General features: G+C 38.0%; 22 protein-coding genes, 3 long non-coding RNA genes, 6 other non-coding genes and 1 pseudogene across 45 annotated transcripts in view; 16 read left to right on the top strand and 16 right to left on the bottom strand.

Annotated features, from left to right (window-relative positions):
* The first annotated feature begins 23,593 nt into the window (after positions 1-23,593).
* On the top strand, positions 23,594-27,027 carry LOC126619844 (probable serine/threonine-protein kinase WNK9). Of its 3 annotated transcripts, none has more exons than XM_050288260.1 (7): positions 23,594-23,926; positions 24,042-24,079; positions 24,230-24,457; positions 24,578-24,798; positions 24,983-25,140; positions 25,240-25,669; positions 25,762-27,027. In XM_050288260.1, exons 1-7 carry the CDS (start codon positions 23,852-23,854, stop codon positions 26,847-26,849), a joined length of 2,238 nt encoding a protein of 745 aa, XP_050144217.1. In that variant the 5' UTR covers positions 23,594-23,851; the 3' UTR covers positions 26,850-27,027. The 3 variants fall into 3 exon arrangements, with proteins under 3 accessions (XP_050144217.1, XP_050144216.1, XP_050144218.1); XM_050288259.1 differs by having other exon boundaries at positions 24,980-25,140; XM_050288261.1 differs by lacking the exons at positions 23,594-23,926; positions 24,042-24,079; positions 24,230-24,457 and having other exon boundaries at positions 24,650-24,798; positions 24,957-25,140.
* Positions 27,028-30,966: 3,939 nt separating this feature from the next.
* LOC126620043 (uncharacterized) lies at positions 30,967-34,732 on the bottom strand. Its single transcript, XM_050288503.1, has 6 exons — positions 33,875-34,732; positions 33,094-33,196; positions 32,699-32,754; positions 31,981-32,145; positions 31,449-31,562; positions 30,967-31,361 (listed from the first exon to the last, which is right to left on the bottom strand). Exons 1-6 carry the CDS (start codon positions 34,562-34,564, stop codon positions 31,269-31,271), a joined length of 1,221 nt encoding a protein of 406 aa, XP_050144460.1. The 5' UTR covers positions 34,565-34,732; the 3' UTR covers positions 30,967-31,268.
* Positions 34,733-36,600: 1,868 nt separating this feature from the next.
* Positions 36,601-38,778, top strand: LOC126619882 (40S ribosomal protein S24-1). The gene is made up of 5 exons (XM_050288301.1): positions 36,601-36,798; positions 37,260-37,301; positions 37,557-37,727; positions 38,340-38,426; positions 38,520-38,778. The coding sequence occupies exons 1-5, from the start codon at positions 36,727-36,729 to the stop codon at positions 38,556-38,558; spliced, it is 411 nt and encodes a 136-aa protein (XP_050144258.1). The 5' UTR covers positions 36,601-36,726; the 3' UTR covers positions 38,559-38,778.
* A 43-nt stretch (positions 38,779-38,821) lies between these two features.
* Positions 38,822-41,079, bottom strand: LOC126618308 (protein HEAT INTOLERANT 4-like). Its single transcript, XM_050286349.1, has 3 exons — positions 40,999-41,079; positions 40,781-40,919; positions 38,822-39,957 (listed from the first exon to the last, which is right to left on the bottom strand). Exons 1-3 carry the CDS (start codon positions 41,077-41,079, stop codon positions 39,104-39,106), a joined length of 1,074 nt encoding a protein of 357 aa, XP_050142306.1. The 3' UTR covers positions 38,822-39,103.
* A 366-nt stretch (positions 41,080-41,445) lies between these two features.
* LOC126617677 (uncharacterized) lies at positions 41,446-42,192 on the top strand. The gene has a single exon (XM_050285726.1). The coding sequence runs from the start codon at positions 41,446-41,448 to the stop codon at positions 42,004-42,006; it is 561 nt and encodes a 186-aa protein (XP_050141683.1). The 3' UTR covers positions 42,007-42,192.
* A 772-nt stretch (positions 42,193-42,964) lies between these two features.
* On the top strand, positions 42,965-43,902 carry LOC126618307 (protein HEAT INTOLERANT 4-like). The gene is made up of 2 exons (XM_050286348.1): positions 42,965-43,051; positions 43,180-43,902. The coding sequence occupies exons 1-2, from the start codon at positions 42,965-42,967 to the stop codon at positions 43,900-43,902; spliced, it is 810 nt and encodes a 269-aa protein (XP_050142305.1).
* An 877-nt stretch (positions 43,903-44,779) lies between these two features.
* Positions 44,780-45,535, top strand: LOC126618306 (uncharacterized). The gene has a single exon (XM_050286347.1). It carries the CDS (start codon positions 44,780-44,782, stop codon positions 45,533-45,535), a length of 756 nt encoding a protein of 251 aa, XP_050142304.1.
* A 2,773-nt stretch (positions 45,536-48,308) lies between these two features.
* LOC126620020 (guanosine deaminase) lies at positions 48,309-51,769 on the top strand. The gene is made up of 5 exons (XM_050288480.1): positions 48,309-48,512; positions 50,180-50,239; positions 50,618-50,808; positions 51,235-51,339; positions 51,432-51,769. The coding sequence occupies exons 1-5, from the start codon at positions 48,497-48,499 to the stop codon at positions 51,618-51,620; spliced, it is 561 nt and encodes a 186-aa protein (XP_050144437.1). The 5' UTR covers positions 48,309-48,496; the 3' UTR covers positions 51,621-51,769.
* Positions 51,770-54,268: 2,499 nt separating this feature from the next.
* LOC126620135 (probable transcription factor At3g04930) lies at positions 54,269-56,038 on the bottom strand. Its single transcript, XM_050288619.1, has one exon. The coding sequence runs from the start codon at positions 55,834-55,836 to the stop codon at positions 54,538-54,540; it is 1,299 nt and encodes a 432-aa protein (XP_050144576.1). The 5' UTR covers positions 55,837-56,038; the 3' UTR covers positions 54,269-54,537.
* A 1,152-nt stretch (positions 56,039-57,190) lies between these two features.
* On the top strand, positions 57,191-58,276 carry LOC126618305 (probable transcription factor At5g28040). Its single transcript, XM_050286346.1, has one exon. It carries the CDS (start codon positions 57,191-57,193, stop codon positions 58,274-58,276), a length of 1,086 nt encoding a protein of 361 aa, XP_050142303.1.
* Positions 58,277-58,885: 609 nt separating this feature from the next.
* On the top strand, positions 58,886-59,958 carry LOC126620140 (uncharacterized). Its single transcript, XM_050288630.1, has one exon. It carries the CDS (start codon positions 59,063-59,065, stop codon positions 59,720-59,722), a length of 660 nt encoding a protein of 219 aa, XP_050144587.1. The 5' UTR covers positions 58,886-59,062; the 3' UTR covers positions 59,723-59,958.
* Positions 59,959-60,671: 713 nt separating this feature from the next.
* LOC126620134 (5'-3' exoribonuclease 4-like) lies at positions 60,672-70,147 on the bottom strand. The gene is made up of 22 exons (XM_050288618.1): positions 69,717-70,147; positions 69,027-69,129; positions 68,859-68,935; positions 68,582-68,773; positions 68,281-68,400; positions 68,029-68,091; positions 67,808-67,945; positions 67,547-67,711; positions 66,968-67,045; positions 66,151-66,237; positions 65,319-65,396; positions 65,020-65,115; positions 64,466-64,536; positions 64,154-64,282; positions 63,976-64,052; positions 63,845-63,885; positions 63,640-63,714; positions 62,918-63,069; positions 62,711-62,815; positions 62,556-62,631; positions 61,992-62,068; positions 60,672-61,854 (listed from the first exon to the last, which is right to left on the bottom strand). Exons 1-22 carry the CDS (start codon positions 69,921-69,923, stop codon positions 61,173-61,175), a joined length of 2,889 nt encoding a protein of 962 aa, XP_050144575.1. The 5' UTR covers positions 69,924-70,147; the 3' UTR covers positions 60,672-61,172.
* A 3,850-nt stretch (positions 70,148-73,997) lies between these two features.
* On the top strand, positions 73,998-77,700 carry LOC126620138 (cysteine synthase-like). Its single transcript, XM_050288629.1, has 11 exons — positions 73,998-74,126; positions 74,602-74,656; positions 74,764-74,873; positions 75,044-75,101; positions 75,495-75,758; positions 75,843-75,980; positions 76,110-76,161; positions 76,332-76,411; positions 76,796-76,855; positions 77,022-77,102; positions 77,384-77,700. Exons 2-11 carry the CDS (start codon positions 74,615-74,617, stop codon positions 77,474-77,476), a joined length of 978 nt encoding a protein of 325 aa, XP_050144586.1. The 5' UTR covers positions 73,998-74,126; positions 74,602-74,614; the 3' UTR covers positions 77,477-77,700.
* A 5,642-nt stretch (positions 77,701-83,342) lies between these two features.
* LOC126620523 (U1 spliceosomal RNA) lies at positions 83,343-83,504 on the bottom strand. The gene has a single exon (XR_007622549.1). It is a non-coding gene; the product is annotated as a U1 spliceosomal RNA (small nuclear RNA).
* A 171-nt stretch (positions 83,505-83,675) lies between these two features.
* LOC126620141 (uncharacterized) lies at positions 83,676-84,199 on the top strand. Its single transcript, XR_007622249.1, has 2 exons — positions 83,676-83,715; positions 83,845-84,199. It is a non-coding gene; the product is annotated as an uncharacterized LOC126620141 (long non-coding RNA).
* Positions 84,200-86,335: 2,136 nt separating this feature from the next.
* Positions 86,336-86,496, bottom strand: LOC126620521 (U1 spliceosomal RNA). Its single transcript, XR_007622547.1, has one exon. It is a non-coding gene; the product is annotated as a U1 spliceosomal RNA (small nuclear RNA).
* A 1,993-nt stretch (positions 86,497-88,489) lies between these two features.
* Positions 88,490-88,646, bottom strand: LOC126620526 (U1 spliceosomal RNA). Its single transcript, XR_007622552.1, has one exon. It is a non-coding gene; the product is annotated as a U1 spliceosomal RNA (small nuclear RNA).
* Positions 88,647-90,293: 1,647 nt separating this feature from the next.
* LOC126620524 (U1 spliceosomal RNA) lies at positions 90,294-90,455 on the bottom strand. Its single transcript, XR_007622550.1, has one exon. It is a non-coding gene; the product is annotated as a U1 spliceosomal RNA (small nuclear RNA).
* Positions 90,456-92,393: 1,938 nt separating this feature from the next.
* On the top strand, positions 92,394-114,382 carry LOC126620136 (cysteine synthase-like). Of its 10 annotated transcripts, none has more exons than XM_050288624.1 (12): positions 92,394-92,484; positions 93,421-93,481; positions 93,583-93,692; positions 93,805-93,862; positions 94,023-94,286; positions 94,362-94,412; positions 112,834-112,920; positions 113,010-113,061; positions 113,418-113,497; positions 113,622-113,681; positions 113,830-113,910; positions 114,079-114,382. In XM_050288624.1, the coding sequence occupies exons 1-12, from the start codon at positions 92,402-92,404 to the stop codon at positions 114,166-114,168; spliced, it is 1,077 nt and encodes a 358-aa protein (XP_050144581.1). In that variant the 5' UTR covers positions 92,394-92,401; the 3' UTR covers positions 114,169-114,382. The 10 variants fall into 10 exon arrangements, 8 of the variants coding, with proteins under 8 accessions (XP_050144581.1, XP_050144579.1, XP_050144582.1 ...); XM_050288622.1 differs by lacking the exons at positions 112,834-112,920; positions 113,010-113,061; positions 113,418-113,497; ... (1 more) ...; positions 113,830-113,910; positions 114,079-114,382 and adding exons at positions 100,944-101,030; positions 101,120-101,171; positions 101,523-101,629; ... (1 more) ...; positions 101,951-102,031; positions 102,173-102,481; XM_050288625.1 differs by lacking the exons at positions 112,834-112,920; positions 113,010-113,061; positions 113,418-113,497; ... (1 more) ...; positions 113,830-113,910; positions 114,079-114,382 and adding exons at positions 94,589-94,640; positions 94,959-95,038; positions 95,165-95,224; positions 95,371-95,451; positions 95,594-95,856 and having other exon boundaries at positions 94,362-94,499.
* Positions 96,429-96,590, bottom strand: LOC126620522 (U1 spliceosomal RNA). Its single transcript, XR_007622548.1, has one exon. It is a non-coding gene; the product is annotated as a U1 spliceosomal RNA (small nuclear RNA).
* Positions 114,383-115,820: 1,438 nt separating the features above from the next.
* On the bottom strand, positions 115,821-115,982 carry LOC126620525 (U1 spliceosomal RNA). Its single transcript, XR_007622551.1, has one exon. It is a non-coding gene; the product is annotated as a U1 spliceosomal RNA (small nuclear RNA).
* Positions 115,983-116,920: 938 nt separating this feature from the next.
* LOC126619152 (uncharacterized) lies at positions 116,921-132,608 on the top strand. 2 transcript variants are annotated; one of them, XM_050287432.1, is made up of 44 exons: positions 116,921-117,206; positions 117,586-117,771; positions 117,861-117,950; positions 119,382-119,455; positions 119,602-119,757; positions 120,003-120,120; positions 120,382-120,437; positions 120,900-120,954; positions 121,073-121,129; positions 121,212-121,313; positions 121,799-121,879; positions 122,001-122,053; positions 122,531-122,600; positions 123,138-123,201; positions 123,734-123,882; positions 123,958-124,085; positions 124,172-124,229; positions 124,436-124,533; positions 124,842-124,926; positions 125,039-125,104; positions 125,181-125,240; positions 125,650-125,736; positions 126,159-126,345; positions 126,486-126,529; positions 126,609-126,737; positions 126,838-126,969; positions 127,080-127,132; positions 127,227-127,275; positions 127,544-127,602; positions 127,732-127,871; positions 127,965-128,131; positions 128,263-128,391; positions 128,474-128,559; positions 128,757-128,872; positions 128,969-129,081; positions 129,319-129,442; positions 129,598-129,719; positions 129,889-130,075; positions 130,153-130,378; positions 130,857-131,184; positions 131,364-131,503; positions 131,670-131,794; positions 131,907-132,111; positions 132,248-132,608. In XM_050287432.1, the coding sequence occupies exons 1-44, from the start codon at positions 117,102-117,104 to the stop codon at positions 132,366-132,368; spliced, it is 4,980 nt and encodes a 1,659-aa protein (XP_050143389.1). In that variant the 5' UTR covers positions 116,921-117,101; the 3' UTR covers positions 132,369-132,608. The 2 variants fall into 2 exon arrangements, with proteins under 2 accessions (XP_050143389.1, XP_050143388.1); XM_050287431.1 differs by having other exon boundaries at positions 124,839-124,926.
* Positions 132,609-133,181: 573 nt separating this feature from the next.
* Positions 133,182-134,796, bottom strand: LOC126619153 (late embryogenesis abundant protein D-34-like). The gene is made up of 3 exons (XM_050287433.1): positions 134,364-134,796; positions 133,718-134,014; positions 133,182-133,617 (listed from the first exon to the last, which is right to left on the bottom strand). The coding sequence occupies exons 1-3, from the start codon at positions 134,691-134,693 to the stop codon at positions 133,441-133,443; spliced, it is 804 nt and encodes a 267-aa protein (XP_050143390.1). The 5' UTR covers positions 134,694-134,796; the 3' UTR covers positions 133,182-133,440.
* An 837-nt stretch (positions 134,797-135,633) lies between these two features.
* LOC126620171 (uncharacterized) lies at positions 135,634-137,983 on the top strand. Its single transcript, XM_050288667.1, has 4 exons — positions 135,634-135,968; positions 136,285-136,373; positions 136,850-136,963; positions 137,588-137,983. Exons 1-4 carry the CDS (start codon positions 135,785-135,787, stop codon positions 137,792-137,794), a joined length of 594 nt encoding a protein of 197 aa, XP_050144624.1. The 5' UTR covers positions 135,634-135,784; the 3' UTR covers positions 137,795-137,983.
* A 1,725-nt stretch (positions 137,984-139,708) lies between these two features.
* Positions 139,709-159,749, top strand: LOC126618912 (serine/threonine-protein kinase EDR1-like). 3 transcript variants are annotated; one of them, XM_050287127.1, is made up of 13 exons: positions 139,720-140,424; positions 141,135-141,557; positions 142,065-142,168; positions 142,581-143,671; positions 143,791-143,831; positions 144,553-144,621; positions 144,929-145,029; positions 145,131-145,209; positions 145,287-145,385; positions 145,505-145,573; positions 145,668-145,717; positions 145,826-146,002; positions 146,095-146,524. In XM_050287127.1, the coding sequence occupies exons 1-13, from the start codon at positions 139,984-139,986 to the stop codon at positions 146,228-146,230; spliced, it is 2,880 nt and encodes a 959-aa protein (XP_050143084.1). In that variant the 5' UTR covers positions 139,720-139,983; the 3' UTR covers positions 146,231-146,524. The 3 variants fall into 3 exon arrangements, with proteins under 3 accessions (XP_050143085.1, XP_050143086.1, XP_050143084.1); XM_050287128.1 differs by lacking the exons at positions 144,929-145,029; positions 145,131-145,209; positions 145,287-145,385; ... (2 more) ...; positions 145,826-146,002; positions 146,095-146,524 and adding exons at positions 159,008-159,108; positions 159,210-159,288; positions 159,366-159,464; positions 159,593-159,749 and having other exon boundaries at positions 139,709-140,424; positions 144,553-144,639; XM_050287129.1 differs by lacking the exons at positions 145,505-145,573; positions 145,668-145,717; positions 145,826-146,002; positions 146,095-146,524 and adding an exon at positions 159,593-159,749 and having other exon boundaries at positions 139,715-140,424.
* Positions 146,886-147,728, bottom strand: LOC126618913 (uncharacterized). The gene has a single exon (XM_050287130.1). It carries the CDS (start codon positions 147,617-147,619, stop codon positions 147,113-147,115), a length of 507 nt encoding a protein of 168 aa, XP_050143087.1. The 5' UTR covers positions 147,620-147,728; the 3' UTR covers positions 146,886-147,112.
* Positions 159,750-161,066: 1,317 nt separating the features above from the next.
* LOC126619854 (uncharacterized) lies at positions 161,067-161,564 on the bottom strand. Its single transcript, XR_007622172.1, has 2 exons — positions 161,290-161,564; positions 161,067-161,228 (listed from the first exon to the last, which is right to left on the bottom strand). It is a non-coding gene; the product is annotated as an uncharacterized LOC126619854 (long non-coding RNA).
* Positions 161,565-171,305: 9,741 nt separating this feature from the next.
* Positions 171,306-172,729, top strand: LOC126619762 (aspartyl protease family protein 2-like). Its single transcript, XM_050288172.1, has one exon. It carries the CDS (start codon positions 171,362-171,364, stop codon positions 172,586-172,588), a length of 1,227 nt encoding a protein of 408 aa, XP_050144129.1. The 5' UTR covers positions 171,306-171,361; the 3' UTR covers positions 172,589-172,729.
* Positions 172,730-174,554: 1,825 nt separating this feature from the next.
* On the bottom strand, positions 174,555-174,902 carry LOC126618304 (cysteine proteinase inhibitor 5-like). Its single transcript, XM_050286345.1, has one exon. It carries the CDS (start codon positions 174,900-174,902, stop codon positions 174,555-174,557), a length of 348 nt encoding a protein of 115 aa, XP_050142302.1.
* Positions 174,903-182,614: 7,712 nt separating this feature from the next.
* Positions 182,615-184,511, top strand: LOC126619720 (uncharacterized). Its single transcript, XR_007622134.1, has 3 exons — positions 182,615-182,754; positions 183,494-183,553; positions 184,315-184,511. It is a non-coding gene; the product is annotated as an uncharacterized LOC126619720 (long non-coding RNA).
* A 5,751-nt stretch (positions 184,512-190,262) lies between these two features.
* On the bottom strand, positions 190,263-191,077 carry LOC126618303 (uncharacterized; annotated as a pseudogene).
* Positions 191,078-202,488: 11,411 nt separating this feature from the next.
* The window catches only part of LOC126620028 (uncharacterized), a 2,194-nt gene continuing 1,956 nt past the window's right edge, over positions 202,489-202,726 (bottom strand). The window contains exon 2 of the mRNA XM_050288488.1: positions 202,489-202,726. This exon is cut by the window's right edge and continues 708 nt beyond it. The gene's annotated coding sequence lies outside the window, so the exon portion shown is untranslated.

The following is a 202,726-nucleotide window of genomic DNA, read 5'->3' as shown; positions in this document are numbered from 1 at the left end:
TATGTCATGGTTACCCAAGCTAATCAGAAGAGGTGGAGAACCTATTCAGTCTGGGATTACAAATGCAATACGGTCCTTCTCTAATCTAATACTCTTGACCACATTGTTTGGTTTGATAGTTTATTTTCTCATGTCTACTATCCAATGTGTGTCTTGTGCTTATATGATTACCTTGAATGTGATTAGGAACGCATTCCCAAATCTCATTCATACTCTGGCCAGAGATTCAAATCATATCAGAGAGTATTCTCCTTCAAACGGTATGAAGGTTAGAGATCCCTTGTTGCGCATTCACTTGTCTCCATAGCTAAGCGGCTTGACCCCAACGATGCCGTGGACACCCTCCTGGTGGGATGACTTTGACATAATCAAAGATCAAGGTCTTAACCACAAGACAACTATGATGCCTCAGGTCAAAGGACTACTTTGCATTATCCCAACCATGAGTTCTCATGTGACATGGAATATGAGAACTCTTCGTTGATCGCGTTCAGTGAACTCATTCTCTATTGAGCACCTACCGTACTTGTCTTGATGTCACACACACCAATGACTAGAGACTAATCACTCTCCCTGAGAGAAGACATAGTACGTACCGATCTTGACGGACTGTCAATGCCCAATTGGCAATCCTATGATCAGGAACGTTTAGGATGTGTCTACGAAAGAATGGTCTCAAGAATCTAACTTCATTAGATTACATTCTCCCAATCACATATTCCTTGGACTTTATTGTTTAAGCATATAACATTTATATGAGACGGCTCAAACAATAATCTATGCCCTTTATATGTTAAACTAGATTAGTTTAACATGTGAAATGTCCGTAAAGTATCATCACATGATTGGCTTTAGGGCACATTTCCAACAGATGAATCTCCTACCATTCAACAAACAAGGGTAGAAAATCCAACTCCGTCAGAAAGTTCTTTACCTAGGGCTATGGGACGAAACAAGGCCCGAAGGTTGAGGAAAAAGGTAAGGCAAATGCTGATTACGCCGCTCAACATGAAGTGGCGGCCTCATTGCGATTATTGGCGAAGCAAAATGCCCTTGAGGCGGAAGAAAGGAAGTGTAGGCATGAAAAACGGGCCAAGCAAATACAAGAAGAGATGGATGATAAGAATATGGAAAGGAACACTTCGAATTACACTTCAATGAGTAAGGCCTATTTTGATAGGAAAAAAAAAAGAAATTATGAGCGGACGTCAGTTGTTTGTGACAGACTATACTCCTACGATGGCGGATGATGAAGATAATAATGATTATGGATATTAAATTTAAGTTGTTGTAGTTTTTAAATTTAATTTGTCATTTTTAAATTTTAGTTGTAGTTTTTAAATTTAAGTTATTGTTGTTTTTAAATTTAAGTTGTAGTTTTTAAATTTAAATAATAAATTATGCTTAGCCCTTTGGCACTCGGTTAGAGACGGAGACAAATATGGCATTGTACTGTTCATTAAAATATTAATATCTTGGAGAATCTTGGAGGGCCATCGGGCTAAAACGAGCCCTCTAGCCAGCCCTCGGTTGGAGATGGCCTAAGTAGTTTTATATTTCCATGTGATTTGATCTTACCTTTTAGGGGGGAAGAGATCTCTTTCGGATCTCTCCCACCAAAGTCCACCAATTAATTAATATGGGTACTTGAAATTTGATTTAACGGTTAAAATTATTATAACTTTTAAAGAGACTCCTTATTTATAACCATTGGATCAAATTTCAAAGATCCGGATTAATTGATTGGAGGACTTTAGTAGGAGAGATCCAGAGGGGATCTCTTCCCCTTTTAGGGACCTAATTAACAGACAACATTTACCTAAAAATATCTAAAAAAGCACTGAATTATGCAGACGTGAACGAACGAAATATAAAGTTTCTGCATGCCAATGATACACCAGTACGTGGTTGTATAAAGAGATTGTACCCTCACTCCTTACGTGGACAATCTTTTCCTAGTTGAAAATGTTGGCTCTTTAGGAACACACGACGGTCATGATCTTAGTGTAATTCTAAAGAAGATCTCATACGTACTCTAAAATCTTACATGAAAGTATTATGTCGTAAAATGTTTATCAATATTGCTCAAGCGAAGTCAGTCGGTCAAATGCAGCGTGCGAGTCTCTTAACATTGATGTGAGTTGATCGTGTCCAAACCATTGACTTTAACATTTATCGGATGTTTGATCAATTGTGTTTTGTTCATGAATAGAAGTAGTTATAACAAAAAAACATATAGCTATTGCAAGTCACCTCCCATCTCATTTTTCGGACAGATAGACATATACACAAACCTAATGTTTTGATGGATTCAAAATTTCAAACAAATTTCATTCTCTCATGCTTTTAATTTAGATAATATCGTTCAAAAATAAAAAATCAAACAATATTCATGACATTCAATTTCCACATGATGCATTACTTATAGAACCTTTTTTTCTTAATAGATGATTTCTGGATTATTTCATTAAGATTTCCTTTAAATAAAGAATTTGTTTATACCATACTTAGGGCCTCCGTATTTAGACCTCGTATAAATACTCGGAGAACTCAAATGTAATTATATAATAAATAGAGGGGCAAATATGTAAAAAGGGGAGGAGCCCTTATTCTATAAAAGGGCTTCCTCACCCTCACAATCCTCAGCCTCACATATTCAGAGCAAGCCTCACATCCCCTCTCATATTCAGAGCAAAGCTCTCACCCTCTCAATCCTCTCACAAACAGAGAAATACAATATCAGTGTGGACGTAGCCCAAACATTGGGGTGAATCACAATACATATTGTGTTATTTACTTTCTTGCAGATTCATGATCAGATTTACATTGTTCTAAGAACCCTCCGGTTTTAAGCATCAACATTTGGCGCGGTTTGTGAGAAACGATACGAAAAGTTGTGTCGGTTCTCTTTCATTTTTTCACCTCCACCGTGAATTTGCAAAATCACAAAAAACCCAGAAACCTTTCTCTGTCTCTCTCTCCCTTCAGTCACAATTAGTACTCATCGTTTCCAAGTCAAAGGACAAAACGAAACAGAACCCAACTCATTCAATTTCTAAGCTTCTGAAATCAAAAGTAGCAAAAAATGAAGGAAAGCTATAGATCCATCCTCATACAAACAAAACAACCGACTCGCAAAAAGCAGACTCCTTCTTGTAGATTCGTAGTCTCTCTGTCTCTCTCAATGGAATCTAATCCGACCGTAACCTCCGGCACCTCCATCGACCTGTACAGTCTCTCCGACATCGAACCTCTTCTCCGCGACATTTCCCTAAAGCTGCCTTGTTCCGATTGTAAAGATTTGGATCTCTGAGTGAGGTCGGCGAAAGTTCGGAAGCTAAACTGGTAGGTGAAGACCTGAGACGAAGGAGAGACACCGCCGTGCAAGCTAGAATCACCCAAATCGGATCCGGACGAGCTACCCGGGTTAAAATAGAGACCCGTACCCGAAATGGCATCATACGAGTCGATCACTGCCGACCTGGACGGGACACTGCTCATCTCCCGGAGCTTCTTCCCTTACTTCATGCTGGTGGATATCGAAGCCGGAAGCCTCCTCCGCGGCCTTGTCTTCCTTATTTCCCTCTCGCTCGTCATCGTCTCCTACTTCTTCTTCTCCGAAGCCGTCGGCATCCAGATCCTCATCTTCATCTCCTTCTCCGGCCTCAAAATCCACAGCATAGAGCTCGCCTCCCGAGCAGTCCCGCAGATCTCCCTCCTCGGACCCCTGTGGGCTCTTTGACAGTACCACTGAAGTGAAGGTGCTACAAGCCTCCTTACTGCTAAAGAAATTATACTCCTATACCTTCACCAAAAGCTGGTAGCTCTTCTGGAATGGAAAGCAATTTATCAATGGAGATGACGACGGCGAGGAAGACGAGAGGCAGTTGAATTTGAGAGAAGTGGAAACCGGAGACTTTATGAGCTGATGATTTTGGAGGATGCCAGATGAAGACATAGTCAAGCTTGCTTATCAGACGAGATCGAAAAAGCCGTGTGCTTGCCTGAGAACCAGCAAGACTTGCATGCTACCGAGCCGCCACCTAAGCAGTGATATCCATGTACCGACGTCATCTCCACTTGCAAGATATCTTTTTTAGATGAGGGAATCAACACGTGATATCCATGTAAAGTATCTTTTTCATCTCCACTTGCAGACCCAAATGCTTCGATTTAAATCAGTCCACTATTTTTACCTTGCAAGTGGACAACCCACTTACAACAACACATGATATCACGTGTTTCATTGATATATCCTGTAAAGTTCATTATGGGTCCTGCATAAGAACAGGAACTTGAATCACTTCCTAACACTAGTGGATCAGGAGGTTTAGAGGTCTACAACAGCCCTCGGATATGTCGGTCATTGTTTTCAACGAAGCATGTGGAGTTCCCTCTCTTTCTAGATGGCCAAGACACAACGAGGCATGTGGAGTTTCCCTTTACTCGTGTGTTTTGATGGGCACGAGGAGTGAGAATGGATTGGCACGACCAGGCTGTCCAAGAAAAGCAGGTGGGTTTGCAAGCAGAAGATACCTTGCAAAGCAACATAGGTGGACAGAGAAGGAACAGGGAGATCAGGAGAAACAAAAGCAGAAAAAAGAAAGTAAAAGCAAAAGAAAGCAGAAAAGGAAAAGCCGAAAAGAAGATGCTCCACTATTCCACTATCCCACAGGATAACATGATTAAAGATAAGAAGATGCCCATCAAGGTTCCCCGTCTCCATTTTCTGTTGGACCAAAAGATGCCCATCAACATGCTGAAAACATGTAATTTATTTTTCTTATATTTCGGAAACATCTGTATAAACCTCATCAGAGAATAATAAAAAATAAATAAATAACGGTAAGCACAAAATAAAGGGCTGGAATTTTGTGTGGAGGGCCAATGCCCATATGCCCAAAAGAGCCAGGCCCTATGGCTCCAAATTTATTTGGCACCCTGCCGCTATTATCACCAACCAGGTTATCAAAAGTACGCCCAGTACTCTAAAATTATTCGACAATCTGCCGTTATTATCACCAACCAGGTGATCAAAAGTACGTCCAGTACTCCAAAATTATTCGGCAACCTGCCGCTATTATCACCAACTAGGTGATCACAAGTACGCCCAGTACTCCAAAATTATTCGGCAACTTACCGCTATTATCACCAACCAAGTGATCAAAGGTACGCCCAGTACTCCAAAATTATTCGGCAACCTGCCGCTATTATCACCAACCAGGTGATCAAAAGTACGCACAGTACTCCAATATTATTCGACAGCCTGCCGCTATTATCACCCACTAGGTGACCAAAAGTACGTCCAGTACTCCAAAATTATACATGAGCATCAATCATGTCATTCATACATACACATTCATGAGCATTACTCATGACAATCATACATAAACATTCATGACCATCATTCATGTCAACATCTATGAGCATCACTCATGTCAATCAACATAAACATTCATGAGTATCACTCATGTCAACCAGCTTTAAAAGCTTCATTTACAGAGCTCAAGCTTCAAAAGCTTCATTTACAAAGCTCCAGCTTCAAAAGCTTCACTTGCAAAGCTTCACTTACAAAGCTTTAGTGCAGGGTATACAAATACCGCCTCCGAACAACCGCCACTTCGGCCCATACATGGATTCAATTTGAAGTCTCCAGCCAACAGACTCTATTGATCGAAGACTTTGTGGACTACATTATGTACCATATATTGGGCCTTAACTGGGCCTCATGAAAAATACTTAGGAAACTTAGCCCATTATTTATGTATTAAGGAGCGAGCCCTTATTTTATAAAAGAGACTCCCTCACCCTCATCAGAGAGCATCGCCGCCAGCTGAGCAACCACCTCGCCGCGAGCATCACTCCTAACCCATTATTCATATACTGAGGAGCGAGCCCTTATTTTATAAAAGGGACTCTCTCACCTTTATTAGAGAGCATCACTGCCTACTGAGCAACCGCCTCGCCGCAAGCATCAACTCTAGCCCATCATTTATGTATTGAGGAGCGATCCCTTATTCTATAAAAGGGACTCCCTCACCATCAATGCCATAAGCCGAGCCAACCAAGACAACATAAGTCACAAGCAGAGCAGCCTCGCAACGGTGCTACTTCTAGTTGAGCATCATTTCACTTTGAGCACCGCCTTATATCAAGTATCAGTTCAAGACGACATCTAGTTACTTCGACCCACACATGGACTGAATTTCAAGTCTCCAGCTAAAAGACTCTCTTGACTGAAGATTTGGGGGACTACTATTTATACCATACTTAGGGCCTTCGTATTTAGGCCTCGTATAAATACTCGAGGGACTCAAATGTAATTATGTAATAAATGGAGGGGCAAATATGTAAAAATGGGAGGAGCCCTTATTCTATAAAAGGGTCTCCTCACCCTCACAATCTTCAAGTCTCTCATATTCAGAGCAAGCCTCACACCCCCTCTCATATTCAGAGCAAAGCTCTCACTCTCTCAATCCTCTCACAAACAGAGAAATACAATATCAGTGTGGACGTAGCTCAAACATTGGGGTGAACCACGATACACCTTGTGTTATTTACTTTCTTGCAAATTCACAGTCGGATTTACGTTGTTCCAAGACCCCTCCGGTTTTGTGCATCAATAGAATTTAATAAACATCCATTTGCATTAATCATGTGATTTCCTAAAGCATGTTTTTTATTTTGCACAAAAAGAGTGGAGGATTTGAGTTAGAACACTACACACAATGGACGAACATAATAAATTAATATCGTGCTCGTCATTCACGAAAGTCGAACTTAAACTCTAATGTTACCCCGAGGGCCCGAGGAACGTAAATGATTGAAATGTCTTTGAAGTTAAAATGATTTCATGCAGTTGTTGTAACCTGCTGGTAAATAAGAAAGCCAAACATGAGGCCAAATATCGTATGCATTCTAACAGTATAGGTGACAAATTCACAGGAAAGCATTATGCGAGTCCAAAACCGCTATGTATACTGTCTTTTCTTAAAGCTCATGTGGAGGTGTTTTTTAAATGATTAAAAACGCTATTAGAAAAAATATTTTTGGAACCCAAAAACATTTGAAGGAAACTGACGCTTCTTGCAGGAAGCATTTAAAGTGCTTTTCCATAATTTACTTGCATTTTTACAAAGAATTAGTTCCAAAAATATTTTCATTAAAAACGCTTTCAACCACTTTAAAAGCACTTCTGAATAAGTCATTACTATCATTTTGTTTTTGTTTTGCAAATTTACATGATGGGTTGTTTTATTAACACCACACATCTTTATGAATACACCTTAAAATGTGCCTCTAAAATTCCAGCTTTGCCCTTTGTTTTTATGAAGTCACCCCATCCCCATAAACAAATGACAGCAAAAAAGCTAGCTCGACGGCCAATGGCCAACCATATAAGAGGTATCCGTCATCGATATCAGCACAGCTAAAAACACCTCACGTCGTGGAAGTTGACAGCTAAGACCGACTTTCAAACAGATTGAGAATTGCCCAACATTCTTGATTCACACACGCCATCTCTCAATTCCCTATTACCTACTGCGCGAGTGGCTGAGATTTTTTGCCTATGACACTGTGGTAGTTGGCAGCCGGCATAAGAAGGTGGATAAGATTTATTTTAGACTTTAGAACTTAATTCGTTAGGGTAAAAACGGAAATTTAACTGAAAAAATAAAATTATGGGATGTGTTTATACCATACTTAGGGCCTCCGTATTTAGATCTCGTACAAATACTCGAGGGACTTAAATGTAATTATGTAATAAAAGAAGGGACAAATATGTAATAAGTGAAGAGTTCTTATTCTATAAAAGGACCATTCACCCTTACAATTAGGGGAGGCCAATTCCTAAGGCCATGGAAGGGCTCTCTCACCCTTTGAAGCTCTCTCCATCTCTCTCCCCAAAAAACAGATAAATACATAATCAGTGTGGACGTAGCCCAAACCTTGGGGTGAACCACGATACATTTTGTGTTATTTACATTTCTTGCAGATTCACAGTCAGATTTACGTTGTTCCAAGACCTCTGGTTTTATGCATCAACATTTGGCGCCGTCTGTGGGAATCGACACGAAAAGTTATGTCGGTTCTCTCTCAATTTTTCACCTCCGCCGTGAATCTGCAGAAACACCAAAACCAAAATCCCAGTCCCATCTCTCTAGAAACCCAGAAATGGGTAAGCAGAACGAACACAGTTCCTCAGCTCCCTCTCTTTATTTTTTTTAACATCGATCTCTCTCTCTCTGTTTTCTTCAAAACCCAAAATCCCAAACCTTCAAATTTACCAAAGGCAACCAAAGTTTCCCACAACTTGACGTTTTTGCCCAGATGGGTTATACTCCTACTAGAACTACTCATACCCTCAAAGACCCGACAAAATCCCTCCAGAATTGGACCAAATCCACCTTCGCCAACCCCTGCAGTGGTTTGACCTCTTACCTCCAGGGCGCCACCTGCAACAATGGCCGCATCTACAAACTCTTTCTCACCAACCTCTCCCTTCACGACTTCATCTCCCCCTTCCTCGCCAACTGCACCAACCTCCAGACCTATGACATTTCTTCCAACTTCCTCGCTGGCCCCATTCCCCAGCAATTGGACCTTTTCGTTTGCCTCTCCGCCTTCGTCGATCTTCAACAACGATGATGCTGCTCAGAGCTTGCCGAAATACGGGGGGGTCGCCTCCCTCCTGGCCGTCCTTTTTAAATCCCAAACTGAAGGTCAACGAAACCAAATAAGCCAGCTCCGCCAGTCGTGCTGCTCAAGGTCGTAGAAGTGTCGTCGGAGATCGAGGTCGTCGAAGACAAGGTCCAAACCAGCGATCGCGAATCTACTTCAGCCAATTCAGCAAACAACAATGGTGAAGACAGTAGGGATTGGGGAAGAGAGTCTGCGAAACGACGTGCACACGGCAGCTGGGTACGGGGATCTAGAGAAGCATCAGAAATTGGTGAAGGTGAGAATTGCTCTATTTCCGAGATCGATGAGCTCGGCTACTATGCCCTCCAGTGGTCTGCTCTATTTTTGGTGGAGCACGGCTACATCAATTTCAGGCTTGAACTGATATTAAGGGTTATAAAGGCTCGAGGAGTGGAGAGAGAGATGGGTTTTCGCTGGTATGCATTGGTTTTTAGTTTCATGGACACAAAAAGCAAAAGCTGGAGGTGTCGCATCTGGGTTGGGGGAGATGGTACACTTTGGGTTAGGCCTGATGTGTCGCATCTGGGTTTGGAAGTTTTCAGAATTAAAAATGGTTCAAGATCGTGAGGCAGCTCGGAAAAGGTGGGTTCGCCTATGTGTTTTTGGTCAATGAGGTGGTCGCCGATTCCTCCGCCTCCGGCGGTGGTGGCCTCGCCAAGAAATTCAAGGATCATTCTCATGTCTCAGATGATGGAACTTATGCTATGAAAAAAGTTCTCATTCAGAATAATGAGCAGTTGGAGTTGGTGAATGAGGAGATCCGTGTTTCATCGCTGTTCAGTCATCCCAATCTGTTTCCACTTCTTGATCATGCCATTATTGCCGTTAAGACTACACAAGAACAATCCCGGAATGGGAGCCTTCCCTCACTCCCGTTGTCGGCCATCTGCCAAAAGAGGAAAGAAGAAAGAAAAGCAAGGAATAAACATGCAAAAGCACGGGGACACTACTCGAAGCTGGGGTCAGCCTTCAAAAACTTCATTTCCGTCCATCATCTTGTCGAAAAAGAAGAAAGCAAAAAACAGAGACACAGTGGAAAGCAAAAGGAAAAAGAAAAAAGAAAAAGGAAAATGAGGTCTGATGCCAAAGCAAAAGCAGAAAAGAAATGAAGAGACACAGAGAGTGCAGTAGAAAAACACAAGCAAAAGCAAGGAATAAACACCCCACCAGAATGATGTGGTTTACTTTCCTTATTTTTGAATGATGTAATTTATTTTTCGTATCTTTCGGAGATACTTGTATAAACCTTATCAGTAGGTAATTAAAAAAATGGTAAAGCCCAAAATAAATAGGCCGGAATGTTGTGTGGAGGGCAAAGGCCCATAAGCCCAAAATAGCACCAACCATGTGACCAAAACTACGTCCAGTACTACTAAAATTATTCGGCAACCTGCCGCTATCACCACCAACCAGGTGATCAAAAGTACGCCCAGAACTCCAAAATTATTCGGCAACCTGCCGCTATTACCACCAACCAGGTGATCATAAATACGCCTAGAACTCCAAAATTATTCGGCAACCTGCCGCTATTACCACCAACCAAGTGATCAAAAGTACGCCCAGAACTCCAAAATTATTCGGCAACATGCTGCTATTACCACCAACCAGGTGATTAAAAGTACGCCCAGTACTCCAAAATTATTCGGCAACCTGCCGCTATTACCACCAACCAAGTGATGAAATGTACAACCTGTACTCTAAAATCATTTAGCAACTAACCATTCATGTCACTAACCAAGTGATGAAATGTACAACCCGTACTCTAATATCATTTGGCAACTAGCCATTCATGCCACCAACCAGGTGATGAAATGTACTTGAAGGAATTATTTTGTAAAACATGTTCATTTGAGCAACATCATATAGCATGCAATTAACAATTAAAGGCGGAATCATGCTTACATGCACTCAAATACAAAACATTAACCCATGAAATTCAAAGCCTAGTAGATTGGTGAACCAATAATCAACTCAAAAACAAAGTGAGTTGAAATTTACCTTTGTAGATTCCTCTTTGCATAAGCAAAGGCTAATCACCCAAAGAGATAGGGGCCTTCATTCCTTGCTTCTTAGATCCATGGATTTGTATGGAAGAATAGGTTCTCCAAGTTCCCAAAATTGAGAACCTCTAATTCTCGACACCAAGGTTCGATTGAAGAAGAAATGAGTGACCTTGGAGTAGTAGGATTGCTAGATGTACCCTCCAAGGTGTTGGCCTCTTTAGAGAGAAAATGGAGAGACAATTCTCACCCATTTTCCCCCAAAATCAACCCTTTTTCACTTAATGAATATTTAGTTATAAAGTCATTTATATAGTCACTTCTTTAAGTGACCTAAATAACCAAAACCCTAATTCATTTCATCATGGCCATCCATTTAAGGGATTTTGGGCTTTTGGGCTTTAATGAATCTTTATTCATTAAATTGTCATACAACTTAAGTTAATGGGCTTGACGTTCGAAGCCCATTGGGCCTTAAGGTCCAAAACTATCCCGAAGTCTTTAACGAACTTATTCGTTTGATTAATTAACATATTAATTAATCCTTGCCATAAATAAATGATTAAACCATTTAATCATTCTTACTCATTTCCGTTTAATCTCCAATCTCCACCTTTCACGGTGTGCGATCCATTAGGTTCCTTTTAGCGAGGCAGTGGGCGATTAAAACCATTTTACATCGATTGTGAATTGAAACTATTTTCAATTCTCCCTTTAGTGATTATACACGTCTAGGGCTTCCACAAACCATGAGTGACACCTAGCAGCATATCATGGTTACCCAAGCTAATCAGAAGAGGTTAGAGAACCTATTCAGTTCGAGATTACAAATGCAATACGGTCCTTCTCTAATCTAATACTCTTGACCACATTGTTTGGTTTGATAGTTTATTTTCTCATGTCTACTATCCAATGTGTGTCTTGTGCTTATATGATTACCTTGAATGTGATTCGGAACGCATTCCCTAATCTCATTCATACTCTGGCCAGAGATTCAAATCATATCAGAGAGTATTCTCCCTCAAACGGTTTGAAGGTTAGAGATCCCTTGTTGCGCATTCACTTGTCTCCATAGCTAAGCGGCTTGACCCCAACGATGCCGTGGACACCCTCCTGGTGGGATGACTTTGACATAATCAAAGATCAAGGTCTTAACCACAAGACAACTATGATGCCTCAGGTCAAATGACTACTTTGCATTATCCCAACCATGAGTTCTCATGTGACATGGAATATGAGAACTCTTCGTTGACCGCGTTCAGTGAACTCATTCTCTATTGAGCACCTACCGTACTTGTCTTGATGTCACACACACCAATGACTAGAGACTAATCACTCTCCCTGAGAGAAGACATAGTACGTACCGATCTTGACGGACTGTCAACGCCCAATTGGCAATCCTATGATCAGGAACATTTAGGATGTGTCTACGAAAGAATGGTCTCAAGAATCTAACTTCATTAGATTACATTCTCCCAATCACATATTCCTTGGACTTTATCGTTTAAGCATATAACATTTATATGAGACGGCTCAAACAATAATCTTTGCCCTTTATATGTAAAACTAGATTAGTTTAACATGTGAAATGTCCGTAAAGTATCATCACATGATTGGCTTTAGGGCACATTTCCAACAATCTCCCACTTGCACTAGAGCCAATCAGCTTGATCATCAATGATGATATCTCTTCTGTAGTCATTTCATAAATGGCTGAATAGTAGGCCTAGGCAGTGGATATCTATATGTGTTATCCACAGAAGCAACCTTGAGAATAACGACGTCACCATTATACATGATTCTCAATCATGTGGTTCAGTCTCTCATTTGTGTTCGGATCTTGATGAGACCTTGATTCCCAGGCTTGAGCTATCGCCCCATTAGTGTCATACACTTTCTGGTTGGAACCGAATAGAGAGTTCATAAATGAACTTTCCCATCCAAACAACATTGTTGTAAACTTCTATATGGCAATATATTTTGCATTCATAATGGAACACACTAAAGTCATTACTTTAATGTTTCCATCCAAATATCTCTTTAGTCATAATAAAGAGATATTCGTTTATCTCTTCATTCGTAATGAAGAAACATCCAATGATGGATTAGATTCATAATCTAATACATTTACGCTTCCATTACGTTACTCTAATTCTTCCTCATTCTTTGAGGAATTTATCCTTTAGTATTTCTTAAATACTTAAGGACTCACTTGACAGTTGCCATGGTTCTGATCCTGGGCTTGCACTGATATCGTCTTGTACCGTTCTAGGTACAACTCATATCAATGTTTTTCATACAATATGAAATACATAAATCACCTTTCTGCATATGCATAAAGGATTCAATTTACGCATTATTTCTTTGGGAGTCAAAGGGGCACGTTCCCTTTGAGAAGGGCAACTTGCTAGTCTCACTAGAATCGTCCTTCTAATTGAAGTTTATCATCATATGAGAAACTTTCTAGCATCCATTGTCTATTATTATGGATTGATATAATCCAATTATATCATGAAATATATCATTATAAATTTCCATCCCATGTATATAGACTATATCTCCCATATACATTCTATCTTCATATAATGTATTAAAGTCATAACTTTAACGAAGAAGTATTCTTTTCATTTCCAAAATTAATATATCATATATATTTAAATTTTTAGGAACATGATTTACTCCCACTAATCTTTTGTAAAACTAGTAAACAAAAGATTCATTTACATCTTTATGAGAAATCAAACGATTTGATCCTTTTCTCATAAAATGCAAATAGCTCCCACTAACTTGCTAAGATCCATGATGGATGGATCTCTACAACTTACATGTCTTGTGATTTATAGTTTTAGACATATATTATCAAGACTATCTTAATAATGGTTTCGGAAACCCATATTATGTCAAAACATTGAATCACCATTTAGTTGTAGCTAGCAATCTTCGAATTTATTGAAACTAAGACTACGTCAAAAATGGTTCCTTTAAAGTCAACCATTCTCTTTGATTGTAGTCACCTTAAGCTACCAATTAGCTATGAAGGTTTCATTATTTCGAGTCAAATGGTACTTTACCATTTCCTTGAGTATATATCGTATATGCACTCAATGTAGTCATAAGGATTTTCATTCTTATTTCTTTCGAATTAAGAGGTGCAACTCTATGACATAGTCATAAAGTTCAAAACCATTCAACTGAGACGGTTTATAAATCCTTATCGACTACCTTGGAGCTTGTGGTATAGGAACTAGGTTGTTATATTTGTTGATTACTTTCTTGTCTCTCAAAGAACTCATTCTTTGAGTTCTATCTCTCGTTCATTTGCTTTTAGGCAAATCACATTGTAGAATTACAATGAACTACCCAACAAAACAACATTTGTTAGTTGGTTTATAGAAGCGATATCCAAAAGTTATTTTAAGGATATCCTACAAGATTGTTATCAAACAAATATTGCTTGTTAGCACACAACCCCAAATCTTTAACATGCTTAAGATTTGTCTTTCTTTTCCAACTACATCTTATGGAGTCATGAAAATATTGGAAGATCTTCTCATTGACAATCATATTGTTTTTAGAAGTATATATCCTATATATGGGAAATAGATAATATCTAACGAACTAAATCTTATTCGAGTTCGTTCTTCTCCTAATGGAGAAATATATTATCTTATGATGCTATTTTCCTTGATATCTTTCAAGGAAACTCATCTAAAGTGTTACCTTTCCTTGGATCAAATCTAAGGAGGTAAATACTTTAGATGTCTTACTCATCAACTTACATTACTTGAATTCTTTGAAACATTTTGCAAAGTATTCGGACTTGTGTTTATTCAAAATAAACTATAGTCCAACCGAGAGTGATCTTCGGTGAATGTTATCCAACATGAGTAGTATTATGTTTGTGGACAAGTGCCACTAACATCTAAGTGAATTAACCTCAACAACTTTGTGATTCTTTCTTCTTTCCAAAAGAATAAAGATTCGAACATTTCGCCTCCATACAATTTTAACAAGAAGGTATTGGATCCGGATCTAACGATCCAAAGCATCCATTTATGACCAACTCGTAATTTATGTTTTAGAGGTATCACAACTTTAGTTGGGATTAGTCACTACCTTGCAACCTTTTGGGTTTTAAGCATCATTATTTTCTAAACAGTTAACACCACCATATTATCTCTACTATAGAGATAATTAATTAGATTACCATAATCCAATCATTGATTAATAAAGAACATTGTTTTGTCAAACAAAACATTTATCCATTTCACATAGTGACTGAATTTAGTTCCTTAAAATTGGAATACAAAGACAATCTATGTTTTTCCAATTTCTTTGGTAGTTCATATGAGGAAGTAAGTACCATCTGCTTTCGCAGAGATCTACATTTGATTCACGTTTCGAATGTGAAGTACTTTCTCTTCTCTCATTTATCTTCTACTTCTTATTAGCCACACTTTTACAACGATTGTAAAACATAGTCACTAATACAGAATCATGCATTCAAGTAGAAGAACCAACTGTTTTGAACTATTCAAGAACAATTTACAACACCTTCGAAAGGTGTGTCCTTGACACTTGCAAGACATTTCTTGCAAATACCCCTTCCAATATCCATCCTTTCATAAAGAAAGTTTGTTCCCTTGGAGTTATTTATCTTCTTTATTTGACTTTCACCTTTGACTACATTAGTCATGGTCCCTAAACTCCCACTATCTCTCTTGAAACCTTTTTCAATTGTGTTATACACATCAAACATTTTGGAGAGTATGTGGTTATTGTTCACTATATAGTTTACAATAAACTTAGTGAACGATTAGGATAGGGAAACAAAGGTGAAGTCCTTGCCTAGTTTCCGTCTCGTTTAAGTGGTTTATCACTTCAACATTCAATGATTCAAAATCATCATAAGTCCATGTTAATGGACTATTTTTGTCAACCAACCATTATGTTCTAAACATAATTACAAACCTTCAAGAGTTGTACAAGGCAACTCTCATTTCTTCATACAACAATTTGTAAATGAAGAATCATGGCACATTTAAGTGTTCATGCCTTTGTGCTTTCTTCTCAAGTTCTTTGTTCATTTAACAAAGAAACAAGCACTAAGTGTTTGCATTGACTAAGAGTTGTTCAAAGCAACTCCTATTTCTTCATACAACAAATTGTAATTGAAGAATTATGACATTAAAAGTGTTGTCCTCTTTATGATAGACATTTTCTAACATATTCTTCTAATGATACATTATCAATAGGAAGATTGTGAGGATGAGACTACTTAGATACATATGCAATCCTTTTAAGACATTCTTTGGGATTGTGGTACCTAAGTCCGGAAACTAAAACATTCGGTTTTGTCAAGTGTTGGATAGCGTTTGCAAATATATTGGTAAACAAATACATAACGAATATAAATTGATTGATTTTAAGCCATTTGATTCGGGTCTTTAAATCAAAATAGCACCACCCACTATTTTTGGCAAATTCCATATCCCTCATAGGAATTCGAGAGTTTTGGATGAAACTCCTAGTAGGTTATGGGAGGCTCACTATTACCAAGCCCACCTCACGATGATACGATATATGGCTAGCAACAATAATAATGAGAGAGTACGCTTACTCATTTGCAACTCATGCAAGTACCCATCTTATTTGGCCTCTAGAGAATGTAACCTCACAATGATATGATATTGGTTCCATTGCACTTAGTTAAGTTCTTCCCACCATGCTTAGTGTGTGAAGGGGTTCAAGAATAGCCTCACGATGATACGATATATAGCTATCCTCGTTGCCTACACTCACCTCATCATATGTATATGGATTCCTCCTGAGTATAAGCATGCACTGTGTACTCCCCCATGATAGGGTGAAGCCGGTGTACAAGTCATAAACGATTGGATCCCACCACGGTGGAAGGCCACGAAGAGATATTCTAAACATCTCTCGCTTATCAACTTAATATTGGTTTGGTTGAGGGTTTTAGGTCTCATCACATATAAACATACATTTTAATCTCTATTAAAACTATTTTGGTCCTATAACAACTATTGGTCCATCTCATTGTTTTAGTTGTACATAATACTCCCACTATGCTTTTAAAACGATTTTTAAAGCAAGAGTATATGATACTACTAACATAAACTTTGCATTCATTTGATGGACTACATAGTTGCCTTAGGGCCTAAGGATGATTATGAACCTTTGTTTAGATTCAACACGAGCCTTGTGTTGAACCTCAGTCTAGGAATGAAGATTGATTTTAGTTACGCGTTTAATCACATTAAGGCGTGTTGTCTTATGGGCGTTGGACCCAACTACTTCATTTTCATGCATATCGTATAAAGCAAGAAAGAAGTACTTCAAAGTAAAGGTGAGCTTATGCTCATTACAACATTTGCATATAACAAATTACTTTAAAGTAAAGAAGAGCTTAAGCCCTTTTACAACATTTGATCAAATCAAATTACAACCAAAATTTAATCTACACATTCCCATGGTTCAAACAAATTTGAAACGCCTTTCACATAGCTCAATTATATTAGGCTTAGGTTCATAATCACCCTTTAATTAATTAACACTTTAACTAATTAATTGAATGCAACATTTTCATTTGGTTTTTGTATCCATAAAATTGATTTAAATGGAGCTAAACAAAATGAAAATCCAATTCTCATTTAAAGAGACAAAACAATTTTGTTCTCATCCTATTTGGGCCATCTTGCAATTAACCTCAACTTTTGGGCCATATTGCAAATACAAAAACTTTTGGGGTCACTTTGTATAATACACAAAAGTCACAACTTCATGTAAATACAACTAGAACCCAAACTTTTAATAATGCAAAAACATCATTAAAGGAACAAAACAATTTGTCCTTTAGCGTTTTTGGACCTAAACGTAAAAACGTAAACTTTTGGGCCAAAGTGCAAATACACAAAAGTATCAAAACTTTATGTAATTGCATAAAAGCCCCAAAAGTACTCCCTTTGAGGGAGTGGCTGGTTTTAGGGAGGGATAAGGTTGGTGTGTGTGTTGATTTGTGAGTTTTGTCAAAAACATGCAAGTGTATGTAAGATAAGATATGTTTTTGAAATAATTCAAACACAATTATTTCAATCATCATTTATACAAATATTTAACACTTTAAATACATAATAAATCATTTAAAAACATATCACATATACTTTATGAAATAATTCAAAACTTTGAATCAAAACACCAAACCTTTTTGTTCTTGGCAAGAACATCAAGAACAATGAAGAACATCCATGAAAAACCCAAATTTTTCCATGAACTTTTTCCACCAAAAAACATTCCAAAACCATTCTTACTTAAGGGAAATAACATCTAACCAAACTAGGGTACTTAGGGGTTCCAAAGAACACATTAAAACACTTTTAACAAGTCAAACAAGAACCCAAAAATTCACCCTTTGATTTTGGCCGAATTTTCCCAAAAGCATGGCACCAAATTTTAGCTCCAATATTCATGCTCATATGAACAACATCTACAACATTTGAGATAGCAAATTTTCCAACAAAATTTACTTTCAAAGAAGCAAGAATAAAGCTTGTAACAATTACAACTTTTAGATCACATACTATGAACTACAAAACACAAAAGGATTCACCAACTACTAGACCTAGGCTCTGATACCACTTGAAGGAATTATTTTGTAAAACATGTTCATTTGAGCAACATCATATAGCATGCAATTAACAATTAAAGGCGGAATCATGCTTATATGCACTCAAATACAAAACATTAACCCATGAAATTCAAAGCCTAGTAGATTGGTGAACCAATAATCAACTCAAAAACAAAGTGAGTTGAAATTTACCTTTGTAGATTCCTCTTTGCATAAGCAAAGGCTAATCACCCAAAGAGATAGGGGCCTTCATTCCTTGCTTCTTAGATCCATGGATTTGTATGGAAGAATAGGTTCTCCAAGTTCCCAAAATTGAGAACCTCTAATTCTCGACACCAAGGTTCGATTGAAGAAGAAATGAGTGACCTTGGAGTAGTAGGATTGCTAGATGTACCCTCCAAGGTGTTGGCCTCTTTAGAGAGAAAATGGAGAGACAATTCTCACCCATTTTCCCCCAAAATCAACCCTTTTTCACTTAATGAATATTTAGTTATAAAGTCATTTATATAGTCACTTCTTTAAGTGACCTAAATAACCAAAACCCTAATTCATTTCATCATGGCCATCCATTTAAGGGATTTTGGGCTTTTGGGCTTTAATGAATCTTTATTCATTAAATTGTCATACAACTTAAGTTAATGGGCTTGACGTTCGAAGCCCATTGGGCCTTAAGGTCCAAAACTATCCCGAAGTCTTTAACGAACTTATTCGTTTGATTAATTAACATATTAATTAATCCTTGCCATAAATAAATGATTAAACCATTTAATCATTCTTACTCATTTCCGTTTAATCTCCAATCTCCACCTTTCACGGTGTGCGATCCATTAGGTTCCTTTTAGCGAGGCAGTGGGCGATTAAAACCATTTTACATCGATTGTGAATTGAAACTATTTTCAATTCTCCCTTTAGTGATTATACACGTCTAGGGCTTCCACAAACCATGAGTGACACCTAGCAGCATATCATGGTTACCCAAGCTAATCAGAAGAGGTTAGAGAACCTATTCAGTTCGAGATTACAAATGCAATACGGTCCTTCTCTAATCTAATACTCTTGACCACATTGTTTGGTTTGATAGTTTATTTTCTCATGTCTACTATCCAATGTGTGTCTTGTGCTTATATGATTACCTTGAATGTGATTCGGAACGCATTCCCTAATCTCATTCATACTCTGGCCAGAGATTCAAATCATATCAGAGAGTATTCTCCCTCAAACGGTTTGAAGGTTAAAGATCCCTTGTTGCGCATTCACTTGTCTCCATAGCTAAGCGGCTTGACCCCAACGATGCCGTGGACACCCTCCTGGTGGGATGACTTTGACATAATCAAAGATCAAGGTCTTAACCACAAGACAACTATGATGCCTCAGGTCAAATGACTACTTTGCATTATCCCAACCATGAGTTCTCATGTGACATGGAATATGAGAACTCTTCGTTGACCGCGTTCAGTGAACTCATTCTCTATTGAGCACCTACCGTACTTGTCTTGATGTCACACACACCAATGACTAGAGACTAATCACTCTCCCTGAGAGAAGACATAGTACGTACCGATCTTGACGGACTGTCAACGCCCAATTGGCAATCCTATGATCAGGAACATTTAGGATGTGTCTACGAAAGAATGGTCTCAAGAATCTAACTTCATTAGATTACATTCTCCCAATCACATATTCCTTGGACTTTATCGTTTAAGCATATAACATTTATATGAGACGGCTCAAACAATAATCTTTGCCCTTTATATGTAAAACTAGATTAGTTTAACATGTGAAATGTCCGTAAAGTATCATCACATGATTGGCTTTAGGGCACATTTCCAACACTAACCATTCATGTCACTAACCAAGTGATGAAATGTACAACCCGTACTCTAATATCATTTGGCAACTAGCCATTCATGCCACCAACCAGGTGATGAAATGTACAACCCGTACTCACCTTCATGCCACCAACCAGGTGATCAAAAGTACGCTCAGTACTCCAAATTATATATGAGCATTACTCATGTCATTCATACATAAACATTCATGAGCATCACTCATGACAATCATACATAAACATTCATGACCATCATTCATGTCAACATTCATGAGCATCACTCATGTTAACATTCATGAGCATCACTCATGACAACATCCATGAGCATCACTCATGTCAATCAACATAAACATTCATGAGCATCACTCATGTCAATCAGCTTCAAAAGCTTCATTTACAGAGCTCTAGCTTCAAAAGCTTCATTTACAAAAGCTCCAGCTTCGAAAGCTCCATTTACAGAGCTCTAGCTTCAAAGCTTCACTTGCAAAGCTTCACTTGCAAAGCTTCACCTACAAAGCTTCAGTGCAGGGTATACAAATACCGCCTCCGAACAACTGCCACTTCGGCCCATACATGGATTCAATTTGAAGTCTCCAGCCAACAGACTCTATTGACCGAATACTTGAGGGACTACATTATGTACCATATATTAGGCCTCAACTAGGCCTCATGAAAAATACTTGGGGGACTTAGCCCATCACTTTTGTATTGAAGAGCGAGCCCTTATTTTATAAAAAGGACTCCCTCACTTTCATTAGAGAGCACTCATGAAAAATACTTAGGGGACTCTAGCCCATCACTTATGTATTGAGGAGCGAGCCCTTATTCTATAAAAGGGACTCCCTCACCATCATTAGAGAGCATCAACTCTAGCCTATCGTTCATGTATTGAGGAGCAATCCCTTATTCTATAAAAGGGACTCCTTCACCTTCAACGCCACAAACCGAGCCAACCAAGGCAACATAAGCCACGAGCCGAGCAGCCTCGCAGCATGTGCTACTTCTAGTTGAAACATCATTTTAGATTGAGCACCACCTTATATCGAGCATCAGTTCAAGATAACAACTAGTTACTTCGGCCCACACATGGACTGAATTTCAAGTCTCCAGCCAAAAGACTCTCTTGACTGAAGACTTGGGGGAATACTGTTTATACCATACTTAGGGCCTCAGTATTTAGATCTCGTATAAATATTCGGGGAACTTAAATGTAATTATGTAATAAAGGAATGGGCAAATATGTAATAAGTGAGAAGTCATTATTCTATAAAATGACTCTTCACCCTCACAATTAGGGAAGGTCAATTCCTTAGGCCATGGAAGGGCTCTCTCACCCTCAGAAGCTATCTCCATCTTTCTCCCTCACAAACAGATAAACACATAATCAGTGTGGACGTAGCCCAAACCTTGAGATGAACCACGATACATCTTGTGTTATTTACATTTCTTGTAGATTCACGGTCAGATTTACGTTGTTTCAAAACCTCCAGTTTTGTGCATCAACATGATGCATTCATAAAATTGTGGGGTGTTAATAAAATTACCCTACATGATTCGTGATTTCTTATGTGTTTATAGCTATTTTTATAAAGTGCAAAATAATACTTAGGGTAAAGGTTGGAGTGATAAATGAATGGGGATTATTAGATAAAAGTCCATTAATAGCATCAATTATCCTGTTAAATGAACAATAAAAATAATAGAGTTTTAACAAAACAATTCTGGTATTGTTCATTTTTAACGAAAAATCACATTTTTACCTTTATCTGGTATTATTTATTATATTTTTATTTTTCATTTTTCATTAAAACTAATTTTTTTTTTAACTTTTCGTTAATTTTCCTTAAAAACAAATCAACTTAATTAATATTAACAGATAAACACGTAAATTTTTCCACTTTGAAAAGATCAATTAGTGATGTTTTCTTCGAAAGAGATGTCTAATCATTTCAATTTTTTTCAACAAACGTGTGTTGAGGGTTTGAATTTTTATGTCTACCTCCCTAGCTACTCACACAAATTTCTAAATAAAATAAAATATAACGTGGACTAAAAATGGACAAGGGTTGTCTGCCCTCCTTGTTCATGTGCCCTCCTGTGCTCTCTTGTTTTGTGTGGTCATGGTTAAGCAACGTCTATATTTTATATTATTTTTTTATAGAGATAATAAGACAAAAATAAATAGTAATATAAAATGTTGACGTGACTTAACCGTGATCACACAAACAAAAGAGTATTGGAGGGCACGAGAATAAGGAGAGTAGACAATCCTTGTCTACTAAAAATAGTATGTATGAGCATGGTCCAAGTTTCGGGTTGTGCATCAAACTCAACTGGACCCTTTGTTTGTAACCAGTTGCTTTTACTCACACAAAATTTACATGTCTATCATATGATTTACAATAATACGATAATTGAAACAATACATTATCATGTAGAGAAATATTTATACATATTAAACGTATTATTGAACCAGAATGATATGTGACGGTAAACTCATGCTATGTCGATGTTATCGATTCGACTCGGGCAAATTATAAGTTTGTTCGAACCATGTGGATGTGGAGCTACACATATAAAATTAGGACTCCATTTATTGTCTTTCTTCTTGTCCCTAGATGTTCTACCTGATTCTTTCTACATGTGATCTACGTATATTTGCTTTCTACATATGATCCAATTTATTGTTCGTTCGTTAACTAGAGTAACCCTCACACTAAGTGGTACCACGTCTGGTGAGAGCAAGGAAGTTTTATTTAATAATTTCATAGGAAGCTCTCTACATACATGCAAAATCTTGTAACCGTTTCAATATCTTCCTTTTTCTATCTCTCATCAAGTGAGAGACACCAAATAAAATTTGGGAGCATTTTTGTTCATCACAATTTAGTGTGATGTATGCTCACCATCTTATTAGTCACTATTAAATGAGCTTGACTTTTGAGATTCGTGTGGTGGATAAACACAAATCTCAAAATTTAAACTCATTTAACGATTATAAATAGAATGATAAACATACACCACACTAAATGATGATGAGCAAAAATGTACTCATAAAATTTTTCTCTCGCGAAATAATCGGTGCCCACCAAGTCTCTTCTGATATGCGTCTAGTCAAAATAAATAAATCAAAAAATAATTAAAAGACGATAAAAAACATGGTAGCTCACAAGGAGAAATTTGGTGTGCATAAATGTTACTTTATCCGGTTCTACTGCGGAAAAAAGTACAGAGCTTTGGAGTCGATGGAAAGACTCTCACTTTCTCTCTCTCCTTTTCTCTCTCCTATTATAATACTAAGACTTGCAGTTTGTCACGTACCGTCGTGGGACTGGGTGGTTTGCTCTGTCTGTATTCCCATCACAAAAGAAGAATGCTGTATATCAAATATATAAATAATGATTGCTGGTGTAAATTAATAGCGATCCATGTTTTTTTTTCCTTCGATCTTTTAATTTCCGTACTCGCCTATGAAGCGTTTAGAAACCAATATTTTATGATAAATCCTCTTCCTTTCTCTCTCCCTCTTTCCATTTCTCTCCTCTCTCTCTCCTCTCTCTCCTCTCTGTGTGTTTGTGTCAGAATTAACAAAGAAATTGCCAGCAATTAAGGGGAAGAAGCAGCAGCTACTCAGAAGAAGAAGTGCAAAAAAGTGAGATTGGTTATACAGAAATGAATGGTCTCTTACATCTTGAACCAGATTACTGTGAGTTTGTTGAAGTTGATCCAACTGGGAGATATGGCAGAGTAATTACCTCTCTCCCCCCTCTCTTCTCTCTCTCTCTCCCCTCTTCTCTCTCTCTGTCCTCATTTTCTTCTGTGAATTCTGCTTAAAGAATGAACCTTTTTTTTTTGTTTGCAGTACAATGAAATCCTTGGCAAAGGAGCTTCTAAGATAGTGTAAGACTTCAAGCTCTTAACTTTCTTCAAAAATCATTAAAACCCAGTTCAGTTTTCTCAAATTTTTGAATTTTTTTTGGGAATTTCGCAGATTTTTTTAGTGATTGTTTCTGGGTTTTTATTTTTTATTTTTTAATATTTTTGTTGCAGTTACAGAGCATTTGATGAATATGAAGGGATAGAAGTTGCTTGGAACCAGGTCAAGCTTTATGATTTCCTGCAAAGCCCTGAAGATCTTGAGAGGCTCTACTGTGAAATCCACCTCCTCAAGACATTGAAGCACAGAAACATCATGAAATTTTACACTTCCTGGGTTGATACTGCCAACAGAAACATCAATTTTGTCACTGAAATGTTCACCTCTGGGACCCTTAAGCAGTATGTATTTTCTGAGTTTTCAATTAACAATTAATTTTTTTTTTTGCTTACTTTACTAAATCCAATTCTGTGAATCTTTTGTGGTTTTTTTTTTTTTTTTTTTTTGTTAATTACTGATAGGTATAGGTTAAAGCACAAGAGAGTGAACATTAGAGCAGTGAAGAATTGGTGTAGGCAGATCTTGAGAGGGCTTCTGTATCTCCATAGCCATGACCCTCCTGTGATCCATAGAGATCTTAAGTGTGACAACATCTTTATCAATGGAAACCAAGGGGAAGTGAAGATTGGTGACCTTGGTTTAGCTGCAATCTTAAGGAAATCGCACGCCGCTCACTGCGTTGGTAACTTCGAATGATCCATCCTATAACAATTGCTTCATAACTTGTCATATTTTGAATCAAATAAGAATGTCCCTATGCAAATTTTGTTTGTTTGGTAATTTGTGGAGTTAATTGGAACAAGGGAAAGTTATTTACCTAGAAGGTTAATATGTGTTTAGATTTCTTTTTTATTTTATTGAAGTAGGGACACCAGAGTTCATGGCTCCTGAAGTATATGAAGAGGCATATAATGAGCTAGTTGACATCTATTCATTTGGGATGTGCGTTCTGGAAATGGTCACTTTCGAATATCCGTATAGTGAATGCACTCATCCTGCTCAGATCTACAAGAAAGTTGTTTCTGTAAGAGGATTCTCTTTCCCTTTCTCTCTAGTGGAATTCTTTACTATCTTTACGAAAAATGTGACATCTAAGATTCCTTTCGCATTCCGTATTTCATAGGGTAAAAAACCAGATGCTTTGTACAAAGTTAAAGATCCAGAAGTACGAGAATTTGTTGAGAAGTGTCTGGCAACTGCGTCGTTGAGGCTCTCTGCGAGGGAGCTTTTAAACGACCGTTTTCTCCAAATTGATGAATGTGAATATGATTTGAGATCACTAGATTATGGTAGGCACCTAGATGACATGGGTCCTCTTGCAAGGCAGCCTCTATTAGAGCTTCATCGAAGCAACAGTTCCTTTAGTAATGGATACTCGAATGATTATGATTATGATGCCCCAAATGAGTGGACTGTTGATATAGAATCAACTGGAATCGAACTGTTTGAGCACCATGAGGATGATCATTCTGATGATGTCGACATTAGTATTAAAGGGAAGAGAGGAGAAGACGGTGGCATCTTTTTGAGACTTCGAATTACAGATAAAGAAGGTTGGCACAGTCTTTACTTTTTTCCAGAGTTTATTTATGGATTGTCTATATGTGGACACTAAATGTAGCACTTTAAATCCTATACTTTGCAGGTCGTGTACGCAACATTTATTTCCCATTTGACACTGAGAACGATACAGCATTGAGTGTGGCAACTGAAATGGTTGCAGAGTTGGATATCACCGATCAGGATGAAACCAGAATAGCAAATATGATTGATGGGGAAATTTCCATGTTGGTGCCCGATTGGCAATCAGGACCAGGACTAGAGGAAACACCCCGGTTTGCTAATCAAAGCTTTTGTCACAATTGTGTTTCCAATCACACCTCTAGTGGTTCCATGATGGAGTATCTGTCAAACCACCCTAGCGCTAAGGACTTGCTAGCTCTTCAATGTTGTAAACATGGTTGTCCTTCAATGCACGGTCGTTTTGAGGAGATTACGTACCAAGCTGACGAGTCTGAGCATCATGTGACAAAGGGTGAACCAAATGAATCGGGCCAATCAGACTGCGTTCAATACCAAGAAATTTGGGGACAGCAACAACACGAAAGTCGTGAACTTAGTTTAGTAGGCTCGGGACAGATCCATTCTGATGAAGAATATGAGAAAATGGATTGCTTAGTCACAGTTGAAGATGAGCAAGATTCTAAAGTGGAAAACAATACGGCATCCAAAGAAAGAAATTCCATCAGAAACTTATCAGGTTTACATTCTATTTGCATGAGCCCGCCAATGTACCATGACCTCCCAGACAGTTACGAGAATGGAATTCAGAAGGATTTGAGATGGTTCAAAGCAAAGCACCAGATGGAGCTGAGGGAGCTTCGAGATGAGCAATTAGGAATCATCTCAACATCTTTGCCGAATGCAAGTAAAGAAAACAAAATAGACAACGGGTTCTTATCATCTTTGGTATCAAACACAATACAAGGAATCAACAACATAGTTCTTTCAAAATCTTGCGCTTATGATCACCAACACTTAACTCCAGATTTTCATGCTAATCTTGAAAAGAGCTGCCCCAATTCGGAACCCCAAAGGGCCCGAAATTGCGAGGCAATGGAGTCTCCCAATGCGGCGAATGTGATCACTGGCAAGAGTTTGTACACAGACTCACTGCTTCCTCACTCTCTTCGCAGGACAGTTTCTCTCCCAGTTGATGCTGTTGATTTATAAACTTGCAGAGGCACAAAACATGTATTCTTTTCACAAATTCCATGCATCATGTATGGTTACCAAGGCCAGGCCACTCCTTTCTTCATCAAGGGATGTGGCTTTCCAACAAACTAGGATGATGTGTTTAAAAATTCCGATTATATATATGAGGAAAAATGCAAGTTTTGAGGCCTATAAAGATTGTGTTCAACTCCATCATACTATTACAAGAGAGCTATTGGTTGTATGGGAGTCATGTATTATGAGAGATTAGTGTCATTAGATGTATACAACCATGACGAGAGAAACAGACCCGTTATTCAATAATTGCATATAATTGGTGATAGTAGATTATCATCTCAAGTCAAAATTCACGACACTCAAAAGAAATACAGCACCTAAGAGTCTTTGATTCTAAAATTTGAATACAAGAGGCAAACGCGTTATCGTGGCCAAACTTAATGCATTTGTTAGGGACTTTGACTGAGATGATCGAAAATTGAAAAGTAATCTGAATTGAATTATTGGCATGTCAATGCTGAGTTGGCCAAAGAGAGATTTTATCAGGATCTTTTGCAATGCTTCTTGTAGGACATGCCTGGCCCCTCCAACATGTGTCAATTATGAAGTGGTTTTTTCAATTGTTTGGCCCCCACAAGAACAAATAAATCATGCTCCATGCTCCATGCATGCTCTTCTACTTAACTTGCACAATCTGGTTGCCCATATTTTATCACCTAAAGTATATTGGCCCTTTAATATGGGATGATCCATTGGTCCACATACTAACTTCCCTAAGGGTGAGCTTACCTTGAAAAAGACATCTAAAGCTAATCTGAATCACATATCAAAACCACCAAACCATATCTTGTGCCAAAGTTTTACTCAGTCTTATGTTATGTTAAAGTGCTTTAGTTTGACATGCCAAATTTGGTACGGCTCTTAACTTATAAATAAAATATCTTAAGTTCAATTTTATGAATAGTGAATTGGATTTTATGATTTAATCCAAATCATGCTAATGCTACGCTTAGTGTAAAATATATTTGTGTATTAAAAAAAAAAAAAAAAATTCAAACTCCATTTTTCATGCGTAACCATGCCAAACGAGGTGGTTTCAAAAATACAAATTCAGGTATTTGATGGATCTAGGAAAGTTGAGGTATTTGATTCGATTTCGATTTTAGATATAGATAATAAAAAATAAAGTCATAGAGCACGTCATTTACCTAGCCCCTTATGTACTTATTTGTTGTTTCTCATTTTTGTACATCACAATTTGACGCATATAAAGAAATAGTATGACAGTAATTCTTAAATATCACAGATTTAAATGTGATATGATAAGATAAAATCTTTGCATTTGAATTTGAATTAGAATTTGATTTAAATTCAATTGAAGAATCTATAAAATAAAGGTTTTTTCACACGTTTAAAATTGTAATTGACATATTAGTAGGTATGACCATATTTTTTTTCCTTTTTGGGTTTATAAAACTGGGTGGCAAAGTGGAGGCCAACTAGTCTTTTCGTTTATTGTTTATATTGCATTTGCTGCCTTTGTTGGGTGTTGAATTGAGACCAACTCAAATGGTTTTAGCATTGCATTACTTTATGGAAAATCTAGAAAGATATATAGATGCGTGAAGTCTTTGATGTATATCAATCGAGGCATGTTAGATATCAAAATTTAAATTATTTTTTTATAAATCATATAATGTACCGTTTGAGAGTTGGTGATTTTAAATCATTAAAAAAAGAGCATAATCATCAACTGCATAAATCACCAAGGGGTGGCTCAGTGGTTGAGAACGAATTTCAGCCCTGTATTTCACACAACACGTTCTGCGTTCGATTCCTGATACTGGTGAATCACATGACATGTGAAGCTAAAATGCTTTTGACTGAAATGCCTATGTGAATATTTCCAGCTCCAAAACAATGAACTGTCATGGCGAAACCACCAACCATTGTTCTAGTCTAGGCCCCGCCTAGACGCTAAGCGGCTGACCATCGTCCAATTAATCCTTAGACGTTTGAAAATTAAGAAATGACGCCTAGACCTCCTTAGACGTCCACCTTACCTGCTTAGACCCCCCTAAGTCGAGACTCTCACTTGGACGAAAACTCGGTAACTTTCATTTTTGCACTTTATTTTTGTTAAATAAATTGTGAGAGATTTGTAGAATACTTGGATGTACCCTTATCATGTGTTTGTTCCCTATATTTTCAACGTGTTCTACTACTGTCATCTAAAAGGTGCTAAGCGCTAGTCAAGTGCTAAGTTGGGGCCTAACACCTAGGCAGCTAGACACTTATTTATACTATATAAATATATTTACTTAAATTTACCTAGTCCGCCTAAAACTCCGCCTAGCCGTCACTGGACTCCAGCTCACTCTCTAATTATTATCTAACGTTTTTTAGAACCTTGCCAACAACTCTTTATAGCATTTTTTTATATCAAATCAAGAAGAAGAAAAAAGCAGTTTGGGTATGCCTTAAAAGATCGGACGGTTTAGATTGTATTAATCAAACAGCTTAATAAAAGCAGATGATGATGACAAAATGTCTGATCAACTTTTTGATAATTGGACTCCAAATAAAGGAATAAACCAAATCAAGTGTCTGGTCAGATACGGTTCATGTGCTTGATGCTAGCCTAGACAACGATAGCCACATGCACACGACCATTCCAAACAATCAATCAGTCAATGACAATATTATGATAGAAATTGAATCTTTAAAAGTGATCCAGCGTAAACAATGTTCTCTTTTGAATACTTGAATCTCTTACACCGGATGAAACCAACGTTCGGTAAAGAGTGATGCAGCGATGATCAAACCAGTAGATTGTCAAGTGGACTGTTCGAGGAACGCTTACAGATTTTTACTCCTTTGTGTTTAAGTACTGGTTGACCCCATGCAAGTGCAACCCCATTATATATATATAAATATAAAGGGACAAGCTGGTGGCTTGACACTCCACCCTTTTGAGGGCTGGAAAGACTTACAGAGTTATTTCAACATCTATGGCCACCATCGTGCAATTCATCAGCGCTAAGAATCGAACCTATGACATGTTGTGGCATACGGGCCTAAAATTAATTCTCAACCACTAAACCACCCGTGATGATTAAATCCCATTATATAAGTCAGATTCATTTGAGTTTAGGACCTCCTACTACAAGTTATGGCGTTTGAGTATGAATAGAAATTGAAACGTGAAAGTCCTAACTAAAAACACAACCTTCTTGTGGTGGATTCAGAAAATGACCTCCACTTCATAGGTTGGCACAAGACACCATCATGAAAACATGATTCGTGTAAGAGAATTATTGAAGTTGGACCAGTCGGGTTCAACCCAAGGCAATCCACAGATACAAAGGGTAGCTAGTTCAACGTGTAGTGTCAATTCATCCCATCACCTCAGCTTATAGAATCTTAAACTTTGCGGCTGCAACCCCCCATCCCTATCCAAGATCCAACCTACAGCCGAAAGATGTAAAAAGAAGCCTTGAGAAAAGTGCCATTGGGATGCAGTTCCCACTTCCCAAAATGGTAGGGAATGTTAGGCAAACTCCACAATATGTGATGGAAGAAACTAATCCTAAAGCTTCTCCCAACCCTTGACATGTCCTTTTCATACACCTAATCAGGAGAAACTTACCAACGCTAGGTATGCCATTGTGGTGATATCTCAAGCGAATCAAGCAATGCAATGTGTTTTGACTTTCCCACATTGGCAGTGTGTGATTGGCTTAAGACATCAGAATTGCATGAAAGTTCTACTCTTGAATGGGAGAGAAACTTTCCAACGCCTGAAATGCCATTATGGTGGTATGCCAAGTGAATTACACACTGCCAATGTGACAAAAGTTACTTACCTACTCCTGGAACATCATTGTGGCACTATTCCAAGTGAATCATGCGTTGCAATGTGTATTAACTTTCTACATTAGCAGTGTGATTAACTTAGGATACATCCACAATCGGATCGCATGTGCATGAAAGTTCTCGCTTACTAGATAACCGCTAACCGAACCAAACCATTAGCAACCTTAGCAATACAACTTTACAAGCTCATACATAGAAGGTATTGTAGCTTTTGTTGCAATTAAAAGCTTACTAGTCTTCATTACTACAACAAACATGAACTATATACTATATCTTGGGAAGGTATGTAGTCAAATTCTAGCTTTTGTTACATTACATTTACCAAAGTACACCTCTATTACGAAAATGATTGTAATTAACACGACGAAACTCTATTCTAAATATAGAAACCTCAGTATAAAAGTACACAAAAAGACACTCTTAGACATGTATAATTTCTGTACATCGCGGATATCCCCCAATGAAATGGCCCTTCATCAATGACTCAATATGCAGTTCAGTTGTACCTCTTGCAGGATAGTGCAGGGTTGCCCGAATGTCCTCTCATAAAGGCCTCAAAAGCGGGTAGTCTTCAAGTAGTTCCCGCTCGGACAGAGTGTCAGTTTCATTCTGAGGAGTCCACAAGACCTCTACTGCCTGCAAGAAAAAGAACAAGATGTATATGTATCAGCTCAGCTCCGATTTAGCAGAAAAAATTTACGAGTTCAATGAAAGTATTGTTACCATTATTTTGTTCGAGGGAATGGATCCAAGCTTTTGCAATGCTTCCTTCAAGTCACCACTGCCATTGATGGCAGGCAACTTATGCACTCCTTCAGCAGCCACCAATATTGTTATCTGATTGAAATTCAGACAGAAAACAGGTCAGATATTAACAATTCTGTTCCCTAAAACAATCCCGAAACTATTCAACTCACTTATGAAATTTTATGTTATTTCCTCAAACACTAGAGGAGAGAATTTTTATATTTGTATGGTATATAATCTCAGATGTATGATATAAGCATAGTAGTCACTTTTTACATTTAAAACAGTATAAGTCATCAACAACACCAAAATAAAAAGAAAACAAAATAGATTTTTGCAGACCAAAGACGAGGTCAAGAAACATTCATCATCCCAAACGTTCATATTCACAAATACTTCCATGACAGGCCAGCAGGGCCTCCATAACAATGCTTAGATTTGGAAATACTGATTTTAATAGAATGTTCAGGGCTTAACTAGTAAATAAACAACACAGGTTCGTCCTTACCACTATATATTCGTTGCGGAATCCATTAGCACTCCGGCTCGTTGAGCTTTGCTTTCTTATGTTGTTCACATTGACAAGTGTCTCTTCGTCAAATTTACCCCTCTCTTCGATAGAAAGCTGATTAAAGCGTTTCTCTGCATCCTCTATGCCTCGCTTTAGAGCAACCTACAAGCATGACAAAAGTTATAATCCATGTCCTTCACATTCCTCATGTCTATATAAAGTTATACTTTCTGTTTTCCTCCATGCATCCATAACTTAACAATTATAAGAAAAACTCCAATCCAGATCGTGCTTCAGACATTATTCCACCAGACCAACGGTTTTGATTTCCTCTTCACTTTTTCTGGTTAACAATAAATTTAAGGAGTATAATATAGGCACCGCCATGACACTATTATCTATGTTTTCATCAGCATAGTTCACGCCTACTCTCGTAATTTGTAAGAAAGCTTTGCATGTGTGCACGAGACATCAAAGTGCATTAGTTTTAATCTTTAAAAGTTTAGCCTAAGCTGTTTAAATTACTTGACAAGTAGCTGCCACTACAATATGCTATCTCATACTTTATAGTGCCAAATGTCGTAAGAGAGAGATGAATTCCTTTGATTTATCATTATCTCTTCCTATGGGTTTCCACCTTCTCTAACAATGGTAGGCAACAACAATGATGCACCAGATATCAACCAAGTACGCCAACAGATGATATTGAACTTACAGATGAATGACCGGAGATGCAATAATCAGGATGTCGTAGCAAAGCTAGTGTTGTCTCTGCAATTTTAGTGAAATTTGCATCAGAATCCCGGAAGGAAAAGAAATCAAGAATACAAAATAGTAACTCAACATTCTGGGTATGGTCAAAGGTCATACCCAGTGCACAAGGCTCCCGCTTTACGCAGGGTCTGGGAGAGGTGAATGTCGGCTAGCCTTACCCCCATTTATGGAGAGGCTGCTCCCAAGTCTCGAACCCGAGACCTACCGCTCATGGGCGAAGGCACTTGCCATCGCACCAAGTGCGACCTCTTAAGAGCTCGTTTAACTGAAAACCCAATCCTAAGAGCTCGTTTGTATTATGCAGGTGTGCGTGAATAATAATATATATAGGTTCACCTGTCAAAACATAGCCCAAACCATCAGGGGTAGAAGTATCTGCAGTTTCAGCAATCCGATTAAGATCCCTTTGGAGAGTTCGTCCCATGCCCAACAAACCAACCTTAGAGAAGGAGAAAAATTGATAGTGAAACAATAGAGAACAAAATGTTCGTTGCCATCCAACAAAAGAGTCTATAAAGTGCATATCACATTTCCAAAAATTAGGCTATAAAGTGAAATTACAGCACTAAATATCAAAATTCCAAATTGTATGTATGATCCCCTACTCTTATCCTCGTTTGAAGGTTAAAGCCAGTCGATGTTGCTATGTTTTACAAATACCGGCGCACTTTCCAGGGAGTAGCTTCAGATGCTTTTCTCCAAACCCCAAATACTCAGTTATCTTAAAACATCCATCCTAGAGTATGCTTACTTACAACCATATCATTTCTTGATCCCCTAGTTTTTCTACTTATAGAACAATCAGCCCATCCTTTAACATGTGCCGATCAAATAAGGCGAAAATCCCCACAGTTTGCCACTTCGGCACAAAAATCCTAGTTCTACAGCCAAACCATGCATATCCAAATTGAATGCAATGAAGGGCAAACAAGTCATTGAACTTAATAAACGAACAAATTTCCAACCTAACAATCCATTGGGTCATATGTATAAAGATCTCTAATTTAACAGAGGATTTCAAATTGCATGGCAGCAGCATGATAATATCCATACAGATACATACATATCTACATACAGATATGTCTGCAGAGTGAAAATTACAAGCATTCAATCAAACCTGAAGCTTGAGAACGCTTGTTTTCTCAGTAGCAGTAAGCACACTTCCCTCAGACCGATCCGAAAGGAACCCGGAAACCAAAACAAACGCCGCAAAACCCGTCAAGATCAGGAAGAAGCTCGACCCGGCTCCAACTCCGAACCCAAATGCCGGCCCCACGTAAAATCCACCACCCCCGCCACCGAACCCGAAAGGCGAAGGCGCGTAGTACGGCGCGGAGTACGAAAAACCGGGCCTTGAGCCCGGAGTCCTCGGCACCGAGTAACTCCTCGAGGACGAAGAGGAAGACGACGAGCGCGAAGAAAACGAGCTTCCCCCGACCCGACCGCCCGTGGCGGCCAATGCCGAATTGGGGTCGGACATCAGCAGCAGACCCAACAACACGGCGACCATTGCCGGCTTTCTCAACGCCTTCATAGCTTCCAACAGCTTTCCGGCGATAATCCCAATTGGGTTTGCTGGGTTTGTAGCTGGTTGTGCTGGGTTTTCTTCGACGACAAGGGACTGGGATTTTGAGTCGGATAACTGCTTAAAGCATTGAACTTTGAATTTGCAGGGGATTTTTTGGATTTGGAAATTGAAGTTTTTGAATTTGATTGGGTTTGTGGGGAGGGGGCGGAGACGGGGGAGTAGATTGTGCTGCTTCCACTTCAATGGGTTGGGTTGGAGCAACGAAGCTGCTGCCGCCATTTGAAAACTGTTTTCGAGACGAGTGTTTTTGGAATTCAGAAATCAAAAGCGTGGACTGGTTTTTGTTTTGAGAAACGGAATTTTGGAGGAGGAGATATCAGCTGGCCTCTTTGATTCGTTCAATCTCAGCCTCATTTTCTTCGTCCGTGTCTTTTTCTCATGGATGAACCCATGAAGATAATAGATTTTCCACGTTAAATGTTTGACTTATTTTTAGCTCCAACCTTAAAATTTGATTTTTACTCTCTGTAACTTAAAAATTGTCATTTTATTCTTTAAAATTCAAAGTTTGCTTTGCTTTGCTTTGTCCCTTAAAACTCTATTTTAATCTCATTTTACCTCTCCTGAAACTTGAAAGTCGTATCTATAACACTCAAATTTGCTCCACATTGCCAGATTTGTTAATTTCTTGTATAAGTTTGATTTGGGTACCCAGGCTAATCATTTCCATCTCTTCATTTTCTTTTAAATTTCATATTTTATTATTGTTGAATGCCAACGCAGAGTAGAGCTTTATAATCAAATTTATTGCGCATGTGACATAATCTTATTGGGTGTTGGGTCCCATATTTGTTTTAGGAGATGACTTATAAGTTTTAGGAAGAAGAGAGAGTTCATAAGTTAAAGTAAAATGAATTTTGAATTTCAGAGAGTAAAATGTTGATATTTGAGCTACATGAGTAAAGTGAGATCAAAATAAAATTCTAAGGAATGTAGCTAAAAATAAACCTTATTCGGACACTCGATAAAATTCGATGCGGAACCATAAGTATAAGAATGGGTTATGTTCGGTGGACTTTTAGTTTGTTTAACCCCTCCGAGTTGCACTCCTAGTTAGGGGTGGATTTTTTTGCCAAATTGCCATGCCAACCGAATTACCAACCGTGCCATACCGATTTTGTGCCAAATTTTTTGTGCCAACGGTAATGGTATGGTATTGTACCGTACCGAAAGTTCGTGGTACGGTATTGGTAATGGATACCATTACCACGATATTACCGTACCGTACCGATAATATAATATAATATATAATATAACACATATTTATAAATTATAATACATATTTATAATATTCTAGAAGTTCAATGTCTCCTCCAAAAGTTTCGACATCTTAAACTTGAAGAATTGATCAATGAATTTTACCCTTTGAAGTTTAGTTTCAATTTTCATTTAGTTTGAAACTTTAACTTCTATTTGGATTGTTAACTTCTATTTGTTTTGATTTGTAACTTCTATTTGGATTGTAAGCTTAATTTTCATTATGAATCTTGATGCATCATTTGAATTATTGTGTGTGTGAATTGTGAATGATGAATAATAGATGAATTTAGGTACAATTTATGAGATATCAGCAACTAAGGTGAGGTTTAAGTTAAAGAAGTGAGTCTTGTTGTAGTGCCATAGTGGTGCTTTATGCTTCTGTTGAATAATCAACTGGTACTGCTAAGGTGAGGAAGTAGACCTATAGTACTGCTTTATGTTTCCATTTTTTGTTTCAAGCTTATAATTTTCAAGTAATTCATCAACATTTCATACGGCTGTAAATCCATTTGAAGGTGGAAATCTGAAATCTATTTGGGCACTTGTTATGAGAATTTTCTTCCGTCTATGCATTTGGTTTATATATCTTTGTTTTATTGCAGAGGCACAAAATATGAAATGTTGAACAAAGCAAAAATAAATTTTGTCTTAAAATAAAGTGGCAATTACTATTGCCATACCATGTCAACCGAACATTTGGCAGTACCGAACTTTGGTATACCGAAAGTTTGGTATGGTAATGGTAATAGATTTTACCAAACCGAAAGTTTGGTACGGTAATTGGTACGAGGGTTTTGGTACGGTAACCGTACCGAACCCACCCCTACTCCTAGTTGAATCGTGGACCGACTTCTTGTTCTGCCCGAATCACGACTCGGTGTCCAAGTCCGACCCGAATTATTTACAGCCTTTGGGCCTGGCCTACAAAAAAAAAGAGAGTTAAACGTAGCTCGGCCCAAACCGACCGAGTATCGACTGTCTCCATCCTTCGAAACCCTAATCCAATAAAAGCTAAACTCTTCCAACTCTCTCAACTCCCTCTGCCGTAGCTGCTGCGACTACTCCATTTTCCGCCTCATTGCCCTCTGGTTAGGTATCTTCCGGTCTAATCAAAACCAACCATGGCGGACAAGGCAGTCACCATCCGAACCAGGAAGTTCATGACCAACCGCCTTCTCTCTCGCAAGCAATTCGTGAGTTCCTCCATCATTTCTTCCTTCTTGCATCTAGCATTTAATTGGGTTTTGGGTTTTGGATCTTGTGTGTGTATTTGTTAGTGGGTTGAGCTGTTTTATTTCTTTAATTTTGTTAATTTTCTTTGTAAAGTTGCGTACTTTAATCTGGATATGTGATTTTTCTTATGAAGCTGTTATTCACCCAACTGGGTTTTTAATTATGATTTGGCTACCATTATTTTTTTGTGATTTTTCTCCGTAAAGTTGCATGCTTTGATCTGGATTTAGGGTTTTTTTTTTTATGTACTTCCTACTCATCCAACTGGGGGTTTTTTTTTTTTTGTAAGTTGGATTGTAGGGGTTTAGGGAAAAATAAGAGGTTTAAATGATTTGTTAGAATTTTGTGTTGTCAACTTTCCGTTATTTATCTTCTCTTATGGGGTTAATCATAATTCAATTTTTGCTTTTGTTCCATGTAGGTCATCGATGTTCTTCATCCAGGAAGGCCAAATGTTTCAAAGGTATTGTTGTTGTTTTTTTTGTTTTTTTTGTTTTTAGCTTTCTTTCAGTTTTCAGCTCTTACGTACTTGCATTCAGTTGTGTCTGATCGACTGTGTTTATGGCTTAACTTGTCATTAGTTTGTTTACTTTAATCGATACGGTTATGTTAGAACTAAGAACTTTGTACAATAGAAGTTATTTAACTGTTTCCATCTGAGCAATTCTGAGGTATGTACTTACTCATCGATTGAATTTGGCTTAATTGTTTTGTGAAGGCTGAGCTGAAGGAGAAGCTTGCGAGGCTCTATGAGGTCAAGGACCCGAACGCAATCTTTGTGTTCAAGTTCAGGACTCACTTTGGTGGTGGCAAATCTACTGGATTTGGATTGATTTATGACTCTGTTGAAAATGCAAAGAAGTACGAGCCCAAGTACAGGTTGATCAGGGTAAGTCCAGAGTTGATTGATAAGTTCATATATTCTAATTTCATTTTGGCTACCTAAACCATAGGACATTGCCACCGCTAGAAATGTAGATAGCTATGTTGAAGTGATTTGATTTGATCAACACCCAGGTGACTCCTAGTGCACATTGAGTTAATCTAAGTTAGTAAGAATCGTAGAGCTGTTGATTGTTTATTGGTTGTATTAATCAATGTATCTTCTAAGAGGTATTTTTTGTTAGCTCTTCTCATCATACGACGATTCAAAATATTCTCAATTTCTATATTCATTTTCCATGAACAAGTCAAGGTTTTTTTATTTCACATCATTGTTTGATGATTGGTTAATGCCATCAGAATCTGAGTTAGTCCTATGTGTTTGTTAGTATCTTTTCTTTTCTGGCGTGCACTAGTAGTTGAGAATGAGTGGATACTTAAGTCACCTGTATTGATAAACTAAAGGTGGGAGCACTAGTATAGTCATGTTAACCCAAACATTTTCTTTCCATTTTCATTATTGGTTTCACGTTTACGTTTTCAGCATATAGTAATTTTGCTTATCAGTTCTGCTTCTATGAGTTCATGCCACTAAAAAGATTACTGTTTTATATTGCAGAACGGACTTGATACCAAGGTAGAGAAGTCAAGGAAGCAGTTGAAGGAGAGAAAGAACAGAGCCAAGAAGATCCGAGGAGTAAAGAAGGTAAGAAAGTCACTTGTGTTATTTTCTTCCGTGATTCTAGTTTGACTTCATTACCTTGCTTCTTACAACGGTTTTGTTCATTTTTTCGTGCAGACCAAGGCATCAGATGCTGCTAAGTCAAAGAAGAAATGAGCGTTGGTGATTTCGGTTCTAGTTTCTGTTGCTCATATCAGCACTGGGCTTTTCTTAAACATATTTTGCCGTTAGGATGCGTTTAAAATGAAGATTCTGCTGTCAGTGGATTTTTAGAGTTCCATCTACTATTTAGTTTTTCTTTTCCTTCCAAAATTTCAGTATTCTGATGAGGACAGATTTATTATATTAAGTAGCAACAGATTCATATTATTTGTGATCTCGAAGTGTCCTTAATCATCTAACGAGCGATAATCTAATCGTGGTTAAAAAGCTTGTTGATTAAAATTTCGGTCTTGTTGGGCCGGTGAACAACTGATTAAACTTAAACACGAAAATTAAACTGTGTTTAGGATTTGGCATCCTGCTCTATAAAACTCATGAGCCTTGCCGTAATACTTGATGAATCGATATTTAGCTCTTGAAATGTCAGGAGTTTCCGGTGTTTGCACAGGGGGTAGAACTTGTAAACCCTCCTACTTCCGAAACCCCCTTCTCGGCTCAAGCGCCTAAGGGTGTTTGGCCCTTTGTCCGAGCTCCTTTGTTCAACTCTCCCGTCTACTATTCGCTTGAACAAAAGAAAAAACACTACTGCTACTATTTTTGTTCTCTCGGCCCTTTCTCTTTGCTTCAAATAGCTTGTCCTCCACATACTCCTTCAAGCCAGCTTTTACGATCGGAGGCAACTCATCATCTCCTTCTATCGTCTCCTCTATGATGAACTTGGCAACTTCATCCACCTCTCCTCGTGCCCGACAGTCATCTTCTTCCTCCTTGTGATCATCCAAACACGGAAAGAAGTACTGAAGTTTCACGAAACTTTCATCCTTCGTGCACTTCAAAGCATCGCTTCTCCTCTCCGTGCAACCCAAGACAAATACTTGCGGGTACTTTATCACTTGGGTGTCTGAATCTCTCTTGTACAGAGGAATGCATGGAATCCAATCCATGTTCAATTCTTTCATTGTAAACCTAACTTCTGCTCCGTCGACTGGCTTAATCGTCAGCTCATCCGAAGGCGGGTATGGCGATACAACAGCCACCAAAACAGGGACTACAACTTCATCCTTCCTCTGCAAATGACATTCAGTTGTGCCGAACAGATATACGTTGCCATCGTTACCAATGACCTCATGATTGAGCCTTCCATTCTCTTCGAATGCTCGTTTGAGATTAAGGAAATCCCACTTGAACTCTTTGTCCACCGAGTCCATCCTGTGCCAGCCTTTTCCGACAGGAAACGCAGCCTTCCACAGGTCTTTCAGTTTTCGGGGATCCTCCACCAAGTGCTCGGGTTCCGGTTTGGATTTGGGTTCGGAAGCTTTCAGCCGCTTTTGCAATGGCCGAGTAGGTTTGCTGCTGTCTGCAGGTTTCCGGCTTGCCTTCCTCTTTGCTCCTTCTTCAACCATTGCAACTTACTTTGTTAGTAATAGTCTAGCGAGAAGAAAAATACTCAAGATTTTCAGAGAGAGAGAGAGAGTAAAAATAAAACAGAGATTGAAGAAATCAATAGCTAGTTGTTCAAGTACATGATACATTTATAAGACAAGATGTATGAGACCACGTGACTTGTGTTCTCGGTACTCATAAAATTTTGACGTGTGAGTTTCGTAAGCAAACTAGGATTATTAGTCAATCTTGGAGATCCCTTTTACCCCAACTGGAAAAGGCAACCAGATTATTTACCCTACCAGGATTACTACTTCCCAAACCAATTGGTAATATAGAAAGTAACCCAAGATCATATAAGCACATAATAAACCTTGTCCCTCGCCAATGTGCGACAACTCTCAACACCAATAGGAAAAGGCAGCAACTGCTCCTCAGTCTTTGGTGGTTGATTTGATGCGCTGCCTTGGTGGGGACGTTAGCGAAGTAGATTCCATTCTTCTCGAGAAAGCGGAGGAGGTGAACAAGAAAGAAAACAAGGCGGCTGAGAGGTTGAAGAGTCGATATCAAAGGGCAGCGGTTCGAAAACAGAGCCGACGAGTTATTGTCTGCACAGAGGCAGAGGTTCCTTCATCGTCAAGCGACAAAAGAAGAAGCAGCCAGGAGGTTCTGTTGTCATCAACCAAATGGGAGTTTACAAAGTGTTGGCAATCTCACAACCCAAAACCCCAATACAACCAGTAGCTCTCACACACTAAAGAAACATATAGAGAGAAATATAATGAATAATTTCCTCTTTATACAAAGCTCAAAGCTGTTACAACAACAACTACCTTGGTAGATGATTACTAACCAAAAGAAGAGCACCTTCTTCTTCTCTTCAAAATGGGGCTGCTGCACTTCTATTTTTCTTCTCTGTTTTTCTGGTGCACACCTCTCTACAACTACTATCAGAAAAATGCTCTCTAATTTCTGCACCTTTTACAACTCTCCTTCGGTTTCTCTCATTTCCAAAGGCAACAAGTGGGGGGACAAAAGCTGAATTTTCTACCTTTGAAAACTCAACAAAGTAAAAGGAAACATAATTATTTGTCTCCTCATAATGATGTTCCCACATCATTATGTCCTTCATTTTTTATTATATGCACCTTTTTGGCCACTTGGCCACTAATTCAACAGTTTTCTCGTACACAACTATTGACAAAAAGCTAATCTCGCCAAATCCTTCTATATTTTCACTTAAAAATGGCATTTCGATCAAATGTGCAGTCCACTTATGAAGTTATGACAATTTTTTGGTTACGTATGCGTCAAGAAAAGAACACATACAAGTTAAACACAAATCCACCTTTTACCAGGATTCCTATTCCAAATAGGAAATGGAAAAGGAAACCAATAAAAAGCGAATTGAACGTAAGTCATTCATTTGTCCTAACTCTTCAACTCCGCCGTCAAAAAAGTAAGAGAGAGAGAGAGAGAGAGAGAGAAGGTAGCTAATATGGAAGCGAAAGCAGCAGCTCCTCCGTCTTCGGTTGCTGATCTTATTCTCCACCGTGGGGGCGATGTTAGCGACGTAGATTTCAATATTCTTGAGAGAATCCTACCACATTGTACCGTCGACCAGTTGTGGACCATAGAGAAGAGTACGAGAGGAAGAGATCTGAGTCCCGTTACAGATAAGCTGTGGGAGAAAATCTGTGAAGCGAAGTTTGGTGCTGATCCGAGGATCGAAAAGATTAAGAGAGTGAATGTCGTGTTCAGATGGGTAGACGTGTATGAGGCAAAACTGGAAGCTGACAGGTTGAAGAGTCAGGGGCATCAAATATTGGAAGCTGCTCAAATACAAGTTCCTTCATCGTCAAGCAATAATGAAAGAAGTAGCTCTGGGAGTGGCATTAATAATGTTTCTTCCAGAAAGGGTAGCGTGCCGATGAAGAAATTGAGAAGTGAAGTTCGTAATTGTCTCGAGGTGAGAAATCGTAAGATCATGAAGAATTACAGTTCTGCGAAAGATAAATCGACATTCAAGCCAAGCGATATTATTGTTTTGGATGATTAGGCTAAGCTAAAATGTATGAAACTTAGTTCTCTTTTTGGGTTTCAAGTACGTGCTCAATAGGCAACGGTTTGATTATTATTGTATAACGAAAATCATCCAATTTGTTTACTCAATCTGTGAATTGTCTTTGTAATACGAAGAGAATCGAGTCTTCCTTCATTACATGTGAAATTTTGGCTTTGTTTTCTCGAATAGTACATGTACGTCAATAATATTAGAGCTTTCTTGACCTACAAGTGACCCTTTAACACATTGATCCGCCATAAAATCATCGAGCCGCTATAGCGGTGTCAGGTCCATAAACCAAATTAGGGGCTAAGTCGCTATATTAAGACAAAACTAGGCAAAAGCTATAGGATAAAAATGATCAAAGTCATTAATTATTTTTATGAAATTAAAAGATTTGGAAAAAATCATCTCAAGTATGAAATCTAAAAGCATAGAAGATTAACATAATTTCAGTATTGAATAAAGAACCGGGGTAGTGTTGCCAAGGAGCTCATGATAGAGATCCCCTTCTCTTCGAATGTTCGTTCGGGATTTTATCACATAATAATTAAGTGTAATGAGAAGTATAACCACTCAATATAAGTTATATTTAATTTTGTCAATTTTTCGATGTAGAATTTCAGTATTCTTCAAACTAGACTCGAATATGTTTACGGGGAGAAGCACAGTGGGAGTATGGAGATTTCCTAATCCAAGTAGGTATTTTTACCAGTTTTGAAGATCACTTACTTTCGTTAACTAGTCTTTCTTAATTACCAAGTTTAACATTGACCAACTTTAATTAGGGAAAAGTCTCCCATATTGACAAGGAATTAGAATTAATCCAACTTTAATGAGGAAAATTGAACTCGTTATAAATAAACTAGATCGTTAAACTTTCTGTCTCTCTTTCTCTCAGTGGCTCTGAGTTCTTAACTTCAATTGTTCTTATACAACTATTATTACTGCAATGGAGAAAGGAGGAAGTGCAAAGAGGAAGGCTAGCCAGATGCCGGAATTTGAGGACAAGAAGTTCACTCGGCCACTGCAAAAGCGGGTCAAGACGTCCCAACCAAAACCTAAACCCGAACCCGAGCACTTGGAGGTGGAGGAGGAGCCCCGAAACCTGAAAGACTTGTGGAAATCTGCCTTTCCAGTAATGACATCGTGGTGGGAATTGGACAGACTCTACAGCAAATTCGACTGGGATTTCTCCAATCTCGAACGAGAATTCGCAAAGGGGGGAAATTGCATCATGAAATCCATGGCGAAAACAACAAGAAAAACGTCTACGTTTTTGTCACAACCGAGCCTCACATTGTGGAAGGCCCTCCATCATACAAATGCGAATCGATCCCTGTCGTGGTGGCCATCTCATCGCTTTCCCCTCCTTCACAAGAACTAGCCTACAAGATAACTGATATAAGCAGGCCGGGAGGCTGCGAAGAAGCTATAATTCCGATGAAAGAGATGAAGATGGGCTGGATCCCGTACATTCCTATGGACAAGAGAGATGCCCAAGTCGAGAGATTGACAAAACATTCTCTGAAAATATATTACTTGGGGTGCAAGCAAAGAAAGGCAGCTTTGGAACGCCTCGAAAGAGGCCGGTACTTGAAAATTCAATACTCTGTGCCATACATAGTCGATCACAATAGTGTGGAGAAAGAGAATGAGCAAGATTTTGAGGTGGAGCTACCTGCGGCGGAGCATGCAAGGGAGGAACAAAAGGAAGCAAGAAGACCGGCATTTGCTAAAATGCGAGAGGAAATGGCCAGGGAACTGGCACTCGCGAAAAATATGAGGATTTACAAGTTCTACCCCGTACAAACGCCGCGTACTCCTCCGGTTGAAAAGAAGCTCGCCAAAATCAACAACTACTGTCGCGACGCCGATGAAGTTTTTTGATCACACAGTTTGATTAGTGGTTGATTATTGCACTAGCACAATATTGTAACCAATGATGATCATTATTTGGTCCGTGTGGCAAAGTATTCCAGTAAATAAGAGTTTATTTATGCGCTTGAACTTTGAATTGTCTCTAGCAATTGTTAACAAATGCTTCAAAACCTGGACTAAATAAAAACCCCTCATCAATCAACTGTTAATGTCGGGTGCAGTAATACTAATAGTTCGGGACTTGGGTGCGATAATGTTTGAGATTATGAGGTTTTTTTTTTTTTGGCAAAACAATACATCTATGTGTTTTCTACTGTGCAGTACAGTTTGACGAAACCTGCATTTAGTTGCCCCTAGTTTATGACAAATTAGTTAGATGTAACCGGGGTAGCTAGTCAACCTGTCTGAATCTGTTCGTTGTAAGTAAAAACCTCTCATAATTTACGGTAAATTCATGAGAGTAACCGGAAGGATCTCTCCTAATTTACAATATTAAAATTTTAAAAGATTTCCTAAACTTTTAGGTCTTGAATCTTGATTGTAATACTCAGTCATTTTTTTATAAAAAGATAATACTCAAATAATATTATATATGAAAAAAATGTATAACCAGAAAAAAAATTAATTACTTGTCTGAATTACTCAGATTATTTACAACAATTTGAAAAAGGAAACATGAAATTACCAGGATTCCTACTTCCACCAGGATAAGAATTAGAATCCCAACCCTAGCAGTACTAGTAGTCCCAACAGGAAAAGGAAACCGGACCTGATCGTTCCCTATAAATAAAGCGATAGAAATCTCACTTGAAATTAGAAACCGAACCCTAAACTCCCAACTCAAACAACTGAGCAAGTGAGCAGGGAGAGAACGAGAAAGAGAGTAATGGCCAATGTGGAAGCAAAAGCAGCAGCTGCTCCTCCGTCTTCGGTGGTTGACTTAATGCGCCGCCATGGCGGGGATGTTAGTGGAATAGATTCCAATCTTCTCGAGAAAATCCTACCGCAGTGCACCATGGACGAGTTGAGTCGCATAGAGAAGAGTACCGGAGGCAGAGATTTGAGTCCTGTTACCGATAAGCTGTGGCGGAAATTCTACATAGAGGAGTTCGGTGCTTCGATGGCTGATCAGGTGGTTGAAAACACGAAGACCAACACGAACGCCGCATTCAGATGGAAGGAGCTGTTCGAGAAGAAAGTGGAGGAGGTGAACAAGAAAGAAAACAAGGCGGCTGAGAGGTTGAAGAGCCGGTATCAGATGGAAGCAGCTCGAAAAGAGAGCCGACGAGTTGTTATTTGCACAGAGGCAGAAGCTCCGTCTTCAACAGGGAACCACAAAAGAAGGAGAAGCGAGGAGGTTCCGTCATCTCCAAGCAACAAAAGAAGGAGCAGCAGCGGCAGTAATGTTTCTGTACATAAAAAGGCCAGCTTGATCATGAAAAAGGCCAAAAGAGATTTTCTCAACTGTCTTGAGGTAAAAAATCTTGCAGCTGTGGCAATGGCTAAATTGCAGAAGAGTTACCGTTCCAAGAAAGATTCGACATTCAAGCGAAGCGCCATCGTTTCTGAAGATCACGCTCCGAGTTTCGACTCTTGCTCAATACGCAACAGCAGAACTTGCTTGATAGCCTCGGCCTTTTGATAAAATGCAGTCCCACTTATGACAATGTTCTATTTTCTGAGTTTATTACTTTTTGCGACTGTTTACGAAATTCGCAAATTTGATTGTGAATTAAACAAAATGTTGTATTTTGTGACGAATTTAATTCTAAGAGCTTGCACAAGATCCTTTCCTTGCGAATTAAACAAAATGTTGTAGCTCATTTGGATTACCATTCATTGGGTTTAGGAAGGCTCTGAGTGTTCTTACATGAATTTTAAAACTATGAAAACATATTTTATCAACGACTGCTCCTGCAACGCTGATGAGTTTTTTCGATCAATGAATTTGATTAGCAGTTAATTAACTTGTAAATTGAGGACAGGAATTTTCATCACAGAGTTTGTGATTGCTACACTTGCACAATGCAACGAATGTAGTTCATTATTTGGTCCTTTTGCAAATTAAATTCCAGTAAACTACATGTTGTTTCTGCGATTAAACTTTAAATTGTATCCATAAATAGTTAAAAAAGTTTCAAAACTTAAACTAAAGAAAAGACTGCTTATCTATCAAACTGTTAATGTCGGGTACAATAATACTAGTAGTCTGTAGAGGACTTGCGCGCGATAATATTGAACGTACAAGTTTTTCTATTCGTTAGTAAAGAGTAATGATACACTTACCACCTAGTTGTATCATCATTTGTATTATCTCTCTAATATAGATATGGTCCGTCAACGCATGTGGATCTCATCTCTATTAGAAAAATAATACAAATGCTGGTACAACTAGATTGTATAAATACATATATAAGTGTTTTTTACTCTGAAAGATAGTTTGACGAAAAAGCCTACTTGTGTACATTAGTAATTTCATTAAAACATCTAAAGGGCCCAAATGCAACCAAACTAGGCCACAAATGTCGACCCACCAGGCCCAGGGTACACCAACAAGAATAAGCCCAAAGCTAAAATTCCAAAACTGCAAAGTCAACGACAGAAGACTACTAAAGAAATATATAACCATTAATTAGCCTCTAGTTTGAATCCGGATACTCGCCGAATTTTTTTGTGAGGATTCCGCGATGATTTGTAAATCGTATCCGTTCAGCATATGGTTAAAAATTATTTTAAATATTTTTATTTATAATTAAACACAAACATTATTTGATAAAACTGATCACACGATATATAATGAACGAACACGATCACTCTTAAGGTCGTCACCAAAAACATTCAGAGAGGATCCAGTTGGCTCTCGTTTTGAGTCCACACAAAAATATATTATTTTATTTTATTTAAAAATAAAATAAAGAAGAAGAAGAAGACGAAATTGGTAACTAACAAGATTCGTTTCCCACCTATTGTAAGCGTCACCACTTCCATAAATTATTATGCAATTAGGAAATTTTCACAAATGGGATCTGACTTATTAGGAGTGTACGAAAACGTCACATAAGATTCTTACGTTAAGTTATTTAAGCGTCTTTAATTGGCGAAAATATTCTTAGAAAGCGATCTGCATATTATGCAGACGTTACGTTTTGATTAAATTTTAATTAAAATAATGAATGATACGTTTTGATTAAATTTTAACTAAAATAACGAATGAGGTAGTTTGCATGTAGTCTAATTAATATTCTAGAAGATAGGGCATTGAGTTTTTACACATACGTCACGGGTTTGAAACTTTCCATTCTGTTAGCTTTTTTAATAGTTTCGAATCCTGCACCTCTCTTTAATAATATTATTTTTTTTAAATGAATGAGGTAGTTTATATTAAAACATGAGTTTGAGTTACCAATTGGCAAAATTCCTAGCTTTGACTAATATTTGCACAAATTCATTATAATTTAAAGTATGTTTATGCAATTTTGGGATATAATAATGTGTCTATCAAGCAAGAGTGTTGATCACGTAGTTATAAACAATAAGTAGGGTCCGTTTATAAAATGAATTACGTGCAACTAGAATGCCATAATAGTATATTCTAAACCAATCGTTCGACGAGAAATGCAAAACAGAAACACAAGTCGTGTGGTAGGTTTAAAATAGAGTAGTCTAACTACATACTAATTTTTACTTTTCACATTCCTCTTAATTTTCAAACGTCTAATCGAATGAATTAAAGAAATCAATAAGTAGGGTCCATTTATAAAAGGAATAACTTGCAACTATAATTCCATGATGGTATATTCTAAACCACTCGACGATATATGAAAAACAGAAATACACGTGTGGTAGGTTTTAAAATAAGGCAGTTACATACCAATTTTTACTTCTCACAATATTTTCTCAATTTTCAACCGTGTAATCAAATAAATTGATAAAAATCAATCAAAAAAATTAGCAAGAGTGTGTAAGACATAAAAATAAGTGTGAATAACAATATCTTTGTCATTGTGACGCATTTTCAAACCAATAATTCAACGTGATGTGATAAAATAATAACGTTTTGAAACATGTTAGGCTCAAAAATACCGCTAATGCAGGAAATGGATCATCTCATGATTCCTTTCCACCAAATCCATCAAGTTGAGGATTCAGGTCGTTGAAATTTGATTCAACGGTTACAGTTATTATAACTTTTAAAAAAAATCTCTGCTTATAATCGTTAAATCAAATTTTAACGGTTTGGATTCCGAACCTGATTGATTTGGTAAAAAGGGATCCGGAGTTGCGTGTGAATCTCTCCTCATAATCACACCTCGACATGTCGTGTCTGTGTCGCTCTTACTCTTTTGCGCTTTCAGTTGAGTCTCCTTCTCGCACTTTACCAACGACAACTATATATATATATATATATATATATATTCGTGGACCATCACAATTCACAGCTCTCCCACATCATCCCAATCTCTCCATTTCTCATCGCGCTTTCTTTCTCCTTTCCTTCCACGCTTCGTTCCATTCTCCCAATTTCTTTCTTTTCACTTACCCAATTCACTTCCCCGTTCCTCCGACCTTTCTTTCTTCCTCCGCGCAATCCCAATTCCCATCAATGGCGGAAGCTAACGGTACGATCCTTTCAAGACCCATTTTAAGTTTTACTGTTTTACTCATTTTTTCTTTGTTGGGTAATTCTTGGATCATGTATGTCTTAACAATCTATGGTGAATTGGGTATATGTGATTGGTTTTTCATGGGTTTGATCAGTTATTGTATGTGGGTTTGTTCTGGAATTTTTACTTTTTCTTTTTTTTTTTTTTGTGGTAAAACTTAAATCTTCTGAATTTTTAGTTTGAAACTATGGTTTTGGGATCGTTTCTTGTTCCGATTTGCAGATTTTCTTTTGGGTAAGTCTGGAATTTTGTGGATCAACTTTGCCCAGAAAATTGGTGGCTGCTTGTATGCTACAACTGCCTCCACTGCTTTTTAATCCAAGACTTGCCTTGGTTTTAGCTTAAGAGAGTAGAAAAGTAAGTTTAAAATGGTAGTTCGACAGCAAAAAGATTCGAAAGGAGTACATTTTTTTTTTTTTTTTGGGTTTCTGTGTTATTTGATTGAAAGGATGCACATCAGTATGATTATCGGAAACACCCTGCTCCGGTGGAGGATGGCTGTATAGGGATCTATTTCGATGAGAGAGTTCAAAAGAATGAAATTTGGATACTAACAATAAGACTAGCTGCGAAGATCATATAATCTCCGGTGGAGGATGGCTGTATAGGGATCTATTTCGATGAGAGAGTTCAAAAGAATGAAATTTGGATGCTAACAATAAGACTAGCTGCGAAGATCATATAAATCTCCGGTGGAGGATGGCTGTATAGGGATCTATTTCGATGAGAGGGTTCAAAAGAATGAAATTTGGATGCTAACAATAAGACTAGCTGGGAAGATCGTATAATTTCTAGTTACAATGTACTTGAAATGATTCTGAATAATCAAATGCAATTCCATGATTGGAATTTGAAATGACTAGGCACAGTGAATCACTTGACAAAAGAATTAACGACCTAACGAGGAATGTAGTCTGCATCCTTGTGCATTTTTTTGGGTACTTCATTTTAACGTGGGTATTATAGTGCCAAATGTTAGTTAAGAAGCATTATAGTGCTTTGTGATACTGTACGGACCGGCCATCCTTTACACATAACTTGGTTGACTATGTAGCTGTTGTAAACAAACTTGCTAAAAATGTGGAAACTTTGCATTGTCTTTGCAAAATCTGTAAGTTACATGTCTTTTGTCATATCCAGTAGTGGTGTCAAGACTTTCTCTCTATATAGGATCGCTTTTTGGGCTCTTGACTGCAATGTGATGGCATTGGAGCAAGTTTCAACCATGAATTACCATCCTCCTTTTCCTTGGAAAACCTGTGAATCCATTCAGTTTTACTAGATGATCTTACGCTTTCATTATATTCAGAGTGCAGTCACTCCTAAGATTTTTGTTTTGTGGAGTTTTCTTTCTCGTATTTCACTTGCCTATTATTCTTTTTCCTTTTCACCGAAATGCTAGGAATACTATGTATATGTATGAAAGCTTAAAACTGGTTAGGCCCTTGATTGTTTACTACGTTGTTTCCCTTAAATTGTTATCAGAAGTGCAGATAAGTTGTGGAACTTGTTGATTAATTGTTAAGTTCAGAGTGTTGTAAGAAATGTGGATGTCTGCTATATATACTTGGGAAATTTTGGGTGCTTTGGTTATTCATTGTTACTCCTCTTCTTTTTGGCAGTGGTGGAAACGCAAGATGGAACCCTTTCTGTGGCCGCTGCATTTGCTGCACATCAAGAAGGTAACACCAAACCCATCTTATTTTTCATTCCCATTTCCCCTTGCCCAGTGCACACAGAAAAGCAATGAAGATTACTTAAGTATATAAACAATCAGTCATCATGTACTTGTGCGGTTATGCCATTGAGCAGTCACTTTTCCATTTAATTTCACGCTATCAGCTGGTTGTTGAGGAATTTAAGTTTATTGTTAGTATAGATAAGCAATTGTGCTTTATATTCTTTTTCATATGATTTTTATTGGTATTCAATTTATAACATTGATCTAATGAAATAATTCCATTTACTCATTTGCTTTGTCAGAAAAAGGTGGTACTTTGCAACCCGATCTGGTCTTCATATTTATCATGCTTTGCCTTTTGTTTTGTTTGTTCAATCAGTTGTACAGGATAGAGACCACAAATTCTTAACAGAAGCGGTTGGGGAAGCTTATAAGGGAGTTGATTGTGGAGATGGAGGCCCATTTGGTGCAGTTATTGTTCGCAATGATGAGATAGTCGTAAGCTGTCACAACATGGTTCTAAAACACACTGATCCGACTGCCCATGCAGAGGTTACTGCCATAAGAGAGGTTAGACTAATATATAACTACGTTGCCTCGTGAGAGGGGTTTTGCTTAGTGCAACCCTGATTTTTAATATAATGTCAAAACTGTTGGATCCGTACTAGCATTTGGGCATAAATGTGTTTAGGGAAGACTTAAAGCCATGTCCAATTTGTTTAGTTTTTATATCCAGGTGAGCTTGACATATATATACGAAAGGTTTTTATGATCGGCATTGTCATTAGAGTTGTAAGCATGATGAGTATGTATGTACATAGATCTTAGCAGACATGTTTTATCCGCTTGTTTCCGGTTTCTACAAGTTATAGTTATGATGTTCTTTATTTGATCTTGAGATTCTGTCATCTGTTATATTCTTTTTCTTGAACCTCCAAATCGGAAACCTCCGAATGCTTTTTCCGATTTCATTCTTGGGACAATTGTTTTCCACAGGCCTGTAAGAAGCTCAATCAGATCGAGCTCGCGGACTGCGAAATATATGCATCCTGTGAGCCATGCCCAATGTGCTTTGGTGCCATCCATCTTTCAAGACTTAAGGTCCAATTTTCGAACTTTTAATTTCGTCGAAATAACAAGAAGATCATACTTTTATACGGTTTAAACAATCTGTCTTTGCTCTTTCTGAACAGAGGTTGGTTTACGGAGCTAAGGCCGAAGCCGCCATAGCAATTGGTTTCGACGATTTCATTGCGGACGCGTTGAGGGGCACTGCATTTTACCAGAAGGCTAACATGGAGATCAAGAAGGCCGACGGGAACGGCGCGGTGATTGCTGAACAAGTATTTGAGAAAACGAAGGCGAAGTTTCACATGTATTGATTTCACGATTATTCCCTTGTTGGTGAAGCATCCAAAACCACTCATTGAAGTCTCATTTCTCTTCGTTATTATTTCAAGACATTACACAAATTCAGGAAAAGAAAGATTTCAATGTTTCCTCAATAATAGATTCTCATTAAACATCCAAATCAATTCTTATTGAGAAATTTAGAATCTGTATGGTACTCTACTTAAATTAAACTTTTTAAACTCGAAAACAATTTTCAAGTTTTAAGCCTTAAAAACTTGTTTGGTATGATTATTTTCAAAAATTGAACTCAAGGCTAACTTAAAAATATAATTTATTCTCTAAAAACACAAAAAGGGAGTTTTTTGTTGCAGTCATATTTAGAATGGGATGTGATATCTACACATCTTTTTTTATTTCTCTCACACCCTTTTAATTTTCGGCCGTCGGATCGGATGAATTGAAGAAGATCAATGGACAGAAATTAACAAAGGGTGTGGGAGAAGTATAAAGGGGTGTGTGGATAGCACACCCCATTTAGAATACGAATGTAATTGTGTAAATCCTAGGGAATCTGAGAAAGTATCTTGTATTCCTATTAGGACTAGATTACTTATTAAATGTTGTAATCCTAAAGGGAAAGGTTTTATCCTTCCTACTACTATAAATAAAAGCACAATAGAGTGAATCAAACACACCTCACAATTAAATCAATCTCTCTTCTCTCTAATAGTGGTCGGCCCCCTCTCTCTAAACCCTAGATCGTTCAATCAAATAGGCCTATAACACGTTATCAGAACGCTCTTGCCAGAAGCTGAGGAATTGACGCATCGTTGGAGGAGGCTATCATCCACCAAATTCAAAAGCTTATTTGTTTTCTGCTAATCAGGTACGCTTAAAATAAAAGAAGATATTTGAAACGTCCACAAAACATGAAAACATTCCCCATGATGCATGAACCCCTCTATGTTTATATTTTCCTTTCGATATATATATATATTGTATATGTTCATATATTTGTTTCATGCATCACACAATTAAATTGTTATGTGGAATTTGTGAGTCAAAATATAAAATTAAATTAGAAGCAAATTTGGATTTTTATTGAAACCCTAGGTTTGAAAATTGGGTATGCTTTTGGTCTCACCGTGGGATGGCATCACCCGGATGCCCTGGACATCCAAATTCAGTGTTTCCTCAATAATAGATTCTCATTAAACATCCAAATCAATTCTTATTGAGAAATTTAGAATCGGTATTGTACTCTACTTGAATTAAACTTTTTAAATTCAAAAACAATTTTCAAGTTTTAGACCTTAAAAACTTGTTTGGTATGATTATTTTAAAAAACTGAACTCTAGACTAACTTAAAAATATAGTTTATTCTCTAAAAATACAAAAAGTGAGTTTTTAAAGTTTTTAAACTTAAACTCCCTCATTTCTTTTCTCTCCCTCCTTCCTTTTCATTCCAAATCTATCTTTCTTTTCTTCTTTCTCTCTCCCCCTTCTCTTATTTTTTTTTTTTTACCTTTTTCGTCTCTTCTTCAATTCGTTCTCTTGATTCTCTCGGTTCTTTCTCTGACTCCTCTTTCCCTTTTATCTCCTCCGATCCTCTCACTTCTTTCTCTTTTCTTCAATCATCTCTTACTTTCTTCCCTTCTCTCTCTTTATCTCTTGACCCCCTCTTTTCAGATATTTTTGTCTAGTTTAAGTTGTAAGATTTAAAACTTTTAAATCGCATACAAAACAAATTATTGAGTCTTAAATAAAATTGTTTTCAAAAAAAATTCTTGAGAAATGTTTTGAGAAATTATAAAAAAAATTCAAATGGGATACCAAACAAGTCCTTTTAAGTTTCGAGCTCGTTTCCATGAGTTGTTCCTTTACATGACTTTGTCGTTATGGATTTCCGACAGTGTGCTTGAAGTGGTAGTGTACCAGAAAGTGCGTTAGTTGCCGGAATGTATTCGAAAATGCATCCGATTCTCAGCTGCATCATACAATGCAACTGCTGCGCTCGTCAACTCGACCAAATTCTAACTTCCTTCGGCGCAAATTTCCATCTCCAACATAAACGACCAGATGACCGAATCTTTAAAACGAAACCTTAGTTTCCTTCACACCTCAAACTCAGGGTCGCAAAAACCTGAAATTCCGTCGGCTGAATCTACGAAATACAACACGAATGTACCTTGACATCCGTCTTGACAAGCCGGCCTAGCACACGGCCATTGCGACCCCTTCTCACTAGACAAAGCATGTCGAACTAGTTCATACGACACACCCTATTGCAAGACATGGATCTATACACGGCTTACATACGCACGTTAATTCCCTGCTTAACAAACACAAATACAAGTATATGTATATGCCTCTGCATCTACATAGCTCTAATCGTCGTATACACTGAAGAAAACAATGCAAGACATCTCGCTCACCGGTTGCAAATCATGAACAAAGAGGTTCAGGTCATTGAAACATACAGAGATTTCTAAACACGAAACACCGATCTCTCTCTCGTAACTGCAATCACCTCTACCAGCCATTGCAAACTATGAGAGAGCTGCCCTCCCGTAAATGAAATCTCCAAATTTCAAACACATCGTTACAATCCAACGCGATAAGTAAAGACGCTAACTTGATCGATTTATGTCAAGAAATACCTCATGTACAAAGAACATACGGGAAAAGATCCTTTAAATTATTTCACCAATTATCTACACATGTCTAAAGGGTATGAACAAAACTATGAAAAGACTAGACAACCATCGGAAAATCATTATTCGAAAACTGTTCTATGAAATCAACGAAGGAGGAAACAAAATTCGTAAAATGCAAACACCTGCTGCAGCATTTGATCAGAGAGACCAAGCAAATTTATATGAACAAAGAATTCAAGATTCCGAAGAGTCCCTGAACTTACATCAATGCCTTCCTTCAATCGATTGTTCACCCGCCATTGGACCGCAACTCATCCAATGCAACCTTTATCTGGTTCTGAACCAAGTCCAATCGCTTCGAGTACACCTCCAACTCCAAAATCTGCTGCTTCCTCCACTTGTCATCCGCCACTTCCCCGCCCCCGAAATTCAAGTTCATCAAAGGCGCGCCGAAGCTCAATGGAATCGGATTGAATGCCAACCCTCCGAACCCTCTGGATGGCCCGGCGACACCCATTGCATTACTCAGTAACTCCTTGAACAATGGAGACAGACAACTCTTCACCGTCTCCTCAATCAACCCGTGAGCATTACAATTGCTGCCATTATTACCAGCACCACCATTGTTACTGTTAATGCCGTTGTTATTATCTTTGATTACCGGAGTTGGCTCAACTAAACCGCCACGTAGCGGCGGAGGAGGAGGGGGTTTCTCGTCGGCCCTTGGCTGTATTCGCGAGCGCTTGCGTGATCTCGGCGTGGACTTCTTATCGCCGGCGAAACCGGCAGCCTCCTCGGCCTTGATCTCGTAACTGTTGAAATTAGGATTGTTAGGGTTAGGGCTCGGATCTTCGTCGTCGAGGGCGTTATCGTCGGCGGCGCCAATTCGGCCGATATTGCTCCAGATCTTGCGGGAGATCTCGAACGTGGCCTGATCGTGAGGGCTCTTGAAGCTGACCTCTTTGCCGCTCTCGATTTTGGTGACGACGTTTCGGTACTTCTTCTTCAGCCGCCGGAGCTTCTCGACGAGCTGGTTCTTGTTGAAGTCGAGCTGGAGCTTGCACTTGATCTGGTCGTAGAACAAAGCGGTGTCGTTTGGGCCCTGGTGCGAGCCTCTGCTGCCTCGCTGCGTCGTGTAGTCGAGGAAGCCCTGTAAAAGCTCGATCTCGTCCTCGTCGGTCCACAGCCTCTGAAATAGTCTCCGAGAATCGTCGAGCACGGCCGGTTTTTTCTCCTCCGGCTGGGACGACAACGCGGGGTGCCGTTTGGGATCGGACGACAACACGGCGTCGTTTGCGATTACGGTGGTTGGAGCAGACGCGAGGGTCAGAGGCACCGTAGGCGGGGCCCGAGCGGGAAGGGCGACGGTGACGGTTGGAGTCGCGGTGGCGATGGCGACGGGGAGAGAATCCGTGGCGCCGGCGGACGACGTGGAAGGGGAGGCGGAGTTGATGACGTCGTCGTCGTCGTCGACGTCATCTTCTTCCTCGTCCTCATCGACGACGTCGTCGTCTTCTTCCTCGTCCTGGGAGGAGGAGGAGGAGAGGTCTCCTTCGGGGAGAACGGCGTCGTCTTGGTCGGGGGCCATGTTAAACGTCGCGGTGGCGGCGGTGGAGGGCGTTATGGGAATTTCGGGTAAAATTGGCGGGTGGGGGGAGTACGTCGTGGGTGGGGTTAGAAATTATGTTTAGAGAGAGAGAGGAGAGAGAAAGAGAAGTAGTTGGGGTTAGGACGAGAGGGAAGGGGTCAAGTCCCAAGTGGGTTTTGGTTGGTTCACGGGGTTTCGTTGTAGTTTATGCGTTGCGTGTGGGACTCTTGATCGATGGTGGACTTGGTTGGGTGGTGGTGGTGGCCTTGACCAAACTTTTGAGTTAATTAATGACGGAAAATGTTTAGCAAATCCGTCTGATCCAATCATGTCGAATTTTTTTTTTCAATTCAGGAATCGAATCTTATTCGGCAAACTTTTCAAACTCAATCATAATGAAAGTATTATTGAATCGGATTGATAGGTTAAATAGTGATAGTAGATACGTCAACTGCTCCAATCGTTTTGATGTTTTAAAATTTGGGAATCGAATACAATCAAAATGAAAGTTAATTGAGAATCGAGTTGATAGATTTGGGAATAAACAAGTTAACTATATGAGTGTACTAAACTACACATCCAAAGTTTAAATCTTTTTCGCACTTTAAATTAAATTAAAATATCGTTTCCAACTAAAGAGAAGATTTGGATTCAATAGGATTGGTCTAAGTAGTAATTCGAAAAACTGATTAAAACTCATGAACGTATTAGAAAATGTTGTAAGTCATTTGAAAATGGTCTTACTATTTATTGACTCGTCCGTATTAGAAAATGTGACATCAATGTGGTGATTTAGCTTTGTGTCTAATAACATATACAAAGAAATACATCGTAACACATATGTATCAGAGTAAAGCCCACTTGTACAAATTGGTCTCGTCTTTATTTCATTGTGCCGGAAACATGGCCTAGTACATCAAGTATCAAAATACAAGTCGTTGGAAATTTCTTTTTTCAAATATCCAACGACTTGTATTGTAACATCTAACCATGTTCCCGACACACTGAAACGTAAATACAATCCCCACCTTAAAAAAAGGTTATGCGGGTGCAAGGTAGGGGATAGCAGCCATTATCGGACAATGGCCGGCAGCCATTGATATTTGCTCTCCTCCATTCACATCCATTCCTCTTTATCCATCACTTTAATTAATCCTCTATTCTTCTCAACAACCTTCTTAACTATGGAAACCTATCTATCCTTCTAGTAGCTCAACCTAAATATACACTTAAAAATCCAAACCCTAGCTGCAATAATTCTCTCGCACACGCAGACCAAACCACTGATCCAAGGGGAAGGATCGAGAACGAGCTCTCTCTATCTCTGGTTTGGTCTGCACATCTTGTTTCGAAAATGGCGTGGCGGCCGTTGCTTAGTTGGATCATGTCTTCTTCTTCCTCTTCTTCCTCTTCTTATTCATCCTCAGAGCATGAATCTAAGTCTGAGGATGACCTTCGCCATGGTGACCCCGGTAACAACAACGTCCAGCAAGCACAGAAGGGTCACAATGTTGATGATCATGACAACGAGGACGATGACAATGACGTTTCATACGAACCCCATGAGGACGAGGAAGATGACGAGGAGAAAGTTGAGGAACCAAAATCCAGCTCCACCTCCGACTACAGCTTCACAATATACGAGCCCCGTCTGAAACGGCGCCGTATTGACCATGCAAATGAGGCCTTGACGTCCCTACAAGAGGTAAAGAAACGGCAGGGTAAGAGGGTTTGGTGCAAGGACGACGAGCTTGAGCTGTTGCGTGGCTTTCTTGACTACTACGGCACCAGACAAACCAAAATTACCAGAACCACCGCCAAGGAAACATCGTCGTTGTACGAAGAAATCAAGCCGAGGTTAAAGCTTGAATGCAACAAGACAAAGATGGTGGAGAAGCTGAGAAGACTAAAGAGGAAGTACCACAATGTCGTGAAGAAAACGAACGAAATCAACTCCTCCGGGAAAGAGTTTCGGTTCAAAAACGCACATGACAATGCAGTTTTCGAGCTTTCACATATGATTTGGAATGTCGAAAACAGAAATAATTGTGTCGTGGAATCGCATAATAATAACGTTATGGTGAAGAGGGAGGAGGACAATGTGGCGGCGAGTAGTAGCGTTGCGGATCATGAGAGGCCAACGACGTGGTTTGATGAGAATAATAATGTTACTAATGTGGATGATAACATCAATACTGGTCATGATGTGAGACGATTGATAGTAGGGTTGGCTATGAATCCAATGCCTCTGAGTTTGAAGGGTAAAATGGGAAGTGGCGGCGGCGGTGGCGGTGGTGGGGTTGGAGAAGTGGTGGAGGATCAGAAGTGGAGGCAGCAGCAGATTTTGGAGTTGGAGTCTTATGAAAAGAGGTTGGATTTGGTGCAGCATCAGGTTAAGGCAGCTTTGGAGGAATTGAGGACCAAGGGAGGAGCTCACTAATATTATTTTCAATTTCATCTAGTTTTTAAGATTTTTTTTTTCTTGTTGAATAGGATAGAAAAATTTGCTTCTTAATCATGATTTGGTATAGCAATTTTCGAAATTAAATTCACTTTTTTGTGATAGAAATTTTATGTCTGATGAAAATCTGTCATTTGTTAAAAAACGAATTTTGTATTGACATAATTGATATTAATTTACGTCGATGTTATTTTATCAAGAATGAATGCATCTGAAAGAAAAATTTAGGTAGGACAGCCTGATTAGCTGGATGGTCAGACACTCTCATATAAATTAACCAGGCTTTTAAAAAAGAAAACAAACCCACTGTATTAAGATATCATCCGAACCAGTGTAAGTACAACTTTTAATACACATTTACCTACCCTTTTGTGAAGATTTGACCTACTATTTGTGATGTAATATATAGTAGTCACTAATAGTGTTCTTGTTTGGTGGTGAAAGCTTTAGAACTATACTGTTTGGTTGGGTTTATTGGTAATTGGGCTTTAATGAGTTGGACACAAACTCAAAACCCGGCCCATTAACTTGGATCCACCTACATAACCATCACCTTCCCCACCTTATCCAACTCTCTGTTTCAAAGCAAGCATATACCCTCCAATGGATCCCTTTCCTTTCTCCTCCACTTACACAGACAACAACATCACATTCCCAAATTGACCCTAATCTTCTCTCTCTACACTTTCTCTCTCTTCTTTCTTTTCACTAACAAAGGAGCTCTGAGAGTTGCCGACAAAACACAGAGAGGATTTACAGACATCCATGGCTTGTGCAACAACCAGACCCACCTTTTCTTTCCACCTCTCAACCACTTTCCCCCAACATTCCCACCCAAAATCCAAAACCCTATTCCCCAATCCCCCCCTCCTCCCAAAGATCCAAACTTTTTCCCTCTCCCTCACTCACACCTCCCCAAAACCCATCAAGTTGTCTGCAAACTCCATTGACGTCTCGAAGGAAGACAAAAACTCCATTGATGTGTCAAAGGAGGACAAACCCACTTCAGACGAACCCACATCGCCCCCTCCCATGTCCTCCGTAGACCCACCACAGCCTGTGCCGGAGGAACTCGAAACGACGTTCGACAAGCGGCGGCTGGAGGAGAAGTTTGCGGTGTTGAACACTGGGGTGTACGAATGCAGGTCCTGTGGGTACAAATACGACGAGGCGGTGGGTGACCCGTCGTATCCCGTGCCGCCGGGATTGCCGTTTGATAAGTTGCCGGAGGATTGGAGGTGTCCGACGTGCGGGGCGGCGCAGGGGTTCTTTGTGAGCAAGAGTGTGGAGATTGCTGGGTTTGCGCAGAACCAGCAGTTCGGGTTGGGCGGGAACACACTCACTTCTGGGCAGAAGGCTGTGCTCATATTTGGGGGACTCTTCCTTTTCTTTGTGCTTTTCTTATCCGGGTATTTTCTGCAATAATCGGAGAGGTATGGGGTTTTTTTTCTAAATAGTGAAAATATATAATAATTCAATTCGCTTGAAAATTCTCAGAGGTATAGTGTCGTTTTGTTTTGTAAGATTTGTGTATTGAATTGTGGCAACAATGGAGGAATTTAGGTTCTGTAAACGTAGCATTTGAAACATTCTGAGCTGGAAAGAAATTGTTCTCTTTTTGTTACTAAATGAAATACAACTCAGAACAAATTGGTATTCAAGATTGTGGTTCGCTTCTTTTCTCGGAATGTTTACTTGGAACGAGGGAAGTCATAAATCGGGAAAAGAAAGAAATGATGGGTATGTGTTTAACTAGAAGTTGGTGACTTCTATGGATTACGGATATTAAAATGACGGAAAACTAATGTAAATAGTTTGAAAACTTTGAGTTTAACGATAACAACAAAATAAAGGGTAAAATAAATAGTATCATTATTGATTTTTTAGTGTAAAAATATAATTTTTCGTTAAAATAAATAATACTGAGAGTTTTTCGTTGAAGTTCCTTTAAAATGAAACACAGGCCGTGTTTTTGCTACAACTTACATGTGTTAGTAAACACAGAGAAAGTCAGGAGTCCAAATAATTCCATTTCACATATTTAGATGGGTCGAGATTTGCCATGGACAAGGTTTGAGGTTCGAGTTTCGTCTAAGACGGTAAAACTCATGAACAAATACAAACATTCCGTTGATCCAAAACACAAGTTAATCTCGCCGTTCTTGCGTTTAATCTCACCTTGCGAAAGTTAAAAAAAAAAAAAAAAAAAAAACTAATGAAAAAAATTTGAAAACTTTGAATTTTAGGTAAAATGAATAGTACCAGAATTAACTTTTTAGTGTAAAAATATGATTTTTCGTTACAGTGAACAGTACCGAAAGCTTTTCGTTAAAATTCCCTTAAAAAAATGGTTCGCTCAGCAGAACCCTATGAATTCCACAAATAATATCATACTTCAAAACAAATATCCTGGTACAAAAACAAACTAACAAACCGAAAATGTTCTTGGAGCAACGGACATTGAATTCCTTTCGGACTGACATAATATTTCCCGACTTGCTAATAATACGTCAACCCCCTACTTCTGATTTGGGTAAGCGCCTTGCCGAATTCTTCCTATGAAACTAAGACAACAAACTGCAACTATGTACTGCATATTTTACAAACTACCTAAGAAATAGTTAGTCGTATATGCCCGCCGTAGCCGGTTAGTACCTGTGAGAGCTTCTGGAGAAGAGTCGTCCTGTGTTTAACGTAACAAACAATCATGTGGTTTTCGATACTGACTGCACAAATTAGGGAGGCTGAATCACCTTCACATTGGAACCACAGGATCAGCAGCCTCTAGTAACTGGAGTAATTTGTGTGGCGGCACCTCTTACAAAGAACAAGACAACATCACACAAATCCTGAGGAATCATTCCCGGTCTGGTCTCTACGGTTTGACATCCTGGGGAGCCCGCGTCTTAACTTGATAGACCTTCTTGACCTGCTGTTGCTCATATGCTCCACCATATCCAGTTTCCTGTTTCCTTACATGTAATCCACCATTTCCAGTTGGTTCTTTGCTAATCCACTTGGTAGGTGGCGAAGGAAGAGCACCCATGTTCTGCACAAACTGGTGCTTACGGTTTGCTTGGTATCCTGAATTTGGCATCCCAGGTGGCGCCGCTGCAGGTGACCTGGTTCTCCCACTGTCTTGTACTGTTAAACTAGACATCACGGATCTCAGGTTGTACTGTTCTTGATCTTGTACTCTATCTTGTGTCCTAAAATTCTGTTCTTGATGTTGTACTCTTTCTTGCGCCCTAAAATTCTGTCTGTCACCTTGCATACCATTTGATGCAGGAATTCTAGGCCTAGCCATCATGACCTGAGGATTGAAGGAATTTCCATACGTTGCTTCTTCGCGGAAGACCCTTTCATACCCAGAGGGCCCAGCTGGCCTTGGTCTGTTGACTGGATAATTTCCTGCATAATTTCCGGAATTTCGTAATGGCGGTTGATCCCATAATCCAGGGGATGAACCATTAGGTTTAATATTAAGGGTGTTCTTGACCAGGCGGTGAGCTGCTTCTCCCAACATGGGTCCAGCAATTGCTCCAGGTATTTGTGGCCTATAAAACAAACGCATCAGGTTCAGAAACCACAATCCAGAGCCCCGAGTTGCAGTTATAAGATAAATATCCTCAGATATAGATCTTGTTACTAAGCAAAAAACATGTAAAATCCGGACATATGGAATTCAACTCACCTCTCTCTGCCTTGGCGTCGAGGACCTTCGTCGTGCCATAACGTAGGGAATGGTTTGATGTCCGTAGGTCTTACAACCTAAAGACATTTAAAAGGACAATCCAAATTAGATCCCCCTGATAAACAAGTGTAATAGAAAAGATAACAGAAAAAGAGGACAAGAAATTGAAGCATATTCCCAACTGTCTTAGCATCTCCAAACACAGAGCAATGTGACGATAAATCAACACATGAAGTGATAATGAAAAGCTCAACTTATATGCAGCTACTCACATTTTTTTAACCATAAGAAAATAGAAATAACATAATATTTTTCATTAGAAAATTCACATTGAACAAAGCCACAAGGATGTAATATTTTCATGTATGCAAACCATGAACCAAAGAAACACCAACCACAGGAACCTGATATATCACATATCCCAGCTTTAATGGGAAGAACGAATGTCTTCACAGGGGGGTATGAGCAATAGGTATTTGACATGCCATGTAAAACGTAATGACATGGACTACAACGAAAAAATTTCTGTAAGACTTGGACAAGAACTTTAAAGAATCCAGATACCTTTCTGGGCAGGATCACACCCTTGGGAGGTTCTGGGATGTGTTTATGATCTGCCGGATTAAGATATGTAATATTTCTGCATACAAAAAGTCCCACCATGAAAACACTGTATTCTCTTTAAATACTTAAACAACAATAGTAGAGGCTCTACTTACAAGACTTGGTTACAATCAAGGTCAGGATAACCACGAATAGGGGAAGGGATTACATATCTTAAGCCATTTCTCTCAGATAACCCAAGGAATCCATTCATTCCGCCACTGAAAAAAAAAGAAAAAGAAACAAGAGGGTCACAAGTCAAGCAAATTCCACAGTGACAATTAGACCATGAGTCCCCATAAATTACTACTAAAATAACCTACCTAGCAATTGGGTCTATCCGCCATAAAAATCTTTCATGTAGGGGTGTCTGATAAAACTGTTGGTAGTACATACTGATTTGTGCTGCCAAAGGATGAGAAGGATAAACATAAAGCAAATCAAGCATCACGCTATTCCGAGCCTGCTCTTCTTCCTGCATATGACAAAGAGTATGAACCCTCAAAATGTAGTAGTAAAATGAGGGCCAACTTATCGTGGTTATTGCAGTTAAAAGATGTCCAAAATAGCCCTACGGTAAGATAGAGAATCCTAGATAAGTCGTAGGCTCATTGCAGCCCACCATACAAGATCTTTAACTCCTACTCTGACCCAAATGTAATCCATGATTCCAAAGACCATCAACTTTTCAGGCATTTCAATCTCAAATTATCAATACATACACATAGCCAATAATTTCAATACTATTTGTTCAGACCTAGAAGAGATAGGCATGATAGGATGGATTAATATCTCATGTCATTCTCACAACCCCAAAATTCAGTCTATCAGAACATGGTGCCATATGTTTCCCTAAAAACCCTGATTGTAAAAACTGAAATATAACTCTTGCAAGCTAACCTAGAACTTGTAAAAACCAATGCTTTACATAAGTATTGGTATACAAAATCCATTTTAAGGGGTATAAATTTGACAAGTAAACATATGAACATGAAGTATAATTGATGCAAAAATTATTAGGAAGAAAATGAATATTCTTCCATACCGTTAAAGTGCTTTCAAGCTTCCTTGTCTCAGTAACCAATTTCCTCTCGTTAATGAACGGCAATTTGGCAACACCCTGACTTCCAAACACACACACACACAGACACATAAAGTGATCAATCTACCATTAGTTTACCCCTCCAAAAGGAAAAACAAACACAAATTTAAAAAATAAAGAAAAACAACAACACTACAGAAGATCATACCTGCCATGCAAAGCGCTTGCCATTCATGTCAATTTCAAAATCTGGAGTGAGATATTTCAAAAGGAAAATATTTATCAGATAGGATACAACTTCACAGTATAAAAAGATCCATACAACTAGACAATTATTACCAGCAGGATAGAAATTATGGATAGGTGATCTTGGATCAGTCATTAAGTTTCTGTATTTTTCCGGAAGAGCACTAGAGCTGTAAAATAGAAATACTGAGCATTATCATATCTAGAAGATGAAATCTTCTATATATAAATAACTTATTTGAATAAATTCAAAGCCACAAATGAGAGAGACCTTGCAGCTGGTAGGGTTCCCATTAGCTGATCGAAGGGCTTAAATGGCTCTCCCAAGAAAAATGTTATTTCCAGTTCATTTAAATCTTTTAGATCAGAAGCAAAAGGAGCATAATGGTATGGATAATACCTGAAAAAAAAACGATTACAGATACAAGCAAAGTTATTGAAACTGAACTGGATATCAATCCAGTCAACAAGATGGCTCAACATGTCACCCATCCAACTTCCAGATAGAGTAGTCAGACCTCCAGATCAGCAATAAGATGAGGCAAAGCAGGTAAAAGAAGCAAAAGGTTAAAGTCAAACTAACCATATCCATGAGCAGACTCCTTGGTAATAATATCGGCAAACCCAACATAAGCCTTCTACATATTTTAAAACCTGCAAAGAAACAAAAATATTTTAGCATAGAGTAACTTAGTACTTGTCCTATCAAACCAGGAAGAAACAACAGCAAAAAGACGAAAAGCTTTTAAATTAGATTAAGTTCATTAGAATGGCATGAAGGCAGCAACTGAACCCAACAAGAATCTCCTAAACTCAAAACATATGAAATCTTCTGATCTCCTAAATTACCGACTGTTCATAGCTAAGTACAGACCTGATCACAGTGATTTAACCTTTTTCCTCGATCACTATTTTTTTTTCTCCTAAGAAAAAAAAAAGCCAACTATAGATGGGTAGAGCTACAGACCCCACGCACAGCTTAAACCTCCAAGGTTCAATCCAAAATATATATGGCAGATGATTCAATAAAGATATCCGTTCACATGAAAAGCAAAAATAAGTAGTGTAATATCCAAAAACAAAACCATATCCACAGCCAAATAATATAACTAAAATGTTTCGCCTGAGAGAGCTTACCAAGTCCTTTTTAACTTTATCAATCTCTTCTGGTGTTGATACTTGAAATTTCTCAGCATAATACCTTTCTGTATATCCAGGCTCTCCCAATTTAACCTGAGAAACAAAATAAAATCAGACGCACAAACACCATACATTCCTTAATTACTTGGCCTGCCCTTCAAAGAAGCTTTCAGTCTCTTCATGACTTTCCAGTGAAATGAGTGAACAAATATACAATAGATGGCACAAAAAGCTAAGTTATTTTATCACTGTATTATTTTAAAATTTGAACAAACAGTTGCAATTATATTGCAGACCTTGTCCATCACCGGAGCCGGTAGCTCTGCTGAAGTTTCTCTTCTAGCTCTATGTCTCTCTTCATTATTCTCAATAGCCTGCAATATAATCATCATCAGCATGAAGAAAGACATGTATGATTGACTAAAGGAGCAAATTTCTGACCAATAAATAGTTTTGGATACCCATAGCATGATTAAGTGACCTATAATCCCACAATTAACCCCCAGAACAAAAGTTCACTTCCATGGCTCAAATATGGTTATAAAAGAAAGGCTCTAAGCCTTTGGTTCACATATCATGTAGCGAAATTCATAGTGCTAAATGTGAGTGGATTAACTTTTCTGTCAAATGGATCCACATAAGGCCAGGACATAACACATAAGTCACTACATAATTATGATTTATCATCGTGTTCAAATTTCCTTTCATCAAAGAAATATCAAGTGCACAAATGCCCCTACAAAAGCTTATACCTATAAATTTCTTGCCTTTTGCTAGAAAGGCTTATTTAACTACCATCATTTACATCTCATAGGAAGTTTTCATTTTTGTTTAACCAAACATCTCACTCATTCTAATGGGAAAATATTTAAGACCAGATGAATTCCGTTGTAATCAAGTAATCACCAAAAGAAACTTAAAAGAGTCCACTAGGTATCAGTATTGACAAAAAAACTTCCCACAAAAATAAGACTAAGAAACTAATGGACGAACAACAATTTTGCAGTGAAAGGAGTAAATTCTTTATCATGCTTAAATTTGTCATCATCCCTTGGTTTCATGATGCTCCAGTAAATTGACAAACAAATGAACTGATAGTACACATTAAATCAGAAAGAAGCGGAAGACCTGCTGAATTCGAACCCGCTTTTGAAAGATTTGGCTTTCAAAAACAGCAACAGACTGAATAAAATGCTCTACTCTGTCTAGCAATACCTGTGAGAGAAACTCAAATGGATAAGCACATGCATGGTACCAATATTCACTAAAATTAACTAGGGTTAAATATAGATCAAAAAGATTTTTGCCAAAAGATAATATATTAAAATGTTATGCACAAGTTCTTCATAGAAACATATTCAAAACAAACAAAAGCAATAACAGAGCAAGCATCCACATTTTTAAGTGCAAGGGGGTGAGAGAGAGAGATTAAAATATTTTACACATAATGAACACATCTGACAAATATGAATAACCCTGTTCCACTCTTTCCTTTCATTGCTATCTTGATTGTGTTTCAATATCAGGCATTGTATCCCATTTACACGCAATACTGCAGTCATCCACAGATCTATAGGACCGGCTCTCCAATAATTAAAGTTACAGTCTACTACGGTGAGCTAATGTATTAGATCGATAATAAGATTTAAGTGCACCAGTCTCCTACATTACAAAAGTAGGTCTTCCCAATATTGTTATAGTAGCAATGATAGAAATGGCATTCATTAACCCTCATTCATGGGTGCATTTAAGATCTTTCACTCACTTAAAAAATGTTAACATCCAAACAGTTGATACTTTTTCAAATATAAAAAACAAGAGAAAGTTGATGTAGCACCCATTACAAACATCATATATAAGAAACTGCAATCGACACATCAGAACGCATTTATGGCAAATGCAATGAGATACAAGAGTAACAGACATGTAAAGAAGAGCAATTTACCTCACCCGCATCAGTAAGATAACCTCCCATAGCAGTGAACTCCGTTCTATAAATATGCATCAATAAATTAATAGCACCCTGAGGCAGTAAAAAGTTAATAGTAAATTAGAAAATACCCCAACAACTACAAGTTATACAAAAAACCTCAAAAGATCAACTTGAGGGAAAAAAAACCTAATCTATACATATTTCATGCTTTAATGATTATTAGCTGTGAAATTCCTTTGGTGTCATGCTTTAATTGATTATTAGCTGTGAAATTCCTTTGCTGGCCTTCTTCCATTACAAAGTCAGAGGTCTTTTTCTAAAGCATTGCGTTTGAAGTGCTTTTATCTAAAGTGCAATGTTATCAAGGGCTTGCATGTGAAAGGGCCAAAACTTTATCCTTTCATCAAGTAAAAAAGAAAAGTGAACAACCAATAGAAGGAGCAGTGAACAATCATGTGTTTGATACGGTAAAAGTTAACAAATCTTAGACACTTTAATTTGACGAGAATGTAATAAACTTAGTACCTAAACCCCTAAAATTGGCAGACTTCTGAAAATCAAAGCAACAGACTGCTAGCTATAATAACGTACCTCTCTGATCTCCAATGTTGGCATATGTGGAAGAAAGTCATTGCCAACAAAAAAGCACATAAAAACAAAATCATCCACTATCCTTTCAAAATTGAGCTGAAAAGGAGGGTTGGGAATATCCAGCTCATATTGCAAATATTCACGCAATACCCATATGTTGAGGAACTGCACAAACAAAATATAATTTAGGAATAATATGAGAATGATATCAAGAGGAATTCAAAAAGGGTAGCAACGAGAAGCAGGATCCATTTCTTCAACCTGATATTTCTTCTGGTGAATTGGTGTATCATCAACCACGTTTCCATTATCATCAGATATACCACGACACTCAGCTGCCAAATGACCAACTTGTCCACAAAGAAAACATTTTTCTTGTTGACCTGGAAAAGTAATCACCTGTACAATTTTGGTAAACAATCTATAAGATCAACCACTTGTAATAAACAACTTAGAAAATGTTCTGAAGAAAGAGCAACTACCTCTCTTAATATTGAGAAGTGAACCTCATGTGTAGCTAAAGCCAGCATAATTAGATCTGCATCCTGATTATGATGATCCAAATACCCATTTTAGAACTAAACAATGCAGCAAAGGAATACAAAATGGCTTCCCATTCAAAGGACATAAAACATGCATACACACACGGCAAAAAAAAATTATTTACAAAAGCCTGATAATGATAACAGCAAATAAAAGACTCGCAAAAAAAGGCCTAAATAATAAACACTCACCAAACCATAAAGACAATGTCGAGTGTTAGGATCAAAACCAGGGAGGCTGCGTTGCAATCGGATGTATGACATTATTTTGTGCTCTCCCTCGCCAGGAACATTTGCATCAGAAAGTATAACCTTCAAATAACCACCCAATGCAGCCCCATAAATAAATTTAGAGAGACAAAGTACCCTGAAAACCAGAAGTACATGGTAAAAATATAGAGAATGGATTACTCCATAGACAGAGAACCATCTGATCTTGAAGGGACTGAGGGAGGCAATTGCAAATCAATACAGGCAATGATGTCAAACCAACCTTCGTAGACCGCCAACCAGGGTTGTGGTTCAACCTACTTTGTATGTAATATTGAAGTGCCACCGAGAGCACTGCCATAAATTGAGTGCCCGGGGTTATGACATTTGAGTCTAAAGTTTCAGGTTTCTCTTTAGAAGGCAAAGATGTCCCCTCCATCTCAAATTCTTTCTTAAGTCTTTCCTCTTCAGCTTCCTAACATAAGGATTTAAGAAAAACAACAATAAGTTCACTGCCTCCCTGGATAGGAACTAACTATGCACAGTGAGTAAGATGTTACCGCTTCAGCCGCATCTTTTGAAGCTCTGTAACGTCGAGAACGTTGCTGATTCATTTTGGCTCTTGGAGCAACCCCATCTACAAGATTAGAAATATATGAAGTACTAAATTTAGCGCAAGAAAAAACATTATAGATAAACTACTTAACATGTCTTAAGTTAAATCTTACCAATTGCCAAAAAAAGAAGCTTTCTTGGGCGAACCAATGTGAATAGATGATCAATGTAATCAAATATTGATTTGAATACATCATCATAGGTAGCGGGGGCAGGCTGCACACACGCACACACACAAAATTAACATGTCATCACAATACAACTTTAAGCAAAGGCATTTCCTCATCGAGAGGTCACTCAAAGCACATAATAACCTGGTAAATGCCCACATTTCAAACACCCACATAAACAACAAGATAACTTTTACCCAATCTGACAGTCCAAGTCAATATTTAAGTCAACATATGCAAGATAAACAACGGAGTCACGTACTTCCCACAAGAAAAAGGCACTAAATTTAAGTATTGTCAAGCCACATATGTATATGTATATGTGTATAACTGAAGACTAAATTTTTCCTCTAAAGACTACCAAAATCAATCACTTCGATCATCAAACGCAAACACGACAGAAATAACATGCAAACAATCAATCTGGAACTCAATTCTCACCGACTGCAACAAAAAGTACGAAATTGTTGAAGCAACCCAAACAAACACCTCGAAAACCCATAGTTTTGTACAACAAAAAATTGCCATTAGACACAAATTAAGCTAAATTCTACCTCTGAGAGCACCAAAATCAACATTTTACAACAAAACGAACGGAAATTGGAAATTGCAGAGGAAAAAGAGAGAGCGAACCTTCCCATCGGGATGAAAACAGGGATGTATAATGCCGTTCATGTCAAGGTACAAGTTGTCGAACTCGGACCCATTAGGGTTCGGTCCGGAGACGTCGACTGGCACAGGGACGCCATTGGAGTCCTCTCTGGCATGCTCCTCCACGACGTCGGCGATGGACTGTGGGTACCGATCCGCTAGCCAGCGGTAAAACGCAGGAACGCCCATGAATACGGTGTCGTTTGAGCGGAGCCGGAGATGGGACGGGACTAATTTATCCGGAGAGAGAGAGAGCGAGAGAAGGTTTTTGGAGATCTGTTTGTACGGAGCTTTCTAGCGGCCACTAGGGGAAATAATACTGGGACGAAAATGCCCTCACCGTGAATAACGAAGAGGCAAAGAGGTGACGAATTGGGGGGTGTTTGGACGCAGGAGGAGCGTTGTACTCGTTTCTTTTTGCTGAATTGCGGTGCTTGTACTTTGGTCCTTTTGCACGTTAATTTTTTCGAAAGATTTTTCAGCATGACTCGACCACTATCATATAGTGTTATGTTCTAATATGTATTTATAAACATGAAAATCTAAAATTTTGATGTCTACAGTATTATAACACATGTATTTATTTATTATTAATCTATTAGAGATTGAGAGGTATGGACCAGGATCCTCTCCTGAGCAGATGGAGAGGATCCTCCTGACCAGGGTCATCGGGCTGTTCATTTTTTATCCAACGGCTAAAAACAGAGGATCCCTCTAAAAGTTATAATAATTATAGCCGTGAATACAAAATGAACGGTACGATGGGCTTGGTCAGGAGGATCCTCTCTATCTGCTCAGGAGAGAATCCTGATTCGAGAAATATCAACTTGGTTGTTTGCTCATTTTATGTAGGCTTATTTATTTATATATATATTTTTAATTTCGGGAAGTAAAGTGAGGAGAAGGTTGAGTTTTAGAGGTACGGGTGTCAATAGTCTATTACATAAGCATGGATTAGTAAACAAGTACACTCATAAATTTCCTAGTTTCTTCACTTGCACTTCTATTTTTTCAAATTTTCAAATTTAATGAACCGAAAGAGAATTAAGAGACGTAAATAAATAAAGGTGTATATAAATCGTTTCTTGTTATATTAATCTTGAGCAAACATCTAAAAAAGAAAATTTGGATAATGTTATTATTGTACTCATTCATGGATCGCTCTTGTTTCATAAAATGTTTGATTGTCAATCATTCCACATCATACTATAGGCAAATATGTCATCTCTTATTTTGTAAATTAAGTGCGTTCATAAATTTTTCACAAATTAAATATAGAGTTCAATTCTCATCATGCACTCAACAAAACAATTTCATATTAGTTACTTAAGTTGTTATTTTGACAGTATAATTGAATTTTTTAGAAAAAGTATTAACTATAACTTATATTTCTATTGATAACCAAACAATGAAGATGATTAATTTGTGATATGAAAAGGTATTTGTAAACAGGAAAATTTTCTCTCCATTCGGTGAGAGTGTTTCTCTCTTTGTGAGAGTCTTCCCACCGCTGTGTGAGTGCCCTCTTTTCTTGTTTTTCTCCTCCTGACCGCCGGCCCTAGTTATGGTTAGGGTTGATGGCAGTCCTCTTCTCCTTCTTTTTCTTTTTTTCCTTTTTCTTTTCTTTTTTTTCCTTTTTCTTTTCTTCTCCTACAGCTTCTTTTTCCCCTATCTTTTGGTTCAATCCTCCCTTTCCTCCAACCCCTTTTGCATCTGCTTTTACTGTGCTTGAAGGTCTTGGTCCTTAAGAAAGTAAAAGGATCCTCACCGGATATTTTTCCTAGGGATCCTAGGAATTCCGTAATTGTGTGTATTCATCATACATCGTGTAGTCAGAAAACATTTAAAATTCAAATATAAATAGTACCTAACGAAAACTGACCACACGATGTATAACGAACGAATACAATTATGAGATCCTTAGAATCCCTAAGAAAAGGACAAAAGTCGTGTAGCCGTCTTTAGCTCAGCTGGTAGAGCGCGTGGCTTTTAACTACATGGTCGTGGGTTGCATTCCCACAGACGGTGGGTTTTTAATCTTTTTAAAATATTGGGCTAACCCAAAGAGATTTTAAATTCCGGCCCTTAATCTAACATCATTTGGGAGCCTAGTTCCTTTTGGGCTGGACCAGAAAAAGCAGACATGAAGCCCAAGTATTTTATTCGTCGTTGGCAGTACCAACTGGCCCAACAGGTCCTGCTGTTGCCCACGTGTCATAAATTTTTATAAGAGAAAATTGTAGAAATGATCCCTCAATTTTAATCCAATTAGAGAAGGGTCCCTCAACTAAAAATTTATGATCATGGTCCCTTAACTAAGTGTAGTTATAGTCTTTTTTGTCAAATCCGTCAAAATTCCGTCAAGAGGAGTCATGTTGGAAGGATTATTGATACAATTGAGTTAAAGTTGAAAGATTATTACTCTAATTAGGTTAAAATTAAGCGATCATTACTCTAATTATGTTAAAGTTGAATGATCATTGCTTCAATTTGGTTAAAGTTAAGGGATCCTTGCTACGAGTAGTCCTACCACATGCATTCTTGCGGTCTTATAGTATGCCGCCACATAAGAAGTCCATCCACCCACCGTCACCCTCTTTTTATGTGAAAAGTTTCAATGTGCAGATAACACAAATGGATACATCAAGCGTCATTAAACAATTGGTTAAAATTTTCTTTTCTTTTCAAATTTCTAACTAATTTTATTGTTATACTTATGGCTGGTTTGGTATTGCTGTGCTTTGAAAAAAAAAACTGCTTCTATTGTGTTGTGAGAATAAACTCATTTTTTGCTGCTTCACGTTTTTCATTTTTTTTTTTATCAAAAACTGTGAAAATAAGTTGCTTTTAAGTGTTTATCAAACACCTTTTTAAGCTCAACATTTTTTAATATGCACTTTTTATAAAAGCACATCATTACCAAACCAGTACTTAATATATCGCGCCGTCTGCCAAACATCTTAAAAATTATCTCATTTTACTCCACCTCCCAACTTGACAAAGCCACCCATAACCCACCCCAACCCACCAGCGGATACTCATACAACTTGCCTTATCTCTAAAAGGATAAACGACAAAATTGATATTCAATTTTTCCAAATCTATTTTTGTCTGTTAATGTTTTTTTATTCTTATTTATTGCTTTCTTTGACGGGTTTAATAATCAATTTTTGTCTGAGTGTTTTTTTTTTTCTAAAGTTGTTGCTTCCTTTGACAAGTTTAATAATTAAACTGGACGCTCTAATATTTGTTTAAACATTTGAAGAAAAAATAAATAAACTTATTCATTAGGAAAAAATAGAGGAAGGGTAACGTTAGGCTAAACATCATGATTAAAGTATAAAATAAAAGATCATGATTAAAAATGTGACATCCTTTTACAGGTAAACTTGTTCTTTTATTCATCGTTGTCGCATGTGGGATATCCCCAATATTATCTTAACCAATTATTAACAAAGTGACATATAAATGTTGCATTTTATATTGTAAACGAATCATTTGTAGCTACTCGTGGCACACATGACCAAATTATTAAATGGGATATCCACAATATTCATGAAAATAATGAGAGGTCAAATTGATAAGAAATTCCACGCACATGAGAGGTCGAAATTGTTGAAATCTCACATTAGTCGTTTCTTTGAAAAAAATAAAACAAGAGTTTAAATACTCTAACTTCACCCAACACTGAGACTTTTTAATAAAATATCATATGTGTCGGATTATGCAAATGAACAATATCGGTATTGTTAAAAATGAGCATCTGGCCCTTTGAAACATATTTATTATAAAAGAAAATATGGGCTCTTTTAAAATGACTGCAAGTGTTTTTTTGTGAAAATATTTTTTAAACCAATTTTTAATAAAAACCCAAGCGAATCTTTAAAAAACATTTCCAACTGAACTCTATGTTACAAATTCACCAAATAATAAGAGAAAATAGAAAAAGAAAACGGCATTTCCAATTTAGCACCAGCAAAAACGATGTTTTTCTTTCTTTTTCTGATCAATAAATCTGAAACTTTTTAACGTACCTTTTCTATTCCAACAAGAAAAGAAGAAGCCAGCGATGACAGTGAAATCCAGAAATTATTTTGAGGGAGTTTTAACGAAACACTCCGGTACTGTTTATTTTTAACAAAAAATCATATTTTTTCATTTTTATAGTACTATTCATTATATCTTTATTTGTCATTTTTCATTAAAATTAAATTTTTTTTTAAACTTCTCTTTAGTTTTCTTTTATTTTAATAAGTCTGACAGATGTAAGGCCAGCTGGAATTTCTTTAAATCTCCGCAAACTCTCTCTCCCTTTTGTCATTTGCTCTCGCAACCCCACATTACATTTTCCTGCTGCTCGTCCTTTCTCAAAGTCTCAGCCTTTTCAACCTGGTAAGCTTCTCTGTTCCATGTCCCTTCTGTCAAAGATTTCCTGAAGTACTTAGCACTGTTACTGTTACTGTTCTTGCATGTGATTTACTATGTTGGGCTTTTATTTAGTTTTCAATCGAAATATCCAATTTTGTTTTTCAGTTGATTGTTGTATCATGGTCATGGATTATGGAATTGGTTATTGGGATTTTTGGTTGTTTGATGTTAATCATAACCTGTTTGGTTGCTGAGAAAATGGAGGAAAATGAAAAGGCTAAAACTTTGAAGAGTTAAGAAAATATCAACTCACTTTCTCAGAATCTAAAGTGTTTAACTTTACAGTGAAAAATCATAAAAGATTGCACCTTTGTTATTTATTAATTGAAAAAGAAAACTTGGTATTTTTTTCTTGTTGTTCCTTTGAAGCTGAATAAGATTTTGAATTCTATGTATTTGTTATGGTTGATGTCTTCAAACTCTTCATTTGTTTGAACAGATATCTGGTAAAAATGGTGGAGGAGAAGTCTGGGATTGCGAAAGACGTCACCGAAGTAAGTCGTACCCCATTTCAATTTTGTAGCCTTTGATCTTTTGAGTGTCTGAACCTTATCTGGTATTTAGCTGCTCGGATTTGTTTACTTATTGTGGATGTTTGCAGTTGATTGGTAAAACGCCGTTGGTGTATCTCAACCGTGTGGTAGATGGCTGTGTAGCGAAGATTGCTGCGAAGCTGGAGATGATGGAACCATGCTCTAGTGTCAAAGATAGGTACTAACTAGTTCTGATCCGAATATCTATCAGTTGCACACTCTGCCCAAGCAGGAACCACCGACTTACAAATATACGAGCATGTGCTTTCTTTAGTCTGATTGTTCTGAAGTTGCACTTGGATGAAAACTTATGATTTTGTTTCTAATAAATTCGATTGTTCATTGTAGGATCGGATATAGTATGATTCAAGATGCCGAGGAGAAAGGTCTCATTACGCCGGGCGAGGTTAGCATTCATTTCATACTTATCTAGACAAGTGAAATGGGTTTTCTGAATCCATGTGGTGCCTTTGAAACCTTTATAGAAATATCTGTTTATTAATCATTATTTGATTTCATAGTTTAAGACCTTTTCTGCATACAGTCGGTTCCTATGAAGTCCACTATTCAGTCAACAACTTGGTTTAGATATCAATCAATCTTGTGAAATTCCGCACTGTTTTGACTTGTGATGTTCTTCCTGTCTCTCTCTCGTTCTCTGTGCGTAATAACTATTGTAATGACCGGTGATTTTCTCTACATTTTCACAGCCAAGTAGTGTTCCATATTCGGTTTCTGTAGTTGGTGAGGTAAATGAGAAACTTTTGATTTGACAAGTTCTTCTTGTATCTTGTTGTAGAGTGTCCTGGTTGAGCCTACAAGTGGCAATACTGGCATAGGATTGGCATTTATGGCAGCTGCTAAGGGTTACAAACTAATAATCACCATGCCTGCTTCAATGAGTCTTGAAAGACGAACCATTCTTCTAGGATTTGGGGCTGAACTTGTCCTCACAGATCCAGCCAGAGGCATGAAAGGGGCTGTTCAGAAGGCTGAAGAGATAGTGGCAAAGACACCCAATGCTTATATGCTTCAGCAATTTGAAAACCCTGCAAACCCAAAGGTGAAGAAAGTTCATACTATTTTTTGTTAATTTATGACTTTCTGTCCTAATAGATTGATCAAAAGTCTTTTCTTTTCTCTTTAGGTGCATTATGAAACTACTGGACCAGAAGTCTGGAAAGGCTCTGGTGGTAAAGTTGATGCGTTTGTGTCTGGGATAGGGACAGGAGGTACGATAACAGGTGTTGGGAAGTACCTCAAAGAACAGAATCCGGACATAAAGGTTGGCCCTTTCTTTGCACATTATAATCTAGAGGGTAGCAATTGTTCAATTTTTAAGTGATAAAATTCTTATGTCATATTTCTCATATATCTAACCGCCCACTTGCTCCCTTGCCTTTCGTATGTCTAGATCTATGGTGTAGAACCAGTTGAAAGCGCTGTTTTATCAGGAGGGAAACCTGGTGAGTCATGATGGCCTGCTTGTCACAATCACAAAGTGTTTAATTATAAAATGTTGTGTCTTTTGATTTGGGCTACAGACTCTTAAACTTCATTTTGCTTTGAAAAAGTGTGCATTTTCTTCTCATATTGTCCTTTGCTTAATTTAATGATGGGTTAACTTATATCTTAGGCCCTCACAAGATTCAAGGAATTGGTGCTGGCTTCATCCCTGGAGTTTTAGATGTCAACGTGATGGATGAAGTTATTCAAGTGAGCCTTAAATCTTTTACTTGACATTATTCTTTCACTGAAACATGCGGTATTGTGGTTATTCATTTTGTAATGATTAGTCTTTTTCAAGTGACTTTCTGGCTAATGTAAGAAGTTGCATAAAATGGTAAAACATCGCGATTGAATTTGTGAAAGAAGAGATAAGTTAGCTCATAAAAATTCTGGAATGAATTAAATAATCCTGATTGCGAATACATTTTTTATTTCATTGCATGAATTCAATGATTATGCTCATGATGATAGCACCAAGGTATATGCTGTGCCACTTTTTTCATTAGTTTTATGAAATCGAAAACCTTTCTTCCGAGCTGCAAGTTTATATTTGAGAACCAGACTGAAACCCATCCTTCTATGGCTTTGCAGGTATCAAGTGAAGTTGCTATAGAAACTGCTAAGCTTCTTGCATTGAAAGAAGGTTTGCTGGTAAGTCCACAACCATAAAGGAACTGTTTGAACACGGACATCTCTTGGTTTTAGTATGCTGTTTACAAGTGTCCTGAATTTTACAACAATCTCAGTGTTCTCATTTACTTTGGTTGCTTCCGTTGTTCCATCTTCTATTATGATCTATGTTTAATTTGTATTGCAGGTTGGGATATCATCTGGTGCTGCTGCAGCAGCTGCAATCGAAATTGCAAAGAGGCCAGAAAATGCCGGAAAACTCATTGTTGTAAGTGTAACCTATTTCCCGCACTAAATTTTCAACGATGTGTTGGCCTACTATAAGCCCAAAAGGGATGGCACTATTCATTTTCAAACAAGAGTTAGACATTGGACTACCGTGCTTGTTCTAGTATGTTTTATAGTTATCCTTGAACTGTGTTTCACTGAATTGGTTGCAAACTTCAGTTTCTGCGTAGTTTACGCAAATTGACAGGAACAGCACGTTCCCTACAGACTGGATCACTCGCTAATAGGTCCAACTACTTTTTGTTTCCAAAATGTCTGCAGGTGGTCTTCCCCAGCTTCGGAGAGCGTTATCTATCCTCCGTGTTGTTTGAATCTGTGAAGCGGGAGGCTGAGAGCATGGTTTTTGAGCCCTGATATGTTCCCCAGCTTCTTCAAAAGGAGTTGTATAAATTTCATGCTGTGCGAGGAAGAGCGCGCGATCATCAAGTTGCACCGTGTTTCCGCTTTGAGTGCTTTCGCTTTTTGACATGAGTGACCCAATAAAATGCTATGAAGAATAATGTGCTAGCTTTGTTGCTTGTAATGCAATTTGGGAAACAGTACTTGTGTGGCGTACTAATTTAAGAAACTTTTCTGCATTTTTCTCTTGCAAATTGGTTGTACGATTGCATCAAAAGAAGCAAAATTAGCAAATTATAGACAGACCCGGCTACTCTGCCCTCCCAGTTCCCATACACTCACATCCTCTCCTATTTTGTGCGGTCACAGTTAAGTCACGTCAACATTTTATATTAATTTTTTTATAGAAATAATAAGACAAAAAGCAATAGTGATATAAAATGTTGACGTGACTTAACCGTGACCGCACAAATAGGAGGGAATGAGAGTGTATGGGAACTAGGAGGGCAGAGAAGCCAGGTCCCAAACAGTAGGGTTGGGTTAGGCCGGCAGTGCGCCCATCTTTTTGCATCAAAGTTTGAATCTTCTTCCCTGTAATCCAAATTCAAATCTGAATCCTAGGATCCAAGTTTGAATCTGATAAAAAAAAAAATTGTCTAATACTAAATTCTGATATTTAAAATATTTTCAATGTGCTACAAGTGAGATGAGATTATTGTAACAATAATGTCTAAGGGCTGGTTTGGTATTACTGTGCTTTGAAAAAAAAACTGCTTCTGCTGTGCTGTGAGAATAAGCGGCTGTGAAATAATGTTGTAGAGTGTTTGGTAAACTTTTTTGTCAAAATGCTTTTGAAAAAAAAAGCAGTATTATATTGTTTGGTAAACTTTTATGTAAAACAAATGTGAAAAAAAAGCCGGTTTTTCATAGCTGGGTTTTGTAGCTTCTTGTTTTTGGCTTTTTTTCACCCAAAACTGTGAAAAAAAACTGATGTTGAATATCTACCAAATACGAAAAAGCTCCCAGCTTTTTTTTATACCAGTTTTTTTTAGAATCACCTCAGTACCAAACCAGGCCTTATTCAACTAAGTGAGGTCGGTTGTATGAACATCATTGTACTCGATTTTGCGTCAAGTCTTTCATTAGTTCCAAGTACTCTATGTATTTTCTTAGATTACTAATCACATTTGTTCGTTAATTAAGCTCCACATTATCTACACGCCACATGCAACAAATATTACTCATATTTGTATTTTTGACACAAAAAAAAATCTCAAAGTTATACATTCTTGAAGAAAGAGGTTATTACATCTGGAATTTAATTACAAAATACTGGAGTAGTGGAATGTATATATAAGAGAATTAACAAGAACATGAATACAAGTTTCTTCACCAAGTAACAATTAATCATTAAACCTCTCTTAATTTCTCTCATCCTCTCGAATCTGCCTAATTAAACGTGTCTAAATCCTCTTATTCCAATAATCCCCCTAATTTAATCAAGTCTGGAACAACATTAATACATCTGTATTCACTGTTCATCATCACCACCGTCAATCTTGCATATTCTTGGTTTCTTCGCAGCAGATTCGCCCCCTTCCATTCTCCGTTTCGAGCTTTTCTTCCTCAAACTTGGCACGTCGTCGTCGTCCGCATCATCACGAACAAATTCAAGCAAGCTTCTTGGACTGCCGCCATGCTTCTTTTCGACACTCTCGACACGTCCGACTTCGCTAAGTTTTGATGTAGCAGCACCAAAATGATGAGGATTGTTTTGGTTCAGAGTTTTTGTCAGCGCGTTGTAAAGCCTAATATTATTATTTTCTTGGACGCCATCGACACTATTGTCGCATTCTTCCGACAACAAGAAGCTGTAGTCCCTCGCCTCCCTCACCTTCCGAACCTTCTCCTGCAACTCTGCCGGAGTAAGCCCAAGGTTTTTGACATACAAGCGGAGCGACTCTCTCTTCATGCGGCATTCGTATCTTCGTTTGCTTCTTGGTCTTGTGGGTACGAGCAGGACTTTCGTGACTCGGCCGTCCGGGTGATGGTGAGTCCCACGCTTTCGCTCACGGGGATCATAGTAGTCCCGGCAACGGTGATCAGTCCGATGATCACAGCGGTCATGGTAGTCCCGATGATGGTGAGTCTCACGAGTCTCATGGCGAAGGTAATGATCATTGCGAGTCCAACGGTCACACTCACGATCACGGTGGTGCTGAGTCTCAAGATCACGGTGACGGTGAGTCTCTTGGTCACTGTGGTGGCCGGAGAAGAAAACAATTTGGAAGGCTTTCATGGTGGGAATGTGAGTGAGTTGGAACTTCGATCGGCTTAGGGCAAGCTACTTCTAAGCTGTGGAGTTTTGGAAGTTGGGATTGCAGTTGGTAGGGTTTGGATTCTAATTAACGCTTATTCCAATTGACTTTCTTATATAGGAAAGAAAAAAACATTTTCCTAGTCGTATTCGACCTAGGATTCCCAAAACAAATAGGTTTCTACTTTGTCTATTCATCTTTACTTAGAAGTGAGAGGTTTTAGATTCAAATCTCGTAGATGACGAGTTCGATGCCAAATTAAATTGTCCATTGTGTGGTTTAGCCAAACTCACATTCCTCCTAGTGTAAAAATATTGATATACTTACAAAAAAAAAAGAAAAAAAATTCAGATTAATAACTCAGTTTAATAAAAGAAGGGAAAAAAAAAAGGAACTTTAACGAAAAACTCCCGGTACTGTTCACTTTAACGAAAAACCATATTTTTACACTAAAAAGTCAATCCTGGTACTATTCATTTTACCCTTTATTTTGTTCTTATCGTTAAAACTCAAAGTTTTCAAGCCCTTTTCATTAATTTTCCTAAAAAAATAAGAAATAAAAAATGGGTATTTAATTATTATTGTGGTCCGTGTTCACATTATAATTGGACTTTCTGTTGGTGCTAACGAGACTTATTAGCAATTATTTTCAGAAAAGACAAATGATCTTGGTTGATTCGAGGATGAGAAATGATTTCTACGCATTATTTTTCACTTTCTGTATATCTTCTTTCTTTTTGAACTATTGATTTGAACAAAGGACTAGAGTGAGATGAGTGTTCAGAAAAGTGAGAAAGTGGGAACAAATCACTTCCCTTTATATCTTCATTCTGTATATCTGCATTATTTTTCACTTTCTGTATATCTTCATTCTTCATCGTACATTGTGCGACCAATTTTTATCAGGTACTATTTATATTTAATTTAAAATAAAAATATTTAAAATGATTTCTGACTACACGATGTACGATAAATGGACATGATTTGAGAATCTCCAGAATCCTCACAAAGAGGATTCGAAGAAGATCCTCCTTCAAAAGTTGCTATCTTCCCACTCCAAGTTCCAACCCAAAGGAAGAAAAGCAAGAAGAAAGGAAGCCAATCATAGTCTTGAGGGTAAATCGCCAAAATGGTCTTTAAGATTTGCATAACTCATCACTTTGGTTCCTGAGATTTCAAATTGATAAAAGTGGTCCCTGAGATTGTCCACCATTCATCATTTTTGTCCTTCCGTTAAAAACTTCGTTAAGTGTCCCGGAACTCTTGGCCGGAAGTTTGGGCAATTTTCAAAGCTTCGTAACTCAATCGTTTCTTAACCAAATTCGACCCATAATATATCAAAATGAAGATAAGAAAGTGTAGAATAAGATTATATATATTTCAACGTCCAATGGTTTCCAGAGATGGCCGGAAAATAGCCTCAAAGTTGACTGGTCCGAGTGAAAACTTGAAAACTCGCCAGAAACTAGGTAAACTTTAAACGTTCATAACTTCTTCAATACTCAACGAAATCAAATGATTTAAAAATAAAAATCATACTTCTCGACAAGAAAAAGATAATGGTACCTTTTTTTTTTATGGCTAACTCGTCGTGGTTTGGCCAGAAAATGGCTCGAAATTGGCTAACTTAAGACCAAGACAACAGCTTTCGAGCCGTTTTCCGGACAAACCACGTAGATTTAGCTGTCAAAAAAAGTATCATTATCTTTGTCTCGTCGAGAATTATGATTTTCATTTTTGAATCACTTGATTTCGTTGAGTATTGAAGAAGTTATAAACGTTTAAAGTTTACCCAGTTTCCGGCAAGTTTTCACTCGGACCAGCCAACTTTGAGGCTATTTTCCGGCAATCTCTAACAACCATTGGGCTTCGAAATAGGTATAATATTATTCTACACTTTCCTATCTTCATTTTGATATATTATGGGTTGAATTTGATTAAGAAACGATTAAGTTATGAAGCTTTGAAAATTGCTCAAACTTCAGGCCAAGAGTTCCGGGACACTTAACGGAATTTTTAATGGAATGACCAAAATGATGAATGGTGGACAATCTCAGAGACCACTTTTATCGATTTGGAATCTCAAGGACCAAAGTGATAAGTTATGCAAATCTCAAGGACCATTTTGGCGATTTACCCTAGTCTTGACAAATTACTATCATTATCCTTGGGTATATGAAATTTAGGTTTCACATCTAAAATTACAGTCTTGGGTGTTACACACTTGTTTTGGGTGCCAATGAAATAAGGATTTTAATTTGCTAAATTTTTAATTTAGTTTTTAACTTTTGAGCTCTTTCTAATCTTTTAATTTAATTCGCTAAATTTTCAATTTAATTTAGTTTTCAGCCCTTTCATCTAAAACTTTTACTTCATGCCAATCGCCATAATCATCAATTTTGTCACTATCTTCCACTAATTTCATATTTAGGGTTAAAATTCTAAATTCAAAAAGAAAATTAATTAGTGAAATAACTATTGAAAAAGGTTAAATATAAAAATTCTTATGGAACAAATTCAAAAGGTTAAAAGACTACTAGCAATTAGCACACACGCTTTACATGTGCAACTAAGTTTGCTTTTTATTTTAGGCTTAATTGGATTAATAGTTCCGTAGTGATAGGGTAGTTGGAAAATAGCTCATGTGGTAAAAAAAATAGGATTTAAGCCTCTGTGGTGAAATATGTTAGGATTTAGGTCCAAAATTGAAAATTTCATAAATTATTGGTTAATTGTTAGCACGTGGGGCTATATGTGAGACTAACTTTATTTTTTGTTAGTCTCACATGTGAGCTTTATGTGCTAATAATTAATGAAGAGTTGACGAAATTTCAATTTTGGACCTAAATACTAACAGACTTCATCACAAGAGCTTAAATCCTAATTTTTTTACCACAGTGACAATCTTCCAACTATCATATTACTACAGAGACTAATAATCAAATTAGGCATTTATTTTACTAAGACTTATCATTAATGAGTATGGATAACAATGAAAAAACCAAAAGAAAAATGGAAAAAGAGAAGAAAAGAGCAGTGCACAAACTGAACCGTGTCTCTTTTCTCCATCTTCCCTCGTTCTTCAATATGGAATCTCGACTTGCAACAAAATGGAATCGAAGATGGATTTGCAGAAGGGGATTGCAGTCTCGGCATACCCAGCGGAGGCGGAAGCGCAGCAGAGGAGGAAATATTTTTTATTGTGACGGAAACATGAGTCGTATACCACATGTTATTACATAAGTGATGGTAAGTTTAATTTTTTAACACATATCTCACAATTTCTATAGTAATACGTAGTATACCTTCTGTGTTCCGATCACATTGAAAAATCTCTCGAGGAGAGAACACAATGTATGCGCCAATTTTTTAATTTGATAATTTTCTGACATTTTTGTTCAATGTTTTTTTTATTAGATGATTAGAATGATCATTTTCTAAAATTTTAATTAACAACCAGTTTATTAATATGTAACTTAAACAAAACAATTTATCCAGTCCCAATTTTAAAATATATAAAATAATTTCAAGGTGATCAACAAAATTCTGATTAATTGGATTGACAGGGGGCCGCGCGAACGCAGGCCCCCACGGCAACAAATTATGACGTTGGCTCTCCTACATTGAGGAGACCATAGGCAGGCACCCCTACTAAGTGCAATGTACGCCACCAACCTAGGCCATAAGCCTTCCTGATCGCCCATAGACCACGTCCAGGTAAGTATGATTCCACGGCCCTACCTCTTATCAGTTTATACTATACACTTGGCTCTCCTTTTACTTGCGGATCGGTGTGGGACTGTCAAATTACATTTGGCGTTGGTTTCCTTACCTTACAAAATACATACGAAATTGAACATAATGCTCCACCACATTATACTTGAGGTTTCACACTTGAATCGGGCAAACACATGGTTCAAAACACTACAAATAAAGGTTTAACTTCAGCCTATTTATGTTGTAAACTGTTCTTTATATATGTATAAAAAGTCTTCAATTCAGATATTGGGATGGTATATGAGCTCTTTCATGCCTTTTACTTACAAGCTGATTTTGTTGGTGAAGGAGGCTCGCCTCCTGTAGATGACGAATCCACCTTTCGACTGCCTGCAGATACAACGGGGAGCCGGCTTTCCAAATAAATAAAAGAGCTAATGCGACAACCGGTTCATAAATTGTTTGAGCTTCCATAAAAGCCAAGGTTTGTTTAATCAATTTCTAAACCCTACCCCAAATACCCAAGATCTTTGTACCAATTGGCAGAGTTGTTTAATCAATTTCTAGCCCCATGGGTTTGATGATGGCAACTAAACTTCGATTCCTTGCTTCTAACAAGTAACAACCTTGCTTTTGTATGGGTCGTGTCACTTCTAGATTCAAATGCATGTCCAAGATTGGGTGATTTAGATGTAATTAGCAACTCTTGAGTACGGTTTTACATCTCAACTTTTGGCTAGAATCAACTAAATAAGCGATCTATAAATTGAATTAAAGTGATTAGTAGGTGGTTAAAATATTATTAACCCATCCATGTATAAAAAATTGTTAAAACATACGTCTATATTTGATAGACAAACATATAAAATTAACTCTAAAATGTACTTGTGATTTTAGGAATGATGAAATTTTAATATTACCTAACATGTAAGGATTATAGGACACAAAATTTACATGATTGAGGTCTAGTTTAATATGGATCTTGAATATTGTCACGCATACGTAAAATTAAGAAAAGGAAATTAGGCCCAACGCCTGAAACCAACCCTAACACAATCAACCCAATTTAGGTGGGTTGGTTGCTCGTTGATTGGGTGACGATGGGTTTCAACAATGTCAATCCAAACTTATTAGGTTGGTCAAATCCAACCCGAACCAAAATAAACGACGACCACCTCCGCCTTGAATAATGTCAAACGGGTTTTGAAGAGACGAGTTCTACCCATGCCTCGTGTCACCAGATTCCCTAATTGCTATGCAAGTTCAAGAATTCATAACTAAATTATTATTAAAGTCAAGAGTAAACTGTCATTTAACCCCCTGAACTATCACGTGAGTTTCAATTTCCCCCCTGAACTATTTTTTTAGCCAATTGACCCCCTAAACTATGTTAAAGTGGCCAATTAACCCCCTACCGTTAAGTATCTTTAACTCCATCCAATTTTCTGTTAGAAAGTGTCATGTGCTTGGCACATGACCACCTTTTTACATTTTATGTCTAAATCTTTACAAAGAAAACATATAAAACAAATATTAAAAAAAAAAAAAACTTACAAACCCTAAACTTAATTATTCAAAATAATAGAAAAGGTAAGGCTTTTTATATTAACACTCCACAAAATGTTGAATGCACCCCATATTAAAATTTAATATTAAATGACTTATTTACTCTACTATGCAATGACAATTTTGACCTTATTAGGTTTAAAAAAAAATTATAAATACACCCCAAATCACTTTTAGCGTATTATTTATCTTCTCAACTATCAGAACCCTCTCATCCTCCATTGTTGAACACAACCCTAACCAATGAAATTACAAACATGTTAATTGAGAAAAATTGTTTTTGACAAATGAAACACGAAATCGATGTTTTTTGAAGCTTCACATGAGGTAAGACTTCACATTTTTCATTGTTTTAGTGATTTCGATGACATCGATAATTATTTAATCTTGTGTTTGCTGCATTATTTAAACTTATATATTCATATTCATATTCATCTTTTAGGGTTCATATTGAAAAATAATGCAGCAAACGCAAGATTAAATAATTATCGATGTCATCGAAATCACTAAAACAATGAAAAATGTGAAGTCTTACCTCATGTGAAGCTTCAGAAACATCGATTTCGTGTTTCATTCGTCAAAAACAATTTTTCTCAATCAACATGTTTGTAGTTTCATTGGTTAGGATTTTGTTCAACAATGGAGGATGAGAGGGTTTTGATAGTTGAGAAGATAAATAATACGCTAAAAGTGATTTGGGGTGTATTTATAATTTATTTTGTTTTAAACCTAATAAGGTCAAAATTGTCATTGCATAGTAAAGTAAATAAGTCATTTAATATTAAATTTTAATATGGGGTGCATTCAACATTTTGTGGAGTGTTAATATAAAAAGCCTTACCTTTTCTATTATTTTGAATGATTAAGTTTAGGGTTTGTAAGTTTTTTTTTTTTAATACTTGTTTTATATGTTTTCTTTGTAAAGATTTAGACATAAAATGTAAAAAGGTGGTCATGTGCCAAGCACATGACACTTTCTAACAAAAAATTGGATGGAGTTAAAGATACTTAACGGTAGGGGGTTAATTGGCCACTTTAACATAGTTTAGGGGGTCAATTGGCTAAAAAAATAGTTCATGAGGGAAATTGAAACTCACGTGATAGTTCAGGAGGTTAAATGACAGTTTACTCTTAAAGTCAATAATACTTCAACTGTTTCAGGAAAAACATCATATTTATTTTATTTACTTATTAATTTAAGTCAAATACTTAAACTGTGACTCTTAATTACTCCAACTATAAAAAGTAAAAATTAAATTTTGGTATGAATTGGGCGGGGGCTGCGCGGACGCAAGCCCCCAAGGCAATAAATTATGACGTAGGCTCTCCCACTTGGGGAGACCTTAAGCAGGCACCCCTTCTAAGTGCAATGAAGGTCACCAACCTAGGCCATGAGCCTTCCTGATCGCTCATTGACCCCGTCCAGGTAAGTATGTTGCTACGTTGCTGCTCGCTCCTTTTTATAGCACTTACTCTGTTCCCTTACGTCTTCTAGCCGATGTGGGATTCCTGCGCATTTTGTCCATAAGGCTACAAAATTTTGGGGATTTCTCTCACATTCCATTTGACTTTCCTGATAAGTCCTATCCGTGATGAATGTGGGACATCGATTGTGCTTTATGCACACAACTTTCACGAGCTGAGAGACCCCATGGAAATATAATATGGGATATAAATTGAGTGAGAGCTCAATCCTTTTTGCTACACGATGAATTGAGTGCAAGACTTACCAGTTCAAACATAATATTGAAATATTGATATCATTTTTCCTTAAATATTCATGTTTGCACATGAGTGTGCCAATAATTGCACTAAAAAAGTTAAGACGTAAAATCACACAAGCATACAAGCAACACGAATGTTTATGTGATTCATTTAACCCAACCAAAGTTTTAGGCAATCTCCGTGTCCACTTATTTTGTATTTTCATGTAGTGATTAGTGAAATGAATGCTTTTAGAAGAGATGTCAGAATCATGTTTTCTAATTTCAAATTATGTTTTTATCTTTCAGTAATTAACTATGTATGTAGCCACATAAAGAATAGGAGTCACTATTGTAATACCCTATGTATTTTTAGATGTATGATTATATGGAGCTCATTGGAAAACAAGTAAGATGGTGGGTAATTTTGTCTTTTGTGGGACCTTCGAGTTCAAGACACTTGGTGATAAATATTATATTTTATTTAAATAATACTTATTGTAATGAACGCGCGGTCACAAACGGATGTGAATTCGGAGTTAGAACGAGTAGGTTACGAATTTTTAAAGTTATCTGGCAAAATGGTAATTTTGGGAGGGAGTATTCTAGAAACCAAAGGCTTCTCTTCTTTTTTCTTTCCCTGGAGGCAGATGCAGCAGGGAGGCTGCTGCATTCTTCTTCCCCTTAATTCTTATTCACTCCAAAATTGATAACTTTCTCATACAACAACGAAATCACTCACGGTCAAAGGCTAATATTCATAGCAAAGCCCTCTTCAATTTGATACCAAAACCATATGCTGGAACCAAGCGTGCTCATATATTGAAGCCTAGAAGTTTCGACGGTTTTCGTGGGTTTTTCGCCGATTATGGCCAACCTCGCCGAAGATGGGTCTCGACCCAAGAGAGAAAAATACTCTTCTCATCATGCACTTCCAGGATATGATTTGTGGTGATGAAGTTGATTTAAGAGCGTAGTAGCGAAGTGGCAGATTGATGAACAACTTTGGAGGTGAGAACCCAAGAAACCCTATCATATTTTCTTTTTGGTTCTAATAGATGAGTTAATTTATGTTAAGTTCTTGGTGTAAGTTGGATGAATTTGTGTGAATTTTTAAACTTGTAACTAAAGTGGCAAAGAATTGGTTTACGTTGATGAGTAGGCTTGCCGTAAGCCTCACCTTGGATTTTGGGTGATCTTCGGCTAAATATATTCATGTTGGACTTGATGGAGGAATTATAAGAAAGTTGTGGAATCTGGTTATGTATATATAATTCTTTGTTGAGTATTAAGTAAGTATGTGACCGTTAAATAAAAACTAGACGGCAAAAACTAATTTGGAGTCAATTATTCGAAGGAAGTGTTCCAATATTGTATGATTGTTAATTTTGGAAATTTGACAAGCAATTGGTGAATTATGAATGACTTGATCCCGTTTGAGAGTAGTCTAACAAGAAAGTTAGATGCAGTCATAAAATGATCGAATTTGATTTATGATGGTTAATAGAATATTGATTAACCATTATTTTATTTTGAGTCTATCACCGTGATTCTATATTATTTATATTTAATTTTAAAATTTAAATTTTGAAATAATTTTTAACCACCCTAAAAGAGAAAATCCAACGAGATCCTCTTTTCCCCACATCAACTCACTTTGTGTAAATTAATTTTCACATATTGGACGGCGAAAAGAACCAAATGAATTTGAGAATAGAATTTTAGAGGGGCCGCGCGTACACAGCCCCACTACCACAAATTACGACGTACAGTCTCCTCTAGGGAGATGTTAGGCAAGTGCACCTCCAAAGTGCAATGGAGGCCACCCACCTAGGCCATGGGCCTTCTTGATCACCCATTCGACCCCGTCCAGGTATGTAAGTTCACATAGGCCCGTCCCTTTATTATTTATACCCCCTCGCTTCCCTGCACTTTCAGTACCTCATCAATGTGGGACTGATCGACACAGCCACCAAAGCTTGCAAACGAACCAGAATGATAATCAGTCTCAATACCTTTAGATAGCTCCCCCTTCTGGACCAGGATCCTCTCTTGAGTTAAGGATGAGGATCCTCCTCATCAAGGGATGTAGGCCGTTGGATGAAAATATAACGGCTACGATTATTATAATTTTAGAAGGACCTCCCTATTTGTAGCCGTTGAATTTTCATCCAATGGCCCACACTTATTGATGAGGAGGATCCTCATCCTTAGCTCAGGAGAGGATCCTGGTCCCCCCCCCTTCTACCCATGTTTTTAATTTAAAAAACAAACCTAGCATTTTGCATCCCAAATGTTATAAGAATCATGCACCAATAGTTAGAGTTTGGTTAACCTCGATTTAACTAACTTGGCTAGGTCATTGTTATTCTCTCCTTTGTATTCAACTTCGAACAATCCGCTTTCGCAGTTTAGATTAGTTTAATTAAAATATCGTTCAAATAAAGAAATAGTCCTGCAATTACAAAAAAAAAAATGACAATTATTCCATATTACCACCGAAGGGAAAACGCAGTTTAGATTAGTTTAATTAAAATACCGTTCAAATAAAGAAATAGTCCTGCAATTACAAAAAAAAAATGACAATTATTCCATATTACCACCGAAGGGAAAACCCATAGATTAAAATCAAAACATATGAAAGCCATTGGGTACATTTATCATTTTATAGAAAAAATTATCAGTAATCTTAACGTATTTACAGAGAAGGAAACATGAGAGTGGTTGATTTCATCGATCTACATATGATTGGTACGATCACTATTGAACTTGGCTTAACTAACTCTATCTACGAGCTTAAGCAATGGACTTCTTCTTGGAGATTTAGCAGCTAGGCCATTATCAGTAATCGTAACGTATTTACAAAGAAGGAAACATGACAGCAGTTGATTTTGTTGATTTACGTCTTATTGGTACGGTCACTATTGAATTTGGCCTTGTTAACTCTATCTACAAGCTTAAGCAATGGACTTCTTCTTGGAGATTTATCAATCTAAGCAGGAGACAATATACGTTATTGATTATTTTTTTATTTAAAGGTCATTATCAGTAATCGTAACGCATTTACAAAGAAGGAAACATGACAACTGTTGATTTTGTTGATTTAGTTGATTTATGTCTTATTGGTACTGTTACGGTTGAATTTAGCTTATAGCTAACTCTATCTATGAGGTTAGGCAATGGACATCTTGGGAATTGTAGCAGCTGGGCCAGCAAACATAGTTGTTTGTGGGCGATTCATTTACTTTGATTACCTCATCCCCGATACAATTTGGAGGACTTTTAAAAAACTAGGAGAACGAATTGGATTTAGTGGTTCAATTTGATTAAATAGAAAGAAAAAAATTATATTCACACATCTCAAATTACTTCTCTCTCATAAAAAATATTAAAAAATTAAAAAATTATGGGAAAAAAATAAATTTAAGGTGTGAATATAATCTCCATTAGGAAATTGGTTTTGGGCTTTAAAAGTATCAAGTTTTAAAGAAAACATATAGATCATCAAATTCATATTCTTTAGTTTGGGCAGGGGCTGCGCGAACGCAAGCCCCCACAGCAACAAATTATGACATTGACTCTCCTACATTGAGGAGATCATAGGCAGGCACCCCTTCAGAGTGCAATGAAGGTCACCAGCCCAGGCCATGAGCCTTCTTGATCGCTCATAGACTCTGTCCAGGTAAGTACTTTCTTCAGTACTCGTCCTTTATTTTTATACCCATACCGCCTCATTTCTTTGACCTTAATTGGTCGATGTGGGACAAGCTTACTGATGGCAGCGGTAATCCAAAAATGTAGTTCGAAGGTTTTTTTTAAGGTACTTTGGAAAGTTCATGGATTGTTAGACGAATTATTAAGTGGGGGCAGTGGCAAAGCAACGAAATCACAGGGGAGGAACCGCCCATCTGGTTCGTCTGAGCTTGCCGAAAAATTTAGTTATGCAGCCTGCGTTGAGCTTGTCGGAAAGTTGGCTGAGGAGAGCCTCGATTGACTCCATGGTCATTTGGGAGAGCCTCGATTTTACCTTAGGAGTGTGATATCTACACACCCTATTTTACTTCTCACATACCTTTTTAATTTTTGATCTTCCGATCGGATGAATTGAAGAATATCAACGGACAGAAATTATCAAGGGGTGTGTGGATAGCACATCCCTTACTTTAATGTTGTCGTTTTTTTTTTAATATAAAAGGAGGACAATTAATGGCAAACCATAGTTATTTTAATGAAACATTGAGGATAGATATGTACTAAGAGAAAGGATCCTCGTCGGATCCTTTTTGTAAGAATTTCGGGGATCTTCCAATCATATTCATTCATCGGACATCGTGCGGTCAGTTTTTATCAGGTACTGTTTATATTTAATTTTAAATAAAAAATTTAGAATAATTTTTTATAATATGATGTATGATGAACATATGTGATTGGAGGATCTGGCAAGGATCCTCCTGGATGTACTGATACCCCTTTCCTTATCTTTTAAAACCCCACCTCACCTGTCCCACCAATACAACAACCAAAACATCTATTTCCATATATTTTGACTTTTGCAATATATATTTATGTAATCATTTTATATAAAAGAACCAAAGCATCTATTTCCATCTATTTCCGTATATTTTGACATTTTGCAATGTATATTTATATACCATTATTGTACATTAATGCATATTTTTGTTCACGTATCCATGCCGTCTTATATCCTAATATTTAGAAAATAGTTGTATCGTTGTATTTGTGTCCCTATCCATACCACATAGTTATTATCTAAAAGGATTTGATTGTTTTTATTTTTCCAGAATTTTTTACCCCTTTAAATTTTGCAATCCAGACGATTTCTGACTTCGCCACTAAAAGGGATGATTGGAAATTTAGGAATGTACTTATTTATGAAATATAGTTTAACATAGTAGTCGGTTTCTTATGTATGCAATTAGGATTAAAGAAATGTGGAAGGGTCTAACTCTAGACTATAGTGGTTGTTGATTATTTGAAACCAAAAGTGTATTTTATTGTTTGGAAATGAAATTTGAATATTTTATTATTTCACAACTAGAGCTAGTGAAAACACGGAATAATGAAAACGAAAAATCCTTACTCGACGGTTGGAAAGCTCTCACAGGATGAGAGAAAGCCTCGAGAATTGGAACTCTACCAATCTAATTTGAATTAGATTGGTATGGAATCATAATCAAATCATTTTGAAATTGTTTACTGTTTTCTTGGCCACAACTAGAGCCAACAGAAACACGGAATGATGACAACGAAAAACCCTCACTCAACGGTGAGAAAGCTCTCACAAGAGGAGAGAAAGCCTCCAGAATTGGAAGTCTACCCATCTAATTTGACCGTATCTAATTCATCTCTTTGTCAGTAGTGTATTACACTCTACAATTTGCAAGCATTATTGTTTTTCTCAGCAAGTGCTCCCCTGGACCACACACTCTAATTTGGGCTTGTCACATTCAATTTTCCCTAAATGAAAATTCTTTGTCACTATCAAGATTAAAATATACCTACAGAGGAAGAAATGTTCCATAAACCAAGGAGAACAAGGACAACCTTCGTGTTTGACTGAAACTTAACAAAGAAACGAATAAATAAATAAGTATATAAATAAACGCAGTAGTGCCATGGAAGTGCAAGGAGCCAAATTCCAGAAAATAACAATACAATTTTCTTTCTTTCTTCCTTATCTCTGCCTGCAAAAGATAAGGTTGGCCTTTATTTCGAGTTTCACATGATGTATTAATATTTATTGACATAATTGAATTGTTCATTGGTTATTAGCATTTGGGTACAAAATATATTGCTTGAAATCTTGAAAATCTGCTGCTAAATATTGGACAAATTCCAGAATTACTATTCTGTTCTTTTTGCTCTGCTTATGGTAGTTAACTGATTTTTTTTTCATTTTTTTTAAAGCTAAACTGCCAATTTGCCCCTGAACTATCACGTGACTTTCGATTGCTCCTCTGAACTTTTTAATTATAAAATTAAGGACTTAAACTATTTTTTTGGCCAATTTTCCCCATACCATTAGTTTTTCATAGATTTCATCCAAATTAACGTTAACTTTTATCACATGACTCTCATTTATGGACAAAAACATCACTTCGCTAAACCTTTAGACACAAAAGCTATAGAATCACACATATTTGCATAGTTATTTTTTAGAAATCTAAGGTTTTTAATTATTTTAAAAAGTGAAGCGATTGAACTATCCTTGCATGTTGTGCACATGCTTCCATTTAATAGAAATTTGGATGGAATGAATGAAAAATTAACAGCAAATTGGCCAAAAAATTAGTTTAAGTCCTTAATTTTCCAATTAAAAAGTTCAGGGGTAAATTGAAAGTTAGGTGATAGTTTAGCAGGCAAATCGACAGTGTACTCTTTTTTTTAATAATTATTGGTTCTTCAAAAGTTGGTTGGGAGCTTTTGGTGTTCTTCTGTGTTAACATTCTTGTTAAATACTTGATATTTTTGTTTGTTCTCTATTTATTTTCTGCATATTTTGGGGTCTTCTGGTTTTGATTCTGTTGACTATTTCAAGTGATTTTCTAAGAGGATGAAAAGATTAAGCCTTTTCGGGTTTTCTGGTTGCTTTTGTTTTGTTGAACGTTTGAATCTGTTTTCCCTTCTTTCACAGCTTGCTGCAACACAAGATAAATATGGAAGTCAAATTTGCAATCAAGAACGATGTCACCGAAGTAAGATTTCTCTTCATGAAAGTCAAGCATTCAACTTTAATTTGTTTTTATACTTTGATTTGGCTTACTATGCGCTCTCGTTGTACTCTTGGTTCTTGCAGCTGATTGGAAATACCCCGTTGGTATATCTCAACAATGTCGTGGATGGTTGCGTAGCACGAATTGCTGCCAAGCTGGAGTCAATGGAGCCCTGCTCAAGTGTAAAAGACAGGCATATTCTTTGCACTTTTTCCTTGGGAATATTGGTTTTCGTTTTCCTAGTACGACAGCAAATCAAAACTCAAGATTGATATACGCGTTTCATCTTAAATTTGTATATGCAGGATTGCATATAGTATGATCAAGGACGCCGAGGATAAGGGTCTAATTACGCCAGGGAAGGTTAGCTATAAATCTTTTCCATATCTGTAGATGTTTTTTTCAGCATGTAATGGAGATTTTAATATGCATGATCGAGAATGTGGTGTGGCGTGGCGTGTTTCATGTTTCAACGAGCTAACTTCTCTTGGTTCTTAATCTGCATGATCTTCGGTAACTGAAGACTGTTCTCATTGAGGCCACGAGTGGCAACACGGGCATTGGATTGGCATTCGTTGCAGCAAGCAGGGGCTACAAGGTTAAGCTAACCATGCCATCTTCAATGAGTATTGAGAGAAGAATTGTGCTCCTAGCTTTCGGGGCTGAGGTGTACCTCACAGATCCTGCCAAGGGTATTAAGGGAGCTTTTGATAAAGCCGAGGAGTTGTTGAGTGACACGCCTAATGGTTATATACTTGGCCAATTTGAAAATCCTGCCAATCCGAAGGTAACTTTTGGAGTAACTGTGACATGCCTACATGGTTGAGAGAGTTTATGAATCGTTATATGACCGTTGGTGTAGATTCATTACGAAACCACTGGCCCGGAGATATGGAGAGACACAGGAGCGAAGGTTGATGCCCTGGTTTCGGGAATAGGGACTGGGGGTACAGTTGCCGGTGCAGGGGCATACCTTAAAGAGCAGAATCCAGAGATTAAGGTTGAGTTTTGTACGTTTGCATTATATATACGGATATTACACGAGTATGTGAGGAGAAAAGTTATCAATAAGCATTTTCTTTTGTGTAGGTGTACGGTGTAGAACCAGCCGAAAGCCCAGTCTTGAACGGTGGCCAAGCTGGTGAGTTACTATAATGCTGGCGTTTTCCTCGTCTCTGGCTCTCTGCACTATTGCTTTCTTTGCTCGTGAAATTCTTTTTCTTGTAGAACATATTACAACAGAACATGAAGAAGATGCTACGTTTTTCAGATAGCTTTCTTCGTCGTTAGAATGTTAAACAATTTGCATAGTGTTACATTATAGTTTGATTCGTTTAAGTGGCCCATCTGTGGTTCAGTTTCTGTAGTATGAAATTACCATTCGATAGTATTTGAGATTTCGTCCTCCTATATTGACTGATGCATATGTGGATTTGTAATATTCTCGCTCGTGTTAAAGGGAAGCATCTGATCCAAGGAATCGGTGCTGGTATCATACCTGCAGTTCTGGACGTTAGCTTGCTCGATGAAGTTATTCAAGTTAGCATTCAACTAATTTTATTGCATTTCCAGTTCTATTAGTTCTTGTTTCATTTTGGTGCCAACAACTCTAACACAAGCACGAATTTCTCACTAACGACTGCTGATGTTTATGTAACATTTTAGGTAACGAGTGAGGAAGCAATTGACACCGCGAAGCAGCTTGCCCTGAAAGAAGGTCTTCTGGTATGGTATCAATTAGTTGACATCGCTTTCACTTTTGTGTCAGTGCTAGGAGTTTGTTAGACGAGAAATTTGAGACTCCTCTTGTTGCACGCATTCATCATTTTTCCATTTACGGGGCTGATTGTGAGAGCAAATTAACATTGCAGGTGGGGATTTCATCTGGTGCCGCGGCCGCTGCTGCAATAAAGTTGGCTAAGAGGCCGGAAAATGCTGGAAAACTCATTGTTGTAAGTTTGATTTTGCACTGATCCTTCAGCTTATACGATTTCTTCGCTTAAACTTGACATGGAATTGTAAATTCGTAATCAAATGCAATTCTTTCAAACAGACACTCCAGGAACTTATTCAATTTATTTGTTACTTGTGCAGGCTGTGTTCCCCAGTTTTGGAGAGCGTTATCTGTCTTCTGTACTCTTTAATTCCGTTAGGCATGAGGCGGAAAACTTGAGTATTTACTGAAAGTGTTGCTGAATCGGCCTTTTCTTAGATCACTGTTATTCTCTCCTTTGTATTCAACTTCGAACAAACTGCTTTCGCAGTTTAGATTAGTTTAATTAAAATATCGTTCAAATAATGAAATAGTCCTGCAATTACAAAAAAATGACAATTATTCAATATTACCACCAACTGGGAAAACTCATAGATCAAAATCAAAACATATGAAAGCCATTGGGTACATTTATCATTTTATAGAAAAAATTATCAGTAATCTTAACGTATTTACATAGAAGGAAACATGAGAGCGATTGATTTCGTCGATCTACGTCTGATTGGTACGGTCACTATTGAATTTGGCTTAGCTGACTCTATCTACGAGCTTAAGCAATGGACTTCTTCTTGGAGATTTATTAGTCTAAGTAGGAAACAATATTTTAAAGGTCATTATCAGTAATCGTAACCCATTTACAAAGAAAGATGAGAGCGGTTGATTTTGTTGATTTACGTTTAATTGGTACGGTTACTATTGAATTTGGCTTAGCTAACTCTATCTACGAGCTTAGGCGGAGTCTGCTGGACCAGCAAACATATTTGTTTGTGGGTGATTTATGTACTTTGATTACTAGTCTACTAACTACCTCCTCCCCGATACAATTTGAAGGACTTCTAAAAATTTAGGAGAACAAATTGGACTTGTAGTATATAGTTCACAAGGCTTTGTAATCGTTTGGACTTGTTGTTTCGTAAGAGTTGAACTTTAGATTGGGCAGGGGCTGCGCGAACGCAAGCCCCCACGGCAACAAATTATGACATTGACTCTCCTACATTGAGGAGATCATAGGCAGGCACCCCTTCAGAGTGCAATGAAGGTCACCAGCCCAGGCCATGAGCCTTCTTGATCGCTCATAGACCCTGTCCAGGTAAGTAGTTTCCTCGGTACTCGTCCTTTATTTTTATACCCATGCCGCCTGATTTCTTTGACCTTAATTGGTCGATGTGGGACATGCTTACTGATGGCAGCAGTAATCCAAAAAAGTAGTTCGAAGGTTTTTTTAAGGTATTTTGGAAAGTTAATGGATTGTTAGACGAATTATTAAAGTGGGGGCAGTGGCAAAGCAACGAAAGCACAAGGGAGGAACCGCCCCTATGGTTCGTCTGAGCTTGCCGAAAAATTTAGTTATGCAGCCTGCGCTGAGCTTGCCGGAAAGTTGGCTGGGGAGAGCCTCGGTTGACTTCATGGTCGTCTGGGAGAGGCTCGATTTTACTTCAACGTTGTCGTTTCTTTTTAATATAAAATGAGGACAATTGATGACAAATTATGATTATTTTAATAAAATATTGAGGATAGATATGTACTAATATCCCTTTCCTTATCTTTTAAGGAATTGGATCCCTCTTGAGCAAATGATGGGGATCCTCATGACTACACAACACGGGCCGTTGGATTTTGATCCAACGGCTACAACCACACCACACGGGTCGTTAGATATTGATCTAACGGCTACAATTATTATAACTTTTAAAGGGACTCCTCTGTTTGTAGTCGTTGGATCAAAATTCAACGGCTCGTGTTGTGTGGTCATGAGGATCCTCACCATTTGCTGATCCAACTGCCCGTGTTGTGTGGTCATGAGGATCCCCACCATTTACTTTGAGGGGATCCAATTCCATCTTTTAAAACCCCACCTCACCCGTCCCACCTATACAACAACCAAAAACATCTATTTCCATATATTTTGGCATTTTGCAATATATATTTATGTAATCATTATAATAAAAGAACCAAAGCATCTATTAGACCATTTCCATCTATTTCCGTATATTTTGACATTTTGCAATATATATTTATATAACATTATTGTACATTAATGCATATTTTTGTTCACGTATCCATGCCGTCTTATATCCTAATTTTTAGAAAATAGTTGTATCGCCGTATTTGTGTTCCTATCCATGCTACATAGTTACTATCTATAAGAATTTGGTTGTTTATATTTTTTCGGAATCTTTTATCCTTTTAAATTTCGCCTCCCAAACGATTTCTAGCTTCGCCATTAAGGGGGGTGATTGGAAATTTAGGAATGTACTTATTTATGAAATATAGTTTAACATAGTAGTCGGTTTTTATGTATGCAATTAGGATTAAAGAAATGTGGAAGGGTCTACCTCTAGACTATAGTGGTTGTTAATTATTTGAAACCAAAAGTGTATTCTATTGTTTGGAAATGAAATTTGAATATTTTATCGGCCACCTCAGTTTTATGTCAAGAGTTTTGACATCATTGGGAGAACATAGTGTTGGTTCATTTAATTTTCCCAACACATAGTTTTTAATGGCATTTGGTATATGCTTATGCCGATTATCGGATTACGTGTAGTTGATTAATTTCATTAAATTTTAGTATAATCTTGCTAAACTCTAATCATAAATGCACTTTGGATGTAAGAGTAATGACGTGATACTTTCTAATACTCCGTTTATTAATTCGTAATCAACATGAGAAGAATTAAACTGAAAATGAATAGATTGGTATAGATTCAGAATTAAATTCATATTGAAATTGTTTGCTATTTTTGTGACCACAACTAGAGCCGGCAGAAACACGAAACAATGAAAACAAAAAACATTCACACGACGGTGAAAAAGCTCTCACAGGAGGATAAAAAGCCTCGAGAATTGGAAATCTACCCATCTAATTTGACCGTATCGAATTCGACCATGTCTTCTTTGTCAGTAGTGTATTACACTCTGCAGTTTGCAAGCATTAGTGTTTTTCTTAGCACGTGCTCCCCTGGACCACACACTCTAATTTGGGCTTATTACATAGGTTTTTTCTTATCCTAGTAAACATGACAAGTTTCTGTCCCTTCAAGCTGCCCTGGTAACCATTTTTTCTTCCACTTTCTTCCTTTCCCTCCGTACTCTGTTCAAATTTCCCATTGTTTCACACTCTTGGGTCAAATTATCCAGCGAATAAGAGATTTGTAGTTTAATTGATTAACACGCGTTACACACGCACTTCCTCTCAAGTTGACTTGGTGATTTTTGCCTTTTTACTTCTTCTGCTTCCCTCCATTTTTCGCTCTCGTTTCACATTAGAGACCAGCTTAAAAAATACCAAATAAATAAAAGACTTATAACTCAAACAGTTAACAATAATCAATTATGCACTTGAAGTCCGACGTTCAATTTTCGCTAAATGAAAATTCTCTGTGACTTTCACTTTCAAGATTAAAATATACCTACAGAGGAAGAAATGTTCCATAAACGAAACAGAACAAGGACAACGGGACAAGACAACCTTTAAGTTTGACTGAAACTTAAAAAACAAACGAATAAATAAATAAGTAAATAAATAAACGCAGAAGTGCCCTTATGGAAGTGCAAGGAGCCATTTTCCAGAAAATTACAATACAATTTTCTTTCTTTCTTCCATACTCTGCCTGCAAAAGATAAGGTTGGTCTTTATTTCTTTATTAATATTTAATGACATAATTGAATTGTTCATTGCTTATTAGCATTTGGGTGCAAAATATATTGCTTGAAATCTTGAAAATCTGCTGCTAAATATTGGACAAATTCCAGAATTATTATTCTGTTCTTTTTGCTCTGTTTATGGTAATTAACTGATTTTTTTTCATTTTTTTTAATAATTATTGGTTCTTCAAAATTTAGGTTGGGAGCTTTTGGTGTTATTCTGTGTAAACATTCTTGTTAAATACTTGATATTTTTGTTTGTTCTCTATTTATTTTCTGCATATTTTGGGGTCTTCTGGTTTTGATTCTGTTGACTATTTCTGGGCTTTTGCAATATTTTGCTCCTATATTTTTCAAGTGATTTTCTAAGAGGATGAAACGATTAAGCGTTTCGGGTTTTCTGGTTGCTTGTGTTTTGTTGAACGTTTGAATCTGTTTTCCCTTCTTTCACAGCTTGCTGCAACATAAGATAAATATGGAAGTCAAATTTGCAATCAAGAACGATGTCACCGAAGTAAGATTTCTCTTCACGAAAGTCAACCATTCAATTTTTATTTTTCTTTGTTTTTAGGGAACTTTAAACTGTTTATTTTAACGAAAAACCATATTTTTATACTAAAAAGTTAATCTGATATTATTCACTTTACCTTTTATTTTGTCATTTTCATTAAAACTCAAAGTTTTCAAGCCATTTTCATTAGTTTTCTTTGTTTTTATATGTTGATTTGGCTTAAGATGCGCTCTCGTTGTACTCTTGGTTCTTGCAGCTGATTGGAAATACCCCGTTGGTATATCTCAACAATGTCGTGGATGGTTGCGTAGCACGAATTGCTGCCAAGCTAGAGTCAATGGAGCCCTGCTCAAGTGTAAAAGACAGGCATATTCTTTGCACTTTTTCCTTGGGAATATTGGTTTTCGTTTTCTTAGTATGACAGCAAATCAAAACTCAAGATTACGAACGCGTTTGATCTTAAATTTGTATATGCAGGATTGCATATAGTATGATCAAGGACGCCGAGGATAAAGGTCTAATTACGCCAGGGAAGGTTAGCTATAAATCTTTTCCATATATGTAGATGTTTTTTCAGCATGTAATGGAGATTTTACAAGTTTAATCATCGTTCAATATGGTTAATACTTATAAGGAATGAGCCTCGCTCCACCCCCAACCCGCCATTGTTCTTACTGCTGTGGCTGGTTCACTTTTCTCTGTACCCAAAATATTTTCTAGAATTCCGCTAACAAAATCTATACATAAATTTTCTCTTTTGTTTCTGTTCTTTTGAGGATAACAAGTTTGACTATGTAAGGGAGTTTCCACTTACATGATCGAGAATGTGGCGTGGCGGGTTTCATGTTTCAACGAACTAACTTCCCTTGGTTCTTAATATGCATGATCATCGGGAACTGAAGACTGTTCTCATTGAGGGCACGAGTGGCAACACCGGCATTGGATTGGCATTCATTGCAGCAAGCAGGGGCTACAAGGTTAAGCTAACCATGCCATCTTCAATGAGTATTGAGAGAAGAATTGTGATGCTAGCTTTCGGGGCTGAGGTGTACCTTACAGATCCTGCCAAGGGTATTAAGGGAGTCTTTGATAAAGCTGAGGAGTTATTGAGTAACACGCCTAACGGTTACATACTTGGCCAATTTGAAAATCCTGCCAATCCGAAGGTAACTTTTGGAGCAACTGTGACATGTCTAGATGGTTGAGAGAGTTTATGAATCGTTATGTGACCGTTGGTGTAGATTCATTATGAAACCACTGGCCCGGAGATATGGAGAGACACAGGAGGGAAGGTTGATGCCCTGGTTTCGGGAATAGGGACTGGGGGTACAGTTGCCGGTGCAGGGACATTCCTTAAAGAGCAGAATCCAGAGATTAAGGTTGAATTTTGTATGTTTGTATTATATATACGAGTATTACATGAGTACGTGAGGAGAAAAGTTATTAATAAGCATTTTCTTTTGTCTAGGTGTATGGTGTAGAACCAGCCGAAAGCCCAGTCTTGAACGGTGGCCAAGCTGGTGAGTTACTATAATGCTGGCGTTTTCCTCGTCTCTGGCTCTCTGCACTATTGCTTCTTTGCTCGTGAAATTCTTTTTCTTGTTGAACATATTACAACCGAACATGAAGAAGATGCTAGGTTTTTCGGGTTAGCTATTTGTCTTGCAGAATGGAGCGAAATATGAGACATGTTTCTTCGTCGTTAGAATGTTAAACAATTTGCATAGTATTACATTTTAGTTTGATTCGTTTAAGTGGCCTCTGCGGTTAAGTTTCTGTAGTATGAAATTACCGTTCCATAGTATTTGAGATTTCGTCCTCCTATTGACTGATGCATATATGGGTTTGTAATATCCTTGCTCGTGTCAAAGGGAAGCATCTGATCCAAGGAATTGGTGCTGGTATCCTACCTGTAGTTCTGGACATTAGCTTGCTTGATGAAGTTATTGAAGTAAGCGTTCAGCTCATTTTATTGCATGTCAGTTCTATAAGTTCTTGTTTCATTTTGGTGCCAACAACTCTAATACAAGCACGAATTTCTCGTTAATGACTGCTGATGTTTATGTAACATTTAGGTAACAAGTGAGGAAGCAATTGACACCGCGAAGCAGCTTGCCCTGAAAGAAGGTCTTCTGGTATGGTATCAATTAGTTAGCATCACTTTCACTTTTGTATCAGTGCTAGGAGTTTGTTACTCTCCATTAGTTTGTTAGACGAGAAATTTGAGACTCCTCTTGTTGCACGCATTCATCATTTTTCCATTTACGGGGCTGATTGTGAGAGCAAATTAACATTGCAGGTGGGGATTTCATCTGGTGCTGCGGCCGCTGCTGCAATAAAGTTGGCTAAGAGGCCGGAATATGCTGGAAAACTCATTGTTGTAAGTCGATTTTGCACTGTCCCTTTAGCTTACACGATTTCTTCGCTTAAACTTGGCTTGGAATTGTAAATTCGTAATCAAATGCAATTCTTTCAAGCAGACACTCCAGGAACTTATTCCATTTATTTGTTACTTGTGCAGGCTGTGTTCCCCAGTTTTGGAGAGCGTTATCTGTCTTCTGCACTTTTTGATTCCATTAGGCATGAGGCGGAAAACTTGAGTATTTGCTGAAAGTGTTGCTGAATCGGCCTTTTCATAGTTTCCTAGCTCCTTGAAATAACGCGAAAACTTTGCTCCAGTTTGAAATGAAAATATTTCTGGGACCTTTTACCAATGAACTAATAAACTCTGGTTGATGGCTATCTTCTTGATAGCATCAGTAGAGCATCCATGTACCATATGATTCAAGGGGAATGAGCGAAACAAAGGCTCAAGCGCTGTGTTACAACATCCGATTCTTATATCGTCTTTTCGATTTGTGTTAGTTTTGTGCTCAGAATATGGAATTTTTCTTGAACCAGAACCAGAAGAAAGATATTTAGGTAAATGCAATAACAGTGTTCATGTACAGCGAACCGGGTTGCTATGCCAAAAAAAAAAAATGTATGAGATTTCGGAGTAAAAAGAAGCAAAAAGAATGACAAGCATGTAAATCTGTGTTTGACCAAAAATGAATAGAAAGTTAAAGAAAAAGGAGTTTCCAGTAGGAGCAATGTAAGAAAATCTGTGTTTGACCAAAAATGAATAGAAAGTTAAAGAAAAAGGAGTTCCCAGTAGTCTGCAATGTTAGATTTTCTTGGTTTTTGTTGTTTGATTGTCAATTTCTATCCTGACAAAAACAGTACCTGACATGAACAGTATATAATAAAAATTGATTGTACGATATACAATGAACGAATGTGATTGGAGGATATCTGAATCCTCACAAAAAAATCAAATGAGGATCCTCTTGTACGTACTGATATCCCTTTCCCAATACAACAACCAAAACAACCAAAACATCTGTTTCCATATATTTTGACTTTTGCAATATATATTTATGTAATCATTTTATATAAAAGAACCAAAGCATCTATTTCCGTATATTTTGACATTTTGCAATATATATTTATATAAACATTATTGTACGTTAATGCATATTTTTATTAACGTGTCCATGCCGTCCTATATCCTAATATTTAGAAAATAGTTGTATCGTTGTATTTGTGTCTCTATCCATGCTACATAGTTAGTACTAAAATGATTTGGTTGTCTATATTTTTCCGGAACTGTTTACCCTTTTAAATTTCATCTCCTAGGCGATTTCTGGCTTCGCCACTAAGGGGGGTGATTGAAAATTTAGGAATGCACTTATTTATTAAAGGCTAAGTAACCAAAATGGTCCATGAGATTTGCATAATCAATAGAAATGGTCTCTGAGATTCAAAATCAATAAAAATTGTCCCTGAGATTGTCCATGATCCATGATTTTAGTCATTCCATTAAAAACTCTTTGGGCAATTTTCAAAACTTCGTAACTCAATGGTGATTGCAAATTTAGGAATGTACTTATTTATTAAAGGCTAAATAGACAAAATGGTCCATGAGATTTGCATAATCAATAGAAATGGTCGTTGAGATTCAAAAACAATAGAAATGGTCCTTGAGATTGTCCATCATCCATGATTTTGGTCATTACATTAAAAACTCTTTGGGCAATTGTCAAAGCTTCGTAACTCAATCGTTTCTTAACCAAATTTGATCCATAATATATTAAAATGAAGATAGGAAAGTGTAAAACAAGATTATACCTATTTAGAAGCTCAATGGTTGCCGAATATGGCCGGAAAATAGCTTGAAAGGTGACTGGTCCGCTAGATAACTGAAAAACTCGCTGGAAATTGGGTAAACTTTAAACATTCATAACTTCTTCAATACTCAACGAAATCGAGTGATTCAAAAATGAAAATCATACTTCTCGACAAGATGAAGAGTTTTTAATGGAATGACCAAAATCATGGATGGTGGACAATCTCAGAGACTATTTCTATTGATTTTCAATCTTATGGACCATTTCTATTGATTATGCAAATCTCAATTACCATTTTGGCTATTTAGCCTTTATTAAATATAGTTTAACATAGTAGTCGATTTCTTATGTATGCAATTAGGATTAAAGAAATGTGGAAGGGTCTAACTCTAAACTATAGTGGTTGTTGATTATTTGAAACCAAAAGTGTATTTTATGGTTTGGAAATGAAATTTGAATTTATTATCCGCCATCTCAGTTCTTATGTCAAGAGTTTTGATGACACACCCCAACCCGGAATGTCCACTAGGACTCCGAATCAAGCTGTGCTGACCGACATCTGGAAGGTGAGGAACCTATAAAATGTGATAATGGGGAAGATAGTGAATAAATTTAATTCTAAGAGTGCCTAAATACCAGAGTGCACCGGTAAGCGGGAATGAACCCACTTCACATGTGACATTAGAGCATAAGCAAGTACATAAGAGTAAATTAAGACTCATACCCTCGAAATAATCTCCAATACTAAAAATCGCGACAAATATTCGACAATAAGAAAGCTCAGCTAATACAACCTGAAGGGTGAAGACAAGACAAGAGTGAGTGGCCCTGTAAGTAAAATTTTAATAGAAACCATGTAAAACATTATAACCCCTCACTACAACACCTGTATGTTTCCAGAAAATTCATAATATATCACAACACAACATTTCATCAATAATATCAAATAATCATGCGATTAATAACTCATACTAGTACGCAAATCGGAGTCACCTAGGGTGACCTGTACAACTTACCCATATCTCATCACATATGCTAGTTCATAACATATTCATTACATATGCTAGCTCATCACATACTCATCACATACTCATCACATATGTTAGCTCATCTCTTATTCGTTACATATGCTAGCTCATCACATACTCATCACATATGCTAGCTCATCTCTTATTCGTTACATATGCGCTCATCACATACTTATCATATATGCTAGCTCGTCTCTTATTCATTACATATGCTAGTTCATCATATATTCATCACACATGTTAGCTCATCTCTTATTCATTACATATGCTAGCTCATCACATACTCATCAATCGTGGCTATCATATAAGTTGGAGTCACCTATAGTGACCTGTACTACTGTACTTATATTTCATTAATCATTGCTAGTACATAAACTGGAGTCACCTTTAGTGACCTATACGACACTACACCTGCACATGAGTCGGAACCACAGTAGTGATATGTATAACAGGACTGGGTGTAAATGAATACGCTCAAGTGCTACAATCACGTGAAGAGTCACCTACGAGTCAGAACCACCTATAGTGGTTTGTACGACATGCCTGTGCACCTACCTTGAATTCAAGGTGAGCGTATGGTACGGGAGGTGAACATTACGTGAAGGACTGTGCCCTGGCCACGGGCGGGAGCACTAACACCAGGGTGCAGGTTTATGAGCTTTGAATGTATCTAATACAACATGTACGACTCATAAAGCAACTTGTACGACAATGCCGGAGTTGCTTACTATTGCAACCTGTACTATAGTGTCGGAGTTGCTTTAAACATAAATGTAGTCATCTCATAACCCCATCAATTCAACTAATACCGTATACTTACTTGAACTTACCTGAACTTACCTGTGTGTCCTGCGTTCACTTTTTCACTTCAGAGTGTTCACAATAATTATGTGTAGGAATATACGTATGGATATGCCATGATGAAATCTAAAATAAAAACATTTCATAGTATTTCCAATTACATAATACGGTGTACTAACTATTAATCACCAAAACATAAAGTTAAAACGCACATTTTTCACCAATATCTTTCACATTACTCAATTCCTTAAATAAGGCTATTGTCTCGATTATATAATAACTTTCTTATATGGCTACATCTAACGTCTCGTTAGACTACCTACGTACCCTAAACAGAGATCAAGTCATTCGTAGTTCTCAATAATCATTTATAGTAATACGCATATGGATATATCACGATGAAATATAAACTCAACCATCTCATAGTATTTTATAACACACACACACACACACACACATATATATATATATATATATATATATATATATCATGGCATAAATTTCTCAATTTCATTTAAAAGCATTTATAAAATTATCAATCATGAAAAATATGATAAGCAAGGAAAGATCCACTCACTGGAGTCCGCGCTACAACTTCCTAGCACAAATATCAAGGCGTCACAAACAATTGGCACCTGTGACCAAATATCAAACCATATTTCAAAATTCTCGTTGATACAATACATAACTTACATTGCACATGAGTCTACGTAATTCGGTCCAGAAGATCTACAAATCAGATCTCTTATCCGTAACTTCCAAGGATTCACAATATGCTTCTAGAATAACATACTAAAGTTTCGGAACGATCCAAAGGTCGGATCTCCGCCAATTGCCAAAACCAAGTGGCGGTTAACATTTTATTTTACGAACTTACAAGTCTAATTCGAGAAGATCTGTACGTCGGATTCTCAATCCATAAGTTCCTATATTCCTAAAATATTATGAATAATAACCTATTAAAGTTTGATTACGATCCAACGATCAGATCGTCGATTCATATAATGACCTATTAACATATCTTAGAGAATTTTAGTTCTAACGATCAATCTACGTCATTCAATTCTTAAAACTGAATTCAAGGCATCAAATATAGCCTAAAAATAGCATTGGTGGCCCTCTGGCCACGTGCCGCCGTGGGTGGCGGTTGGCCGCCCCGACTCGCCGGAAAAAATCAACTATCTCTAAAAATTACCAAAATTTGCAGATTTGAAGATCTCAATGAGTAGAACAACTTTCATACCTATGACCAAGGCCAATTTATCTTGGAAAGGCTCCAATTTCATCAAAACCCGTCGGAACCCTAGAATTAGGTGTGCTTCAATTCGACCTCCAAACGTATTCCGACGCCTCCACCACTGATTGGGCTTTGTTCATGGGTTCTAGGGGAGTCTAGTGGTGGTAGCAATTTGCTGGATGACCTTCACGATCGTCGGATTTTGTCATGGCACCCTCGGAACCCACAGTTTCGTTCTACTCGAATTCAAGCTCAAATCCTATAAAATTTGATTGGGAATGGAAGAGGAAAGGACTAGGGGATGATTGGGAATGATTTCTTGGTCCAAATTCGTGAGAAATCCTTTGGAAAACCACCGGAAAATATGGAGAATTGGACTGGGTGTACATGGGTCACGGGTTGGGAACCCGTTTCCCCCATTTTCCCCCGCTCTCCACTCTCCCTCCTTGCTTCTGCTTCTAATTGGGCAATCTTATCTCTTCCCTCTTCTGATTGGGCAGTAGCCCTTCCCTCTATTCTCTCTCCCGTCCCCCATTCTTCTTCATCTTCTTCTTCCACTATTTTTAAAATCACTAAATGATAATCAAAATATATCATTATAAAAATGTATAAAATATATAAATAGCGACTAAACAAAAGTACTTCTTGGTTTTATAATTCTGTAACGTCGAGTACTTCAAGAAAACGCTAAGTATTAATTCATACACCTCGCTATACGTTGGTCAACGGATGTCAAGACCCTCACCTCTAAAGGCATTTTCGTAAAATCACACTTTTAAATTTTGTAAAAACGTAAGATTTGGGACGGGTTGTCACATTTGACATCTTTGGGAGAACATAGTGTTGGTTCATTTAATTTTTCCAACACATAGTTTTAATGGCATTTGGTATATGCATTTGCCAATTATGTGTAGTTGATTAAGTTCTTTAAATTTTAGTATAACCTTGCTAAACCCTAATCATAAATGCACTTTGGATGTAGGAGTAATGATGTAATACTTTCTAATAGCCCGTTTACTATTTCTTAATTATGAGAGGAATTGAACTGACGATGAGTTAGATTGGTGTAGAATCAGAATCAAATTTCTGTTGAAATTGTTTACTATTTTTGTGGCCACAACCAGAGCCGGCAGAAACACGGAATGATGAAAACAAAAAACACTCACTCGACGGTGAGAAAGCTCTCACAGGAGGAGAGGAAGCCTCAAGAATTGGAAGTCTACCCATCTAATTTGATCGTATCTTTTTTATCTTTTATTTTTTTATTTTTTTACTTTTTATCAAAGATACTTCTTCATAAACAGGCAAAAGGAATACAAGATTAGGAGAAAATTTTCATTGTGATGGGAATATGAGTGGTACATCACGTGTTTTTATGTAAGTGATGAAGTGATGAGAAATTTTATTTTTTAAGTTATTAACTTTTTAATACACATATCCCACCATTTGTATAATGACACATGATGTACCACCCTATGTGCCGGTCACACTGAAAAATTACTCTAGGTCAGCTGCCAACTGCAGGACCATATAAAGAAGAAACTAAAATACAGATAGGCAAGAAACTTAAGGCCAGATAAAGAAGACCACCAACATAGCTGTGTTGTTGACCTTAAGAACCAAGCAACCACAAAAATCCGTGTGGGCAGGCGAGGCCATCCATGGACATGATATAAACTAGAGCATATGGGGGTCTGGAAACCCAAACTTCCAGAATTATCCATCTTTTACAATGCGAGAAAACCCAAACTTTGGGACACATTCCTCTTTTATAATTTGATCGTATCTAATTCGACCATATCTTCTTTGTCAGTAGTGTATTAAACTCTGCAATTTGCAAGCATTAGTGTGTTTTCTCAGCACGTGCTCCCCTGGACCACACACTCTAATTTGGGCTTATCATATAAGTTTTTTCTTATCCTAGTAAACATGACAAGTTTCTGTCCCCTCAAGCTGCCCTGGTAACTTTTTTTTCTTCCACTTTCTTCTTTTCCCTCCGTACTTTGTTCAAATTTCCCATTGTTTTACACTCTTGGGTCAACAATTGGATGTTAGCTTGAATTATTATCCACCGAATAAGAGACTTGTAGTTTAATTGATTAACACGCATTACACACACGCTTCCTCTTAAGTTGATTTGGTGATTTTTTCCTTTTACTTCTTCTGCTTCCCTCTATTTTTCGCTCTTATTTCACGTTAGAGACCACTTAAAAAATACTGAACAAACAAGAGACTTGTAGCTGAAGCAGTTAACAATAATCAATTATGCACTTAATGAAAATTCTTGTCACTTTCAAGATTAAAATATACCTACAGAGGAAGAAATGTTCCTTAAACGAAACAGAACAAGGCAAGCGGGACAACCTTCGTGAAACTTAACCAACAAACGAATAAATAAATAAGTCAATAAATAAGGAGTATGATTCTCTCTCCTCCTCTTTCCATCCTCTTCCATCCCGTCCTCTTACATTATCTATTTTGTCTTTTTATTTTTATAAAAAAATAATATAAAATATTAACGTAGCTTAATTGTGACCGTTCAAATAGGAGGAGAATGAAGGAAAGAGAACAAAAGAGGGAGAGAATCACACTCCAATAAATAAACGCAGAAGTGCCTTTATGGAAGTGCAAGGAGCCATTTTCCAAAAAATTCCAATACAATTTTCTTTCTTTCTTCTATATCTCTGCCTGCAAAAGATAAGGTTGGTATTTATTTCGAGTTTCACATGATTTATTAATATTTAATGACATAATTGAATTGTTCATTGCTTATTAGCATTTGGGTGCAAAATATATTGCTTGAAATCTTGAAAATCTGCTGCTCAATATGTTAAATTATGATCTGATGTGGCAGTTGTATTTCCAGCTCATATTGCTAGGATGTTTAGCTAAATTGATTGTATGCTTATTTGTTTAAGTCTCATAGGTCTTAAGTAAGTAAGTAAACATGTGTTTTCATCTCATATGGTGTAAAATGGAAGGCTGAGATTGTTTTGATGTAATTTGAATACTACCAAAAGAGTGCAACGATTAGAAGTGAGTGGAATTCCCTTCATCTCTCAGATAAATGAAATGGTGAATGTGTGAAGAATATTCAGAGTCATATTCATTTAAAAATAGCTCAAAACCCATGATATCTCATGGTTTTCATTTATCAGAAAATAAGAATGTTTTAAACATATTACATAAACCACTCACCTTAATAATCTAAACCTTGGCAAGACAACTCAACTAACATCTCCAAATACCTCAAACCCTAGCTCGCTATCTCTCTCTATACCTATATAATATATATACACACACGTACATACATATATATACATAGATATATACTAATGTACATCACCCCTACGTAATGCATGCATTGCATGCTTCTGTGGTTTCAAAAGAATGGAGCCTTTGCTCCTATTTATTGGGGATTGGAGTCGGCTATAATTAATGTTAAATGCATGACTAAGCCTTTCAATGAAGTGGTGGCAATAGAATGTAAGAAATCATCTAGGATATTGACAGCTACATGCAAGACGTGTTGCACTTAAGTTGGAGCTGTCATGAACACGGGTTGCCAAGTATAAGAGTCATCAAATTGTAGGTGCAGGTGTCAAATGCAGGGATTAAGAATGCAACACGTATAAGTTAGTAGCTGCATACGATCATCACAATAGAGTTCACAATAAGCACTCGTAATGATTGCTGAAGTGATGAGAAGGATGAAATGGAAGGTGGTGCTGTCAGTTTGCATGAAGTGAGAAGAGCAGGTGTTGCATTCGTAGGAATGTTTGAGGTAGATTGACAGGTGGTATAGTAAAAATAGGAATTGGATCCCCTCCGAGGTAAATCTTCGGGATCCACTAACGTGGAAATCCAACGGTTACAATTATTATGATTTTAGAGGGACTCTTTGTTTCTAAACGGCCCACGTTAGAGGATCCCGAGGATCCGAGGAGTTGCCTCGGAGGGGATCCAATTCCGTAAAAATAAATGGGTGGGATCTAGTGAGCGGAATACTGCGAAAGAGTGCAACGGTTTAGAAGTGAGCGGAATTCCCTTCCTCTCTCAGACAAATGAAATGGTAAATGTGTGAAGAATATTCAGAGTCATGTTCTCTGTTCTCTCTCCCCCTCTACTATCATCTCTTCCATTTTCGTACTGTAATTTCTTCTATTCTCTGAGGAAATCTGTGTAGTCATAGCTCACAGTTGCATAGCTCACTCGAACACTAACAAAATATTGGACAAATTCCAGAATTATTATTCTGTTCTTTTTGCTCTGTTTATGGTAGTTAAATGATTTTTTTTCATAATTTTTTTTTAATAATTATTGGTTCTTCAAAATTTGGGTTGAGAGCTTTTGGTGTTCTTTTGTGAAACATTCTTGTTAAATACTTGATATTTTTGTTTGTTCTCTATTTATTTTCTGCATATTTTGGGGTCTTCTGGTTTTGATTCTGTTGACTATTTCAAGTGATTTTCTAAGAGGATGAAAAGATTAAGCGTTTTCGGGTTTTCTGGTTGCTTTTGTTTTGTTGAACGTTTGAATCTGTTTTCCCTTCTTTCACAGCTTGCTGCAACACAAGATAAATATGGAAGTCAAATTTGCCATCAAGAACGATGTCACCGAAGTAAGATTTCTCTTCACAAAAGTCAAGCATTCAATTTTGATTTTGATTTGTTTTTAGTTTTCCTTTGTTTTTAGGTAACTTTAACGTAAAGCTCCCGGTACTATTCACTTTAACGAAAAACCACATTTTTACACTAAAAAGTCAATCCTATCCTGGTACTATTCACTTTACCTTTTATTTTGTCATTTTCGTTAAAACTCAAAGTTTTCAAATCATTTTCATTAGTTTTCTTTGTTTTTATATGTTGATTTGGCTTACGATGCGCTCTCGTTGTACTCTTGGTTCTTGCAGCTGATTGGAAACACCCCGTTGGTATATCTCAACAATGTCGTGGATGGTTGCGTAGCACGAATTGCTGCCAAGCTAGAGTCAATGGAGCCCTGCTCAAGTGTAAAAGACAGGCATATTCTTTGCACTTTTTCCTTGGGAATATTGGTTTTCGTTTTCCTAGTACGACAGCAAATCAAAATTCAAGATTGATATATGCGTTTCATCTTAAATTTGTATATGCAGGATTGCATATAGTATGATCAAGGACGCCGAGGATAAAGGTCTAATTACGCCAGGGAAGGTTAGCTATAAATCTTTTCCATATCTGTAGATGTTTTTTCAGCATGTAATGGAGATTTTACAAGTTTAATCATCGTTCGATATGGTTAATACTTATAAGGAATGAGCCTCGCTCCAGCCCCACCCCGCCATTGTTCTTACTGCTGTGGCTGGATCACTTTTCTCTGTATCCAAAATATTTTCAAGTAGAATTCCGCTAACAAAATCTATACATAAATTTTCTCTTTTGTTTCTGTTCTTTTGAGGATAACAAGTTTGACCATGTAAGGGAGTTTCCATTTACATGATCGAGAATGTGGCGTGTTTCATGTTTCAACGAACTAACTTCCCTTGGTTCTTAACATGCATGATCTTCGGGAACTGAAGACTGTTCTCATTGAGGCCACGGGTGGCAACACCGGCATTGGATTGGCATTCATTGCAGCAAGCAGGGGCTACAAGGTTAAGGTAACCATGCCATCTTCAATGAGTATTGAGAGAAGAATTGTGCTCCTAGCTTTCGGGGCTGAGGTGTACCTCACAGATCCTGCCAAGGGTACTAAGGGAGTCTTCGATAAAGCCGAGGAGTTATTGAGTAACACGCCTAATGGTTATTTACTTGGCCAATTTGAAAATCCTGCCAATCCGAAGGTAACTTTTGGAGCAACTGTGACATGTCTAGATGGTTGAGAGAGTTTATGAATCGTTATGTGACCGTTGGTGTAGATTCATTATGAAACCACTGGCCCGGAGATATGGAGAGACACAGGAGGGAAGGTTGATGCCCTGGTTTCGGGAATAGGGACTGGGGGTACAGTTGCCGGTGCAGGGACATTCCTTAAAGAGCAGAATCCAGAGATTAAGGTTGAATTTTGTATGTTTGTATTATATATACGAATATGACATGAGTATGTGAGGAGAAAAGTTGGTAATAAGCATTTTCTTTTGTCTAGGTGTACGGTGTAGAACCAGCCGAAAGCCCAGTCTTGAACGGTGGCCAAGCTGGTGAGTTACTATAATGCTGGTGTTTTCCTCGTCTCCGGCTCTCTGCACTATTGCTTTCTTTGCTCGTGAATTCTTTTTCTTGTAGAACATATTACAACAGAACGTGAAGAGGATGCTAGGTTTTTCGGGTTAGCTTTTTGTCTTGCAGAATAGAGCAAAACATGAGTAATGTTTCTTCGTCGTTAGAATGTTAAACAATTTGCAAAGTATTGCATTATAGTTTGATTCGTTTAAGTGGCCCATCTGTGGTTCAGTTTCTGTAGTATGAAATTACCGTTCCATAGTATTTGAGATTTCGTCCTCCTATATTGACTGATGCATATGTGTATTTGTAATATGTCTCGCTCGTGTCAAAGGGAAGCATCTGATCCAAGGAATTGGTGCTGGTATCCTACCTGTAGTTCTGGACATTAGCTTGCTTGACGAAGTTATTGAAGTAAGAGTTCAGCTCATTTTATTGCATTTCAGTTCTATAAGTTCTTATTTCATTTTGGTGCCAACAACTCTAATACAAGCACGAATTTCTCGTTAACGACTGCTGATGTTTATGTAACATTTAGGTAACAAGTGAGGAAGCAATTAACACCGCGAAGCAGCTTGCCCTGAAAGAAGGTCTTCTGGTATGGTATCAATTAGTTAGCATCACTTTCACTTTTGTATCATTTTTCCATTAGTTTGTTAGACGAGAAATTTGAGACTCCTCTTGTTGCACGCATTCATCATTTTTCCATTTACGGGGCTGATTGTGAGAGCAAATTAACATTGCAGGTGGGGATTTCATCTGGTGCCGCGGCCGCTGCTGCAATAAAGTTGGCTAAGAGGCCGGAAAATGCAGGAAAACTCATTGTTGTAAGTCTGATTTTGCACTGACCCTTTAGCTTATACTATTCCTTCGCTTAAACTTGACTTGGAATTGTAAATTCGTAATCAAATGCAATTCTTTCAAACAGACACTCCATTGATTTCTTCGCTTAAACTTGACCAGGAACTTATTCCATTGATTTGTTACTTGTGAAGGCTGTGTTCCCCAGTTTTGGAGAGCGTTATCTGTCTTCTGCACTCTTTGATTCCGTTAGGCATGAGGCGGAAAACTTGAGAATTTACTGAAAGTGTTGCTGAATCGGCCTTTTCTTAGTTTCCTAGCTCCTTGAAATAACGCGAAAACTTTGCTCCAGTTTGAAATGAAAATGTTTCTGGGACCTTATATAAGATTATTACGACCTTTTACCTTACCGATGAACTAATAAACTCTGGTTTATGGCTATCTTCTTGATAGCATCAGTAGAGCATCCATGTACCATATGATTCAAGGGGAATGAGCTATGGTAGCTTACGAGCGAAACCAAGGCTCAAGCGCTGTGTTACAACATCCGATTCTTATATCGTCTTTTCGATTTGTGTTAGTTCTGTGCTCAGAATATGGAATTTTTCTTGAACCAGAACCAGAAGACAGATATTTAGGTAAATGCAATAACAGTGTTCATGTACAGCGAACCGGGTTGCTATGCAAAAAGAAAAATTATGTATGAGATTTCGGAGTATATATGAGGACCGAGCTGTTCCTCTTCGATAATATATGACAAAGGTATTGGTGTTCCAAGAAATTTGTGAAAAAGTGAAAAATGTTCCTCCTTGAGTTACGTGACGAGAGAGAGTGAAACGGAGATATACCGCAGTTACACCCAACAATTTCTCCAGTCGACCGCCAAGAAGCAAAAAGAATTACAAGCATGCAGCATGCAAATCTGTGTTTGACTAAAAATGAATAGAAAGTTAAAAGAAAAAGGAGTTCTCACTAGTGCAATGTTAGATTTTCTTGGTACTTGCTGTTTGATTGTCAATTATTTGGGTTTTTATTTCAACTATTTAATTTTGTATTGAATGGTTGAAATGATCATGAGCTTTGTATAAAATTTGCCATATTTTATTAGGTAATTACTTGATATACAAGTAAAACTTTGATGATCTCCTTATCTCAACAAGGCTGTGGATGGTTGAGTAGCTCGAATTGCTGCCAAGCTAGAGACCGTGGTGTATATCAATTACACTTTGTAAAGAAAGTTGAAGTTCCATGATAAAGCCGTTTGAAAATATGAGTAGTAGTCCAATCTTTTAAAGCATTTGCAAGGTCTTTCCGTTCTCTGATGCGGGATTCACACTCAACACTTTCTTGACATGACATTCTGAACCAAAAGCATGCATGACCATATGGTAAGGTCTTTCCGTTCTCCGATGCGGGATTCACACTCAACACTTTCTTAACATGACATTCTGGACCAAAAGCAATTATGGCCACATGGTAAGGTTTTTTCATTCTCTAATGCGAAATTCACACTCAACACTTTCTTATGAACCAAAAGCATGCATGACCGGTAACGTTTTTCCATTCCCCAATGCGGAATTCATGGTAAGGTTTTTCCATTCTCCGGTTTTTTCGTTCTCCAATGCGGAATTCATGGTAAGGTTTTTCCATTCTCCAATGCGGAATTCACACTCAACAGTTTTTCCATTCTCCAATGTGGAATTCACACTCAGGTAAGGTTTTTCCATTCTTCAATGCGGAATTCACACTCAACAGTTTTTCCATTCTCCAATGTGGAATTCACACTCAACCAAAAGCATTCATGACCACACTCAACCAAAAGCATTCATGACCACATAGTTTGGGACACTATCATCTTAATTGCACAACTAAATAACTACATTCGATTCAAATATAACAATAATTCAATATTACTAACAATTATACGTGAAATTGGGCAGGGGCTGCGCGAACGCAAGCCCCCACGGCAACAAATTATGACATTGGCTCTCCTACGTTGAGGAGACCATAGGCAGGCACCCCTTCAAGGTGCAATGAAGGTCACCAGCCCAGGCCATGAGCCTTCTTGATCGCCCATAGACCCTGTCCAGGTAAGTGCTTGTCTCCGTGCTCGTCCTTTCTTATTTATACCCCTTCTCCTTAACTCTTTGACGTACTTGGTCGATGTGGGATTCACTACTATTGATTGAATATGTTGTCTGCCACCTCACTTTGTTCCCACACAAGTTAATCGATTCTTAACTTCATCGTTTCTCCTCTTATTGTATAAATGTTGTCTTTATAATGTTGTTGCTTTCATGTACATTGAATTGGAGTTCATTGCTCATCTAGTATAATCACAAATATTCAAAGAGATACAAATGCGCAATGCATTTAGGTCTTAGGACGTCAACTTCCCATCTTAATGGTTTATCTTGTATCCTCGAACTCTCTGAACTAGACCAACAATAACTTCATTGCACCCCAACCCAACATGACCACCCTCACCTACCCCTTTGTCTAGGTGATTCGATGTAAAAAGGAGGAGAGAGTGAGAGAAGGAGAGAGATTGGGACGCTTCTTATGTAGAACCAAATTATGACAGTACCATGTTTTGATGACGTTGGTTAAACAATTCATGTGGATAGGTGGCAAGAACAAAAAAAATTTCGAATAGAGGAAGGGCTACATATTTCTATTCTCTTTCCTTGGGCCTACTTGGAAGTGCTTCAAAATCCAAATTGAATAGTCATTCAGTATTATGGTCTGGTGATATTCTTCTTCACTTGTAAGTGAGAGGTTTTAGGTTCGAATCTCGTTAATGACGAATTTGATACGAAATTAAGTTGCTCATTGTCTGGTCCAAAACTGCTTTACAAAAAAACTTTCTTCAAACGAACCCTTAATTACACGAACAAAATTCGAGTTGGGTACTTATAACAAAGGCCTCCTAAGCGTTTCAAGTAATGGGCTAAGACTACCATTCCCAGCAGCCCATCTCGTTGGTCAAGTCCAACAGCTCCCGCTTGTCCTAACGTACCCAAACCTCACCAGCTTAACGAACGACTCTCTTTTCGCTCGCTCGCCAAGATCCACTACTGCCATTACCAGCACCTCTCTCAGCTCTCCGATCTCGATGCTTTTCTCTCCCATTTCCTCAATCCTCCGACCGCGATCTCACACTGACTAATCCACGACGCCGTAATTCCGTTGCTCCGCCGAAGAACTCTATCCGGCGATGGCTTTCATGGCGGTTTTGGAGTCGGATCTTCGCGCGCTTTCCGCCGAAGCCCGCCGTCGCTACCCCGCCGTCAAGGACGGCGCTGAGCACGCAATTATCAAGGTCTGAGTCTCCAAACTCTTGTTATTAATGCTTGTATGTGTGAGAATGTATGCGTGTAATGTAATTGGTGAAAATTCAAATGCTTGCTTAACTCAGAGGAAATGGAAAGTTAAAAGCTTTACTGAAATAGTTACTGAAGTTAATGGCTTTGTAATTGTTGGATGCTGCAGCTGAAATAGTTACTGTGGAAAATATAGCAATGGAGTTGATTAATTACTGTTTTTCAAAATTGAAGCTGAAACGGTATCTGGTGTTAGCTAGTTAGGGAAGATAATTATTTTGTTAGGAGTAAAATTAGGTTATTAAGTAATGGATTTGGGTTATTATTGAATGGAATTAGCAATGTTTGTCTATTTATTTGTTGATGTAAAACTTGCAGCTTCGTAATTTGTCGAGTCCCAGTGAGATTGCGCAGAATGAGGACATACTGCGAATCTTTTTGATGGCTTGTGAGGTTAAAACTGTGAAGCTGAGTGTTATCGGACTTTCGTGCTTACAAAAGCTAATATCTCACGACGCTGTGGCTCCGTCAGCCCTGAATGAGATTCTTTCTACACTGAAGGATGTAAGTTCATGTTAAGAGTATTTTTTTTTTTGCTCATTAAGTTAATCCCATTACCTTAAATCTTAAATTTATTATTTTTGCTTCCACAGCATGCAGAAATGGCTGACGAAAGTGTTCAACTTAAGACCCTGCAGACTGTGTTAATCATATTGCAGTCACCTTTACATCCCGAGACTGAGGTAAGAAGCAGTTGTTACATAATTATGTCTTACTAATACGAGCGGGGTTTTCATCCTATGCTGGGGCAGTAGTTCATAGGATATACTGTAGCTTACTTTATCCTTTGAAGTAGATTGACTCAGTGGGACAGTAAGGAAAAAAATGTTAAATGTGATGTGCAAGCCAAGCTTTTTAATATACCATGCAATATTTGCTAGTGTGGAAGTAATAACAAATGGCATGCTTTAATTTGAAATTTAAACATAGTCAAATCCACCTTACTTGGGAATGCACACGCTCATCCTGGTTACTCAAAATACTTACCAGCGAAGTCATTATGCAATAATTATAATATCAGACATGCCAGTGAAAAAAGTAGGGTTATATAATCTGATATACAATCATCTCATCCAGATCTGCCATTAGCAGTTCCTTTCCCAGTTCCCATTCAACATTCAAAAAAAGTATTCTCCCCTTGCCATGCTTCAACCAGCTGCTTTGCGGACCGCTCTTGCTCCTACTGCTGCTTCATATGCTTCCTGCTTCTTACTACTTGCCTGAACTATTGACCCTACTTGTTCGGATGGGTGTTCACCCCAAAGTGTTCCCGGATTGCATGCATACATCCGTAAGTAACTTAGTGCAACACGGCAAATTTCATTGAGAGGAATCAGCAAACTTAAACACATGTGCTAGGGTCTAATTCAGTGATCGAAGCGTCTGAGACAAATCTTTAGGTAGAAAAAGTGTACGAGGGCTTGGCCACCAGATGAATCCATAAATGAGACTTCATATATTCTACAAAATTGTAGAGACAGCAGGAGAGTCGAGAGAGACTTATTGCATGATCCACCCAACTCAGCCAAGCTAATAAATGCTGCATAAGGGAGTGGGAGGCCGGCCCTTGGGGGCGCACACCCATTTAGGAACATATGCAAAGGGGAAAAGAGAGAAGTCAATGGAGACTACCAAATCCAATGACTTTTATTTGTTCATACCATTCTGTCAGCAACTGGAGAAAACATGGATAGGCATGTCTTATCATCCAAAAAGATGTAGAAACAGGAAGGGCGGATCGATCCCACATCTCATAGAGAGGAGTAATACCAGGGATGATAAAGGATAACTAACTCTATAACTCACAGGAATGAGAAAAGTCATTCCACATTACTAATTTCTCCTTGAGTACTTACTACTACTTACTAACGTCTTATTGGGTGTTGGTCCATGTACTTACTCGAAATAGTTTGTAGTTTGAAATTTTCTACTGGATTTGGTAATGCATACAATGAATGGGCACTGAGAGATATTTCTGGCCATATTATTAGAAAAATACTTCACTTCTTCCATTACCTCAGCTTTATTTTCCATTTTGTTATTGAATTGTTATTATCTTCTGTTTTGAATAGTGGTGGTGCATATTGTATTCTTGATTGTTTTATAATATGCAGGACAATATGGCTCAAGCTCTTGGTATCTGCCTTCGGCTGCTTGAAAACAACCGGTCCTCGGATAGCGTACGGAAGTAAGTTAATTATTATTGGATGCTATTACTTGCTGGTTGATTTATGACTTGTTTTCTTTTATTATTCTCTTGATTTCTTCTTTTAATTGCATGTATTTTATCCCACTTTTCAATCTGAGATATCTTTTAACATGGAAGATTTCCAGTACTGCTGCAGCTACTTTCAGGCAAGCCGTAGCACTGATTTTTGATCATGTGATTTGCGCTGAGACTCTTCCTGCTGGCAAGCTAAGTTCTGGAGGTTACATCTCTCGCACCAGTCTAGTTAGTGGCGATGTTAGTTCCAGTATCAATCTTTCAGAGTATGTAATATTTGTAAATGCTTACTGCTCTGCAACTTTTTTTCGCATCAATGACTCTCATTTATGTTTTTAGCAATTGCTTTAAGTGATGTCTGCAAAGTGTACTTTCTCCATATCTCCCATCTAGAATGGTAATGGTTGGAAAGGGGCAGTTTGTAGATGTAGGGTCATAGACCTGCTTACTGGCATGGTCTCACATTTGATTTCCGTATTCGACCTCTTTTAATAAATCCAAACATCAACAGGTCATTGGATAAATCTCTTTCTGGACGGTCAGCATTGATGAGGGAGACCTTAACTAAAGCTGGAAAGCTTGGACTTCGTCTGCTTGAAGACCTGACAGCTCTTGCTGCAGGTGGATCTGTATGTGCTGATTTGAAGCTAGTATAATGTTTCATTAGGAGCTTAAGTTGATCTTTCTAAGTGGTGTTTGCAGTTTTAGGGATTTTAGAAATTATTGTTGATTGTGTTGGTTTCCTATTTTTCAATTTCATATATATATATATATGTATGTATGTATATTCAGTTCTTATTAAAAAAGAGAGTAGATATATGTGCAGTTATCGATCATGATAACATTGTATAAGCAGGTTTTTTAAAGAATTTTCCCCCCTTTATTGACAGGCAATTTGGTTACGAGTGGGCTCTCTTCAGCGGTCCTTTGCACTTGATATACTGGAGTAAGAAATATTGTTGCTTGCATCTTTCATTATAGTAGTGGATAAATCTGTCCAGACTCCAAATTATTATTTATCCAGTGGGTGTTCTTTCCTGTTCTCATGTGATTTGAAATCATACTTATTCAATATTAGTGAAACATATAACTATGAAGATGTGTATTTCTTGTTGGCGTAATTGGTCAGCTGTGTTCGAAAAGTTACTTGAACACATCTGACTCACCAATGAGATTTTCTAATCAAGGAGTTTCCCATAAACTTTTTGGTACTTCATTACTCTTATTGGCCTCCACTAAAGATCTAATAGAAGAGCTATCCCTAGTATGATCCTGTGAAATTTCGGTATTAGATTGCTTACATTGCTATACAAGTGCAACAAAATATGCTAGCAGATGCAAGTTTCTGATTCTCAAAGAATATTATGATTTCATTATATCTTTGTCTGAATTTAATTGTATTCCCCAGGTTTGTTTTGTCCAATTATGTGGCTGTTTTCAGAACCCTGCTTCCTTATGAGCAGGTGATTTTTAGAGTTTGTTGTACAAGTACATTCCTTTTTCAAAAAACAAAATTTTAATTATTGGATGCATTTGCTAGTAAAATTTCATAGTTGAAAATATTGCTTGGTAACCCAACAGGTTCTGCGCCACCAGATATGTTCACTTCTAATGACTTCACTTCGTACCAATGCTGAGGTAGTTTTATTTATGTAACATGCAGTGCAATGTATCAGTTGCTTACCTTTTTCCCCCTTAAATATGTTTAATGTTGATTCAGATTGAAGGGGAAGCAGGAGAGCCTTCTTTTCGTCGTTTGGTCTTGCGATCAGTTGCCCATATTATCAGGCTATACAGTTCATCCCTTATCACAGAATGTGAGGTGTGTTCTGCATATGATTGTTTTAACCAGGAAATGACACGGCGGTGAAACTTTAAGAAAGTCAACACATTAATAGTTAAACTGAATAAATACCCCTTATTATTGAAGTTCTGGTAAAAAGTTATATTAAATTCAGTCTTTAATTCAATTGGAAAAATTTGGGAACCAAATATGTATCTATTATTTACACTTGTCAGTTGAAACAATCTTCCATGTTTTTTTATGTTTAGTTTCCACAGGTAAATCTTTCCTAATTCTGTCCTCACTATAGATCATTAGAAGGTTTCAAAGTGCCATTTGTTTAGGAGAAAAAAAATTAAGTGATTCAAGACTGTCATTTATCTGGAGCATAGTTTTTCTATTATTTCCTTCTCAGTAAAAATTTCCTGCGGTACCTCTCAATCTTCTACAACTAATGACTCAATATGTTATTGTTTCCCTCATGCAATTTCTTTTGTTTATTTTACTTATTTGTTGAATTGCAGGTTTTCCTTAGTATGTTGGTGAAGGCCACATTTCTTGATCTGCCATTGTGGCATCGTATTCTTGTTCTTGAGATCCTGAGGGTAATTTTGACATTGCAGAATATCTATGTATATTGTGTCTTACGTATGTTTTGGGATACTGAGTGATCCCTTAGTACTATGCAAGTAGTTTGTCATGATCATGTGTGGTGGAATCTGACAGGGCTTTTGTGTGGACGCAAGGACATTGCGGATTCTTTTCCGAAATTTTGATATGTAAGCTTGCATTCACATTCTGTATTTTCTGATTTTTAGTATGATAAAAGACTAGATGAGATCTTTGTTTAGAATGAGAACGTGTCTAATGTAGCAATGGCAAGTCAAGTGGACCTTCTAATTGTTGACAGTACATGTGTTTTTTGGCATGAAGCTGCGAAAGTAGGGGACACCACATTAAATTGTTGTCACCAATATTTGTTTAATATTGGGAATGTGGTACTTTCATCAATTTATGCCAATTAATTTCATGCCATGTTAGTGGTCAATTGGAATTTCCTACTAGTTGGTCATGAGGCAAGAACTGCCCTATTACTTTTCGTAAACTGAAACGTATTGATATTCTGGGGGAATATATATATATCATAATGGTCTTTTTGTTTCTTTTTTGGAATAAAATTGTTTCTTACGGAATGTTCTAAAAGAATTGAGGTTTTTCAAAACCCTTGCAATAACTTCCTTTCCTCATCGTCGTAGGCATCCGAAGAACACCAATGTTGTGGAGGGCATGGTCAAAGCTCTTGCTAGAGTTGTTTCAAGTGTACAGGCAAGATATTATACTCTCCCTCGTCATATTATGTTATTAGCCATTATGGGTGGCATATGAATCTGTTGGTATGTCATGAGATGGATTGATTGGACTCCATACTGTAGTCCTATGTGTTAGTGTATCAAGGAAGACATTTCATTTGTATAATAATTTTGACGGCATGCCATATGTTGATAGAGACCCCAGACATCTACATGCAAAGTTTATATTTTCATTCCTACAGTTATGGGAATGGTCTATTCCTGAAACTTGCAACTCCCGAGGGATGCATATCAGATCTTGTTAGTAATTTGTTTGTAGTGAGGTTACTCTGGAGCTTTCAGTGCTCTATCTTGTCAGCTTGCATCTATCCTCAATTAGATGTGAACAATCTTTATTGTTTTTACTAGAATAAGGCACGTTTTTCTGTTTGGAGACGTAATTTCATAATGTAGACGGTTTTTGTGCTTGTCGTCCCTACTATAATGTAGATTATATATTTTGACCATCTTGGTACATTTGTTCCCTTGGCTAAGAGAAATCTAACTGCTTCAGTTTCAAGAGACTAGTGATGAGAGCCTGGCAGCTGTTGCAGGGATGTTTAACAGCAAAGCTAAAGGTAATCACTTACTAGGTTCTATTTTTAACATTTGAATTGAAATTAACCAGAAAATGCAAGGATAGCTATGGTTTTCTTTGGTTATACGAGTGAAACAAAAACCATCGTGTTCCATGAAAATCATGTCTTTCCCATTGTATCTAAGGTCTCTAGACAATCCTTGATGAGTATAAATGTAAACAAAAGAACTTTTGTGTTGGCTTTTATTTTCAGTCTTTTCTGGTTGAAGGTTGATTTCAGTGTACAGCTCGTAATCTTTGACTGTGCATTTCTCTTTCATATTTAGACAATCTTTTCTGTTTTCTATCAAATGATATTACAAGTGTATTTTACCACTTTCTAGAAATTAATATGAGCGGATATTTTTCTCATAGTTAGGGTTGTCAAAGACTAAAGTTCTCTCATACCTGAGATAAATATCAAGACAAAAACCTAGAATGGCATTGCACCTTTCGACGTGGGGTTCATCAATTATCATTTGTTGTTCTGTTCCTTGATCCACACAGTAGGTGACGAGATTCAGTTCATGCAGGAATTGAGTGGAGCCTTGATAACGATGCATCCAATGCTGCGGTCTTGGTTGCCAGTGAAGCTCATTCGATAACATTGGCAGTTGAAGGCCTTCTGGGTATTGTCTTTACTGTGGCTACACTGACGGATGAAGCAGTAGATTCTGGGGAGGTATTTATTTACCTTATTTCTTTCATTCTAATGGTCTTAGAGTAACATATTACATGACACTGTCCTGTCTACCAGATTGAATCCCCCAGACATGATTATGACCCACCTGCGAAGTGTTCTGGAAATACTTCTATTCTCTGCCTCTCAATGGTTGATTCATTATGGTTGACTATACTAGATGCATTGTCCTTTATTTTGTCAAGGTTGGACTTCTCTACTAAAACATGTATAGATTCAAATAATACTTAATTTCTTATTAGTTATAACTAACTTTAAGCTGACTATGAAGGTCACAAGGAGAGGCTATTGTGTTGGAAATACTGAAGGGATATCAAGCCTTTACCCAGGTAACTGAAACTTTAACTTACTAACTCAGCATTTTATCTTGGGCTATTTTCAGCATCTTTCACTCCCTTCAATGTTTTTTCAAGTGATGGATTTTTGTTTTGCTGCTTTTAACATGCATACAATATCAAGTTTATCTTTCAGGATAACTCCATTTTTTCTAAAATATGATAAAGCGATGGTTTGTTTCATGACATTGACAATACAGGCATGCGGGGTTCTTCGTGCCGTAGAACCTTTGAATTCTTTTCTTGCATCCCTTTGCAAATTTACGATCAATTTTCCCATTGAATCAGAAAGAAGGAGGTATTGATTTGTATTTATCCTATTGTTATCGAATCTCTATCAAATCCAAATTTGTTTGCAAATGCTATAATTTATTTCATCTTGGTGTAAAAGGACTGCTAAAACTTTCTCCCATTATACCATATTTATTTATTTTCCTTTTCTTTTTTGCAATATCATGGTTAAAAAGTCTTATTATCATTTTTGCCTTATTTGTTTCTATTTATGCCTTGATTTTCTAGTTTAGGTTTCCTGTGTCAAGTTATATCCAGTCTTGGTTAGGAACCTGACAGTGTTGAACTTCGGGGTTTACATTTTGATTGCAGCAGTGCTGTACAATCACCTGGGTCAAAACGCTTTGAACTATTAGTTGATCAAAGGGAAAGCGTTGTTCTTACTCCCAAGAATGTCCAGGTATTATAGGTTCTGCAGATTATCAAATAAAATTTATTTTCAATTTCGTAGCATCTGTATTAAAAAATGTTTGATATACATTTTGAATTCAGTTTGCTCTCTTTTCATTCAGGCTTTAAGAACTCTCTTCAACATTGCTCATCGACTACATAATGTATTGGGTCCATCCTGGGTCTTGGTACGTCGGGTGTACTTTCATATTCGTCCTTGAAAACCTAGAAATCATTCTCTTATTGTTTCTGCAATTAATGTAGGTATTAGAAACACTAGCAGCTCTGGACCGAGCAATCCATTCACCACATGCCACCACGCAGGTAATTTCCACAAATGTTTATTCACACTCAAAGCTGTTCAATTTGTTTTCAAAATAATTGTCTACCCTGGAACAATGGTTGGTTTGTTGGTTTTGAGCCAATGCATCTCTTTTTGAAATTAATTAGTCTTTATGTGTTTGACAATTAAATATGAAATAGATGCATGTTTGATATAAAGAAGCATTTGGGACTTTCATGGTTTTAAACCTATAGATCTGTATTCCAAAAAGCAAAGAGATCCGCACAGCCAAAGGAACAGAAGTGCACCAATACGTAACAGCCAAGCAGCTATACAATTCTAGTTACAATTCTTTGTTTTGGTTTAATAATGTGTTAATCACTGATCTGATATGCTGTTATGTTAACTCCCTGATGTAAGCTGTTAAATATGTTAGTTTTGATTTGTCAGGAGGTGTCCACGGGTGTGCCTAAGCTTACAAGGGAATCATCTGGTCAATCCAGCGACTTAAACATTCTTTCTTCTTTGAATTCTCAGGTAAACTGAGAAATATTTGATAGCCTAATGAATGGTGTACGTATTCTGAAAACCATCTGAGGATTCATTTGTAGACCAATTTCAAGTTTTTCTATCTTTTTTTCTCATTTAGTGAAATTATGGGACCTGTGTTCTAGAATGTAAAAGTACAATGTAGTGTTCTGTAACCTGACCTTGAGCAATTTCAGAACACTTACAAAAGATTCTCGATGTCTTATATTTCTTATATTTTTTATTTTTGAAATTGAAAATTTGATTTTTGATTAATTACTGCAAGTCCCTTTTTTATTTTTATTTTATAGAGAACTGTATGGACCGTTAAGCTTAATTGTTATATTGTTGTGCATATGTATTATATAAACATATTTACATGTATGTGTTTATGCATGCTCTGACTTTATGCTTTTCTCCATTTTGCAAAGCTGTTCGAGAGCTCAGCACTAATGCACATATCTGCAGTAAAGTCCCTTCTTTCTGCCCTATGCCAACTGTCACAGCAATGCATGGCTGGGATTACAAGTGGTACCGTACCCACATCAAGTCAAAAAGTTGACAACATAAACTTTTCAGTGGAGAGAATAATATCCATCCTTGTCAATAATCTACACAGTATGTAATGCCAGTGAATTTGCAGATAATAGTTATAATAAAATGAATTTTCCTTTCAGTGTTTGTATATGAAATGTGTTATTGGTTTGAATTCAGATTCTGTAATTGGATTAATTTTGTATTTCTTTACGTTATTGCAGGAGTGGAGCCATTGTGGGATCAAGTCGTTAGCCACTTTCTTGAGGTGATCATGCTAAATGTTTTCTTACAATGTACAGTCTTGCACAATTTACATTCTTCTTGACAACATGTGAATCTTACAGCTTGCAGATAAGTCTAACCAGCATTTACGTAATATGGCCCTTGATGCATTAGATGAATCGATATGTGCTGTTTTAGGTTCAGACCAGTTCCAGGACAGCACAACAACCAGATCTAGAGCATCTCAGAATGTGAGAACTTATCTGAGAACTTTTACTTCCTTATGGTTGGAAACTCTATTCTAGTGAAATTAAGAATTGACACTGCTTATTTATTGGCATACCTCCATAGATGGAAACTGGACTTACACAGTTGGGATCACTTGAATGTGCTGTCATATCGCCACTAAGGGTTCTTTATTTATCTACTCAAAGTGTTGAATTACGTGCTGGATCTTTGAAAATTCTTCTGCATGTTTTAGAGGTAAAATGTAATAACAATAAACCATTTCAAGTTTTCGTTCGTATATGTCCTTGTTATCAGCCTTTGTTCATAATGTCTTCTCACTGACTTCACTAATTTTTTTTTTTCAGAGGCATGGGGAGAAATTGCACTACAGTTGGCCGGATATTCTTGAACTGTTGAGGTTTGCCTCAAATTTAACTATTTGTTTCTGGTCACCTGTTCTGTTTGCGGTTTGATCTGTAGGGGCTGATCCTCTGTTTATTTATTTTGTAAAGGTCTGTAGCGGATTCTTCAGAGAAGGAACTTGTTACTCTGGCCTTTCAGGTTAGCAAAAAGATGTGAAGTTTGGGGAAACGAAATGCATAGTATATTGTGACTTTCTTTTGGCCACACGCGTACACCAAAATCTATATGCTTACATAAAATTACCCATTAACTGATGTTGAAGATAGGACTCTATCAAGTTCCTACTGTTTTTGAAAGCAGCTTACGCTTTTGTCAGCACAATACACCTTTTGAAATAACATGTCTTTATAGGTTGATGGTCTTGTGAGTTATTTAGATCCAATTTCGCTTTTGTGTTTTCTTGTAGAGCCTACGTGTGATTATGAATGATGGACTTTCAGCTATACCTGCCGACTGCCTTCCTGTGTAAGGATCCAGACTTCAGCATTTATTACTCACACCTGCACACACACTTATGCACAGGTTTTACAAATAATCATAATTAACCAATTTAGAAACCTATTGGATTATCTGAGCAATACATCCATGTTGCAGATGTGTAGATGTGACTGGAGCATACAGTGCTCAAAAGACAGAACTGAATATAAGCTTGACAGCGATAGGCCTTTTATGGACAACAACCGACTTTATAGCCAAAGGTCTGATGCATGGGATTGGAGAGGAAAAGGAAACAGGTTACTTTACCATTTTTGACCAGTTAGTCATAAATTTTCTTTGGTTGTATACTCGTGCATAAAATTTATTTACAGTGTTTTCAAACATTACAGGGATTTCTGATGTGCAATTGGATGGTGAAAAGCCAAAAGAACAAGCATCCGATGTATCAGACAATGTAAATGACCAAGCTCCCTTGTTAAATGTAGTTGATCGTGACAGGTTGCTTTTCTCTGCTTTCTCGTTACTTCAGAAGCTTGGAGCTGATGAAAGGCCAGAGGTAGGAAAGCATGTGTTGTTTAATCAATGTTCTCTTCAATCTATGCCAATATTTTCTCAATTTGGATCTGGTATTATAACTAATGTGTACACTGCTTATACAAATCTCAAAGAATGTGAACTTGTATCCAGGTTAGAAATTCAGCGATCAGGACACTTTTTCAGACACTTGGAAGTCATGGGCAAAAACTTTCGAAAAGCATGTGGGAGGATTGCCTTTGGAATTACATTTTTCCTACACTAGATCGTGCTTCTCACATGGTTTGTTGAAGTGGTTTTCAAAGACGTATCAAGAGATTTTGTGTACTATTGCGAAGTCATGATTTGAATTGTTTGTTTTTAGGCTGAGACTTCATCAAAAGATGAATGGCATGGGAAAGAACTCGGAACTCGAGGAGGAAAGGCCGTTCATATGCTCATACATCATAGGTATGTAAGTTAGTGACTAAATATTGTTCTCCTTTCTGCTGCTCCTTTTTCTTTACTTTGTAAAAAAAAAAAAAAAGTTGGCGATAGAGAAGATAACTATAAATTATCAATAAAGAATAGATAGAATCTGTTGTGCTTCTTCTCCTAAACTGTTCTGTTATTCGATCATACAACTCTTGTATTGAATGAAATTGCAGTCGCAACACAGCTCAGAAACAGTGGGATGAAACACTTGTACTAGTGCTTGGAGGCATAGCACGTATATTACGTTCATTCTTTCCTTTTCTTAGAAGCTTAAACAACTTTTGGTCAGGTAGGTTACAATGGATTTATGATGTATCTGGCATTGTTATTTCCAATATTGAGTGTCAGTCTCACAAATTCACACTTGATGTTTTACCTATGGCAGGATGGGAGTCTTTGCTTTTATTTGTCAAGAACAGCATTTTAAATGGTAGCAAAGAGGTTGCTATTGCTGCAATAAATTGTTTACTGACACCCGTTCTTTCTCATTCTTCTAAGGTGATTAAAGTTGAAAAAGCTAGAATGCTCATACATTTGTGAATTAGAATTTTGTCCTCGCATTTTATCTTTCCTATGCTGGCTGTTATTTTTCTGAAAGATTAAAACTACAGAACATAACTAGACGGACAAGGTCATTTAAACTTGTAAAATGAATTACAAAATTACAAATTAATATTGCGGTCCTTCCCTTCTACAATAAAAGATATCATCAAATAATATATTGGTGTCAATCAGGGGAACCTGCCAAGGCCTTACCTTGAATCAGTTCTTGATGCCTACGAGGTTGTTCTCCAAAAGTCAACAAACCTGAGTGGTAATGCAGCTATCAAGGTGAAGCAGGAGATTTTGCACAGTCTCGGTAATGATTTAAATTAAAATGACTATCTTATTGTTTTTTTCCTCGTCATTTGGTGTACTTAATGGCTTTAATGTTTAGCATTTGTATTGTCTGACTCGTTCCTTCTGATTAAGTGAATCATCTATTGACGTGCAACTTGTTTGAACTTCTAACAGGGGAACTTTATGTGCAAGCCCAGAGGATGTTTGACGATAATTTGTATCAGCAGTTGCTTGCAGTCATAGATTCAGCTGTTAAACAAGCCATAATTGGCAACGATAATTGTGACACTGAGTTTGTAAGTGAAATTTCAACTTGCTCTTCTTATCTTACTCTCGTTTTCTCCCCAGTGTTTTGAGCTGTTTATTTGAAGTCACTGCTGCTCTTTCATAATGTATAAAGTGCAACTCATCACACTTGAAATTTGTGTATGAGTTCGTGACATGGAATCTATCACTTTTCTCTAGGGACATGTTCCACTTGTATTACGTTCTGTGCTGGAGATCCTTCCGATGTTACGTCCAACAGAGCTCATTTCTTCCATGTGGCTTATTCTTCTTCGGGATTTTTTGCAATATCTGCCAAGATTACATTCTTCTGTACAAAAGGAGGAAGATGGCGCAGAGGAAGCCAGCACTAGTGACCAAGTTCCAGGTATACAATCAGCTTGTCTCCCCCCATACCTTTGATTGTCAACAATAACTGAAGAAAATAAAAACTTCTTTTTGCAGACGATCACGTGAGAATAAAACGTGAAATTCCTAATGGGACATCTTCCATATCTTCAAGCAGAGTAGAACGTTCTCCAAGTTCTGGATTAAAGACATCTGTAACAGCAGGCATCCCCAATTATATGTTTGCAGAAAAGCTTGTTCCCCTGCTGGTCGATCTTTTTCTACAGGCCCCAGCAGTTCAAAAGTATATCTTGTATTCTGAAATTATTCAAAGTCTTGGGAGGTACTGACAGTTCTTTGTTCTAATTCTTTGTTGTACCACAACTAAACTTTTTTGAGAATATGTTGTGATGAACTGAAATAAATAATCATTGGATACTGGCGTTTAAGTTGTTATATGAAACACAATAAGAAGAGCAAAGTTGAGAAACGTATGCACTTACAGTTCTGAGGGACTGTTTAAGTATTCTAGTTGTAGGTGAAGATAAAAGGTTTCTTCAGATTATGATACCTAGTTATCTAATATATTGATCAATAGGGAATTTTAGAGCGGTTCTGCTTCATAGACTCTTAAGTGACACAACTGCTCAGGTTAAAATTACTTGAACTTTCGAGATTGCTTAGAAGTTCAGTAACCCTTCATCCTTATTGTATCTGCAATTGCCAATTTTGTTTGTTTTACGATTAAACTCTCTTCTTTTCAGTTTAGAAGGTTTATACTCTTTTTAACTAGGAAATAACAGCATAGTCTTTCTTGTTAGGTGTATGACTACAAGAAGAGACAATCCAGATGGTGCTCTTTGGAGATTAGCTGTTGAAGGCTTCAACCGTATTCTGGTTGATGATGCCAGCAAATCGGCTATAAATTCTGGACTAGATTCAGGTGCTAGTAAGCCTGCAAGAACACGTATATGGAAGGAAGTTGCCGATGTTTATGAAGTATTCCTTGTGGGTTACTGTGGACGAGCTCTTCCCTCTGATGATTCTTTCTCAACTGTGGATGTAAAAGCTGATGAGTCCCTTGAGATGATCGTCTTAGACGTACTCGGAGACAGGATTCTAAAGTCACCTATCGATGCACCTTCCGATGTAAGTTTCTCACCAGCCATAATCCTGAGAGTAAATTGTAAAAGGAGGAAGTCTAACATTTACATGTTTGGTCTTGGACCACTAATCTGGGGCCGTGTGAAACGGAGATAGCTTAGAAGCTTTTCTTGTCAACTTCTATTTTATTTGTTTTTAAGATATAAAATCTCTTATTTTGACAGATTTTGCATCGTCTAGTTTCCACCTTGGACCGATGCGCATCACGTACTTGTTCCTTACCTGTGGATTTTGTGGAACTTATGCCTTCCCACTGCAGCAGATTTTCCTTGAAATGTTTACAGAAGCTATTCTCCTTGAGCAGGTAATGTCCTAATGTGTGAGTATTGATTTACAGAAGCTATTACTATTTTACTTCCCGTTCTAGTTTATCCAAGACGGTGGGAACATAATGTTAATAATGTCTAAACCCGTTTTGTGTCCACTTTACATTTGATAGAATATAGTCTCACAGTATATTATGCACGCAGTTACGACAACAAATCCCATGATTGGAATTCAGCGAGATCCGAAGTGAGCAAAATTGCAGTCATGGTACTGATAACCAGATGCGAATACATCTTGAGCAGATTTCTAATTGACGAGAACGACTTAGGTGCGTCTTGACTCTTATATACCCACCTTAGCCGTATCATCCTATACTATCACTTGTTAAAAAAAACTAGAAAGATAATATCTTGTATTACCATGTCTTTGCATATCTGCAGGTGGACGCCCATTGCCGGCTGCAAGACTTGAAGAAATTATTTACGTTCTTGAAGAGTTGGCTCGTCTGATAATTCATTCAGATACTGCATCCGTTCTTCCCTTGAAGGCACATTTGAAAAGTGCCCTAGAAAATGAAAAGAATCACGACATACGCCCGCATCTGCTTGTGCTATTTCCCTCATTTTCCGAGCTCGTAGTATCAAGGTGAGAGTTATATTGGTATACATCGTTGAGATACAAAGCGTAACCATATAAATACATAGAATTCTTCGTATTCCATGGTACCGTAGATCGGTGTGCTCACCGGTCACTCGTTGTTCTTTATCCTTTTGTTGAACAGAGAAGCAAGAATAAGAGGGTCCGTGCAAGTCTTATTCAGACTGATCTCCAAAGAATTGGGTCTCGACAGAACTTCCATAAACGGGCAAAATCCGGAAGAATTTGTTCCAAGGACACCATAGTCCTGAGCTCGCCTCCACGATCAAAAGTTTGAATTTTTGTTTGAATTATTTTTACAGGTGGTTTTGTGAGGAATTGTTTCATCCTCCAGCTTTTGGGTTCGTGTAAAGTTTGTACATTCTGTCGATTTTGTTGTGTAAACAAAACAGGTACCTTAGGTGAGAAGTTCATAGGAATCAAACTTCCAATTCTTTGTGCAAGTATGGTTTCAAATTAATATGGATTTAAAGTTTATAGGTTCATGCGATTCAGAACTTCATTTTTCACATTTGTGCACGAGGCGATCCGGCACAAACTTTTAATCAAAAATAAAACTGGCACAAAATTTTAATGAAAAATAGAACTGGCAAACCCCGCACGAACTTTTAATCAAGAAGAAAACTGAAAGAGCACTTGACAGGTTTATAAAAAGTGTGCTTGCTTAAACAGAAAATGGGAGAGGGAAGGAACCAGATCCATCTGGATTCGATTTTTATAACCCGTTTGAAAGTGCTTTTAAAATGATTAAAAGCGTTTTAAAAAAAAAGAATTTGCATTTCAAAAGCACGTAAACTACTTCCCGCGAAAAAACTAGAGTTCTGTGCTTATATAAAGAGCTTAAACTGCCTTTTCAGTATTCCTTGCATTTTTACTAAAAAATTCTGTGCGTTCCTAAACACAAATAAGTGGAAGAGTGAGTGAAAGGGTGATCGGCAAAGACTTGTTTGTTCTTCTCACTTGTCACCAAGTTCCACTTCTTCATATATACCTCAGTCGATCCACTTTCAAATATCTTCTTCTTTCCATTTTATTTTTGAACAAGTGGTGTCCAGGAAGAATCAAACTCGAGAACTCGAGTGCAAAAGTAAGCTACAAATACAAACTCTCGTACATTAATATTGGTACACGCTCTGGGTCCTTTATTCACCATATTCATACCCCCCAACGGAAGAGGACATCTGTTTGGAAGATAACAAACGTTTTCAGACTCGAAAAACACGGCTATGGCGGCTACTGTAAGTGACAACACAACCCGGGCAGCCTGCATATACTGATATACGTATCTGATGATACTTCTAGACTCACATATGCGAACTATTTTAGCCCTTCGTTGCTGTTATTCTCGTTCAGCCTAGCAGCTGCCGCCACCGAAGCCGCCACTCCAGTCGGGTGCGTAGTCAGGAATGGATCGTTTCGCATTTCCGCTCCCGTCACTCCCTCAGCATCACGACGTGTTGCCGGTTTGTCTGCCGGTAACTTTGAAGTTGCATCCTACAATCACACAGACACAATATATCAAGTGTCACACGTACGTACTTTTGGAAACAACGTGATCAAATTATTATTGAATTTGCTGTAGTTAACCTTATACCGCAAGAATGTCGGCCAGTTTAGTCTTCTCCTCGTCCTTTGTAGCCCGAGCATTGAGGGTTGCGGCCGACTGAGCGGCTGCTGCCACACCACCGGGTACTATGTTGGTACGGCGGGTTGCTCTAACCTCTGCCGCCTGAATTGCGGCTGCATCGCTATACTCCACCGGCTTCTGTCCGGCTGTCATAGCCGTGGCCTCGAGGGCCTCACCAATGGTGATTTGACCGGCAGAGCCACCGACTGGTTGAATAGTGTTTGGTGCTGCCAAAGGAGCTCGCTGGCTGTATTGCCCCACAACCTACCATTCACAGAGAACAAACATGAACGCATATGCGTGTATTATATATTCATGTCTCCAAGTGCAACCAAAACAAAATGAAAAATAAATCAATACACTCACAAACATAAGGATTTTGACAATATTTTTCTAGAATTTTATTCCTTTGCTTTTCATGATCTACTTTCCTTTGATTTGAATTCGGACCCTAGAATCAATCAACAAGGAATAGAATAAAAGAAGAACACATCAAAATCAAATAAAATTTTGAAAAAATACATGTAAAACTAACAAGTACATGAGTTTTTAGCTAGAACTCAAATATTGTATGCATGTAATAAACATTTTATATGCTAGAAATATATTGAACCTGCCCACCGATCGACTCTGATATTATACGGCGTCCCGGAAGATCAGCCTCCTTAACGCTAACCCCGTCTCCCACAACATCCGCATTCACGTCACTTGAACCCACAACACCCGCCTTCTCATTCTCCGTGGCGGCGGACTGCATGATTGAGGCAGCACCACCCTTGAGGGTATGCCCCAGCACAGCATTTTCCGCCGCCTGCATTATGGCAGCGTCCTTGGGCGTCACCACCTTCTCCGCCAGCTCAGCTCCCTGAACGCCGGGAAACACGTCCCCATATTTCACCGGCTCCTTCTGATCTTCAGGCCTTCGCGACTGTTCTTGGCTCATTTTTCAGATCAAAATTACTGTTTTTTTATTTTATTTTTGTGAAATATTTGATATTTGGGTAAGAGGGTACGAGAAAAGCATGGAGAAGAAGGGGGAGGGGGGCTTTTGGCGTACGTGCATGGGGAGAGATTCAACATTCGGACACGTAGATGCTATGGAGGTGGAACGTGGCGGGATTCTGGGTGGACAGCACGAGAGTGTTCGCGAGTACTTGGCGAGTTCTTAGGTGAAATTTGTTGGTTTGGAAGTGCTTATGTATGTTAAGGTGGAAGCAAATGGCATTGAGAAGAAGAGATGATGACTCGTTCCAAGTACGAACTACCTTGAGCTGTTTAGGACATGGGCGGAGAAATTTTGTTTTAGGACAACCTAATTACGTAGATGGTAAAACGTTTTTATACGATCTGTAAGTTGTGTAATACATATTGGACTTATATCAAGTAGAATGGTATCCAATATAACTTTTCGATTCTAATTACTTGAAGTCTAACGATCAGACAATCTAAATTACGCAAATTGGATCTGACAATCACATTAACTCATTCAGTAGATTCACTTCACACAAATTAACGGTCCTTCGTACAAACTAATAGTCCAGATTTTCTGATCTTTAGACTCCAAACACTAAAGTCCAAAGGGAATCCAAATTTCAGATATAAGAGGCTTGCCTTTTCGTGAGAATGACTTGAGTCTTATAGTAGGATTAGAACAAATAAGTTTCAATGTCTTATTTCATTCTAATCCCCTCGTTAAAAAAAAAAAATTCACTTTTATCTTCAACATAACTTGAAATTAGACTCTGGGCTCACCGGACATGGGTACATCAAACAAGCCCATAAAATTAAACCCATCGGCCCACTATTATTAAACATAGTTCCAATAACAGGCCCAGGCCCATATTAATCTAACCTCCGCCCTTTCTTCTTCCTTCTCCGGTCGCTCCCATTCATTCAGTCAGAGCCCACTTCCTTTTGCTGTGAACCAACTGAGCATTTCAGCTGACAATCGAATTCTGTTCTCTCTAGGGTTTCAATCTCTCTCTAGATTCTCTCTCTAGATTCTCTGATAGAGAGGCGGAGATAGGCTGAAAGATGGAAGCTGAGAGAAAGCTGTCGGCAGATGCGGAGGCGATATTCAGAGAAGGCATCGGTCTGGTTCTGTCCCGGTGGTCGGCGCTCCAGTTGGCCGTCGACAACGAGTGGGGCGGCCGTGGCTCGCGCCAAAAAGCCGAGCAACTCGCCGCCGATGCCTTCTCGTGGTTCACTCAGTCTGCAGGTACTCAAATCAACTCACTCACCTCACTTCCGGGTATCTTTGGGAGTGCCTTCAAAATAAGCGCTTTCAGATCACCGAAAGTGCTTTTAACCATGCTTGGCAGAAAAAAAGTGTACTTCTGGGTTAAAAAATGCACTTCATTTTTATTGAAAAAATTTATGTGCTTTTAATAGAAGCATGTATGAGCAGAAGTGCTTTTTAAAGAAGCATTGCCAGACAAGCCTTAAATGTCACTGGGTTCATTCTGATTTCTTTAAAGAATCCATTTTTTGTTTCTGATAGTGCTTTTGTGTATGTGTTGATTGATTATGCTCAGAGATTCTGTACATTGATGATTTGGAAGATATTCTCAATGAAGCTATGATTTCTCTCAATACAATGACAGAGGATGGCAGCATTGAGGAGGTATATATGCTCTTCAATTGATAAGTACCCTTCAATTTTCCTTGGATTTTGTTTTTTGATTCGAGCGATGGGAGCAGCCTCTCCATAAATGGGGTAAGGCTAGCCAACATTCACCTCTCCAGTCCCTGCGTAAAGCGGGAGCCTTGTGCACTGGTACGACCTTTTTTACACTATGATGAGGGGATTCGAACTTAGGTGCAGAGGGTAGCCCATTGCCGTAATTTTAATTGAACTATATACCTACGGGGATGGATGGTGATTCGAACCCGGGTGGACAGGGGCAGCACATTCCCCTAGCCAACTTAGTTTAGCGGAATCCTGCAGTTTTCCTTTGATTACCTTATCGTTTATGGATATTCCTGCATATTTTGGCTGGAATTCGGCTAGCTTTGGATATCTCAGATGCTGTTTATCAGTATTGGTTTTCTGTCTTGATGATGTTTGTAATCCTTTTCTTGTTCTTTGGACTTATACAGGTGGCTGAAAAGTTAATGTTTATGTATGAAGACTGTTTGACTGGCAATTTCAATTCCGTTGAAAGTCTGAGAGAAGGCAATCATCGAAGAGTTGCCGTTCCTCATGTTAGACAAGTGAGTTTTAATCAACGCCCTTGGGAAAAGAGACTGCGTGATTTGGTAACATAATGCACATATTATTACCACCAGAGTGTTATAAGTAGTCAATTATTCATGAGTCTATTTGAAGAAAACTTTAATTGTTGTTAATTTGATCTGAAATGGATGTTGGCGAATCATGTAAGTATCAAGAATGATGCTGGAAATTGTGCTTATAAGTTGATGATCCCGGCTCCTGATAAGAGATGAGGAGCCTCCCATCCACGAGTATTACTCTCTCGTGCTACCCCTTCGTCTTTAACAACAGAGGGCCTCTAATTGGAATTGTTATTTTGCAACTTGTGTGAAGGTAGCACGATGTTATGATGTATCATCTCGTATTGAACATACTTGATGATGAATTTTAAGTTGTCAATTATTCTTGTAAAGAATTCAAATCACACCACTGTTTTGCGTATGCATTTTCTTCGGATGTTCAACTTGTGGAGCTCTATTCTATTTGGGATTACTCCTTTCGGACATTGGAATCATGGAAACAATCCACGCTGGAGAGCCTTTCCTGGTCATATACATGCTCGAAAGTCACATGTAGGATTATTTGCTTACAGTTCTTTTTGTTTGCTTCCTTACTCATCTCAGGACAATGAAGATGATGATGACGACGACGACAATGACGACGAGGAAAATGATGGTTCATCTAGCATGATGGTGGACACACCAGAGTCCCAGCCAAATTTGAATCCAGCAGACGCGACGAGCAGTAAACCAACTCCCAAGCCAGCAGCTAAAGCAGAAGATGGATGGGAAGTAGTTGGACCAAGACGTAATCGGGGTAAAAGGAATTAGGCTGAACCCCAAATTATGTTTCACTAGAACTTTTGCATCTCTCCATCAAGTAGAAGTTTCTTAAATGCTATTTTGTTTGATCATGTCGATAGCGGGTTGGTTAGTTGAATTTTCGCCTGTTTACTCTCTACTCTCTCTGAGAACTTGTAGCGCAACTACGTAATTATATTGGAATTACCAATTAATTTAGGAGTTGTTCTTGGTTATTATATATTGATTGATATGTTAAACCCGATAATCCGAAGAAGAGCACTAGTTTGAGAATCACTTTGTCGATGCAAATTTTAGAGTTTGTTTGTCAGACCACGTGGTTGTGCGGTCACACATACAAGAAAGAGAGCCAATTTGTTTGCCTTTTCTATCGTCTCTCTATCCGTTGTCCCATCCGGTTCACTTTGAAGCCGTAAACGAACCAATCGGACACAAGTTTTTCTCCGATGACAGGGAAAATATGAGAGAGCGCGCAATTTGAGCTTGGAAAGTTTGGTGCCTATAGCTAGTAAGTAATCATACTTCTTGAGCTCCACTTCCAACTCTTTGAATGCATCCACCGTTTTAGATGCAAACTTCACCAGCCCTCTCAAAGATAACCACCCTCCTTCTCCAATGGCACCTCCACTCCTCCGTCGGCATCTCCGCCATGCACATGCAACTCCTACGTACCAACAAAGTCATCATGTCCGACCGCACTGACCACGGCCCCAGCGACACCGTCCTCAAAGTAGACTGCACGGCACTCAACACTTACCACATTAGTAGAAATATGTTGAGCCTTGCATGACGATGTAAGTTCAAACTCCTTTGGTGGCTCCGTCCTCCTTGATGGAAGCCTCGACCAGATCGGCGGATACAACGGCGGAGAGCACGTCGTCTGCACGTTCACTCCATGCAACGACGCCACTTGCTTCCTCAAAACAGAAAAAGTGAGGATTTATAGTTTTAACATTAGAATCATCCTTATCCAAAAAATAAAAAATTAGTCATCCCTCAGCTTCCTCTCTCTTATATTTCTCTGTCCCTGTCCTCTCTCCTCTCCTTCTCTCTCACTCACTCATCTCACTGATAACTTAAACAAATTTGAGAGGACCATCTCCGCCACGGGCACCCATTGTGCGATCATTTTTTGTCAAGTACTGTTTATATTTAATTTTAAATAAAAAATTTACAATAATATCTGACTGCATGATATACGATGAACATACGTGATTGGAGCATCCTCAAGATTCTCATAAAGAGAATCCGGAGAGGATCCTCATTCGTTAAAAAGACCAAATTTGTACTAAATTGCACTTATAATATTTTTATATCATATTTGTACCTACCCCACGAACACACGTGAGTTTTATTGAAATGGTACAAATATGAGGATTTAAATCCTGTCCGGATCCCTTCACTTGGGATCCCGGAGATCAATGCATAGTAACAATTCATCAAAAATCATGTGGCCACAAAATTTATATTTTATTTTATTTTTCAAGCAAAACGAGGCTACTTTACTTTAAAAAATATAAAAAGCATTCAATTGTGATCACATGATCTTTGATGAACAGTTACTATTTATTGATCCCAGATCCCAATGAGGGGATATGGAGAGGATCTAAATCCCAAATATGGTATGAAAAAATGTGACGTAGTTATTACAAAATAAATTATTAATTAAATATATGATATCTCTAACATTACTCTTTTTTGCAAGTGACCATTTACCTCTTACTACAGTAGTAGGAATGTGTTGGACTTTTGCACGACGGCGTGAGTTCAAAATTTCATCAGTTATTAATCTAATAAAATCTATCGTTCGATAATACCAAAAAAAAAAAATTACTCTTTTCTAAATAAAATACTCATAAAGCACCTCTCTCCGTCTCTGTGACGTGGACGTCAACGCCGCGTAGATCATAAGTCATTTGACAGAAATGCCACCGCCGTCACCGTGCCCAACTCACATTGAATCGTTTACCAATCCCCGCGGGTCAATCCGGTAATTTCCACAAAGACCGCGTCCGCTAGGTAACCGGCCAACGCAATATACCCACAGCGCTAAGTTTTCCCTCCGCTGAGAACGCCCGCCTTCCACCGGAAAACCCGACGGAAAAAATCGACCGAGAAAGTGAGAGGAATTCCCAGAAATTTTCAAGCTGGCGGAGAAAGTAGAGAAAGAAAGAAGAGAGCGGAAGCGAGATAAGGCGATGAAGCACATTTTCAAGAAGCTTCACATAGGAAGCAACCACGACCCGACCCGATCGAACGAGGCCGCGGCGGCTTCCCCATCCACCGTGGCCTCGCCCTCGCTCGGTTCCGATCACCATACGGTGTCCGATCAGACGTCAGGGAACGCTCCGGCGAGTCCTTCGTCGTCTTCGCCGACGCCGGTGGGGACCTTGCCGGCTGGGGGAGGTGGCTCTGTGGAGTCGACGATGACTGTGAACCGACCGGACTATATGATGTCGGAAGAGGAGTTTCAAGTCCAGCTTGCTTTAGCGATCAGCGCTTCGAATTCGGACTATCGGGATGATCCGGAGAAGGATCAGATCCGGGCGGCGATGCTGCTGAGCTTGGGCCGCAATCGGATCGAGTCTTCGAGAGATAAGGTCGAGGCGGCGGCGGAGACTTTGTCGCGGCACTATTGGGTGAGTTTGGTGAAGTTTTTATGTTCGAATTCAGTCATTTTTGTAGTCAATTTTGGTGTATGAGCTTAAATTGGTAGTAATTGTAGTGTAGGAGCATGAATTGATTGTTGATTGTGTTAAAACATGCGTTTGATTTGGGATTAGCAAAGATTTTACTGTTAATTAAGTTTGACTGTTGTCGTAGTAAGGTTGATTGTACGGAATTTGCTTAGTTCATTTTTAAGTAAGGGAAAGATCTGGTCTTTTGAGAACTATCAGAATCCTGCTAGTAGCGTAGTAGTGAATTCCCCGCTGTATGAACATATGGTCTATAATTTCTGGAGTTTTAATAGTTTTCGAAATGACCTGTGAATTTTCTTTTGATAAGTTTAAAACTTTGGAATACACTCACTGCTAAAATTTGGATACAAGTTGGAATGCAGAGTAGTTTAAGGTGTCGCGGAAGTGTAGCTGAGCTCAGTTTTTTTAGCCTACTCTTGCGTTCTCACTTATTCAGTGTCAAATAGGAAAATCCTCCATTAGTGGTTGGGAGTAGATTTTGTCGATCAGGGAAAAAATGTTATGTAGTATCTTTCATGAACCTTCATATATTGAATTAGAACAAATACACACCTTCTTTATTTTTTTTGCTTGTATATACTACTATCAAGAGACGTTACTTTACTTTTTTACTCACCTTGATTTGGATTGGATTCTTTTGTTCATACCAGGAGTTCAATGCGCTAGACTATGAGGAGAAAGTGGTTGATGGATTTTATGATGTATATGGACTTTCCCCAGATTCAGCAATTCAAGGAAAAATGCCATCTCTCACAAATCTTGAAGCAAACCTTGGGAGTTCTGGATTTGAAGTTTCAGTAGTAAATCGAAAAGTTGATCCTGTCTTGGAAGAGTTGGTGCAAATTGCACAGTGTATTGCTTTAGATTGTCCTGTCACCAATGTTGGTGTTTTAGTTCAGAGGCTTGCTGAACTCGTTAGCGAACGTATGGGTGGGCCTGTAAAGGATGCAAATGTTGTATTAGCGAGATGGATGGAAAGAAGCACAGAATTGAGGACATCAATGCAAACTAGTGTACTGCCTATTGGATCCATTACTATTGGTCTCTCCCGACATCGGGCTTTGCTTTTCAAGGTTAGCTTTCGGATTATCATCAGTTATTAGGACTTTTAGGCAATACTATTTCTGCGATTGGTATAGCTAGCTGTGTTCTATATTATGGAGGCTTTGTTATTTTCAGTACTCTTCATATTAAAAGAGTGATGTTTGTTTTGTCCTTCCAGAAAATATATAAGTATAGCTTCTGTAATTTGAATATTCATCTCACCTCAGATGTATGTAACCAACTTCTCTTAAAATTTTGTGTTTTGGATTTAATACATTAGCCATGCTATGAATGGGTCTTCTAATTTAAATTGTTAGTGACCACTGGAAGCTTTTTGGTTTGCTGACATAACACAAGTTTTTTTGCTTTTATCAGTATTTCTCTTCGTTATGACATTAAGCAATTATTTTTTGCATTTAAATATAAGGAGAAACTGTATCGGGCTTAATTAATGATCTTACCATTACAAATTTCTAGTAAATAGTAATAAAAGTTGAGGCTACATCTTGTATATTTATCTGTATCCTCGGATGTAGGTACTAGCTGACAATATCGAGATGCCCTGTAGACTGCTTAAGGGAGTTCATTACACTGGTGCTGAGGACGGTGCAGTTAATGTAATAAAGTTGGAGGATGACAGGTAGTGGCTTATGCTTTTTGCAGGTTTTTGCGGTTAAATCGTTGATACTTTTTGTATAATGTGTTGGGTTTTCACTTTTATATTATTCTGGGGTGTACATGCAAAAAAAAAATAAAAAATATTCTACAAAAAAATTATTATTCTGCACTGTGAGTTCGATTTTATTCCAAAACTTTTACCAATCTCTAAAACCTTATAAGTTTTGACTGATTAATGACAACTTCTAGCCACATAATAGCTTCATAATGTGCAGTAGCATAGGAGATTTTGTCATCTATGTATTTAGAGTGTAGTATAGCATTAGATTTCTTTTGTCCTTAAAGTTGAGCAGCAGTCTTCTTTGAATTTTTACAACTTCTCAACTTGATCTGTTTACCTTTCTACATAGATTTAATTTATAGTTTGTCTTCAGGGAGTTTTTGGTGGATCTGATGGCTGATCCTGGAACACTCGTGCCAACTGACATCCAAAGTTCAAAGGACACTACCTTTAAGCCATATAATCCAAACTTGAACAAACTTCCTACTTTACATTCTTATGTCGACACAGATATCGCTTACCCAGGACCAAAGCCATTACATGGAGAGGGAAGCAGCCAAAACTCTGCACTTGAAAGTAGTTCAGGTCTGGAGAGAAGACCAAGTTCAGGGAAAGGAGAATCATTTCCAACATTCTCAGGTGCAAGTAGTGACAGTGGAGTTGGTTCTTCTGGAATACCGAATAGAACAACTCAGTTAGATCAGCTTTCCTCATCAGCCTTCGAAAATTCAAAGTACAACAGAGGGAATCGTGGGGCTCATGCAGGTGATGGTGGTATGAGGATGAATGTAAATGTAGTTCCATATACTCAAAACAACTCTGAGGACCCAAAGAACCTTTTTGCTGATCTTAACCCATTCCAAATAAAAGGACCCGGGAAAGCTTCTATGTATAACAAACCGGTGGAGAATAAAGTTGAAGAGCTTCAGAAAAAACAAAATAATCTTGCTTCTGGTCGACCTCCTGCATCATTGATGTGGAAAAATAAATATGCTTTCAATGAAGTCCCTAAAAGAAAGGAGTATGATGGCATCTTCCCAAAAATAAATCGTGAGCCTAATGGTTACAATTCATCATCTTCAGCTTCGACCAGCTCTATTGTTGCTGAACAGATCAATCCTGGTGGTTTCGGATCAACTGGTCGTTCAAATATGTTTGATAGAGATGGCGATGCCAAAAGTTTTAAGGGGGAACAACCCAGGGCTCCGAACTATTTACAGAACAACACAGTAGATGCTACATATCAGAACAATGAAATTGGTTCCCATGATCCTAGAAAGTTCACGCATGACAGATTTATGGAATCCAATTTGAAACTGAAGGATCCAGAAAGTTGTAACTCGTCATTTGATTCCATTTCAAGCAGGGTTGAATATCATTCTAGCTCATCATTTGAGGATGTCGACGTAGGTGAATGTGAAATTCCATGGGAAGACCTGGTTATTGGAGAAAGGATTGGACTAGGTAATGTTCCATACCTGATCAAAGTTGTCATATTTTGGCAAACAGCCAATGTTCATTCTTCATAAAGAAAAAACTGATTTTTCCTGCGCTGTCTAATTCTTCTTCTTGTTCTTGATTAGGTTCATATGGAGAGGTATACCATGCTGATTGGCATGGCACGGTGAGTTTTATATAAACACGATATTCTCTTCCTTACGTCATATGCTGCAGCTATTGTTATGTTTTATTTGATTTTCATTCATATATTTATTTCATGGATGCCTCTATCAAGTATTCTCATTCTTTCCTATCTCAGAAGTCAGGCCCTTTTTTTTTTTCCTTCCGTTATTCTCCTTGGGCATTTCACATTTTGAGTATTTTTTTCTTTTCAACTTAAGTTTTTTGCCGATTTGCTTAGGTGAATGGCAATGCTAAATTGTTTGTAGTTAGTTCATTCTTTTTTATGCCAGTAACTGATAAATTCACATGTAAATTAGCACCATCAAATGTACGGTGGCTTTTAAAGCATTGAAAAGTCACATTTTTTTTTTCTATCAATTATTGTTGCCAGTTGCTGACCAACTATAGAATGAGCCAAAATTGCTTCTCTGTTTACTGGGAAGCAGGTTTAGGAAGTGTTTGGTTGGGGATACTTGATTGACAATGACATTGCATATGTTCAAGACTATTTTGCTCTTCTTTGAAGTTAGCTAAGATTTGTAGTTTGTGATAATTGTTTCTCCGTTATCATTATTTCGTGGCGAATTTTGCTTTTTTTCATTACTGCCTAGAACTATGCATCTTCTTAATTCTTTGCCAGAGGCTTGATACTGTTTTTAATTTAATTTCACGGGGATTAAAACCAACTGGTGTTTGGCTGGTGAATTGTTGTTGACTTACAGGAAGTTGCTGTGAAGAAGTTCCTAGATCAGGACTTCTCGGGTGCTGCTTTGGCTGAGTTCAAAAGAGAAGTAACTTTCTTGTCCCTTGTATGCACAGTGCTGTACTTTTTAGTTTCCAAGACTTTGAGGAAAGGAAGAAAAAGAAAATAAACTTACAACCCGAATAATTATTGTGTTTCCTTAAGAAAAAATCTTATAACCTCTCAGCTGCTGGTTTTAAATGCATATAGTTGACAATGGTAGAACGTTTCGACCTTAACCCCAAACTGTAAACCAGTCATTTATGGATCATCGCATGCCTGGCTGCGTGGCTGTTATATCATATTGATCCAAAACCACTGAACCTGTTTCTTTGATCTTTGCTTTGCAATGTAAGGTACGAATAATGCGGAGATTGCGTCATCCAAACGTTGTGCTTTTCATGGGGGCTGTTACACGTCCTCCAAACCTCTCTATCATTACAGAGTTCCTTCCAAGGTATAATTCTGCACCTTGATTATCAAATGATTTTGGACATGTATACATTTTATTTGTCATCTTTCCATTGTAATTGGTCCACTTGTGCTTTATTTCCCCAGGGGAAGTCTATATCGGATTATCCATCGTCCTCATTGTCAAATTGATGAGAAACGTAGAATAAAGATGGCTCTTGATGTGGTATGAGTTAGTCTTACCTGTCTTCTTGAGCTTGATACAGCCATATCCACTTTCTCAGACCTCTATCTATTTTGCAGGCAAGGGGTATGAATTGCTTGCATGCCAGTACACCGACGATTGTCCACCGGGATTTGAAGTCTCCAAATCTGCTGGTTGATAAGAACTGGAATGTGAAGGTATCAAATTTCTTTTAAATGTTGTTTCTCTTGTTTCTTGTGTATAATGCGATTTGATTTCCATTTGATTAGTTGTTGGTTATGGTATAATTTTACGAGACTGGAGTTCAATTGTGCAGGTTGGTGATTTTGGATTGTCGCGCTTGAAACACAACACTTTCTTGTCGTCCAAATCAACTGCTGGAACGGTGAGAATCTGCGATAATTGCTGATATGACCGCAAATCTTGACTCTAACCATGACACTTTTTTCTCTTTTGTCCAATTTCCATCAATGTCCTAGCCTGAGTGGATGTCACCTGAAGTTCTCCGCAACGAAAACTCAAATGAAAAGTTAGTACTCTTGCTATTATATTTCTGGTTCTTTTCTTACAGCTTTGGGTTATTTATATCTCGATTATCAAAAAGGACAATAATGTATATATTTTGTTAAATATACAGGTGCGACGTATTTAGCTTTGGAGTCATTTTGTGGGAGCTTGCAACTCTAAAATTGCCTTGGAGTGGCATGAACCCAATGCAAGTCGTCGGTGCAGTGGGTTTCCAGAATCGTCGCCTTGAGATCCCCAAGGAACTTGATCCCCTTGTTGCAAGGATAATTTGGGAATGTTGGCAGACGTAAGTTGCACGAAATTTTGAAACATATGCATATTTGAAATGTCATTACCTGTTGAATTTGGTTTAATTGGTGGTTCTTTCTGTTTGAGTAGCGAACCAAACTTGCGCCCCTCATTCTCAGAGCTCACGGTAGCTCTCAAGCCCTTGCAGCGGCTTGTCATTCCATCGAATCTGGACCACCCGAGCTCACCTCTCCGACAAGAAATCTCAGTAAATTATACACCTTGAAGAAGCCTCGTTCTCTCGTTTGTGAACAAGAAGACATTCCGGTTCTTTACTTTCGAAGTTGCGAAATCTTGAACGATAAACAGAAAAGAAAAGAGTGAGAATGTAGGAAGAAGAATTGTACAATAATTGTATTGCATTGCAGAAGGGGGTCCTTTTTTGTAGAGTGTTGATAGAAATAGTTAGTCTTCAAAGAAAGCTGGAGTTGTAATTTATGTGTTAATACCTCCGCCAAGAAAAAGCAGAAAATTGTGGTTACGAAAAATTTAAATTAATACGAAAATTTGTATTATAATCTCTCCTTTTTATTCCCATCAAACTCACTCATTTATATCTTTCTCGTCATGCCTGAAAAAATTTGTCATACAATACATGTGGAGAGAGATATCCGGTTACGCTCAAGAATTTGCCGAAGCTGCGTAAAAGTGCGTGATTGACTTACTGGTTGGGGGCTTTCCGGCTCCTCTCGATCTTATTCATAGTTGGGAAGGAGGAAGATTCTAAATCAAAGGAAAACTAACGAAAAGTCCTCAAAAACTTTAGTTTTAATGAAAATGACAAAATAAAGGTGTAAGTGAATAGTATTAGGAGTGACTTTTCAAGGTAAAAATGTCATGAACGTTAAAAAGTGAACAATACCAGAAGTGTTTCGTTAAGATTCTTCTAAATCAATGGACATTAACGAACCATCATTGATAAATGTTGCACATGACATGATCAATTCGACTCAGGGTCGAGTTTTACATGAAGAAGGTTCGGCTCACCAATGTTCTATAAAAAAGAGAAATCAGAACCAAGATACAACCAGTCACGAGCTTACATGCAAATTTTTTGTTACTGAAAAGGTTTGTAAAGCATACAACTTAGAGAAATCCCCGTGTAGGGTTAATCTGTTGATAGCAAACTATAAATTACCAAATCTTTTATATTTCCCTTGAGATATCCATATCTCCTCAACACACCCTCCTTCTGGAACCCCGCTTTCTCCAAAACCCTCTGAGATGCCTTGTTCTCCACGTCAGCGAAAGCTTGCAACCTGACCAAACTAGGGGAGTCCTTGAAAACTTGAGAGATGGCAACCTCAACTGCTTTGGTGGTTATCCCTTGGCCCCAATACTTTGCAGCTATGGCATACCCTAAATCTGCCTTATGCCTGTCATCACTTGATCCTGGAAAGACGGTTACGAATCCGATCGAACGGTCGTCGATGCATATTGACCGGCGCCATGGGTGGGGGATGCACACATCCTTGATGAAAGTCAACGCTTCGTCTTTGGTTGTCAAAGTCTTCCATCGGAGGGATCGCGTCACTTGATCATCTCCGGCGTATGACATGAGATCATCGGCATCGGATAGCTTGAATGGCCGGAGAGTGATCAATTTTGAGTCCATGACAAGTAGTTTTAATGGCAATGGCAAACACTAGCTCTTATGGATTGGATTTGTATAATCTTGTTTAAGATCATGAAAGACTTTGGATGTTAACTTTATGTTTAATAAATTAATTTAGTTGCTACAGAGTCTTACTATATTAATAAAAACAAGTTATTATGCTATTAGCTTATCTTATTTAAACAGCATTAGGTGAAATCCAATGTTGATTGGAGAAAAGTAGAGCATATCAAAATTAAGATATCTTAGGAGAAAGATGTGAATATTGCGTTTAAGAATGAGAAAATAAAAACAAATTCAGAAATCAAAAATAAATAATCAAGATAAATAACACAAAAAATTTAAGTGGTTTGGCTATGTGACTACATCCACATAGTAAGAGCAATAATCTTTCACTATAACAATAATGAGCACAACGAATAATATCGCCAAGTCTCTAGTATTAAGACTGAAAAAAACGTGTGAGAATAGGAAATATTATACTATTATCTCTTTTCTTTTATCTCGCACACTCTACCCTCACAGTATTATACTCCTCTAACTTTTTAAAAGTTATACAACTTATTGTTTGCTCCTCTTAAGAAACTAGTGCAATATCGCCTTGGAAATTTGGAATAATAATTCTAATTAGAATCTAGTTATAAATCCTTCTCCACTAATAACACTTCAATTGGAAAAACAATTTTAGTTAGAAAAACAATTTAATCCTCTAGACATTTTTATTCACTTTCTTAGATGCTTGCTAATGACTACGCATGAGAGAGAGAAAATGAGAAATCTTTTTTTTTTATGCAACCAAAATTTAATTTCAGTAACATACATCATCAAATAAATATTTATCACATATTTAAATAAATTTAGTCTGATTGACACGTAACGAATTAATAATATAAGAGAATCTCTAGAAAAGTAGAGGAGAATGGGTTTAGACCATCGATCATAAGTAGCTATTAGTACCAAAACTCCAAAAACCAGTGCTTAATTTCACTGGGAAAAATAGAGGACCAATAATTTTAGAACCATCTTGTGAGAGATCCATCATGTCTATAACAATTGTTGTGTGTGCATAAGAGATTATCTTGTAAAGGTTTCATTAATCGAGAATTTATGATGAATCAAATGATCTATAAACTGAGTTGAACTCGATTAAAGATTTGGATCCCATCCGGATCCAAATTGTGGGGATAGAATGATAGATGGTCCATATCCATCATAAATCAGTTGGGCTAGATGGTCTATAAACTCCCTCCCTCTAAACTTTGATTGAACATAATAAAATTCCACAATAATGGATATGGGTGGATACAATATAGATCTGTATGGCACACATTTATTTTGTTACTTAAAAGAAAATGTATTGGGTAAGAGCTTTTCAATCTCACAACCAAAAGAGGAGGTAGAGTTAATATAGTTGTCACGCATGCAGTCGTAAGCCTGTAACTATTCCATGATGTTCATGGTCCACTTGTCTGCCCCTTCCCCATGCAAACTCACCATTACGCTTCCTCGCTATCTTCACTCTCGAAATCAGCTCATTCACTTCTCCCCCATTTTCTTTCCTTTCCTCAAAACTCATCTCTCTCAAACTCTTCCATAAGTAGCTATCAGTACCAAAACTCCAAAAACCAGTGCTTAATTTCATTGGGAAAAATAGGGGACCAATAATGTAAGAACCATCTTGTCAAAGATCCATCATGTCTATAACAATTGTCATGTGTGCACAAGCGATCATCTCATAAAGGTTTCATTAATCAAGGATTTGTGATGAATCAGATGGTCTATATACTGAGTTGAACACGATTAATATATTAATTCAATTTTAAGAGTGATTTTATGTTAATTAACAATTTCTCCTTTTTAAATCACTCCCTTTTACTTGCTCCTTCTTATAGCTAATTATCACATGCGTATCTATTAATTATTTCTTTCCCTTTTCATGGTGTTCATGGCCCCAAAATTCAACCCCCATTCCTGTTCGATCTGTGCCTATGCTACATCCTACATCCCATACTGGGTCATTCTCCATCGTATATATTAATTATTTTCTTTGTACAATCATTTGATTAATTTTTTTCTTTCCCTTTTCAAGGTGTTCATGGCCCCAGAAATAATTACTCACTAAGCCTCTCGAATCCCATTTTTACATGTAGGGTGAATTCTAAGATTTCTTATTCAGGTTTTAAAGTGGGAGAGGAAGGAGAATGGGCACAGCCCCACCAGCAGTTCTTGTTTTCGATCCAAAAAGAATTTAAAATTAAATAAGAATTTGTGTTCACTATCTACGGAGTGGAGTGACTATCCTTAATCTCCTCTTCCCGGTCCCCTTTCTCTTTTGCCATTTTTTTTCCGCAGGAGAATGATGTTCTTACTTGTTGAAGTGTAATAATTGGTTTAAAAAGAGAATGGCTTCTGAAAATAGAATTAATTATGGGATTAAATTCGAATTCTATTGTTATGAATTTAGGTGCAGTATATTGAAGGGTCAGTAATAAAAAATATATGTGTACATATTGCGCAAAGAACCATTCATGTCAAGGAATGTGTGCATAAGCTTTTAAACCCTCTTCTAGTGTGTACAAGCAAACTCTTGTTAGGCTAGCAAACCCTCTTATTAAGATATATGATTTAAGCCTTAAACTCTATGGATGATCGATAACAGTGAAAAATGACGTAATCTGTGCATATATACATTAACGTGAATGTGTTAAAAAAAATGAGTATCCGAATGTCATTTCAAATTAAAAATGGCACCCTGTTTCTTCTTCTCGTCCTTGTTTACATGTAATTAACCCCATATCCTTCTTAGTATGATATAATTATATAGTAGCATAATATGAGAGCCTAAAATTTTCTATTAAGCATATAATAAGTACATTACGCACCTAAACAGCCGAGCCTTTTATTTCTCCTCAATAGTAATAAAATTCACACTATTATTGCTTCTGTTTCAAACAATTCATTCTTATCCATATTGTTCACCTATTGTGTCCTCCTATACTACATCTAGTAATAATAATAACCCAACAACCCGTTTAATGGTATGGTTTGTCCCATTTTAGAAAGCCGAAACTGAATTATTTGTTTCAAGTCACTTTCTTAGAGCAACTCCACCCTTGGAGCCATCCCCTTGGCAATCCACTATTGAATCCACCATATTGAACAGTAACTGCCTTTAATGAATAGTAACTACCATTAATGAACAGTAATTACCTTTTGCATCTCCACCCTTGGAGCCCTCCCCCTGGCAATAGGTAATAAAATAGTAGTTTTTTTTGTTTGTTTAAATAATATAAAATAAAAAAAAACAGGGAAATGGGGCTGTAGGGCCTCGGGCTGACACAAAAAACAATAAAAAAATGCCTTGGCCCGCGGGCTGCAGGCCTGTCAACTATCCACCCCCTTTGTGCTCGGGCTCCCACTCTCACTCGGACCCTCCATGGCTGGAGAAGAATCAACAGGCCCTCGGGCCCCTTCCTGCAGCCCGTCCCCCGTCCAAAAACGAAGGCTGGAGTTGCTCTTAGGGGCTTGCTAATAACACAAAGTATGGGAGACTCAAGCATGCATGGGATACCGAACAAGTGGGAAGACAAAGAGTGCAATGAACTATTTTTCTATTTAATTTTGCCATAAAAGTGTTGAGTTTTCATGTTATTGTCTGTTGGTATATATTCTCTTGTAAGGGGCACAAGAATGTTCATCCTTGGCTCACAACCAAACCAACAGAAAACAAAGATGTCTTCTTCCTCTCTTTTCCCTGACCTGATGCTAACCATCATCCTCTTGCTTTCGCTGACCGGCTCTTAGCTGGGAGAAATTTTTTGTTGTGACGGGAACACGGATGGTACACCACGTGTTTTTATGCAAATGGTGGAAAATTTTAATTTTTAAGTTATTAACCTTTTAACACACTTAATCCACCATTTATATAAAAACACATGGTATACTACCTCATGTGACGGTCACACTGAAAAATCTCTCCTCAACCGGCACAAGCCTTAAACTTCCAAGGATGTGCTAGGAGATTTATTGGCTTAAATTGTAATGCAAACTCCAAGGATGTGCTAAGGTTGATGATTTGTTGGCTTCAGTTTTAATTAAAAGTAGCATTTTGGTGTTTGCGATCTGCGGTTTTTCCTCTTTCTCTATGGAACCCTATATATGTCCCATCTTGTGAATTTTAATGATTATTTTATTCATTGATGCTCTAGCTAAGATCAAATGCTATTACATGTGTGTATGAACGGAATTATCATCACAATGCAATCCTCTATGGATTCTTTATTTTGGCCATGGGGATGGATCCTAACCAAGTTAACCCCATTAAGTAGTGAGGGATGAATTTCACACTTGTTTTTATTTTTAGTCATCGGGTTGGATAAATCAAACGGAATCAATGAACATGATTAAATATAACGTGTAAGAAGCTAAAAAGAGTATGTGTTTATCATTTATTAATACATGTATATAACTGTTCATTTTAACAATATATTACAGCTGCCTGCATGCCAATTCGTCTTTGACTAGGTGCATTTGCACTTGATGAAAACTCTAGCTACCTCTTCACCAAGTAATTCCTTTATTGGATATATGAAATATCATCCATCTGTTGTAAAAATGGCAAAAGCCAGCAAACTTTGAACTTGCAGACTTCATTAGGCTGAGGTTCTTTTCAACTTAATTAACCCACATGACTTGGTCTTGTGTATTTATGTGTATATGTATGCTTATGCAAACATCCTAGCTAAAGCGCTATATATGCATGCTAATGCAAAATATATGCAGTTCCACCCAAGCACGTAATCTTAAAAAATGGATGGCCTATAATCATACATATTAGAGAGGAAAAAAAACCCTTATTAACCCAATGCAGTCGGATTGTGGAATACCACTACCACATGCCGTGTTGTTTCTCTTTCTTCTATATGAAATATTGAATTAGGTAGAGGAGTAAGTTGATAATTTTTGGGTCAAACGATAGATTTGTTATACTAGATGTTAGATTAAGAAATCGACAGGGTTAGAACACATACCGTGGCGCAAGAGCAACACTCATCTTCACCACTGTAGTAAAGGGCCATTTGCAAGTAAGTTGAAATTAACCAACATAATTAAGAGTGCAAATCCAAATTACTTTGATGGCCATTTGCCATTTTAATTAGCTAGCTAGATTCAAAACAGATGGATGATATTTCATATTTCTAGTAAAGGCAATACTTAGTGAGGATGCATGACGAACCACATACAAACCACCATCCAAATAAGGGATATGCATATATAAGTTTGCAGATGGGATACATGCATATACATAGAATACCATATGGTATGCATTTATAGCTAACTAGCTAGAAGAATATCAATGGACAAATGGACAAAATATCTATCATCATTAAATAAAAAGATCAGCAACTTTATACTTGGGGAAAATATTAAGCAAAAATCCCTAGAACCTTCAAACTGGGGCCTTTTTAAAAAAAAAAATACCTTCAGTTGGGTTGGATATAAAATTTGGGGGGCTTTATAGCAAAATCCCTTAAAATTTTAGTATATATACGAGTAGCTATAGAAGCAGCAACCAAACATGAAACATGGCATCCACATCCACTACTCTCATACTTCTAACTTTCAGCTTTCTTATTTTCCAATGCCAACCCTTCACCTTGACCGTGAAAAGAGAGTTTTCCGGGTTTTACTACGCGGAGGTCTACCTTGGTAATCCACCGGTGAAGGCCAATTTGGTTATAGACACGGGCAGTGGTCCTGTTTGGGTTCAGACGACTCAGTGCGTCCAATGCTTTAATATCACCTACCTGGTTTCGATCCAAAAAAATCCTCCACCTTTCGCCCTATGCCTTCCAAACACCCTCTCTGTGTCCCAATCGAGCTCCAACCTGAGGGAGCCTATTGTGAGTATGACATAGGATACGCCGGTGCTCAGTACACCCGCGGCTACTACGGCATCGACCTCTTCACGTTCAACACTGCTGTAGCGGAACATCAAGAAGCCATCGAGGTTGCGTTTGGCCTTGGCCTATTCAACAAAATTCTGGACTTTGCAGACCACGACCACCACCCCAATATCATGGCCGGGGTTCTCGGAATAGGAAGGATCCACCCCTCCAGCTTTCCACTGCAGCTCAGTGCAATCACACAAATGAAGTTCTCGTACTGCTTGCCGAGGAGAAACGGAGATGAGGCCGCCCTGCATTTCGGCATCGATGCGGAGCTCCGTCATCATGCCAACGTGCAAACAATCCCCATCCTCGGGTCCGACAATGATTTTTACTACGTCAACATGACAGGAATTAGTGTGGCTGGATCAGTTCTTCCAATAGACCCGGCGTTGTTCAGTTATGCCGGCATGGGAGTTGCCATAGATTCGGGGTCGCTGTACACTATGTTCATTAGCCCTGAGTATAAGATCGTGAAAGAGTCAATCATTGCCTACTTTGAGGAGGAGCTGCAGCTGCATCCCTTGGTCAACAAGAGCAGGTCCCAGATGGACCTTTGCTATGACCTCAGAGAGGTCAAGAAGGCTGTTCGAGGATGGCTGTCCGTGGCTTTTCACTTTGATGGCGGGGTAAATCTTCAGCTCACCGAATCTTTGACGTTCCATGCATTCCATGACCTTGGAGAGTACTGCTTGATGATCAACGAAGGCAGAGAAGTCGGAGGGAACATCCTTGGAGCATACCAACAAATGAACCGCAGGTTCTTCTACGATGTTGGTGCGAGGAAACTATCTTTTGCTCCAGAGGATTGTTGAAGGAATTCAAACATCAAAATAAAACGCGCAAGTAGAAGTAGCTAGATAGAAGATATTAATGGATGAATCGATCAGTTCAATATTATGAATCAGTGGATTTAGTTTCCACAAGTATAATATATTATTAATGAGTCTGTGCGTTCAATATTTCTTCTCTTCTGTTTTGTTACCGCGACAAGTTTACTGATAATGCCCACCAATTTTTTGTTTTCGGTTCATGTCCAAGGGGAGAAATTCTATGTTCCGAATGTCGATCATTACACAACAAACATGTAAGTAAAGATATGTACTCGGGTGCTCTTTTGCGCCTACCTAGCCCGTGGTCCTGCTCAAGGAAGGATGATACATACGTCCGGTGCGGTCGTACACATGATTCAAGAAATCCTACGTCCAACCGCCCATGCAACCCTAGATCATTGCATCATTTGATATATAGTCCTCCATTAAAGAAACGAATCGTCTTCGTTAGAGTACTAATTATACATTTTCTTGGGTACAATATTGTTCAGCTAGGAGCTAACTAGCGATTAAAGTAACAGTCAATCAATCTTTCAAATTTCACCAACGAAATGGTAGCAGCCCTCCTCCATGGCTTTAGTCAGATAGACAATTGCGTTTCTAAAAATATCACCAACAAAATAAGTCCCCCACTGCCCCCATTAAACGGCCAAAAGATCCAAAAAGAATGAGCAATAATACAACTGAAAGTGTACCAGCCTCTATTTTATTGTCAATTTCTTAAAGGGTAATTTGAACTGAGGCTTGTAATAATAAAAAGGGCATAGTAAAACAGCTGCCATGTAGCTATGGAAAAGGGGTTTAGGGTTGTCCGGATCTCTCCCATCAAAGTCCAAGAATCAAGTGATTCGGGCCCTTGAAATTTAATCAAATGGCTGCAAACAAGGGGTCTCTCTAAAAGTTATAATAATTGTAGTCATTGGATCAAATTTCAAAGGTCTGAATCATTTGATCCTTGGACTTTGACCGGATCTCTTCCTGTTACTACTAACCCAAAATGCCACCATTCCCAACCGTTACCTCTTTCCTTTATAATCCCGTAGTAAATTTGCGAGATTATACGTACTTAGGGTTTTTTTTTTTTGGGAAAACTAACGAAAAATCTTCAAAAACTTTAGTTTTTAATCAAAACGACAAAATAAATGTGTAAGTGAATAGTACCAGGAGTGACTTTTCAAGGTAAAAATGTTTTTAACGTTAAAAGTAAACAGTACTAGGAGTGTTTCATTAAGGTTGCTTTTTTTTAAATACTTGTATTTTGTGTACACATTTTAATGATTCGTTGAAGTGCATGTTTTAAAAGTCTGATGTACAATTATTACACGTTTACACATTATTTTCTGATTTTTTTTTTCAATAATACATATAAAGTTCACGTGTTCTACTATTCTAGACGTATAATTAGGGAGGGAAGTGTCTGGTAGAGGAGAAGTTACTGTGCTTTCTTTACGCCAAAGGGTGTTTCAATGGAGCATTTTCTAACTCAAGACGAGCTGCAATGGAATATCAAAACAAGAGAGAGGTGAAGATGAAAGAGAGGTAATAACAAAAAAATATGCATGAGCCCAAATAAGAAAAACGATATTCACAAGAGATCGCTATGGTCGTACTGTACCCGTATTAAGGAGATGAAATAGTACCCCATTCTCGGACCTTTATCACATATGGTATTTATAGTCATTTAATTACTTTGGAAACGTTTTTCTGTTGGCGTAGCAGTGCGACAAGAGAAACGAGGAAAGCAAGGGCTATGGAGTGAAATCAGACAAGTAATGAAAGGAAGGATCTAGCGTATCTTCCAAGTATAAAGGCTAGACCAGAAACGGACTATTTAGGATACGTTTAAGCTCCCAACATAGTCTAAAATAAATAAATTCTTAATCATAATGAATCATATTTGTAATGTGTCTCAAGTAGATGAAATCAAATGAATCATGTTGGCCAATGTGCAGTAATACAAAATTTACACATGAGTTACAAAGGTAACCGCCATATGCTAATTACAAATCAGTAAATTACAAACAAATTTCATAACGGAAAGCTGTTACAAAAACTCATTGAATTGTTGATCAATATTGCAACTCCCTAACATTATATATAGTTCATGTGCACGACAATACACTTGCATAAAATTCATTGGTCACGATGCATCCTCACTACCTTGTCGCATTCTTTGCTCTTCTTGTTCCTCTTGTCACCGCTGTTCCTGGCGCTTGGAACCCTGTAAACATTAGCGACCCATCTGTGATAGAGCTCGGAAAGTGGAGTGTTTCGGAGTACAACAAGAATGCCACAAAAAAGTTAGTATTTGAGAAACTGGTTTCGGGTGAATCCGTATTTCGATCAGGCAGTCTCTATGCGCTTGTTCTTGCGGCTAAGAATGAATCATTGGCTAATCCCGCTGAAAACTACTTAGCTGGTGTCTGGGTGCAATGGTGGCAACAAGTGAAATTGACAGCCTTTAAATACAAGGGCCATGAGAACTAATATTTACTGATTTCATACTTGTTGAGTAACTAAATTGTGTTGCTTTACTTGTCTCAACCTTTGTCAAAATAAAAAAATTATGAATAAAGGCTATCTGCTATTTTGATTTACTTGTATTTGGTTAACGAATTCTTCTCATGGAATAATTGATAAGACAACCCCGTTTAACCAATGCATCCCCCCTAATGCCCTAAAAGTCTCTTTCAAGTATTTTACAGGCTTCAAATGATACAAACTATCAGGTTGGCCCAAACCCAAACTGCACCCGTATCACACACTATTACAAAGATTTATACGTTTGCTTGTAACAAAGTTAGAATAGAAACAAAGAATCTTTGGCATAAATATGTACCAATAAAATACCTCTCTTCAGTAGCACAATTGTACCTAGGCAATGATCGACATAAATTAACTCAAAAGCCCAAGGATTTCAGCAACAAAAAATAAACCAAACCTCCACATTATTGTGTGTCCGCAGAAGTTGTTGACAAGCTTCTCTGTCAACTATGCTAACTGCATCCTAATTTAAGGTTTTTGAATGAAATTTTAGCCTTTTGAGCTCCATCTTGATACGTTGATATGGTATGCAAGATGCCATCTTCAACGTGTATATGTTTTTAAGGTTTTGTTTACAATAGAAAATGGGAGATGGCCGTAAGAGCTTGGATAATTATTTTATATTAGAGTTACAAGTTATTTAGTACTATTTTTTTTATGTAGAATTTAATATTAGAGTTACAAGTTATTTAGTATTATTTTTTTTTTATATGTAGAATTTATTCAACAACATGTGGAGTGCTAATATAAAAACCCCAAAATGTAATTTGTCCTTGTACTTCATCATTTATGAGATTAGGCCAAAGATGTTGGAATAGACGGCTAAGGTGGAGAACTACGGAACCGGATCCTCTTCGGACCCAAATATACTGAGCCTACTGAGTAAGGGATCTGAGCCGTTGAAATTTGATCAAACGGCTACAATTACTATAACTTTTAGATGGTCCCCCTGTTTGTAGCCGTTGGATCAAATTTCAACGGCCCGGATCCTTTACTTAGCAGACTTAGTTTTATTGGGTCCGGAGGGGATATGGTTCTGAGAACTACCTCATTTGCAAAAAAGTTTTATTTAGCTGATGCTAGGAAGACCAAATTTAGAAACAAAATGATGTGGTTGTTGATGATTAAATTACTACTTAAGTGTTGATTAACGTGTTTATTTACTATTGATAACACATCATTTGATTTGTAAATTTTGTTTAAAAATTGATCTTCCTATCATTATCTTCTTTTTAGTTCATTCTTTTTTATGCCAGTAACTGATAAATTCACATGTGAATTAGCACCATCAAATGTACGGTGGCTTTTAAAGCATTGAAAAGTCACATTTTTTTTTTCTATCAATTATCGTTGCCAGTTGCTGACCAACTACAGAATGAGCCAAAATTGCTCTCTGTTTACTGGGAAGCAGGTTTAGGAAGTGTTTGGTTGGGGATACTTGATTGACAATGACATTGCATATGTTCAAGACTATTTTGCTCTTCTTTGAAGTTAGCTAAGATTTGTAGTTTGTGATAATTGTTTCTCCGTTATCATTATTTCGTGGCGGATTTTGCTTTTTTTCATTACTGCCTGGAACTATGCATCTTCTTAATTCTTTGCCAGAGGCTTGAAACTGTTTTTAATTTAATTTCACGGGGATTAAAACCAACTGGTGTTTGGCTGGTGAATTGTTGTTGACTTACAGGAAGTTGCTGTGAAGAAGTTCCTAGATCAGGACTTCTCGGGTGCTGCTTTGGTTGAGTTCAAAAGAGAAGTAACTTTCTTGTCCCTTGTATGCACAGTGCTGTACTTTTTAGTTTCCAAGACTTTGAGGAAAGGAAGAAAAAGAAAATAAACTTACAACCCGAATAATTATTGTGTTTCCTTAAGAAACAAACTTATAACCTCTCAGCTGCTGGTTTTAAATGCATATAGTTGACAATGGTAGAACGTTTCGACCTTAACCCCAAACTGTAAACCAGTCATTTATGGATCATCACATGCCTGGCTGCGTGGCTGTTACATCATATTGATCCAAAACCACTGAACCTGTTTCTTTGATCTTTGCTTTGCAATGTAAGGTACGAATAATGCGGAGATTGCGTCATCCAAATGTTGTGCTTTTCATGGGGGCTGTTACACGTCCTCCAAACCTCTCTATCATTACAGAGTTCCTTCCAAGGTATAATTCTGCACCTTGATTATCAAATGATTTTGGACATGTATACATTTTATTTGTCATCTTTCCATTGTAATTGGTCCACTTGTGCTTTATTTCCCCAGAGGAAGTCTATATCGGATTATCCATCGTCCTCATTGTCAAATTGATGAGAAACGTAGAATAAAGATGGCTCTTGATGTGGTATGAGTTAGTCTTACCTGTCTTCTTGAGCTTGATACAGCCATATCCACTTTCTCAGACCTCTATCTATTTTGCAGGCAAGGGGTATGAATTGCTTGCATGCCAGTACACCGACGATTGTCCACCGGGATTTGAAGTCTCCAAATCTGCTGGTTGATAAGAACTGGAATGTGAAGGTATCAAATTTCTTTTAAATGTTGTTTCTCTTGTTTCTCTTGTTTCTTGTGTATAATGCGATTTGATTTCCATTTGATTAGTTGTTGGTTATGGTATAATTTTACGAGACTGGAGTTCAATTGTGCAGGTTGGTGATTTTGGATTGTCGCGCTTGAAACACAACACTTTCTTGTCGTCCAAATCAACTGCTGGAACGGTGAGAATCTGCGATAATTGCTGATATGACGGCAAATCTTGACTCTAACTATGACACTTTTTTCTCTTTTGTCCAATTTCCATCAATGTCCTAGCCTGAGTGGATGTCACCTGAAGTTCTCCGCAACGAAACCTTGAGCCTTAGTAAGAATATGTAGTTTCTTTTCAATTTATTTATGATATTATGCATGCATGTTTTAAATTATTAATTACCGTTTTAAACTATCTAAGTGTCTGAGTGATTCACGACTATTAAGATATTTAGAAAAGTAATTAGATGCAATTTTGGTCGGAAGGTTCCTTGAAATTGGCGTTGGCTTCTTGTTGTTAATAATTGTAATTTCACTTAAGATGAACACCACGTCTTAAGTATTGCATGATTTTTCAAGAGTTTTCATAAAACTTAATGGGTCTTTCATGTTCATATTTGATCCGAACGTCCGAACGAGTTGCATGTTAGATATACATTCTATGTTGGAGGTTCCAAGTAAGATATATAGTAGGAAAACCTAACATTCAAAATATGAATGGGTAATTTTTAAGTAATTAGAAGAACTGTGTAGGATTGTTAAGGTGACGGCGGAACCCTAGAGTTTCTTTAAATTGGTTTCTAGTTGATTTATTAATTGTCTTTATTTTAAATTCGTTTTTAATATTTTAAGTCACAAAATCAACCTTTTAAAAAATCTTGTTTCAATTAATTAATTGAGAATTAGTTTAAACACAAATTATTCATTCACTTCCTATATAAAACGACCTTACTTGAACTGTTTATACTACAAGTTTTAGCCTTCAAGCCAACCTTCAAACCATTGCCCAAATTCCCCCTTCAAGCCAAGCCACTGCCCAGATTCAAAAGCTTTGATAGCTTATCTGAGTTCTTCCAAGTTGGCTCCTTCATCTTGATTGAACCTCCAAATGACACGATTGAAGTCATGAACACTTGAAACATGATTAAAGTCTTGTTTTTATAAAATCCCGAATTAAAAAAAATAAAATTCCAAACTTGATTGCATGTCCAAATCCTTTACCTAAACTTGTTTGGCTCAACTCACTAAATTTGTAGGCGAATACCTTTTGTCAAATCGACGAGCAAAAAGAAAGTTACAAATTTTCAATGATTATTTTTAGGGAAAATGGAGGGAAGCTAAGCTTTCCGGAGAAGCCGAGATTGATGAGAATATGAAGAACTAGATAGCATTCTAGTTTAAAATTAAACCCATGTGGCTAACTAAACTTGTATCTTTTGGGACTTGGTAATGTGGTGAAACTAGATTTCACCTCATAAGTAATTATGAAGATTTTTTTTTTTTTTTTTTTTTTTTTTTGGAAAACCTCGACGGTACGAGGGTAATTTTATTGATAACGAAAAAACAAGTTACACTTAGTCAGGGGGGGACATAAACCTTACCCCTCCAAAAAACAGAGACAACAAAAAGGAATACACTAGAAAGAAGGGGGGACATAAACCTTACCCTTCTAGAAACAAAAAATGAGAATGATACAAAGAAAAGAGGGGGGGGGACATGAAACCTAACCCCTCTAGAACCAAACATGAAGGTCTAAACCTACAAAACAAGTCAAACAACACCATAAAGATAGGAGAAAAAAAAGGAAAGTGAGACAAACCTGGATGCCGACATGCACATTAATTTGAGAAGCGGTAACCAGGCAAGCCAACATAGTTAGAAAACAGAGTAGCACGAACCGCCATCAGAGGAGAATCATGCCATGTTAAAGATGGAGAAGACAAGCCCATGTTAGCAAAATTGTCCGCAACAAGATTTCCTTCTCGATATATGTGAGATGCGTAGAAAGTCATTTTCCGAATGCGATCCAAACAAATAGACCATTGCGTATGAAGAGGCCAAGGAGGATCAAAATCAGATGATTGAAGAGCAGAAATAACCTATCACTTTCCAACCAAAGACAGTGCCAACCCCGCTGATAAGCAAACTCAATACCAATAATAATTGCTGATAACTCTGCAAAAAAAGAGTTGCAATGACCAATCCGTTGACAGAAACCTCCGAGAAAACGACCATGGCAATTCCTGAAAACTCCTCCACATGTAGCAGGACCGGGATTTCCTTTAGACAAACCATCTGTATTAAGCTTAACCCAAGGAAACCAAAGAGGAGACCAAAGGACAGGAAGAATAGTAGGAGCCTTGCAAGGGATAGGTTGGATCCCCAAAGAAGAAATGATCCGAGTGTCAAAACCCTGAGAATAACCAGGAATAAAGTTCCCACCATGAACAATCGCCGAATTAATAGACATGCAAAGATGATGAAAATAGATTGGACGACCCTCAAAAATAAATTTATTTCGAGCCTAAGTAATTATGAAGATGCATAGTAATTTTTCATCATTAAAAAAATTAGTGATATTTTTTGTGAATTTTGAGAGTTGTGAAAACTATAAGTTAGTGTATAAGCTTTTTACGTTAGCTTTGGTGTTACCGGTTGCAACCGCTTTAGTGGAAAGCATTTTCTACTATAACTATTGTGAAAACACCATTGCGTAACAAAATGAGAGATCAACGGTTGAAGTCGCATGATTGTTTAAATTGAGAAATATATGTTTGCTTTTATTGATAATGACCATATTATGCAACGTTTTCACAACATGAAACGTTGTCAATAACAATTGTAATTTTTTTGTATTGATAAATTATGATCGACATTAATATTGTCTACTATATATCTAAAAGGATTTAGTTGCCTACATTTCTGTGGCCTCTTACCCTTTTATATTTCGCCCCTCCTCTCAACAGTTCCTGGCTTCGCCACTGCTTGTGTATGTATATATGTATATGGGTATGCTAATGCAAACATCCTAGCTAATGCGCTATATATGCATGCTAATGCAAAATATATGCAGTTCCACCCAAGCACGTAATCTTAAAAAATGGGTGTCTTAAAATCATACATATTAGAGAGGAAAAAAAACCCTTATTAACCCAATGCAGTCGGATTATGGAATACCACTATCGCATGCTAAGACTATTTCTCCTTCATATGTATGAATTAGGTAAAGGAGGAGTAAGTTGATTTTTTATTTTATTTTTTTATCAAACGATAAATTTGTTAGATTATAGAATCGACATGATTCGAATCCACACTGTGGTACAAGGGCAACATTCATCTTCACCATTATGGTAAAGGGCCGCTTAGAAGTAAGTTGAAATTAACCTCAACGTAATTAAGAGTGCAAGTCCAAATTACTTTGCTGGCCATTTGCCATTTTAATTAGCTAGCTAAATTCAAAACAGATGGATGGTATTTCATATTTCTAGTAAAGGCATTACTTAGAGAGGATGCATGGCGAACCACATACAAACAGCCATCTAAATAAGGGATATGCATATATAAGTTTGCAGATGGGATACATGCATATACACACAATACCATATGGGAAATGGACAAAATATCTATCATCATGCAATAAAAAGATAAGCAACTTTATATTTGGGGAAAATATTAAGCAAAAGTCCCTAGAAACTTCAAATTGGGGCCCTTTTAAAAAAAATAACTTCAATTGGGTTGGATATAAAATTTGGGGGGCTTTATAGCAAAATCCCTTAAAATTTTAGTATATATACCAGTAGCTATAGAAGCAGCAACCAAACATGAAACATGGCATCCACATCCACTACTCTCATACTTCTAACTTTCAGCTTTCTTATTTTCCAATGCCAACCCTTCACCTTGACCGTGAAAAGACAGTTTTCTGGGTTTTACTACACGGAGGTCTACCTTGGTAACCCACCGGTGAAGGCCAATTTGGCCATAGACACGGGCAATGGTCCTGTTTGGGTTCAGATTGCTCAATATCACCTACCCTAGTTTCGATCCAAAAAAAATCCTCCACCTTTTGCCCTAAGCCTTCCAAACAGCCTCTCTGCATTCCATACGAGCTTCAACCTAAGGAAGCCTATTGTGAGTATGACATAGGATACGTCGGTGTTCAGTACACCTGCGACTCTTACGGCCTTGACCTCTTCACGTTCAACACTGTTGTAGTGGAACATCGAGAAGCCATCAAGGTTGCGTTTGGCCTTGGCCTATTCAACAAAATTCTGGACTTTGCAGACGACGATCACCACCCCAATATCATGGCCGGGGTTCTCGGAATAGGAAGGTCCCACCCCTCCAGCTTTCTACTGCAGCTCAATGCAATCACACAAATGAAGTTCTTGTACTACTTGTCGAAGAGAATCTGAGATGAGACCGCCCTGTATTTCGGCATCGATGCGAGCTCCGTCATCATGCTGACATGCAAACAATCCCCATCATCGGGTCTGACAATGATTTTTACTACGTCAACATGACATGAATTAGTGTGGCTGGATCAGTTCTTCCAATAGACCCGGCGTTGTTCAGTTATGCCGGCATGGGAATTGCCATAGATTCGGGGTCACCGTACACTATGTTCATTAGCCCTGTGTATAAGATCATGAAAGAGTCAATCATTACCTACTTTGAGGAGTTGTAGCTGCATCCCTTGGTCAACAAGAACATGTCCTAGATGGACCTTTGCTATGACCTCAGTGATGACATTGAGGTTCCACCATAAAATGGATTGGCAATATGGAGAGTAGCCCAAGACCATATATAAGCACATAGCAAACCTTGTCCCTCACCAATGTGGGATAACTCTCAACATGCCCCCGCACATGTGGCGGATTTTCAAGCCTACACGTGGATAACAACTGGATGACGTGGAGCGCGTGTGGCCGTTTGGCTTCATATGAGGACAAGCCGCTCTAATACCATGATGAAATTGAGGTTCCACCATAAAACCAATTGACAATATAGGGAGTAGCCAAAGACCATATAAGCACATAGCAAACCTTGTCTCTCACAGATGTGGGATAACTATCAACACTCAGAGAGGGCAAAAAGGCTGTTCGAGGATGTCTGTCCATGGCTTTTCAGTTTGATGGCGGAGTAAATCTTCAGCTCACCGAATCTTTGATGTTCCATACATTCCATGACCTTGGAGAGTACTGCTTAACGATCGATGAAGACAATTCGGAGGGTACATCCTCGGAGCATACCAACAACTGAACAGTAGGTTTTTCTACGATGTTGGTGTGAAGAAACTATATTTTGCGAACAAACTATATTTTGCTCCAGAGGTTTGTTGAAAGAATTCAAATATCTAAATAAAACGAGCAAGTAGAAGTAGCTGGATAGAAGCCTGGCCTAGACGATATTAATGGATCGATCGATCCATATTGAACTGAGGATGTTCCCTCCGACTTCTGTCTTCGTCGATCGTTAAGCAGTACTCTCCAACATCATGGAATGCATGGAACATCAAAGAGTCGGTGAGCTCAAGATTTACTCGGCCATTAAAGTGAAAAGCCACGGATAGAGCCATCCTCGAACAGCCTTCTTGACCTCTCTGAGGTCATAGCAAAGGTCCATCTGGGACCTACTCTTATTGACCAAGGGATGCCGCTGCAGCTTCTCCTCAAAGTAGGTAATGATTGACTCTTTCACAATCTTATACGTTGGGCTAATGAACATAGTGTACGGCGACCCCGAATCTATGGCAATTTCCATGCCGTCATAACCGAACGACGCCGGGTCTATTGGAAGAACTGATCCAGCCACACTAATTCCTGTCATGCTGACGTAGTAAAAATCATTGTCAGACCTTAGGATGGGGATTGTTTGCACTTCGGCATGATGACGGAGCTACACATCGATGCCGAAATGCAGGGCGGCCTTATCTCAGATTCTCCTCGGTAAACAGTACGAGAACTTTATTTTTGTGATTGGACTGAGCTGCAGTAGAAAGCTGGAGGGGTGGGACCTTCCTATTCTGAGAACCCCGGCCCCTTAAGGAAGAATTTATAGACAATAACATGAAAACTCAGCACTTTCATGACAAAATTAAACAGAAAAATAGTTCATTGTACTCTCCGTCTTCCCATGTGTTCGGTTTCCCATGCATACTTGGGTCTCCCACACTTTGAGTTATTAGCAAGCCCCCAAGAAAGTGACTTGAAACAAATAATTCAATTTCGAGTTCCGAAAAGGAGACAAACCGTATCACTAAGCGGATGGTTGGGTTATTATTATTACTAGATGTAGTATACGAGGACAGAATAGGCAAACGTAGAAAAGAATGAATTGTTTGGAACAGAAGCAATAATAGTGTGAATTTTATTACTATTAAGGAGAAATAGTAGGCTTGGCTATTTAGGTATGAACTTATACGCTTATTACAAAACTTTAGGCTCTCAATTTATGCCACTATATATCACATCACACTAAAGAGAATAAGGTATGGTACATGTAAACAAGGAATAGAAGGAGAAGAAGAAGAAGAAGAAACAGGCTTGATTTGAAATGACGTTGTTCAGACACTCATTTTTTTCTTTAGCACATTCATGTTTATTTCTTCTTTAACGCATTAATGTATATATGCACATATTACGTAACTTTTCATAATTATCGATTATCCATAGAGTTTAAAGCTTAAATCGTATATCTTAAGAAGGCAGTTTTGCTAGCTTAACAAGAGTTTCTTTGTACACACACGAAGAAGGTCTGAAAGCTTATGCACACATTCCTTGACATGAATGATTTTTTTGCGCAATATACACACATAATTTTTATTACCGACCCTTCAATATACTGCACCTAAATTCATAGCAATAGAATTCAAATTTAATCCCATAATTAATTCTATTTTCCGAAGCCATTCTCTTTTCAAACCATGAATTATTACACTTTAACAAGAAAGAACATCATTCTCCTGCGGAAAAAAAAAAGGCAAAAAATAAGGAGGCTGGGAAGAGGAGATTAAGGCCATCTCCAACCAAAGGCTGGCTAGAGAGCTCATTTTAGCTCTCTGGTCCTCTAAAAAATTAATATTTTAATGAACAGTACATGGTCATATTTCTTACCATCTCCAACTGAGAGCCAAAGGGCCATATTGCTTGTTTTAGCCCTGTCACAAAAAACCGTCTCCAACCGAGGGTCAAACATAATTTATTATTTAAAAACTACAACTTAAATTCAAATTCAATGGCTAAGTGACGTTAGCTAGCCGTTGGATTTGATTTTTTTTTTGGCTATAAATAGGGTGGATATTGGGTTATAATTCACACAACTTTGAATTCAATCTCTTTCAATTTAAGTTTGCAATGAATTCCAACTTTGAATCCTCTTCGGATTCCAACTAGGAGTCTCATCCAATTCCAAATTGGAAGAAAAATGGGCTCATATGAGACGAGAAGATGAAGAGTCTGATGAAGAAGATGAAGCATGGCGCAATGCACAAAACAAAGCAACAACGATGGTTGCGGCCATGGTGTGTCAGCCAATTGCGCAACAACTTCAATGGGGCGGCTCTATTGTTGGTCGCTCTTACAAACCAGGAAACAAAGCGATGACGCATGCCAATTTGATGAACTACTTCAACCCCAACTCGGTGTACACAAAAGATGATTTCAGACATCGCTTTTGGATGAGGCATCATGTCTTCGAGCTTTTACTTTGTGATGTCTAACAGGTCAATCCATACTTTCGACAGAAGCGGGACAGAGCAGGCTACCCTGGTTTCTCACCTCATCAGAAGGTTATTGTTACACTCAGAATGATGGCCAATGGCTCTCCAGCTGATTCGATGGATGAAACCCATGGTATGTCTGAGTCTACATGCCTTGATACTCTTGAACAATTTTGTGTCACAATTGTTTAGGTGAACAAATACGAGTACCTCCACAAGCCAAATCAATAAGATATGGATCGGCTCATTCGCAAAGCTAAAGACCGTGAGTTTCCGGGCATGATAGGGTCATTAGATTGCAGGCATTAGGATTGGAAGAAATGTCCCTCCGGATGGCAAGGAGGCTTCTACAGAAGGTCGAGAAAGCCAATTGTTGTGTTAGAGGCAGTTGCCTCGTATGACACATGGATCTGGCATGCTTTCTTTGGAGTCCCTAGATCCCAAAATGATATTACAGTTATTGGGCGTTCACCCCTCTTCAATGCCTGACGGAAGGTAAAGCACCTTAACTTGACTATTACATCAACGGTCGTCATTATAATATGTGGTATTACTTGGCAGATGACATCTACCCAAAGTAAGCGACACTTGTCCAAGCAATTCTAAACCCTAAGAATAACATCGAAAAGTTGTTTACCTAACACCAAGAGGCATACTGGAAAGATGTTGAGAGAGCTTTCGATATTCTACAAGCACGGTGGAAGATCATCAGCAAACCAGCAAGATGGTGGAGTCGAGAAAATTGGGACTCCATCATGATGTCTTGCATCATATTACACAATATGATTGTGGATGATGAGTGAGATGGGTATATTGATGGAGAGTCCGATGACGACCAAGACGATCCAAATAGGTCAAGAAGGGCTTGTGTAAAAATATATGATGGGCCTAATTTGCCTTTCAATCCAAGATCTGGTAGTATCTCTATAAACGAGTACATAAGGCGCTATAGAATGATACGTTCCCGTGCCACAAACAAGTACCTACAACATGATCTTGTTGCACATATTTAGGCCAAAAATAGAATGGAGCAAGCGTTTAAGTTTTATGTTGTTAAATGTTTTTAAAAATGTTGTTTAAGTTTCATGTTGTTAAATGTTTTTTTTTATATAATATTATGTTGTTTAAGTTGTTTAAGTTTTTTTTTTTTTAAATCTTTGTTCATGTTGTTTAAGTTGTATTTGTTTCATGTTACTTAATGCTATGTAATGCTTAATGGTTTAGAAGTTATAGGAAAAAAAAAAGAATTTTTACAATTTTTAAAACAAATTTTGTAAAACATAAAAAATAACGGCTAGCTGACGTCAGTAGCTAGCCGTTTCTTTTTTTTACTTTCAGCCTGGCTTGGGGCCGGCTGGTTTGGGCAGGCCGGTTGGCCCTATGGCCCTTTTTGTCCGGTGGGGCCCATGAGCCCTCTGGCCTGGCCCTCGATTGGAGATCGTTTTCAAGCTATTTTCGGCCCTCTGATCCTCTGGACCCTTTGGTTGGAGATAGCTTAAGAATAGTCACTCCATTCTATAGATAGTCAAAACAGATTCTTGTTTAATTTTAAATTCCTTGTCGGTTGAAAACGAGGATTGCTGGTGGGGCTGTCACTCCATGGGATAAAGCTTAAAATACAAGCTTTAAAACCATCCCAAATCATCTCCAATCATGGGCTAAAATAAGCCTTTGAGAGAAAATATATCTCTGGGTTATATTCCTTCCAGGATTTAAGTTTGGCTTAAATTATTCTGAACCCACCAAACTATCATATGTCAACTTTTTTTTTTTTTTTTTTTTTTTTACTTATAATCTAACAGCTATGATTTCCCAAACCTCAAAGGTCCGCTGCGTGTGGGGTTTTGAGGGCAGGGAATGGGTGCGCTGCGTGTTAGTTGGAGAGGAAGACTGACAGACAACTCAGATGTGATTTCCCATGGTTCTCCAGACCTCAAAGGTCCGTCTCTCGTCTTGCTTTCAATTTTTTTCATAGATCATATTCTTTTTGTGTGAATGTTTGTTATGATTTTTCTACCCATTTCCTTGCTATGTATTGTATCTACTGCACTGACAATTTGCTTTTAATCTTCCGTTGTTAGGCGTCCCAACCATTTTTGCATTCAAAATTTTTTGTGGAATTGGATTATCATTAAAATTTATAGATCCAAAAATGTTTACTTTTATTGTGGATATTTAAGAGTGGCAAATGCAACTAACTATGTAGATTTTAATTTGATGATTCATTTCCGTCACTCGGTGTGTCAGGAAACGAGTTCAACCATGGATTCGTATACATTGATGTCCATGTCAGATTTGACTGCTCTCTTTCGATCATCGTTTATTTTTAGGTAATATCCTTGCCATTGGAGTTTTGTTCCTGGTATTAATTAGGGTTTTGTTCCTGATATTATTTGGGTTTGGTGTTAGTGGCTCACTGGAAAACCCCCTGGGTGGGCTCTATCAGGAGGGAGCTCATAATGTAGTAGATATTCCTCAATGCAAAGGTCACAATCCTAATGACTTTATATTTGATATTTTAAAAGGAAAACTAATGAAAAGGGCTTGAAAACTTTGAGTTTTAATGATAAGGACAAAATAAAGGGTAAAGTGAATAGTACCAGGATTGACTTTTTAGTGTAAAAATGTGGTTTTTCGTTAAAGTGAACAGTACCGGGAGCTTTTCGTTAAAGTTCCCTATTTTAAATCCTTGGATTAGTGTTAAATTTTATGTTTTAGTTTAATTTGTATTTTCTTTTCTGTTTTTGCAGCTCATCATCCAAGTATTAAGCATTAACGCCACTGTGGAGTTGCTTAAACAAGGTCCAATTTCAGCTTTTAAAACTCAATCTTACCGGTTTTCATTTCCGGTTTTTGAGTCTTGAATATTACTTCTTTGTATAATGTTCGGGTAGTACTGAACTACGAGTTGAGCTGTATGACGAAGATTAGGGGACTGGTGATTTACGATATTTGCAGGTGACTGACATGATTCAAAATAATGAATTGCACATGGAAAACATGTAAATAAGTTGTAATGTTTTGGAATTCAATTAATGGTGGTGTGTGCATCTGGCTGTGAAAACATGCAGTACTTCCCTTCCCACTTCCGAAAGATACAAGAGTGGTTAGTAGCTGAATTCATCAGAGTTATCTGAGTTTCTGGAAAGAGCTTTTACGTGATACTTCATTTCATCGTTGTAAATATTTTCTTTAAAAGAGTTAAATTAAATAATCTATGAGGTTATCTCGACATAGTTCAGGTTATCTTGAGATAGTTCAGGTTTTCTTTAAGTTTTGTAGACACAGTTTAGGACCCGATTGGGTGAAACTTCTCAAATTAGTGGTTTATTTTTAATTTTTTTATTGGTCCAACTTTTTTCTTATATAACCTAGCGTAATGACGTTTTAGGATTTATATAGCCGACCACACTTAATGGGAAAAGGCTTTGTTGTTGCTGTATAGGTCGGACTTTTTAGATGTTTATAACCCTTAACAAGTTTTGGGGGGTTTCTCTTACTGCAATTTTGTCATCCAAGTCTAGGTTATTTAGTTGTTCTCAGTCCAGTATTGAGTAGGGCCTATAAAGGCCTGGAAAGAACCCAATCTTATACACAGATACACTATATCTGTTGAAATGCTTTACACAGTTTTTGGTAGCTGGAGAACTCACATGATACAAGCACACAGTTTTTTGAGGATTTACAGCACAATTTGATCACCTTTCAACATCAGATCTTTTGTATATAAATAGTATATACGTACACATTAAGTATTATATTTTGTAAATAAATACGACTATATATAAAATTTTCGTACGGTTTTCAATGCTACGGCATCGCACATGCATCATTTGCTGTTACATACCTAAACAGCCAAGCCTACTCTTTCTCTTCAATATCAACCACCTGCTTAATGATATGGTTTGTATCCTTTTAGAAAGTTGAAAGTGAAAATACTTGTTTCAATTTACTTTGGACGCTTGCTAATTACTCAAGTTTGGGATACCGAATAAGTAGGCAATGAAATATTTCTGTAAGAAAAAAGTAGGGGAAACCGAAAAATTGGGCAGACATCTGTTGGTATAAATGTCCCCGTAAGGGGCACCAGAATTTTATGTTGTGTTGCCAGAAAACAAAGAGCCCCTTCACCATCTTGGATTGCAGAATTCCTTAACAACAGACAACAAAGATGTCTTCCTTTTATTCCCTCAACCTGATGATAACCATCCTCTTGCTTGTGCTGGCAAGCCCTCAACCGGCAACAAGCCTTAAAGTGCCCCTGTTCAAAAACAAAAATAACCTGATTGTTGCCGAGATTCCGGTTGGCTTCCAGCCAACGGTGACGGCATACCTTACGTTGGACACATTGAGCCCCTTCACTATCTTGGATTGTAGTATCCCCGATGGTTATGATCCAAACCAATCGGAAACCTCCCAGCTCATGTACTACAACAACTCCATTTGCATTCCACCCCTCCACCAGTCATTTTCTTCTGATTGGTGTTGGTTCCAATTCGAATCGGCTCATGGTTTTTATGTTTTTGATTTGTTTGCCTCCGACATGTCTGACGGCCGTAAGGCCCTCGTCCCTTTCGGTTGCATCAATGAGTACTCCCCCTCCTCTGGAAAAAATAACACTACTCCTGTTACTGGAGTTCTTGGCCTTGGCCAAGGCCACCCTTCCAACTTCCTCACCCAATCAACTTTGGAAAAATTCGCTTTCACCATTCCATTTCACGAGCTACCTACTGCCTCTGCCGTCGCCTCCGCCAACGGCTTTGATCCGTCATTGGCCTTCGGCCCCTACGCCACAATGCCCACCAACGGTACCATGTGTGTTCAAAGCACCACAATATTGAGGGAGCAGCGTGCAGCAGCAGGAGCACCCATTAGAGACTACTATTACTTAAATCTTACCGGCATTATTGTTGGAGGATATATAGTCCAAGGAATAGACCCAAAGTTGTTTTGGCCGCCATCTCGCGGCGGCAGCGGATTCGTCCTCCACACTTCCAGCTCGCAAATTGTGCTGCCAGCCCCGGCTTATGACGCATTTCGCGTAGTAGTGGTCGATCTAGTGAGAGTATTGTATGGGCTGGACCCGGTGGAGCCACTTGCAGGATATGACTTGTGCTTCAACACCACAGATCCGGTAGCAATGGCGAACGTGACCCCCTTTTTCACGCCTTCAATGGTTCTTGAATTTGAAGGCGGAGTGGCCCACCTAAAGCTTCTGAATGGAGTACCGTTCCAAGAGGTGCCGGATTTCGGCGAATGGTACTACTCCTGCATGTTGGTGGTGGCGGGGGATGAACGTGGTGGGGGAAAACCGAGCTTTGTGGGGTTGCTGGACCAGATTGGCTACAAATTTCTTTATGATCTCTCTACCTCGGGACTATCGTTTACAACCGGATAGTGACGATTTGAAATGAACACCTGCAGCTGTCGCGATTGTTATTTTAACAACTCCTTTTTCAATGTAAATAGCTTATCATGATGTATTGATTAATTCCCAGATTAATGAGATTAATATCTAAATCTTCTAAAATCTAGCAAATATATGTTTCAAAGTCTTTAAATTTCATCATAAGACGGGATTAGACAACTGAGAGGGCGCTCAATGGACTCTTTTTCTTAAAACGTGATTTTGCAATTTGGAAACCGATACAAAAATGATTTTCCTCTGACATAATACTCATCTTTTCTCTGACACGATACTTATTAACTCCAAAAATCTTTACACTCCTTGTAAGTTATTTTTTTTCCAATCATAGAAAGTTTGAAAGGTAGAATGAGATTTTTGAAATGTCAATAACAATTTCTATTCTAATAATAAATAAACAAAAAGATTGAATATCTGATACTAGTACTATTCATTTGCATACCAATTATGTGGAAATGGTCGTTTTTGTCACAATAGAGACCCTTACATAGGCCATGTACTCCCATTCAGTGGCTGCATGGTGGCAATTGATAGTTGCCACCCAAGTTGGTGCCCATTCTTCCTAATCCACACCAATGGCAATGGTATTCACTAGCTAAAATTCTAGTAGTGACATACATAACATATATATATATATATATATAAGAATTGTTATTGGCACTTCAAAAATACTATTTTGCTCCCTGAACTTTCTTTAAATAGAAAGAAAAATTTACTTATAATATTATTCTTATTCTAATTCAGATCATAAAGTCATAAAAAGCTAACAGAAACCTAGTTAGAAACATAAAATTAGCATGATTTTTACAAAATCCTGCCCAAAATGATGTTTGTTATGGGTTTTAGCGTTTTTCTTTTTTAAATTCAAATGCGCAGGTGGCCTGAGGCGATAACTTAAGTGTCTATCAAAGATCAAAATGGATCCCAAGTTAAAAAGAAGAGAGGAGAAAATTTCACAACAATAAACAAAAGATTAAGCATAACTGTGGAGCCAAAAATAATTACAAGGCGACACGTGGATTTTTGGGTAAAGATGACAAATTTACCCTCGAGGCACACCGGGTTTCCTACACGCGAGCAGTGGAGAATCATCCATCAACCAAATCAGGAGTACCCAAAATAGGTAACAATTCAAAACTTATTTCATTCCATATATTTTTTACCTCATTTTTTCCTTATTCAATTAGCCATTTATTTCAAACATTCCATAACCTTCAAAACATTCCATAACATCCCTTTTTATTATGATTAATCAGCCTATTAATATATTTATACCTAATCAATATATTAAAGGCTAATTACATCACCAAATTAAGCCCAAAAATTACCCTAAAGGCCGGTTATCCCTTCTACAAAGGGAGCCGGCCATTTCCTTAATTTTTCCAGCATAATTTTCCTTTTTTGTGACATTGATTAGCCAATTATACAAAAAAAACTCCCAAAAACATTTCTTTAATTAGTCAATTAATATATTTATTCCTAATTAATATATTAATGGACTAATTAAATCCACAAATGGCACCCAAATTTGATCCAAAGGCCGGCCACCTTTTCTCAAAGGGGACCGGCCATATCCTATATATACCACCCATTTTTCTCACAAAAGAGGAGATGCCAACACTCTTGCAAAATTCCACAAATTTTCTAAACACTCCTTCTTTATAAATTCTAACTTTGGCATCGGAGGTTCTTCGGCTAAAGCCCCCCCATTCATCGTGGGCGCGTGAGACTCTTGGCCTTAACCTAAGGTGTTAATTGTTTTGTAGGTGCAAAATTGTTTAAGATCAAGGAGAAAGAAATTTGCATCCACAATAACAGTTTAAATAATAGAAACTTCTATGTCTTTATTCTTTTAATGTGACCGAGGTCCGAGGATGATATCCATATTAGAACAACAGAAGTTTACATCCTCTTTCAAACAAAAAAGATCAAATATATATTAATTTCCAACTTTACTAAAGCTGGACAATAAGTTTCCGTAAAAAGGGTTATCCCATACAAAAGCTCTGTATTTCGCAACCGAGGAAGGCAACGACACATTCTTGGCTGTAAGGTTAAGGTTAACATACTTGCCTTCGGTGCTAATATCCAATATCTTGCCTTGTACCACATTTACAAAAACCAATTTCTTTGTGGTGTTCTTATTGTACTCTGTGACTGCAAAGGTTGCTATCTCTACCACTTTTGGGTCGCTGGTGTTCTTTATCGGCAGCCAACCAGTAGGCGAAGCTGTTGCGACAAGGAGGAGGAGAGGGAGGATTGCCGCGATGAGGTATTGAGCATGCATCGTTGGAGCTGATTAGTTGAACAGTTACTTATAATCCAAGTAAATACTGATGAGGAGGACGTAGAGGATGAGTAAGTGAGTGAGGAGACTCGTTTGGTGGTACAAGGTTTTATATAGCAGCTGACTCTGGTAATGAAATTAAAAGATGGAGTTTTGGTGCGTTCATTTTTTTTCCTTATAAATAATCACATTGAATGTGTCGTTTCAAATACATTCAATTTGTATTTAGTGTATTCTGGTCAGTTCAAATACGTGGTTTAATGTAATCAGGTCCAAATATATATATATATATATATATACACACACACACACTTTTGAATGTTTCGATCTATTATTGCATGGTTAACTTGATTAATTTCATATTTGGAACTTTTTGAAGGACAAAATGGTGGTTCCGAAAATTAAGAGGAGTGTACAAGAAATAAATATGGGTGTGTAGATAGCACTATCCTTTCTTATGACTTTCAATTTGAAACCCTTACTCCAATACTTTCAATTAAACACAGAGAAAGTGAGCGAAGGATTTATTTAGTTGTATTAATCAGGGGTGCCAACAAATGCCAGCAAGAAACAAGGACGTTGATCTCTGTTTATGTTAGGAAATCTGCGTGAATAAGCAACAAACTTCAAATTTTGGGTTTAATAACGACCTCCCCAATTAGGCCTCGGAAGAACCCGTGCTCAAGTAACAAGAATGCGAGAAGGTTATGGCTCGTTAGTAAACTACTTTTGCAAAACATAATTTTGCTCAGACTTTTACTTATAAGCATTTTTGTTAGAATTGCTTTTACTTGGAAACTTTTTATTTAAAGTTCAAGTGTTTCTTCAAAAATCGTTTTTATGATCCAAAAACAATTTTAACTTTTTATCATAAGTATCAAAAGCGTTTTTAATCGTGAGAGATTATTTTTTGCCATTCTAGAAGCAACCCCAAAAAGGTTTTTTTTTTTTTTTTTCCCAATTTGAACACAATTATATTCTCAAAAGATGTAAGTCATGCTAGTTGGTTAGAGCAATGTATGTCCGCTCTCTTGCCCTGTAAACATTAGTGACCCCTGATAGAGCTCGGAAAATGGAGTGTTTCGGAGTACAACAAAAATGCCACAAAAAAGTTAGTATTTGAGAAATTGGTTTCGGGTGAATCCGTATTGCGATCAGGCAGTCTCTATGTGCTTGTTCTTGCGGCTAAGAATGAATCATTGGCTAATCCCGCTGAAAACTACTTAGCTGCTGTCTCTGGGTGCAATGGTGGAGACAAGTGAAATTGACAGCATTTAAATACAAAGGCCATAAGAACTAATATTTACTGATTTCATACTTGTCTAAGTAAGTAAATTGTGTTGCTTTATTTGTCTAATCCTTTGTCAAAATTAAAAAAAATTAAAAATTAATGGACAATATGAAATAAAGGGTTATCTGCTATTTTGATTTATTTGCATTTGGTTTAAGAATTCTTCTCATGGAATTCAAATCTTATACATCCTTAAAATGTTACAAATTATCGGATGACCCAACCCAAATTGTACCCGATTAAGCACCATTACAAAGATTTATGCATTTGCTTTTACCAAAGTTAGAATAGAAACAAAGAATCTTTGGCATAAATACATACCAATAAAATACCTCTCTTCAGTAGCACAAATGTACCTAGGCAATGACAGACATAAATTAACTAATAAGCCCAAGGATTTCACCAACGAAAAATAAACTAAACCTCCACATTATTGTGTGTCCGCAGAAGTTGTTGACAAGAGCTTCTCTGTCAACTATGCTAACTGCATCCTGCTTTAAGGTTTTTGAATGAAAGTTAGCCTTTTGAGCTCCATCTTGAGACGTTGATATGGTATACAAGATGCCATCTTCAACGTGTTTATGTTTTTAGGGTTTTGATATGGTATACAAGATACCATCATCAAATAAATATTTATCACCTGTTTAAATAAATTTTGTCTAATTGACACATAGTGAATTAATAATATAAGAGAATCTGTTGAAAAGTAGAGGAGAAGGGGTTTAGAACATCAATCATAAGTAGCTATTAGTACCAACACTCCAAAAACCAGTGCTTAATTTCATTGGGAAAAATAGAGGACCAACCCATAATAATAATAATAATAATGCAAGAACCATCTTGTCAGAGATCCATCATGTTTATAGCAATTGTTGTGTGTGCACAAACGGTCCTCTCGTAAAGGTTTCATTAATCGATGATATATAATGAATCAGATGGTCTATACACTTGAGTTGAACACGATTAATATATTAATTCAATTTTAAGAGTGTGATTTTATGGTAATTAACAATCTTCTCCTTTTTATGTCACTCCCTTTTACTTGCTTCTCCTTATAATTAATTATCACATGTGTATCTATTAATTATTTCTTTACCGTTTCATGGTGTTTATGGCGGAAAGGGATCCTCTCCGGATCCCTTCCACCAAGTCCTCCCCATCAACTAATCCGGATCTTTGAAATTTGATCCAGCTAAAAATAGGGGTCCACTTTAAAAGTTATAATAACTTTATTTGTTGGATCAAATTTCAAGGGTCTAAATTGATTGATGGGGAGGACTTGGTGGAAGGGATCCAGAGAGGATCCCCTTCCGTTTATGGCCCCTAGAATTCAACCCCTCATTCACGTATGATATGTGCATATGCTACATCGCATACTGGGTTGATCTCCATCGTATATATAAATTACATTCTTTGTACAATCATTTGATGAAGTATCATATAATCGCCTTTCCACTTGTCATTGGTTCTAAACAAGCCCCAACAAACAACATAAACTCAATGAAAAAAAAAAGGAAGGAATTAAGTTAGGAGCTACTTTTTTTTAATGATCTAATCTTCTTGTTTATTGTATTTTCATGTAAATAGGGGCAAGAAAGTTCTATGGAAAAATGACGGTTCGATTCGATGTTGTTTAACGGGGAGATGAATATAGGTATAGGCTAAGTAAATCAATGGACAGTCTTGGTCCTTTTGAAAATACCAGTGTAAGTGAAGATCCAATTTTAAAGATATGTGTTGATGCACAAAATCAGCGAGGACTTTGGTACAACAGAAAGTGTCAGGTTTGTGACCTTCGCTTGGTTGCTTCGATCACTAATGAAGATAAGTACGTAAATGAATAGGGACAGGGAAGCAAACACAAGATGTACGTGGTTCACCCAGATCGGCTACGTCCACGGAGTAGAGGAGTTCTCATTAATTGTGAAGGGTTTACACAAATACATAGGTTCAAGCTCTCATTTTGTGAGTTCTAGTGAATAGTTTAGTACAAAATGACGTTAGAGATTATTGTGGGAGAATGATCCCTATTTATAGAAGAAAGTTTCTAGTTTTGTTCTAACATTGACACGTGTTGTGTTGTGATTGGCTTCTGATGTTGACACGTGTCGAGCTGTGATTGGCTTCTGATGTCGACACGTGTCGCATTGTGATTGGCCTCCTGTTTGAAGGGAAGCTCTTCTGGGTCCTTGACGGTATAACGTTGACCGGTGCTCAGTAGTTTCGGGATTGGTCAAGTATGGTACAAACAGTGCTCCCCTAAGTTCCCGAGTGAGGGAAGCTCCTCGGTTGGGGACTTGCAAGATCCAAGCCATTGAGTAATCACGAAACTTCTAAGTACTGAAGTGTGGTATCATTTTCACGTGCCTTATCTGTCTCATATGTAGATGTGGCATCTTCTCTGGAAGTACTTTTCCTCCATCCATGTGTGGTATCTTTAACCGATGAAGATGCACAAGGTAATGTATCAATTTCACTTGAAGCTTACTTGTAGTTTCGAGCTTGGTCAAGTGCGATACAAACCCTATAGTAGGAGTCCCCCAAGTCGCCGAGCTAGGAGATCTGCCAAAAGAGGTGACAGACAAGGTAAGCAGTCAAACTTCCAAGCAAGCAACCCAGGATCGGAGGTTCGACTTCGGCTTCCGGTTGATTGTTCTCCTTATCCTTGTCTCTCATTCAGCTGCCAGGATAAAGAGAAGCAAATGGAGAAGAGATGATATGAGATACTTTTGCTTTTGAAGAAGTAACTTTCCACAGGCTTATTCTTGAATTGTGCTGGAGGGTTTTCTGGTTCCCTTCAGAGTATAAGGCCGACTCAAGAATTTGAGGGTCAAAACAAGTCCATCAAATCTAGAGTACGTTCGACCTTGATGATATGAGATACTTTTGATGTTGACGGAATAATGAATGTGGTATGGAAAGGTGTCGTGCTGTAGTGATCTGTTTCAGCTCACCGTTGAACCTTCTGCTTCAATCTTTTGCATGGCAGAAGTGGTGTGCAACCTTTGCATTTAAATGGTCCTTCAGAACATTCCTTCATAGTGACTCATCCATGCTTGGCAGCTTCAGTGTAAAGAGCCAATATCTGATCAACTGTCATGAGGTATGTGCCGGTGGAATTCATGACCTTGACAGCAGTTGAGGATGAGTTCTCGAGAGCAATGCTAAGTAAACAACCAGGCAAAGGTCTCAGGCAGTCAGTTCCAGATTGGAGGTTTGATTTCAGGTTCCGACTGACTGCTCTCTTTCTCTTTGTCCTGCAGGTGTGGACAAGGACAGGGAGAAAGCATGATATGGGATACTCTTGCTTTCGACCCTGATGATATGAGATACTCTTGTTCTTGGTGTGGCTTATTTGCTGAGGTATTATCGGGGGGAAATAAAGCTGAGTATTTCGAGAGGTTATGTTGAGAGTGCATTCTCGAATGCGAGAAAGGGTTGAGCATTTTTGCAGGTTTGCCTGTCCGTTGAGGAGGGAGGTCGATGTATATAGGGATTTCCCAATAACAAGTAGTAATGCTATTCCTTTACCCTTCTTGGTCACAGCAATGTAGTGGGAGCTGCCAGCTTCACGTGTTTTAACTTTGTCAGAGCACTTTGAAAAAGTGGTATGTGGTATCTGGAAAGCTAATGTTGCGTGTGAAGATTACAGACAAGCTTTATCTAAGGAAATCTGGCTCTCGAAGTTCTGAGAGCTGTGCCTCTTCGGTTTTCGAACAAGCAATCCCGTCGGTGATCTGGCTCTCGAGATTCGGAAAGCGGTGCCGCTTCGGTTTTTGAGAAAGTAATTATGTTGGGAGTCTTTTCTCGAATGTGAGTAAAAGTTGGACGTTCTTGTCAGCCTGTCTTGCCACAGAACACGGAGGTCGACACACATAGGGACTTTTCAGTTGTCAAGCAGTGGTGATGTTCCTTTACCTTTGTGGGTAATAGTAGGGTAGCTGGAACTTCGAAATTCTCGCGCCTAAACTTTGTCAGAGATCTTTGTCAAAGTTATATGTGGTACCCGAGGAGTTGATGGTGCGTGTGGAGAGTGGTGATTGAACAGCAAGATTCGCGTGCTTTCTACTTCACCAGAAATCTTCGACAGATTGCCCGTAATTTTCCGCAAAGCTGAGTGTGCATGTGACAGGTGCTGACGAGGCTGAAAAAGCAGGTGCTTCTTCGATTTCTGAGATCGGCCCTCGTGGTCTCTGAGTAGCCCAGCTTTTGAGAAAGGAAGCACCTCTTTGATTTTTGAGATCGGCCCTCGTGGTCTCTGAGCAGCCCAGCTTTTGAGAAAGAAAACGCCTCTTCGATTTCTGAAGCTCCGTCGAGTGCAGATTTTTATAGAGGCTGGCATTAAGTTCCACAGCACACTTGAATCTCCACCAGTAGAAGCTCCATTCTTGCACTTCTAAGATCTTGATTTGTCTGACCTCTTCCCTCTTCAACACCTTTGAAAATGTCTGGCCCCTCCGACCGTCGTTTTGACTTGAACCTTGGAGAAGAGACAGCCACGCCTTCTCCAGACAACATATGGCGGCCATCCTTCATATCCCCTACTGGTCCTCTTACCGTTGGGGATTCTGTGATGAAGAATGATATGACCGCTGCGGTGGTGGCCAGGAACCTTCTCACTCCCAAAGATAATAGACTGCTTTCCAAACAGTCTGATAAGTTGGCTGTTAAGGATTCTCTGGCTCTTAGTGTTCAGTGTGCAGCTTCTGTGTCTAATATGGCCCAACGCCTATTTGTTAGAACCCGCCAAGTTGAATCATTGGCTGCTGAAGTGATGAGTCTCAAACAGAAGATTAGAGGGCTCAAGCATGAGAATAAACAGTTGCACCGGCTCGTACATGACTATGCTACAAACATGAAGAGAAAGCTTGACCAGATGAAGGAATCTAATGGTCAGGTTTTACTTGATCATCAGCGGTTTGTGGGTTTGTTCCAAAGGCATTTATTGTCGTCGTCTTCTGGTTGAAGGGAAGCTCTTCTGGATCCTTGACGGTATAACGTTGACCGGTGCTCAGTAGTTTCGGGATTGGTCAAGTATGGTACAAACAATATGGATTAAGATAAGTCTATCAAATCCCATTTTTTCATCGACATGTAGGGTGAATTCTAAGGTTCCTTATTCAGGTTGTAAAGTGGAAGAGGATGGAGACTAGGCACAGCCCCACCAGCAGCCCGCGTTTTTGACCCAAAAGGAATTTAAAATTAAACAAGAATCCGTATTAATTATAAGCAAGCAGCAATCTCCAGCCATTGAAGTTGAACGAAAAATGGCATCCAAGTACACTACTCTCATACTTCTAACATTCACCTTTCTTACTTTCCAATGCCAACCCTTCAACTTGACAATCAAACACCACCCGATGCCGACACCGTCCTCCGAAAAAATCCCATCACTTCTTCCATTTCATCCTCACTGACTACTGTGAGTGGTCCTAAGGTGACCGTGAAAATAGTCTTTTTTTTTTGTTTTTACTACGTGGACGTCTACGTTCGTAACCCACCGGTGAAGACCAAATTGGCTATAGACACGGGCAGTAGTCCTGTTTGGATCCAGACAGCTCAGTGCGCCTAATGCTTTAATATCACCTACTTTGGTTTCGATCCAAACAAATTCTCCACCTTTCGCCTATGCCTTCCACCTCTATGTGTTCCATATGAGCTCCAACCTAAAGGAGCCTATTGTGAGTATGACATAGGATACGTCAGTGCTCAATACACCCGCAGCTAGTACGGTCTCGACATCTTCACGTTCAACACTGCTTGCAGCGGAACATTGAGAAGTCATTCACGTCGTGTTTGGCCTTGACCTGTTCAACAAAATTCCTAACTTTGTAGACTACGACGGCCACCCCAAAATCATGGTCGGGTTTCTCAGAATAAGAAGGTCCCACCCCTCCGACTTTCTACTGCTTGCCGAGGAGAATCGGAGATGAGGCTGCCCTGCATTTCGGCATCAATGCGGAGCTCCGTCATCATGCCCACGTGCACGGATCAGGCTAGCTAGGCGCAAAAGAGCATCCGAGTTGAAACACCCCAACCTCTTTTATATTTTAAAATTGTTTTAAAACCTCAATTGGTGAGCCCGTGGGGCCCACTTTGTTTTATTTTATGTTTTCTGGTCTCCCTCTCTCTTCTCTCAGTTCTCTTTTCTCCCTCACCTCTTCCGCAACTCTCTCCCCCTCACTCTCTCGGCCCTCTCTATCTCAACCCATCCGAGAGTTTTTCTTACCAACAAACATCACCATCGTCTTTATCTCGTCGCTACGAACTCAACCATAGTATTGGCATCTTGAAAGTCGAACCATGAAGCCCCCGTACACGAGCTCCGGCGAGAACAGCCCGTTTCGAGGCCATTTCCGGCCAAACCACGAAGAGTTGGCCGGCGTGCAAGATATCAATCTTTTCGTCTCCCTGAGTACTACAACTTTCCTTTTTGTTTCACCCAATTTTGTTGAGTATTGAAGAAGTTATACTCATTTGAATCTTACCCAGTTTCCGGCGAGTCCGACGGCTTTCGAGGAATTTTTCGGCCAAACCACGGCGAGTTAGACGTCGTGTGAGGTATAATTCTCTTCTTCTCTTCAAGGGCTACAACTTTCGTTTTTTTCTCGCTTGATTTAGTTGAGTAGTGACAAAGTTATAGCCGTTTAAAGTTAGGTGGTTTTCCGGCCGAATTTCCGGCCTTCTTCTTCGGCAAAACCAGGCCTTTCAGGCCATTAGAACCCCTCGGGCCTTAGCCAATTGGGCTAGCCCAGTAACCCAGCCCCTTTAGTTTTTTTTAAATTTTGTCCTTGTTGGTTTTAAAACCCCAAAGGCCTCGGGCCTTATATATATTGGCCTTGGGCCGGTTCCTTTAAAGGGCTTAAAAGCCCTGTTCTTTAATGAGGCCTTAGGGCCTGTGTGTATGTGTGTATGGGCTGTGTGTGTAGCCCGTGCATGTGTGTGTGTTAGTGGTGTATGTGTGTGTGTTTGGGCTTAAGCCCAAACCACCATTTTTCACCCTAACCCTTTTTATTCCTAGGCCTATCCAAAACCCAGAAAACCTTAGAATTCCAGAACCCTAGGTTCCTAAAATCCTTTAAAACTCTAAACCCTAATCCGGATTTCAAGTCTAAAACCCGTTAGACCTAATTTGACCGTTGACCCCCGGTCAATGTTGACTTTAGAGTTGACTTTTTGGGTTTTCGTCCAGGACCTTTCTTAGGGTAATTTGACGTTTTGAATCCGTTTCCGATGTCCGTTTTCCCAAATTCAATTTCTATTATATAGTTTTATTTATTGAACTCTTTAATGTGCTTAGGAGCAAATATTGTGACGTTTCCGTCTTCGCTAGTGGTGCAGCTTTTGGCAACTAAGTACTGTGAGTGGACCCCTTCTAAAATTACATGATTTGATAATTTAATTGCATAAATGATTAGCATGCCTACGGATTTATGATTTGATTTATGTGAAGCTTGTTGATTTAATATATTGATTATCGTCTCGTGTTTTGGTGAGAAATTAATTGTTAGCCTATATTGAGCTATATTTTAATATATTGTATTTTCTATAAAAAAATCATGAACTGGTAGACTATCTGATAGATGACAATAGGATGCTAAAACATGTTTTTGAACCCCTCTTTATAGTGTAGACGATGATCGGTAACCTACGCTATGAAGTGGTATTTACGAGAGGCGTAACATTTTGTGCGTACCTAGTAGACACTATGCCGCCTGGGGCGAGGATCTGGTGTTGGCATTTAGGCCGGGAGAAATAATCCCTAGCTACGGGCTGAGGGACATGAAGAGGCATTGGGTCGGGTGGTAATTATCTCTGGTTACGGGCGCAGAGACTTAGGTGCAGGCATTGGGCCGGGAGTTATATTTATTCGGTGATCTTACTAGCAGCACACCGCGTTTACGAGACGATTTATGAGACGCTTACTGTTTTGATTTCCGCAATGAGTTTCCGCGATATGACTTTTGAGATATTTTTGGCATGCTAGGATTTTGTTAAATTCATCACTTATTATGCTAGTAGTTTTCATTATTAAACTGTGAGGGTTATTACTTTGATAACTGTTTTATTATTATATATATGAACTTGGTCCACTCACCTTTGTTTTGCGCCCCCATTCAGGACTTAGAATCAAGGCACCTAATCCCGGCGTCAAGGCACTTCCGCTGCAGCATTTTCGGATCCTCTCGATGTAGGACCCACTCCTCTATTCATTAAATTTTATCTTAATTCTTTTTAGTGATTAGGTTTAGTTGTATGCTCTTAGCACGTTCCTAAATTATTAATTCCTTGTATTTCAAATTTCTAACCCTTATTTATTTCTTATTCTTAGCTTTTGTATCAATTAATGGCTTTCGTCACCCCCGGGTGTCGGCCAACACGTGTCGGTCATGGTATTCAGGGAATATCAGGGTCGGGGCGTGTCACGAGTACATATATTTACTTATGTGTTTGTTGTGTAAAGGTGATCGACATTCGGAACATAGAATTTATCCCGTTGGACATGAACCACTAATTCATAATATTGAACTGATCGATCGATCCATTAATATCGTCTAGGCTAGGCTTCTATCTAGCTACTTCTACTTGCTTGTTTTATTTAGATATTTGAATTCCTTCAACAAACCTCTAGAGCAAAAGATAGTTTATTCGCACCAACATCATAGAAGAACCTAATGTTCAGTTGTCGTTGGTATGCTCCGAGGATGTTCCCTCCGACTTCTCTATCTGCGTCGATCATCAAGCATTACTCTCCAAGGTCATGGAATGCATAGAAAATCAAAGATTCGGTGAGCTGAGGATTTACTCAACCATCAAAATGAAAAGCCACAGACAGAGTTTTCCTCATACAGCTTTCTTGACCTCTCTGAGGTCATAGCAAAGGTCTATCTGGGATCTTCTCTTGTTAACCAAGGGATGCAGCTGCCGCTCCTCCTCAAAGTAGGCAATGATTGACTCTTTCACGATCTTATACACTGGGCTAATGAACATAGTGTACGGCGACCCCGAATCTATGGCAATTCCTGTTGGAATATATTAGTATTTTAGGTATTATTTTGTTTGAGTTTTCTTATAAGTTTAGTTTGGGCCTAGCCTGTTAGCATTAGGGTTGTTATTCATTAGAAAACAAGTCATTCAGGATGTAGCCTTCTCTAGGATTTTGTAGCCGTTCCGGCATTATCGTTAGTTTAATAATATTCATATTATTTTGTAATCCTATTCATTGTGCACTCTAATATTCAACTTGGTATCAGAGCAGGTTTGTTCATTCGAGATTTAATCTGCCCTTGATTCGTATCAGTTTGTTTGCCCGTCTTGTTTGTTGTTTAGGTTGTCATTGGTTTAGTTGAAAAAAAAAAGAAATATTCAGTTGGAAGTCTGAAGCCGTAGTTGCACCGGGCCACCAGCCGCTGCCCCTGCTGTCGCCCACCGTTGTGTTTGTTCCTGTTCCCTCTGCAAAGATAAACCCACCAACCGTATTGCACCTGTATCAGACCCGCACCGATCGAATCGTGACCCGCATCAGATCCGCCACACCTATTCAGTTATACCAGACTCGCATCGCATCGTCTTGAAGCCGTACCGCTGAAAACTGCAACCCAGATCCATTCCGCCATCGCACACCCGTATACCTGCTGTTCACGCCCACATCAGACCTGCTACACACCACCACCATCCTCACGATCTGCGTCTCTTGCTGCTACAACCAAACTACAACCGATGCTGCCTATTTCTTTTGTTGCTGCTAATTTTTCTTGCCGCCAAGTTGCATCTGTTGTGCCTTGTTGATCTGACTATTGGTATGGTGTTTTTTGTTTGATTAGTTTGGGACCATGAAGTAAACGAAGAGAAAATAAGGAGCAATGAAAGGATAGGGAAAAAAGGCCAAAAAGAGAAAGGAAAGAAAGAAAAAAATTGTTTGCTGTTGCTTTAGGCCCACACGGGCAAAAGGAAAAAATGATTAAGTTTGTTTTTAGGTCCACACGAGGTGTTGGCCTGTTTAGAATTGCTTTGTTACTGTTATTCGAATACTTAGAACTGTGACGACTCAAGTGAAAGTATTTGCATTTGTTTGTTCGTTGCTACAATTGCGATATGGAAATCTCGTCCGTTTAGTTACGGATTCTTTCCATAATCTGAACTCTAGCTAGTTTGCCAGCTAGAATCAAGAATCAAGAACTAGTTTACCAGTCAAGTCAAGTCAAGAATTAAGTCAAGTTTGCCAGTCAAGTCAATTCAAGTTTGCATGCCTGCCAGTCCGCCTAACGGAGCCAATCCGCATCTGCTTGTTTGCAAACTCATGTCGTATACCGCCATGAGTTTGACGAGGGGTGTTGGAATATATTAGTATTTTAGGTATTATTTTGTTTGAGTTTTCTTATAAGTTTAGTTTGAGCCTAGCCTGTTAGCATTAAGGTTGGGGTTAGTTTATTATAAATAGAGTGTTTTGTTATTCATTAGAAAACAAGTCATTCAGGATGTCGCCTCTTCTAGGGTTTTGTAGCCGTTCCGGCATTCTCGTTAGTTTAATAATATTCCTATTATTTTGTAATCTTGTTCATTGTGCACTCTAATATTCAACTATTCCCCCATGATGTCATAACCGAACAACGCTAGGTCTATCGAAAGAACTGATTTAGCCACACTAATTCCTGTCATGTTGACGTAGTAAAAATCATTATCGGACCCGAGGATGGGGATTGTTTGCACGTGGGCATGATGACGAAGCTTTACATTGATGCCGAAATGCAGGGCGGCCTTATCTCCGATTCTCCTCGGCAAGCAGTATGAGACCTTCATTTGTGTGATTGGACTGAGCTGTAGTAGAAAGCTGGAGGGGTAGGACCTTCCTATTCTGATAACCTCGGCCATGATATTGGGGTGGCGGTCGTGGTCTGCAAAGTTCAAAATTTTGTTGAACAGGCTAAGGCCAAACGTGACGTCAATGGTTTCTTGATGTTCTGCTATAGCAGTATTGAACTTGAAGATGTCAAGGCCCTAGTAACCACGGGGAGTATATAGCACCGACGTATCCTATGTCATACTCACAATAGGCTCTCGTAGGTTGGAGCTCATATGGAACACATAGAGGGTGTTTGGATCGAAACGAGGGTAGGTGATACTAAAGCATTAGATGCACTAAGCTGTCTGGACCCAAACAGGACCACTGCCTGTGCCTCTAGCCAAATTGGCCTTCACCGATGGATTACCAATGTAGACTTCTGTGTAGTAAAAACCAGAAAACTTTTTTCACAACCACTTGAGGACCACTCATGGTAGTCAAGGGGATGAAATGGAAGAAGTGATGGGATTGTTGCGGATAAGGGTGTCGGCATTGCGTGGCGTTTCATTGTCAAGGTGAAGGGTTGGCATTGGAAAGCAAGAAAGGTGAATGTTAGAAGTATGAGAGTAGTGGACGTGGATGCCATGTTTCGTTCAACTTCAATGGCTAGATATTGCTGCTTCTATAGCTATTAGTATATATACTAAAATTTTAAGGGATTATGCTATAAAGCCCCCCAAATGTTATCAATTAAACCCAATTGAAGCTTTTTTTTTATTTTTTAAATGGCCCCAATTTGAAGTTTCTAGGGACTTTTGCCTAATATTTTCCCATGGTCATCTTTTTATTGAATAATAATAGATAATTTGTCCATTGATATTCTTCTAGCTAGTTAGATATATGTGCATCCCATATGGTATTGTATGTGTATGCATGTATCCCATCTGCAAACTTATATATGCAGATCCTTTATTTGGATGGCTATTTGGTTTCTTGGTTCTCTTTGCAGGTGGTGTTGTCTACGTTTTGGATGTCTGGAGTTCACCTTGATTCGACATTTCAAGCTTAATCTTATGCTTCGTGTGTGGTTTTGGATGTAATTAAGCATGGAGTGCAGAGCGAATGTGGCGAGCTACTTTCCTGTGTTGGAGATCAAAGTTTTCTTTTCTTGTTTTGTTGCTTTTGTTATGATTAAGTTTGTCTGCGCTTCCCTAGTTGTTTTGGGTTATAGCTTAATATTTGCTTTGGCATTTTGTTGTATTTTCTTTCTGAACTTTTGTACTTCTTCTTTCTCTTAATGAACTTTCTCGTCTCGACAAAAAATGACAAGTGGACATTAATTCAACCTTTTTTTATGTTGAGTTTAAATACCCATATTTAGACCATACTATGCCCATCACTTCAATATGATGCCATCATTACCACTACTCTCTGTCTCTTACAGACACCATCTCTCTTTGTCCACCCACTCACTCAACATTTAATGTCCACCATAACACTATGTTTCCCACCTCTCACTCTCTCTACCTACTCAGACTTTCCCTTACCTCTCAACTATTTCCCACAGTTCTCAACCTCTCTCACTGCACTCCCTCACTTTCTCTTTTCTTTTCCCTTGTCTCTCTTGTCTCTTTTTCCCCCTTCGTTGCACAGCAAATGCTGACAATGAGCCATTGTACTCTGACGAACCAGACAGCCACCATCCCCGCGACCCTCGCATCACCACAAATCCTTTTCTAACCTCTGTTACTCGAAGTTTTAATGGAAAACCTTCGAACCAAGGAACTCTTACGCGGATGAGGAACTCTGACGAAACTCCTCGGTTTCCCGAATGGGGTAAGGCTTGAAATCACTACTTACGATTCCGTTCATCATTTTTATAACCTTGTTCGGGAAACCAAGGAGTTTCATCGGAGTTCCTCATCCGCGTAGGAGTTCCTTGGTTCGAAGGTTTTCCGTTAAAACTTCGAGTAACAGAGGTTAGAAAAGGATTCGTGGTGATGTGAAGGTCGCAGGGATGGTGGCTGTCTAGTTCATCGGAGTACAATGGCTCGCCGCTGTCAGCGTTTGTTGTGCAACCAAGAGGGAAAAAGGGACGAGAGAGACAAGGGAAAAGAAGAGAGAAAGCGAGGGAGTGCAATGAGAGAGGTTTAGAATTAAGGGAAATAGTTGAGAGGTGAGGGAGAGTCTGAGTAGGCAGAGAGAGTGTGAGAGGTGGGAAACAGAGTGTTATGGTGGAAATTAAATGTTGAGTGAGTGGGTGGACAAAGAGAGATGGTGTCTGTAAGAGACAGAGAGTAGCGGTAATGATGGCATCAGATTGAAGTGATGGGCATAGTATGGTCTGAATATGGGTATTTAAACTCAACATAAAAAAAAGATGAATTACTGTCCACTTGTCATTTTTGGTCCAAACGAGAAAATTCATTAAAAGAAAGAACAAGTACAAAAGTTCAGAAAGAAAATACACCAAAATGTCAAAGCAAATATTAAGCTATAACCCAAAACAACTAGGGAAGCCCAGACAAACTTAAGCCTAACAAAACAAGAAAAGAAAACTCTGATCTCTAACACGGGAGAGTAGCTCGCCGCATTCGTTCTGCACTCAATGCTTACATTACATTCAAAACCGCACACAAACCATAAAATTAGGCTTGAAATGCCGAAACAAATTGAATTCCTGACATCCAAAACGCAGACAACACCACCCGCAAAAAGAACCAAGAAACCAAACAGCCATCCAAATAATGGATCTGCATATATAAGTTTGCAGATGGGATACATGCATACACATACAATACCATATGGGATGCACATATATCTAACTAGCTAGAAGAATATCAATGGACAATGGACAAATTATCTATTATTATTCAATAAAAAGATGACCATGGGAAAATATTGGGCAAAAGTCCCTAGAAACTTCAAATTGGGGCCCTTTAAAAAATAAAAATAAAAGCTTCAATTGGGTTTAATTGATAACATTTGGGGGCTTTATAGCAAAATCCCTAAAAATTTTATTATATATACCAGTAGTTATAGAAGCAGCAATCTCCAGCCATTGAAGTTGAACGAAACATGGCATCCACGTCCACTACTCTCATACTTCTAACATTCACCTTTCTTGCTTTCCAATGCCAACCCTTCACCTTGACAATGAAACACCACCCAATGCCGCGCTCCTCCGCAACAATCCCATCACTTCTTCCATTTCATCCCCCTGACTACCGTGAGTGGTCCTCAGGTGACCGTGAAAAGAGTTTTCTGGTTTTTACTACGCAGAGGTCTACATTGGTAACCCGCCGATACGGCCAATTTGGCTATAGACACGGGCAGTGGTCCTGTTTGGGTCCAGACGGCTTAGTGCGTGTAATGCTTTAGAGTAAGGGGAATATTCGGTGACCGAAACGGATGATGGGGTTACGGTCGTTGAATATGTAGGGCCGAACATGTCGAAAACATAAAAACTTTGAACACGCACGGTACTGTTGGTGGGCATTATGGTGTATTAACCGAAGGCCAACAATGATCAAAGTCGTTGGTGGAGGTGGCGACAAAGGCAGCAAGTAGCTCGCGAAGCGGAATGCAGAAGGAGAATTTTTCCAAGGTTGATTGAGTGAGGAAGTTGAAAGGGTGGCCTTGGCCAAGGCCAAGAACTCCAGTAACATGAGCAGTATTATTTTCTTCAGATGAGGAAGAGTATTCAAGGTTGCAACTGAAAGGAACGAGGGCGTTATGGCCATCAAATATATTGGGGGCGAACAAGTCGAAAACATAAAAACCATGAGCATACCAGAATTGGAACCAACATCAATTAGAAGACAATGACCAGTAGAGGGGTGAAATGCAAATAGAGTTGTTGTAGTATATGAGGTGGAAGGTTTCTCATCGGTTTGGACCATAACCATCTAGAATGCTACAATCCAAAAGGGTGAAGGGGCTCATGGTGTCCAACGTGAAGTATGCCTTCACCATCGGCTGGAAGTCAATATATAGGAATCTCGACAACAATAAGGTATTTTTGTTTTTGTATAAGGGGACTTTAGGTCTTCTCGCTGGCTGAGGGCCGACGAGCACAAGAAAGAGGATGATGGTTACCATCAGGTAAAGGGAAAAAGAGGAAAATACATCTTTGTCTTATGTTGGTTTGGTTAGGAGCTTAAGAATGAACATTTTGGTGCCTCTTACGAGGGAATTTAAACCAATAGATAATAACAGAAAACTCAACACTTCCATGGAAAAATTAAACAGAAAAGTATTTCATTGCACTCTCTATCTTCCCACTTGTTCAGTATCTCATACTTCAGTTATTAGCAAGCGCCCAAAAAAGTGAATTGGAACAAATAATTCAGTTTCAACTTACTAAAAGGGGACAAACCATATCATGAAGGGGTCAATACATACGTAGTCTAGGATAGCAAGTGTAGGGATTAGTAGCTCAGATACTCTCATTTGCAATCACACAATTTCTTCTTGTGCGGTTCAAGGCCTTCATTTTGATTGTATTGCTAACCGTTGTACTCGAAGTTTTTCTCTGTAATAAATCTCCTTTCTTGATAAAAAAGAAAAAGAAATATATATATATATATATATATATATATATATATATATATATATATATATGCGTAGGTACATATGTTTAGTTGAAGTGTATTGAAGGTCAGAATAGGCCCGCAACAAAGAAAATAATAAACTTTTTAAAACAGAAGTAATAATATATAGTGTGAATTTTATCATAATTGAGGAGAAATAGTAGGCTTGACCGGTAGAGAACTTTATTCCCACATATTATGCCATTATAGTCCACTCTAAGAAGAATAGGGTACATGTAAGTAAACAAGAAGATGAGAATAAGAAGAAGAAACAGGGTGCCACTTTTAATTAATTTGAAAAAATGATGTTCGGAGACATTTTTCTTTTAACACGTTCCCGTACGTAATTCTTCTTTAACGCATTCATGTATGCAAGGATCACTTAATTTTTCTTTGTAATGAATCATCCATTAACTTTTTCATTGTTATCGATCAAATAGAGTGTAAGGTTTAAATCATATATCTTAATAAGAGGGGTTGCAAGCTTAACAAGAGTTTGCTTGTAGACACAAAGAGATTTCCTGGGATGGATGATTCTTTGCGCATTATATATATTGATTACCTGCACCTAATTAAATTCTTAGCAACATAATTCAAATTAAATCCCATTTTAATTTTATTTTCAAAAGCCACTCTCTTTTTAAACTATGAATTATTAACTCCAACAAGACTCTTGACCATGAACACCATGGAAAGGGAAAGATATGACATAACAGGAATGGTGCATAATTAACCAAACAAGAAAATGTTTTATATGCATACTCACTCAAGCGATCCTCTCGTGAGGTTCCCTGTAGCAAATGGAGATGAAGAGGGAGGTTATACCTCTAGGTTGGGGCTCACGGATGTGGGTTATAGACCCACATGCAAGTCGAATCCGAGCCGGAAGTCGAAAAAGAAAAACGAGATGGAGTGGTCTGGGAGCTTACCGATGTCGAGTGTGATGGGTCTTGTTGGAAAATCGTCGGCGAAGACGATGAAGAATGGCAACAACCATTGTGCAGTGACAGGCCTTGGCCTGGGCGTCCTAAGCATTTATGGGTGAGGCTGGTGGTAGCTGGTGGTTGGAATATTAGCCGGAGTCGTCTGGGCGTTTCTGGGTGAGGGTTGTGGTAGTTGGTGGTTGGAATATTCGCTGGAGTGGTGAGAGATGGTGGTGGCCGTCTAGGGTTCCTCTGGTTTCACAGAGCGAAGAGAGCTGGAGAGAGATGAGGTTTGAGGGAAGGGAAGAAAATGGGGGAGAAGTGAATGAGCTGATTTTGAGAGTGAAGATAGCGAGGAAGCGTAATGGCGAGTTTGCATGGGAAAGGCGCAGACAAGTGGACCATGAACAACATGGAATAGTTACAAGTTTACGACTGCATGCGTGACAGCTATATTAACTCTACCTTCTCTTTTGGTTGTGCGATTGAAAAGCTCCTGCCCAATACATTTTCTTTAAATTAACAAAATAAATGTGTGTCATACCGCTTTATGCTGTATCCATCGTATGGAGAGATTTTTTAATGTAACCGGCACACGATGTGATACACCACATGTTACTATACAAATGATGATATGTGTATTAAAAAGTTAATCACTTAAAAAATAAAATTTTCCACCACTTACATAAAACCACGTGATGTACCATTCGTGTTCTCATCACAATAAAAAATTTCTCCAAGAGGGGGTTTATAATAAACAGGAAGAGCAAATTAAAAAAATCTCTGCATGTGTGGGAAAGAGAGTGAGTACGTCTGAGCTTTAGCTTTCTTTTTCTTCTTTCATGCTGAAAATTAACTCTGCTTCTTGGTTCGTCATAACTTTGTTGCACCACAAGAGCATCTATTATTGGTTTTGAAAATTTGAATGGTTGTTGCCAAGATTCCTCTACGAGGAGGGATGCTAGCAGTAGCACATTATTGTTTCTGTTTCAAACAATTATTCATTTTGTTTCTATATATTTTGTTGTTTATTAAGTTATTGTCATCCTATTAGTTCTATACACATCTGTTTGGGTTAATATTTAAACTCTGAGCTTTCAGGAATAAAAGCCCAAAAGAACTCAAGAAGGAGATTTCGCCCGAGACCCAACACCTAAGCCCAGATCATCCATTTCAAGGACCAGTTGGCACTCCCCCATTAATACCAAGGCTAGTTGCTTACAAGAAGTGACAACCGATGGAAATTCATCAACTCTCGGCCCAAAAGTGTTTTTTGAATGGCAGGACATGTAAAAAAGCTAATGACTCACTACCCTTCGGTTACTTTCGGGCAAGAGCAGGAACAACACAGTCGGGCTAATTCATCTATAAAAGGAGGAATATGGCCCAAAGATAAAGACACGTAACCAATCAAATAAACAAATATACAACAACTTGTCTATCAGTCAAGCAAATACTCAGAAAGCTGCGCTTTGTCCAGATTCTGCATCCCTTTAACCTTAGATCTCCCGTAGAAAGACATATTTTGTCTATGTAAAAACTCTACTACCTTTCCCAAATGTTGTAGTATCGATTCTCTTGTGTAAACTCATTTACCCTTCATCCCTCTTTATTACTCAACCCTTTGTAACTACAAAGAGAAGAGATTGCAAGACGTCTTAACCTTGCCCGACAAGGTGAAATCTTGCCCGACTCTTTTTGCTTTTGCCTTTCCATTAATAGATATGGTGTTATAATGTATCCCTCAATATATATGCAAGTCATTTTTGGTCTTTTGATGATCCAGAGCCTCATTAACTCTTAGATCTGGTTCACTTAATACTTTTACTATCACAAAAGTAAATGAAGCTGATGTCTTGATCAGATCTAGAACTCCACCCTTTAGAGCATACAAGATAAGCAAAAGTCCTTGATCTCAAGGCATAGAAAAGAACTTAATATGGATTTAACCCATCCACAACAATCATTTGATAATAAGCAGTCAGAATAACTTGGGGCACAATTAATCAGCATAAATACACTCATTCTACATCTGCCATATAGAGATGGCAGTGGCACGCCTCAGAACTTTGTTAGTTTTGATTGTGAGCCTCACGACCTATAATTAAGGCCCGATAAAGGCACCTTTCAAAACTAACTATATCCTCTTCTTGTAGCCCGATAAGCAAGTGAGAGCCTGACAACCAACCAAAGTGCCAACTCCTCGATGAGCTATATACTCGATGCCAGGGACCCTTTCTAGTGAAATTCATGCTCGAACATAGTTTTGGCACACCTAGTGGGATACAAATCTTGTATGCCAAGAAGATGAAGGAAAAAAAAAACCTTCAGGTGGAAAAAAATGAAAACCACCTCGGTACACACCAAAAAACTGCATGACAAATCTCTCCAAAGACTTGCAAGAACCCATCTTGACGGAAAGCCAAATCCCTTTTGAGAAATCAGGAGGAAATGTCACAAATGAAGACCTGCAAACTACCATGATGGCTGTTTTAAGGAGCATGGAGAGAAACTCTCAAAGCATGGAAAGAAACTCTCGAAGCATAGAGAAAAACTCTCTAGAAACGAGAGAATAAGTCAGCAGACTCTTCTCCCCAACTAAGAGTCTGCAAAGAAGGCTAGATCCGAAGAGTTTAACCCTAAAAAATGATCATGCTGGAAAGATAATGAGGGAAGCCAGCTCGGTGGAGGGGCCAGTTATTCCTTTGTTTCCTTTGCTTGAGGAAAAAGGGAGGCAAGAGAAAAACAAGAAAGAATCCGGAAATAGTCAGCCAGTGTTGAAGGTAATCAAGGAGGCAGAGGTGCCCGACCCCGTGTTATTTTTATTGGATAGCAAAGGGCAGTGCGAGTCAAAAATAAAGCAGGTACCGAGAGAACCACATGCTAATGTGACGACATATGCTGATTCCTTTCTACAAGCCCCAATAAACATGATCAACCTAACATGGGCAGAAAAAGAGAAAGGGAAAGGGAAAGGGAAAGCTACCTAGGAGGTGAAAGCTGAAAAACGACAAGTTGATAAGCCAACTGAAGAAGCTATTAAGTTGCCCGAAAAGCCTAAAGCAGCAATAATAAAAAAGGTGGTTTTGTGCAGTAAATGTCAATGTGAGTGTGAGCTAGAAGTACCAATGACAAAATCCATCCTTGATCGGGAGTTGATTAAGAGAAGGAAGAGAGAATAGCAGGAATCCCGCAGAAGTATCATGCGAGCAGCCGAGAAGGAAACCTCTCGGAACGTCTTCCAAAGGTTGGGAGGAAACTCTCAGCCTAAAAACTTGTCTGAAGTATTCAGAAACTATGAAGCTTCAGAGGAAGGGGAGGACAAGGAGGCCAAGGTACCAAGGTGGGTGGATGTGAGGCCACCCTAACCAAGTTATGCTGGTGGAGATGTTAGAATGAAATGAAAGACAGTCAACCCGGTCACAAAGAAAAATCTTGTATGACACTGGCAGAGATGGTATATAGTCGGAAATGACGGGAGACCTGTCAAAGAGATGGAAGCCTTCATGATCAGGAGGGTTCAAAGGCAGCATAAGGCCCACTTGAACTCATTGAAAGTTCCTACTACTTCAAAAACCTCAGAGAATGTAAAATTCAAAAATGTACCTCATTGGAAGTAAGATAGAGGTGAAAAAGACAAACAGTAAAACCGAAGGAAAAGGAGATCATGTACCGCAGAACCCCCATCCTAGAAAGTATAGAATCCTGAAAAGAGTTCAGAAGGATATGGTGATGATGCCAACACCCAAGTGGAACCCAGAGCCAATCTGTTTTGGAACAATCTCGCCTGAGATAGAGATACCCTCACTGTTGCTGGTTGACACTCACTGTGAGTGCCTAGTGCAGGCGCAGAACTTTGGCATAACTCAAGAGGAAGCATTGCCTAAACTAATGCTGCCAGAAGAAGCACAGGCTTGGTTGGATAAGTTCATGAACCATATTGGGGGCAAGGAGAGAGATTTACCTGGACCCAGCAACTTCTACGTAAACATGACATATGTTTTATCAGCCATGTTTCACGCCGAGCATGATTAACCTCCCATGATAGAAGGAGATTACTTGGCGACAGAATCTATAATGGCACATTTTAGTGTTGAAGAGGCGGGACAGGAAGAACCCAGTTAGACGAGCTTGCCCGAGCAACCAATAAGGAAACCCGAGAGAATATACTCGGACAAAATGGTCTTTGTCCGCCCAAGTTTAACCTTGGCCAACCATCTCAAGCCAATATATGTAACCGCTCACCTGGAGGGAGTGCCATTCAAGAGGGTCTTAATTGATGGAGGGGCCACGGTCAACGTGCTGCCATACAAGCAGATGAAGAGAATATGTAGGAGTGAAGAAGATTTTATCCCCACCGATCTTACAATTTCTAGTTTTTTGGGAGCTATCACCCGGACTCATGGGATACCGCCATTAGAGGTGGATTTGAGTTCGAAACAAATCATGCTGGCCTTTTTTTATTGTAGATAATACGTCCACTTATAGGGCTTTACTGGGCAGAGATTGGATTCATCAAAGTCTCTCTGTGCCATCTACCTTACACCAACAGGTGGCTTTTTACCATGAAAAATGGGAGACATGACCTGGGTTCTGGGTAATGATAGAGGTCGAATCACGGCCATTCCTCCCTACAGCCAACGTCGCAGAAGCCAACTTCTACCATCCCAGTGTTGGGATTCTTCAATGTTCAGGAGCTGATAAGAACGGCCGTCCGACTAAGGTAATGGCCCAAAAGCTTCTAGAACAAGGGCTATTTCTTACAAAGGAAGAATGGGATCGGCCCTATATCATCCCAACTCCCCAACACCATTAATGTCTGAACAGAAAAGGAAGGATCAAGTAGTTGCAGTCAGGTCCTTAATAAGAAGACTGTTGGTGTATGGGAGAGAGAAAAAACAAGAAAGGGAGAACTCATCCAAGGAGGGAAAAGATTGGAGCAGAGAGGCATAAAACAGCCGAGTGGAAGAAGAAGAAATTTTTGGGAAGAAGATATAAACAGCCATCCAAATGACTGAGTGCATATATGACTTGGATGGGCAAGAGGATTTGATAAATTACATGAATACAATTTAAGTTTTATCTGAATTGTTCTTGTAATTTTTTTTATTTTTTATTTTGGATTGTTCGTGTGAATTTGAAGATGCTGGTTTTCTGTTGCTGCCAGCCTACTAGTGCGTCTTGGTTTGCTCTCTGCATGTGTTGGGTTTTCTGTTGGTAACATATTGCTAAAGAATTTATGAAATCCCATTGGCATGACAAGACATTTTCAAATGTGAGCTCCAGCCTCCATATGCAATTTTCTTAATAAACTTTGGGTGAAAATTTCGGTGTTTTCACCACATGAGCCAAGTTGAGCCAACTTATAAGAGAGAGGTCTCACTATTATGCCACGTGGTTTAGATTACCAAAGCCACTTGTCACGCCATATCATTTTAACAGATATTTGACGGAAAAAATAATAAAAAGGGAGCAAAGTGAACATATGTAACCGCCTAGTCTGAGGGACCGGGGAGGGAATAATATGACATAAGAACCAGCGAAGGAAGGGGTCTCAACGAGTTCACATGACCTGAACAACTTATATTACCTATAAATGAAAATGAATATTACTAGGCCGCAATATTAAGTAACACATAAGGGTATTTCTCTTAAGATCTCTACCATCATCAAAGATCAAAATTTATGCCAAGTTAAAAAGAAGATAAGAAAATTTGAGAACAGTAAACAAAAGATTAAGCATAACTGTATGAATAGGAGAAACTTTTAATCAATTCTTTATTAGAACAACAAAAGTATACATCCGCCTTCAAACAAAAAGATCATATATATATATATATATGTATGCATGTATGTTACTTGCCAGCGGTACTAACACCCAATGTCTTGCCTTCTACCACATTTACAAAAACCAATTTCTTTGTGGTGTCGATCTTATTGTACTCTATGACTGCAAAGTTTGTTATCTCTTTAACTTTAGCGTCGGTGGTGTTCTTTATCGGCTGCCAATCAGTTGGCGAAGCAGTTGCGAGGAGGAGGAGGAGAGGGAGGATTGCGACGAGGAGGTATTGAGCATGCATCGTTGAAGATGATTAGTGGAACAGTTTGAATCCAAATACATACTGATGATGAGGATGTGGAAGTGGAAGTGGAAGATGAGTGAGTGAGGTAGGTGAATCGTTTGGTGGTGCAAGGTTTTATATAGCTGTAACCGTTCGATGAGCTGTACAGTTAGAGCTTCAATCTGATCGTACTCGATAGTATGGTAACAAGAGTAAGACGACATAATGGTCAGTTGGTGTTGTTGCTAGTGTTCGGTTACAGAATGTGACCGAACCTGTTAACGGAGAGACAGTAACTGCCGTTTATATTTTTCATCTAACGGTTGTTACGAAATAACCCCAGAAAACTCTCTCTCTCTTCCTAAAATGGGCAAAACCTTATCACGAAAGCATCAATCTATAAGCAGTGTCCTTTCCCTAAAATAGTTATATCACATGCAGTCTCCAGACTTAATTCTGGAACAAGTTATATACCTTACGTTCTCAATTATATGACATTAGCATGCATGTGATATATATCATGCACTTTTCAACTTACAATTTCGAATAATGCTCGTGTCCCTCCATTTACGAATAATGAACTTTTACTATCGGAATTCATAATCAGAATTGTTCATTTTTTTATCGTCATTTAAAGATCATATATGCAAAAAAATAGTCAATTTTAAGATCTTTTAGCCATTGGTGTTTCATCATTCCTTAGTAAGCCATTTGCCAGCTCTTATTGCACACCGGTCAACAGATGCCAACAACTTTCGAGCGTGCATGTCAACTGATGTCAGCTTGATATATGCACATCGCAACGCATACAAAGGCATGAGGGTAGCAACTATTATGTCCAATGCCCATAAAGACAATTCTTCAACAGTTGAAATATAGCTTTCAAGGGCATCTCAAATTTTTTTTTTTTATCACCCAACTCTTCGATAGAGAATTTCTGACCTTGGAGAATCAACTGATCCACCTTACCCGAAGTTGAATTCTTCACTCTATAGGAGGACAATAACTCTATAAACTAACAACATATGTAGAAAGAGAATGAATAATTGTTTGAAACAGAAGCAATAATCTACAATAATTGAGGAGAAATACTAGGCTTTGCTGTAGCTATTTCATTAGGTCTTGAATGGACTTATATGCTTTGTTAGAAAATTTTATCCTCACAGATTGATCAATACCAACCGATATGTCATAGGCACTTAAATACACCCACGTGTTATGTTGTCTTGGACGAAAACAATCGTCATTTTAAACCACAAAACATCTTATGAGTAGCTAAAAGGAGCAAACTTGGGGCTTCACAACTGCAAGATATTATAGTGTGGTATGGTAGCACCTGGCATTGTTGAGTGGTAATACGTCACTACTCAAATTTCGCCAACTGCTACTTCTGAAATGAATCTCGTAAGAAAAAAGAAAACCCTTAGCAACCTTGCAACCAATTTCTTAGAGAAATGCTCTTACACACTCATTTTTACCTCATACACATATTTGTTAACTTTCGGTCATTAATTTTCTTCAATTCATTCGATTCGACAACCGAAAATTGAGAGAGATATGTGAGAAGTAAATCAGGATATGTGGATAACACTATCCTTTCTTATGGCTTTCAAATTGACATCATTACAATCCAATACTTTCATTTAAACACAAAGAAAGTGAGTGAGTGAGTGATATATTTAGTAGTATTAGTTAGTCCTCGGAAGAACCTTTCGCTCAAGTATCAAGAATGCGAGAAGGTTAGGGCTCGTCGTAAACTACTTTTGCAAAATGTAATTATGTCCATAAATTTTTGCTTGTAAGCATTTTTGTTAGAATTACTTTTACTTTGAATAGGTAAATTTTTTTTAGGAAAAATTAGTATCCGGTCCCTAGTTTTTACTGTTCATTGACCAAGACCTTATTAGTTCTCAAATTTTGATTCAAGTCCCTAGCATTAATGTGATAATGAATTTACTTGTTTATTATATATTTTTTTAATATAAAAATTAGTAATTAATTTAGGGTTTAATACTCACACCTCTATTAAACTTCTAATTAATTTTCAATTCAAACATTTCCAAAATAATGAAAAATTAAATTAAATTAAGTTTGTACCTATTAGTTTTTTTTTTATATATAAAAAGATTCTCAATTTTTTAATCTTAAATGTACCCATTCATATAATTTTTCAATTTTTTTAATCTTAAATGTACCCATTCTCAATTATATCAATTTGTTATATGTAAAATGTACTCTTTTTTTAATATAAAATCCATTCAAATTTTTTAATCCATGTTTAAACTTATATGGGTACATTCATTTTCGTTGATTTGAGAATGCATCCATGTTTTGGTACAATAACTTTTTTTGTTAATTTTGGTTAATGTACCCATACATATATGTACACACACACACACAATATAATAGAGAATATAATTTATATTTTATTATTTTTAATCCCATAAATTATGGGTTTTATTTAAAATCTCATTAATATAAACAATTTCAATTTTCAATTTTTAATTTTTAATTAAAAAAATATAGTAACTTACATTATTACATTAATGTCAGGACCTCAATCAAAAACTAAAAACTAACAAGGTTTCAATCAAAGAATATTGATAGTTAGGGACCGCATCCAAAGTGTCTCTTTTTTTTATTTGAGGCTCAAATGTTTCTTCAAAAATCATTTCTACGATTGGTTAGAGTAGTGTGCGCTCACCCTCTTGCACTGTAGTTTGATACAGTTCAACTGGAAACTTTGACACAGTTCGTTTTTGACATGTTACAAAAGCAAAGTTCCTACAGTCGTAAATCGTTATCAGAATTTTGTGTTGTTGGGATCTTAAAGAAGTGTATCGAAACAAACCAAGGCCTCCACACAATATATACACATAAATCTGATATGGAACATTTTTTGAAATGCCAATAAGTAAATACTTTGGACTGCATATCCCTTGAAATATGAAGTTTCCTTCAGCTTAACAGCTCGATTTTCTGTAGCGATTATATTGGCAGTTTAAGTAGGCAAAAGAACTCGGCTTTGAAGTAATTCAACAGAAGAAAGAGTGCGAGAAATTTGCAGGTTCCCACATAAATTGGAGATTAACCTATGAAACTTGAACATTACAAGCATAAGTACATAAGTATACACATTGCCAAATGGACCAAACAGAAATTTCCTCTGGCAAGAACTTAACAAGTAAAGCATCAATTTAAAAGGGTAAAACCAACCTCTCCAGTTGAATCAAATCCTCCGAGATATCGAAATATCGCTTCCTGCTTGTCAAAAGCATCGGCAAAAGTAGCTTCACTGCTTCTTCCGACAATGTATTTCTTAAACGCTCCGATTCTTCTAGCATTCTTCATCTCATCCGCCAATCCTTATAATCGAACGCAACAAATAATTATCGTTAAACGGAACCAGTGAATTCCCCTTTGATCTTGCTTCTTCTGGAGAGGTCTTGTTGCCGGTGAAGACCCCTTTGTTCTTGTTCATCCAGGAGTTACCCAGCTGCGTCGTGGAGGATAGAGCGAGGCTGTGATCACCGAAATGGTAGCCGGAGAACGATGACGGCAAGTTGGATTTTTTGTTGCACAATGTGGTGCTTTTGATTCGTGAAGAGCAATGCATTCTTGAAAATGCTGCTCTTTTGGGTCTCTATTTCTTTTTTATTAGGATTTAGGGTTTTAGTCTGCATTTTTTGGGTTTTGGGAAACTGAGTTTCCAGATCATTATTAGGTTGAAATAATGCTACATTTAACCGTGACTAGGTTAGGATACCTTCAGAATAAAGTATAATTAGATTGATGTACCGTCACAATAAAAGCGTGATTACGTTAAAGAACCACCACAATGACATGGCCGGTGTAGGCAAGTCATTCTCGTGATTACAACATTGTCAGAGAAAATTTAAGTTGACAAGGAATCATGCAACTTATTAAGCAACAGCTGAAGAAAAAATGAATAGCTTACATAAATTCAAAGAAAGTGTTATCAAATTCTTATAGGTTACAATTTTCCTATCCAAAAACACAAAACAGGCCTCATAGCCTCCTGCACACACTATCTGCCACTCTAACAAGTACAATCATAAATAGAAGGTTAAAAGACTTGACCTTCGGAGAATGGTGGCCAAAGTTATAAAACAAATACCACAAGAGCACCGCAGCCACCCATCGCTTCACATC

This window comes from Malus sylvestris, chromosome 4, assembly GCF_916048215.2.
Source record: "Malus sylvestris chromosome 4, drMalSylv7.2, whole genome shotgun sequence".
Classification (NCBI taxonomy): domain Eukaryota; kingdom Viridiplantae; phylum Streptophyta; class Magnoliopsida; order Rosales; family Rosaceae; genus Malus; species Malus sylvestris.
The sequence above is the reverse complement of the archived record's forward strand: the minus strand, read 5'-3'. Positions and strand labels throughout refer to the sequence as shown.

Excerpts from the sequence above, each read along its gene's own strand:
- LOC126618305 (XM_050286346.1), top strand. The coding sequence starts at position 57,191 with ATGGCGTGGCGGCCGTTGCTTAGTTGGATCATGTCTTCTTCTTCCTCT.
- LOC126620171 (XM_050288667.1), top strand. The coding sequence starts at position 135,785 with ATGGAAGCTGAGAGAAAGCTGTCGGCAGATGCGGAGGCGATATTCAGA. Across the intron at positions 136,374-136,849 it reads AGGATGGCAGCATTGAGGAG|GTGGCTGAAAAGTTAATGTT; the intron begins GTATATATGCTC and ends GGACTTATACAG. Across the intron at positions 136,964-137,587 it reads CCGTTCCTCATGTTAGACAA|GACAATGAAGATGATGATGA; the intron begins GTGAGTTTTAAT and ends TACTCATCTCAG.
- LOC126618306 (XM_050286347.1), top strand. The coding sequence starts at position 44,780 with ATGGCCAATGTGGAAGCAAAAGCAGCAGCTGCTCCTCCGTCTTCGGTG.
- LOC126619844 (XM_050288259.1), top strand. The coding sequence starts at position 23,852 with ATGAATGGTCTCTTACATCTTGAACCAGATTACTGTGAGTTTGTTGAA. Across the intron at positions 24,799-24,979 it reads GCACGCCGCTCACTGCGTTG|TAGGGACACCAGAGTTCATG; the intron begins GTAACTTCGAAT and ends ATTTTATTGAAG. Across the intron at positions 25,141-25,239 it reads TCTACAAGAAAGTTGTTTCT|GGTAAAAAACCAGATGCTTT; the intron begins GTAAGAGGATTC and ends CGTATTTCATAG.
- LOC126619152 (XM_050287431.1), top strand. The coding sequence starts at position 117,102 with ATGGCTTTCATGGCGGTTTTGGAGTCGGATCTTCGCGCGCTTTCCGCC. Across the intron at positions 126,530-126,608 it reads TCGTTAGCCACTTTCTTGAG|CTTGCAGATAAGTCTAACCA; the intron begins GTGATCATGCTA and ends TGAATCTTACAG. Across the intron at positions 129,082-129,318 it reads TTCTTTCTCATTCTTCTAAG|GGGAACCTGCCAAGGCCTTA; the intron begins GTGATTAAAGTT and ends GGTGTCAATCAG.
- LOC126617677 (XM_050285726.1), top strand. The coding sequence starts at position 41,446 with ATGGAAGCGAAAGCAGCAGCTCCTCCGTCTTCGGTTGCTGATCTTATT.
- LOC126618304 (XM_050286345.1), bottom strand. The coding sequence starts at position 174,902 with ATGCATGCTCAATACCTCATCGCGGCAATCCTCCCTCTCCTCCTCCTT.
- LOC126618307 (XM_050286348.1), top strand. The coding sequence starts at position 42,965 with ATGGAGAAAGGAGGAAGTGCAAAGAGGAAGGCTAGCCAGATGCCGGAA. Across the intron at positions 43,052-43,179 it reads CTCGGCCACTGCAAAAGCGG|ACTCTACAGCAAATTCGACT; the intron begins GTCAAGACGTCC and ends GGAATTGGACAG.
- LOC126618308 (XM_050286349.1), bottom strand. The coding sequence starts at position 41,079 with ATGAAGGACATAATGATGTGGGAACATCATTATGAGGAGACAAATAAT. Across the intron at positions 40,920-40,998 it reads ACTTTGTTGAGTTTTCAAAG|AAATTAGAGAGCATTTTTCT; the intron begins GTAGAAAATTCA and ends TAAAAGGTGCAG. Across the intron at positions 39,958-40,780 it reads GTTAGTAATCATCTACCAAG|AAGGAGCAAAGAGGAAGGCA; the intron begins GTAGTTGTTGTT and ends CAATGGTTGAAG.
- LOC126620043 (XM_050288503.1), bottom strand. The coding sequence starts at position 34,564 with ATGGCGGCAGCAGCTTCGTTGCTCCAACCCAACCCATTGAAGTGGAAG. Across the intron at positions 33,197-33,874 it reads CAAGCGTTCTCAAGCTTCAG|GTTGGTTTGTTGGGCATGGG; the intron begins GTTTGATTGAAT and ends TCCTTCTCTAAG. Across the intron at positions 31,563-31,980 it reads TCCGCAACGAATATATAGTG|ATAACAATATTGGTGGCTGC; the intron begins GTAAGGACGAAC and ends AATTTCAATCAG.
- LOC126620134 (XM_050288618.1), bottom strand. The coding sequence starts at position 69,923 with ATGGGCGTTCCTGCGTTTTACCGCTGGCTAGCGGATCGGTACCCACAG. Across the intron at positions 64,537-65,019 it reads ATAAAGTTAAAAAGGACTTG|GTTTTAAAATATGTAGAAGG; the intron begins GTAAGCTCTCTC and ends GTTTCTTTGCAG. Across the intron at positions 64,053-64,153 it reads GGAACCCTACCAGCTGCAAG|CTCTAGTGCTCTTCCGGAAA; the intron begins GTCTCTCTCATT and ends TCTATTTTACAG.
- LOC126620135 (XM_050288619.1), bottom strand. The coding sequence starts at position 55,836 with ATGGCCCCCGACCAAGACGACGCCGTTCTCCCCGAAGGAGACCTCTCC.
- LOC126618913 (XM_050287130.1), bottom strand. The coding sequence starts at position 147,619 with ATGGACTCAAAATTGATCACTCTCCGGCCATTCAAGCTATCCGATGCC.
- LOC126619882 (XM_050288301.1), top strand. The coding sequence starts at position 36,727 with ATGGCGGACAAGGCAGTCACCATCCGAACCAGGAAGTTCATGACCAAC. Across the intron at positions 37,728-38,339 it reads CCAAGTACAGGTTGATCAGG|AACGGACTTGATACCAAGGT; the intron begins GTAAGTCCAGAG and ends TTTATATTGCAG. Across the intron at positions 38,427-38,519 it reads AGATCCGAGGAGTAAAGAAG|ACCAAGGCATCAGATGCTGC; the intron begins GTAAGAAAGTCA and ends TTTTTCGTGCAG.
- LOC126618912 (XM_050287127.1), top strand. The coding sequence starts at position 139,984 with ATGAAGCACATTTTCAAGAAGCTTCACATAGGAAGCAACCACGACCCG. Across the intron at positions 145,386-145,504 it reads ATAAGAACTGGAATGTGAAG|GTTGGTGATTTTGGATTGTC; the intron begins GTATCAAATTTC and ends TCAATTGTGCAG. Across the intron at positions 145,574-145,667 it reads CCAAATCAACTGCTGGAACG|CCTGAGTGGATGTCACCTGA; the intron begins GTGAGAATCTGC and ends TCAATGTCCTAG.
- LOC126620140 (XM_050288630.1), top strand. The coding sequence starts at position 59,063 with ATGGCTTGTGCAACAACCAGACCCACCTTTTCTTTCCACCTCTCAACC.
- LOC126620020 (XM_050288480.1), top strand. Across the intron at positions 50,240-50,617 it reads ATTTGCTGCACATCAAGAAG|TTGTACAGGATAGAGACCAC; the intron begins GTAACACCAAAC and ends TTGTTCAATCAG. Across the intron at positions 51,340-51,431 it reads TCCATCTTTCAAGACTTAAG|AGGTTGGTTTACGGAGCTAA; the intron begins GTCCAATTTTCG and ends CTTTCTGAACAG.
- LOC126619153 (XM_050287433.1), bottom strand. The coding sequence starts at position 134,693 with ATGAGCCAAGAACAGTCGCGAAGGCCTGAAGATCAGAAGGAGCCGGTG. Across the intron at positions 134,015-134,363 it reads CAGAGTCGATCGGTGGGCAG|GTTGTGGGGCAATACAGCCA; the intron begins GTTCAATATATT and ends TGTGAATGGTAG. Across the intron at positions 133,618-133,717 it reads AACTGGCCGACATTCTTGCG|GATGCAACTTCAAAGTTACC; the intron begins GTATAAGGTTAA and ends GTGTGATTGTAG.
- LOC126620138 (XM_050288629.1), top strand. The coding sequence starts at position 74,615 with ATGGTGGAGGAGAAGTCTGGGATTGCGAAAGACGTCACCGAA. Across the intron at positions 75,759-75,842 it reads AAAACCCTGCAAACCCAAAG|GTGCATTATGAAACTACTGG; the intron begins GTGAAGAAAGTT and ends TTTTCTCTTTAG. Across the intron at positions 76,162-76,331 it reads TTTATCAGGAGGGAAACCTG|GCCCTCACAAGATTCAAGGA; the intron begins GTGAGTCATGAT and ends CTTATATCTTAG.
- LOC126619762 (XM_050288172.1), top strand. The coding sequence starts at position 171,362 with ATGTCTTCCTTTTATTCCCTCAACCTGATGATAACCATCCTCTTGCTT.
- LOC126620136 (XM_050288622.1), top strand. The coding sequence starts at position 92,402 with ATGGAAGTGCAAGGAGCCAAATTCCAGAAAATAACAATACAATTTTCT. Across the intron at positions 93,863-94,022 it reads GTCTAATTACGCCAGGGAAG|ACTGTTCTCATTGAGGCCAC; the intron begins GTTAGCTATAAA and ends CGGTAACTGAAG. Across the intron at positions 94,287-94,361 it reads AAAATCCTGCCAATCCGAAG|ATTCATTACGAAACCACTGG; the intron begins GTAACTTTTGGA and ends CCGTTGGTGTAG.